A 288,358-nucleotide genomic window follows, 5' to 3' on the forward strand; every position below is an offset into this window, starting at 1 on the left:
TGAGTCAGGCTTAGTTGGATGCAGCCCTGTGAGCATGATCCATTCCTGAATGGGTTCAGTTCTGTGGGCCCTTGAATCATTTACACAACCGCACGTCAGTCAGTGTGGTGTAGTGGTTAAGAGTGGTAGTCTTGTAATCTGGTGAACCGGGTTCGCTTCCCCGCTCCTCCACATGCAGCTGCTGGGTGACCTTGGGCCAGTCACATTTCTCTGAAGTCTCTCAGCCTCACTCACCTCACAGAGTGTTTGTTGTGGGGGAGAAAGGGAAAAGAGAATGTTAGCCACTTTGAGACTCCTTCGGGTAGGGATAAAGTGGGATATCAAATCCAAACTCTTCTTCTAACTATTTGTAATGGGGTGCCCCTATTTGAGGGGAGCTGGCTGCAGTTAGTATCAGTCCTGTGTAGAGAGTAGGATCATGGTGAAAACAGCAGAAAAGCGAAAGAATATCTCAGTTGACATCTTTTAATGAAGCAGAAATTTAGAGGGCAATTTCAAAACAATGTAGAAAGTAACCTGGGTAATGTAGTTCTGTATCATCCATTGATAAGAAGAGCCTGCTGGATTAGACCAATAGCCATGGGGTGGTACTTGAATAAAATATGGGGGGCACAGCTAAGCCCTGCCCTGCATAATTAATCACATTGTGGGGTTCACCCACACCATCTGAATGGCAACATCCATCAGTTTTGTGGGGGGCCAGCCCCCTCCAATATTTTATTGGGGAGGCGGAAGAGACCTCGGCCCCTAAGAGTTGACTCCTATACAATAGCCCATCTAGTCCAGCATGCTATTCTCACAGGGGTCATCTTGTTTTTTAAGCTGTATTTCAATCAATTGTTTTTATATTTGGCATTGGCCGCCCTGAGGCCGGTCTTGGCTGGGGATGGCGGGGTATAAATAATAATAATAATAATAATAATAATAATAATAATAATAATAATAATTCAGAAGCATAACTGCTTTCAACCATGGAGGCAGAGCAGCACAGGGAAATGAAGAAAACAGGTTGAGTGGTGGCAGTAAATATATATTTAAATAAGTGATTGTATTTTTCTTTTAAACTGTTTTTAAGTAAGAAAAATCCGGTGGTTGTTTATGGAAACAAATATTTCACCTTTAAAAATGAAGTAGAGGGACTAAGTGATAAGATCTGGAACACAGTTTGCTTCTGCACGGCATTTCTGTTTGTAAAGGATTAAACTAACAAGAAGTGCGCTGTTCATAATGTCTCTCCACTCTAGGCTTAATTACACCCAATATTGAATTTTTGTTTTCTTTTTCAAAGTACATTTTCCCTGTTCCCTGCAAAGAATCGCTTGAGGACTAAGATAAGCAATCATTTAACATAATTATTCAAGCCACTAATTGTACTTAGAAGTCTGCAGAACAAACTTTGTAGAGTTGGCCAAGGCCCCTTCTAGGCTCGATCCCACAAAAAATTAGTTGTGCTTAAGTTAAGACCTAACAAGACGAATTTCCCTGTCAACTCCATTGTTGCTTAATTGTCTCCCTTTAATAAAAGGCTGGAACCTTTGCTTCCTAGCTAATCAGGAACCAGAATACTGTATGTGAATCAGCAGCTGGCTAGCTTACACCCACCATACCACAACAGGATATGAAAACACGGGTTTCAACAGAGACAGAAACCCGTATCCACCCAAGAGGGATATGTCTGCAGGACCATTTGTCTTCTAACATTATGGCACCATGCTACAACATCTCAGAGCAATGAGTCCCACAGATCAGTTTGTGCACTGTTTGGGAACAAAATGTGTATGGATTAAGTATAATGAGTGCTTTCTAACTGGGAGCTAGAGACAGTGTAATTACTTCTTTATATGAAGATATGTATAAAGAAGGAGTCTAAAATGTTCCTTTCAGTTCTTTTCTAACAAAACATTGTTTTAATCAGAAGTGTAATTAAAGCATTCTGAACAGTCCCTAGCAAATAATCTCACTTCCACATCAATATGAGAGCCAGTGTGGTGTAGTGGTTAAGAGCGGTAGTCTTGTAATCTGGGGAACCGGGTTCGAGTCTCCGCTCCTCCACATGCAGCTGCTGGGTGACCTTGGGCTAGTCACACTTCTTTGAAGTCTCTCAGCCCCACTCACCTCACAGAGTGTTTGTTGTGGGGGAGGAAGGGAAAGGAGAATGTTAGCCGCTTTGAGACTCCTGAAGGGGAGTGAAAGGCGGGATATCAAATCCAAACTCTTCCAAATATATCATTTGTGCCACAGTTTATACATCTGTATTTCCTCAATGTTTCTAAAAAAAAAAAAAAAAGCCCACTGGTATTTTTTTTTAAATTACAACAGGGTTTTTTGTTTTTTATTAAAGTGTGGAAAAATTACATATTTGCAAGTTTAATAGCTCCTCTAGAAACAGTTAGAGCCTATCAAACAACACACCCAGCCCCGCCAATACAGTTAATGAAAATTGTAAAACCACATGGTGCATATATGTAGCCCAAATAATATAGGAATTGTAAAGGATAAATTTGAACTCCTCAGGAAAAAAATTGCAGACAATGGTTGAAAGGATACACCAGGAGTTTTGATGCAAGAGAGGACATGGCAACTGGGAAAGCACAGGTAAGTTTCTTTTTCTTTTCTTTTTTAATACTGTTTTTATTTACTTTCATGGTAGGGAAGATAAATTCTGAGAAAATCATTGTTACAACAGTAAACGACAAATAACTTGTCCTGATAAAATTACAGACTTTTATCACGCCATATGTTAAAGTTTCATTTGATTGCTCTTACAGTGGTTCTCAACCTGTGGGTCCCCAGATGTTGTTGGACTACAACTCCCATCATCCCTGAGCTCTGGCCTTGCTAGATAGGGGTGATGGGAGTTGTAGTTCAACAACATCTGGGGACCCACAGGTTGAGAAAGACTGCAAGAGATCACACCACATTTTCCCATAAGTGCTGAGCGGATTCCTACCAGTCTGAACAATGCGTGTATTCAATCAACATTTGCCATATGTTATAAAAGGAATATGGATTGTGTTTGCCCTTTGCCACTCTCACCTGGCATTTCATTTCTCAGCCAATGCTATCGACCATACTCTGCTATACCAGGAATCAATGTCCAGCCCATCACCGGTTTTCCAACATCTGGCCAGGTAAGTTTCTGAAAGGTAGATTCCCACAACCAGATCCCTATGACTTGCACTCGTTTATTTTTGTAAGCCCTTGTTATCTCAAGGTGTTAGCATGCATATGCTCCAACTGTCCTGATCTACCAGGAATGCGCTCTGCTTCATGATTCCATTTGCTATGAATCCGTTTTTGCTTTTGGGTTGTTAACATGGGTTGCTAGAGTCTTCATGTTTTGCATTTCAGGCCTTTTCCCCATGGTCTCTAGCAGGTTGGCGTTGAGGTGGGAGGTAGGATACCCACTTATGCATCTGCAAAAGAGAAGGTGGCAAAGGAAGCCAGAGATTTGCCTAGGATTTGCACCCACTGATTTATGACTGCACATGCAAATTCAGAAAAGATTATTATAATTTAGTTAGAAATGTGATACATCTCAACACAGTCTGAAAGGCCTGCTTAGCCTGCTCTTCAGGTTCCAACTGCAAGACTACTGCTCTCTTTCCTCCTTATGGCTCTTTATCTTTCAGCTGGAATTGGGTAGGGCAGCCCTTCAAACATAGTTCATTAAGATGCCGTTGCACTACAATGCCCATCATCCCCAGACAGTTTAGCCAGTGGGTCATGCATGATGGGAGTTGTAGTCCAACATCTGGGGAACCAACATCGAGGGACACTGAAATGGAGGGTTCCTTCAAATAGAGGACTAAGACACATGGCCACTCTAGTCCCACCAGTAGGAGGAGGTCCACAGGTTGCACTATACCTGAGTCCTGGAGCTGGCACTGTTTCAAGCTGTCTGTGATTGCCAGTTAGGTGGTGGCAAGTTACTATCGCTCAGAAAAGGGACACAGAAGTGAGTACTTAACTTCACATAGTTCAATGGCAAAGCATCTGTCTCCAGCTTCTTTCAAGCTTCCGCTTGAACCCCGGCCAGCCAGAGCCTTACATTGAGTCAGACCATTGTCTCATATAGCTCAGTATTGTCTTCTCTGACTGGCAGTGGCTCTCCAGGGTTTCAAGCAGAAGCTTTTTGCCTTTCTGTAAAGGGATGTGGGTGGCACTTTGGTCTAAACCACTGAGCCTCTTGGGCTTGCCAATCAGAAGGTCGGCGGTTCAAATCCATGCGACAGGGTGAGCTCCTGTTGCTCTGTCCCAGCTCCTGCCAACCTAGCAGTTTGAAAGCATGCCATTTCAAGTAGATAAATAGGTACCACTGCAGCAGGAAGGTAAACAGCATTTCTGTGCTCTCTGGTTTCCATCACAGTGTTCCATTGTGCCAGAAGCGATTTAGTCCTGCTGGCCACATCACCCGGAAAGCTGTCTGTGGACAAACGCCGGCTCCTTCGGCCTGAAAGAAAGATGAGCGCCGCAACCCCAGTCACCTTTGACTGGACTTCACTGTCCAGGGGTCCTTTACCTTTTACCTTTTCCTTCTCGCTACTCTCTTGCTCCCTTCAGGATTCCTCTCCACCAGCACCACCCAGTCACTGAAAAGCCTTTTATGTGAGATGGGAACAAGAGCTCCATTTGCACAAACTCTTCAAACATCAGGGGTTAATGGAAAGGGCTTCCAAACTGAAGGAGGAAACAGATATGTTGGAAGCAGCAAAGGTCCTTCATGGAAATGGGTGAGTGTGTTCCAAAAGGACCATTACAGGCTGACATTCCTTCATGATGCAGCTTGAGTGAGAAGAGGTCATCTACTGGGGAAGGACTGTGGTGAAATCGTTTTAGATTCTCCCTTCGGATGCCAAAAAGGCCCTAACGCTGTGTACACCCTGCCAAAGGCCTCCTTCTGCCCATTCCCTTCTCTGCCACTATCCTAAAGAGGTTAATCTCTTATTCTTACAGAACGAGCTAAAACAAGAGAAGTGGAATTTATCCATATTAAACATTGGCTTGGCCCATTTCCCCTCAGGTTTGCACGCACGTATATCCACACCATCCACACCAGATCTCAGTGTGTCTAAAATGGCTGGAAATTGTGCTTGCGTCCCTGCTTAGTACAAGGGATAGGAGTCCTGGATCACAGAACATCACCCAGGATGCTGACTGCCACCTAAGGTGTCAGCTTGACACTTGTTTTTAAATGTGGCCATTGATGGATGGATGATCTGGATACGAAGCAAATATCCTCCTTTTCTCTCTCTAAGGCAGGCGTAAGTTCAAATCCCACTTTCATGTCAAGTTTACGGATACAGCTCTTTACATATGCAAGGAGGCTGCTTCCCCCCCTACCCCCTACCCTTAAATCTAATGTTATGCTTCTGAATACAGAATTTACCTAAGTAAATAATTATTTTTAAACCTAAGATTTAGGCAGCATTAGGATTTGATGTTATGCTAATGTTTGACAATTACTAAATGTGGGTATCAGGCAGTATTTTTTTTAAAGTTTAATTTAAAGCAATTTGACATGGAAAGGTTATTACTTTAGTTGCCAATAAAAGCTGTACTTTTAACATAAGTGTACACTAGACCCTAGGGTATGTGACTATTATCTTTTCTGCAATTATGTGGTGTTCTACATAAATGCTAAAAAAAAAAATTAGAAATATCAAAAGTATGAACTTAGATACAATATAAAAAAAAAGTTGAATAGATAAAACCAGAAAGCAAGTTGACATGAACATAGACAGGTTGAGGTTTCCCCCTAGAGGTAATATTTGGAAAATCCTGTAGCATTTCGGTTAATACATGAATTCAGTTTTTAAAATTGGCAAAAACATACCGTAAACTCTGGTCAGAGTATTGCTTTGTCTTGTAAATTCGTAAAAACAAACAGACCGTGAAATATGGATGAATCTGTCATGTAGGCACCCTGATATCTGTAATCAAGTCATTTCCTTTCAGCAACCCAGAGTAAGGCAATCCTTTACATTTTACCACATCCCCTCTCAGTTTTACTGGACAACCAACTTGGCAAAGAGCTCTGATGAACTCAAAAACTTGCTCACTTTTTGCTGGCATCTTTGTAGCCATAGATTGATTCTTCTTGTATCAACGCGATGTGTAAATTTTGCTGGCATCCCACAAAAGCAGGGCTTTCCCCCCCAGCTGGAACTCAGTTACGAAACCTCTCTGGTAGGCACCATAGCCATTATAAGAGAACAAGGGTTTGTGGTGAGTTCCAGCACCATCCAGCCTTAGGTGAGATGGGTGGTGACTGAGACAGAAACTTCTTGGTTGTGACACCCAGCGTCTGAAATCCCTTCTGGGACCGCTCACCTGGCACCTATATAGATGTCTTTAGAGTGCCAGGCAAAGGGCTCTTTATTTCCCACGACACCTTTAATATTGAATTGCACTGTTTTGTTTCTGTTGTTTTGCCTGCTGCTATTGCCTGTTGTATTATTTTAGCTTGCTCTGGGGACTAGGAAGGGTAAAGGTCGTTGTGGAAGAGGAGGCAGGCCCTCCCAGGATCCTGAGCTGTCACCTCACTCTTGCTCGCATCCAGTTGAACAAGAGCGCTCACTTTTGCAAGTGAATTCATGTGACATCCCTAAAACACTGATCTCAAATGACTTGGACAGGGGTCGGGGAAAACTTACATCAGATATCTGTGGAGTAAGTGGACAAATCCTGCAAAGGACTGGTAGCTGGTTAAAGAACAGTAAGCAGAGAGTAGAACTAAATAGCGAGATGCTGGCTCAACCCTTGGTGCTAGATGACAGCATTTACTGTGAAGGGACAAAGGGAAATTCCCCCTGCCAAAGCAATGCCCCTTTAAGTAGTTGTGGTTGTGGTGGATAGCTCCATGCACATCAATGCATATGTGAAGAAAGGAATTCTACTCCCTCCCCAATGCTTGACTACAATGAACCACCTTTAACATTTTAATGCCTGGTTTAGGGATTATTATTTTTTTGGAACAACTTGGTGTCATCAGCAATAACTCCATATTATTAACACCAGTCCAAAAGGAATCAATCCCAGTGCAGAGCTTTGGAGAACCCCACTTCATACATCCCTCCATTACAAGAACTGATTATTTTGCAGGCTACTCTGACATATTGGTGAGGGTATGCCCCTCTCCTGTACCCATGAGGTTGATCCTTTACACCAAGGTTTATGATCTATAAGCCACGATTTGGGGATTTGGAAGCCCCTTGTAGACTGCAGTACGATCGTTTCTACTTAGTTCAGAAAATGCTGCAGTGTTACAGACCTGTTGGCATATTTATAGCTCAAGGAGCTAGTCCAAAAGATTACTAACCAATACCACTTTACCCGCCATTACTATGAAGAAGTATATACTCAAACAATATTGTTGGTGGAAGAAGGGAGAAGCACCATTGATTTGAACAGAAGGACTAAATTATATGGTCTTATGACTACAATGTGATTCATATCATAATTTTGCCCCAGATGTTTCCAGTTTGAAAGTCGGAGAAGTCATTATTGGACATAAAAGGTTGGTTCGCAGTCTGCTTACTCCATAGTCTTTCCACTAGGTCTGGAAAAAAATAAGGCTTTTTTTTCTTCTTATTATTATTATGCCAATTGCAAATGGTGGTTTATGTTTCAAATTAGCTGAAGTTTGTTATTTTTCCCTCTTAGGTAGGGTCTAAAACAAGCTGTTCACAAGAGGTCCAGCCACAGTATACAAGTCCCCCTAGAATTAGTTGGAAGAACTCCTGATGAGTTCACTCCTGTTTGTACATTAACCTTGGGATGAAAGGCCAGCCACAGTCATGTGAGAATCAAACTAAGTTTTCCAAAGCATGACACAATTTGATGGAAGTGTACGGGGCTCACAGAAAAATGTTTCGTGAGCCCAGAAAAACAACGAAAAAGCTTTAAGTTTTTAATGGTTCCACTTGAAGAATTACTAAGAGGTTGTTGACTCCAGAGGCCACACTGTAATGTTTGGAAGAAGAAACGGGTCAGGGAAGGAAGAACAGCCAACTCAGCTTGTGATGGGCAGTAGAAAGTCATGAAGGTGGGTGGAAAATTAGGCTAAGAATACAGCTCATTTTGCATAGGACCACGTCCATAGATTTGTCAGATATAGAAGAAGAAGAAGAAGAGTTTGGATTTGATATCCCGCCTTTCACTCCCTTTAAGGAGTCTCAAAGCGGCTAACATTCTCCTTTCCCTTCCTCCCCCACAACAAACACTCTGTGAGGTGAGTGGGGCTGAGAGACTTCAGAGAAGTGTGACTGGCCCAAGGTCACCCAGCAGCTGCATGTGGAGGAGCGGAGACACGAACCCGGTTCCCCAGATTAGGAGTCTACCGCTCTTAACCACTACACCACACTGGCATATACAACACTTTATGCCAAGAAAATATAAACTCTACATTTATAGCAGTAAAGAGCAATGGAAGGGCCACTGTGCCCTGCAGATGGACAGCTTTCCCCACCATTTCTAGAGCTATTGCCAGTCTACAGGTGCCTCACAAGTAAGGATGCTTGAGGAATTCAACCTTGTAATGCAACTGATCTCATCCTCACTTCCTAGACTGAAATCTGGACTAGAAATTAGTTTATCCCCCAGCTATCAGCCTTCCTAAATATTTTGCTGCAGTTCTCAGCACACCTTCAAAAATCAGAGCTACACTTTAAAATGTGTGTTTTGAGAGACACGATGTTTAAAAATGTGTATTTAAAATGCAAACTTTGTGCAGTGTTTTTTCTAAATATCAAAAATGAATTAGATAACGTGATTTTAATTTTGCAGTGCAGAATGCAATACCAACACCTTTTAGAGCAATTGCTGGAATCATTTCCATTTAAAGCTGGGGGTGGGCGGGGGCTACAACACAAACCAACAAACATTGACTGTCAATCCTCAATTTACTTTCTCAAGACAAAATCCTGCTGCAAGAATAACATAGCATTTCAAGCATTTCTCTTCACACACACCCATGCAATCCCCCCCTATATTTGACATTACAGCTGCAGTAGAAGTATCAACAAATTTTCTTGATTAATTGAAGCAGTAATTTAGCAAAGATTCAAACACAACATTCAAGCTGGCAACAGGATGTCTTCTCTGTTGGCTAAAATATAGGATCCTACTTAATTTTTATTTTTTTAAGTACAAAATTATTTGCATAGTGGCAATCTGTTTACTCCACTGAACTGAATGTGTCGATAGAGGGAAAATCAGTGTGTGTGTGTGTGTGTGTACTAGTATAGCATTCAGTCTAGGGCAGATTTTTTTTTTTAAATAAGCAAACCTCCACATGCTGACTTTTGTTAAGACAAGAGCTGCTGTAGATTGGGTCTAAAATAGCAGTTTGGAAATTAAAAGCTCTATTTTTTGGAGGAAGGAATTAATGGACAATGTCAAGAGAGAAGCTGAACACTCGTAACTCGTGCAGAACTGCAATGTGATCAGGGGAGTCTTTCCTGTGTGCCTGTCATTCCTCCGCATGCATTGAAAGAGCGTTTCCATTCCTTTTCTACCATAAGCTTTGCCCTCCTTCAATGACTAAGTTGTGGCCAGTCATATAATCTGAAGCTTCAGATGCCAAGTATACGACGGCAGCTTGCAAGTCTGTCACTCGAGCCAGCCTTCCGGCTGGGATGTCCGTGAGCCAGCACTGCACAAGGGGTTTCAGCTCCTCAGAATGGATGAGTGGTGTGTCGACAATCCCCCTGTATAAACATATAAGACACAAACCGGCTTGTTATGGTTTCTTTCTTTCTTTCTTTCTTTCTTTCTTTGCTTTGCAGCACAAAATTGCAACAATACAAAAATAGCCCTGGGGGTACTTTTCAAACGAAGGATGAGAAAGATTCCAAACCTCCCTGGCTAAAAGCCACCAGAAACTTCAAACATGATTCCCGTTAAATGTCTTTCTAATATAGTTTTTATGTATCATCAGTGTGTCCTTCATTTATTTCCACATTAGCGATACATTATTTAGCATAACGTCCCAATTGAAAGATTTGCCTCACAAACAATCACATCATCTAAATTGAAAGTGACTTGCGAGCGTTTACCTACAAATAGATTTTTTGGAACTGGACATAGCAATTATTCTATTCATTAGGAGACACTGCGAAAGGGGGTCTACAATATGTTCAGCAAATGCAGGCAGTTCACATGCTATCATTTCAAGAGGAAGGCATAACCATTATTTCTTTCTTTTCTAATTTTAGAATAAAAGTTCACATTCACTAGGACTTTTCCCGAGAAGAAAATGTCAGTTAGTAAAAAGCTTAAAGGAACTGGCTTCTAATATCTGCCAGCTTTGACACCTTCTCTGCAATATGACAGAGAATTTATCAGGAAATGTTTGCATATATATATATATATATATATATATATATATATATATATATATATATATATATATCTCCCCCCAAAATATATGAATGAGAGCTAAAGAATCCACAGCACTCCATAAACATTTGGTGGGTGTTTAGGGCTTTAACAATAACTGATTTGTCACCCTCCTCCTTAGCAACATATTTGTATTTTGAGAAATGTTATAATTCTCTCTCTCCCCCCCCCCCCAGTCCCTGTATAAATATATTTACATAACTGGGCCTAACAAGAAATTACATTTAACTTCTCAGAAATGACAATAACTAAAACCTGAGCTGCCAATTCCACTTCATTAGTGTGGTAGAAATGCATTCCAAATGTTAATAAAAATTCCAACATGCTGATAAATTAGTGCTTCTAAGGAACATGTGACACCTTGGTTAACATATTCAACCTCAATTATATTTCTCTTCAGCACCCTGTTATCTGGAACCTTTGCTGGCAATCAGAGGTGCTGTTTTTCAGCGGCCAATTTTCTAGATAATGTAGCTTATCAACACTGTGGGTAAACTTGCCAATGAAATCAGACTGCACTGAACCACACACGCGCTAATTGCATCTCTTTTTTATGCATATTTACAGACTGTCACTTCAAAGAAATCAGTGGCCCATTGAGGCAGCCAGTTAGCTGGAAGAATTGCCTCTTGCAAATGAAAATTAGCAAACAAGCTAGTGATAAATATGAAATGAACAAAGTCTCGAAATGCCGTTTTGTTCTCAAACTTCATCCTCATCCCAATTTATGCTTCCAAAGAAACAGGGTTTAGAAACACTGAATTCTGGGAACGAGAAACCTCCGCCTTGTACTTTTGTTTTAAAAGAAACTCTTGCGATATTGTTTAATGGATGTGGTTCAGACTTTGCTCTCTTTCTCATATACATGTTTTAATTTTTTTGCTTAACCGGGGCACTCTTCCACAACTCTACTTTCTTTTCAGTCTGAAACTGACAATAAACAGGATAGCTATTCAGAAATAATACCACACAAGGGCAACATGATTGACCTCTGGCACTATCCTGCATTCCAAAGTAATATTATAATCACAATATTATTTTCCCTAAGTAGTTCCCTATCCCAGTCTTCTCAACCCCTTGACTCTAACACATGTTTTCTACGAAAACAATTTGATTTTTCAGTTGCAAAAGAATATCAACAGGCTTATCATTTACTGTTACTCAACAACATTTTTTCCCATATATATTAGACACATAAAATATGAAACAATACTAGGCTTGGATCACACTGATAATAATGAGAATAACAACAATAATAATTATCAGAATGTGCTAGGTGCTCTAGGGGTAGTGACGGATGATCCAAAGAAGGCCAGCCATTTTATTTTATTTTACTTTTAGTAGACATTTGGAGAAGGGGGGTGGGGAGGAACACCAATCCCATTTTTCAAGCATTTCCTGTGAATCTCTGATTACAATTCAGTACCAGTTTTATTTGCAAATGTTAGCAGGGTGTGGCCTTAGGCTTCATGCTGCATCATTTTATTTTCTATTCATTAGAAACTAGATAAACAGTCTGGCTTTGATCATTTAAACCAGATCCAAGATGCATCTCTTTCTATATGGAGATATATTCAGCAGTGAATTGTGTAACAAATAGATAGATCACTCAGTTTGTTTACCTTTTCACCAAACAAAAGGTTTTTTTAAAAAATAAAATAAATGAATGGGTTTATTCAAATGAGGAATATTTGGTGGGGTGTATATGTGTGCAGTGATGCAGTTTGGTAATTTTAGACTCTGGAATCAAGGGGAAGAGCTCCTATTAATTCTGCTGAGTATGGCCCAGAACGTCTGCCTGAAAGTCCAATGGCACCCTTGCTGGGGGGAGAGGCACAGTCATCTCTGACAAGTCTGTCTACCCAGCAGTGTGTATAGCGGGGAGAAGAGGAGAGCAAGCTTAGCTTCTCCCCACAACAAACAATACTGAGCGGGAGGTCTCTGCAGTAAGATCTTTGCAATTCTCCACTAGGGAACAAAATAGGATGAAGTAGGACTGCTTGAATGAAACTTTCCACCTCTCTCCATTTAACAGGCTAAAGGTCAAACCTGTCCATCCATTATAGTCCTCTAAATTTCTCCTTTTCCTATCTTAAATTCAGTTCCCCACATTTCCACAAGGTTTTGTTTTTTAAAAAAATCCTCATGAACGTTCATCAGCATTTTAGTGTGAATTATTCCCAATAAACACATTTTTTTGTATGCAGTTTTGAAAAACGTACACATTTTTGCAAGCAGTTCTTCTTCTTATACTGCCTTTGAATGCGTTGTTTTCACTGCTATATGCATTTTTAGAATAGAACAGAACAGAATCGAATATCTATATTTATTGTTTGGTTGTCGAACTGCCTCACAAAATTCAGACAAGCGTGCTTTTTGAAGGATAGCTGTGTTTGGTTCACACATTGGTTCAAAATATGTGAATTAACTAATTTCTCAGTAAAATGAACACAAAATTCAATTTCGTCCTTAATAGCAGGACAACAACCAGCTTTCTGAAAGGAAGGCTTCAGAAACCCTCCTGAGCATACAGAAGTCCTGTGAATAGCGCTGCAGCCATTGCCTCCAGGCAAATAAAACCCAGCAAAACTGAAATTTCTGAAGTTAATTATGATATTCATAAATTATAGAGCACGGTACCACATAGTAGAACTTAGGCCTTTCGTTTAATTATGCTGGCGGTGGGAGGAAATTGAACGTTTTATAATTTAGGACTGTTCTGGTTTGGAAAAATAAGCAAACGAGAAAAATAATAATAACAACAATAACAACAACAACATAGTGGCTTGTAAGAAAGCTTTTGGGTTCTTATACAAATATTAGATATGCCCCAGTATACTGCACATCTTCTGGGAGAGGCTCAGTGCCAAGATGGGCAATTTAATGCTGGAGATGGAAAAACCCTTTTAGGCAAATGTGCCTTGGCTCTTAACCATTCTGAGCGGTGACAAGTGCCAAGGCGTTAATTCTCTGCCTCATCTGGAATGCAATGCTGTTGCATAACAATGGCTTATCACACTATCTAGGTTCCCTTCACGGGAGATGCAGAACTGACATTTCGCTGCTGAAGGCAGCAGTGTGGGTTGATTTAAGACTCAAGTAGCCCCCAAACGATCCCACACTTTATGCCAGTGGATATGTTGGTCTTTGAGTGCCTTGTTTATCAGCTGCTCCCTTAGAATGGTCGCAAGAGTTCTTCTCCCAAAGTGTGTGCATTTGTGTGTTTTGGAGAAAGGGGTTTCCATCTGTGTATAAGTTGATTTCTTTCAGATGAGTTATTAATTTGAATGATTTAAGTACACTTCAATTACTCAGGAAGTGTTTAATCAGTAAAACCCACTTAATTGGGACATCTCCCAAGAAACTACATAAAAGCCCAGAGATATTTAAGAGCAACTGCTGTTGCTTAATGGGGATGGTAATGCTGGTTAATTGGGATGCCTTTAAGTGATAGGGTTTTGCTTGGTTCTTCCCTCTGGTGTCCTTTTATGCCAGTTCCATATACAGCAGAACCTTGGTTCCCAAACTTAATCCATTCAGGGAGTCTGTTCAATTCCCAAAACAGTTCAGGAACCATGGCGCGGCTTCTGATTGGCTGCAGCAGCTTTTTTTGCAGCCAATCAGAAGGCAGGCGTTCGGCTTCCAAAGAACATTCAAAAACCGGAACAATTACTTCTGGTTTTCGTTCGTTTGGGAGCTGAGGTTCCACTGTACACACAAAAACCTATTGCTCACCCCCCTGTCAGTGTGAAGATGCTTCATCCTACCCTGAAAACTTCAGCATTCCAGATCTCTTGCAGATTTTGTTGATCCAGATTGGAGAGCAGTGTTTGGATTGCTAGAATAAGCATTCGCAATCCAGCTGTTCTCAACTGGCCTTGTCATTCACATGTTAACACAAGAACCGAAGGTGCGCTTCCAAAGGAAGCTTCAGCTGTATTTATGTATGTGCCTAGCCACAGCAGCAAGGGATCTTTATCCACAGAAGTGGAAGGAGGAAAGAATACCCTCAAAGGAAGAATGGCTGGTAAAAATCATGGAATATGCAGAAATGGCAAAACTGACGGCTCTGATAAGAAACACATTTAGAATCTTTCAAGGAGGACTATATACTTTTTCTGTATTTAAAAAATAATTTTCCATATGTGAAGTCCACAGCAGGGTTTGAAGTTTAAGAGGAAAAAAAACAGAATATACTAAGATACCTGTTAAAGAGGATGAAACTCGATAGGATGGATTTTTAAGACGCAATCGTATATAATTATGATTATAAACATGAGCAAGTATTTTGGAATAAGCATTATAACTGATGAGTGATCAAATGTAAGTTTGAATTGCAAAGAAAAAGAAAGTGTAAAAAAAAGAGAGAGAGCTGTAGAGAACATTATGGCGTGATTGAATTCCATTTGGACGTGATCATGGGCTAACTGCGGTGAGAAAAAAGCAGCAGATGTTACCAACGATGGAGACCACAGTCAGTGGTTCACAAGAGCACAGAAGCTGGTTAGATCACAGAACAATAGTGAGTAAATGCGGTTGGTTTCCTGGAAGTGTGATTGAGTGGGAAGCCTCCATAACATGAATTCCGTCTACAAAGTTATTCATGCCCACAAACCAATCTCCTTCCAACTCCCAAACCCAGATTCCTCTCAGACCAGGAATGGGAGACCTGTATCCCTCCAGATGTTGTTGGACTACCACGGCCTTCATACCTGACCACTTGCCATGCTGATGGGAGTTGGAGTCCAAACCAACATCTGGAGAGCCCCTGGCTCAAATTTTCTGGGTTTTGAAGCTAACTGCCTAGCCCAAACAAAAACCGGACAATATCCTCTTTACACCACATTCACCCACCCTTCTGGGGATCCTAGGAAACCCAAATTCAAAGTGTTGGTGCTGACCTTTAAAGTCCTAAATGGCTTTGGCCCTGTATAACTGAAGGAATGTTTCCACCCTAATTTTTAAGCCCGAACACCGAGGTCCAGCTCCAAGGGCGTTCTGGTGGTACTCTCATTGCAAGAAGTGATGTTACAGGGAACCAGGCAAACAGCCTTCTCAGTAGTGGCGCCCTCCCTGTGGAACACCTTCCCATGCAATGTCAAACTGATCAGCAACTACACAACTGACCCATCTGAAGTAGCCCTGTATCAGGAAGTTTTTGCTGTGCTTTTGATTATGTTGGAAGCTGCCTAGAGTGGCTGGAGCAACCCAGTCAGCTGGGTGGGGTATAAGTAATTAATCCTCCTCCTCATCACCCTGGACATTTAGTTTGGGAGGCCCTATTGTTATAAAAGTGACCCCATGCTTTCCTCTTTATCAGCCTGTCCAGTCTTCCCCCATCCCTGCACTATATCTACCGCTAATTGTGTGCCGTATATTAGGACATTTCTGTTGTTTTATGCATAACTGGAAACAAAACATAAATGCACAAGCAGATATGCATTAGTTAAGATATATGCATTAGCATTTTCATACTGCAATAATTCTGGCAATTAGATATTACTAAAGGAAGCCTTAGGCACCGACACAGCAATAAATATGGATTCTCTTGTAAAATTTAGTTCAGGAATGCATTTCCTTGTGGAGCTGGAGCCTGTATACTTGCTAAAACCCCGTAGAGCTTTAAAAAAATGTAACACATAGGGAACAGTGCATGCAGGGCTCATGTATTCACTTATCTAATACAAAACTGTGAAACATGTGTCAAAGCTTCTGCCGGTATAGCTATTACAGCCAAGGTAAAAGAGCTAATCACTTCAAAGTGCTTGTTGTTGTTGTTTAGTCATTTAGTCGTGCCCGACTCTTTGTGACCCCATGGACCAGAGCATGCTAGGCACTCCTGTTTTCCACTGCCTCCCGCAGTTTGGTCAAACTCATGTTAGTAGTTACAGATAGGTAGCCGTGTTGGTCTGCCATAGTCAAAACAAAAAAAATTCCTTCCAGTAGCACCTTAAAGACCAACTAAGTTAGTTCTTGGTATGAGCTTTCGTGTGCATGCACACTTCTTCATGTTAGTAGCTTCAAGAACACTGTCCAACCATCTTGTCCTCTGTCGTCCCCTTCTCCTTGTGCCCTCAATATTTCCCAACATTAGGGTCTTTTCCAGGGAGTCTTCTCTTCTCATGAGGTGGCCAAAGTATTGGAGCCTCAGCTTCACGATCTGTCCTTCCAGTGAGCACTCAGGGCTGATTTCCTTCAGAATGGAGAGGTTTGATCTTCTTGCAGTCCATGGGACTCTCAAGAGTCTCCTCCAGCACCATAATTCAAAAGCATCAATTCTTCGGCGAACGGCCTTCTTTATGGTCCAGCTCTCACTTCCATACATCACTACTAGCTAAACTATAGTTTTATCTATACAGACCTTTGTCAGAAAGGTGATGTCTCTGCTTTTTAAGATGCTGCCTAGGTTTGCCATAGCTTTTCTCCCAAGAAGCAGGGATCTTTTAATTTCATGACTGCTGTAACCATGTGCAGTGATCATGGAGCCCAAGAAAGTAAAATCTCTCACTGCCTTTATTTCTTCCCCTTCTGTTTGTCAGGAGGTGATGGGCCCAGTGGCCATGAACTTCATTTTTTTTGATGTTGAGCTTCAGACCATATTTTGTGCTCTCCTCTTTCACCCTCATTAAGAGGTTCTTTAATTCCTCCTCACTTTCTGCCATCAAAGTTGTGTCATCTGCATATCTGAGGGTGCTTATTGCCTGGTAAATAATGGAGGCCCATCAACAGGAACACAACAATCTTTTTTTTTAAAAAAAAAATACAGGTAGGCATGTTGGCTCATATGCAAAATTCCAAAACTCATCTTAGGGTGACACCTTTATTAGACCAGATGGTAACAACTGTGCAAGCTTTTGAGTTTGACAGATCTCTTAATCAGGCTAGATGGCAAACAGAGCACTTGGGCTGGTGATGGTGGGGAAACAGCAGGAGATTGCAGACGTTCCATGAGGTTCTTTTGACCTTTGTGCTTATCAGGTTACACCTAGGCCCTGCTGGCATAAGGGGTTCACCTGGTGGGGCAGAGCTGCAATACTAGCTTTCCCACAGAGGAGTCGCTGTGGCTTACTGGGAGGGAATGGTGGTGCTTGGGGTGTATGGGTGCACTGGTGCAAGTGTAGTTCAGCTCCTCCAGTGTGCTTCTGATGAGTGTCAGAGACTCCACTGATGAGAAATCAGGTACATGGGGTATCCCTGTCACCTAGGTCCACCTCCATCCTGAGACAGAACATGCAGGTTCCTAGATAGGTGGAAAACATGACTCAAGAAAAACTGGACAGTCTTCATATCAGCAAAAGTGGATATTAATTTTAAGTGGTGTGCTAAGCCAAAACGAAATTGTCAAAAGCCAAACTGGATGGCTTCACCGAGCCTTTGTAGAGAAGGTTCCCTCCGAAGTCCTATCTGTAAAACCCTACTTTCTCTAATTTAGGATTCTGCTGTTGAACACCTCACTTCAGTTGTTGGGTTTTTTCCAAGTCACATAAAGGTGGCCTTGTTGATCAGGCAAAGGAGAAGATGGTGTCCCTCCCACTCCAAAAATATATAGAAGCCCACCAGAGTCACAGTTGAATTTTACTTTACACTGATGACAAGACAATGTCCTCCAACATGCTGGAGGCTACAGGGGGAGCTTAGGGGGAGCCCAGGGCACGTAGTGCGGCACACACAGCTTAGGTACCCAATGTGGAAGAGAAATGTGTGTGTGCGCATGCACACACACATGCACGAGTCTTGTATTTTTCCTTTTCAAAAATTCCCACCTTTAAGCCTTCAAAAAATAGGTAAAATGCAATTGATAATGAATATATTTCATAAAAAACAAAAATTATACCGAGGTGACTTGTAATTGCTACCGCCGAATGGAATTTCAATGATGGTAGTATAATGACGTCCCTTTTAAAGTGCCTGTATATTTGTCTGAGGTAAAAAGAAGGGTGAGGGGGGGGGACTGGAAGGGGGAAAATATTGTCTGTTAAGTGTCAAACGCCTTTTCTTTTACCACAGAAGACTTGGACAGTAGCAAGGAAATATTTCACCTGGGAAAGAAATGTTAAAAACCACACTTCACAAAATTAGAAAACCTGTTATCAAATGGCATAATCTTTTCAAAAATCCCAGAACATATACAGCAATAGAGAAGACTTTTTGCTACGCACTTGGCATTGGTGTTATGCTTGAGAGTATTCCCCCGCCCTTATTTAAGGAACTGAAGTTTTGCTAGCTAACAACTTTGCTTTCTTACATTTTCTTGAGAACTTCATCACATTCATCCTTATTTCCTTGTTTCCTCACACATACCCCAAACCCTACATGTTACTTACGGAGAAATGCAGTTCACTCTCACTCCTCTATCAATCCACTCCGTCCCCAACGTCTGAGTTAACTTTACAACCCCGGCTTTCGAAGCATTGTAAGCTAATTGCTTCTGTGGATGAGGAACTGGGTGGTTGGGAAGGGAGAGAGATAGAAATTTAATTATTACTTCCCGACAGAAAAAGAGTAAATAAAAACTGAAACAGTTATTTGTAGAGGTTTGGAAATCAGGCAGGCATATCTTTCCATTGTATTATCCTGACTTTTGGAACAACATATGGAAAATGTAAAAACTGCAAACAGACCCCTCGTAAGTACCTACATTTTGTACATATAGCAAACCTATATGCTATTTAAAAGAGACTGCCACTGCGTTCAGTAAGACTTATTATTCCCATGTAAGTGTGTGTATCATATGCCAGCCTAAAACTTATTATACCTGCAGATGCTTATTAAAATTAAAACTCAACCTATAAAAAGGCAAACAAGCACAAAGTTATAGAGCATGGGTAGGCAAACTAAAGCCCGGAGTCCAGATCCGGCCACATCGCCTTCTTAAATGCATCTTAAAATGCATCTCTGGGTTATTTGTGGGGGCATAGGAATTTGTTCATTTTTTTCTCTCCAAAATATAGTCCGGCCCACCACATGGTCTGAGGGACAGTGGACCAGCCCCCTGCTGAAAAGCTTTGCTGACCCCTGTTATAGAAGATCAAACATTTATGCAGATATTGGTACACTTCTGTCCCGGAAATGCCAATCTCTCAAAGCAACTTGACTGGTTGGATGCTTTGGATGGGGGGGGGGGAGGGGGCGAATGCACACATGTCACATGTCAGTCAGAAACTAAAATGATCGGCTTTGTTAATTATAACGTTCATGCTTACAAGCGACTTTGGTATATTCTCCTCCTCCTTGCCCCTTTCCTTAAGCTGATATACCTGCAAAAAGACAGCTTATTTTTAGCAACCAAACCATTCTCGTGACATTTTAAAACAGAGTTTAGCCCCCACCAGGCAGTATCTATGAAAAGTGCCTATGAATTGATTTTAGAATGAATTGATTTTAGAATGCATTTCAATTAGTTGAGTGAGATTTTATGTAAACTGTGTTACTTTAATTGTTGTTAGCCACTCTGAGCCCGGCTTCGGCTGGGGAGGGCGGGATATAAATAATTTATTATTATTATTATTAAGAATTTTTTTTAAAAAAAAAACCTGAGAGGGAAATAGGACCATATTATTGGTCAATTCATAATTAACATGAATTTGTTGACAAGGATGTATTTTAGACCCATTTTTTTGTAATGCACATACAGAACTTTTCAAAGTGCAGACCATCATCCCACCCAGAAATACCCTTTTTAGTCATCTATTCTTCATCTGGGCTATTTATATTCCCTTCCCCTCAATTTTATTCTGGCGTTCATTCATTTGCTTCAGTATTTCCATGCTGACTTTTAGGGCCAAGCCCTTGCAAGGCAACTTAAATAAAACTGTCATAAAAATCATTAAGAACAGTGGCTTAAAACAGCAGTGTTTTGAATAATACACAGGTGAGCAACATATCATTGCAACTGAGCTAAAACAATTAAATCAGTTTCAGAATGTTGACAAGTATAAGACATATTTTTGTTTAATTGTTATTTCGATAATTATTGGGGTGGGTGCAATTCTGCCACAGATCACAAGTCTGTGGAGTTTAACCATGATCTCCAATAGTGCTCAACCAGATCCCTGCATCACTACATTCCCTAGAAGCTCCATATCAGGCCACGAAACACTCTGCAAATTTTCTTTTTTCAGTTTTTCTTTTTTTAATTACAGTAATAATAATATGCTTAAATGGTTGGAAGTGTGGTAAGATTTAGGATTTTTTATTCCTAGAAAGATTAAGAAAATACAAATAAAAGGAAAACAAAAAAAGCCCCACAAATCAATAGTTAAATTATTACTGCATGTCAGAGTGGTTTTCATTTAATTGGGAGCAGTCCTATAACAAAGTCAGGAGAATTTGACCAAATAAACGAACTTAGTAAAACAACATTTTAAAAGGCTGTAGCAGATTTATCCTTCCAATTCATGTATTTTGCTTGCCTGCCTGCTTTCTCGCCGGTTTCTTAAAATCAACACGGTGGAAAAGAACGTTTTTGTTGAATTGTACAAAAGCATGTAAAAACATACCACATCTTGAAATCACTTAAATAGACATAAGACTGTAATCCTAGCCAGCCGTTGCCTCCCTTTTTCCACTGCATAATAAAACTTGATTAATAACGATTTTTTAAAAAGAATCCCTTTGCTTTACAACAGAGAAATCATTTTTACAGACCCAACATATTTATTCAATAAGCTTTCATTACAAATATTTTCCCTCTTTTTGCTGTTGTTTGGTCTGGCATACCGGCAAGCAGCACTCCATGTGGGCTGGAGAAGAGGAGAGGAATCTAATTTCTTGATTAATTACTCTACTCAAGATCCAAGTTACATACAACTTTGGTAGTTAACCCCATCGCCCTTGCAAAAGTAGCACCTGCTAAAGTTTCCAAATATGCCTGTTTATGATAAATTACTGCATGTTTGCTTAAAGGGGCCAAACACTTTTGCATCTTTCCCATCTGAGAGTCTTTGTTTCCAGAAAAGCAGAAACTTATTTATTTATTCAGCCAGTTCTCTGACCTCTAATTCTGAACAGACCTATCAGTGCTTATCATACATTTTATAGGAGAAACTTTGAGACTTCTTCCTACTTCATCCCACCCTTGACAGCATAAACGTTTGTTATAGAGATGGACACATTTGTCAATTTCCATTTCTCATGTTTTCAGTCTTAAGTTCGTTCTCTTTTCCACATTTCTGCATCACTTTGCTTATTTATTTATTTTTAAATTCTCATTCAATAGCATTCTATGAATATACACATTTCTGTAGGTAATTTTGCCTGACATTTGTACAAGCAATCTCCCCTAATATAATGCATTCTATAAGTTCTTTTCAGCAACATACACATTTTTTTGCACACATTACTTGTCTGGAAAACCGCGTCACAAAATTCAGAGACGTGCAAATTTCGAAGCACGGTTTTGTTTCCGTTCGTGTAGCGTTTTAGAAATTGCAAATTTGGGAGGTTTGCTCTTACACCGCATCAATTATTATCAGTGATACAGTCGGGGCGGGGGGAGCTATGGAAGGAAATCTCTCCTTGTTGAGTGAGATGATGTGTGTGCTTCGAGCTGTGCAGCTTGCAGAACGAAACTGCAAATTGGGAAGAAGGACCGTGCAGAAGGTCCCAAATCCTATCTCCAGTTGAAAGGATCAGATAGCAGGTAAGGCGAAATACCGTATTTTTTGCTCTATAAGACTCACTTTTTCCCTCCTAAAAAGTAAGGGGGAATGTGTGTGCGTCTTATGTAGCGAATGCAGGCTGCGCAGCTATCCCAGAAGCCAGAACAGCAAGAGGGATCACTGCAGCGATCCCTCTTGTTGTTCTGGCTTCTGAGATTCAGAATATTTTTTTTCTTGTTTTCCTCCTACAAGAAGGTTTTGTGGTCTGGTGCGTCTTATAGAGTGAAAAATACGGTAATTCTGCCTGGGGTCATGGAGAACCACAACTTGTCAGAGTGGTCAGTACTGCCATAGACAGCCAGCTAATCTGATTTGATCTAAGGCAGCCTACTTCGTGGGAAACAGCCATGCTTAAGCCATTCTCACTATTTCTGATGCTTGTACTGGGAGTGCCGTTTATATAGCCCAAATGGCATCATGAACATAAAAGAAGGAGGTACCAGCAGACTTGGAGGAATCTTGAGGTTTAGGGGGAGGAAAAGTCCTCATGGTGGGAACACCCTAAAACATCCGAATGAGGATTGAATTTAGGGGTGGGACTTTCCAAAAAATCTCAATGTTATGATTGTCTGCATGGATTATTTTCTTAATTCTCATCTCACAGCTTGATCTCAATTACAAGGAATTATTCCTCCCTGGGTCCTTTAAAAATACAAACATATTATATGCATTATTATGTGTATCATTATAAATATAATATTACACACATATTTCATACATACACCACCCCGGTTTTCCTAAAGTAACCAGCACATAAGTAAATATATACAACAATGCCTATAAAAATACTTAAGGATTAATTCCTTAACGCTGCAGAAATATAATACCACATGTGGTTTGACTATTTCATACTTTTTATACTCTCTGCAGGTACCCGTATTAAACTGTCTTAGATGCCTCCTAGAAAACTTTTTTATTTGAAGAAGCCTACCCAAATACATAATATAGACTTGTATTTTAACGGATGCTATTTTACCTATGTGTTACTGCCAATGGTTTTATGCATTTAGAGGGTTGTTTTCGTTTTAATTGCCTTACAAATCTTTCCAAATAAACAAATAAATAGGAGATGTAGTTTGCAAATAATTCCCCATATAATGTGCCAGAGTGGCAACCCAGTCAGATGGGTAGAGTAAAAACAAAAACATAATAAGAAGAATATTTAAATAGACTTCAAAAACAAAGAAACCGACAGTTTGCAGGTGGCTCAGACATAACCAGGCACTCTGTGCAAGAGGCAGACCAATGTGGGCAAAGCTCACCAAATCCCATATGTACGGGCATAAAGCCAGGGGCGCCGACTTATAAAAAATATTGGGGGGGGCGGGGGCCCATACCGACTTATAAAAAATATTGGGGGGGGGGCCAAGACCTCCAAACCGCTGCTGCTGGGGGAACGAAAGGGGCGAGCCCCGGGCTGCCCCGACCTAAAGTGAACCTGTGAGGGCCCGCCCTTTGCGGCAGCCGATTGGCTGCCGCCGTGGGCGGTGAATATTAATGAGCTAGGGGGAATCCCCGCTTCTCGCGGGGCTGACGCCAGCCCCGCGAGATTGTTGATGGGTCGAGAGCCCGCAACCCCACCCCCTCTCTAGATCGGGAGTGGCTTTGTTTTAACTCATTACTGAATGTATTTTAAAAGGTAACTATCGTCAAACAAGGAAAATAAAAAATACCAACATAATTTTGTGATTTTACAAAGCATATTATAACTAATAATTTTCTTAAATTATTGGGGGGGCAGAGCCCCCCCAAACGAATTTTTGAGGGGGCTCGGGCCCCCTCAGGCCCCATGGAGTCGGCGACTATGCATAAAGCAAGCCAGTGTAAGTTAAGCCAGTGTAAAGATACACCAGCTATACCAAACAGAGTGGCTGCTGCTCTGCCTGAGCCTGGCAGAGGGAAAACAAGCCTTTTTAAAGCAGTGTTTGATGCTGGTCATGTGACCAAGGAGAAAGTATCCCCATGGTCCACAAACAGCCCCTTTTAGAGACTTAACACCAGGCCCAACTAAGCCAGATTTGGCTCACCTGGGATGAGCCAGTTATGCTGTCATATCGTTGGCTGAGCTGGGGTTGGGGACCGTGCCGATTTCAGGTGCGATCTTGCTGGTTTGGGGCGAGATCTCTCCCCAAATCACATGACACCTCGTGCACTCTGCAAGCTCCCGTGCAATGATGACGAGATCTTGCCCGAAATCAGCACCGATGTGGGTGTCGCTTCTCCGCCTCATCCTAAGGCCTACCGACAGCGTTGCCTCCTCAAGGGTTTCTGCTGCTTGAGGCATTGGCCTCACTATTCCTAATGGGTGGGCCGGCCCTGGACTTCAAACTGGCTGAGCCAGGGAACAGAAAACAAAGGAAATGAAAGGGAGAGGATGGAATCCTGACCTCTGCACTCCACATAGCAACACTTGTGACACACTACATGCATTTCTGAGTAGTCTTTTGTCGGGATTGATATCTGAGAACCCACTCTTGCAGAGAGATGACATTAAGAAGATAAGAAAAGCCTTGTTGGATCAGGCCAAAGGCCCATCTAGTTCAGCATTTAGATCCCTATAGGATGCCCCCAAGCACTGGCGGAGGAAGAAGAATGTGGGGGCAGCGCACCGCCCCTGGCAGCGCGATCCCGGTGGGGTGACATTGCAGCTGATCCCCACCTGCGCTGGGCGCCACGCCCTCGCAGGCAGTGTGCCACACCCCCAGGATGCGCATCACACCCCTGCGGACGGTGCATCATGCCCCCAGGATGAGCACTGTGCCCCTGGGGTGCACACCAGCCCCGCCCCACTTGCTGTCTGCCCCCCGGTGCCGGAGCATGAAGCTCCGCCACTGCCCCCAAGCAGGACCCAAAGGCCTGAATTTATTGCAAACTTGAATTTTTAAAGTGCTGTTTGTTTTCCAGCCGAACAGTGAGCTCGTTTCCAGTGCTGCAAATTTAGGCAGAAACGTACTTTTAAATTAAACATTTCAGAGCAGAGTCGAAAAGAGATCAATGAATCACAGTGCTGAAAATGCCCTTCTCGCGCTTTTAATATTATTAACAGGATCTCTAATCCAGTCCTATTATGGCAACAATGATATCAGGAAATTGTTTCTGGAAATGATTTTTCAGCAGCAGTGGATTACTCTGAACATGTCGGTTCAGCTCAGAGGAGTGCCGCTTTGCTGCTTTCGTGAAAAATAATGGTGTTTGAAAACATCTCTATATTACCCTAATCTGTTTTGCCTTCCCAGAATTCCTGATAGCTGTCTTGAAATAGCTGAAGGGGTGCTAATATAGAAGATGGAGTGTGCATGCTCTCGCTTGCTCCAAAGGACCAATGGGTGGAGGAGGCAGCGATGGCCAGCACTAAAAGAGGATTGGACAAATTCATGAAGGAGGAGACTATCAGTGACTATAAACTATGATGGCAAGGCTCTACCTCCAGAGCTCGTGGCAGCATGTATTCTTGTGCTTGGGCCCTGCTTTTGGGTTTCCCACAGGCATCTGGGTAGGCACTGGGAGAACGGGATGCTGAATTAGAAGGGCTGCTGGCCTGATCCTGCAGGCTCTTCCTATGTTTACGGGTTCTCCGAAAAGTAAGAGTGGGAACACAGTGCCTTGGGAGATGGTGGGCTCTCCTTCACTGGGAGCACTTAAGCAGAAGCTGGATGACCATCTAGAGCCTCTTCCTGAGACGCTTACAAGGAGGAGCTGCTCCTTAAGGATTTACTCCTGCTTTCTCTGACATATTTGTGGGGAATGGCCTTTGCCAGGACCATGGATTTATTTGGACTTTAGTCTTTTTTTAAAAAAATACATAAAAATGGTTTGTATTTTGTTTTCTTAAACTTTTGAAGAGTACATTTTCCCTCCTTGAATTTTATTCTCGTGGGTGAATCTTTGTGAGCTGCCTCGGGAACCATTTTGGCTGAAAGGTGGCATGGAAACCAGCTCTAACTATCACAATCCCATTAATTCAAATAGGACTTCTACAAAAGCCATATTCAAATCTGGTGCACTGTAGACATCAGCCTTCGCTTTCCATCATGTGTTCTGGGTCAGGTATTGGAGAGATCGCCGTTTATTGTACATTACCACTGAACAATAAACAATACAGGGAATGCATTTATTTATTTTTTACTTTAATCCCTACAGGACTTGTTATTGTCCTAAACTGAGACCAGTATTTTCCTCCCCTTATTAAAAAAAAATAACCTTATTTTTTGTTTGCAAAAATGCATTCCACTTGGGCAAGAGCGACATCTCTGGTATTAAAAACCGTAAGTGAAACAGCTGGTAAAAGCACTTGGAAAAAAATTAACAGCAACATTATAAATGCATTTCCCCCCCTGAAGAAACAGTTAAAGTTACTAAGTAATAAACTGAACAGAATGTCATAGAATGTCAAACTGGGCACAGTAAAAATAAATGTTATTCCCAAGGAAAATAAAAAGACTGCATATTTATGTAACATTCAGCAGATGGACATGATATTAATATCGAGCTTTTCAGTTGCACTTCTATAGCTACTGGATTTCTCTCCCTCTCTCTTTCTTTCTTTCTTTCTTTTTTTTTTTGCCTAACTTGGCAGCCCACAGGCACCATTTGATTTTTGGATTTGGACAATCCTGCAACAGATGTCCAGACCAATAAAACAAATTCCTAAAGGGCTACGCTTAATTTGTGTAATTGATCAATTTTTGTTACATGGGCCTCAGTTCACCAGCATGTAACTGCCTTCCAGATTAGCTCTGCAGTTGGGATTTCGTTCCATATGTTGCAATAGTTTATTGGCTCCTTGACGACGTGGCTGATACAACAGCACAAGTGGGGAGACACCTGTTGGCAAGAAGCATCAAATAGAACAATTGGTATTAGAGCACAGGCAAGAGAGCCCAGCTGGCACACAAGGGTACACTCTCAGGCATAGGCCCAAGGCTGGGATCGGAAAGGTCATTGCCAATAACAAACAAAGACCATCTTCCAAGGCCAAATGGGCCTGGATAGACAAGGCGACAGGGCAGAGGGAGGGTACAGACAAGGGTGTGAATCAGCAGAGGCTCTAAGAGCTAAAGCTGAGGTAGCTCTGATGCACAGCCTGCACACGTCACACCCGGAATAAGGCAGGGGGCTGTCTTATGATGAGTCAGACCACTGGGTCCATCTAGCTCAATATTGTCCACATTGATTGGCAGAGACTCTCCTGGGTTTCAGGCAGGGGATAGTCCCAGCCTTGCCTGGGGATGTCGGGGATCAAACCTGGTACCTACTGAATGCAAAATGTCCTGTCACTGAACCATGGCTCTTCTCCTTCTGGAACCAGGAGCTGGCCTAAGGATATATCAAATGGTCTGAGCAATTCAAAGGACGATGCTGGAGAATAATAGGAGCTCAATTTCCATATACAGGGTGGCTCTCCACCTGCAGTATTTCGGGGCTGTTCTCCCCACTATATAGAATGGAGTAGTAGAACTATGGATTCCAGCATGTCAGCTTAAAGATGGGTGTTAAAATATTTATTATTATTATTATTATTATTATTATTATTATTATTACTACTACTACTACTACAGTTGTACCTTGGTCGACAAAGCTTTGCTAGTCGAACGTTTTGGCTCCCGAACACCGCAAACCTGGAAGTGAGTGTTCCGGTTTGCAAACGTTCTTTGGAACCCAAATGTCTGACGCAGGTTCTGAATGTTTTTGACATGTTTTTGACATTCAGAAGCCACGCCTTGGTTTCTGAATGTTTTTGAAGTTGAATGGACTTCCAGAACAGATTCTGTTTGACTTCCGAGGTATGACCGTATTATGTATTTAATTTATATACTGCCTTCAAGTTCTCGAGGCGATTCACAAGATAAAAATACAGGATAGAAGCACAAAAGAGGTAGTTGAAACAAAACAAAACAATAACCCCATCCTTGTATGACTTCACTTCTTATACTGCATAAAAAACTCTCCAAGTGCCATGAAAACAGCACATTAGGCAGAACTCTACACTGTTATGCTCATTCCATACTCTTGCAGGAAGCTTCTCACATGAGAGAACCTTTTTTAAATTAAAAACAACAACTATACCTATCCTACCTGCAGCCTCAAGTGCTACAGTTCAGAATCCTACCATTTACCACACCATTCTGCATAATGTGTAGATTGGCTATGAGCTTCCTGGGTGCATTGTGAGGTGGAAACATCCACCAACCAAGGCAAGGGACTTGAGTTCCAGTCCTGTATATAAATGGTGAAAGGATTAACACGCCTTTCACTCTGAGGGTGAATGTAGATTACACCCAGCACCTTTCTTACATAATAAAATGTGTCAGCTTCAGAGGGCTTTAACCCCACCTCCTTATAGGAGTAATAAGTGCTCTAAAATGGAGAGGACAGATAAATGTTGAAAAATGATATCAATAAAATTTTTGTAGTACATTTTCCCTAATACAAAATGTCAGTGATTTACTTCTGCGCAATACAGGTTTAATTGATTCAAATAGCATCGGCAGTAATTAAAATATGGATTCTGAAGCACAACTGTTAGCTCTCATCACTCACCTATTAAACTTGCCATAGATGCTGTGTTAATTATTTTCCCATATCCTTGATTCAGCATAATGCGGCCTGCAGCCTGTGATAGAAATTAAAGGAAAGACCAGTGACCCCTTTTGTGATTCCGCTAATAATGACATGATAATAAATTAGTACTCACTTTTCAGAAGAGTTTATGTGCTAACTAATTTTCCCCTTCTCTAAAGTGCTTGATGTAAAAACTTGATATGGGGGAAATGGTTAATGCGGGAAAGTTTACGTAGCCATTTTAGTGCACTCCCAAAGTGCGGCTCCCAAAAGCCGTCAGCAAATTTGGGGTCTCTGCTTTAAGTCCTTAGAGCCGATGCTGAAAATACAGGGCCTCTTTTAAAGGACTCACCCTGTATTAGCTTGAGTTTTTGTATCATTAGTAAATGCAAGATGAATGAAGCACCCCCCGGAAAAAAAAATCTGTACCCATTGCACTGGTTGCAAGCCCAATTCAACTTGCTGGTTTTGACTTTAAAAACCCTAAATGTTTGTAGGCCACATGATTTGAAGGGCCGCCCCCCCTCTTTTCGGGAGGAGGGGACAGATTGTAGAACTACCTTCTCATTGAGTTGTGCATGGTCTCATTCCCAAGTGTTAAATGGATGTATAAAATACACCTCTTTAAGTCTGCCTTTTATAATTAAATCCTTTCAAAAGAGCTGGCCCTGAAGGGAGAGTTTTTGAGTTCTGATATTGATGTTTGGCTGTTCTTTTAAATTGTGCTAAAATGATTGTCTACACTGCTGCCACTGATGCTTAGTTTTATATTTTGCTATATTGAATTTGATATTCTCATGGATTTAGGAAAGAGAAATCAAGAAAAGCCATAATTTAATTTAATTAACATATTAGAAGTGTTTATCACCCACTCTTCACTGAATGTTTTCAATCTCTGAATGAGAGTTCCACAGCAGTTCCTTACATGTCTAATCCTTGCTTTCTATGTTTGTAGCTTGGACTGTAGATCTTAAAACCTCCAGAAGCTGAGCCATAGCAGTGGGATGTTCTGTTACTGGTCTGTGCTTCTGTACGCTTCTGTTCTAGCAGATAGAATATGGTGACGCCTAGGTGGCTAGTCTGATCCAATGAGATGATTGTGATATTACTGAATGCTAACAAGAGGTGATTACAGACTGAAGTTTATTGTGGAATCGGCGCCAATCTTACATTGACCACATGACATCACCATCACAATGCCAGCCTGATTTTTTTTTTATTTGTTTAACATTTAATCTAGAGTTCCTCTTTGAAAAACTGGTAAGTAACAATAGAGCAGTTTTTGGGTGGTGACATTTTAGTGAGTGGTCTCTATAGTCACATCTGTATTTTTGCTTGTGCCTCATCTGAGCCCAGCCAGCCATTTTGTTTTTAGTGACCCAAATGATGTAAGCATGCCTCCCTCCAACAATTGCCACATACCAAAGGCATTTTATTTACCGTATTTTTCGCTCTATAAGATGCACCAGACCATAGGACGCACCTAGTTTTTGAAGGAGGAAAACAAGAAAAAAAATATTCTGAATCCCAGAAGCCAGAACAGCAAGAGGGATGTGGCTTCTGGGATAGACGTGCAGACTGCATTCGCTCCATAAGATGCACACACATTTCCCCTTACTTTTTAGGAGGGAAAAAGTGCGTCTTATAGAGTGAAAAATACGGTATATTATAATTATATTATATTATATTATATTATTATTTATATTACTTCAGACTTTCAACCACTCAGACAGGAGTAGCTATTCTATCAAAATCTCAACACATTGCGAGAGACTATGTTGCATATTGTGGTCAATATCCAATTAAATACTGTATTTTTTGCACCATAACACTCACTTTTTTCCTCCTAGAAAGTAAGGGGAAATGTCTGTGCGTGTTATGGAGTGAATGCCTGCGGGTGGCGGGGGGGATCTGCTGCAGTCGTTAGCAGAGGATCCATGGTTCCCCTTCCTTCCCTCCTCCGTGGTTACAAAGCATGGATCCACATGGATCCTCAGGATTTTTGCATTGGGCTACTCCAAACTCACTGTCAGATCACATGTTTGTGGCCACAGCATGAACCACAAAAATCATATATCCACTATTTCGTTTAGAATATTTTTTTTCTTGTTTTCCTCCTCTAAAAACTATGTGCGTGTTATGGTCTGGTGTGTGTTATAGAGCGAAAAATACGGTAATTTTGTCAGCTCACGGATTTCTTGCTGTACAACAGAACCTACTTTCCCTCCCTCTCCCTCAATCACCCTGTAAATCTGTTCTGGGTGTTACTGCAACCCTCCAGAGCGAATGTGGAGAGGGTGAAGGGCACATGAGGAGAGCTGTCCCTTACAGGGCTCAACCTTGCAACCTTGATGTTATCAGCACCATGCTCTAACCAACTTAAGCTATCCTTGTGTTGTGGTACATACATCAGGACCTTTTAAAAAAAATTAAGTCAGAGGTCTTGTGCAAGACCTATTTTATCAGAATTTCAATCCAGCTAAACATCAGACTTGTGCAAGATCTCTCTTTCCTCTTTTCCCTAGCCTTTGACACTTCAGGAGCCTATTTTTATGACCTGCCCTATTCCTGTGACTGTAATTTGCTATAAACTGGTTTTAATGTTATTTTAAAAATTGTTTTAAACTACCCTGAGACCTTAGGGCATGTAATAAATCAAATAAATAAATTACTAAAAAAAATAGTGTATTGTTTTTTAATTAAACCCCTAAAAAATGGCACAACCATCCGTTGTGCCCATTGAGAAGCCTGATAATTAATGGGTGGTAATGTTTCTCTTGGGCTCTTTTGCACACTTCCTGCGCAGACAGATACAGAAATTGCCTGCACATCTGCAGATCAGGAAAGTACTGTATAGTGGAAAGATAAGCAGTGGCTATTGAGGGGAAGTTTCAGAACACAAATCACAGAAACATTCCACCAAGGATCACCAATGGAAACAGCATTATAGCCATGCAAAACAGACGGTCATGTGTGTGTGTGAGAGAGAGGGCCCTCACATGTCAATTTTGCGCAAAGAAAAATTGAGATCCGAGCAACTCATTTGCAAGATATACCGTAACTTCCATTAGGAAACGCCTTAGTAAATATGGTGTCGGCAAATTATTTTTGCTAGAACCCTGTAAAGTAGCCAGGATCTTGCTAGCAAATCTCTGGCAATATTGCTTTGAACACTAAAAAATGGGAAACATGTTTTATATGAAGCATTGCAGGGTCCGATACTCACCTGGCAACACAAAAACAAGCCTCGCAAATTCACATTGAAAGTTTTGTCCCATTCTTCCAGGGAGGTAGCTTCACTTGGTGAATTCATGTTGATCCCTGCATTGTTACATGCAATATGGACTGTGCCCCACTTATCTACAATCGTAGCAAGCATCCTCTGCACATCTTCCGGTCTGCTTACGTCTGCTGCTATAGCAATGCTTTTTATCCCTAAATGAAGAAGCAAAACAAACAGAAAACATCTGACTTGCTTGCGGTTTTGTTGATGTTGTCATCAGTTTGCTCTTTCAACCCTCTTAATTACTGTGTGTCATTGCAATTAATACAGTAGTGGTAATAATTTGCAGATGCATAATTTTCGAAGAAGCAAAACCATTTTCGACGGTGTACAGTGGTACCTCGGGTTAAGAACTTAATTTGTTCTGGAGGTCTGTTCTTAACCTGAAACTGTTCTTAACCTGAAGTACCACTTTAGCTAATGGGGCATCCCGCTGCCGCAGCCACCACCGCGCAATTTCTGTTCTCATCCTGAAGCAAAGTTCTTAACCCGAAGTACTATTTCTGGGTTAGCAGAGTCTGTAACCTGAAGCGTTTGTAACCTGAGGTACCACTGTATGTGGTTTTTTTTAAAGTAACATTTCAAAAGGGCTATGCACAATCAACCCCTTGCAAGGCTTTTGGATTTTGGCCGAAGCTTTGAACACCCTGCCATCTACTGGCAAAGGATTTCTACTGCAACTCTTCTACTGAAACGTTTGAGATGCTGCTGTCGGTTGTTGAAATCTTTATTTGCGTCTCCTTCTCACCCCTCTTCAATTTTAGAATGCAATTCACTGTATTTGGTGGGTGGGGTGGGGTTTTCTCTTGGCTGCAAATATATCTGAGAATGCCAGTACCCACAGCTGCCTCAGGAACCAGAGCCATGGACACTGCAATTCCAGAAGGAGATTCACAGCTTTCAGGTTCTGTGTTCGAGTGAAGAAGTTTGGGGAATGCCATTCAGATTGTCCATTTGCACTTATTTCAATTTATTAGAAACAGGTTTGGAGCCCTGAACTTCCCTTATGTCTTGAAAACTACAATGTAGGAAGTGGCCTTTACTTTTTCTTAGGGTACTTTTGCAACGTAGTTGGACAGGGGTCAGATTAATTGGCCCACCCTTCAGCCAGGAATTACATTTGACAGTTGCTGCTCTCGCTCACGCCATGCTGCTTTTTGCAGGCTCAGTCTGGAAAATGCCTTTCGCATGACTGGGGATGGTGGGATCTGACAATTTCAGCCTCCCTCTATTTCTGCATTGCAAAATTCAGAGATGTGTGAATGTCGAAGAATGGCTGTGTTTCGGTTTGTGCATTTTGTAAGTTCATATTTACATGTGAACTGGATCTCCCCTGTCCCTCCCACACCCCTTTTCTCACAGTAAACAAAGAAGACAGCTACTTTGCCAAGGTATTTGCTTTATTTCACTTCCCAACTTCCAGGTACGTGTAAATGCACCTAACCACTATGAATATGGTTGGGTACAGTTGCCGCCAAACACAGACCCCACCATGATTTATTGAGGTAATGTATTGGGGCATTAACTGCTTGCTGAATCCACAGTCAAATCCTGGCCGAGCTACTTACTCATCTATCGGTCGTGCTCAAACCCTTCTCTTTATCATCTACGATTGACCCCTGTGAAAAATGGGCCCCACAGGGTAGTTGCAGGAACAAAATTAGGTAAGGATTTTAAAAGTGCATCTCAAAAGTGCCCTATAGTTGATCATAATTTTGCTGGTTGCATATTGTGCCCATTCTAGGGTCAGCCTGCTAAGTCGGGCTCTGAGATCATTAAACTGGCTCATTCTTATCAAACTGTAATAAGCAGATAGCTACTCCAGGATTTTAAAAGAAGAGATTGGGAAGCCCGGGTTTCCTGGCTTCCTGATTGACACAGACCTGAGCAGCTGATCCAATGGCCAACCACAACACATTTCAACACTGAGCTAGTTAAACTAAAGCAGGGCTTAGAAGGGTGAAATGCTCACATTTTGCTAATAATAATAATAATAATAATAATAATAATAATAATAATAATAATTCTTCACATATTCCTACATGAAACAAATCTCTACAGAGAGTTAGAAAAAAAGAAAAAGTGAGGATGAATGAGAAAGAGAAAGAGAAAGAAAACTCAGGTACAGAGCAATAGTCTTGAAAGTGTAACTGATTAAATAAATAAAATGTAAACATAACTATAATGTAACAAAAATCACACCCTCAAAGCTAAAACTGAATATTGTATTGAAACATCTTGTATAGAAACATTTTCCTATACATTTGTCATTATGTTGACCTCTAGATTAAGGTGGAAAAATCTGTCAGTTTTGGTTTCACTCAGTTTCTTATTTTACTCTCCACATTTCCACATCTGTTTGTGAATATATATACTTTTACCCTCAAGGAAATCCATAACTGCTTTAGAGTATGTTTCTCCTAATATATGCATTTTTGTATGCAGCTTTGCCTAATATACATTTCTTTGAAAAGCAAATTCCCTACTGCTATAATGCATGTTTGTTGTTTTTACTAGATGTGCAGTTTTATGCACTTTACCCTAATATAAGCATTATTTGGCTGCAGAATTGCTCTGCAGAATTTGGAGAAGTGCACTTTTTGAAGGATCTTCATAATATTATATTACATGTTTCCCAAAGCCAATCTACCCCACAAGGCAAAGACAGAAGGTATGGACCACACTGGAATGGGAAAACAAGCCTTTTGCCTTGTTATAGGGAAGAATAACCATCCTCTCTATGTCTTCTCTGAAGTAAGCCCTGCTGAATTAAATGGGGCTGACTCCCAAGTAACTCTGCATCAGATTGCTGTCCTAAATCCTTATTCACTTGTATTGATTTCATCTGAAGACATTTAAGTATTTGAAACCAAACTTAAACCAAGTTCAACTGCTGGTCCATCTGGCCCAATCCTTTCCAGCTCCATTTGGCAGCAACTCTCTATGTCAAGCTTCCTCAACCTCAGCCCTCCAGATGTTTTGGACTACAATTCCCATCATCCCTGACCACTGATCCTGTTACTAGGGGTCATGGGAGTTGTAGGCCAAAACATCTGGAGGGTCGCAGGTTGGAGATGCCTGACTGAACTGGAGGAGTCAAGGACTAACCCTAGGATAGCTATCAAGTAATGCTCTTTCCCTAGCTATGGGAGCAAAGGAGCTCAGGTTCGTCAAGGTCTTCTTGCAGAGTTTTCCTTGCAAAGGAGCTCAAGTCTTGCACTAATGTCTGCCTTCACCCAACCCTGCAGCTTCTCAGGTGCTCATTTTCATGAGCAAGCAAATTATTGGGGAGATGGCTTTAATGACATTACTTTTAAAGCCTGAATGAAGATGGTGTTAACTGGGCTAGGGAGAGAGGCAAGGTCGGATTGAATTTCAAAGCCAGACGCTCTCTCTTACTATCAGGTGTCCTCTCGATATGAGAGAGTTGGCAGGTCTGGATCCCATGGAAGCAACCTGATTTATTAATGCCCCCCTAGTGGAGCTGAGCCAGCATTTTTGATCCGGCAACCATTTTAGCATGTGCGATGCGCCCATAACAATTTGCACATGAAGGTAATAAAGAGCCCTGGACAGCGTTTGATCAGAACTGGCCCTAATTTGTTGTGGCTATGCAGCGGATGTGTTCTCTGGTAGCATAAAGAGCAGGGAGAGCAATAGCTGCTGTTTGGCTCCACTTTGTTAGGGAAAAATCTTAAATGCCACAGCTGACACATGATTTATTGTATGGAACACCTTCTTTTGCTGGCTGATTGATGTGTATTATATAGAACCGGTTAACAAAAGATTGCTCTCCTCTCTTCCCGTCAGTCATGCCTCATTGTATGTTATTTTTCCTTCAAGTACCCCAATGAAGAATTCTATATAGGGTAATTTGCTTTCCTGGTTGAATCATCTCTGCTAGGCAACAAGGATCCGGCTAAGCTAAGTTAGTCCTTGTTTACCAACAAAGAGTTGAGGCAGGAGCTTTAGAGAACTTGCTTTATTGTTCAAAACAATCCCCTTGTACGGAATATCTCTTAAGCCGCAGGTCACACACACCCGCCCAAATGTACTGATTCACCCGCCACCCCCAGTCTCTCACCTGCAAGGTGAGTGCCATTGCTTTATGTAGCCTTGGAGAAACCTGACTGTTTTTACTGACTGCAGCAGTAAAAACCTCTAACTGAGGGCAAGTGAGAGCAAAAAGAAAATACAGTGGTACCTCGGGTTAAGTACTTAATTTGTCCCAGAGGTCCGTTCTTAACCTGAAACTGTTCTTAACCTGAAGCACCACTTTAGCTAATGGGGCCTCCTCCTGCTGCCGCGCCGCCGGAGCACAATTTCTGTTCTCATCCTGAAGCAAAGTTCTTAACCGGAAGCACTATTTCTAGGTTAGCGGAGTCTGTAACCTGAAGCGTATGTAACCTGAATCATATGTAACCCAAGGTACCACTGTAGCCCAATGAGGACTGAGCAATCTCAGTGGCCACAATATATTGACTAGCTTTTGGAGAGAGCAGAAGGAAGTTGGGGAATTGGAATGGAGTCGACTGGAGTGTCTGGCACGCTGACCGGCAACCCTCTGCACTGCAACATTTTGTTGCAGTGTCCCACTTGTGAACATCCCACCTCTGACCTTTCCATTGCTGTTCTAAGAAGAAACCTACGCACCGTCTTTGTACAAGAGCCATGCTTGGGAACTGAATTATGTAAACTTGCCAAATGACACCGGGAGAGCTTGCGGCGGCAGACGGCAAGAGCAGAATCGTTGCATCCCAGACTAAGGATGTTTCTGGCAATTGCTGCTCTGTGCTAGCAAATGTTCTAGCCAAAGACAATGAGAGGTTTGTCAAGACAAGCAATGCCTGTTGGGCTGCCTTTGCCCTGGTGGGTTGCACAAGGTCCATACAATTGCATTTACAGGAACCAGCGCTGACGGCAAATGTTGATGTCCAGGTACACGCTAAAAAGTCAGAGTTGTGTAAAAGACGCTGCATTGGATTCGGGTCAGTGACCTTTGGCACTCGCTGTTTCATATGCTATTCTCCCTCGCAGGGCTGTTTTGAGGACAAAAGAGTGGGGAGCAATGTATGCTAGCCAGAGCTCCTTGGAGAAAGAATAGAGTAGAAAAGTAAAGTAATATATAAGTAAAGTGCATAATTGTTCTGAATGGTGTCCAGAACATTGGGGGCATAGAAGATTATACTGTCAGAGGAATGGTCTATCTAGCTCAGTATAATTAACACTGACTGGCAGCAGTTGCCCAGGGCTTCAGGCACAGATCTCTGTCTGGAGATGCCTAGTGTGGAGCTGGGTAAATTTAGACCCTGGATTTAATCATCTTCTGCTCCTGCTATTTGGGTGGTCCTTCAGTTGTGAACATAGCTGTCAACCTTCCCATTTTTTTTGTGGGAAATTCCCTTATTCCAGCACCATTTCCCGCTGCTTCCTTCTGCTATCCCGGATTGCTAGATATCCCATAGACTGTCCCCGGGACCGGTGAGGCTGCTGATCCCTTATTTTCAAGGCTGCTGATCCCTTATTTTCAAGGCTGCTGATGCCTTATTTTCAAGGCTGCTGATGCCTTATTTTCAAATCTGAAAGTTGACAGCTATGGTTGTGAAACACACGGCATTTCCCTTCCTCCTACCATGCTTTACAACTACTTCTAGATGTCCAGATACATTAGAACAGGGTTTCCCAAACTTGAGTCTCCAGCTGTTTTTGGACTACAAATCCCATCATCCCTAGCTGGCAGGACCAGTGGCCAGGGATGATGGGAATTGTAGTCCCAAAACAGCTGGAGACCCAAGTTTGGGAAACCCTGTGTTAGGACAACTACAGCAACAAAAGACAAGCCTGTTTGTTTGTTTTTAAAAAGTTGCTCTGAACATGTGTTGTTTCACATTTTAAGCTCGCTTCAATCATAGCACCGTAAAGAGTTTTGTTTCTACTGTCCTGGTGCTAAGAACGTACTTACTTGGAATAGGCACTATTCCAAGGAAAGGATGATCCATATTTTTAACAGGAAAAATATATCAAAGTGAGCATATATACCCAATTACATAGCTGGGCCCCTGCTTTTTATTAAATTTGTGCACTGCCCTTCACCCGCAGATTCCAGGAGGGTTTGCAAGATAAAATTACAATATAAACCAACCAATAATTCCCCCTCCCACAAGACATTTAAAAGGCCATTGGATGTCAATCAGCCAAAGGTCTGGTTGAAGAGGAACATTATCACCTGGTGCCTAAAGGTGTATAATGAAGGCACCAGCCAAACCTCTCTGTTTGCTGGGTGCCATTGGCTAGGGACCATAAGATAGGGGCTGTGCCCCCAACCCAGCCCTAGCTGCACCACTGGAGACGCCAAGGATTGAGCCTGGAACTTCAGCACAAAAAGCAGATGTTCTCCTGTTGCTATCTGTGTTTCATACCTTTGAGCCGCAGCTCACATGCTACTGCCTCTGCTTTGGCAAGCACCAGGTCCGCCACAGCTACTTTCGCCCCTGCTTCCCCCAGCGCATGGCAAAAGGCTCGGCCGATCCCCTGGCCTCCTCCGGTGACATAGGCGACTTTGCCGTCCAGCTGCAGGCGGTCGAGGATGCGGCGGCCACGGTGGCCCCAAAACACGTCGTCTTTCACAACACCCTTTTGTAAGCAAAACAGAGGAGTTCGCTGAGGCACGAAGGAAGGAAGCGTGACATGTAAAGATGAGCCGACACACTCTCACTTTCAAGAGCTTGAAATCAGGAAGCTCGGCAAGCCTTTCACCGTTAATGAGTGTATACATAGTGCCCCCATATGGATAAGATGTGGATTTCTAGCATGGGCATTTTTCCATGCTTAGAAAGAGTTGCATTTGCTGCTGCAAGCTTTAGAAAGGATTCCGCCAGTCCAACCCCCAGGAAGCGTAATCAGAATTAGCTCAACAATTGCAATGGATAATCAACATTTAAATGAGGGGCAGGACTGTGCCCTTCTCCCAAACTTTATGTACTCGCTCATGCTTTCTTTCCCTTTTCCTTTTTCCTTTACATAGTTGTTATTGTACTTCACCAGATCTTAACCAATTACAGTAATTGCAAGACTGGATTCCAAATATCATTGAATTTATCCATGGCAAGTCTGCGTTTATGTGCAAGTTGTTCATATGTTGCAAATTTGTATAAGTCTTCAATCCAATTGTAGAAGGGAACCACATTTTTACTTTTCCAATTCATCAGTATCAGTCTTTTGCCATGGTAAGGGCACAGAGAGTCCACTCATATTGTCCTTTTGTAAGGTTCCATGTGCTGGGCATATAATTAAAAATGATATTTTGCTCTGTAAATGTAAGGTTGTTCTGTACAGTTCTGTTGATAGTTTCTGTCAGTGCTTTTTTCCCCTGGGGGGACACAGGGAAACATTTTGTGAATCTTAGTATTTTGTCCATTTACTGTATTTATTTGAACTATAAAATGGTGGTTTTCTTGAGTCAAAATGAGAGTACCCCTAAACATTTTTTTAGGAAAAAAAGCACTGGTTTCTGTTACCTTCTGCCCAGAATCTTTCAATATATGCACTCACTCAAACTTGTGAATAGAGCACACACAAAACTTGTATGCATCTATAGTAGGGGTTGACAACATTTTTGACACAGTGGGCACATTTGGAGTTTTGAGAAAGCGCCTTGAGTGCCAGTCTCAGAATCATAGAATTGTAGAATTAGAAGGGACCTTGAGGGACATCTAGCTGAACCCCTTGCAATGCAGGAATCTCAACATACGGTTGGTTCCTCCCCCCCCCAACCAATCTGAAAACATTCCAGACCTGGCTTGGCTTTGCAAATATGCTGGCAGTTTTATAAGGGAGCACAGGCAGGAGCTCACTGTTGCAACTACAGAGGTGTGCCAACACAGCTGCAACTTCACTACTGCCCTTCCCCAGTCCTATGATGCCGCTGTTAGGAAGCAGACTCCTTAGTGCTACCCCATTCACATGTATGACTACTTCTCAGGATAATATGGTGCTATCATGATTAGTGGCCATTGGGTGCTCAGGACTGTGTGGCTCAGAATTGCTGGTTAGGAAGTTTGACTTTATTTCCTTAGGGTAGATTCATGTTTTGTGTTACTTGTTTATTTAAAAAAAAATACGTATATGCCACTATATCACAACACTATCAAAATTCTTTTAGGTTTATAGACATATATAATAAAAAATACAAATTAAAAATCAGAGGCCATCAACTGGGGGAGCAAAGTTCTGACTGGGAGCAGTGGCGTAGCGTGGGTTATCAGCACCCGGGGCAAGGCAAGTAATTTGCACCCCCTAACCCATGGATTTGCGCCCCCTAACCCGTGGATTTCCCTAACCCCCAGATGTTGCGGCCGGTGCGGCCGGCCCCCCTGCACCCCCCACGCTACGCCACTGACTGGGAGGGATGCAAGTGTGTGAGGCCAACCTTACTGGCAAGTCAATGGCGTGAGGGGAGAAACTTGCCAGATTTATTTTGTTTCTTTCTTTCAAGTTTGAAATGCACACAAATTCCTTTGAGAGAGAGGCAAATACATACTCCTAGGTTAGTCTCCTCATTGGCACATATCCGACTCCTTTGGAGAAGAATCAAGCCACCTTCCACAGGGAGGACCACCTTGACAAATGAAAACACACTTCATGAAACATTTCAGATAAAACCTCATCCATTCACTTTGACCCAAGTCATGGCAACTATTGCAGAGAGGAGTGTCAAAAACATTCACAATGCCCCTTCCTCTCCCAGTAACAGGGGTCCTTCCCTCCCGCCGTGGTCTCAGGAAACACTTGTTACTTCATCAAACCACCTTTAGATACAGCAAGGTCAGTTTTGAAAGGGATCAGTGGAAGGTTTTCTTCTATCTTGGTGGCGGAAACTAGTGTGTTTGCTGCTGTCTGAACTGGGTCTGTGGTCTTGGAATGCAAGACTTCACAGTTGCCTGGCTTCTGTCAGCTTGAAGAGGGAACATAGAGGTGAATGGGGAGAAGAAGCCATTGTGGGCCTGGAGACCTAGGAGTAAGCAGGGCTCTCCTAAAGCTGTGCATATTTGAGTTTACCTGAAGTGCCTGGAGTCTAAGGCAGGCAGCCCTGCTGGGCAACAACACACCTGTGTCTGCTCTTGACTTGAGACAGAGAGCACTCCCTATCTTCCTTCCTTCCCTATTTCACACCTGTGAACAGTGTGGAAAGATGCCCAGTGACAGCATGAGGGACATTCCCTCAGTGATGAGCGAGGGATTCGCTCGATTCTTTGCCAGACTTACCCTTTCTCTCAAAGTCTTCTTTTGCCCAGAAGCACCAGCATTAGACCCTGTCTGTGTCAGAATCAAGGAAAAACCCTGGGACCCACCAGAAACCCAATACAATTTCACAGGCCTATAACTATCTGATATGTAGGAAAGCCAGATTGACAGCTCCATCTCATTAGTGCCACACTAAGAAACTTACAGTGAAAAGCTACAGTGATAACTTTTATCTGATTCCATCTAGTCTCCCCCTGCCCAATGAGGCAGGCATCTCAGCTATCTTGAAACTTGTGGATCCAGCAGAGAGAGAAAATAAGCAGCTCTTAATGTATTTATTATTTAGTTTTACAGTGAATCCCACCCGAGGTTTCCTACCACTCTTTTTTTACACACACACAGAGAGAGAGAGAGAGAGAGAGAGAGAGAGAGAGAGAGAGAGAGAGAGTCTTATATGGTGGCACCTTGGGTTATGAACTCAATTAATTCCGGAGGTCTGTTCTTAACCTGAAACTGTTCTTAACCTGAGGTACCACTTTAGCTAATGGGGCCTCCCGCCACCGCCGTGCAATTTCTGTTCTCATCCTGAGGTAAAGTTCTTAACCCGAGGTACTACTTCTGGGTTAGTGGAGTCTGTAACCCGAAGTGTCTGTAACCCGAGGTGTTTGTAATCCGAGATTCCACTGTAATAGCAAAAGAGAGCAGCAGGCATACTTTGAATAGACACTAAAAGTGCCAAACATACCGTACTTTTAAAACTAGAGCACATATACCAAATCCAAAGGCCCGGGCAAATAAATTTGTTTTTACCTGGCAACAGGCAGAGCATTTCAGAGTGAGGGGTGGGGGGAGAGAGGCAAACAAAGAAGGCTCAGTCCTCAGTCACCACCCACCTCACCTTAATGTGATTATAATATATTCCTATTAGTGAGGGAAGCTTATATAAAGATAATCAGTATGTTTATGTCAAATGGAAGGGAGCAAGCAGAAGCGCCTAAACAAACATAGCACTTCCACCCCGAAACATGCAGAAAGCTATTATAATATTGATGTCACCCTTAATTGTATCGCACTAACCTGCTCCGTGTGAGGATCTGAATTAATTACTTGATTCAGTTTTTTGACACCTAATACATTTTCATCTGCCGTATTCTCCAGGTAGGCCTCTCCTTTCATGAGGGCGTTCTCTATGCAGAGCGTCCCATCCATCCTCAGCAAATGGTTCTCCATGACAAAGCGATAGTACTCTGCAGGGTTCCTTTGATCGGCATCAATAAAGACTATATCAAAATCTTTCCCCACGGCTGCTAACTCCTGGAATCAAAAATATTATAACCATGTCAAAGGAAACATCATAGCTATGTGTTATTTGGCCCTGAGGCCAAAACAAGTCAGGTGTCCTTGCTTTTAAACAAGCAAATGTCTTGCCTGCTTGCTTTTAAAAAAATACATAATAAAATCCAGCTGCCGGATAGTTCTGGTCAGGTCTAGACATGTTCTTACAACTCTCACTTTGTGGATCAACATGACCCGAGCCAGCATTTCTAAGCTTCGCAAACTTAACACACAGTGGGCTTCACCCTGCATTGCTAGTTGACAATGGCTGGCAGTGGCTTGTGCAAAGACAAGAACGGCGCTCAAGCTGGTATTGCAGAGACACCTAAGGAAAAGAGACCTGCCGTGCTTTGAGTATTCAAATTGGAATCTGGACATCGCCCAACAGCCCAATCAGACACTTTCAAACATGGCTATCTGGTTTCCTTTAAAACGAACAGACAAAGGATGGATTCTAAGGGAAGGCACTTCAAAGCCACTGGCACACAATCCAAATAACTTTTCCGTACTAGTCGCCGGCCATGACAAATCTGAATTAAAAAACAAATACACATAAAGGGATGCCGTGCCGCAAATAATGGTCTCTATTCAGATCTCTGCATCTCCCTTACAGTTCAGTAATGCTATATTGTCCAGGGTCTTCTTTCTGATCTTTTTGGCTGACAGAGAAAAAAAGGGTGACTTTATGAGTCAATGAAGCGTTTACATCACTAAGAAGCCATAGGACCTTCTCTGCTGTGAGGAGAGACATCTTTCCTGTACAGATTCCAAGGTGAGAAATCACCTCCTGGGTCCAATGAATCTCGGGCAGTATAGTAAATACTATATGCGGTTGCCCACATATAGAGAGTCTGTCTTCATACGGCGCTGGTACACCTTGGTGATTTCCAGTGATGCACCTTGTTCTTGACCTAAATGAGGTTGTAATTCTTCTATACTGCGGAATATATAGGATACGGCACAGGTAGCCAAGAAAGCACACTACAGATGTTGTTGAGCTATAGGTCCAATCAGCTATGGCCAATACTCAGGGATGGTGCGAGTTGCACCTCATTGGCCACCCCAGGGGCACCTAATATACCTGGGGGAAAGCACATGGCCCTTTTAAAAACACCGTTGGAATATTTCACTGTATGTGGACATCTACTCTTGTTGCTTCTGGATGCTATTCTATTGAGTACAGTTTATATTCACTGGCAAAGCTAAATCTCGGGGGAAGCTAGAGAGGGAATGCAATTTCTAGTAATAACAGCTCACAACAGTGAATACTATCCACTTATCCCCACAATTTCCAGCTATTTTGGACTCCTTTCTGAATTAACCTTTCATATCAAAAGGAGCAATTCTGCACACTAGAGACTCCGACACAATTTCATGCATAATTTATTCACTCAGCTCAACATTAAACGTGGAGTCCTTGACTTTGTCAAGGTGGATTCTGTTGGCAGACTTCACAAGCAGCCAAACAGGGGGAAATGAGATCTGCGCTTCAACCTCTTCACCTAGCCTGTCGAAGAAACGAGAGGAGGGGATGACAAAGGCAGCAAAGTCCCTCGCGCACGTCCACAGCGGTGCTGCAATTACTAGCAGCTTTTGCAAATGCGTCCTTATTACTTCCCGGTATTATCTGGTTAAGGCTTTCAAACGGAGCGATCTGAAACTGCGCCTCCATCAAAATAATAATAAGCCTGGAGGGCGTGAGGGAAAAGTTCCAAACCCGCTAGATAAATAAATAACATGTTACAACGGTGCCTTACATGATGGGGACCCTGTAGCATGTCACCAGGATGATAATGTATGGTTTCTGCCCTAATCAACGTGAGGGGTATCAAACACTCAAAACGTTGAGTGTTTGTTGCTGTTGCTGTTGTCATGTTTATTCTCATTATCCTTTTATTATGAGCCAATTGTCTCCCTTTATGGGCGAGGAATTAAGACACAAGGCAAAGGAAATGCAAGACCCCTGTGGCCGCCACAGGATATCAAGAGTCTGGCTATATCAGCAGCTCCTTTAACATGGCCTAAGTGTCTTAAAGAGAAAGGAGAGCATTCACGGAAGGCCGCCGCATATGTTCTGCTCAGCATCCAAGCAAGCAGAGAAAGCCTGTGCAGCAGGACGCTACGGGATAATTTTGCTTGGCAGCTGTTCAGACCAGCATCTGCAAAGGGATTGGGGAACGTGCGAGAGTAGGTCCGCCCTGTGTTCACAACCATCTGCTAATTCCCTGCCTTGTGTACCCAAATCCCTACTGGGGCACCTAGGCAGCCTGTGGGCTGCCCTATCCTTCAGTCTATGATCTGCGGCATGAATTAGAGCTTGCCTCCTTTGACCTTCTGCAAAGCATCCGCACAGGAAATCTTTGGCTTTAGCTTATTGGCGCATCCATGCGAGACAATGAAAAGCTCCACGTAGCCAAGTCTCATATAAGCTCAACAGGGGCTGGCCCGAAACATTTTGATGCCTAAGGCAGCAAAGGAGAAGACAGTGCCCTCTCCTATTCCAGGTACAGAAACCGAGCAGACTGGCAGCTGAATCTTGCTTTGGCACTGGCAGTGGGACAGCATCTTCCTAGCTCCCCAGGCGGACGACCCATCTCTTCCTTCTGCACCATGCCATCTTTTATACACAGCCAGTGTGGTGTAGGGGTTAGTCTCTCGGACTAGGACCTAGCAGACTAGGGTTCAAATCCCCACTCAGACTTCAAGCACACTGGGTGTCCTTGGGCCAGTCACTGCCTCTCAACCTGTCAACCGGTGGTTCGAGCCCACGCAGCGATGCCTGTGGGCAGGATTCCTGCATTGCAGGAGGTTGGTCTAGATGTCCCTTGGGGTCCCTTCCAACTCATCAATTCCATGATTCTATGAATCCTTGGAGGAGAATGTGGGGGTAGAAGTGAAATAAATAAATACTCGTGGGTTTCTTTGTCTATTTGAACACTACTTTCTTATTCCCCATTTAGTAAAGCCGTCTTGCATAGGGTTGCCATGCGTCCTCTTTTTCCAGGATACGTCCTCTTTTTCAGGGGTAAAAAATTGAGACAAATTGCATTTATTTGCTTTGAATGGCCACCATGGCGTCCTCTCTCTTTTGGCTCTTGTTTCTAGAATCTAGAAACAAACATGACCTTATCTCAGGCACCATAGCACTGTCTGGGCAGAGGGCCATGTTGAACTCCTAAGAAAAAAGCTAAACTCCATGGTATGGGAACACCCTTATTAGCAAGCCAAATGTCACAAAAGGGTGAGCAAGAAGTCTTTTGCAGGCTTGATGTTGAGCAAAGCATGGGAGAGGCAGGGGGAACTGCCTTGGTGCTAAAGCCATGAAATGTGTGTTGGAAGACTGTGGCTAATTTCAGTCAGAGTCTCCCATTACTATTATATGGGTGGCTACTCCACACTGCAGGGGCCTGATCTGGTCCCCCCAAGATCTCACCAATTTTGGCCAAAAGCATAGGCCCCAACTCCTAGGGGCTGAGGTCCCTTTCTCCCCCCCCATAAAATATTTGAGGGGGCCGCTGCCCCAAGTTGATGGGCATTGCCATTCAAATGGTGTGTGAGGGCTACATCTTGTGATCGATTATGCAAGGCAGGGCTTACCTGGGCCTGCCCAATATTTTATTCAAATTGACACCCTTGAACAAAAGGGGGGGGAGTATAATAGACATAATACTGGGATGAGTGGAGCCCCGAGCCCCGACAGAGATGCAAATGGATCCTTCCCATCAGATAAATTATTTAATAAGTAGAGATAAGGCAGCAACCCTGATCTGCACAGATCAGCTGAGGGGGGGGGGGGACTGTGCACCTCTCTCTCTCTCTCTCTCTCTCTCTCTCCAGTTCTTGGCTGCCAAATACTGGGCTTAGTGCTGTGCTGACCCATATCTGCAAATGCTACTATTCCCACTTAATAAGCATCGAAAGCATGCCAAGTTATGTACCATCCTCTTATGCCATGCCTTTGTGCTTTCATAGGATCCCTTCCACTTCAACCAAAGCTTTATCTTGACAAATCTTAGTGCCAAGGTGTTGAGAGCCTTAGCAGAAGTGGTGAGATCTCCATATCAGCCTATGCGTCCAACACTATATGCTTCTTCTATTTGATCAATTAATATCTTGCCCTTCCTCCTAAAGAAGCCCAGGGTAGCAAAAAAATAATAATTCTAAACATCTAAAAATAATTCATTGTATTAACTTTTTAAAAAGCTATAAGCACCAAAAGACAAGCAGCAAGACAACTGTGTGTTAATGATCCTAGAAAGAGATCTTGAACAAGTTGGCCAGAGCAGTCGCCTAAAAGGGACAGGCCCATACAAGAGCTTCCAGATGCTTCTTATTTTTGGGGCTGAGCAACAGAAGGAGAGAGAAGGCTCCTGCTCTTGGTTCCAGTCCTAGTGTGGCCATGGCAGGCAGTTCTCTTGAAGGAGTCTTCTATTTGAAGTGTTGCCTAGCCCAAGTCCAGTTTAAAGGTAAATAACTCTAAGAGGCCTTTTGCAGTTGCCCCAAAATAGCTAGCACACCTCAGCAGGCTGAAGAGGCCACCTGCGTCACCTGTTCACAGACCTTCCCACTATGGCGAGGAAATCACAGGAGCTATTTCTAAATTTGCACATCTATGCAAATAAATTAGCATAGACAAAAAAATTATGCAAACTGTACCATTTTTTATTATTTTTTATTTTTTGTGAAGGGTAAGTGTCTGCCCTATCCAGAGTTGCCTCAGTTTTGCTTTAACGTCCCAGGCCTCATTTGCCTCTATGTGATGAATTATTTTTCAGTCTTTTGGCTTTGTCATCTTAAACAACCCTCCCCTCCACACACACACACACACACACACACACAAACTGGCAAGGAACAAATCTGGCAAGCAGGCAGAACACATAAGGCACCTCCATATGGCACTTATTTGAGAAGATGGCTCTACACACACTTTCTCTCTCTCTCTTCTCTTTCTGAGAGCAACTCCATCCCTCATTCAGTATTGTAATCTTCTTGGCCCATCTAACCAGAGTGCTTACTGCAGCTCGTCTTCAGTCTGAAGAAGCCCTTTTCTTCCTTGAACGGGCGCACCTTCAGACACCAGGAAACCTCTCTGCACTAGAGAGGATGTGCTTGCTCCAATGCATACAGATTAGTAAACCCTGTGTTTGCGGGAGTTTCAGTGCTTTAATGATCATGAATGAAAGCTAACCACAGATATGGGATAAACCAGAAAGGGGCAATAGGGGGACAGGGAATGTTGTCTCTAATGCTACATCAATCCAATCCAATGCACAGCATTGCACACCTGGAATCCAATCCAATGCACACCTGGAAGGATGTGGCTGCAGCCTCTCCCCGCTGCTCAACCACATGAAAGGTGGTTCAGATCACAGCAAGGTCCACTACCACAAGACCTTCAAAAGCTCAGATGTAATCGATGTCCAAGGTGGAACCAATCACAACAAGAGCTCAAAAGTGGGCAAGAATATTTTCAGTTGATCTGTGTGTGTGTGTGTGTGTGTGTGAGAGAGAGAGAGAGAGAGAGAGAGAGAGAGAGAGAGAGAGAGAGAGAGAGATATTCCTGAATGCAATATGTTTGGTGGACAATGACCACCATGGGTAAGACATGTGGTTAAACAGACAATATATGAATTCCTCTTTTGGCATTTCCTGCTCTCTCTCTCTCTCTCTCTCTCTCTCTCTCTCTCTCTCTCTCTCTCTCTCTCTCTCTCTCCACCCTCCATCTTTGGAAGCCTCTGTTCCCTCATTCTGGATGTTCAGGGCTGAGAGAAAAGCAGCAGTGCTAAATGTGCTACAAAGAGTTTTGACTCTTTCCAACTTAACCCCACTTTGGAGGTATTGAAAACGTGCTCCTTCTGGCCGCGTTTGACAATCTAGATCACTTAGCCTTTCGCAAGGGCTGTTTACAGCACGCCGTCGGAAAATCAACCGCGGCGCTCTCCTTTAAAGGTTCCATTTTCATGTCTTCGCTCCCATCCAGGGCCCTTCTTTAATCTTCACACTGCATGTACTCTGCTTGCCTCTAGATATTTTTATTCACAGTCAGTTACACTGAATGAGCACTAGAGAGCAACAGCAATTCAATTAATTTCACACTCTTTGCAGGGAGCCAAAAAGGATTTTTAAAACCTTGCACCATTGCAGGTGATCTGTAACGTTCTCTCCCCCCCACCACCACCACTCAGTGTATCTGCCAAAATCATTGTATCGAGGTGTACATATTTATTTCCTGTCAAGCACACAGCGACAAAAGAGTCCGAGAAGCTTGCAACCGTTTAACTGAGAACCAAAGGGAAGACAGCAGAAATAATGCTAAAGAAAGCTGCAGTGAGGAAGAGCAGGAAGAGCATATGAGGATCTCAGCTGGCCCTAACTAAAGCCCAGCTGGGTAGTGAGATGTTGGGCCTTTTTCAAGCTGTATCGTTGACTGGGAGGCCTGATCTCTAGCAAGCCCACCAGAACAACTTTATATCCTCCTCTTTGTCCTCTGTGTCCAGGGCAGCTGTTTACCAGCTCCATCTGGTACGTAGGCTGAGACCCTATCTGCCTGCGGACTGTCTCGCCAGAGTGGTGCATGCTCTGGTTATCTCCCGCTTGGACTACTGCAATGCGCTCTACGTGGGGCTGCCTTTGAAGGTGACCCGGAAACTACAACTAATCCAGAATGCGGCAGCTAGACTGGTGACTGGGAGCGGCTGCCGAGACCATATAACACCGGTCTTGAAAGACCTACATTGGCTCCCAGTATGTTTCCGAGCACAATTCACAGTGTTGGTGCTGACCTTTAAAGCCCTAAACGGCCTCGGTCCAATATATCTGAAGGAGCGTCTCCACCCCTATCGTTCTACCCGGACACTAAGTTACAGGGAACCAGGCAGAGGGCCTTCTCAGTAGTGGCACTCACCCTGTGGAACGCCCTCCCACCAGATGTCAAAGAGAAGAACAACTACCAGACTTTTAGAAGACATCTGAAGGCAGCCCTGTTTAAGGAAGCTTTTAATGTTTGATGTATTACAGTATTTTAATAATTTTTTTGGAAGCCGCCCAGAGTGGCTGGGAAAGCCCAGCCAGATGGGCGGGGTATAAATAAATTATTATTATTATTATTATTATTATTATTATTATTATTATTATTATTATTATTATCATCATCATCCTGAACATGCTTCCCCAACTCCAATATTTCTATATACAGTAGTAGTCAAGAGTTCAAGAGTTTAAGGCAAGCAGCATGGGGAAATCTGAGGATTGGGGGGGAGCAAATAGCGCCCTTTTCCTTTCGACTCTCAAACCTCCCTGTGTAGCACAGATAGGTGACCTTTACAACCACAAAATGTGCATCTTTCTGATCCTAATTCCACTCCAGGTTAGTATGAAGGTCAAGGTCTAGAAGGCCGATTTCCTCTTTCCTTCCCTTCATTTTATGTAAATTACCTGGAGGCTCATGAGCAAGATGATTAATACATACATTTTCCCTGTCCCCCACCCAGATAAGACCCTCAGTATTTTGCAGCAGTATTCTGCACCAGGCAACTTGTTAAATGCAAGGGTGGGGTAATCTTATGAGCCTAGTCTAATTTGTATGACCTTCGTTCATGGAGTCAATCTTTGGTGGGTCTAATGAAGCAGCAAGGGAATTTAGAATACAGGTGTATGTGAAGCTTTGCAATAATTTACAGTGTTTGTCACTTAGATTCAACAAACAGTTCTTAAAGCAAAACCGTACCTCCAAGGAGTCCATTATTGGTCCTATTTGTGCCCTCATTTTGTTGCCATGAGCTGAGAAATCAAATGCCTCCTGGCTGGATTCTCCAAAATGGGGCTGTGGGGCACATATGGTTATGCTGCTATCTTCTGGCACCAGTTTAGCCATAGCCAAAATGGATGGGACTTTTAGCCTTCCTATTATCAAAACCGTTTTGGCTCCCGTCATACGCACCAGCATCCTGTGAAGTTGCCCTGGGCAGAAAGGAAAACAGGATGCAAATACATTACATTTCTACCATTTTGACTTCACATACACAAGTACCACTGGCAATGTCCAACACATGAAACTTTTATATTTATACAAACTGACTAGAAGCTGCCTTGGGGGGGGGGGGAGAGCTGTGATTCTTAGACTGGCAGTTTCCATGAAAACAAAACACTCTTCTAGCCCTTGCGGTGGAGGTCTTGAGGAATATTGTGGGATGTGTGCTTAGTATCTGAAAAAGGCTTAAAAATGGTTCAGGTCTGTGTAGGGCTTTCACAGATATTGCTTTGTGGTGAGCAACTTGTGTGGTAAATTTCTAAAATCGGATTGTTTTGTTCCGTTACATTTTGTCGTTGTGCTTCCGTGGCTTATGGAGACCCCAACATAAGTTAAAAATTACGGTTCCCAGGGAGTTTTTTGTGGGGAAGAAGCCATGTCTGTTAAACATGGTATTCCTGTCGATCCACAGTGCAGCTGGGGCCAGAGTTTCACTCAAGAGGTACTCAAATGGCAAGCGAAGGCGCAGAATGATGATACAAGAACATTTCAGAATTGGGACTATAACAACAAAGTGACAGCATCAACATGGAGCTTCAGGAAGTAACAGGCAATCATTTAAAATGTTAAAAGCCTTTTTGATAAATGCCAGCTAGCATTGTTCTAAAGCAGGGCCTGAACTGCTGAATATTTGAATATTAGCCCCTGTGAAAAAGGCTTCAAGATGTTTCACATATCATGTTCCTGGGACATGTTAAGTCAGTGGGGGGTTTGAGAATCACGAGATTACCTTGCATTTGCTCTTAAAGTCATTATCCCCAGACAGCAACATCATTTAAGAGATTTATCATCACTGCTGCCCTTTGAACAATGTATTCCTGCTATACGTTTCCAGGGCACTTTGTTTCGATGATGTATTACTCAAAAGATGGCAACATCTGGGATGCACGAACCTGGCGATTTAGTGTTATAACTTCACAGAGGAGCAAAGGCACTGAGTGTTGAAATAATCTGAAATGGACCAGTATTCATCCCTGACAAATCATCCTCTATAAAAACACCCAGATTTTTGCAGGAATAAAAATTTGACTCCTCCTTCATTAATTTAATATCCTTACTGCCAGCAAAATAAGTAAAGATGGCTTGAAGGGGAAAGGCTGTTCACTCATATCAAATGCTTGGACTGTGCATTCTTCAGGAACAGAATAGGTTGCTACTGGTGTGATGGCAACAATGGGTTGGATCCAATGTTAATCCTACTCAGAGTAGACACATTAAAATTAATGGACACGAGTAACTTCGGCCCATTAAAACTTTGTTGTATACAACCCTACATCTCCACATCTTTATCTCCCATTTGCATGATTTTGAATTTATAACTGGAAGCTTGTTAAAGCTTGTCTTCAGCCTGCGGGTGTGCATACCTATTACATTTTATCTCTTTTGTGGGGTACAAAAAAATTAGAGTACCTATGGACCATAATAGGATTGCAAGCCCTCCTCTGAGACTGCATACTTATAATTTTCAGCGTGTTGATGCAAATCATGGAAATATCTATGGAAAAGTACCTCTTTTCTAAAATTGAAGTATGACTGCTACTATGCAGAATGTGCAACCATTACTCCCCGGCACCGGGCGTGGCTGGCATGCGTCCCAGGGGGTGTGGTGCACCGCCCGCGGGGGCGTGACACGTGTCGGGCAGGTGTGTGGCAAGCGGTGCGCATCCCTGGGCATGAGCAATGAGCGGGATAGCACACAGGATGGCCTGCTCCCCACCCCCACCTTCATCTGCCAGTGTGTAGGATTGCCTCCTTTTGTGGCAAGGATAGGAAGGGAGGAGAAAGAGAACTGTGGACTCAATTGTACAAAACTGTGGTTTCTGCTATGTATGCATAGCTGTCAACGTTTTCCTTTTTTTTAAGGGAAATTCCCTTATTTTGAATAGGATTCCTTGCAAGAAAAGGGAAAAGTTGACAGCTATGGTGTATGGTTCATACAACTGACCGCCTTCAAAACTGTTTAGATGTTGCCATAAGCAGTACCCAGAATGCTCAGTTGGCAAGAGTGCTTTTCACCAGCTTAAGTTAGTTCGCCATTTTTACCCTTTTTGGGGATAGAAACAAGTTAGTACAAGTAAGTCATGCTTTGGTGACATCCTCTAGGCAATGGTAACACACTTTAGGCAGGGTGTGGCTTTTTGGGGACTGCAACTGTTCCAGAATGCAGCCGCCAGGTGGCTAACTGCAAACCAAATGCTTCTTTTACATATGCGGCTTCTAGTTGGTTTCTGGACCCAATTCAAAGTACAGTAGTTCCTCGGGTTACGAACTTTGCCCCAGGATGAGAACGGAAATCGTGCACCAGTGGTGCGCCAGCAGGGGAAGGCCCAATTAGTGAAAGCACGCTTCAGGTTAAGAACGGTTTCGGGTTGAGGATGGTTACAGTTCGGGTTAAGGGTTACAGTTCGTAACCCGAGGTACCACTGGACTGGTTTTCACAAAAAGTTTCAGACTAAAACTCCCATCACCCCCAGCCAGCATGGGTGGATGGGAATTATAGTCCCATACATCTGGAGGGCACCAGGTTGGAGAAGGTTGTCATAAATGGTCTAGGTCTGGGACACACTAAGGACCATTTTCTTCCAAGTGGACCTTCCCACACATTGAGATCTTCCTTAAATTTCCTGCTCCATTTATCCAATTTTTTTATGAAGAGGATAGGGCTTTCTCTATTGTGCTTTATTGATTCTGTTGTGTGTGCTTGATGTTGGTGCTGTGTTTATTTGTTTTAGTTTTTATTGTGTATTATAATGTGAAATGTTTTTTTCAATATCCGCCAGCTAACTTATAGAATCCATAAAATGGAAAAGCAGGATATCAATATTTTAACAAATGAATGAATGAATCAGGCAGACAGGCAGGCAACAACATTCACAACATTCACTAGATGTCTGCAACATTCCACAAGAAATGCCGTACTTTTTGCTCTATAAGACTCACTTTTTCCCTCCTAAAAAGTAAGGGGAAATGTGTGTGCGTCTTATGGAGCGAATGCAGGCTGTGCAGCTATCCCAGAAGCCAGAACAGCAAAAGGGATTGCTGCTTTCACTGCGCAGTGATCCCTCTTGCTGTTCTGGCTTCTGAGATTCAGAATATTTTTTTTCTTGTTTTCCTCCTCCAAAAACTAGGTGCATCTTGTGATCTAGTGCGTATTATAAAGCGAAAAATAAGGGAGTTGTTGCAGCCTATACACTACATGATATTGTAATAAATATAAACTACACTGGCATAAAGCTAGTCTACTCTTGGGTATAAATAAATAGTGCATGTGATCACATCTCTATGCTTGCAGGTATGCATCTCATGATTTCTTAGTTCTACCCAGAATTTGGAAATCCATATATGCTTTGTGAGTAAACATATAGGATTAGATGAAGCCTTTGTTGAGGTTTGCCAAATTTTACCTGCATGCAAAGCCTAAACTCCATTATCAATGTGCAAAACATAGTTATTTCATAATGCAAAGGACTCACCTTCTTCATAGCTTGAGAGCTGCTCTTCATTAGTTTTGACCTTCATTTCACTGAATTGGACATTCAAAAGGCAATCCTTGGATGACGTTGTCCTAATAAATGGAAAAGGAAGAAAAGGACCAACTCACTGGAAACAGAATTTTTTTTTTGTACCCCTTTCTAAGAAATCCTTAGGCTATGACCCTAGTCTTTAAAAAAATCAATTTGCTACCTCAATATGGGTTGATAAACACAAGCTTAGCTTGCTTTAGATAAATTTGTGAAGGACAGATCTCTTCATGGATACTTCTGGTTCTGAGGTACCAGGAGCAACTAATAGAACAGATGTGGGGAAACTTTGGGTCTCCAGATGTTGCTGAACATCCATCATCCCTGACCATTGGCTATGCTTGCAAGGGCTGGTGGGAGTTGTAGTTCAGCAACATCTGGAGGGCCAAAGACTTCCCACTCCTGTAATAGAAGATGGCCATGATCTTCAAGTCCTACTTATAATCTTCTCAGAGCCACCTAGTTTGCTGTTGTTGAGCAATAATACGTTGTTGCATGGAACTCTGGCCTGATCCAGCAAGGCACTGCTTATATGACTATGGCCACCCATGTATAAGAATAGTCATTGTCCAGGCACAACAGATATCAGAATGATGAACCCCCAAAGAAACTGTAAGCTCTAGATCAGTGGTTTGTACATTCTGGTGAGATCACCTTGCTGAAGGAGAGCATTGCGGAACCATCTTGTGTAGTTGGTCGTTTTTGGCCACCTAATTGGCAATGCTTGACAATTTTACATGCTGACCACCGGTCTGAGATTCACGGCATGTAATGCCTTGAAAGAAAACATTATGAAAATGATATACAGGTGGTACATGACCCCAGTCAAGCTCGCAAAGATATACCATTTGTCTGATAATAAATGTTGGAAGTGTAAAGAAGCCAAAGGAACATTCTTTCACCTCTGGTGGACTTGCCCTAGAGTGAAGGCTTTCTGGGAAATGATATATAATGAGCTGAAAAAGGTATTTAAGTATACCTTCCCTAAGAAACCAGAGGCCTTTCTTTTAGGCATTGTCGGCCAGAGGGTGCAAAAGAAGGACCGAACCTTTTTTATGTATGCTACAACAGCAGCAAGGATACTCATCGCTAAATGCTGGAAAATCAAGATTTGCCCACACTGGAAGAATGGCAGATGCAACTGATGGACTATATGGAACTGGCGGAAATGACTGGCAGAATCCGAGACCTGGGAGAAGAACTGGTGGAGGAGGACTGGAAGAAATTTAAGGACTATCTACAAAAACATTGTAAATTGTATGAATGTTAAGAAAGATGTAAGATTAGCAATAACATGGTTCCAACAAATTAGTTATAAGGAATATGAATCTAAATGCAATTGAAAGAAAAGACAAATTTTGGATAAATACTATGTTAAAACTAAGTCTCCAAAAGAGTGATCTAAATTTTCTAAAATTTGAGATTTAATATTGGAAAATTACATTACATGAATTGAAACTAGTTAATAAATTGCTGGCAAAATTTAAGAGTTTGGAATGCAGGAACAAGAGTTGTGAGGAAGTCCAATGATGAGAATGAAATGTGGATGTTGGAAAATACTATGTTACTATGTATGTCTTTTATTGTTCAAACAAAATTTTAATAAATATTATTATAAAAAAAGACAATTTTACATGCATTTATTCCACACTGAGCTAGCGTGGTGTCATGGTTAGAGTGCCGGCCTGCATCTCTGACTAATCTACCTCACAGGGTTGTTGTGGGGAATAAATGAGGAGGGGAAGAACTATGTACACCACCTTGACCTCCTCGGAGAAAAAGGCTGTGCATAAACACAATCAATCAATCAATCAATGTAGATAATTAGTATCACTCTATGCAGCTGTTTTTTAAGGGGGTCGCAACATCAGCTGCAATGTTCGAATAGCCAAGCATTCGTCCTCCTTTCAAAGAAATGAGATCTGTCTCAGTGGAAGAAAGCAGAACCCCACAAGGCTTAGGTATGAATACCTCCAGGCCAGCATTTGAAATAGACATCATCAGTTCCTGCTCTGCTCCCCACACAGTCTTCCATAATATAAGAAAAAATTCATAACCCATAACAGATATGCTCAGCTACTCCAAGACTGGAAGAGTAAGACATTTCGGGTAACCTCTTTGCTGCCCCTCGCCAGTGCTTGAACAACTTTAATAAGATAATGTATAGCTATTATCACCAGCAAGCGTTAGTCAGACAACTACCGACTATTATTTCAGCAACAGAACCAACACTCAGTTTTCCTATAACCTACAGACTGGAACAGTTTACACATTGGTAGCTCCTAAGAAATGAACAAACTTTTTTCTCTCCCCCCCCCCCCATAGCAGAATATATGCTGATAAATGGGAACTATTTAGCAACCCAGGTATTATTGTTATAGCCGAGAAAGGAATAATGACAGTCCCAGTCAGGCTGCTGAATTAATGATACCTAAAATTAGCTTAATTAATTAGTTTAGTTACTAAAGCAATTTAGTTAGCAGATTAATTAATGCTCACAGAGTAAGTTATTTGAAGACCCAAGCTCTGGTGCATCTAAAAGCACAATCTTAGAAGTGTCTAAGTGTTTAATGGAGTTTTATTCCCAAGATAAGGCTGAAATCCTAACCCCATGTATCTGGGAGTAAACCCAATTCAATAGTATACTTGGTTGTGATTGCAACCTGTATAATATTGTAGCCTAAAATAATTGAATAACTGGAGTGGGCCCACATCTATTTCATATTTGTTTAGCCTACTTTTTCCACAGACTGAAATAAGAGCCAAGCTTCATCCATTAAACTTTCTGATCTCCTACTTTCCTGATCTCCATTGCTTGGCTTGAAAGGCACGTGAGCAACAATTTTACTTGCAGGTCTCATTATTTGCATTGTTATATGACAGGAATTGGTTTAAGTTTGTCATTGTGAGCTCCCCTAAATAATTCTTGCTTAAGCTGAGGAATATAACTCCCCTCTCAATGCTGCAATTTGGCATGGGAGGGAAGCTGTAATATCCCAAAATTGTTTCTTTCGTTCCTTCACACACAAACAGACACACCAGCCTTTTACTAGGGGTAGGTCAGAAGTGTCGCCCTCACCAAACTCTGATTCTTCTATGGTTGCAAAACAATCCCAACAGAGACTATCAAGAAAACATTTTCTAAGAATTAGATTCCATGAAGAGAAATCACCTAACCATCATGGACCATTAAGAAATATTAATTTTTTTCTCCAGATTTCCATCAAAACATTTGTGATAATCCCACTCATGGCAGTAAGAGAGCCAACACATAACAATAAGTTGAACTATACATTCACAATGTAGAGAAGGTAAAGGTAAAGGTAAAGGCACCCCTGCCCGTACGGGCCAGTCTTGACAGACTCTGGGGTTGTGTGCCCATCTCACTTAAGAGGCCAGGGGCCAGCGCTGTCCGGAGACACTTCCGGGTCACGTGGCCAGCGTGACATCGCTGCTCTGGCGAGCCAGAGCCGCACACGGAAACGCCGTTTACCTTCCCGCTGGTAAGTGGTCCCTATTTATCTACTTGCACCCGGAGGTGCTTTCGAACTGCTAGGTTGGCAGGCGCTGGGACCGAGCAGCGGGAGCGCACCCCGCCGCAGGGATTCGAACCGCCGACCTTTCGATCGGCAAGTCCTAGGCGCTGAGGCTTTAACCCACAGCGCCACCTGCGTGAGAAGGTAGCAGAAGATAATTAGACGCGCCTTCTGTCACAGCCAGATGATAAATGTGTTACCTGTTAGAACTTGCCTCTCTTGACAGGTAAACGTCCAATCCTTTTGCTGCATCAAGAGCTTTCTGCAGGTAACATCCTAGCTCTTCAGGAATTCCAGGGTGACCATGTGCTATCTCTCTCGCTTTCTTGAGGTTCTCAACTATAGACCCAATAGATAATTCTAAAACAAAAGACCGAAGGTAAGGTTTCAAAATGAAAATCTGTGAGACATCTCCATTGCTCAGGCACCTACAGGTAGAATCATAGAATCATAGAATCATAGAGTTGGAAGAGACCACAAGGGCCATCGAGTCCAACCCCCTGCCAAGCAGGAAACACCATCAGAGCACTCCTGACGATGGTGATGGTGATGAAGACGAAATGGTGTGATTTTTGAAGGAAAAAATAGATTTGTAGAAAGCAGTTGGCAAAATAATATGGGTTCACCTATTGTGGATTGACATTTTCTAAGTTTCAGTTAAAAAAAGGAAAGAAGAACAGGGGCAAAAGTGTTTCCTTTAAAGTCAGTGATTTACATAATTTGCTTACAAAAGCACAGCTAATTCCTAACTGTGCCTTGCTGCCCGTGAATTATGGCCTTGGCATCTGTAGTTTTATAACCCAACTCCACCCTTAAGGGTTATAACACCAAATTCAGGTCTCTAACATGGTGTAGGAATGATGACTGTTGAGCATCATGCTTGACTGCATAATAAGATCAGAAGTGAACATGGCATTTATATATTCAATATGGCATTCATAATGGATATTACACATCCTGACACTAGACAACAGCGATGCATTTCTTTATGCAAGCCCATAAACATGAGCCACTGAGGCATCCCCAGACAACGTGTTCAAATGGGACCTTATCTAGACGAGAATTTATGCAAACATTTGTTAATATATCTATTAACAAGCCCTGAAAGGTCCATTATCAGGTGCATTCAGTTGTTTTGAGAGGGGAGATCATGTCTAGCTTGTTTCAGAAGACAGCTCCTTTGCAATAACTAGGAGCATCTTGGAAGTAGGAAGCTATTATTCAAACAAGAGTGACACAATCATGCAATAAATGTTAGCAATTCAGATTTCTGACAGTACATGGAATATAAAGCATGAATGTATAATATTCATACCCCCAGAGCAATGAAGACTAGAGGACATTCTAAGAGAAAACAATGTTTTATTACAAATCTTTTAGGCGGCAATGTTTTATCAGCAATCTTGGTCACAAAGTCATATTTCCCCAACATGAAATATTTCTTGTAAAAAAAACCCAAGGTGCATTTATTTTTAGTATTAAAGGTAAAGGACCCCTGACAGTTAAGTCCAGTCATGAACGACTCTGGGGTTGCAGTGCTCATCTCACTTTACTGGCCAAGGGAGCCGACATTTGTCCGCAGACATTTTTCCGGGTCATGTCGCCAGCATGATTAAGCCGCTTCCGGCGAAACCAGAGCAGTGCACGGAAATGCCATTTACCTTTCCAACAGAGTGGTACCTATTTACTCTTGTTGGCTGCTCTGAGCCCGGCTTCGGCTGGGGAGGGCAGGATATAAATAAAATATTATTATTATCATTGTTATTGTTATTGTTATTATCTACTTGCACTGATGGGACGCGGGTGGCGCTATAGTGTAAACCACAGAGCCTAGGGCTTGCCAATCGGAAGGTCAGTGGTTCGAATCCCCGCGACAGGGTGAGCTCCCGTTCTTCGGTACCAGCTTCTGCCCACCTAGCCGTTCAAAAGCACGAAGTGCAAGTAGATAAATAGGTACCGCTCCGGCAGAAAGGTAAACGGCATTTCCGTGCACTGCTCTGGTTCGCCAGAAGCAGCTTAGTTATGCTGGCCACATGACCCGGAAGCTGTACACCAGCTCCCTGGCCAGTAAAGCGAGATGAGCATCGCAACCCCAGAGTCGTCCGCGACTGGATCTATTGGTCAGGGGTACCTTTACCTTTACCTTTACTTGCACTGGTATGATTTTGAACTATTAGGTTGGCAGGAGCTGAGATAGAACAACAGGAGCTCACCCCATCGCAGGGATTCGAACCGCCAACCTTCTGATCGGCAAGCCCAAGAGGCTCAGTGGTTTACACCACAGTGCCACCAGCATCCCTATTAACAAGGTACTAAGGACCCAAAGAGGCAAACCTGGGTCAGGTCAGCCTCATGCCCCCCTGGCCGCCCCCTAAAGGTCTCAGTAATACAGACTTGGGCTGCTGCTTCATCCACAACCAAATTGTGGATGACTGATGTTTTATTATGGGATGACCTAGTGTTCAGGATCAGCACACACATATCCCACATAAAATGGTCTATTGATGTTCTAATTTCTAATTTCTTTTTTTAATTTTCCCTTCCTTTAAACTTGTTTTCATGTATTTGTAAATTGCTGTGATACCTTTTTTATGATACAGTGGAATTTGGATATTTTTACAAGCAATAAATAAAACACAATTAGGAAGGCTAACATAAGAGCCTAAATCTTGTTGGGTGGGAGAAGGACCAGAAAAGGGCAATAGCTTCCAAATGTCTAAAGCCCCTCTCCTTACATAACTAGTCTTACCTCCAATATCATACATCCCTCTAGAAGCCGCAATGAACCAAAAATTACTTTTCCCCCTTTTGATCACCCAGGTACTTGTCAGGCCCTGCCCTTACCTAAAACAACCAAGAACCAGATCAGAGTCTGTGACTGCAAATAACGGTTAAAAGACGGACTAATAACAACTGTTGAAAATTATGCCCCAGGGGAAAGGCACCATTACCAATACACTCATCTCCTCCCAGTCCCCAACTCCATCTTTTCCCACCGCTCCTGGACAGAGAAACAAAACAAAACAACAAGGCTTCAAATAAAATAAACAGTTCAACCAACTTAACATGTCACAACAAAATGTCTTCTCCCGCCCCTTTCGTGATGCAGACCCAACTTTGAGGTTGAAAGACGCCTCTCAAAAAGAAAAAGAAAAAGTGAAACACAAGGAAGTTGCTCAGAAGTAAAGGGTTACCTGCAAAGTGTGGCATTGTGGTACCCTTCACCCAGGCTTCTGGAGATGTTGCGGCTGATTGTACGAGATCGGTTTTGCAGAGCTGGGGAGGGGTGCATATCTTTTTGTCCACGTGACGGGCAGGGCCAATTATGCCAGCACGTTGGAGCCTGTGGGCCCTCTTACAGAACGACTTGGCTGAGGTGCAAGATCAGCAAGACTTTCTGCCGCCCTGGGGCATTTTCAAAATTTGCTCTTTGGCTAAGGAGTATAAGGACTTCTGACAGTATCACACGGCAGCAGCGGCAGCACATGTGCTTGTTTGCTTTATATAAGCTGGTCTAAGTCGGTCTTGGAGAGGGGGCTCTCATCGAACAAGACGTGTGCCTGGAATCTGAGGGAGGGACCAGCGGGTGCACTGGATGCAAAATGAGACCATTATACTGGGTGTCATGAGGCAGGACATGCAGATTGATTACAGTTGGAATCTGATGGGTCGCTTGTAAGATTCCCGGGGACTGCAAGAGACTGGCCAGAGATAGTAGTACAGTGGTACCTCTGGTTACATATGCTTCATGTTACATACACTTCATGTTACATACTCCGCTAACCCAGAAATATTACCTTGGGTTAATAACTTTGCTTCAGGATGAGAACAGAAATCAGGCTCTGGAGGCCCGGCAGCTGCTGGAGGCCCCATTAGCTAAAGTGGTGCTTCAGGTTAAGAACAGTTTCAGGTTAAGAACAGACCTCCAGAACAAATTAAGTACTTAACCCGAGGTACCACTGTAGTCACAACAAAGCTTTGATCTGACCTAGCACAATGTCATTGCTTTTGCTTTTGTCTTGATGTTTGCTCTTAAGAATGCATGACCTTTATAAAGATGGTAACTGCTTCACATGTGATTTAAAAGGAAACAAGAAAGCATGGGTTTTATAAGGTGTACAGGGTTCGCTCGACAAGTTGCTAGCTTATTTTATGGAGTGCCAAAGGAGTTGGAACATATTGAAAGGGCACTAACTACAGCACCTTCTAGTTTATTTTCATTATTATTAGGATGAGGCTTTCTCACCCATCCTTCAAAATAAGGTCCCAGGAAAGGCTACCACAACATAAAAATACAATATTACACCTCCCCTTTTTGCCTGTAAGGTCTTTTAGGCGACACTTTCTTTTCTGACCCCATAATGAATGTCCTCATTGGGAGAAAATATTAAGTTTTCCTTTCCTAATAATTTCACCAGTTACAGGGTTATTTAGTATTTAGCAGGTTTAAATGTTGAATCTGCTTCAGTACTGACCCCTGTCATCAAGCCCTTCGGGAGGGCTTCATCCAGGGTCTCTAGAACCCTGCAATGGGCCAATGTTTTGCCATTGATGCTTCCAATCGAAAACATGTAAGTGATATGCCTGAGATTACAGTTAAAAGGTTAGCAGCAGCTAGACTGGTCACTGGGACCATATAACGCCAGCCCTGAAAGACCTACATTGGCCCCCGGTATGTTTCAGAGCACAATTCAATGTCTTGGTGCTGACTTTTAAATCCCTAAACAGTTTTGGCCCTGTATACCTGAAGGAGTGTCTCCAACCCTGTCATTCAGCCTTGACCCTGAGGTCCTCCTCCGAGGGTCGTCTGGCGGTTCCCTTACTGTGAGAAGTGAACTTACAGGGAACCATGCACAGGACCCTCTCTGCAGTGGCACCCTCCCTCTGGAACACCCTCCTATCAGATGTCAAGGAAATGAACAACTATCTGACTTTCAGAAAACATCTGAAGGCAGCCCTGTATTGGGAGGTTTTTAATGTTTGATATTTTACTGTGTTTTTATATATGTTGGAAACCACCCAGGGTGGCTGGGGCAACCCAGTCAAATGGGTGGGGTACAAATAATATGTATTATTATTATTATTATTATTATTATTATTATTATTATTATTATTATTACGACGTCATTTGGGGTGTGCCTTGAAAAGCCCACAGAGCTGAAAGAAAAAGTGACAAAGAGTGCCACTCTTTGGACTTCCTCCTTTCACTCAGTGCTATTTTTCTAGAAAAAGAGCTGCTGGAACTCACCATGAACACTCCCTTTTTCTCTTATAATGGCAATGGCGCACACCTGAGAGGTGCTGGAGGTGAGTTGCAGCAAGTTCTGGCTGGAAAAAAAAGGCCTGCTTCCGCTCTGTGTATTGTTCAGAGGAAGGGGCAAAGATAATCACCCTCACCATTTCATGATAAAGGGGACTGTGAGTGGGGTTCAAGGGAAGTCGTCAAGGGCAGCATTCCACCCAAGGTACCACATTGGCAACCCCAGGGCTTTGGGAAGGTGGCGCATCTTGGTCCATGTTCTGTGCCTGTGGAAATAACATTGCATACTTGTATAGGGGAGAAAAATCATGCAGGAGCCCTGAAGAAGAAGAGTTTGTATTTGATATCCCGCTTTATCACTACCCGAAGGAGTCTCAAAGCGACTAACAATCTCTTTTCCCTTCCTCCCCCCACAACAAACACTCTATGAGGTGAGTGGGGCTGAGAGACTTCAGAGAAGTGTGACTGGCCCAAGGTCACCCAGCAGCTGCATGTGGAGGAGCGGGGAAGCGAACCCGGTTCACCAGATTACGAGTCCACCACTCTTAACCACTACACCACACTGGCTGATCATTCATAACTCTAGATTAGAATGGAAAACTGAATATTTTAAAAACACACTTTGTTTTTGGAGATGCTTTGGACAAGAAGACAACGTGGCATCAGCAGCTGTGTGACAGTATAACATAGTGGATAGTGCTGCAATTTGGATGGGAAGACCTGCCCTCAAATCACTGCTTAGACATGACCTTGCATGACCTTGAGGCAATTAGTTTTAGCCATGTCTATTTCATTGGGCTGTTACATCAATGAAATGAGGTGGGGGAGGCAGAGGTGTATTACTATGGGCTGCATTAAGGACAAGTGAGCTACAAATGTGAGAGAGATGAGGAGAAAACAGAGATTGAGAATTGTTGTGAAGATGATCTCATGCATTTATTTTATGTACTGCATTTACAAACAGCTTAATATTTTTTTAAAAAAAATCTCTAGAAGTGCACAGTATAAAACAAATGATATGTTTAAAAAACACAGCATAAAACCAACAAAACAGGAGCATAGAAGCCCATAAAAACAAATATAAAACACACAATTCAGCAGTGCCTTAGTATCCAGTTCTACTGTACAATATTATGTGGCTCTATCTCAAATACCATCAAGGCTTACATAAAGTTGTGTTATAATCAAAAGGGTCAGGAAGTTGAGATAAATTCCTGGAATCCTTCTTTTTATGGCATAGAAATGATTCAACATTAATCACTGCCGTTCCGTTGCAGGGCCTCCTGTTAGAAGTTAAGTGCACTCTAATTGTAATTTTTGATCATTATAAAACTATTGAGTTATACAACCCTAGGCTCTGCATTTTCACTGTACGTGTGTGTATGCACACGTGAGCACGCAGGTCCGGGTGATGTGACCACCCCTCTTTCATGTCTACAGATTAAGTAATGATAGTTTTGTAATTCCCCCCCCCCCCGCAGCCCAACCTTTTCACTCCACCAGGTGAGGAACACCTCCCATTCCAAACAATGGTCCCTGTGGAGCTTTTATAAGCAAACAGCAAGTCCCCCTCTTACCAGACACCTCTTGAACTAGACATTGCAACCATGCCACAGTCCAAAGAGATCTTCTTGGCTGATACAAAATCTGGAACACAGGGTTCCAAGCAAACAGACTTCCAGCTAGTGCGGGTCAAAAATACTTGGTGCCGAATCAAGAAAGATGAAACCATTCATGATGCTGAGAATAAGATCGTGGTCTCCCAGGCTAAAATGTAAGTAGATGAGGTTACTACTAAGAATAATTTTATTATTTATACCCTGCCCATCTGGCTGGGTTTCCCCAGATATTCTGGGCAGCTTCCAGCAAAATATAAAAACATAATAAAACGTCAAATGTTTTATTTGTACAATACTCTGTGATGTGAAGCACTGTTCCTCTTATTTGGGTTAAGTAATCATGCATGGTCTCTGCAATGGGAAAGCATGGCGGTATTAGATGTCGATGCCTAGATTATTTGTTCTCATATATTGTCCTGACGAGTGTCATTGCTAAGCTTTCAATTTCAATATCAATATTGACATGCAGCCCAATCCTAGGCATGTTTACTCAGAAGGAAGTCTCCCTGGGTTCAATGGGGCTTATTTTAATGTAAGTATTTTACTGGGTTTTCTTCTTGTATATATATATATATATATATATATAGTATTTGCAAATTTAACAAGGAAAAGGATAAAAGATAAAATATAATTAAAGAAGAGAGAGAAATGGAAAGAAACAAAATAATAATATACAAACAATGCTGATAATATGGGTAGACCATCACCAGCTCACACCGCGGATACATTGGCCGTCAGCGCACAAATATTAAAATTAAACATACATTATAAGCCCTCCACGTGTCCGAGTAGGTATCCATGCAATATTGATGCCTATATGTAATATGCTTTAATGTAGCCAGGGTGGTAAGGTCCTCAAACAACTGTGTAATAAGCGGTTGTTATTTATCCTTCAAGGCTTAGAGTGCACAGGTCTCTTAGCCATCTGAGTATGGCTGAAGTTGGAGACAACCCTTTGAATTCAACAGGGTTGAAGCAACCTATGGTCAGATCTGCAGCCTAGTCAGAATAAGAAACCAGTTTCAGTTGAGCATAAGTACCGAGGCACAAAAAAAGGAGACTGCAGTGGCATGACTTAATGATGTTGCCTCTCTCATTGTTGTGCTAAAGCTTTCTCTAATGCTTGGAAAGTCTTTTGAGCTAAAATGGAATTTGATTGGGGTTGGGAATTGAACAGAGAAGGGATTTTCGATGGCAGACATTTCCAAATTCACAGACACGGGTAATGAACTCCAGAGATGGGGGAAAACAAATACAGTGATACTAAAAACCATCAGCTTGATCAAAAAGCATAATGCATTTGTCATAAACTTCAAGTGAAGTTTGCATCCCGCAGCAACATTAAAGGGGGGAAAGTCACAGATGGGTGAATGTCTGACAAGTTTCCCCCTAAGGACAAACGTTACTTTCTGTACAGGAAAGTCATCTCTCCAGTTAATTAACCTTTGAGTGTAGGACAATCTCCTTCTTCTTGCAATAGAACACATTTGTGACCATTAAATATTAACCATGTTGTATTACTTCACATATTGCAGATTTCCACAATATTTGCAGATGTGTAAAGATTATAATCATCTTTGTAGAATCAAGCTGAATGTAGACCATCAACGGTTACAGATTTTTAGGCTGCATTTTACAAAGGTAGAAACACACTTCGGTTCCTGTTCATTCTGAGTCACTGTGGAGCTGGCAGGTTCTAGCAGTGCAATGACTCTGACAACCTTGCCAGCAACAGTGTGAGTGAACTACAGAGATTCTTTGACTGTAGCACAGAATTTATGACAGAAATAATGTGTTTGATTCCCCTCCTCCCCCACCAACTTGCAATTTTATCCTTACAACAGCCTTGCGAGGTAAGGTAGTCTGAGAGGTGGTGACTGGCTCACAGCCACTCAGTGAATTTCACTGCTGGGTTCTTAAGCGTGTCTCTCCACTTCCAAGTCTGTCACACTAACCACTACACTGCACCTAATCAGGCCCACCAGGCCTCCCCAGTTGGTCTTGTGACAGGGTTTAGCCCAAACCATGCTCACCTGTCCATCATCTGACAAAACACAGCATCAGAAGCAAAGCAGAAAAAAACCTGAGATGCTAAATTCAAAAGAAAACAAATCATTCCTTTCCAGCTGCTGCTTGACTTCAGCCTTTTTAAAAGTTGGCACCTTCTTTTGTTGCCCTGCATAGCGACAGAAAAAGACATCAAGTTCAGAAAGTGCTACATTCGAACTGAAAAGTAAAAAAAAATTAGATCACGCCGAGGCCCCATCAGCGGCACACATTTAAGGCAGACCACTTTAAACAAACATGGCTTCCGCCAAAGAATGGGGGGGGGGGGACTCTTGCTTGCTAAGGGTGCTGAGAATTATTAGGTAGCCCTCATTCCCCTCACAGATTTAGGATTTCCCAGAGTTCCCTGGGAAGAGGAATTGATTGTTAAACCACTTTGAGAATTGTAGCTCTGTGAGGGGAATGGGGGGGTGGTGGTCTTCTTACAACTTGTGGCTGTGGTAAATCAGGTATTTCTTTTCATGGTAGCTAGAGGTTACCATTTTGTTCTCCTGAGCGTACCCCTGTGAATGATGTTACTTCCTCAGTATGTGATTTTGTACACCCAACAGAAAGAAAAAGAGAGAACCCAAGGCTTTAGAAAAGCCACAGAAAGAATTAGCAGAGGAGAGAGCAAAATACAGAAGACTGAAGAGAAATCTAAGAGAGCTTATTGGGGGAAATGGCAACCCCTCATTTGTTCACATTTGTTCACCCCCCTCCCCAAAAGAAGTGCCTCTGTCCTTTAGAAGGACACCACATCTACATGTTTCATAATGCTAGGTGCATTCCAAAGGAGAGAAAATAGCAGCCAGAGGAGGGGCCTCTCTACCAGAAAGAGCTCTAAGATGGCAATGAGAGGGCAGCGAGAATAGCTTTTCAAAAAGATTAAAAGGAAATGATGGTGCTGTCACTGAAGATAAGAGTGGGTCTGATTTTCAGCAGGGTCTCCAACAAATGCCCTTCACGTGCAAATGTGAGAGTGAAAACTGTGGAGGGCATTTCGGCTCAGCCATAGACAAAACTAATGTATATTCCATACTACTCACCCCCACCCTCATAATTCCCAACAGATCTGAAACTGTCTCAGATGGAGAGGTATCCTGGACAGTGGAAGCACCTATCTACCTTTGCTATAAGGTGGTGGAAACACGCGGTCTCCTGGATCCCTCCAACAAGACATTGCTGTACGGGCACATCAGAGATCCAAAGGAACTGGAGAGAGCCCTTCACAACAAAGAGGCCCAGAGGCGTTTCATTGTAATCGATAAGACGGTCGATGACTTGTATGGCACCGCAGTCAGAGAATATTTTGAAGCAAACTTGGTTCAGTGTAAAATCCTTTCCCTGACCACCACAGAAGAGACCAAATCCATGGATTTGGTGCTTGATATCTTGCAGGAAGTGCAAATCTTTGGCATCGACAGGCGCGCTGAGCCTATTATAGCAATTGGAGGAGGGGCTTGCCTGGATATTGTGGGGCTGGCAGCATCGCTTTACAGGAGGCGCACCCCTTACATTCGGGTCCCCACCACCCTCCTGTCCTACGTGGACGCCAGCGTTGGAGCAAAGAACGGCGTCAATTTCCTTCAGTGCAAAAACAAGCTCGGGAGCTATGTACCTCCTGTTGCCACTTTCCTTGACAGAGCCTTCCTCAAAACAGTCCCCCGCCAGCACATCTCCAATGGACTTGGGGAAATTTTAAAGGTATGATGGTTTTGCTGCAGAGACTCCTTCCTCACTTTCACCAACTGCTTCCACGCTCTCTCTGCTCCTTGCAAGCTCATTTCCACGGATGCTCCCTGTTTATTCATTTCTCTCACAGTGATTTTTGCTATGTGGCTCTTCAAGAGGAAACTGGAAGGACAGGCCTCTTTCATTTATTGTTTCTGCATCTCTCTGCGACTCCTAAAGCGGTACTTACAAAACCTTTTACCCCTTCATGTGCACATCCCTCTACACATGGAAATGAGTAGTTCTGTGGAGCTGCCTTATGCTGATGGTTGTCTCTTTAGCCCAAAAGAGGGTAACAGGAGGGGTGCTCACCTGACCTCCCATCATGCACATTGCTGCTGCTTTCCAGGAGGTATACGAGGAAGGGAGAGGCAGCAGTGAGGTTAGTGTGGTGCAAACACACCAGCAGAAACACCAGGTTGGTTCCCCCAATGTGTTTGCACTGCAACAACTTCCCCACTGTCTTTTCGCTCCCCCTTTACCTCCCGATAAGCAGCACTGATGCAGGTGACAGGAAGACAGGTGAGTGTCTCCACCCCATCAACTACTTGGCAATAGCAATCCAAGGCTTTAGGTTTGGGTCTTTCCCAGGGCTTTCTTACCTAGGCTTCTTTGCCTGGGCATGCCAGGGATTAAATTTAGAACCTTAAGCATGCTCGCTGTGCACTGTACCACTTAGCTATGGTACAAGTCTTCCTGATCTTGTTCTCCCCAATTCTTGCATATCCAGAGTCACTCTCAATGCCGCTACCTTGCTATTATATCCTATTCCCTGTATTGGAAACATCTTATCCCTTCTTGCATTCACTGCTTATCTTTTACATATTCAGAGTCTCCCCACAAAACCCACTCCATTCACTTTCCTGGATCACTGCATGTCAACTGTTACACAGAGAGCACCATCTCCCCTCCTTCCTCTATGTGTACCTTTGTTGTTTCTTAATCAAACTCTGTCCAATGTCTTAGCATTTGTCCCATATATCCAATTCACAATAGCTTTCACTACATGCACTCCTTATGAAACACCTCTCTTCTCTTGTGGCTCATGTACCACATCTATTATGTAGTCTTTTGGGGTGAAACATCTACAGGACAAAGCTGTTGCTTCCTTTTCTCCTGTGACTGACTCTCACTCCCAAAATATCAACTTCATGTGCATGCTAAAGCTGCTCAAATTGCCTATGATCATCTCTGAGATTTACTCAGTCTCATGTTTTATGTCTACATTGTGAGGTCCATGCTTTCAAAGCAAGCCTCTTCCTGGCATTATTGTACAACCCTCATTGAGTCCACTGCAACTCTTCTTCCTTTCTTTCTGTTCAAGATGGCACTAATGAAACACAAGGGCCTGTTTGACTTGCTGAAAAGTCATGGGAAATTCTTACTGGATACCAAGTTCCAGTCACACAGCGGCTTAGTTGACCATGGTGACGCTGCACTGAAGACGACCAGAATTGCCATAGAAACCATGCTGGAAGAGCTTGCCCCAAATCTGTGGGAAGATGATCTGAACAGGCTGGTTGATTTTGGCCACCTTATAAGTCCAGAACTGGAAATGGTGAGGAGCAGATAGCATATTTATTGTGGAACAACATTTCTATCCCGTTTTTCCACCCAATGGGCTTACAAGAATAATATCTTAATTGCATGCTTCCGCATTTTCAGCTTGTGACATATCACTATTTGTACCCAGACATGTGTGATGATATTGGGTGGAATTCAGTGTCACAAACTATTATGATTGTTCTGTAAGTGCAAGGATTTCTGCTTGCCAGGTGAAAAGATCCCCCTTGCCTCCCCGGTGCACTATTTTGGGGGTTCTCCTGAGACCCCCCGATCTAGTTGTGGGGGTGCAAGGGGAGGTGAGGGGGCAAAGCAGAAGTCCTAGCTCTGGCTCCTGCTAGTGCAACTATTTAGCTGAACCCATCTCGCTCTATAGGCCAAGGGAGCTGGCGTTTGTCTGCAGACAGCTTCTGGGTCATGTGGCCAGCATGACTAAGCTGCTTCTGGCAAACCAGAGCAGCGCATGGAAATGCCGTTTACCTTCCCACCAGAGTGGTACCTATTTATCTACTTGCACTTGACATGCTTTCGAACTGCTAGGTGAGCAGGAGCTGGGACCAAACAATGGGAGCTCACCCCATTGCAGGGATTCGAACCGCCGAACTTTTGATCGGCAAGCCCTAGGCTCTGTGGTCTATATGCTACACAATATAATAAATGCTTGTGCATCCTTCATTTCAGAGAGTTTTACCAACGCTGATGCATGGAGAAGCTGTGAATATTGATATGGCTTTCATGACTTACCTGTCCCACGTGAAGGGATTTTTGAGTGACAGTGAGAAGGCTCACATCATTCAGTGCATGGTCGCTTTGGAGCTCCCGGTGTGGCACAAGAAATGCACATGGCATCTTATCAAAAAGGCCTTGACAGAAAGATTGAAGCACAGTGCTGGGCACATGAGAATGCCTCTTCCAACTGGACTAGGAACAGCAGGTGTGTCATTGCTGGGGTCATCCGCTTTGAGGGCAAGCTGAGAAAGGCTCAGGATGTGGAGCTACAGAGTGAAAAGCAATATGTAAAACAGATAGATAGATAGATGATAGATAGATAGATAGTAGATAGATAGATAGATAGATAGATAGATAGATAGATAGATGATAGATAGATAGATAGATAGATAGATAGATAGATAGATAGATAGATGATAGATAGATGGATAGATAGATGATAGAGCACAACGGGGTGAGCTCCTGTTGCTCTGTCCCAGCTCCTGCCTACCTAGCAGTTCAAAAGCATGCCAGTGCAAGTAGATAAATAGGTACCGCTACGGCGGGAAGGTAAACTATGTTACTGTGTGCTCTGCTTTCCGTCACGATGTTCCATTGTGCCAGAAGTGGTTTAGTCATGCTGGCCACATGACCCAGAAAGCTGTGGACAAACGTCGGCTCCCTCGGCCTGAAAGCAAGATGAGCTCCACAACCCCATAATTGCCTTTGACTGGACTTAAAACCATCCAGGGGTCCTTTACCTTTTTTAGAAAGATAGAGTAGATGTCTCACTGTTATCTTCCATCCAGGATGTGCCCAGGTCAACGTGGAGAATGTGTGTCCCAGTACCATCCACACATGCCCAATGAGGAAGGAAAGCCCCCCCCCCCGAAGAAGCCCTCTCAAACCTGGAGCCAGCCCTGCTCACAAGGAACTTTTCAATGCTCTGCACTATGTGTTCATTCATACATTTAGCAGATATATGAATAGGTTCTTGCCAGACCTTTTCTCCTGGAACTCTGGTTGCAGTCTTGAAACCACTCACTCCAGAGTTCTAATCTTGGTTCTTATTTTACACTGGCAGTGTTTGTGGGAAGAGGGAAATGGTGGGGTGGGGAGAAACCTCTGCACCTGAAATCTCAACCATTGCAACCCCACAAAAGGGATATACATTAGCATGCCTGTCACACAATTTGCAGTTCCATGCTTATAGTTTTAATTGGGTTTCCCTTTTAATAGCAACCTTTTAATAAACTATGACAAAGCATTTCCTTCAGATATTATACAACCACCAGAATTATTATACAACCTCCAAGATGTAATTAAACAGGCAACTTCAAGTAATTGCATTAGGGTTGACTAATTCCCTTTGTAAAGCTTAGCGGGTATCAAAAGCATTTAAGCAGCATGTGTAAATTCCCATTACAAAACCAGACTTAGGCTCCAACCCTGCTCACACTTACTTGGGATTAAGGTAACCAAGTCTGGAAAGAGAAGATTCTGATAGTGGGCAATCTGAAAGAGCCAGGAAGGACAGCTGACAGAAAATGCTTTCTTCATCTAAGACAGGGACAGGGATCCTGTGACTCTCTAGGTCCCAACTCCCATTAGCCTCAGCCAGAATGGCCAATGATCAGGGATGATGAAGTTGTAGACAAGGAGGACCACAGGTTCCCCATGCCTGTTCAAAGATGTACAAACACTGCAGGTGTCCCTTGCCATCAAGTGATAGCACCCACCCCTGAAGCCTCCTTAGCTCTACCTAACAGAACCATGTCACAAGTACAAAGCAAGAACTAAGAGCGACTACAAAGACATAAACAGGACAAGTCTATCTGCAGACTGCCCATCAAGTCACATGCATAGCTCTCTGACTTTTTGAAAGGAAGAACGTTTACTCAGGGCAAAAATGCACACACTCACACTGCAAATACAGAACTTAAACACAACAAAACAACTGCTCAATTTACCAGAAACAAAAAGAAACTAGTTAACTGTGCAAATCTTAGTTTGGCACTATTTTTGATTACTGATTTCTTTCCAGATATATTCAACGACATCAGTGAGGAAACCCTGGAGAGGGCTTACATTCTCTGGACCAGTGAATGCAAAAACATCTCTGCAGAAGCATGAATACAATGGAAGCAGATGAAAACAATAAATCACCACCTGAGCAACAGGCAAATTGGGAATTCAGATAAACAGCCAATGTGCACTTTTGAAGGACCAACTGTTTGGCAAAATCCCAATACCTGTCTACATGAAGTATGGCAAACAACATGAATCCAGGATGAAATACCACCAGCCACTCCTTCTTCCTCCTCCTCCAAGATGGCTCTTAGGACTAATCCTTATACTATCTCTGTAGTATGGTTGGTTGTAGTCCCCATCTGATCAGGTTAAATGGGGAGACTTCCTGAGAGAAGCAATGCCAATACAGTGGTACCTTGGGTTACAAACGCTTCGGGTTACAAACTCTGCTAACCTGGAAGTAGTACCTTGGGTTGAGAACTTTGCCCCAGGATGAGAACGGAAATCGTGCGGCGGCAGCGGGAGGCCCCATTAGCAAAAGCGCGCCTCAGGCTAAGAACGGTTTCGGGTTAAGAATGGACCTCTGGAACCAGTTAAGTTCGTAACCCGAGGTACCACTGTAGCATGGAAAGAACCATGTCATCTACCTGCCTCAGGTAGTCTTCCTGGTTCACATATGACAGAATTGGCAAAAAAAAATCTCTACTCACTGGATACTGCTTGGGCCACTCCCAGACTTTCATGACAAACCGTTAACTGAAGAACTAATTAGTTAAAGAATGTTTTTAGATTAGCAATGTAGACTCCATCTTTTCTTTTCGTTTCCAGTTTCTAGTTACGTTTATAGTTTTTTGCTGTCTTTCTTCCAATTTTTGTTCTACACCTCGCAGTCTGTCTCAGAGTTATTATGTGAATTGCTATTCAGTTCAATCCAATTCACCATGCAAGTCTTCACAAGCAAAAGTTTGACATCTAACAGGCAGCTTGTCAACTTGGGAGTCCAGATTTGCCCTGAGGAATGCGATTAATCTGATTTTGTAGCAAGGAAGCATTTCCATTTCGAGGCATTTTTTGTGTGTTTTCCTGTAACTGGTGATTTGTGTAGAAGATGCATACAGACCCCTTCTGCATTCGGTAGCTTATGCGCTTCAAAGTAAAGAGAGCAAGCAGCCTGAGCTATGTTTGTGGCACTTTTTCTGATGAGCTTCTTTTAACATGCTGAAATACGAGAGTCAGGTGGCTGATTGTATGCATTTCCCCCCCTCCACGAATGCTGCTTCTCAGTGGCGTAGCGTGGGGGGTGCAGGGTGGGCCGGCTGTACCGGGCGCAACATCTGGGGGTTAGGGTTAGGGGGTGCAAATCCACAGGTTAGGGGGTGCAAATTACTTGCCTTGCCCCGGGTGCTGACAACCCACGCTACGCCACTGCTGCTTCTTATGTGCATTGTACTGTATTGTATTTTGTAGCTTTCATTAAATCTCCAAAGGTCGTCTGAGGTTTAAGGAGTTCATTTAACAAACTCGTCTGAGAGTATTAAGGAAGCAGACTTGTCTTATTACTCCTGTTGACTCTTCAGCCTGAAATGCTACTGAGATTTGAGGTTCTACCTTTCCCTGGAGGAAAGGAGAGGAGATGGGGAGGTTCAACCAACTCTGCCATAAGTCTGAAGTAGTTCAGCAGGGTTGGAGGGGGGCTGCTCCTTTCTTGGCTTGAAACCTAAGCCAGCAGATAGGGGCAGCTTCACGCTTCTCCTGCTAGAATGCTGAAGTGATCCGATGAGGAGAGAGGGGGTGCAGGAAGGGTGGTGTGAAGTCTTCCTAATGTCACATAGAGGGGGAACAGAGCTGGGGATAAGGCAGAGTGGATAATTCATGAATAAGAGATAAGGAGGAGAAGGGGACGACAGAGGATGAGATGGCTGGACAGTGTTATCGAAGCTTCTAAAATGAGTTTGACCAAACTGCGGGAGGCAGTGGAAGACAGGAGTGCCTGGCGTGCTCTGGTCCATGGGGTCATGAAGAGTCAGACACGACTAAATGACTAAACAACAACAAAAGAGATAAGGACTGAGGGGATGATTGATACACAGTGGTACCTCGGGTTAAGTACTTAGTTTGTTCTGGAGGTCCGCTCTTAACCTGAAACTGTTCTTAACCTGAAGCACCACTTTAGCTAATGGGGCCTCCCGCTGCTGCCGCGCCGCCAGAGCACGATTTCTGTTCTCATCCTGAAGCAAAGTTCTTAACCCGAAGTACTATTTCTGGGTTAGCGGAGTCTGTAACCTGAAGCGTCTGTAACCCGAGGTACCACTGTAATGAACTGAAGACCATTTGGCAGGGAAGTAGGATACGGTAAAATCAGCAGCAGAGGATAAAATTATTAGGACTACTTTCAAACAGTTCACAAAATCTGGTATAAATCAGATTACCTTAAGGGAGTGCTTCATTCCATATATCCATAGCAGTCAACTGGGCTCCTCAGATGGGTCACTGCTAGAGTTCCCACGTGTGCTCTTGGTATGGACTAGAAATTGGGCCTTTACTGTTGCCTAACCTCTCCCACACTCTTCAAGGGGTGGTGGTGGTCCCCAATCCCTAGAGCAGCTTTTAAGGGAGCTGTTAAGGAGAGGGGGGGTTGTCAAAAACCACCACCCCTCACCCTTCTTCTAGACAGATATAAATCAGGCAGTCTTGTCCTCAGTGTTCAGCCGCTGTCTGTCTTGAGCTGAGGCTGCCGGTGATGCAAATTACATGCTACATCCAGACAAAAGTACTTACAAATTGGAGTATTAAATCATGATTCGCATTAGAGCAACATGAATTTCATTGGGTCTTCATTGGATTAGAACTGATCATATGGAACTAATCTAATGTGGTGTGTGGATGTCACATTAGTTCTGCATTTGTCAGAGAAATTATGCAAAGCTGCAACGTGCAACAGAAATAACAAATCTGGCATGCTGGGCCAAGCCCGCGAAGACAGATCTACCTTCAACTAAAGCCTCAGGCATGTCAGTTACCTGCCACCCACGGTCTTTCCTACTCCTTTCTCTCCAATAAAAGCTTGGCTGTACCTTGAGCTGTGCATATTGTAAAAATTTGAATCCTTTTTCCAAAGAGAAAGTGTGTGGAATGCCAAACTACAACCTGAGAGGCCAGGGTTCAAATCCCCACTTGGCCAAGAAGCTTACCGGGGGACCTTGGGGCAGTTGCTGCCTCTCAGCCTAACCTACCTCACAGGGTTATTATGGGGATTAAATGAGAAGCGGGGAGAATCATGGACCTCCCCTCCAACTCCTTGGAGAAAATGTGGGACATGACTGCAACCAAACAATCAATAAAGACATAAGTAGTACGCAGGTGGCGCTGTGGGTTAAACCACAGAGCCTAGGATTGCCGATCAGAAGGTCAGCAATTTGAATCCCCGCGACGGGGTGAGCTCCCATTGCTCGGTCCCTGCTGCTGCCAACCTAGCAGTTCGAAAACACATCGAAGTGCAAGTAGATAAATAGGTACCGCTCTGGCGGGAAGATAAAAGGCGTTTCCGTGTGCTGCTCTGGTTCGTCAGAAGCGGCTTAGTCATGCTGGCCACATGACCCAGAAGCTGTACGCCGGCTCCCTCGGCCAATAAAGCGAGATGAGTGCCGCAACCCCAGAGTCGTCTGTGACTGGACCTAACGGTCAGGGGTCCCTTTACCTAATACAAATTACTACTTCTTCAGGTCTATTCCTGGCTCTGGCTCTCATTGGCTCTGGCTCCACCCACTATTAGTCTCCCTGCCTTGCTCCCTACCAGTCCCATGGCTCACCAACGACCACCGGCCTGAGGATTCCAGGAATTAAGACCCCCAGTTCTGGTTGCCCCAGATTGCTATTGTTTGATTGTAGCAGCCATTTCTCAAGAACCATGGGCAGTAGAATTTGCTTTTTTTCAGTTCGTGGCTTTGGGCATTCCACTGGGAGGAAAAGGCAGGAAAATGAAATGAGAAACCAGCTGGTGCAACCTGGCCTTCTCTGATACACTCATATAGGATGACGTGGACGGATTTGACACTCTGAATGAACTCAGTTGTTAGACGCTTGCTATATTGCTTTCCCCCCCCCCCCCGGCTGTTACATATACAGCCGCCATTTATGTCAGAAGTCACCAACCTACTGCTCATATGCACTCGACATTCTGCTCATTGTTCTACTCAAATTACTCAATTCAGATTTGTGTGCCTATTTCACAGTTTATTTTTAATGTCCTCCAAGCAAGATGATGGCATTTTAAATTGTGTATCAGTTTGAATAGAATTGTATCAGTAGTCAGTGTTAGATTACACAGCCAACACTAGTTTCCACTAGTTGTTTAGTGGAACAAAATTATGAATAATTATGTTTCTCTATCTTATAAGGCGCTCTGGAAAATGGCAGTTGGTTTGTGCTATGGGGCTTTTTCAAACCCATAAAAATGAGCAGTTTCTGAACCAAGATTTGGGTCTCCTGGATGTATTTCATATGGTTAAAAAGGTTGTACACATTTCTCGCTTTGCCCAACATTTTGCACCATCCATCTGTAATACTGGCCTGAGCCCACCAGATGGCACAAATGAACCTACGTGAAACAAATAAAATGTGCATTAGCAGCAAGAAGAATTTCTTATTTTTAGGCAGACTTGATTTCAGTTTTGGAATCACATCTATGGAACTGCAATCCCAGTGCCTTTCCATGGTATACACAATTATTTGAGGTAATTCTAGTGCACTCAAGTATTAGAAATCACTTTGGGATTCAAGTGTTGGCATGAAGTTACATGAGGAACCCTCAACGAACTGGGTAACCTGGATCCTTGAACAATTTACTTATTTTGTTGTTTCTTGACCATGTCTCTGTGTCTAGGAGTTCTTTAGCCCAGGAGATGCAGGGACAGGGTAAAGATAAAGGGTAAAGGGACCCATTACCGTTAGGTCCAGTCGTGGACAACTCTGGGGTTGCGGCACTCATCTTGCTTTACTGGCCGAGGGAGCCGGTGTTTGTCCGCAGACAGCTTCCAGGTCATGTGGCCAGCATGACTAAGCCGTTTCTGGCGAGCTAGAGGAGTGCACGGAAATGCCATTTACCTTCCCGCCGGAGCAGTACCTATTTATCTACTTGCACTTTGATGTGCTTTCGTACTGCTAGGTTGGCAGGAGCTGGGACCGAGCAAAGGGAGCTCACCTCGTCGCAGGGATTCGAACTGCCGACCTTCAGATCAGCAAGTCCTAGGCTCTGTGGTTTAGACCACAGCGCCATCCGCGTCCCACAGGGACAGGGTGGCCTGATGCAAAAAGGGGACAAGTTGCACCTGCTGAAACCTGCACCTCTCTTCTACACAATTGTTATAAGAACAGCAGCCCTGCCCTCTTGCATCTGGACATGCTAGACCTCAGAAGTGGGAAAATGTGTGCAGCCTGAGGGCCACATTCTCTTCTGGGCAGCGCTGTGAGGGCCACATCCAAGTGGCAGCCAGGGCCACAAGCAAAGGCTGACAAAAGCAATGGGTGCAAATTATTACCTTTTTACAGTAGGCTAATACACACACAGAAGACAGGAGTGCCTGGCGTGCTCTGGTCCATGGGGTCACGAAGAGTCGGACACGACTAAACAACAACAACAACAACACACACACAGCTATCCTCCATCCCCAAAATGCATGAGGTATTACCAGAGTTCAAGGACCCATTCTGGGCAGGCAAAACCATTTGGTGTTGCAAAGCAGAGCCAATGAGCAAAGGGTGGTCTGTAGAGGGGGGGGGCCTGGAAATGATTTGGAAGCTGCTAAACACGGGGGTCATGAAGAGTCGGACACAACTAAATGACTAAACAACAACAAACACGGAGCAAAACCCTGCAGTTCAAGAGAATAAAATGTGGAAAGGCCTCGTCTCTAATCTCAATGCAAAACAAGCAGCACTTCAGGGAAGGGGAGAAGACTATAAACTGTCGCAATGTATTGAAGGTTAAACTGGGCATGTTTTAAAGTCTTGGTGCTTTCTCCACTCTGCACCAAATCAATCCAGCTTTCTACAACATGCAGTGCAGTGCAAGGCTTTATTTCTCTACTCAGAAGTAAGCCCATCTGAATTCAGTCTGGGTACTTGAAACAATGGGATAATTCATACCACACCCCCCCAACCCCAACATTTTGGGAGGGCAATTTGGAGCAGCCCTCAACCTGCTGACCCTGTCCCTCGTGTATACCAGTGTGGTGTAGCGGTTAAGAGCAGTGGAGTCATAATCTGGTGAACCGGGTTCGCTTCCCCGCTCCTCCACATGGGTGTCCTTGGGCTAGTCACACTTCTCTGAAGTCTCTCAGCCTCACTCACCTCACAGAGTGTTTGTTGTGGGGGAGGAAGGGAAAAGAGAATGTTAGCCACTTTGAGACTCCTGGCGGTAGTGATAAAGCGGAATATCAAATCCAAACTCCTCTTCTTCTTCCCTCCCTGCCCACCAACCCCTTCCTCACTCACCCCTCCCTCCTTTTTCTAGTTGTCCTCCGCAGCACCCATGGCACAGGCTGGGAGAAGAGGTGCAGGCCGGGCCAACCTTCCAGCAGGCCAGCCGCCTCCCGTCTTTTGGTCCCTTGCTCTGGCACAACCAGTGTGAGGGACCAAAATCAGGACATTCAGGACTGGGAACAGAAGCTGGGGCGGCTTCTGCCGATCTGTGATGACCCGACTAAATCAGGATACTCGAAGGGTCTGGATAATTTGGGAGTGGGAGGGGTGCAAGCAGCTGCTTAGGCAGAAGGCTAGCACCCTCACACACCCCAAACTCAAGTGTGAACTTTAAAAGCGTTACCAGCATATACTGCATTCAAATATTATAAATAAAAAGGATTGCGAGAGAAAGGTTCTGTACGGTGTGCTGTCAGTTAAATGGATCCAAGGAAAGACTAAATGGATGCCGAAGTGACAGTGTCAAGAAGTCACAGGGAAGTTTTACCATCTTTGGTGGACCTGCCCAAAGATTAAGGCCTACTGGGAAATGATCTATAATGAAATTAAGAAAATCCTTAAGTGGACATTCGTAAAGAAACCGGAGGCTTTTCTCTTGGGCATGGTCGGCCAATTGGTACCAAAGAAAGATAGGACATTCTTTATGTACGCAACTACAGCAGCAAGAATCCTGTTGGCAAAGTATTGGAAGATGCAAGAACTACCTACTCTGGAAGAATGGCAGACGAAGGTGACTGAATATATGGGACTGGCAGAGATGACCGGCAGAATCCGTGACCAGAGGAAAGAGACAGTGGAGGAGGATTGGAGAAAATTTAAAATATATCTTAAAAATTATTGTAAAATCGTGGACTGATAAGATGTTAAGGGGAAAGAAACAAAGAATTACAGCTGTAAATGTTAATCTTAAGTAAATCTAAAAGAGACTTGATTAAAAAATTGACTGAAGGGTTGCTAAAAAAGAAAATGGTAAAATAAGGATGCGGTGAAAGGGAGGTATGGGGAAGTCAAATTCTGTTGTATGTTTTTGATATATGTGTTTTGTATTGTATTGTCTTTTGTATGTTAAGAAAACTAATAAAAATTATTATAAAAAAAAAAGAAGTCACAGGGAAGATGGTGCAGGAACAAAGCCTGTCCCTTTTTCTTCAGTCCAATGCTTCCTTTGTCACACAAACTCACACAAAGCTGGAAACACAGTCCATTGGTTCACACAATGCTAAGTATTTCATTTGCACCGTGCACAAATTATGTAGCCGTTGTGCGAAAAACCAAACATTTTAATCCATCTATTAGGAACAGTTCAAATTATTTAATTGGCTTACATTAATATTGATCCATAATTTACAGTGCGATGGACCATACACAACTTATTGCTGTGGCCGACAGCAGGTGAAAAGATCACTAACAGCATGGTACTAAGCATCCAGAACAAGAGGCAGTCATTTATGTCACTTTTTCAAGATACAGAGGCCTTTGATACCATCAATTTCCATTTTTCACCAGTGCATTTTATGTCCAAAAAAATAAAAATAAAAATGGTAAGTGCATTATTTTGTGCTTTGCTTTGTTTATTTTTCTCCATATATGCTTCCTAAAGGCTTTATAGGCATCAGAGTTAATATTGCTTTATCTATCTATCTATCTATCTATCTATCTATCTATCTCTAAAAGTAGTAAGGAACATGTTCATGGCACTAATATATCTTGCATGGTTTTGGCAACAGTTAAAATTGCTTGGTACTCTGTGTTACCTAGCTAGCCGTGTCATGATTCGCTCCCCGGTTTTGGCATCTGGGCTTGTGTAATCATTGTGGTTTGAAGAAATATCAGAACAGCCACATGCTCCATGATTTCCTACCACTTAGCAAGTGTCTCCAGCATCTCTTCCCCTGTAGAAGCACCACACTTTAAGGCCTAACAGTTCTGCAGCTCTTGGTTTAAAATTAAACAAATAAAACGGCTTCATTCAAGACCTTAATTCCAGGCTTGCAATTCTGGAAGTCCTACTCACTCCAAGAGATTTCAATGTGGGTGATATGAAAACTCCACCTTAAAAAACAGAGGGGCTCCAAACTTAATTTGAGGAGAGAAAAAAACAAAGTAACCAAGGAGAATGTTGATGTGCAATGTTGAGAAAGCCCAAGGGATTTTGGAAATGCATGATCCAGCTGAAAAGAGCCATAAATCTGATCAAAGAGAAACCTAAACTAGGAAGTTTGCATTTCCCAATGTGCCATGGCAAAGCACGCTTGTAATTCAGTCACAGAGTAGGGTTCAATTTTATCAGGACCCAAGTGGTACACTAAACCTTTATTTCTTGAACCAAAAACACTGCAGAGTTGAACCCTGGCAAAAAAGCTTTTCTTAACTGAACAGTTACGCTATGTCTCATTTGTTATTACTACTATAATCAGGGCTTTGTATTTGCAATCACAAAAGATGGTACCTAAACATGATACAAAGCATCCTAAAAAATCTTAGGCTGCTGTTGTTATCGTTGTTAAAAGCAAGTTTCTAGTCCTTGCTGTGCAAAGACAGGCTTGACAGTGTGGAAAAATAAATAATGCCTGAAGCCTGAGAAAGGATGTCCAGTGTTCTGAGCAGGGATGGGGGTAGGTCTGAGCTTCAACATGCCCACCTTGTCCCAATGACAAATGAAACATAATAGATTGTGCAAAACAAGCAAATATGTAAGCTTGCCTTATGTGCATATTTTACATGGTTTGCATTGAAGTAAAAAAAGAAGCCAATATCTAGAAAAGCTAATATGTACAGGGTACACACAGCTGTAGTTCTCTGCTTTTTACTTCTAAAGATACAGGCCACTTGCATTGTTAAGGATCAAGACTTCACTGAAGCAGACTGGGATAAAATTTGAACCCAGTTCTCCCGTATCAGGGGGGGAAATAAGCTTCCTTTCCACAATGAAATTCTAACTAGCTCCCAGCTGCTAGTATGCCTCAGGAACCTGCAGTCCTCCAGATGTTCTTAGATTCCAGCTCCATTAGCATGACTAGAGGTCCAGTAAGATGGGAGCTGGAACATCTGGAAGACCACAAGTACTCCATCACTTGTAAATGGCAACAAACCTTTCATGAGCTGTAACTTGCACCACATTGCTAATGATGGGCCAAACACCCGCTTGCCTCCACAGTCACTTACGGACTCATTGTTAAAACGGTGTTTATGGAAGACAATCTTACTCGGCTACGAGTGATCGCCAAAGAAAGGAAGAAGAAACAGGTCAGGATTCTTAACTCGCTGTGGAAGCTAACACTGCAATCCCAATCACGCTTACCTGGGAGTAAGCACCATTCAGTTGCACTTACTTCTAAGCAGGCATGGTTAGGACTGCGCTGTCAGCACTAAGGCAGTTTGAATTTTGACTCCTACATTAACAGTCACCTGTGACCATTATCACTGGCCAGATAATAGTCAAATTGGAGGGGGGGACCCCTACCACATGCAGTTATTGAGTTGGAAGATATTTTGAGGTTAGGAGAAAATACCTTCCTGTTCCTTCAAACCAGAGTTCCCACCTCTGATTATTTCTCTCTCTCTTTTTTGTCTACAATGGCCTTTCCCAATCTGGTGCACCCAAGGTGTTTTAGTCTACAACTCCATGCTGGTTGATGCAAGCTGTAGTCCAAAACATCTGGAGGGAGCCAAATTAGGGAAGGCAGGTCTATGTGGATTCTTGGCATTGCAAAGATGAGGCCCAGGTCTTGCTCCCCTAAGTTACAAAGGAGCATGATGTGGCCTTAGTGGTTTCACAGATGTTTAACCAAACTACACAGCAGCTGTTTGCTTTTGAGACTCGTCTACCTTAACAAATCCTGATTGTCGCCATGCTTTCACCCTAACGTTTTGAAGAACTATCAGCTGCCTATAGCTTGGGTTTCCAAAGCACAGATTCAAAGCTGGAGCATAAAAGAAGTCCCAAGACATCTGGAAATAGTGTCACAGGCTTGGGTGAAAGATTTGGGTGCTCTTGCTTCACGTCACAAGCGCTGTGCCCCACCCATCAGCCACCACCAGCAATCCCCTCCTCCCAAACCGTCTTGGGTCGCACACTTCAGTCAGTGCTAGTTCACGGAGACTACGGCTAAATTTAAGGCACTTCACTCTGAATGAGATATGCTTCCCTGCCATTTGCAAGTCAGCTGGGTGGCTGCTAGGGCGGGAAGCCAATCACTTGCTCAACTGGTAAGACCACACAACCACTGTATAAAATATTTAGGCGTGACAATCATACAAGTATCACTACTGTTATTGCATAGGACTACGCTGGAGAAGATAATGCACGGAACATGCTCTCACGACAACACTGTTGCATGGTTAAACTTGACAACATTGGGATCAAGTAACAGTTAATACCTGCAGATATAGTAAAATCCTCTTTCAACCTGAAAAATCTAACAGCGCACTAAAGGATATAGCAACCATGTTTCTCAAGCATATTTCTATTTGTCCTGTATCACTAAAAATAAATACGTTAAGTTTGGGGTTGTTTTTTTTTCCTTTTTCCTTTTTTTTTTTTAACGCAGAGCATCGTCTTGTTAACTAGACCTAAATCGGTACTATGATTTAAAGCTCTGTCGGTGTCAAAACATTTCTTCCAAGTGAGACTGTAATATATAAAATAGTCACAAAACCACTCTTGAAAAGACAGGAACCTGCACAAAAGCTTACTTTGAAGTGTGTACAAAGAATGCAGAACCACCCCCTTTGTAGGGTTTTAAAATGTTAAAAATAAAATAATTGCGATAACTAGAGGCATTTTCTTACAAATAAAATACAAATGTACTCAGAATGAAAAAAAAGTGAAAAATTCATGCAAATCAGGTAACTGTACAATGCAATTAAAAAAAACCAAAATCCAATTGGTTATATCCAATTGGCAGAAGGTACTAAGATTTTTTTTTGTTAAGAGCTTGAAATATTCACCAGTCTTGCATTGTTAAAATACCAGTATAGATTTCCTACCATGATTAAAAGTGATTTCTTAAAAAAACAAACACCCTGAACCATGATTTAGAAGGTTGTCCACTCACCGGAGACCAGAACAAAAATAACCACATGCCAATGTAATTGAATATCTCTCTTTGTCTCTCCCTACTTCATTCTAGCTTGTACTTTGTTCGAGATCACCGTGAGTTAGTTTCTGTACAGGTGACCCGCTGACATACATATTATATTTAATGCCTTGGGAAAGATTAAATTGGATTAAGAAGTACTGTATCTTTAAAAGGAGGCACTATTAAGTCAACACAAAAAAAAAGTTTTACAAAGCTAGTCCTTTTTTGGTTTCTTTACATTCTTCTACGTTTCATTTCCACGTCAATGGGTATCATTTACAGTTATGCAGGAAGTTTCACCTTTTGTGGATCATGGACTTGGCGATCAGTCTAACTCTATTGCTTTCAAGTAGACATGAGCTCACTTTGGAGCTCTTGGCGAATCTGGTTCACAGATGCAGTACAATACTTTGGAAGCATTGGTAGTTTTAAAATAAAATATACAAGTCTCTGCAAACATTAAAAAAGTCACATACACTGGGCTATTTGAAGATTTATATTAAAAGATAGTTATTAAGAAAACAGAGCAAATTACTTAATCTACTGATCAAGAAACAAAGAAGTCCACGAAGAGCCTTTCTTATTTGCATTCACTAGCAAGCGTGGTCAGATTCCTCCATGCTCACGCTGCTCCTTCGGCTACTTGTTTTCGACGCCCCAGGAGACAATGAGGAAAGGAGCGGGTCGGTCACCCCGACAGGAGAAAGGGTATCGTCCATCAAGATGTCTTCCAGTTTGGAGCCCATTTTCGTAGGGACAGCATAAGTGCCGGCAGCTGACTCAGTCACATTGGCCAGGCTGTCGTTGAAAGTGATGGTGCCATCGGTAAGGTCAAGAGTGGTTGTGCAAGACAGGTCGGGGTGGCGCTGCAGGACCTCTTGGCTGCAGTTGTCGACGGCGGGCTCCTGCTTGATGAGCCGGTTCACCATCTCGGGCGAGCAAAGGCCTGTGGACGGCACGATAGAGAGTCCGTGTGCTCGAGCCTGCATCTCAAGTTCCTGTGGTGGAGAACCATGCAGAACAATAAACGTGTTTGAAGAACAATTATTAATTAAGAAATGGCAACTCTGGAAATGGACACTTCCCTGCAAAACAGACCATTAAATCCATGTGTCAGGCTTCAGGGAATCACTTCTATTCTACGTCAGATAAGCGCTGGCTTATCTGTGCTTTCTGCCTCTGAGCTTTTTGTTCTACTACTCTCAAAGCACGCCGGGTCCTGAGAAGGGTGTGTGTGTCAGGAATGCTGTCTAAAGTCACTGAGTCTGTCAGCTGTCTCTCCCCTGGTGTTTCTTCTTCCTGCTGCTCTCCCAATATTTCCCAGTGTCTCCCCTCTGAACCTTCTGCAAACCACTGTTGTAATTCTATACTGTCCTCCTCTTCTCAGGAAGGTTCAGGAAGGTGGGGGTTCCCCACCATGCCTCCTCGGTCCAGTCCCCAACATCAAGTTATGTTTAATGTATCTGCTTGTTTTAAAATACCTGTTCTGTGTGTGTGAGTGGTGGGGAGGGCAACCAGGCTGGGAACCAGACTACCACACAAACACAAAACTGTCCCTAGATATTTGCACTGGTATTTGCAATTTTTGTTGTATAAGTTTCACTCTGCTGAAAAAGGAACAGAAGCTTGGCTTGATTTACTTTGTAAAGGTTTGCCATGTTGCCAGTGGCTATTCGCCATTGTTGCTTACTGCTGCATTCTCTGAGCTCCGCCCTACAAAGTCATGGCACAAGTGGAATGACCACACAATGACCACACAATGACCTCCCTCTCCTCCTCCTGTGTGCCTGCCCCTCAAATCTACACTGGATGCGACCACAACCCTCTAGATCACAGCTTGAGGTAGGGAGGCTTGGAGAGAGAGGAAGTTGCTTTCACAGTGACTTGGTTGGATTCAACTTTCTGCATTACAGTTTGACATGATGGCCTCAAAGTGGAGCTAATATGCACACTATTACTTTTTTTAATGTTCCTGATGCTTTTGTGATACAAACGGGGGAGAAGTTCTGTTGAGTTCACATTTAAAGGCACATCTACCTAAGTCACACTTTGCAAAATGACGCACAAACCAAAACACAGTCATCCTTCGAAATCTGCCCTTCTCTGAATTTTGCAGTGCCACGTAATGTGTACAAATTGCATATAACTAGGGTAACATGTGCCTGGATACGCATATATAGTGAAAACAACATACAAACATCCAGTTTATTAGAGAAGCTGTTTTGCCAAAATGTGTATATATTAGGCAGAGCTGTGTACAAAAATGTGTCTATTAGGAGAAAGAGGCACAAAAAGGCTGGTGAATTTTCATGAGGGTGTGTGTGGGTGTGTGGGTGTGTGCTTTAAATGACCAACTGATGTGGGGAAAATGGAGAAAAACCAGAACTGACAGGTCCACCCATTCATATCCTACAGTACACTTGTTATGCTCTCCTGCATTGTAGCCCATTCTGATCTCTAGGTAGAAGGATGAGCCTAAGCATGTTTAATATATAAACAAAATGTAAATAAATAATCCGAGACCTCCTTTACCATTCAGGTATAGGGAAGTACACATTGCTTCCCACACTTGCGCTTCTGGAGCACTGCCTGGTGTCGCAGAGAATGAGGCCATGACTTCTATCTCCTTGGTTACAGAACACAGTGCACGTGAGAGGAAGTGGGAATGAGGGAAACGCCCCTTCACTGAGGTTGCTCTCTTCCCCTGAGCCACAGTTCTATCTAAACCCTTTTAGATCTCTTTATTTTGTGAAATCATTCAGCAGGGCAACTTTTTCCTGCAAGGATTCTGCTTTATGTGTTGGTGGTTTATTAAGATGTTCCGTATCTGTAATGTAGTGCCCTCCAGATGCTGTCGAACTCCAACCCAGCTCACTGGAGGTGCCGGCTCGCTGGAGCCCTGGGTGCCTGAGCACCCACAAAATTCCCCATGAAGGGGCTAGGCACCCACAAAGCCCATGGCCCCAGGCACCCACGGCCAGACTGGCGCTCTTGCCAACTCCCATCATTCCTGAGAGGAATTCTGACCACAGGCCATTCCTCATTCCTGAGAGGAATCCTGACCACAGCCCATGCTGGCTGGGGTAGTCCAATAAGGCGTGAGGAAATTTTAGGGCTGGTCCTGAATACTGTATCCATATTCTGCCTTATGGAAACTATTTCCATGTTGCCTTGCTGACTGCACCTGGATGGTCATACCTTGTCTTAACCATGCAAGATGTGCATAAGCCTTTGTGGCTCAACCCTTGGCTTGTTCTGAAAGTGGTGACCATCGTTTCCAGTTTGGACGAAACAGGAAACTATGGTTAATTGAAATGTCTTCATTTCATTCTGCTGTGTCACAATGGGAGAGGAGAAAGAGATGGATGCACAAGCAAAAGGCTCATCCTACATTGCCTGAAATATGATCATTTGAATGTAGTTCTTATGATTGCTGTTTCAGGGCAGACTAATATTAAGGGAGCAATCTGGAAAACACACACACACACACATCTGAAGTGCCATTATATTTATGCATTAATCAGCAAACCTGTATTCTGAGCAAAAGGTGCCTGTTGGCATGTTCCAGTTTCTTTTGTCTGTTCTCTAGTTCTTTTGTACGTTGCTGTTCTCTTTGCAACTTGCGGATGTAGTCCACAGAGGCCTTTAAAATAGTTCCCTTATTCCAACGCATGTCCCTGCAAGATGGAATGTGAATAATCAAATCTGGAAAGAAGCAACATTGAGGGGATGGCAAGGGGAGACATTTGTAATACAGAAAATGCATTTACATTAATATGCTCCATTTTAGTGTAATCCATCTTTTTTTAAAAAAAATAAAGTGTGGATTTAATAGGTTTGCCCTCAAACAACATAATAACAAAGCCTACTTTTTTGGTTTTTGCTGGGAAGCGGGGCTAATCAATGGTTTCTCATAGGAAAGTCGCCTTCTGTTCTTTTAGGCAGACCTACATTGCTTCTGAAGGGACACGGTTGGCGCTGTGGGTTAAACCACAGAGCCTAGGACTTGCCGATCAGAAGGTCAGCGGTTTGAATCCCTGCGACGGGGTGAGCTCCCGCTGCTCAGTCCCTGCTCCTGCCAACCTAGCAGTTCGAAAGCAGCCAAAGTGCAAGTAGATAAATAGGTACCGCTCCAGCGGGAAGGTAAACAGCGTTTCCATTGCTCTAGTTCGCCAGAAGCGGCTTAGTCATGCTGGCCACATGACCCGGAAGCTGTACACCAGCTCCCTCGGCCAATAAAGTAAGATGGCAATGCAGTTGGATTAAATGCAGCTGGATTAAATGCCCTATGTCACAACACTATTCCAGAGCTTAGGGAACATCCACTAATTTCTCAAAAGAATTTCACCCCTTGCATTTGATAACCCGTTCTAGGAGATTGACAGTACTTACGGGTCGTTCGACTTGGGTATCAAAGTGCCAAGTTCTTTTATACGATCGTTAATATTGAATCGTCGTCTTCGTTCAACTTTTAAGGAATCAACACAAATTAGTAATCAACAACAGCACAAAAGGTAACATAATTGTCAAAAGCATCTTGCAAAATACAACTGCAAATATAAGAATTTTACTTAAGTAGAGATGGGATATAGAGATGCATTGATTAAGGAGCAAGAAGGAAGGAAGAAACCTCATTCTGCTCTTTTTTTAATTGCCACAAAAGTCTGAGGCCACATCTGTTTTCCAAGCATATCATCCAACTCCCCCATTGGAAGTTAGTGGAAAGTTCTGCTGATTAATCTGAGCGACCCAGGAAGGGTATTGGAGGAAATCTTTTAGAACTTAGTAGCACATGGTTATTATCCTTTACTGGGTTTTAATCTATGACTAAAGATGAACAAGACTAATCTTGTTTTGCTTTGGCCACATATGCAATGTTTTCCTAAACCACAGACCCTCTTTTCTGGTAAGATTACACATCCCCAAGCATTGTCTAAATTCAAACTTGGTCCTATCAAATTCTGTTTTCCCAGTCAGGAGGTTGGTGTCCATTCCATGAATGGAAGGGTTGTTTCCATTCCTAGAAATGACTGAGATCCAGCAGAGGCTCCCACATGAGGACAGGAGGATGCAGTTCGTTGATAATCCCTTCCCTCTATAGTGCCCCATAGCCCCTCCTATAATGTTACTGAGAATTCCCAGAGAGGCACAGGATGCAGGCAGAGGGCAGATAACATATTTTATTCCATCTTCCTGCAGAAGCCTCCTATGAGTGGAAATCGGAGGAATTATTGATCCAAGCTCAGGTCTGTTATGCCATGTTTCTGCAAGAATCCTCACTTTTGATATGGTTTTTGAGCTGAGAACTGTGTTGGGACATTTGGGAAGCACAAGCACCAGTGGTTTGCCGAGGTCTGATTTGCACACTGGTCTGTGAGGTCAGTTTGCATCCAAATTGATCAAGGATCTCTAGGTAGCATCTAAGGCAGCCTTTCTCAACCTGTGGGTCCCCAGATGTTGTTGAACTACAACTCCCATCATCCCTAGCTAGCAAGGCCAGAGCTCAGGGATGATGGGAGTTGTAGTCCAGCAACATCTGGGGACCCACAGGTTGAGAACCGCTGATTCTAAGACTTCTGTGACTTGCATTTGAAGATCCTTCAGAATTACATCGACTTCAGCAAGCCACTTGGCTGACCAAAAATTGTGCAAAGTACAAGGCACAGGAATTTCAACTGCACAAGCATTACGGAAATGGGTGAGTTTTGCTTCTAGATGGGGGGCCAAATCTGCTAAGAGTTTTGGTTATTTTAAATTTACTCGATTTTCCCTGGAAAGGGAAAATCCAAATGAAAGGGTAGGGAAGAATAGAGGCAGGTATGTCATGCTGCAAAAAACACAACAACAACAACAACACAAAAAACCCTTGCATGGCTGATGATCACTGTTCTTACAGTATACACTCATCTGGAAGTACCCAGGAATTAAGAGGGCAAATTTAACTTATGTGTGGTAAAAGTAATTCCAGAACATTATGTGCAAATATTAAACCCCCACTTTCACAAATTAAATAATGAGAAACAAGAAACTTACTCAAATTGTGATTGTCTTTCTTTTGTCTCTCTTTGGCCAGCGCTCTCGCCTCTGACTCTGTTGGAAATACACATGCTATGCATGTTAACGAAGTAATTAGAATTAGAGATATGTAAGAAAGGCAGCGCTAAGCCAAGAAAACATTCACACATTTCACATGCACTTTTTGCAAGCAGCATCAGCACAAGACCCTTGCAATGCTTCTTGTTTAATATCACAGCATATTATCACGCAGTACTATTTAGTATGTCCCATCCTAAATATTGGTGCAGGCTGGAAGATTAACAAGTTTGGAACATAAACTTTCAGTGCTAGGCACATGGCTACTAGTCGTTGGTGAATAAGTTTTCCAAGTGGGCAAGGTACTGAAGTAACATTTTCCCTTTAGACAGCTGTGAAACCAGGGATATTAAAACTCTTGTCCTTTTCCATGGAAGCCATTGCTTTCTGCAGTGAAGTAAAGCCAACATCTCTTGCGCCTAAATATGAAAACCAAACTAGAAAGGGCTACGTATGCAGGAGTTAACAAGTTTATGAAGGTCAGGCACACAAAACGTATAGTACATCTTTTGTGTAGGCCACTTTTAGTTTACGTTCCAAGTTAGGGCAATACAGGGCCCTTTATTATAAAAACGAAATAATGAACAAAAGCAGCATCTTCCTTGCTGATGCTGCATACAACACAATGGTGCATTATCTTTGCCTGCTGCAAGTCTTGTTATTTTTCCTTCGTTAAATAAAACAGGCAAATGGTAGACATTATGGAAGCGCTGCTCTGCACTCATGACTAGTCCCATCCATTCATAGATGCAACTGCAGCTCGGCACAATGTGACTAGTACAATGAACTTTCTGAGAGAACTTGACATTTCACGTTTCAACACAGGATCATTTATTTTCAGAGTACACTATGTGAACTGCTTCGGGATACGGTCTAACCTTGAGCAACTTAAAAGATTATTTAAAAAGGCAAGCGTCTAACCGCCCATTTGCCATGGGTCTGACCAGCACCGTCTTCACAGATTCAATGATCTACAATCTTCGAGTCTTTCCACCACTATGTAGCATGAATGGCAGAAGTGTGAATGGCAACCATTAAGGCCAACAACAAAATTAAGTTTTATTATCAAAGTTTCTCCTTATTCCCTTAAATCCTGCCCGCCCCCCAATGTATGCTTGCTCCAAAAGATTAATGAGCAGATTTCCTTCTCCTTCAACCGTGCTCGGCACATCTCCACTGCAATTACACTTTTATCGCAGATTGGTAGACGGCACCCCTAAGTGTCCACTGTCAGTTACACAGCATCCTGTGGCGAGTGATTTGGACCTAAGAGATGCCTCCTGAGATGCTTTGTACTTCGATACCCTAAAATAAAATGACATGCGTGCAACACTGGTCTTTTCTCCTTTGAAATATACATCAAGCAGCAGCCCAATTCTTTTCAATCGCAACCAATGTTCTTCCTAAAAGCTGGAATCCGCATCTTACAGACATCTGCATCCTTGCGGTGCTTCATACATTAAAAATTTGCCCGATGTGTATACTCAAAGCACCGACTGACTTGAAGCACTTTTAACACCTGGGAAAAGGATGCTGAGTTGTCCGGTCCAGCAGGGTTTTGATTTGGACGGGACAGAGCATTTGCTTTCCACACAGGCAGCTCAATAAATGGGATCTCCAGGTGAGGCTAGAAAACACAGAAACTTTGGAAAGCTGCTGCCAGTCAGAGTAGGCCATACTGAGGAAGGTAAACCACTGGCCTGATTCATCATCAAATGTTCCTAGTATAAATGTATTACCGGCAATTTATAGGTTCAGCAGAATTCTTAAGTTCCTAGAAGCACCTTTATCGGAAAATGCACATTTTGAAACATACTGTTCTAAATTACCTGTGAGTTCCCTTTTTATATTAGGAAGGTTGGCAGGACAAGAATTGCTGATGTTGAGTCCGGGGGGAGGCATTCCTTGATTGCCATAGAGGTCCACAAGATTGCCAGAGACAGGTAACTGGGGGAGACAACGGAGGGTATGGATTATTTCCCAAGTCCCATATGAGACCCTTGGATGCAGAAAGCTGAAGCAAAATGACGGCTAACACTTTTTGCACTGTTGGCCACTTGCTAATGCAATTCTCCATAGGACACATAACAGGGCCGGCCCTCCCATGAGGCATGGCGAGGCAACCGGCTCAGGTGGCAGGGTCCATAGGGGCAGCAGATCCCCATGCAGATCTTCATTCCCCGCCTTGTTTCTGATGTAGAACTTCAGTCGCCTATTCTTCCCTAGTGGGTGCCACTTTGTGATTTGCCTAAGGCAACAAAACATTTTGGGCCAGCCCTGATCCATACTACGTATGGATAAGGAGATACCGGGTGCATGCTCAGAAACAGCAGCTGGTTCAGAACACAGTTTAAGAGTGGGCTGCTCAGAGTGCAAACTTCACTGGCTTTCCTTGGGTTTCTGGGCACAATTCAATGTGCTGTGTTTATTCTATAAAGGTCTAAATGGTTCTAAGTGGTTTGAGGCACAGGGGTTGCATTCATGGGGCTTTTTCAGATAAAGAGGTGCAATGAAAAGAAACACACCCACATGACCCACGGCTACCTCTCAAGAATAAGGCAAACTCGAGGAGAAGAAGAAGAAGAAGAGTTTGGATTTGATATCCCGCTTTATCACTACCCTAAGGAGTCTCAAAGCGGCTAACATTCTCCTTTCCCTTCCTCCCCCACAACAAACACTCTGTGAGGTGAGTGGGGCTGAGAGACTTCAGAGAAGTGTGACTAGCCCAAGGTCACCCAGCAGCTGCATGTGGAGGAGTGGGGAATCGAACCCAGTTCACCAGATTACGAGTCCACCACTCTAACCACTACACCACACTGGCTCTCAGCATGCACCCACCAAAATTGTAAAGGAATTCTAAAGTGCCAAAAGAAAGGGACAGGGGGAATAGAAGCAAATTTTGGAGGAGAATAAATTTTCCGGGAAATTGGAAGGCAGGTTCCAGCAAACCACTAGTTAAACTCATCCACAGTTTAGATCTCCGGCATAACACTAAACCATGGTTAATCAAAAACAGAAGTGAAAGTTTCCGATCTCCCCTCACCCAAGAGTGCCAACTTGAATAAAATATTGGAGGAGGAGGCAGGCAAGCCCCACCCTGAATAATCGATCACATGATGTGGTACACGCACACCACTTCAATGGCAATGCCCATCAACATTGGGGGGGTGGCCCCCTCAAATATTTTATTGGGGAAGACAAAGCCCACTCGGTCCCTATGAGCTGGCTCCTATGCAGCCCCCCCCATACACACACTTTGTCTGGTTCCAATCATGAAAAAACATGGTTTATTGTGATGTCTCTGTGCAGCCACTTGTGACCTTAAATGAGATTTATGACAGAGATGAAGGGCCAGTGCAGAAGTATATAATGCTCGCATTTCATGCTCCTAGTGTAAATGGCACTTTAATGATCTCTGTAGATGCTTGAGTAGCAATTGAGCACAGCTTGCAATGTAACAAACAGGGGCTAAACCTTTGCTGCAAAACAACAGAATCTTTGTTCTTTCTCTCTGAGTGTAGAACTATTTATAGGCTGCAGGCAAGCTACTTCCTCTGCAGGGATTTTGCATACCTTCTGTTTAGGAGCCCAGACATCTTACCGCTGCAAATGTTAAGATTGAGAATGGAAACAACTCTCAGGGAAAGGCACTGCACTTCCGAAGCAAGGTTAACGTATCCTGGATATTACAACTTGTTTCAGGCAAAACACTGCATTAATTGTGGCTGTGTGTTTCTAGAGGATGAAACTTATTGAGACTTGGCGTTACTCTTGAATCCAGTCCCGTCTACTTATTTCACACAGAGCCAGTATTCCTAGTTAATAGGTCATCAAGGCCTGTCCTAGACATTGTTGTTTCAACTACCATTTTGTGGGTAGGAAAGCAGAAGGAACACATAAAACTGCTTAACTACAACTACTTCTCTCATTTGCATGTTGATAGCGGTGAAACAGTTGGGAAATGCCTAATCCAATGCTTTTCTTCACCCAAATCCAGAGGCAGTACCTTGTCAAAATCCTTTCCCAAAATAACAATATTTCCAAAATAGCACCTTTCCAAAATAACAGGAAAAAGGGGAAGCTACAGATTTCAAGGATGTGTCTAGAAAATGGTTCTAGACACCATCCCTACGATCAGAGAACTTCAAGAGAGTAACTAGAATTCTATCAAATAAATAAATATTGTTATGAGAATGGGGAGGAGCAGGCTCACCACAATCTCTAGGGTCAGTAAAGAGCTGAAATTTGAGCAAACTCATAAATTCATGAAGCAAGCAAAGCAAATTAAAACTAAGCCAAGTGCTGTTGCATTCCGTTTACAATCAGAAAGCCCAGACATCTTCACTTAGCTAGCTAGGGATAAGCCAATTCATTGACATGACAAAAGGGGTTGGTGGCCTTTTAAGCGAAATCCACTGGTCTGGGCAGACAGAGGTTGCCAAGGTGTTGGGGGGGGTGTTTGAGGGGACAGGAAAAGAGTGTTTTTAGCAAGGTGTGCTGGAAAGAAGTAGGAGTGGGAGGACGAAGAGAGAACCATCTTAGCAGACTGGGTGAAGGGAGGCTGGGAAAGATGCCTTGGGCTGCAGTCTGCACAGCTTTGGGGAACAAGCTTCCCTTGAGATGGCCATCCAAACTCAGGTGTAAACATGCGAATAAATTCTATTTCTTAAAGCTACAACAGTCTCCACTGTGTCTTGCGTCTCAAAGAAACAGAGACCCTGGGTCAACGCCTGGAACCCCCTGGAATCTTGCTACCAATCAGCAGAGGGATAGGGACTCCCAACGTTTGCAACAATATGGTTGCTTGCAATAAACAGGCATTGTTCTTTATTTTAGATTAGATTGAATTACTGATTACTATTTCAGCTGGGGAAGGCAGCTAGTTAAAACATGCCACATTTAAACAAATAAACTTAACTTTCATCCTTACAGGCACACTGAAATAGAGGTGCTGAATAATACAGCAGCAAAACAAACAAACAAACACCCCACCAAAACACAGAATATAAACACAAGTACCGTATTTGCTATTTGTAGGGCGGGATCCATTAAACCAAAGATTTCTTCATTATAACTTGACTCCAAACTGATAATGTCGTCAATTACATCATCCATCTATAATGGAAAGGTGAGACGTGTAAGAAATAGGAACTATGTTCAAGAGGAGGCATACATGAAGAGACAATCACTAACCAGCAAGATGCCCAGACCTTTAGCTACTCCCAATTTAGTGGCTAGAGCATTAATTGCATAACTGGTGGCAGTGTAGGGGTGGGTGGGGAGGAAGAGCTACAAGGAAGGGAGAACTGTATCCTCAAATTCAGAGTCAAAACCACATGTACAGTTTTCTCCTTGTCCTTTTAATATACCGAAAGGTATATTCGTGAAATACTACAGGCATTCCTGGATGTGACACTAAATGCTGAAGTCAAAGAGGGATATTTCAGTCATTAACAGACAAACACTGACTGTTTGTTTGGCAGAAAACTTTAGCCAATTTGCAGCCAGTTCTGTGACACGGATGGTCCGTGCTTTATGCTTGATTGCAGCAGCCACATTTCACACTTTTAGGTGTACATTAAAAAAAAGAGAGTCTGGAATGGACACTGTTATTTCTGATTGCAAGGAGGCTTTGTATCTCCCCAGGATGATTAAACGGCTTCCAGCGCAATGGAACACCATGACAAGTGCTAGGGCGCACGGAAACACTGTTTACCTTCCCGCCACAGCAGTATCTATTTATCTACTTGCACTGGCATGCTTTCGAACTTCTGGTTGGCAGAAGCTGGGACAGAGCAATGGGAGCTCACCACCGCAGAGCAGATTCGAACCGCCAACCTTCTGATCGGCAAGCCCAAGGGGCTCAGTGGTTTAGGCCACAGCGCCACCTGCATGCCTTTGTCAACTAGTACCTGCATGCAAGATGCTCGAGAATGTGTGTTGAGAGTCTGGCAATCATTCTCCACCCTGTTGCTTTGCTCTTCAAATTTATAAAAGCCCTGTAAACATGAAAAATGAGAAATATAAGGAGAAGAGGCTAGACATGTGCGGAGGTTTACAGTTAAGGGGGTCGATCTTCCTTAGAATGGCTGGTGTCGTGAACATACCAAATACCAGAATAATAACTAGAGAACTTTGAACCACAGTTTAAAATAACTAGGTATGCCAGGCCCATCCAGGCTCACCGTGAATGCCAATTCTGCAATTGACTTGACATATAGAATCTATTCCCATTCTCTGTACCAATTATGTGCTGAATGCATTACAGCTATGTGGAAATGGACTAATATATGCAGCCCTAAATGTGACATGAAGGCTGGCAACATCAACCCCAGCCCATATGGGAATTCCTTGCAGACAACCATAGTGCCTGGAGACAGACAGTCAGGTTGTGTATCCACAGCAGTGACCAGAGGAGGAATGACCGCTGGGAGGACTGCAATGAGAAGAAACTCCATGGTGCATGTGTCGTAGCACAACCGGATGCCTTTATATGTCCCAGCTGCAACAAAACATGTCTCTCTTGTATCAGTCTCTACAGCCACAGCAGGCGCTGTGACCTTCCAACAGTTAGACTTCACCCACAAAGGTGCACTCCCCCATTGTCTCCAGAGACAGAAGGATGCCAACAATGTGACCCAATGGAAGTTTTGTCGTTTAAGACCATTCATCTAAATTCCAAGCACCCACCAATTCCTTGCATTGTTAACAAGGAATCCTAAGAGCAAATATCCTCCCCCCCCCCAAATGTAATGAAACCCCACAACATCTACCTTTTTTTGTGTGCGGTTCAGTTCCACAAAATAACTCAGGTATAGGCTAATATGCACAAGTGCATATTAGGATAATAGGAAGTACTTATTCATGTAGCTTATTGTTAAGCCATGGAACTTGCTCCCATAGGAGCCAAGTTGGCCTTACAGTGCTGTTCTTGACTTTTCAAGCCTTATTTAGCTTCATACCAAGTTATTCAAAGGACTGCCACAGACTGAAGATCAACTAGGGAGACAGAAAGGCTGACAGGACGGAGGAATCTGGCCTTTTCCATAGTGGCCCCACCATTGCAAAACTCACTGCCCTAAGAAAGAGGATTGGCCCCTTCCATGCTATCATTTAAAAGGTAAAGGTAAATGACCCCTGACAGCTAAGTCCAATCACAGACAACTCATCTTGCTTTACTGGTCGAGGGAGCCGGCATTTGTCCGCAGACAGCTTCCAGGTCATGTGGCCAGCATGACTAAGCTGCTTCTGGCGAACCAGAGCAGCGCACGGAAACACCGTTTACCTTCCCGCTGGAGCGGTACCTATTTATCTACTTGCACTTTGACGTGCTTTTGAACTGCTAGGTGGGCAGGAGCTGGGACCGAGCAATGGGAGCTCACCCCATCACGGGGATTTGAACCGCCGACCTTTTGATCAGCAAGCCCAAGGCTCAGTGGTTTAGACCAGAGCGCCACCCGCGTCCCTATGCTATCATTTAGGTGGGCTCTAAAAAAATTTTTTTTCCACATAGGGGCTTCTGTTTTGGTGCGGCAGTGGGTGGGTGAAGGAACTGGATTACAGAAAGTGAAATGTGTTTTGCTGCTTCTGTTATTAATGGTGTGTCATTTGAGACGTTATAAGGTTTTTAAAATGTTTGTATATTAAAATATTTGGATCAGTGGCATATAGATCCATTAAATGAAAACGATAATACAGGGAAGCAATGTTAAATATGCAAGCAGTCATTAGTACAGAAGGTTGGCAACAATAGGGTATTTAAAACAGATTTTAATAGTTAAAACCAATGGGTGTGTAAATAGTGGAATTGTTGGCCATACCAAGCAGCAAGTTAAGGGATATATGGCAGTCCACATAGACACTGGAGCATTAGTGGGTAATTATCATGAAATTACAATGCTGGGTCACCTAATGAAACTAACAACCAGACAATTTGTTAAAGGCAGAAAAGTGTGTATCATTTATTTATTTATTTAAAACATTTATATGTTTTTCATCAGGATAGATTCCAGAGTGGTTTGCAAGCATCAAAACGATAATAACCATATTGCAAAATACTTTGGCATATCATAATTAACTTACAGAATTTGCCATTATAAGATGCAGAAATTACCATTGGCTTAGTTTGCTCCAATAGGGGATTAGAGAAATTCAAAGAAGATAGGTTTATTAGAGGGTAGGGATGAATGGTTTGTCAGTTTTAGCTACACTGTTCCTCATTTTTCCTAACTTCGTTCATCCCATTTCTTCACGTTGGTGCTTTTTTAAAACAGCTCACAACAATAACTTGTATGCAATTTCATGTGCACTTCTCTTAATATACACCTTTAAAAAAAAACCCACACACATTTATTTATCATATATAAATAAATATCATTTATTTACCTAATGCTAGTCCTACTCAGAGCAGACCCACTGGAATTAATGAGCATGACTATTTTATCTCCGTAGGGTCTACTCTGGGTAAAAATTAGTTGTAATATTTATTATTACAAAAGCAGATTCCTTGCATGCTTTGCATTCCTATATCTTACATTCCAAAAATCACAAACTAAAATAATTTGTACACATTGCGGTATAGATGTTGGCATATTTGGAAGCAGCTCCCCATGATTTAATGAATTTTGTATGCATTTTTGTGTACCCTTGCCCCTAGCATAAAAGTTTTTGAAAATAGTTTTTAAAAACTGAATGTTGTGCAGTATTACAGAAGCAAATTTCAAAGGATAGTGATGTTTCAGTTTATGTATTTGTTCGGGAAGTTCGCTTAAAAATGCAAACCAAATGAATTGGCCCCTCCTTCCCTATCAGCAAACAGCTAAATGGAATCTCTGTGTTTGGAGGAAGCATGCCACTGATGGCTAGTTCATGGGAGATGAACAACAGAAAATCTGGTTAGTCACTGTATGAAATAGGATGTCATTCTCTACAGACCCACAGTTACATATAACAAGTCTCTTCTTATGTTCCAAGTATGTGCCCTGGCAGGCAATTCAAAAATGTCACTGTGTGGTGGAATCCTGCCATCTGAATCCACCCTGAGTCACAATAACATTTATCCCAGAAAGTTTTGAAAGAAACAAGAAGGACATTGTATGCTAAAAGGTCAGTTGCATCCTTCCACACAGTGTATGCTAACACAACACAAAGAAAATCTAAATAATTTCGCTAAGGGTTGGCGCAGGGTTTTTTTGTTGTTGTTAAGCAATGCATATTTTTACACCAGACGCATTCACATTAATACCGTGACTTGTTCTACCTTCTTAAAAAATGAGTTACATAATTAGCTGTTAACAAGAGTAAATTAAAAAGCAGCATTCACACATCGTAAGGAATACACAGAGGGCTCCTGCTTAACTCCTCCCCTTGCGTGAGCGGGAGCAACAAACAATGATCACTTGCTTAGTGTTTGTTCCAGGTGTACAAACCATGGTTGGTTTGAGTGAAACAAGTCATGGTTCCTGGTTTCAATGTAACGGTAAGTGGAAGGAGTGAAGCGGGAGCATTTTGGTAGAATATTCCATTCCAGGCATGATTGTTGTGCCATGATTGTTGTATGTCACATGCCTGTTTACACTCCCGCACAGCACAGCTTGCTGGGAACTTCCGTTTGTGTATAGCTTTTGCTTATGCTGTTTGCTTGGACACGAAGGGGAGAAGACATGTTTTTCCCTTCGTCCTGATGCTGAATAAACTGCCTGTAAATATGCTTTACACAGCCTCAATCTGCCACTTCTGTTGCGTGTTATTCACTCTGCTGATTAGAGCGTGCTCAAGCTTCCGAAGGCTTCTGAAGCTGTGAGTCGCTGTTTGATGCTGAGCCACAGACTGGAGATCACCCGGCTGCCGGCCGGTGGGCTGGAGCCAGCTGCGGGCCAGCGAATTGCCCCTGTACCCTTGGACGCATCCCAACACATTTGTAATAAATCAGGATGCATGGTGTGTGAACCACTGCAATGAAATGTAAATATCTGCATGTTTAGATGGAGGAGGGACGATAACACAAATAGAAAAGGTAAGATCTTCCTTACCTCCTTTTCACAGTTGGAGTTGAGCGTAAGCATGGCCATTGGGCTGTTTGGTGCGCTGCTTCCAGTGCCAGGCGGTATAATATGATCCCCTGGCTGATTTGGGCACGGTAAGCTTAGCGCCTGGTTGGTGTGCTTGTTTCCTAACGTAGTAGAGAGGTACTGCTTGACTTGCTGCCGTTGAGCTTGTTGGATGTGGTACTTGGTAGGGTTTTCCAGGTGAGTCTGCACCTGCAAAGGCATAATAAGAAGGTGGTGGCACCTAGTTAGTGTTCATCATTTCAACATCAGTTTCTGCACCTTCATCTACCACTGAAAATTCTTAGGTTGCACCTGGAAATACAGCTCATTTGCAAACGAAGGCAAACACATAGCTTATAATAAAAATCAAAGGCAGGTTTTGCAAAAGATGACAGGCGGAATCCTACGAAGTAAGAATTTCAAAATGTCAGCAACGTATTGAACTTAGGTAATGGGAAAATAAAGATGAAGTCAATTAGAAAGTTCAACTTTCCTCCCTCAAATTGCTGGAAAGTAGACAAAATCTGTATGAAGCAGCAACACACTTAAGACATTAATAGAAAATTGTGTTGACAAGGAATACGAGAAATATTTGACTTATCCACAATTATTTATCTTGGTCCTTATAGTAGAAAAATGAACTTAACAAACATTAAAGCTCATATAGTAACCGCACCATGTATACGCAGAGACTTAGGCTCAATCACTTTTAAATGGGCTTTATTTGATTCAACTGTTTATGTTGGCTTTCAGCTGAATAATGAAGCGAAACACAAAGAAAATGCTCATTCCATTAAATCAAGTATATAGGCACAAATAGGAAAAGGCGTATTACGGTATGTCTCCCTTACTATTCTTACGGTAAAAGTTGTATCGAATAAAGTCACACTCCGAGTAGACACACTGAAATCAACAAACCTAGGTGAGTCGTGCCCATTAATTTCAAGAGGTCTGAATCTTATTTAGTTGGCTAAGATTACAAACATTATAATGCAGGAGGGTCTGCATGTACCCATAGCCCCAAAGAAGTAACTGGGTTTAGGCAGAGATTTTTTTAAAAAGAAATAAATAAGGTAACTCACCTGGTAATGATTATACTCAAGCATTTCCAGCATGACATTTATATACTCCTAGAAAACTAGACAACCAGTTTGGCAGCTTTCCTTTAATTTTCTCCTACTCCAGTTCAAAGGCTCATCCACGGACGCACTGTAAACAAGTTATCCCCAAAATGGCACAAGCAACTAGGGTATAACAGCTCAGGCTTATAATAACCTAAACTAATTAGTTATGCATGTAGAGAAACTGTTCACACAGGGGGCTTTTTTGGAGGCTGTGCAACTTTAGCCTGACATTTTTGGGATTCATGATTTTTTTCCATGGCTTTTGACGTCATGCTTTTTCATAAACATGAAAGGGCCTTTTAAAGTGATGGGTTATCAAAGTCAGATTGATAGTTTGCTTAAGGCCAATTTGCCATTCAGCTTTTGTTCCAGTCATACTAGCAGACAATGGGATTTTTCTTTGGCAGTACCATTACTTGTTGTGTGTCTGCCGCTAAAGACGACACTGCAGGAAAACCACTAGGCGAGTTTGTCCACTATGCACGCTACGGCTAGGGAATGCTGCAACCTCCTGTCGGACGGTGCTAGCCGTCTCTGAGTTTCCACAATGGTTTGTTGGGCTCACTGCATTCTTACTCTGGACAGAATGCGGCTACGGTAGGATCGCAACTGGCGCACATTAAACTTGCGTGATCCGTTCAGGACACCACTGGAAACCCACCTTATTCTGTGCTAGCAGAATTCCACTCTTTAAAAAGATACTTGCCATACATGGGAGCATACCCAAAAGGTGCTGATAGTACTCTACTAAAAATGTGTTTTGGCTTTGTTTGCCTTATTTCTCCACTCTTTTTACATGAGTACTTAATTCAATAGGAGTCAAATTATCTGGAAAATCAAAGATCACAAGAAGAGTTTGAACTGTACCTCTTTAACATTTTCTTCTAAGAGCGAGGGAAACTTTTAAAGCATTTTCTTTAGCATGCATTGAGCACTTCAGCCACAGAAGAGAATCTAACTCCCTGTGCATACAGACATCTTCAGGGTGCAATGTAAGCCAGCCTCATTCAACTGTAAATGTGAAAATTCACAAAAACCAGATCAATGTGTATTTAAAATGTGCCCTACTGAGCTTGTATTGGGAGTGATTTACGGTGACTTTATTTCAAAAGTTAAAACCACCACAGAACAGACTAAAACAAAGTAAAAGGAAAGAACGGATTGTTTAAATTGTTTCCTGATGCTAGGAGTATAGCACTATTTAGAATTAACCCTGTATTTTTGAATCAGCAAGTGATCTTCTGCCTCTACTTTCTATATAAGGTAATGGATGACCCCTCATTCTAAAAAGTTAAGACAATTTAGATACATGTACCTATAAACCAAAGTGAGGAAAAACCTCACTTAATAAAGCCCAACCAAGTCTCTTTCTTCATATGTAATGGTCAGAAAAACATACCAGATTTCAAGTAAGACACGTATTCAAAGGGAGGATGTTTATAATAATGACCTTTTGTTCCTATTAATATTGCCCTAGGAACTGGGCTTTGCGATTATAAAAAAAAATCAAAAAATCAAATACTTTTTTAGCCTTTGCTCTCATTTCAATGGAACTTTTGTTTCAAAATGTCATGGGATATAAAAGAAAAGGTTAAAAATTTAGGTTTCTAACAATTAATGATGCCAAAACACAAGCCCCACCAACCCACATCAACTAAAAACATTTCATGAACTATGCAGTGCCTTTAGGGTTAGGCCAATTTCACTAGAAAACCAGTCCAGTCAGCGAGACGGAACTCAGTCCGGAAACAGGACTGCGAAACAAGGCTCCAACCCACATTAAAGTGGCTTTTAGTTTCCAGAAATGGAGAAAGGAAGCCTCTAAATGATCTTGTAGTTTTGACTCCATGCTTGGTGACCAGTCTAACAATTCATGGTCCAGGCCAGTTTGCATTTCTTAGTACAGAAAGTATTGATCCGATGTGTAGAGATCTTTGCTATTCTAATTAATTCAAGGGGGTCCTGGAAGCTTCTCTGTGTGAAAGAAGCAAGCACAAGGTTCATGGTGTTTGGGTTATTCCTTCAGAGAAGCTGAGTACAGCTGGCTTAAACTGGTTTTGTTATCACTTCTGTCAAGGTCATGCTGACTATAATAATAGGCCAGAAGGAACCTGGGTCTTCCCTTTCTCTTTCTATCTCTCTTCCTTCTGGTGTGGTGTTCCATACACAGTATACTTAATGGTAAGGTTTAGTCTTATTATAAGTTATTGTAAATTTAAGTCGGCTGCAACTGGATTTCTTATGGACAGTGCCAATCCTGAATGTATTGGATTTGTGACCATTATGCTCATTTGCCTTCAGTAGCAGTAAGCTCTGCTGGGTGAAATACAATTGTCTCTGGTCTATTTTGGAGGGAATCCTGCAATGTGTGTAAGTTTTTACTCTGCTAAGTGTACATTGGAATCTGCTCTGGATCAATACTGAATAGAATTTCATGACAATAGGTAGGCAGTATCCAGTACTGCTGTTTTGCTAGACTTTGGCCTGAGCAAAGGAACTTTCCCATTCTCTCCCCTGCAACCCTGCCACACACCCTTGAAATCACTTCCAGGGGGTTGATGGACCCTCCAGAGCAGATTTTGTGGGTGCAGATGGGGAGAGGAAAGGATAGGAAAGGCGTGTCCTGTTGCATAAGTAGGCATGTGCAGCAATGGATACAATTCAGAGTCTCCAAATCTGAAGGGCACCTGGCTCTAACTTTTAGGAGCGCCATCTAAGGTCTTCTAATAAGGCTCAGAAAAAGAACTCTGAGGGTTCACAGAAGTTCACTTCAAAGGAAAAAGCTTTCAGGTTGAAAAATATTCAACCTGTGAATATTTTTGTGGTGTGGTGCAGTGGTTAAGAGCGGTAGTCTTGTAATCTGGGGAACAGGGTTCGCGTCTCCGCTCCTCCACATGCAGCTGCTGGGTGACCTTGGGCCAGTCACACTTCTCTGAAGTCTCTCAGCCCCACTCACCTCACAGAGTGCTTGTTGTGGGGGAGGAAGGGAAAGGAGATTGTTAGCCGCTTTGAGACTCCTTAAAGGGAGTGAAAGGCGGGATATCAAATCCAAACTCTTCTTCTTCTTCTTCTTCTTCTCTGGCTCAGATCAAAAACCTGATGGCGAGGTAGAGGAAGGGATGCGAAATGCTTTACATAGACTCTCTCAGCCTGCATCATGGGGACATGACAGCTCTTCTCCCAGGCGATTTCCTGGTTTGGCCTGTATTTTGACACTGTTAAATTCAGTGTCTGGCAGCCCATCTTAACACTCCAAGCATTGATTAAACTCCAAAACCCACTAGACCCAGGAATGTAGGGGAGTCAAGGCACAAACTCATAACAATACCCCACAACAAACTCATTACTATAACAATACCCTAAACCAATCAGCTACTCTCCATGTTTTATGATAGGACCTGGAAGGTGCAACAACAACAAATGACAACTAGTCATCACAGTCTGCAGCATCACACAATGAGAAAAAACTAATGCTGCTTTGAGATGCTGTTTAGGATCAGGTAGCCATTCACAGACAAAAAAATCCATGTGCATTTGAATAATAAAAGCCACCATTATAGTTCTTAATGCAGCATTTTTATTTTTTTTATTTTCCCAGTACTGTCCACAGCACAAAAGACCACTTGTTTTATCAGTATGACCATGTTTTCACGCTACATGCTTTTGCAGTGAATATTAAGTGCCACGGGAACAATTTGGCAAAGAATGGGAGATTTTGTTAATTCAAAACAGTTTTGTGCCACTTAAATGACTTTAGCTATTAGACATCATAGTTAATAATAAAAATAAAGCAAGCCAGAATCTACCCTTCGTTGCCTGCAGCCTGTAATAGCTTTTATGTCAGCATCAATACCGAGAAGGTTGGATAAGCAGTAGCACAAAAAAACAATTTAAAGGCTTTCATTTTATCACACGATTAACATAATCATTAAGAGATTACCTTTTTTATTTTTTTAAAAAATGCTACCGGTATTTTACGGCGAACCTGTGCAATGGTTTCCTACTGAATTGCTTGGTTTTATTTCTCTGCTTAAATGAGCTGTGATGTTATTTATGTGCATACTGAGCCCACTGAATTATAATAAAATACTTTTGGATACATCACTGAACTTGATGATCAAGCACTAAGTGCAGGATTATCGCAGTCACCTTCATGGAAACACAGCCGATCTGTTTCATCTGCTGAATGAAATAACAGCCTCAGAAGTACTTGCATCATGGAAATATAGTAAATAAACAGGAAAACACATTGCAAAAGGGTTAAAGGGAGTGAAGAAGCACTCAACTTCAATGGCTTGAGTCAGCTGGCCTACAGAAAATGGAGTTCTGACCCATATTGCTTATCTAAAGAAATTACTGGCTGTACACAGTTACAGATTAGTTTTTGAATTATCTATGTTTGTGGCAGCTAGCATACTGTTTGCTATATTCTGAAATCTCCCAAATTCCATCAAGCAAGGAATGGCTGATTCCCTTTTTTGGCCCAAGCAGAGACTAAAAAGCCAAGTTAATAGCAATAGTTCAACTGAGGGTCAGGCAAAGCAGTACTGAGCCACTTAAAATATTCACCTCTCTTTACTAGATACTGGAGTAAATGTTTTTGAATAATGATTGAGCAGAATCTATTTTCAACTGTAAAGCCTTGTTTTGTACACTGCATAGTTGCTTAATAAAGCGAAGAAATGTGATGAATAGGTTGCTTTGCAGGCCTTTATTTTCAACAGCAGCAAATCTCATGAGATAATGGCTTGAATTCCTGAATGAGCTGCTACAGAACAGAGGTTTCCACTTAGATGGAAGCAGAGATCAATTATTAAGTCGCCATTTTGAATTTAACATTGTCCCATCTGTGATATATGAGCAACCCCTTGATGTCTATGAAGGGGCTTCAAGGTAGGTATTTCACAGTTCTTCTTCCTTACTTCTTGTTCCTGCCTCTTTTTCTGCCCTATGGGTCCAGTGGTATTATTTTTAGAAAACAACAGCTAGGTCATCTTCATAAAATGAACCCAGCCAATGGGTGATAATACAAGCAGTTTGACACCACTATGATATTACCTAGCTGGAATTAATGGTATTTAGAGCATCTTGAAGCCAAATCAAATTGAGAGCAATATTTCCTGTACTTACTCTGAATAGGCAACAATTTTTGCCCCATTTTACTGTCAAAACAATTGCCAACACAGGGAGGGATGTGATTCATGGAGGTGAAGAAATATGTTCCCTTTAGGTTTCACCTCAGTCCAACAAACAAAAACCCTCCAAACCTACTCAGCATGGTAAACTGCATGTACTGCTGACATACTATGAAAAAATTCCCTTAATGGCTATTCAAATTCGCGTATGAGGCCTGAGGGATTTGTGTATCATGACAATTAAAACAACAGTAAAATGACCTCTTGTACACCAGGAAATAAAGTCGATCCATAATTTCAGAGTAGAATAATAGAATAGAGTTGGAAGGGACCCCAAGGGTCATCTAGTCCAACCCCCTGCAACGCAGGAATCTCAGCTAAAGGACCCATGATGGACGGCCATCCAACCTCTGCTTAAAAACCTCCAAGGAAAGAGAGTCCACCACCTCTCGTGGGAGTCTGTTCCACTGCCGAACAGCTCTTACTGTCAGAATGTTTTTCTGAATGTTAAGTCAAAATCTCCTTGTAACTTGAAGCCACTGCCTCGAGTCCTATCCTCAAGAGCAGGAGAAAACAACCATGCTCCCTCCTCAAAGTGACAGCCCTTAAGATATTTGAAGTTGGCAATCAGTCTCCCTTTTTTCCAGACTAAACACACCCAGTTCCTTCAAACGTTCCTTGTAAGACCCCTAGATTCATTTCACATGTACTGCTAGTAAGTCAGGTGTCCCCCATCCTATATTTGTGCATCTCGTTCTTCCTGCCTAAGTGCAGAACCTTACATTTGTCCCTATTGAAATTCATTTCCTTAGATTGCACCCAGTTCTCCAATCTGTTAAGGTCATTTTGAATTCTGATTCTGTCTTCTGCAGCATTAGCTACCCCTCCCAGTTTGGTGTCGTCTGCAAATTTGATGAGCATCCCCTCCGTTCCTTCATCCAAGTCATTTATAAAGATGTTGAACAACAAAGAACCCTGTGGCACCCCACTCGTCACTTTTTTCCAGGATGATGAGGTACCATTTATGGTTACTCTTTGGGTTCGGTCAGTCAACCAGCTACAAATCCACCTAACAGTTACCGTATTTTTTGCTCCATAAGACTCACTTTTTCCCTCCTAAAAAGTAAGGGGAAATGTGTGCGTCTTATGGAGCGAATGCAGGCTGTGCAGCTATCACAGAAGCCAGAACAGCAAGAGGGATTGCTGCTTTCACTGCGCAGCGATCCCTCTTGCTGTTCTGGCTTCTGAGATTCAGAATTTTTTTTTTCTTGTTTTCCTCCTCCAAAAACTGGGTGCGTCTTATGGTCTGGTGCGTCTTATAGAGCGAAAAATACGGTACCTTGTTCCACCCACACTTTGCCAGCTTCCTTGTGAGAATATCATGGGGGACTTTGTCAAAAGCCTTACTGAAATCAAGATACACTATGCCCACAGCATTTCCCTGATCCACCAAGTTTGCAATTCCATCAAAAAAAGACAACAAGTCACTAAAATAAACAGAGTCATTTTTCCTTGTTGTGTGAATGTTTCCGATGTATGCTCTGACAATACAGCCCACAAGTCATATCTGAGAACAAAATATGTCGGAGTGATGTTCCAAACCATTACAAAAAGAAAGGTTTAGTAAAGTGAACTGAGAAATTACTGAAGGCAGTTTTGCAAAAGGTGTTATGTGAGAAGATCATATTATGCAGGATATGTTTTGATATTAATTCAGTAGGAAGGAAACCAGAGCTTGTTTTTCAAAGGATGGCTGATGAATTAGTAGGCTCCAACTAGATTTCTCTCTGTGTGTGGTTTGACTTTCTAGCACAGGCAAACGAAACAGCGACTTCTCACTTTGCTGTTAACAGCCAGGAACCTCTTAAGTAGGAGGAAATCCTCATTACACGCTTGCTTGTGTGATTCTGAATATAAAGCAACTTGGATGCCTTGCTGACATTAAACCCTTAAATAAGACATTTGGTCACATTTCTGAGGGTGAGAGCAAAGAGGTTTCCATTGGTTTCAGTTTTAAGCCAAGCATATCATACTAACACAAGAGAATTTCAAAGATGGGGAATTATTGGCGCACGCTTAAATGAGCAGCATTTCATTTAAAATAGCATCTAGTTTCAAGCAGGAATAATTAATTCTAATTGGAACAAAGACAATAAGAGAAACTAGAATAATTACAGGGATTGTTTAGTCAGGAGAGGAATAAAAGGTAAAAAGGTAAAAGACCCCTGGACAGTTACAGGTGACTATGGGGTTGCAGACACGAAATTAAAAGACGCCTGCTTCTTGGGAGAAGGGCAATGACAGGCCTAGACAGCATCTTGAGAAGTAGAGACATCACCTTGCCAACAAAGTTTCGTATAGTTAAAGCTATGGTTTTCCCAGTAGTGATGTATGGAAGTGAGAGCTGGACCATAAAGAAGGCTGATCGCCAAAGAATTGATGCTTTTGAATTATGGTGCTGGAAGAGACTCTTGAGAGTCCCGTGGACTGCAAGAAGATCAAACCTCTCCATACTGAAGGAAATCAACCCTGAGTGCTCACTGGAAGGACAGATTGTGAAGCTGAGGCTCCAGTACTTTGGCCACCTCATGAGAAGAGAAGACTCCCTGGAGAAGACCCTGATGTTGGGAAAGATGGAGGGCACAAGGAGAAGGGGGCGACAGAGGACGAGATGGTTGGATAGTGTTTTTGAGGTTACCAGCATGAGTTTGACCAAACTGCAGGAGGCAGTGGAGGACAGAGGTGCCTGGCGTTCTCTGGTCCATGGGGTCACGAAGAGTCGGACACGACTAAACGACTAAACAACAACAACAAATGGGGTTGCAGCGCTCATCTCGCTTTCAGGCTGAGGGACCTGGCGTTCGTCCACAGACAGCCTTTCGGATCATGTAGCCAGCATGATGAAACCATTTGTGGTGCAATGGAACACTGTGACGGAAACCGGAACGCACAGAAATGCCATTTACCTTCCCGCCGCAGCAGTATATGAAGTAGAATGCTGCAGTCAAAGAGAATTCATTCCCAGGCATTAGTCTCTTACAGGAAAGACACAGAGACTTGTAGCCCCTTATTACACATGAACTTTCATGGACCACAGTCCACTTCATCAGGTGCATGAGCTGTTATCCTGAATGAGATAGCACTTCAAGATAAATCAAGGATAGGTAAAGGTAAAGGTACCCCTGCCCGTACGGGCCAGTCTTGACAGACTCTGGGGTTGTGCACCCATCTCACTCAAGAGGCCAGGGGCCAGCGCTGTCCTGAGACACTTCCGGGTCACGTGGCCAGCGTGACATCGCTGCTCTGGCGAGCCAGAGCCGCACACGGAAACGCCGTTTACCTTCCCGCTGGTAAGCGGTCCCTATTTATCTACTTGCACCCGGAGGTGCTTTCGAACTGCTAGGTTGGCAGGCGCTGGGACCGAGCAGCAGGAGCGCACCCCGCCGCAGGGATTCGAACCGCCGACCTTTCGATCGGCAAGTCCTAGGCGATGAGGCTTTAACCCACAGCGCCACCTGCGTCCCTAAATCAAGGATACTAAATACTTAATGCGTCAGATGAAGCGAGCTGCAGTCCACAAACACTTGTGCCATAATAAGTGTTTAGTCTTTAAGACTCTTTGTTGTTTCAGGGAAATTAGTTAAATTCCGGCTGATATGAAATCCAGTTTATTAACTTTTGCTGCCCAATGCATCAAATTTATTTATTTATTTGGTTATTGCCCTTCAGCAGTAGGTCCCAAGTCTTGTAATAACAATCTAAAATGGAATATTAAAAGCAGTTAAAAAACAAATCCACAGGAATACAGTGATTCCATAAGACACCTATCTCTGGTGTCAAAGGTTGGGGCAGACAGGTTTGTTTTCATTATACAACAAAAACTGTATAATGAAGGTGCCAGACACACCTCTGTGGCGAGGGAATTCCATATCTAGGTGCTACCACACAGAATGCCCTCTTCTCAGGTAACTATCACCTGAACCTCTGAGGGCAGCGGAACTACCAAGAGGACCACCTCTGCTGATCTTAACATTCAAGAGTGCCTATAGCAAAGGTGGTGGTCTTTCAGATATTGGGGGTCTAAGTCATTTAGGGATTTAAACACCAATGTGAGCACTTTGAATCAGGCCTGGAAATAAACTGGCAGCTGGTTTTAAAGCATAAAAAGCAATAATAATAAAAAAGTTACATACAAAAAGTTCTTTGTATGTAAGAACATGAAAAGAGATGTAATGTAGCATAATTAATCAATAAGCAGAGGCCATGTATAAACTGCAGATCTGTGGAATACATCTTCAGCAGCTGCTTAGGAAACAAAATGAATGGCTGACCATCTTGACAGTGAGACAGGAAAGACCTGCTCTCTGCCTTGCAGGCCTTTTTTCCACCAGGTCCCTGTCTGACTCCAGCTCCAAAAGCTGAGGCTGCTGTAGAGGCCAGAGACCATCTTGGCTGTCTCTTAGGGCAGACTCAGATCATCAAGTCTGAGCTTCCACAGCTGCTGTCCGCCATGAACCACCATGGGCACGATTGGCAGCAACAGTAGCAATAAACTATGCTTATGATATTTCTTGCTAACTATGCTGTTTTAGATGTGGGGGTTTTTATTTTTGACTTCCTTCAGTGACATTTTCTTCTGAAATGTTTAAGGTGAACAATTGTTTTGTTAACTTTGCTGCATTAAGTGTGCATTCTGTAGTTTACCTTTGTAATGTTTTATTTTGAATTTTTTAAGGTAACATTTTAGTTTCCTGTTAATAATGTTGCTTTGAATGTATACTTTATATTTGACTTTCCTCAGTAATGTTTTATTCTGAATTGTTTTATTCGGTATTTTAATGTAGGTTGTAAACTGTTTGGGTTTCCCCCTCTTAAAAATAAAAAAGCAATACACTTGTACCTCAGGTTACATACGCTTCAGATTACATACGCTTCAGGTTACAGACTCCGCTAACCCAGAAATAGTGCTTCAGGTTAAGAACTTTGCTTCAGGATGAGAACAGAAATCATGCTCTGGTGGCATGGCGACAGCAGGAGACCCCATTAGCTAAAGTGGTGCTTCAGGTTAAGAACAGTTTCAGGTTAAGAACGGACCTCCGGAACGAATTAAGTACTTAACCCAAGGTACCACTGTATAAAAATGAAATGAATAATAATAATATCTGTATGGGGTGTTAGGGGAGGGGGAGTACCTCTGGTGGGCAACACGTCGTGCTCCTTCTGGGGGAGTTTCAGGGGCAGAGGAAAGGGGTGCGGTGGGTGCGGGTCGCCCCAGGTGTCACCGAGGGGGGGATGACAAAATGCCGAGTGGCACTCACTGTGGGGCCTGCAGTGCGCCTGAGCCACGCGTCTCTCCTGGGAGAGATGCAGTGGCTTGCGTGTGTGCAGGCTCCACACTGCCCAAACTCAGCTGTAGGGCAGCTGAGTGGGAGGAGGCAGGCAGACTCCAGACGCCCCGCCCCTATTGGAGGATCGCCTCGCCCCTGGGCATGCCGCCCCAGGCGCCCAAGCAGCTTCCTCCGCCGCTGGGAGTTTGTCCACCTTTGGTCCCCACCCTGCACTCTGTTCTCACCTGTGGCTCCTAGAAGCTGTCAGCATGTGACAGCAGCCACACTTCAGGAAACAGTTTCAGCTGGCTGGCTAACCAGGTGAGGGTTGATGGGTCACAAACCCTCAGTGAGTTAGGGATTTCCCCTGCATGTGAAGACAGGCTCTGGCGGATTGCGTGGAAGAGAGCAAAAGTGGGGTCAGCAGTCAAGAAGGCAGTTTCTGCACGTGCTGAAGTGGGAAGGGAGGGGCAGATGGGGCTCTTCAACCTGAAAAGGCAGCCCATCCAGGAGAAGGAAAACTGTGATCCTAAACTTTCAGTGCCTTGCAGAAGAAAAGACTAAGGTGTAAACTCTACACAAATCCAGAGTGGAGTCCCTAAGGTGATTGGATGGCATCTTGTACGCCACCTTCTAGCAACACCTGCAGTCAAGCTGCTGCAAAACCTATTGCTCTGCTTTCCTTTGGACCACATCAGCAAGGCCAAGAGGGAGGTCTTGTCTTCTGGGTGGGCCAGGACCTCCATACACGCTGCCAAGGTTTGCGCCCCAGAGAGGTCACTTGGGTGCTGCTAACGCAGCAAAAACAACACAAGAGGCAGCTGCATCTCTGCAGCCACAGCAGGCGCTGTGATTCTCTAGCGGTTTGACTTCACCACCAGAGACCCACTCCATTGTTTCCCAAGACAGACAGATGCCACCATTTCAGAAAGTCAAAAATAACAAAATAGAAAACTCATCCCTCTTCTAAAAAGCTGATATGCAAACCCATTCTTCCCATTAAACCTTCATCACCCCATTTGAAACACTCCACAATTACTTAAAAAAAAATAGTAAGGGCACAGCATTCTAAATGAAGCTTCTCTATTCATAGTACAAAGTTCTGAATTTATATATGTTTTTAGGACATTTGGATTTTAGCAAAAATGGGATTGGTTTCAAAGATGTCAAAGGATCACAGTCTTTAGGGCTGTAGAATCCTCAGAATAGCTAGAAAACAGCAGCAGCAGCAACTTGTCACAGCAGAAGCTTACAAACGTAAAGTACATTGCCCCACGGCAGTCAGGGGCAAGGGACCTCCATCGCTTTTATATCTCGGTTTGTTTAAAGCACACAGAAGAACCCTTCAATATGCTCCTTTTCAAGACATGACGTAGATTCTGAAGAAGTCAATAACAAAAAAGTTGCCATCTGAAGCTATTTGTTCCCCACCCCACAGCTAATGGCAGCTTTAGGGTCTTCCAAGGTCTTCTAGCCTAAGTGAACTTTTTTTTAATAGTACAAAGGATCGGTCTTCAGCTTTACATCACTGAGCAGCCACGTGCTCCCCCCCCCCCCCCGCCACCCTCAATGACAAGTTTTTCATATATTACTTACTGGATACAACACTTTCTAGACTAACTCTGACAATTCAACAAAGAAACTAGGGATGGGGGGAAACGAACACAGAGATACTTATAGTTACTTAATAATAATTTTCACCATGGCTTCGTCAAGTTAAAATTCCCAATCCTGTGCAGGTTACTCAAATAGTAAGCCCCACTGGGCTTGAGGAGATTACTGTCAAATAAGTATACAGCAAAGGTTTTTTTGGGGGGGGGGGTTGTTTGCTTTTTTGGTTTTTTAACCATCTACCATGTCCTCCCCCCCCCCCCCGCGGGATAACTGCAATAAACTGTTAGAGGTCTTGTGCAGGCTATCTCCTTTTCTCTTCCCATCTCCTTCCTTGCCACCCACCGTCTATGGCACCTCAACATTGTATTTAATATCTTGGAAGGAACCAATCTGCTTTTGAGGTTGCTGTTTTTAATTATCCTGTTAGATTTGGTGTAACTGTACAAAACTTTCTAGCCATGGAAATGCATCTAGAAATGAGATACCGTAGTTTTCCGTGTATAAGACTAGTTTTTTTTCCTTTAAAAATTGTGCTAAAAAGTGGGGGTCGTCTTATACATGGATAGCGCATGGGGTGGACGTTTGATTGGTTGCTGCCATGGCTGTCAGCGGCTGTTGGGCATGTTATTGGTGGCTGCGTCAAGGACTAGTGCTGATTGGCTGTTGTTGTGGCAATAGGGCAGGCAATTGGCAGCTTCTGCCGGCGAGGGGACAGACAAGAGGCGCATTTTGCAATGCGTGCGGGTGAGCAATTTTCAGCAACCCCTCCCCAAAAAAGCTCAACAGCTCTGTGCCATCTCCCCCCATTTTCTTAAATTTCAGTCCCCCCAAATAGGGGTGTGTTATACATGGGGGCGTCTTATACATGGAAAAATACGGTAAGGAGCATAAATGACTAATCAGCTGACCACTGAGTGTATGCAGGAGTTAAAAGATTTGAAAAGCACATTGTGAAACTCCTGGTACATCTGTCCTAAAGATATGAAAAGGGATGCAATGGCAAGATGACTTGTACCAGTGCATCCCGAAAGCAGCAAGCGGATGATTCCTGCAAAGAAAATGCACCACAAGCCTATCATCAAGAGGCGAAAAGGCCATTTAGTGTGGCATACAAAAGAGCCATCCATGGTCCTGAGGAGTTCTCCTCATCCCAGCAACTTTCTACAAATCCAACCGTCATGTTTCATTTTATTTTGGTTGGTTGGTTGGTTGGTTGCATTTACACCCCACCTTTTCTCCAAGGAGCTCAAGAGAATGCATTTCTCCTCCCCATCTTATCCTCATCACTATTATCAGGTCAGGCTGACACTGACTGATTCGTCTCCCAGGTCCTAGTCCAGCACTCTAACCAGTATACCATGCATATACATTGACAGATTTTTTCCCCAGTGCCTTATTTTTCCATGGGAAAAACCCACAACCACCTGCATTTCATAATAACGAATGGACGGCAAGTGCTAATAATGTGGCCAGCTTGGGAGCTTCAAAGCTTTTAGTTTTGTTTACTAAATACATGCAGAATAAACATGCTAACTTAAAATCCCTCTCCAGGGCATCGGAACAACTTCCATCACAGCCTGAATTTTTTCCTACATGAAATTCCCCTCATTTGCGAATTTTCCGAAAACCCCACATTGCTGTCTATGTAACAATTTTTTTGCAATATAGCACATCGGGGCTGCATACTTTCTTTGAAACCTGTCTGTTTTATACATACACAAAAACTCAGTGGTGTACAATAAACTGTTAAAGCCTGTAAACAAACAAAAAAACTCAAAAACTTTAAAATCCTCAGCTGTATTACACAGCAACAAAAGCATCAATGGCCACCTGTCACTTCCATTTCATGTTTTAAGCATGCAGTTTGCTTTTTGTCCTATCGTAACAGATATCAAAATGCAGAACCAAAACAGTAAAAAAAAAAAAGTAAGTGTAAAAGCGATTCCTAAAATGCTTTTATGTATTTTATTGGCAGTGAGTGGGAAATACTACGTTTCAAGACACTTAATAAATCAAATTAACAGTGTTAAGAAACAGCATCTCTAGGAAGCACTATCGCCATCTGCCGACTACTTCCGGAAATACTATTGTCTGGTATTCAAGAAAGGCTTTGCATGACCTAACAAGTGCTAGACTGACTACAGATCAGGAGTTAATGTTTAGTAGCCTTTGAGAGCAAAGGTGCCTATATAACAGGGTTTCACAACTCAAATTGCTGTGATGCACACTTTTCAGTGTTTTGTTTTGTTTTGTCTTCTGTGTTTTGTTTTGTTTCAAGGTCATCTAGGGACGAGGGCAGGAGGGCGATTCAGTTCAGTTCACATTTTAATGTGAGCCAACCTAATTTGAACTTGCCAAAACAATATTTGAAACCAAAACACAGCTATCCTTTTGAGATTTGTACTTTCCCAAATTTTGCAATGAAGTTTGCAAAAAATATATATGCCAAAAAGGGCACATATTAGGCCCTAATACATGCATGTTTTGGTACCTCTTTTGTTGTTGTTAGAGAACTAATGATTACTCTATATAAAAATGCATTTATGAACAAAAATAGCATACAAAAATTTATTACATTAGGAAAAACTGGTTGCAAAAACGATACAGGAAAATGTCTATATTTGGAGAAGTTTTCACCAAAACGGTGTTTTCATGAGGACTTTTTTTTTTAATGCAAACTGATGCAGAGATTTGGTGAACTGACCTTAAAAGACTGGAACAAATGAGAAACTTATAGAAACTTAAATGGGAAGACTTGTCAATTGCTGTCAATTGGATGCCAAGAGGAGGAGCATCTGCGTCAGGGGACAAAGCCATGAGTCGGAACCAAAGAGCAAGTCAGCTCTGGAGGAAAAACCAGAATGCAGGATAAAGGAACAAACCAGAAAGCCAGGCCTGGAAAAGGATAGAGGAAGGCACCACAGCACAGGAAGAGAGTGCTGCTTGGGCAAAAGGCTAAACTGCGACAAGATGCCGTTTCATGTACCTTCCTGGTCAAGGAGATTCAGTGGCCAGCATGGGTGGGAAAAGTACTTCATTGCCTAGGTAGACGCTGCAAACGTCTAGTTTTAATGAGCCTGAACAACTTAGTGTTGTCAGCAAACTTAGCCACCTCACTGCTCATCCCCAATTCTAGATTATTTATGAACAGGTTTTATTTATTTATTGAATTTCTGTCCCCAAGGAGGCCAGGACAGCAAACTACAATTAAAAACCACAGGTCCCAATACCGATTAAGCGAGGACTCCACTTTCTATGTCTCTCCAACTGGAGAATTGTCCAATTCCCCTCAGCCATACCACACATGGTCAGAAATCTGAGGTGATGAGAGTTGAATCCCAGGAAGGCCAAAGGTTTCCAATTCTGGTGTAGAAGAAGAGAAGAGAAATAAAGACCACAAACACAGAGAGGGGGTAATTATCCAAAAGAAGCCACTCTTATAGGGAGAATATCACAGCGCTAAAATCTGGTTTATAAATGCACTGTAGTATTGTTTTTGTTTAAGAGCTCAGCTATGCCTATGAAACACCTCAATCACAGTCGAGCGGTCATTATTTTAAAGCAGCCAATTTTATGAAATGAAGCTGAAATGGGAGAGGTTGGGCTAATTGCAAACATTCCTTGATGTATTATCTAGTGGTGTGTGGTAAAATCAGTGTGTGTCTTGATCCCTTTCCCCCACCCCACCCCACCCAAATCTAACCCCTTATTTATTTCTCAGGAGGTTAAAGGACATGGGGGCTAATTAAGGCACCAAATGAATGAAAGAGAGAATCATTCAAGGTAAAGACCTGGGTTTTACACATTTTCTGCATCTCTGCCTGGTACAACTTAATCTTTTCTTTTCTTTCTTTTTTTACACAACCATTACGAAGGGGTTGGGGGTAGAGAGCGAGAACGCTAATCTTGTCACGGTCAAGCAGGCTGAAATCGCCATGTAGTACTGGGCAAAATGCTACATATTTGTAATTTAGCCAATAAGAAATTCCTTAAGCCTCTCCTGAATGGCAGGAATGTCTCTGGCTTGTCACTTTCAATCCAGTCATTCTACAGGTTAAGCTCCGAATAAAATAATGCTCCCCAAACTGGCTATCTGAAAAATTATAATAATTAAAAAGAAGATGTAGCAGCAGAGGATATCTGAGCTGCATTTAGTTTTAAGAGGCAGTGTGGGTAGTGGTTAGAGGGCTTCACTGGAGCTGAGGGAAATCCAGAACGAATCCCTACAAAACACAGTGGGTGATATTTGGATTGTCCCTCTAGCCTACCTCACAGGGGTGTTGTGAGGATAAAAGGGATAACCATGTATACCATATTCTGAGCAACTTGAGGGACAAATGAAATGTGGAAAAAAAATAGATTTAAAAGATCATGAACTATACCATCTTTGTAGAATATGGACTCACAATTACAGTATTGAGATACATGATAAATTTCAATTACAGTTCCCAAACACAGTAGTGTTTCCAGAACATTCTAGTAGCTTCTAACATCAATTTCAAGGATCATGACAGCGGGGCAATAACAACCCAACTATTGCTCTATTTCCATTAGCAGCTCTTTTTTTTGAGAAACAGGAAGAAAGCCGGGTGTTCAGAAATATCATTTCATGTTTAATGAGATATCTATGCTGCCCTCTTGGGATCCCTTGGAAATATGATTCTCTGAAATCAATAGTCCAACTGTTTAGGACGCTGCAAAGGGTTTCAAATGCTATTTGCTGATGACACATTGTCACCAGCCTTCTGCCTGCCAGTTGGGCCCCACATGAGTTGTCCATATTTTTGTCATGGCAACAGACCCACCCATTTTCGCTTCCACCCCTGGCTGTTCCTGTCACATGGCACTCCTTGCGCAATCCCCCAGTTCTTCTGCTTTTGTTATTGAGGGAAGAAGCCTGTTTTGCTATTAAGAGGAGAGGCATGCAGGCCTCTTCCGAAATAAATAACTCCCCATTGGCCAGATTTTGTTAACAACCTGCTTCAGTGTTATTTCAGCACAGCAATGAGCTGTTCTCATTTTATCTGTAAACAGCCTTGGCTTCCTGTCAGGGGAAAAGGTGGGGTATAAATAAATATCATCATCATCAAAAGTCTTAGATATGCCTGGCTCCGTATTGCTCTCTAGCTGCTCCCACAGAGAAATGTCAACACAAAGTCCTACTGATTGTGCCTCCAATTCGGTACAATGGTACCTTGGTACTCGAACAGCTTGGCTCCCTAACAAATCAGCTCCCAAACACCGCAAGCCTGGAAGTGAGTGTGTGAACTTTTCAGAAGCCGGTCTTGGCTTCCAATCGAGTGCAGGAAGCTCCTGCAGCCAATCGGAAAACACGCCTTGGTTGTCGAACCATTTCAGAAGTCAAACGGACTCCCGGAACGGATTACGTTCAGGAACCAAGGTTCCACTGTACTCTACAGTTTTACTGAGGCTGCTTAAGTTGATGATTACTGGTGTCTTTCTTAAGAACCTGGCAATTCTTTTTGGACCAACTCATAAGAAGGAGTGGTTGCCTCAAGGGAACATTCTACACATTTCTGAATTAAGTATTGGGCATCTCTCAACTAAGATCCATTTTAACATACCGGCCCTATTTGAAATGATCACAGTTGGAAACATTGACACTGGAACTGAATAATTTTACCATTTGCACAATACAATGGGTGTTGATTAGCAAACCATTCTTAGCACAGAGCTTGGCATAGGATGCGGGCTTCTACTTCACCGTGTTATAAAGTACGTTAAGAGCAGTATCAGGTAAATGATAAGCCTGTAGACCAGGCATGGCCAAACTTGGCCCTCCAGCTGTTTTTGCACTACAGAGTCACACTTCTGTGAAGTCTGTGAAGACTTCTGTGAAGTCTCTCAGCCCCACTCACCTCACAGAGTGTTTGTTGTGGGGGAGGAAGGGAAAGGAGAATGTTAGCCGCTTTGAGACTCCTGAAGGGGAGTGAAAGGCGGGATATCAAATCCAAACTCTTCTTCTTCTTCTTCTACAGCTCCCATCATCCCTAGCTAACAGGACCAGTGGTCAGGGATGATGAGAATTGTAGTCCTAAAACAGCTGGAGGGCAAGGTTTGGCTGTGCCTGCTGTAGACAGTAGGCAATGATCAGGGCTTGGATGAATGGGGCCGACTAAGCTAGGGTATCCATCGCATAGCCTCTTTCACTGCACTGGTTTGAGAGCTGGGAACAGGGTTTGAAACTTCTGACTTCTGACCCAATGGAAATAGTCCCTGGAAAAGGTAAAAAAAAAATGCACCTTCTTCATATCATGTCTGGGTCCCCCAGACCATACTGGGGGTTTCAACAGGAATGAGAAGCCAGTGGAAAATCAAATGTGTATGTGTGTGCACCTTGTTCTTGGCACAGAGTTGCTAGTTGTACAACAGCGTTCTCTATAAATACTCTAGCTGGCATAGCATAGCCTCATTAACATACCTTTCCATAATCCCTGCATATCTTTTTTTTTTAAGGGGGGGGGAACACTACGTTCCACATGCTTGCATTCTTGGCGTGATGTAACCACCTCTGTAACTGGGATAAAGTCAGGTTTTCCTACCAAACAGTCCCAAAGTTGATAGAGACATTAATTTGCTTCCTGATGAGATTTAAGGCAGCTCACAAATCTCTTCGCTAATCTTCTGTCTTTCAAAACAGAACAGTGCTTTTTTATTTAAAAAGAAAAAACACCACCAGGGATCACAACTGAAGACATTCTGGCACAGGAGCCACAGCCTGGGGCCTGAGGGGGAGAAAGCTTCGCTCCTTACACACATTTTTGAAAACGTTCTCAGTTAAAAAAGAGAGAGCGCTTTCAACTTTGTCAAAATCCAAACCCAAGTTCAGCCATAGCAGTCAGCCAAGGGTGTGCTGGACACTCCTTCAACATCTACATTTCATTATTCATAATCATTTATTTTAGCTATCCAGGGGTTTTTTAAGTTACAAAGCAAGAGCACATGACAAACTGGAACGTGTCCAGAGGAGGGCAACCAAAATGGTCAAAGGCCTGGAAATGATGCCTTATGAGGAACGGCTAAGGGAGCTGGGCATGTTTAGCCTGGAGAAGAGGAGGTTAAGGGGTGATATGATAGCCATGTTCAAATATATAAAAGGATGTCACATAGAGGAGGGAGAAAGGTTGTTTTTTGCTGCTCCAGAGAAGCGGACACGGAGCAATGGATCCAAACTACAAGAAAGAAGATTCCACCTAAACATTAGGAAGAACTTCCTGACAGTAAGAGCTGTTTGACAGTGGAATTTGCTGCCAAGGAGTGTGGTGGAGTCTCCTTCTTTGGAGGTCTTTAAGCAGAGGCTTGACAACCATATGTCAGGAGTGCTCTGATGGCGTTTCCTGCTTGGCAGGGGGTTGGACTCGATGGCCCTTGTGGTCTCTTCCAACTCTATGATTCTATGATTCTATGTGTGTGCGTGCGTACACACACACACAATCTCTTACCACTAATCTGTGCTCAATAATTCTGCCTGGTATCAAATTGGTCCCAACAAGCTTGGTATTTGACTACACTGACTGGCAGAAGCTTGCCAGGGTTTCAGACAGGGGACATCCAAAGTCCTACCTGGAGATGCTGGGAACTGAAGCTGGGACCTTCTGCTTGCAGAGCATGTCTCCCAGGGTGAGACTATGGTAAACCTAGTCCGGCATTAATTGTATGAATCGCAGAAGACAGGAAAACTAGGCTGTACACACTCTGCGCACATTTGCTCTACAGAAACATGGCAGTATACATTGCAAGGAAGACTAAGATGCCATAATGTGCTGCCAGCAAAGGAGGACAGGAGAATGGCCATGATATGCTATACATGAAACCCCCTGCTGCTGCTCCACTTGTGGAATGGCTCTTGATCCAGCAGAAGTGCCTGCTAATGTAAGAGGAAAGGAGACAATTTCTCCAGCACCCCATGGCACCTTCCACACTGGTTCCACAGCAAACCTCCAAAAAGGATCTGGGGAACGAGTCACAGTGCCAATCAGCAAATGTTGCTGCTGTTGTTAAACTTACTAGTCACCTAGGCGGCCCCCAAGCAACTGACATTGAAGGACACATGCATAAATACAATAGAAAAGAAAAATCAAATGAAAACAGTTCATACGGCGTGTTAGAAAGCAAAAATAAGTAATAGCCCCCATTCCATAACAGCGATAACTACATTGGCAGCATGGTGACAAACAAACCAAATCCTCCACCCAAAACCACACCAATATAGGAATATAGGAAGCTGTCTTAAACTGAGTCAGATGGTAACGAGTCCATCTAGCTCATGCCTGTCTACACCAGTGATGGCCAAACTACTGGATGGGAATACACTGTAACTGGAAAAGGTTTTCCATGTTTTTAACTTCCTCCACTGATAACAATTTTAGTTTAGCATAGGAAATTTAGTTTCCTAAATTAATTTGGGAAATTCATTTTTAAAACTGCATGCAGCACTAACTTAATATATTAACATTGCATACACACAGACAAGACATGCAGCAATCTAACACATTATGTTACTCTTGGGCCTTCACAAACTGTTCACCCATTGGGTTTCAAAACCAGATTCCTATTGCACTGTTGGAACACATACTTTTTGTTGGAGGAACTAGGCATTAACATTTGATCTCACTTGACTTTCAGAGTGTGTTAATTAATTCAGCTATATAGTGGCTAAGATTATGATCCAGGATGGAGTGGCATACAAAGGATGAACAAGTTAAATCAGTGATGATAGATTGGGCAAGAGATCTATGACATTACATAATGTTTGAGGATTGGGAAAGATTGTGGAAGAAAGGGGTTAAGTTCACTGCATGTACAATGTTAAAGGAAAATATAATGAAAATGATGTATAGATGGTATTTGACCCCTGTTAAACGAGCAAAGACGGGACGCGGGTGGCGCTGTGGGTAAAAGCCTCAGCGCCTAGGGCTTGCCGATTGAAAGGTCGGCGGTTTGAATCCCCGCGGTGGGGTGCGCTCCCGTTGCTCGGTCCCAGCGCCTGCCAACCTAGCAGTTCGAAAGCACCCCCAGGTGCAAGTAGATAAATAGGGACCGCTTACTAGCGGGAAGGTAAACGTCGTTTCCGTGTGCAGCTCTGGCTCGCCAGAGCAGCGATGTCACGCTGGCCACGTGACCCGGAAGTGTCTCCGGACAGCGCTGGCCCCTGGCCTCTTAAGTGAGATGGGCGCACAACCCCAGAGTCTGTCAAGACTGGCCCGTACGGGCAGGGGTACCTTTACCTTTACCTTAAACTAGCAAAGATGTATCATAATTGTGATAATCTATGTTGGAAATGTAAAGAAAAAGAAGGTACTTTTTAGCACATGTGGTGGACCTGCCCCAAGGTGAAAGACTTCTGGGAAAAGATTTATAATGAATTGAAAAAAATGTTGAAATATACATTTATAAAGAAACCAGAGGCCTTTCTTCTTGGAATAACAAGTTTGGAATTGCCCAAGAAAGATGTTAAATTATTTTTGTATGCCACAACTGCTGCCCGAGTTTTATTAGCTAAGAAGTGGAAAATGCAAGAAGTACCAACTGTGAAAGAATGGCAGATGAAGATGATGGATTTTTCGGAGCTAGCCGACCTGACCAGAAGAGTCCACAAACAGAAGGAGGAGTAGTACCAGGAAGAATGGATGGAATTTAATGATTATTTAGTTAAATACATTAAGTTAAATTAATTGGAAAAAGCTTGCAATTACCAGATAGGCTTAATTCATCACAAGTTATGTGATGAATTAATATGTTTAATGCTGAATTGGTAAGACAGAATGATGTTAAGTGATTAAGTTAAATTTATAAGAACTTTGATTTGGAAAACCGTTAAAATGATATGCATTGAAATTCAACTAGGGGGATACGAGGAAGTCACTTAACAATGTTAATAAGATTAGCTTTAATAAAGTTATGTTTTATGTTTGTTTGTTTGTTTGTGTGTGTGTGTGTTTATAATTTTGTGAAAATCAATAAAAAAATTGAAGGGGAAAAAAGGTTATGATACCGGAAGAGGGCCAGCCCACCTATGAGACAAGATGAGGCAACTGCCTCAGGCAGCAGGATTCACCAGAGTAGCAGATCCTGATGTCCATCTTTCTTTCCTCCTGTCCATCTTTCTTTCCTCCTTTCTTTGTTCCTGATGTAGATCTTCCCTCACCCTTTCTTCCCCGGTGGGGAGGAGGGTGTCATTTTGGGGCCCGCCTCAGGTGCCAAAATATCTTGGCTACGAAGTCCCCAGTTCAAACAATGAAGCCCCACCCTCTCAGACTCAGCTCCCACCTTGCAACAATCCTGCCTCTTGCGAAGATTTTCATTATAATTATTAGAATTAGAGCCAATATGAAATTCCATTAAAAGAATTATTCAGTTCAAACTATGGTGGACCTTGGGGAGTGAAATATGACCCCTAAACCTCATATTGTCTATTGCAGCCACCATCTGTTTCAAGATTTGTGAGCTGCAATTTTGCTCCCCGACATCTTAGTGGCTGGAGGTTACTGTGTTTCTGTTCTCAGGATTCTCAGAGAGCAGGAATAATTGTCCTCAGGAATGCTCATACCAGTAATCCATGAAAAGGAAACATGGTGGCCAACAACCAACCATAGCAATGTTGTGGTGCAACATTGTTACTGATATTCACTGCAAATTTCACCACTTTTTGTATCCTTCCCAAATAGCCGAAAGTGCCCTAAGTTCTGGAGCCTGTAAACTAGGGAGATAAAAATAGGAAAACATTTTGGCTCAGATCTAATTCTAAATTGCACATGTCCATAAATTAGCACTCCTTCTAGTTGCATAGGATACAGTCCAACACACATGATTACATGGAAGAAAGTTCTATTGAGTTCAATAGGACTTATTTCTTGGTAGACATGCATAGGACCTCCCTGTAGTGTTTCAATATTAAATTCATGCTGGGTGGACATATTGCTTATTGGATAGACAAATCACTTGGTGGTCTCGTCAGTTACAATTTACTCTTACTCAGCAAGAATTTACAACATTTCTTTCAGTCCCTACTTTGGCATAAGATCTGTCATAGTCAAGATCAGACTGATGGAGAAAGAGATGACAAACCATTTCGGATCAGAACTGACAGGCAGGCCCCTGCTGAATTCAAGAGAGTTCAAGGATTAACCGCAGGATTTTACGGTATAGAATTAAAACCTACATTAATCTAAAGCGTCTAATTATAGCTTCTGCACAAAGACTTTATGGTAACTATTTTCCAACTCTAAACAAATGAACTGCAAAGCTTTAAATCTCATGCACTGAGGTTGTTCACTTATGCACAAAAATATTCACACCCTCTAAAAGTTTTAATTTCAGACTCATGCTCTAGGGGGGTTATTGTTTGGCTGTTTTTGTTTTACTTATTTTCTTGTTTTTATCCTGTATTTTACTCTGTGAACTGCCCCGAGATCTTTTGATGAAGGGCAGCGTATAAATCTCATAAATAAATAAATGGTCATTAGTTGCCGTCACTTCAGTACAAGAAACGGATGCAGCCCATACAGTCCACACATGGAATGGAAATCAATGGTCAAGCTCATAACCTACATGCAACAAGTCCCCAATCCAATATCTGGCTTCTCCAGTTAAAAGGATTTTGGATAGCAAGACTTGAACTTTTTTTTTTTGGTCTCTGGAGACCCTGTGGAGTGCAACACTGACCTAAGTAGACCTATGGTCTGACACTGTATAAAACAGCTTCATTTGTTATGTAAATATATTAAGGAGGTAGCCATTTTGGGAATGGACACCCTCTGGGGCAGCATTTTTTCAGAGCAGTGACAACATTCCCTCAAAATTCCAAGTTTGCCTGTTGGTGATCCCTGGTTTACAAAAAGGGGCACATTTTGCAGATCCCCCTATTAGTGAGCAGAACTGGCAAAGGTCTGCCTCAGACTGAGGCTGCCTCATATATCCACATGCCTGTTTATTTTCATTGGAGTCACTTACTTTCATCCGAGTTCACAAAAGATGACAAAACCGTCTCAGAGTGCTTTACCCAACAAGGAACAAGACAAAAGATCAGGTTGTGTATTAGATGCAGTACAAGTGTTCTTTCTAGACCATGGTCTTGCCTTGCATTCCATCAAAATCTTATCCCACACATCTCACGTTCCAAGAATACGATCCTGTGCAGCCACCTTCTCAGACCTAATTCTACAAAGACATGTAGGGTCTACTCCTGCAAATTCACCTGTGACCTTGCTTAGCCACCTAACATAACCAATGCCACCACAACAGCCATTGCTAATATTTGTTAATGTCCTTTAAGCTGGGGATGGAGAACATGTGAATTCCAGATGGTGCTGAACTACAATTCCCATCATGCCTGGCCACTAATATTACTTGCTGGGGCTGATGGGAGTTGTATTTCAGTAACAACTGGAGAGCCACAGGTTCCCCCACCCCTGCTTTAACTGAAGTAGTCTCTCTGCATTTGCAAACTAAGCTTTACTTTTAAAGTCCCCAATTAACTATATTGTTGGAGAGCCATAGGCATTGCTATATTGCAGCACACATGTGGACACACAGCAGTGAAAATTACCCAACCATCAATTTAAGTGGGGGAAATACGGTTTATATATGTCGCAGGTGCAAAAGCAGGGGAGTAAAACTAACATCCAATTGCAGCATCTCTTCTGAATTTTGGAGTTACATAAATTATTTTCAAATTCTGAGTGTCGCTTAAAATTAATTGCGCTACTCTGCGGTAGCTGGTCTAACCCAACTGCGGTGAAGTGAAGAAGTCTGCATTTCTGTCTGTTCCAGATACAGATTCTCCCCAGTAATTAGGACACTGGATGAGGAAGGAACACAAAAGCTACAAAAAGAAATGAAGTCATTTGAGCAAAAAAGGATTACTAGTGGCAAACAGCAAAAGACCGTATTCCAGATTAAGGCTTTCTGAAACAATCCTTTGTGCGGGATCTTTCCTAAGTTTCTGAACAAAGCTATTCGCCGGTATTTTTTCTTAACGCTTATTGCACAGAAACCAGGAAATCTGAAAATGCAAGAATTCGGGTAAGTCCTTCTTTTTTAAATGTCTGAAATTTGGGGGGCCGTTTTTAAAACCGTGTGTTTCACATCCATTTTTTCAACTGAAGAAAAACTCACCCTTTTTGTTCTTAAATGCTTTTCTTTTTCTAAAACATAGCTTTCATTTCCCGGCCCAGGTTAGACTTACCTGGGGAAAAGCACAGCAGCTGCAAAAAGGGGACGGGCGATGAAATTGATCGCACTGTTATAGGTGAAACACTTTTAGAAACACTCGTGATAATTGTATAGAGAGAGACAACCTTCTTAATGGAGCTCCAGAGCCCCACGTTGGAAACTTCACATACCTTGAGGACTTCCATTGGCACTTGAGTAGCTGGAGGGAGACTGGCTGGGAGGCTGACGTTGATGGCTGGTGTCTGACTCAGCGCCACTCTCTGCTGCATGAACTGGGCTGCTTGCTGTTTCTGTTGCTGCTCTCGGCGCTCCTGCTCCTGCATCTGCTCACGCATGAGCTGCTGTCGTAGCAAAATCCGTGATGTCATACTGGAGGAGCTTAGCGGGGGCTTCGAAGCTCCAGGGTGCTCAGAGCTGCTGGGGGAAAAGACCAGAAGACACAGATAGTTCCATTACTCATCAATTGCATTGGCTGGACTCGGTAGACTTGCACTGGGGGTGGGGGGGGGAGCACATGCGCGAGGGGAAGGGAATCTTTGTCAAAGCATACATAGCACGGGCTGAGATTTTTAACTAGTTGCTCGGTCAGTGGGTCTTAGCAGCCTGGTTATGTAAAATTCATACCTTTCCCTTTCAAGTTCAACTCTGAATGAATCGTTCAAAACTTAATGCACAGCTCTGATATGCATAGTTAAATACTGCTGCGTGGTAAGCACTCAAATGATTTTATAACCACTATAGTTTAGGTGCGTGTATCATAGAATCATTAGAATTGTAGAGTTGGAAGGGACCTTGAGACCCCTCCAGCCCAATCCTTTGCGATGCAGGAATCTCAGCTAAAGCATCCATGACATATATATAAATAAGTTATATTTTTCTCTCCTTTCAAGCAAGGTTCCTTTTTGTCAAAAAAGTCTGGTGGTGGAGCTAACCATTTCAAAACAATCAAATAAACTGTGCAATCCCTATACATGTCGACTACTAAAAAAAAAAGGTTTGATTTCAAAGGAAATTGGGTATAGGACTGCACCCTAAATTACCGTTCTGGGTCCCTTGTTTTGATTGATTTCATGTAGTAAGGCAGAAATGCATCCTCACAGCTGATAAAATGACAAACATGGAAACTGCTTTTTATTATTAATATTCTGCAAGGGAGTTATTGTCTGAGAAAGCACATGGACTCTGCATGTATTTCTGGGTCATGGCCAATCACCACGAGCATATTTTTGACCTTTAGATACTTCTTAAACAACAACACAATCCTAGGTAAAGGTAAAGGTACCCCTGCCCGTACGGGCCAGTCTTCCCAGACTCTGGGGTTGTGCGCCCATCTCACTCAAGAGGCCAGGGGCCAGCGCTGTCCGAAGACACTTCCCGGTCACGTGGCCAGCGTGACATCACTGCTCTGGCGAGCCAGAGTTAACACAATCCTAGGACTATTGTAAATATTTCAGCCTAAATCTCTTAAAAGACCTCCAGGAAACAAGCACACAAGTGTATTCTGGTCTAAATTTAATCTGCTGGCATACTGCATCAAAGCATATAAAAATGGAAGTAACCCAGTACCACACATTGATTCCACAGCATGTAATCAAAGAAGCTGATTGCCACTTATGAGAAGGGGAGAAGTTGTGGGGTGACTTTTCACTCACTGAACCTGAAAGTGAGTTTAAGTCTACAGTCAAACCTTGGTTCCCAAATGCCTCCGTTTTGGAACGTTTCAGCTCCTGAACACCACAAACCCGAAAGTAAGTGTTATGGTTTCCAAATGTATTTTGGAAGCCAAAAGTCTGACACGGCTTCCGTTTGAGTGCAGGAAGCTCCTACAGCCAATCAGAAGCGATGCCTCGGTTGTTGAACATTTTGGAAGCTGAATGGGCTTCCGGAACGGATTACGTTCAACAACCAAGGTTTGAATTTGTGTGTGTGTGTGTGTGTGTGTGTGTGTGTGTGTGTGTGTATGAGAAACCTTTATTGCGGTCTGGAGTTCATACCGATAAGAGATAAAGTATCAATAGACTGCCCACCCCTAATATATATATGCAATTAAAATAGAAATTTAAATAAGGGTGTTTTCAGAAGTGAACATTAGGTGAGCATTTCCACCTCTGCAAAAAATGAAGTTCAGCCTATGGTTCCCTTTTAATCAGTACAGTGGTACCTCGGGTTAAAGACGCTTCAGGTTACAGACTCTGCTAACCCAGAAACAGTACCTTGGGTTAAGAACTTTGCTTCAGGATGAGAACAGAAATCGTGCACCGACGGCGCTGCGGCAGCAGGAGGCCCCATTAGCTAAAGTGGTACCTCAGGTTAAGAACAGTTTCAGGTTTAGAACGAACCTCCGGAAAAAATTAAGTACTTAACCCAAGGTACCACTGTAATCACTTCCAGGGAACCATACAAATTTCTCAGCAAAGGTAGGTAATATTAAGGACCTCCATGGATTCTATCGCTATAGATTTTGCTATTGAAAACAAATTAGGATTCATTTCCCTAGGAGGAAAAAGTTGTGTATGTTTTGAGAAAAACCCCAAATAGGGACAGAAATTGTTAAGAGTGCCCCACTAGGCATAAAAGATGGACAAACAGAGCAAAGTCTCATCCTCCCCAATTAACATCCAGAGCTGTACATTATTAACATATCTAAATAAGCGTGTTTTCATTCTTCATGTCAATAATCTGTAGTTTGAAATGTGAGTATTTTAAGACCAAAAAAAGGTTTAAACCCACATTTCAGACCGAACTATTTTTTTCCCTCCAACATCCCGCCGCCCAAAAGGATGGGGGTAGGGGTGGAGAATGATGACCATCTTGCTGTTTCAGGCCTGTCAGGTTGAAACATTCCCAGGGAGACTGATCCTTTTGATAAAACAAGAGAAAAAACCTTTGCGGTGAAACTAATGCAGCTGCGGAATAATCGCACTAATTAGCTGCTCAAGAGAAGTCACTGACTGTGATACTCACAGAGAAAAGGGAATACTTTCAATTAAGGGCGAAGTGTTCTCATATCCTACAATGAATCACAGGGAATCCCTAACTTTTTAGTGGGAAAGTTCATACTTTGCGTAAACAGCTACTGATTTTCATCAAAAGGAAAGAATTGGAACAGAGAATGCTATACAAATCCCCCAACAAGTACCATCTTCTTGTATCCAGCCCAGGGCGGAATGGGGAGAAAAATATGTTGCTTAATTTTACGTTAATGTTTACAGAGTGACAGATCTAGCATCATCACCTAGCTCAGCCTTTCCCAACCTTGGGTGTTGGACTACAACTCCCATCACCCCTGCCCACTGGTCCTGCTAGCTAGGGAAGATGGGAGTTGTAGTACAACAGCTGCGGGTCCAACGTTGAGAAAAACTGGCCTAGCTGTTCACCATTATTGCAGTTGCAGATCTCCCTCAAACAATTTCAAACCCACCATACTCCCTTTTAAAAATCTGTATTTTATATAACAACTTCAGAAGCAGAAGACTGTAAGAATGTGACAGGTTGAGGCAGTTTTGCAAAGTTGATAGACACAACAAATAAATAAATAAATAAATAAATAAATAAATACTGTAACAGTAATCTAACATTTTGAATGTTGCACTTTGAAAGATTCATAAATTGATCTCTTGCCCAAGGACAACCTCCAAAACATTTAAACATAGAGTATGAAAGGAAAATTCAAGATTCTAGGCATCAAAAGTCCCAAACCTGTAACATTAGAACCAGTTTCATATTTAGGGAATGCTCCAGAGCAAATTTAGAGAGGGGGAAAAGGGGCCTGCGATGGTAAAAATTGGCCCTGCTCCCCATTCTGCTGTCAGGTTCCTTCCATTAGTGGGCAAGCAGCATGATATCACCTTATGAAAGCTAAATGAATTTAGCTTTCATAAGGTAAATATATAATATATACAGTAAGGTAAATATAATAATATGGAAACTAGCTTCAACACTTCCCAAACCTATGACAGATGTTTAGGTGGTTGGGGCCAACTGAATACCCAAGGTAAATACTACCAGATTTCACATTCTACTGTCAGTGGAACAGACTCCCTTGGAAGTCTCCCCCCACCCTCTTTTTCACAGAACTGGATGAAATTTACAGGCATAATAGCCCTGACAGCCTGCCACACAAAAAAGCCCAAAATTATTTTGCTAGACATATTTTAATGAATAAATACATAAAAGAACCATCTATAACTTCGGTAGAATGGTATTGAAATTGAAGGTGAAGATGGATCCTGACAAATTTCCATCTTCCGAGAAGATGGATCCTGACAAATTTCAGAACTGGGGACCTGTGAACCAACCCTGCTTCACCTTGGACAAGAGCAGAATCCCTCTAAGGCACCCCACTTCAGTTCAGGACTTGGGATTTGTCAGAATACTCTACACACGCTGAGTTATGCACTGTAGTTATTGAGGCTGGTGATTAGCGACAAGCATCAATGCGCAAGAGGCCTCAGGTTTTTAACTCTACATATAAGATTTTATTATTGCTACCCTGCCTGTTAAGTGTGTGTTCTGTAATATGGTGGGCCCACAACTTATGCTCACTTTACATACATGATCACAACCTTAATGTGTGGGGCAGGTGTGTTTCTGCGTAGATAAATAAATGGAGAGTGGGGAAAACCCACCATTGCCTGCTCTCCAATTATTTATTTTCCTCACATCACTCAGTTGGTTAGAGTGTGGTGCTGATAATGCCAATGTCATGGCACCCTCCCTGTGGAAAACCCTCCCTTCAGATGCCAAGGAGATAAAGAACCACCCAACTTTTAGAAGACATCTACCGGGAAGTTTTTAATGCTTGATGTTTTACTATGTTTTAATATATGCTTTAGGGATGTGGGTGGCGCTGTGGGTTAAACCACAGAGCCTAGAGCTTGCCGATCAGAAGGTCTACGGTTCGAATCCCCGCGACAGGGTGAGCTCCCGTTGCTCGGTCCCTGTTCTTGCCAACCTAGCAGTTCGAAAGCACACAGTGCAAGTAGATAAATAGGTACCGCTCCGGCGGGAAGGTGAGCGGTGTTTCCGTGCGCTGCTCTGGTTTGCTCTGGCCACACGACCCGGAAGCTGTACGCCGGCTCCCTCGGCCACTAAAGCGAGATGAGCGTCGGAACCCCAAAGTAATTTGCGACTGGAACTAACAGTCAGGGGCCCCTTTACCTTTACCTTTAATATATGCTGTAAGCTGCCCAGAGTGGCCGGGGAAACCCAGACAGGTGGGTGGGGTATAAATAATAAAATGATTATTCATATTATAAGGTTGCAGGTTCAATCTCCGTATGGGACAGCTGCATATTCCTTCATTGCAGAGGGCTAGACTAGATCCCTCCCAAGTCTACAATTTTAGGGTTCTACCTGCACACCCATTGGGTTTTCCTTGCTTACAGGGCTCTGGGAAGGAGGTGCAAGGGCTCTGGGTGTGTCCCACAACCTTTCCAGAGCCCAATACACAGTCCTTCACCTTCTGGGGAGGGTGGGGGGTTCCCACTATTTTGCTTTTGTGCACAGAGCCCCAGAACCAAACCCTCATATAAGTGGCAGGCCAACTGTACTTCAAATCAAAGCGCCGCCTGAAGCCTCCGGGACTAAAAAAATTAAAAAGCTCTAGATAGTCAGACAGACATATGCTAAACCAGGGCATCAGGTTGCAACACTTTCTTAGGACCTTGTATTTTGTCTGGAGGTTGCACTTTTTTCAAGATCTTCCGTGCATGCAAAAGGCTGTATTATGCAACTGTTTTAACACACATAAGTGCATGTGCCTGAGCACACATGCCTCTCATCATCAAAATCACAGACCTGGAGAGTAAACTGGCAACGGTGGAGAGACTAAGTTGATTATAAAATGTTCTGCTCATCTTTGGTAGTAAGGAAAGAGCCAGAAACAGATTTAGCACAGGCAGAATTTGAGATAAGCATAATGTTGCTTTTATTCATGCACATAATGTGGAGTATTCTGTTACCAGGCGGGCATAAAGAGCATTCATTAGGTGTGAAACTCCAAAGTGGAGAGACATTCCGTTCCCATTCCATTTTCCAGCTACTGCCAACAGTCCCCCCGGCACTGCTCCACCCACCTCAAAAATTAATTTTGGGCTAAAACATTCCCGGTTCAAGCCAGGCCTCCTTTGGCAAGCAAAACAGATTCGCATAAACTGGGACTGTATTCATATGTCCTAATAAAAGCTGCACACTCGCATTGTATAATCTCCTGGCCAGAAAAAAAAAATAGAGCCTTTAAGTTTGAAATTAATAGATCAATTATATATATATATAAATGCCATCTGCATTACACATCGAACCTTTTGCCAATATTTGGATAAAGAAAGCCACAGCAGTAACAGGTTTGCTAGGGAACTGGCAGAGCTTGGCCTTTGCTTGGGACTCTCATGTCAATCAAACCCTCTGACATTAAGCATTCTAGTAACACCACAGTATTATGTGGCACCTGCTACTGGCTAAACTGGGTGGGGTGGGGACAAAAGACAAGAAGCAATGATGAACCTCAGGAAATACTGCATTGCACTACTAAAAGATCTAGGTGCATCTTTTAAAAGTACAGTATATAAGGTATATAAGTATAAACAGTATTTATTGGGGTGGCAGGTTGTTCTAAAAGTATCTATTCTGCAGTTGCATATTCCACTCACTTTCCTTCCATCTGGGGGTTATACTGCGGCCTTCAAGTTAGTCAAAAAGAAAGAAAGAGAAAAAAAGTCTGAGTAAATTAAAATGCATACAGTTGTGAACTCTTGAAGTTCTTAAACCTTCCAGCCACGGTTACACGAAAGCAAGTCTGTCATAGGACGCATTAATGTAAACATCCTGCTCCCCAAAAAGTACAGGTCTAAATTGCATTCCCAGCTCTGAACAAAAGCCGAAAGCTTTCACTAAGGAAGATTTATCTCTGTGTTGCTTGAAGGGGTGTGTGTTTTAACCTATTTGGCTTGATGCGCTATAGAGATGTCTATTGTTACATCTAGTGTACGAAAGAACTAGATTAGTTTGGAATGTGAAGGGATGAAAGGATTAAAATGCGCCCTTCTGTTCCTCGCTACCCTCACCCCCCACCCCCAAATATCCAGCCAATCTAAAGCTAATCTTCAGGCTACTGCTTCGAGTTCCCAAAGCTTTTGCCATTTATGCTTCCAACAAGCAACAGGAAAATGTGAACCACTGATTAGTAGTCAAACAAGTGGCACTGGGGAAGAGTTCTGTTCTGAAAGCTGCATCCTGGAAGCCCTGTTCATCTTCACGTGCAAAAGATCGAGGAGAGAGCCTTGAATGGGACGAATAACGTGATGGCTCTCCTGCTGTACCTCATACTGAAAGAACGTATCTCAGCTACCTAGTAGACATCAATATGGTGCCTTCAACTGAATTCTGTTGGGGGTTTTCTCAGGTAAGCAACTTATCAAACACCACTTAAGGTAAATTCCGCCTGAGGGTTTAGTCACTGCTGTTTTAATAAAGGTAAGAGGAGGACAAAATGGTGAACTGATGGTGCAGGGCAAGTTGAAATAGTAATAACAGAGCTTTCAAGAGTTGAGCAATGCACCCCTCTCGCTAAAATTAATGAAGCAGCATTATTCAGCCAAGATGAGACACCAGTCAAATGTTTTAAGTGTCTGGGAACAGCATAACACGGCCTAAATAATCTTTTGATTAAAGGCAGCTGTCTAAGAAGTCCAGTGGTAAGTGAAGTAAAAAAAACTTTTAATGCATCTGCTAGCTGATTCATATTTGTTGGGATGGAAAGGGGCTGCAGTTACATACAGTCCACACAGAGAGAGAGGGTGCAATCCAGGTAAAATTAGGAGTTCATACTATGTCCCAGTGAAAAACTATGGCATAGTTGAATGAGGTTTAATCCAACCAATTTGAATTTGTTTAGGGTTGATTAAAGCTTCTGCATCGTATAAACAATTTATTTTGTGAGTGAAGGAATCCATATAAAGACACAGGGATCAAACTACCCAATGATAAGATGGGAGCTTTATAATTCTCTTCTCCACTTTCCTTCTTAAACAAGAGGAGCTTAAGCATTCTGCAAGCCTGAGCAGAGGAAGGTAGATTTGGGAGAGACTGCTTAAATCTCCCCTCCTTGAATGTGTTCAGAATTGCTCTTTCCAAACTGTTTTCTAATGTGTTTTCTAACGAGTAATTTGGAAGGAAGGAAGGAAGGAAGGAAGGAAGGAAGGAAGGAAGGAAGGAAGGAAGGAAGGAAGGAAGGAAGGAAGAATCTAGGGCAAATCTCCACTGACGTTGCTTTCCAAAAACATTATCAGATGCCCACCTCCATGGATACGTCCCTCAAAGGGTGAACCATGTTGCACAGTTCACAACTGTGTCACTTCCCAATAACTGCACTGAGATTAGAAGAGCCACAATTCAGGGGTAGACCATATGCTTTGAATGCCCCTGACACAACCCCTGGTAACTTCACAGGGCCATGGGGCGGGCAGGCGCAAGAGAAGGTCCCAGATCTAATCACACAGTGTAGAACTTTGGTTGCCTTCAACTCTGCCACCCCTCCTCTTCTTCACGATGGTTGCAGCGACGTCCCCTCCTTTCCCCGTTTGGTTTGCTTCTCTCTCTCTCTTTGCTACGCTTTTAGCAACAGTTGCAGCCTCCTCTCTCTTTCCGCCCCCCCCATCCCACTTTTTGGCAGTAACAGCAGCTGTGGCAGTGTGGTCCTGTTCCTCAACTTCCCTGCACCTTGGCTCACTCTAGAAAGGGAGGTGTTGGAGAGCATCTCTGGGAGGCAGCCCCCCCCCCCGCACCAGTGCATCAATCCTACTTTCCATGCAAGGGACAGTCCTGTATCTCTAAGGTATATTACGGAGTATCGCCCAGAGAGCCAGTGCCACTATTAGGGTTGCCATAAGCCATCAAGAACTGCATCTGGGCAGGAACCCCTTTAATGCCAGGAAATTTTGTCTGTGGAGATTTTTGTGATTTGGGGGGGCTCTAAAACTCATTTTGGGGGGACGACCACTTTACTTAAAAAGCTCAACAACTTTTCTGTCTGTACAGTGGTACCTCGGGTTACAGTCGCTTCAGGTTAGACGCTTCAGGTTACAGACTCAGCTAACCCAGAAATAGTACCTCGGGTTAAGAACTTTGCTTCAGGTTGAGAACAGAAATCGCGGGGTGGCGGCAGCGGGAGGCCCCATTAGCTAAAGTGGTACCTCAGGTTAAGAACAGTTTCAGGTTAAGAACGGACCTCCAGAACGAATTAAGTTCTTAACCTGAGGTACCACTGTATTTTCACTTTCTGAAATATGGCCACCTTAATCACTATAGGCAATACAGCACCGAGCTATATGGCCCAATGGTCTGACTCTGTATGAAGTGGCTTCCAATATGTTCAGCCTGGAATCATTCGTAATAAATGGATCGCTAACTTGTTTCTACATGAAATCATAACCCTTTATTAACCTTGCATTGTTTCATTGTTCGTAGAGGCAGAAACGAACTTTTAAATGGTTGTAAGGAGCAAGTCCTCTCACTGGTAAGTAAATACTTCAGAATCATTATCTACTATTCGTTCCTGCCCCCTTTAACCAGAAATGTAACAAACCCTGATTTGTAAATTGTGCACTAACTGTAAATAGTATTATTGGTGTCTACTGTTGGAATACCCATAGAATACCCTGTAAAACATAATAATGGAAGCAGTTTAGAAGAGTCAATACATTTGTAGTCGACAATACACAACAACACACGCCAGTGTTTTTCTTCTTATATCTATTGTAACATTTTGTGCTTCATCCCTAAACTTAACAATTGATTGCAGGCTGTACTGAAACTGGATTCAACTGTCCTGTTAGCTGGCATGATCTAAACTAGAGCCATTTAGAAAACAACAACTTTGCATTCAACTTTGTCATTTGCTGCCACGGATAGAACAATAAACCTGGCAAAAATTGTTTTTATACACGGAATGATAAATACATGCATTGTTGATAATAGCTGCTGTGCGGCAAGTATCCCACAGAATATAGGATCAAAACACCTGATAGAATAACCCAGATGCTCTGGAAAGCCTCAACAGTTAGGATAAAAAATCACAAGCCTCAACTTCCATGCCGGGATAAAGTTTTTGCAGAATTGCAATAGGTGCCCCAGAATGAGACAGCAGCAAGGAAATCCAACTGTTATTTCCACTCAGCTAGACTTTAAAGCAAAAATGACCCAGACCTGAGTATATAGCATGCAGGACTGGCATGTATAACAAGACTTTCATTTTAGAGATTAAGGGCCAGGAATCAGGATGCATTGCGGCTTCTCTTAGTTAAAAAAAAAAAAAAGATTTGTGATGTGCAAGTGATGGACAGGGTATATCTTTTGAAAAGGATAGATCAAAACAATGTGCCCTTCATGTACAGGTCTGAATCCTTCATCATTTCATTCGAATGGTTGGTACTAGGGGTGAAGGAGGACTTTGTTTTGTTCAGGATTTAAATGTGAACCTCACCTACCCAAACACTATGTGAAATGAAACACAGCTATCCCTTCTATATTCACAGTCTTCCAGCTTTTGTTGCGCAGCTCTCCAATTCGAAAATGTGTACAAAAATATGAAAATAGGATTTCAGAAGGAGAGGTCAAAGTTAGAAACAGAACTGTTAGAACCCAATACTAAAAATTTGTCTAGGATGTATAACTTGCTGTTGAAATGGAATACACAGGATGAAACGGTGAAATCAGCTATGATTAAATGGGCACAGGATATCCGGTCATGACATTATGTTTGCTGACTGGGAACAGTTATGGACCACTGGTGTTAAGTTCATGGCATGTAATGCCTTAAAAGAAAACATAATGAAAATGATTTACAGGTGGTACATGACCCCAGTCAAGCTTGCAAAAATTTACCACTTGCCCAACAACAAATGTTGGAAATGTAATGAGGCTGAAGGTACCTTTTATCACCTTTGGTGGACCTGCCCAAGGATTAAAGCCTTTTGGGAAATGATCTATAATGAAATTAAGAAAGTCCTTAAATGGACTTTTCCTAAGAAACCTGAGGCTTTTCTCCTGGGCATGGTTGGCCAAATGGTGCCAAAAAAGGATAGGACTTTCTTTATGTATGCAACTACAGCAGCAAGAATCCTTCTGGCAAAGTATTGGAAGATGCAAGAACTACCTACTCTGGAAGAATGGCAGACAAAGGTGACAGACTTTATGGGATTGGCAGAGATGACTGGCAGAATCCGCGACCAGGGGAAGGAGACGGTGGAAGAGGATTGGAAGAAATTCAAAATATATCTTAAAAATTGTTGTAAAATTGAGGAATGTTAAGATGTCAAGGGGTAAGAAGTAGAGAATTACAGCTGTAACTAACAAATTTAAGGAAATTTAATGAAAAGGAATTAGATAAATTGACTAAAGGGTTGCTAAAGAATTTTGGAATAAGGATGCAGCGAAAGGGAGGTAAGGGGAAGTCGATATATGTTTAATGTTGTGTATGTTTTTGTTTTGTGATGTGTTTGTTTTTTATTATGTGTTTGAAAAATTAATAAATTTTTTTATAAAAAACAAAACAAAAATATGTACCCATATGTGAAAACTCTGCATAAAAATGCACATAATAGTGAAAATGACACAAATGTTCAAAGAAATTGCTTGCAAAAAATGTGCATATTAAGAAAAGGTATATGCAAAAGTGTGTGTGTGTGTGTGTGTGTGTGTGTATTCAGAGAAATCTGTACTAAACTGCTGGTGAATTTTCACTTTTTAAAAAATAAATAAATCACCCACTGATACAGAAATTAACAAATCACAAACTGATACAGAAAGAGATGAACTTAAGACTGATCCATCCCTAGTTAGTAGTCATACTTTTTATTATGTTTAGCATGTTTAGCCTGTTACAATCCATCTGTTTCCCCAAAACATGAAAATGAGCTCATGCTAGGCTGCTTATGACAAACAAGAGGTCATCTCAAGCAGCAGGAAATTTTTGCTGAATTTTGTTTCATGTCATGAAGTGTGATAGAAGAGCATTCATGTGGGCTTGTACATTTTATATGCTAGTTTTAATAGATGCCAATTGGAGAGAATAGTTTCACACTGAAAGAACTTTGAACAGAATTCAACAAGCTTAGTATGAATCAACAGTGTGATGCCGCAGCAAAAATTAAAAACTAAAAACCAATGTTATTCTAGGATTATTTCACTGTTTTCTGTCTTGGTCAGACCACACCTGGACTACTGTGTTCAGTTCTGAACACCACAGTTTAAGAAGGATATTGAAAAGCTAGAACGTGTACAGAGGAGGGCAACCAAGATGATCAAGGGTCTAGAAACCAACCAAGCCTTATGAAGAACGGTTGAGGGAGTTGGGTATTATTAGCATGGAGAAGAACAGACTGAAGTGATATGTTAGCCATCTTCAAATATCTAAAGGGTTGTCACATGGAAGACAGTGCAAGCTTGTCTCCTCCTCCACCAGAGGGTAGGACTGTAGCCAATGGATTCAAATTACATGAATTATTATTACATAATAATAATAGTATTAGTAGTAGTAGTAATTTCCCCAGCCACTCTGGGCGGCTTCCAACAGAATATTAAAATACAATAATCTATTAAACATTAAAAGCTTCCCTAAACAGGGCTGCCTTCAGATGTCTTCTAAAAGTCTGGTAGTTGTTCTTCTCTTTGACATCTGGTAAGAGGGTGTTCCACAGGGCGGGTGCCACTACCAAGAAGGCCCTCTGCCTTGTTCCCTGTAACTCGCAGTGAGGGAACCGCCAGAAGGCCCTCAGTGCTGGACCTCAGTGTCCGGGCAGAACGATGGGGGTGGAGACACTCCTTCAGGTATACTGGACTGAGGCCATTTAGGGCTTTAAAGGTCAACACCAACACTTTGAATTGTGCTTGGAAACGTACTGGGAAACTAAACATTAGGAAGACCTTTCTGACAGTAAGAGCTGTTCAACAGTGGAATAGAATACCTCAGAAGGTGGCAAACTCTCATTCACTAAAGAGTTGAATGGTCACCTGCCATTTAGCTGTGATCTTGCTTTGCAGGGGCTGGACTAGTGGACCATTTCAATTCTACAATTCTATGATTCTAAGTTGTTGCATGCACAGAATGAGATCTGCTTGCGCAACAATGCTCTTTTCCTCACCTCTCCACCCCCTAAATCTGCTCTTGAGGGTTCTGCTCTAACACATCACCTTGGTGTGTCATCCAGTCCTAGAATATTGACCTGAGACAAACTCTCTCCAGTTTCAAGACAAGCCAACTTTGAACCATTATCAGAATCAGAAGAATCTTTATTTGCATCAGCCACTAGCCATAGCAATAAAATAAAAATGTACTGAAGATGGGGGTAAAAACTTAACTATACAAAATACATTCCAGAGGTTTACATCAATCAAATAATAAAACTTATGCTAATCCCCCCCCTTTTTGCAGTTTTTGCTGCCACCTGATTATCTCGATCTGCTAGAAGAAAGGACATAGGAGCAATGGTTGAGCGACCTGTACCTATACAGCTGCAAATATGTATGTGCAATCATACAAATGTGACACTAGATGGCGATAGTGCGCTATGCCAAATTCAATGTATTTTTTCAAAACCTTTTATAAAAAAAGCATTTTCACAGCTTTTTTTTTATATGTGTGTAGAGTGGTAATAACCTCACTCGAATATTTATAAGGAGCGCAAGCTAGAAGCACACGAGCTACTGATTCAATACTGCCACCTACACATGGCACAAATGTATGTTTCCAGCAGAATTTTTGGAAATCGACCCTCAAGTACAGCTGAAGGCAGCACATTTAATCTTGCATTAAGTGAAAGAGCATCTGAACTTTGGAATTGTTAAATTTTGCAAACAGGGTGCCAATGTATCAGTTGAACCGTTGGTCACGAATCCAGTTTGTGTAACCAACCAGTGTGTTTATGTGTGCATGCACAGACACACTCACAATGCCCTGTGAATGCTCCCATGATGATCAAGTTTAAAGCTTTTTTTAAAAAAAATCTACCATCTGCTAAACAATTGCAAGCATTTAGTATTTTTCCATTTCCCCTCCTTCCTGCCTTTAAAACACACCTTCACAAGCTGCTAAGCAATAAAGCTTTTGCTACTCTAATGAGAGCCTTCCTCATGACCCAAGAATGTTCACTAAATAATTATTAAACTCTGGAGGTGTGGGTTTGGTTTGTTTTTCGCCCGAGTCGCAATTCAATAAAATGCTGCAGGTTGATTTGCTTCAATGCTTCATTCTCTTTTCGGGACTGGTGGGCAGTGGCGTAGCGTGGGGGGTGCAGGGGGGGCCGCAACATCTGGGAGTTAGGGTTAGGGGGCGCAAATCCACGGGTTAGGGGGCGCAAATTACTTGCCTTGCCCCGGGTGCTGACAACCCATGCTACGCCACTGCTGGTGGGATATGTTTCACCAAGAGCTACACAACAAGCAACCACTGAAAATTTCCTACGAGCCAGACCTGTAGGAGATTACTTTCCTACTGACTGGTAAGCAATCCACCACCAACTTTGCTGTTTCCCCCACTGTTTTTACAGCCCCATACATTGAGCTACCACTCAGAAGTTTATTTCTTGAACCAAAAAACGTGGTTCAAGAGCAGCACTGGACAGAGAACCCCGAAGATCAGACCCTAAGAGTCTGGCACTCCTCTGCTTCCAAACCTCATAATGAAATGTGCCACTGCTTTACTTTTTGTCTGTTACACCAGTGATAATAGATATGTTAAGTGCAACAAAGCAATGCCAACTGCAATTGTGTATTTTTAAGAAAAAAGATTTCGCAGCTAAAAATACCCCAAATTAAAAATAAAACCATATTATTCTGTAGTCTTCCTCATCCAGAAAATATACCGTATATTCACACAACTCCTAAAGGAGATGCATTTGACATCAGAAAGTCCACAATGTGTTTCAAATTCAGTGTTTTGCTGGGATGTAAATTCATATTACTTTAACAACAAGAAACCCACGAGAAAGATATATCACTTATCTGTTCTCCGCATTTTAAGTTATTATCATTATCTTGCTCAGGCAGACACAGCTGCTGTGCCTTTTAGATAGCAAGAAGCTGAAGCAGCACAGTAGGTTTAATCTCTCATAATGCTCTTTTTTATGTGTATGTGTGTGTGTGTGTGTGTGTGTATATATATATATTGTATATATACACATACATAAACACACACACTTATCACCATGTTAAAACAGAGAGCTCTTTGCACCCCTCAAATGAAGTGTCACTTACAGATAGCGGCTTTGAAAGGAGCAAGGAATGAACATCGGGATTCTAAGAGCTTCCATCTTCCCCCCCTTCCTGTTTAAGGTGCTCTGCAAAGCCCTTGGAGAAGAGTCCAAGTCAAAGCAAGTCCTGGCACTGGATGTGTCACTAGGGGTGGCTCTTGATAAAGGCCATGGCAACTCCAATCCAAACACAGCTCAGTGCTGAAATGGTGCCCTGGTGTCTCTGCATTAGCAGACCTGTTTAATCCAGCACCTACCTGAATAATGTGAGACAGAGAGAGAGAGAGAGAGAGAGAGAGAGCGCACTTCGTTTTACCAGTGGAGGGAGATGTTGGCTTGGGGAGAGAAAGTGAAGGAACTTGTAGAAGTGAGAAGGCATCCGGCTGAAGACAGGATGCTATTTCAGCTGCTTGTTTTGTTCTCCTGAGCTACTGCACAATATATAGCACCATATGGTCTGGATGACTGATATCTTTGGGTCTCTTTACGGTGAGACACACACACATACACACACACACACACAGTGGTACCTTGGGTTAAGAACTTAATTCGAGGTCTGTTCTTAACCTGAAACTGTTCCCAACCTGAGGTACCATTTTAGCTAATGGGGCCTGCCACTGCACGATTTCTGTTCTCATCCTGAAGCAAAGTTCTTAACCCGAGGTACTATTTCTGGGTTAGCAGAGTCTGTAAGCTGAAGCATCTGTAACCTGAAGCGTCTGTAACCCGAGGTACCACGTGTGTGTATGTGTGTGTGTGTGTGCGTGCGTGTGTGTATCACCATATTCTTTATGGTGTGTATGAGAGAGAGATCTATCTCTATCATCCATCATCTCTCACCTCTCTCTCTCTCTCTCTCTCTCTCTCTCTCACACACACACACACACTATAAAGAAAGAGACCCAAAGATGTCATCCAGACCATACAGTGACACACCAGGTGTGAAGCACCTAGGCATACACTACTCAGGACTTCTTAAAAATCAATTGACTTTAGCAACGTGGGTGAGAGATAGCATCTGAAAAACACGTGTCAGCATTTTACTGCATTCACCTGTGCTTCAGTGCAGCAAGACCAAATAGATACCAGCACAGTTTTCACACGACACTGGGGTTTTGTTCTCACGATTCCTGCAAGCAGTGCTTTAAGAACCCAGTTTACTTTATGGTAACCCAATTATTGCGACATGGCTGCGGATCTCACTACATTTTGTGGAAATGCTATATTAAGCTATACCCTTGATTGTTGGTTAATGAATCTTGAGTATTCTTGCAAACATTAATAATTATTTGAATCCCTAATCCATACTCTGGAGCAGCCTTTCTCAACCTGTGGGTCCCCAGATGTTGTTGAACTACAACTCCCACCACCCCTAGCTAGCAAGGCCAGAGCTCAGGGATGATGGGAGTTGTAGTCCAACAACATCTGGGTACCCACAGGTGGAGGGTCTTGGCAAAGTGGGAGAAGTCGATTCTTTCATTTCTCTTGTCTAGGCCAAGGAAGTAGCCAACCTTCCTCAGTAGGTGGGGCTGCCAAATTTCAAAGAACCATATATAAAATAAATGACTTCCTTATAATCAAACAGAAATCTGTACAGTATAATCCTGTTGCCAAGCCCAAATTATCTTTGTGTATTCTAGTGTCTGTAACACTAAATTTGCTGGTGTGGGGAGGAAGTGTTGTCATGGCTGGAGGAGGACAGAGAAGAATCTGGTTGTAAAACAGCCTTCTTACAAGGGATTTGACTAACAGGGTGAAAGTAACACAGGGTAGCATCAACAGAAGTTAACTTAGACCCAAATAAACTACAACATAAATAAGCTTAAAATGCTGTATTTCCCTGGCAGATCACAGCCTGCCGCTTTTTAAAAGGAAAGTGTTCCTCTTTTAACAAATATTAAAATGCAATGTTAAAATAAAATGGGAAGAAGCTGAATGAATGTATGCAAACCTGAATAAAGCCTGAATGACTAAAACAAACTTCTGAATCTGCCTGGCCAGGCAACATCCTCTCAAGTACTGTCTCCTTTAATTGGTTATTGCAAATAGAAAATTCACCCAGCACAAACAGTATAGACTCAGTATTGCTCTCTCGATGACTTATATAAAAAATGTGATACTATAATATTTACAATATCTAGGTTTAAACCACAAGGACAGGTATATTCAAAGTATGACATACTCTTGAACACTCCTTGCTAAAACAACTGAATGCATCAGAATTAAATGAGCTTTAGTAAAGACCACCCTGTCTTTTAATTTATGCAAGTCCTTAAAATAACAAGGTTATCTTTTCTTTAATGCAAAGGAAATTCTCAAACAATGGTGCTGTTTCATAAACCAATGTGGTCGCTCGTTCCATCTGAAGGGATACATCATACAATCTCTGCTTCAAAGGCCTTGTTTAAAGCAAGCTTCCTCCCCATAGTTTTTAACGTACAGTTCAGAAAAGCCTAATGTCAATGCTAGGGAGGAAGGAAGCCTTTTTCCAAAAGTGATTGTCCATTTCTTCAAAGGCTACCTGAACAGAACAACAAGATACACTAAAAAAGCTTTTTTAGCCAGAAGTTTAACATCATTTTATATGTCACTGTTTATATTCTATATTGCCAATTTAGCTCTGCGCAAATCAGAAATGACCAATAATGGAAATATCACCAGGAAAGAATGTATAGATTTGTCTTGGAGTACAAGGGCCTTAAAGCCTCAGAGGCCGACTCAAAATTAGAACTTTTCACATTCTGCTGCAGAGATTATATTGACTCACTGAGAGTGGTACTGTTCTCTTCAAAGCAATTAGCATCCATTAGGTTTTACAGCCATTCTCTTTCATTCATACTTTGATGTTTTCAGCAAACGGTTACATCATGCATTTATTACTACAGCTGTTAGAATACATATTTGGATTGCTGTTATATTTAGTTTTTAAGAAATGTGTCGTTTGTTTTATCTTCCACTGCATTTCCAACCGAGTATCTATATATCTGTATCAATACACGCACACACAAACCCAACCTCAGCACACTGCACACAGCCGACAAAAATATGAAAGTCCACACCACAATAAATCAGTTACAGCAAGCCTGCTCATGTTTACTCAAACATATGCAACTATGTATGGACACTGCAAACAGGGAAGTGGGTACAAATTGAAACTGCTTCTCTGAAACTGTGGTGAGTCGCAGTTAGGCAAAACAAGTCAGGTACTGCCATCATGATTCTCATTTACCCCCTGCTGGAACTAATGACAGCTTTTCCAGAAGGCAATTTCAATCAGGAAAGGGTTAGAAAATGCCTTTCTCCCCAGTGCCACAGATTTGGTCCAGAATCAAAGTTCCCTGAAGCTTTAAGTTAAAACAAGGTTGAGAAGTCTAACCATGGGTGCACTCAGTGTTTTTTTCTGGAGGTACCCAGGGGTATAAAGGTAAAGGGACCCCTGACCATTAGGTCCAGTCGTGACCGACTCTGGGGTTGTGGCACTCATCTCGCTTTATTGGCCGAGGGAGCCAGCGTATAGCTTCCAGGTCATGTGGCCAGCATGACTAAGCTGCTTCTGGCGAAATAGAGCAGCACGCGGAAACACTGTTTACCTTCCCTCCGGAGCAGTACCTATTTATCTACTTGCACTTTGACATGCTTTTGAACTGCCAGGTTGGCAGGAGCAGGGACTGAGCAATGGGAGCTCACCCCGTTGTGGGGATTCGAACCGCCAACCTTCTGATCGGCAAGTCTTAGGCTCTGTGGTTTAACCCAGAGCGCCACCCGCGTCCCCACCCAGGGGTATGCATACCCCTAAACATTTTGTGAATCTAAGTTTGGCCTCATTGAGGGGCAGTATTTCGATATGAGTAGGAAAATGAGAGTACCCCTAAACATCATCATCATCATCATCATTAAAAGCACTGGGTGTTTGCCCTGTTATTGAAACACAGCTGGCCATTTTCATTGGGCATACATAGCAAAGGCTACTGAACTTTCCACTGGGCTATCAGAAACTTTTGCTCTGCATGCTCCAAAAATTCTTTTAAGGCGAAAATAAGGGCTGTGGTTCATAAGAAATGAGCAGATATCTAATCAGACTGGATCACTGAACACCATCAACTAGCAGTCCAGTGCCTGGCCCATTTTTTATTTTTATTATTTTTTAGAGGAATTATGCTATTGCCTCCTTGATTACTGTAAATGAACAGAGAGGGCTGTAACAAAATACTTTGATAGTTGGAAATCTCTTTCTAACCTCAAAGTGCAGTTTGGGGACACCACACCCTTCAGAGCTGGGCGGGGGGAGGAAAGGCGGGGGGGGCAGCCTGGGGCTACTGTGGCAATCTAATCTTTAAAGAAGTGGTGAGAAAATTGTGCCCCCTCCACCGACATTATTGGAGTCCGAACTCCCATCATGCCCAGCACAGTGATGAGGAATGATGGGAGTTGTGATCCCAGAGCTTCTGGAGGGCTACAGATTCCCCTACAATAATAATTAATAATAATAATAATTTTTTATTTATATCCCGCCCTCCCCAGCCGAAGCCGGGCTCAGGGCGGCTAACAACAACAAAACAGTACAAAAGTACAGCACAAACAACACTCTAAAATCATTCATTATAAAATTAATTAAATTCAAGCCACTGGCCACCATTGGGCCAGAGCTCTGCGAAGATTGCCAAGGGAGGGAGTCAGGCTGAACAGCTCTGTCTTGCAGGCCCTGCGGAACAGCTCTGTCTTGCAGGCCCTGCGGAAAGATGTCAAGTCCCGCAGGGCCCTAGTCTCTTGTGACAGAGTGTTCCACCAGGTCGGAGCCACAGCCGAAAAAGCCCTGGCTCTAGGGCTTTAAAGGTTAAAACCAGCACCTTAAACCTGATCCTGTACTCCACTGGGAGCCAGTGCAGCTGGTATAGCACCGGGTGAATATGATCTCACAGCGAAGACCCCGTAAGGAGTCTCGCTGCAGCATTCGGCACCCGCTGGAGTTTCTGGGTCAGTCTCAAGGGCAGCCCCATGTAGAGCGAGTTACAATAATCCAGTCTGGAGGTGACCGTCGCGTGGATCACAGTGGTTAGGTCAGGGCGAGAGAGGTAAGTGGGAGCCTCATTGCTTATGTAACTGGGAGTGCTTACAACACATCATTTGGATATTTGTGATAACATTAGATGGAAGTCTAAAGGCAGCATCCACGTAATCACAAATGATGCCCTCTAGGCTGAGCAGTAGAGTTTCCCACCACCTCTCCTTTTCCCACGATGAAGGAACTAGCGCAGCCTTTCAGCCAACGCTATCCACAATGGTGGTAGTTCAACCAGTTTAGTTAAGTTGCAAAACCAGCGTTACTGCTACTACTGCAGGAGCCACATGATGGATCAGCTCTAAATATGCTTTTTGTCACTTGGTTTCCAAAGGGGGGGGAAGGGGTCTGAAAATGATGGATTTCAATGAGCCTTCTCCTGCTTCCCTCCGGGGCGGAGTGTAACAGTCTACACGGAATTGTTTTTACTTCTTTAGTTGTTTTTAAAAAGAGAGGCCTAGTTGGAACAATTCGCATATGGAAATGATGAAAAGCCTTTTTGTGGCCTAAACACTGGAGAAATTGTTCCCCCTTATATAGCTTTGCCAGAGCCGTGGCGAATTTGCGTTAGCTGCTACGTAAATCGCCAAGAGGGCAGCTGTGACTTGCGACCTTTGGAGGAGGAGGAGGAGAAAGGGAGAGCGTCTTTGCATCTTGCTAGCGGGCGTTCTGTCCCGCTAGCATATCATGTACCTAGTTTGAATTATACAAGAATGATAATAGGAGTATTTTTAGCAGGCAATAAAGTCTTGAAAAACAACAGTCGGGCGGAGGAAGAGGAAATATACCATACACTTGATTTATACTGCAACTAAAAAATTTGGTCTAAAACAAAACAAAAAAATATTATCTTAATATGTGAAGGCTAGAGTCCCCCCCCCCCCCATTGCTTGCATCCCAGCCAGGGCCGGATTAAGGTTTGATGAGGCCTTAAGATACTGAAGGTAATGGGGCCCTTTATATGTCCAGCTGTCCTTTGTCAACAACAAATTGTCGCTGTTTTTTGTGTTGAATATATGGTACATGGTAATTTATGGACCTAATAGGTATCTAAAGCCATTTACACATAAGAGAATACTGTATGTATTTTATCAAAGTAATTTTTGAACTGAAATACAATTAAGAAGAAGTATATTAATTGTTGTTTAGTCGTTTAGTCGTGTCCGACTCTTCGTGACCCCATGGACCAGAGCAAGTATATTAATAGTGAAATAATTATTAAGCTCTAACTTAAAATGATTGGAGGCCCATTATGTACATCATAGGAGCCTACACAACACAAAACACTGTTGCTGCATGTAGGGGGATTTTTATTTGTTTTTTATCTTATATTTTGGAAATGTACATGCAGGTTTTTTTCCCTTTTAAACTTTTTTGGGGGGGGGGCAAGAGAGTGGGGCCCTAAGCTATAGCTTGTTTAGCTTATATGTAAATCCGGCACTGATCCCAGCCTGTGGGAGGGAATTCAATGTACAGTGCTGCTTTTCATGTGGAAGCTCCTGATGACTTAGAGAGCTTCCATGCATGCCAAGAAATGGATGCCTCCAGGAACGCCCAGCCCTGGTGAGATATTTATGCCTGCGTCAGATATTCCTAGGGGCATCTTCTGGTGGTGGTGTGATAAAGAGTATTATGCATTACACTGAAATACAAAAAGGGGGCGGGGAATAGCATCAAAATAACTCAAAAGAGTGACCTTCAAAAAAAAAAAAGTTAAGAAAAAGCTTCAGGTCCTGATGCATTTTGATAAAAGTTATCCTGACAAAGGATTTTTAACTTCTGAGAGAGTGCCAGAGTGGTGTAGTGGTTAAGAGCGGTGGACTCGTAATCTGGTGAACTGGGTTTGATTCCCCGCTCCTCCACATGCAGCTGCTGGGTGACCTTGGGCCAGTCACACTTCTCTGAAGTCTCTCAGCTCCACTCACCTCACAAGAGTGTTTGTTGTGGGGGAGGAAGGGAAAGGAGAATGTTAGCCGCTTTGAGACTCCTTAGGGTAGTGATAAAGCGGGATATCAAATCCAAACTACTACTACTACTACTACTACTACTACTTCTTCTTCTTCTTCTTCTTCTTCTTCTTCTTCTTCTTCTTCTTCTTCTTCTTCTATGGGTACTACTGAAGCATTTATGTTCATGTGACACTTTACCTCCCCTCTACAGAAAAGTCACTGAGCAAAAGTCTTGGTAAGATCATGGACAAGGCTGTAGGCTCAGTGATATCTGTTCTGCATGCAGGAGGTACTGGGTTCGATCTTTGCTATAGCCAGGTAAGGCTGGGAAAGAGTAATGGCTGAAACCCTGGAGAGCCTTCAATAGTCAATATTGTAGACAATACTGAGTTAGATGGACCAATGGTCTGATTTGGTATATTCTAATTCAAATGCTTGTGAAAAGAACTAAACTATCAGAGCTATGTACATGGGGAGGGAGCACATGTCTGAAGCCATCTCCTTGTCCATGAGGAGAGGAAACGGCTAGGCACATTCATGTCTCACTAAGCCATTGTTTAGAGCATGGGTATGCAAACTAAGGCCTGGGGGGGCTGGATCAGGCCCCTTCGCCTTCTAAATCCGGCCAGCGGACGGTCCGGGAATCAGCGTGTTTTTACATGGGTAGAATGTGCCCTTTTATTTAAAATGCATCTCTGGGTTATTTGTGAGGCATAGGAATTCGTTCTCCCCCCCAAAAAAAAAATAGTCTGGCCCCCCACTGAGTGACAGCGGACCGGCCCCCTGCTGAAAAAGTTTGCTGACCCCTGGTTTAGAGTGATGTCTGAATGCGAGCAAAGACCTTAAAGTTAAGACATGGAACACAATGCCGCCAGCAGACAACTCCTTTGATTGAACAATTATTACAGTATAAAATATATATTTTAATAGACTTTTTCTGTCTTTTTAAACTTATCTTTAAGTTTTAATGTTTTTAATTATTTTTGCTGCATTACTGAAGCAAGAATCATAGCACAAAATTCAGAGAAGTTCTGTAGTCTCTCGCACTATCTTCCACACATGAGTTGGGGTGTGTGGCTAAGTTCGGTTCACTTTGATATGTGAACTAAATTAAATCCTTGCATATCCATTATGCCTTTCCATGAAATGATGCTCAATATGGCTAATGGTAAAATGTCAACATTCAAAACATGCCGATGTGAATCAATATTCAAGGAAATCTAACTTAATTAAAGAGAGGTCTCTAATGTCACCCCTTGTGCCTATTCTATTTTATACAAACCTTAGGAGTCCATTTTTCCGCATGAGTATTACTAATGACTGTACGTAAATCGCATTTTGGCTGATTCTGCTTTTCCTTTAGACTCCCTCCATTGGAAAAAATACTACACCTGTGATTTTTTGCCATTTATATATAGAATGGGAAGATGGATAATACACCTGCATTAACAATGCAAGTGACTCTGGCATAAGATGTTTCAGCAATTATTAGAAATATTTATTTCAGAAATACGAGGCTCTGATTTTCCTGATCACATCCTCAAGATTTTTGTTCTGGGTGATTGCTCCTGAGTAATCTACTTGGAAATGGGCATCTTAACCATTTAGTCCTTGTGGAGAATCAACAAAGTCCAAGATCAAACATTGCATATATGTAAGGTAAATATAAGAACCAGAAGGTGAAATGTAGTATTATTGTGATTATAACTGGGTAACAAATGAGAGGTGAAACGGTTATCTCTAATTATAAACTTACCAATTACTTTTTATGGAAGTCTTTACGTGGGCAGCCTGCTGTCACTAAAGTTGCTACCCTTAATAAGGAAAAACTTATAGGTCTTAGTTGTTCACAGGTAAGTCCTTGTCAATTTATGTTTATACAAGATGGGAAAATACTCCAAAGTCAAGTTCTGATAGTGCAGACAATGAACATTCTGTTAGCTCATAAATATAGTGTATCTGTTAGCACATAAATATAGGCCAATACACTGGAAGATACAGTTGTACCTTGGAAGTCGAACGGAATCCATTCCGGAAGTCTGTTCGACTTCCAAAATGTTCAGAAACCAAAGCGCAGCTTCTAATTGGCTGCAGGAAGCTCCTGCAGCCAATCAGAAGCCACGGAAGCCCCGTTGGACATTTGGATGCCAAAGAACATTCGAAAAGCAGAACACTCACTTCTGGGTTTGCGGTTTTTGGGAGCCAAAAAGTCCGAGTACCAAGACGTTCAGGATCCAAGGTAAGAGTGAATAGAGGAGGTGGAAGGCCTTTTCTCAGGGTCCTCTGACTCATTCATCCCATGACTCATTCCTTGTTTAGATGGGCTACATAGACTCATTTTATAATCTTGGTTATATGTAACTGCATCACTGTTTTCAATTTTGCTTTTTAACACTAGATACACTCCTGATATAGTTCTGTTATTGTTTGCATGGTTATGTGGTTAGTTTGTACATACATTCATGATAAATTGCTACAAAATTATAAATAAATAAATAAATTGACACTCCCAACTGCCACGGAATAACAAAGCTAACCGTAAGGTAAATCAGTTTGTTGGACATGTGCTTTATTAATGCACACATACTAACACCCATCATTTTTTAATTATGGCATTTAGCAGTAACTAAAGCTCTCTGGGCAGTATGTGAAAAGGATCTAGGGATCTTAGTAGACCACAGGCTTAACCTGACTACACAGTGTGATGCAGCAGCAAAAAAAAAAGCTAATGCTATTCTAGGTTGCATCAACAGCAACATAGCATCCAGATTGCACCGCTCTATTCTGCATTTTGAGTACTGTGTCCAGTTCTGGGCACCACAAGTTAAGGATATCAACAAGCTGGAATGTGTACAGAGGAGGGCGCCCAAGATGATAAAAGATCTGGAAACCAAGCCTTATGAGGAACAATTGAGGGAGCTGGGTATGTTTAGCCTGGAAAATAGGAGACTGAGAGGAGATATGATAGCCATCTTCAAGTATGTCAAGGAATGTCACAAGGAAGATGGACTCAAACCAATGGATACAAGCAGTGCTTTTCTTCTGGGGGGACGCAGGGGTACACATACCCCTAAACATTTTGTGAATCTTAGTTTGGCCTCATTGAGGGGCAGTATTTCAATATGAGTAGGAAAATGAGAGCACCCCTAAACATATTTTTAGGAAAAAAGCACTGGATACAAGTTACAAGAAAGGAGATTCTGACTAAACACCAGGAAGAACTGTCTGATGGTAAGAGCTTTCTGACAGTGAAATGGACTCGCTCAGAAGGTGGCGGAGTCTCTTTTCATGGAGGTTTCTAAGCAGGCCATCTGTACTGGATGCTTAGTTGAGATCCCTGCATTGCAGGGGGTTGGACTAAATGACCCTCAGGATCCCTTCCAACTCTACAATTCTGTGATTCTATGAATCAATTAAAAACTCATTCAAAACCACAATTCCCAAAAATCATACATCAACTACAGCAGAATAATCCTATAAAACAACAAACCATATCAAAACAGAGATTAACACACAAAGTCAGCAACAATTGTATGTTTTAAAACACAACCTAACATCCCGTATTGATTCAGTATTTGATGAGTGTTTGGGTGGTTCTGTTAGTCTTCAGGGTGTCGTGCTTGGACAAGTATTAACTGAAACTCAAACATCTGGAAGCATTAGATGTTACACCACTTGCAAAATAAATAGTTATTAATTTCTATTTAAATCAAGCTTGCTGAAGTTTAAGATTTCCTCGGAAGATAGCTTGTGCCAAAAGAAGTTGGTAGGGAGTACAAACTAATAATCTTATGGAACAAGAGATGCTCTCTTGCAATTGTTTTTATTCATTACTTTACACCACCCATGCAATTTGCAACTCCCTTAGGGCAAATAACATTCCACTTTCTCGCTAGCTCTGTTCCTTTACCGCAAGTTACCTGCAGCAGACTATCCCCTGTTATTATAGTCACTGCAATTTCTCATTTACTAATCCTTTAAAGACCTGATGTGATTTAAAAGGAGATGCACAGTTGTTAAAGGGCTATCTTGCACTATTTTTTACTAATTGTTTTATCTACCAATCTTTTGGGGAGCAAGACTAGGGAATACAGTGGTGCCCCGCAAAACGAACGCCTCGCAAGACGGAAAACCCGCTAGACGAAAGGGTTTTCCGTTTTGGAGCCGCTTCGCAAAACGAATTTCCCTATGGGGTTGCTTCGCAAGACAAAAAAATCTTGCGAGTCCCCGCGGTTCCCCCCCGCTTTTTCCCCCTTTTCCTAAGCCGCTAAGCCGCTTAACAGCTGATCTGCTGATAAGCCGCTTAACAGCTGATCGCTAGAAGCCGCTAGACCGCTGTAACGCTAATCCGCTAAGCTGTCAGTGGGCTTGCTTCGCAAGACAAAAAAACCGCTAGACGAAGAGAATCACGGAACGGATTCTTTTCGTCTTGCAAGGCACCACTGTACAACAGAGGGAATTGGCAGGGGGAAGGAGAATGCCATGGTTCTGCATTGCAATTTATGAAACATAGCATCTATGGCAGGGGCGCCATCGCACCCTCAGGATTGTGGGTGCCCACCACTGCAACGCGGACATGCGATGTCACACACACACAGAGGCTTGCACAGTAATGTATAGGCACGTGCACATGACGTCACACATCCACGTTGTGGCAGCAGTGACTCCTCTTCCCCCTATCCACAGCCAGCGAGGCCCCCTTTTCCGTGGAGAGGAGCCCTGCCTCTGAGCCACACCTCACAGAAACTGGCTGAACTGCTTCTCTCTCAGATGCAGCACCACTGTCGTCTGCTGGCTTTTTTCATTGACTTTGTGGATGCCCGCCCCCACAATTATATTTTTGTGAGTGCCCAAGCACCCACGGCCCCCTGGAGTTGGCTCCTATGATCTACAGTAACAGATACGGTGAAGGGAGTCCAGTGGAAGCTGGGAAGGAAAGATGAGACAGCAGAAGAGATTGACAGAGGACAAGGGGCCAATATCCCTCTCATACGAGTTCCAGGCACCAGTGCTGATTTTAAAGGAACAGTAATACCACAGTAAAGGTGGCGCTGTGGGTTAAACCACAGAGCCTAGGACTTGCCAATCAGAAGGTCGGCGGTTCAAATCCCCGTGATGGGGTGAGCTCCCGTTGCTCAGTCCCTGCTCCTGCCAACCTAGCAGTTCAAAAGCACGTCAAAGCTCAAGTAGATAAATAGATACCGCTCCGGCGGGAAGGTAAACGGCGTTTCCGTGCGCTGCTTTAGTTCGCCAGAAGCGACTTAATCATGCTGGCCACATGATCTGGAAGCCGTACGCCGGCTCCCTCGGCCAATAAAGCGAGATGAGTGCCGAAACCCCAGAGTCAGTCACGACTGGACCTAATGGTCAGGGGTCCCTTTACCTTATTAATACCACAGTGTTGTGAAGCAATTGCTGTTAGTGCCACAGGTACTGTATCACACGTGCAAAATTTTATGGGTTTGTTTTTATGCTCCATAATACAGTGCTTCTTGCAGCGCAACACTGGGCTAATGTTACTTAATACCGCACTGTGTTTAACACTAACATATTCATAAATGGTTTGAGTTAGAGGTGAGCAGCGAGGTAGATGAGATAAACAAGTTTGCCAATGGCACCAAATTGTGGTTAAAACAAAATGGATTGTGAGGTGGTATAAGCAAGTGTAAACTAATACACTTTGGGGCAAGAAACCCCTACCCCACCTTAATTTCATAGATACACTTCCCAACTGATGGTGCCTGGGATTGTAGTGGATAAGTCAACGAAGATGCGTGTCAGCTGTGAAAATGGCAAATCCCATCTTAAGACTCATTAGGAATGGGGTCAAAATTAAAACTGCCAATATCATAATGCCGCTACACAAATCTGTGGTGCAAAGCATTGTTAGAGGTAGTAAGCCTCTGAATACCATTTGCTGCAGACCTCCCAGGCCATATCCCATAGTGGTTTAACAATCAATACTTCTTCCCAGAGAACTCTGGGTATTGTGGCTGGGTAAAGGGAACAAGCATTCCCTAACTCCTCTCAGCACACTTAACAGACTATAGCAGGCTTCCTCAACCTCGGCACTCCAGATGTTTTGAGACTTCAATTTCCATCATCTCTGATCACTGGTCCTGCTAGCTAGGGATCATGGGAGTTGTAGGCCAAAAACATCTGGAGGGCCAAGGTTGAGGAAGCCTGGACTATAGCTTCCAGAAATGTTCAGGGGAAGCAGACTCTTCAAGTGGCATCATAGTGCTTTAAATGTATAGTGCGAATGTGGCCTCAGCATCAGCGGGTAAAAAAAGGAAAGAAAATAAAGCCCTGAATACACACATAATATTTAGCGAGTGGATTAACATGTCATTAGCACATCCCATGGCTGTGAATTAACATTCAGATGTTTAGGAATCTTTCTTTGAGATTCCACATCCTGTTCAAACACGTACTGTTGCCAAAGTTAACTTTGACCGAGTCAGCTTTATGAAAATTAAAACATGTTCCTTAGAGGAAAACAAGCAAATTAAAAAATTATACAGCACGGACTCCTGTTTTTAGTAATGGTGGAGGTTAGTTTGTTCAGCCTGTGCCATGTCTGTGAATTTTAAGCTGTTTTGCAGAAATATGGGGAAATGAAAACATTTCTGCTACTATCCCACTGAAATCTACCTTTCTGTGATTTAAGCCCCTTAGAGGTAGTCCTGTCCTTGGGCGCAACAGAGATTTTATTTTATTATTGCTCCCTTATATGTAGCAGACCTCCTCTTACCATTTTCCATTCTGCAGGTGAAACACAGCCAGTTATATCATTCTATTTACTTATGTAATAATGTTTCTTTGCCTCTTGCATTAGAAAAAAATCTCAAAGTAATCCACATGGGACGTTGCCAGTGCATGGATCAATGTGGAAAAACTCTCCCTACCCAGGAAAGGGCATGGTTGGTGCACCAGCCACAGGTGGTAACTGGCATTCTCGCAAACAAGGCCATTTATGCCTCAGGTGGCATCTTATTTATCCCTTCAGTTTGGGTTAACGGCAAGATATTCTTTTTAACTACTAAAGCGAATAATAAACCAAACCCACACATCAGTATTTTTTCATACATACAAGGGCAAATGTAAACATACAAACTTTTGTTTCTAAACAGCATGTTTCATATGTTTACAGAAATACCTTTTCCTGTGTGGTGATGAAACTTTCTACCTTCAATAAAGCACAAACTACCTATTTGTCAGGGATGAAAATTATTATTATTATTTTACAAAGCACTGTGGGCCCTGAGCTAATATTTCAGGGTAGGGGCAATGCAAAATACAGGTGGTGCCACATTTTCTCTCTCTCTCTCTCTCTCTCTCTCTCTCTCTCTCTCTCTCTCTCTCTCTCTCTCTCTCTCACACACACACACACACACACACACACACCACAGGAACCCAACATCTACAGCACTGGAGGTTCCCCCCCCCCCATACCTAATTTCCAAAGGAAGGTGATCTCAGCCAATGGAAATCTCAGCATATGGGGAGAGAGGGATGAATCCTTCCCCATTCAGCTGCATCTCCACAAAGACTGCCTCCCCAAGAGGTGATTTTTGGAAGGAAGTTGCAGTACAGGAGGCAGGGAGAGTTAACCCTCCACCCCCTCATGTGTTGTGATTCCGTCCCCCCCCCCCCGCCCGCAAGTTCTCCCTTCTCTAGCAATTGGGCTTGAAAAAAGGTCCATCATCTAGTCTTCCGGATGATAGCTTCATAGAATCTGGTGGATATTACTTAATTCATAGACCTGTAAGTAGCACAGATTTGCCATCACAAACATTGCCATTAACCAGCTGCCAGATCTATTGGGGGGGGGGAAATCCTCCCATGCATAAAAAAGCACAAACACAAAATACAGCATGCTGGGATATAAAGCAAAGGCCTGCTTTAAGGATTGCTGCTCTAATTTCCAAACTCGGTATACAACTCTTTCCTAACTTACCCTGAGAAGCCATGCTTTGGATCCAGCAAGCAAGCCTTCACTCTGACCCTGTGGTTCTGTTTCCAATGGCCCAATTCCAGCATCTGCACTGCAAAGTCTCACTAAGCACTAGCTTCCACTAACTGTCTGCTCTCGCTCCTACTGCCCACCCCTTAACCTCTGTTACTATAAGAGAGAACTTCTGCAAAATGAAAATAGATGACTAATGCATGCTGCTTTACAACCACAACAAAAAAAAACTCAGAAAACTCAGTGCTAGTAATTGTCCTTCATTCTTACAATTAGCAGACCCTCCCAAGTGTCCCTGTTTTCCAGGGACGTCCCTGATTTAAAGAAGCCATTCCAGTTTCTGGTTTGATCCCAGAATGACCCACTTTTCCTTAAGATGTCCCTTTTTTGTTGGAGAAACACTGGAGGGTATGGAGTTATTCAACCCCTGAGCCGTCTGAAGCAATCCTGTACAGTGGTACCTCGGGTTAAGTACTTAATTCGTTCCGGAGGTTCGTTCTTAACCTGAAACTGTTCTTAACTTGAAGCACCACTTTAGCTAATGGGGCCTCCTGCTGCTGCTGCGCTGCCGCTGCACGATTTCTGTTCCCATCCTGAAGCAAAGTTCTTAACCCGAAGCACTATTTCTGGGTTAGCAGAGTATGTAACCTGAAGCATATGTAACCCGAGGTACCACTGTATAGGGGAGGTTTTAAAAAAAAAGTTTAATGTTTTATTATGTTTTTTATATATGTTGGAAACCGTCTAGAGTTGCTGGGGCAACCCAGTAAGATGTGTGGGGTATAAATAGTAAAATTATCACTATGGAATGGGACGTCCCTATTTTTATGGGAGAAATGCTGGAGGGTATGCATTAGACCTCAAAATATTTTTTTCAAAAGCACAAGGCCTTATCTATTTGATCCTTGGACAAAGAAAGACTCGGAAACCCATATTAACAAAACAGTAAACCACATCATATTTTTTTAAAGGCCATTTCAGCTTTGGTGCATCTTTCTGTAATGCAAAATATCAGGTGTGCAAGTATGATTTCTTTAAAAAAACCTAATTCAATATACTGTTTTTACCATTTTAAAAGCAGAGGTAATGCAGTGCAAATGTCTTCCTGTAAAAGGACCTAACTACTTTCCTCCAATCCTACTTAATACAATTTCCCTGCCCCCCTGCCCCCCCCCCAATAAGCTCTCTATAAGACAGCAGTGCTTGCATCTACCATACTGCTTGGCTTGCATCCTAGAAGTGTTTGAAAATAAGCAGATCATCACTGGCCATTTATCTGCTCCAGCTGCAACAAAACATGTCTCTCCCATATCGCCACAGCAGGTGCTGCAACCTTCCAACAGTTTGACTTCACCTCCGATGGCGCACTCCTCCACTGTCTCCCGAGTCAGACGGATGCCAACACATCTAACCATACATAACTCATAAAAGTATCACTAATATCTGTACAGAAACACAGGCTTAAAATTTCCTGTTTGGTTCACAGCTTTAACTTTTGTGGATTTTATTTTTGTGTGCTTGTTTCAGGTTGCAAACGCACCCACGTTTTTAGCAGAATTTTGAAATAATTTCTGCTGCTTGCCATGCATCCACACTCAGTGACCACAAATTGCTCTTTAAAGTCCCCCAATGCTGGAAAAGCAAAAATAAGTCAGAATTTGGGGATTTGTCACAATAAAGGAAACATGCCACCTATATGCACAAACTGTTCCCACCCCTGATTTTGACCACAACCTAATTGAAGAAGAGGGATGTATTTTTAACAAAAGTGGCTCTGCTTCCCAATCTGTTATAGGAAGACTGGAGGGGGAAATGCAGAAAAGGAACGGCTCTCTAAACATCTGTGTGTGTTCAAAGTGATGGATGAAATGAGAATGTAAGGATGAGAGACACTGGAAAACCATGAGCAAAGCTCTCTTCACACAAAAGCAGAGTGTGATTCATGCAGCACAACAGACTTTTCAGTAAATGCACTCTGATTGTCCAGTTACGATAATTTGCAGCAATGTGGCTTATAAGTCTAAAGTTTAAATGCTTGCCCAGGGTGCTACCTCAGCTCTGTTCTAGAGAGAGCTCGCCTCTTCGAGAGGAAACCTGTAACAAGGCCATACTGAAGTCCTGGTTTGCCATACAAAAAAAAAACCAAAAAGAAAACAACGGCATGGCTGCTTCAGATGAAGAAGTAGAACGGGTTTTTGAAAGATGAATATTTCCAATTTAAAAAAACCTTTTTTCTTTTATTTTCCACCAACCTGACTATTGATTCCCCTAGGTGCATGAGTAGCTTGCTGCTGTTGTACTTGAACTCCCATATGCCAAATGGGGAGGGAGCAGGCAGAATTGTAGTCCTATCAAATCTGGAGGACACTGCTTTGGCTACCTTTGCCATAGGTGATTTTAAAGGTGATTTCGACTGCGTCAGACCAGCACGGTTACCTACCTGAATTTAAAGGTCATGATCATTGTTACCATGCTTACGAGACACTGGGGTGGGGTGGGGTTATCTCCTAAACAGGAGGGGATCTCTGGAGGGTAGGAATTGAACCAATGGCTTCAAGTAACAAGAGAGGAGGTTCAGGCTAAACATCAAGTAAACCTTTCTGACAGTAAGAGCTGTTTGACAGTGGAATGGATTCCCTCGGAAAGTGGTGAACTTTCCTTCATTGGAAGTTCTTCAGCAGAGGTTGGGTGGCCATCTGTCATGGATGCTTTAGCTGAGATTCCTGCCTTGCAGGCGGTTGGAATGGATGCCCTTTCAACCATGCAATTCCATGATTCTACAAAAAAGCATTTCCCTCCACCCCAAGCACTCTCAAAAAGTTGGCTGATCACCAAGGGCAATAGTATATACCAGGCATGTCCAACAGGTAGATTGCAATCTACTGGTAAAGGTAAAGGTAAAGGGACCCCTGACCATTAAGTCCAGTCACGGACGACTCTGGGGTTGCAGCGCTCATCTCACTTTATTGGCCAAGGGAGCCGGCGTACAGCTTCTGGGTTATGTGGCCAGCATGACTAAGCCGCTTCTGGCGAACCAGAGCAGCACACGGAAATGCCATTTACCTTCCCGCCGGAGTGGTACCTATTTATCTACTTGCACTTTGAGGTGCTTTTGAACTGCTAGGTGGGCAGGAGCAGGGACTGAACAACAAGAGCTCCTGGTAAATCTCAAGTCTTTCAGCGATCTCCTCCCTCCCGCACCCCTAAAAAAGAAGCTCAACAACTTTGGTCCATCCAACGACAATGGGTAGATCACTGCCCGTTTTTTTTACAGTGTGAGTAGATCAGAGTCTATTGCGAGTTGGATGTCCCTGGTATATACTAATTTTAAGATCCTTAATTCTTGTGAAACAAAAGCCTTGGCTTCATTTAGTTTCAGGTGTTCATGATTAATTTCCCATTAAACTACACATTAGATGCAAAGATGTACAATGGCAGCTCAACAGCACTTTTTACCATCAGGGAAACGGCTTTAGAATGGGATAGTTGGAAGAAGAGAAGTAGATGGAGAAATACCATCTACTTCCTTACACAGAGGCTTTTCCAACAGTAAAGTGGCCCTTAAGCAACTATTAGGTGTATTTACATATAACATGTAGCACAATCCAATCCTTTTTGCATACGGAATTTAATTATAAAAAGGAAAGCATGCATTGTAACTAGGTAATAGCTTCTAAAGTAGGCACAGATGAACCAGCCTGTCTCGAATCTATGTATGACTTTCACATGTCTTCACCATTGAGTCCATCCCAACCCTTTTTCTACATATCTATGTGTGTGTGTGTGTATGTATTTAATCTGCACAAAGATATCATTATGAATTTAAAGATGCATGCCAATCTCAACACATGCGTTTCTAAATGCACTTTGAGCCATGTCAGAGCATTCACACCACAAAGCTCTGGTCTGCATTAGTCTGGAAGGTACAGATCGGTTTATATTAGGATTCACATTCTTCATGCATATTCTAAGCTTATGCAGAAATGAATGTTCTACCTCCTTGTTATATAAAAAATGATTAATCTAGGCTCAAACCGGGACTTAAATGTGTCCCAAAGTTCATTTGATGATCAGATCCTGAGTTTATTTTGAGAAACTGGTAATACTGAGAGATCCTCTGACCAAATACATTGTGCAAACCCAACACCCACATTAAGATTAAGGGCCAGGGCTTCCAGAACATGGCTCCAATAAATGCAACTACCATGTTTTAATTTTTTAGGGAAAGAAAAAAGAAAACAAAAACTCTAAGTGTATCATTCATACGGGTTTCATACTTCCAAGCCAGGGAAAGAACTTACTAGCCTCCAATATAGGTAAACATCCCCAAATGCCAGAAACATCACCACACAACTCAGTCCTTAAAAGTGGCAAAGCTGACTCTTTAACCAAAGCCTTCTTTAAATAAAACATAAAAAAATGAATAGCTAATGTACTTGGAAAGTGATGTATCATTATGTGAACAGGTTTAGAACCCTGTCCTACGACAGAGAAATTTTTGCACCTTCCACATAAATAGGAAAAGCTAGAAGAGTATGGTGCTTTCAGACTTAAAACAACAAAACACCAGGGATGATGACATGATTTCAATAGGTTAACATGGCAGCGTATCCTGAAGGGTAGGGCAAGCAGCAGCTTTAAGTTACTGCGCTTTAAGTGAAAATTCAAAACTACAGTATAGCATTTTGTTCTAAATATGGTAATGAAAAGCGGGGCTTCCCCCAAATCAATCCTTTTACATCCTAGCTTGGTGAGGATGCTCCAACTTTCGTTAGCAATCTTTTGCCTCGCTTATAGTTTCCAGGGTCCCCCCCCAAAAAAAAAACCCCAGAGAATGATGATTAAATATATTTATGTCCCCATGGCACAGCTTTAAGATTACTATGAAGGCTACACAGACCTAATATGAAACATCGGTGGCCATGAGCACAAAACTGATTCTGCAGTCTCAGCCCACATATGACAGGTTTACAGCATACAAAAATTAAGTTTCCAGCTGCAAACAACAAGAGCAATAGCAGGAGCTAGAAAGATAAGATGCTGCAGTATACTGAGTCAAACCATTGATCCATCTAGCTCAGTGCTGCCTACACTGGCTGGCAGGAGCTCTTCAAGGTTTCGGTATTGTTTTTCTAGCTCTCCCTGGGGGTGCCAGGAATTGAAACGGGGGTGCTTCTACATGCCTAGCAAACTGGAACGTGTCCAGAGGAGGGCAACCAAAATGGTCAAAGGCCTGGAAACGATGCCTTATGAGGAACGGCTAAGGGAGCTGGGCATGTTTAGCCTGGAGAAGAGGAGGTTAAGGGGTGATATGATAGCCATGTTCAAATATATAAAAGGATGTCACATAGAGGAGGGAGAAAGGTTGTTTTTTGCTGCTCCAGAGAAGCGGACACGGAGCAATGGATCCAAACTACAAGAAAGAAGATTCCACCTAAACATTAGGAAGAACTTCCTGACAGTAAGAGCTGTTCGACAGTGGAATTTGCTGCCAAGGAGTGTGGTGGAGTCTCCTTCTTTGGAGGTCTTTAAGCAGAGGCTTGACAACCATATGTCAGGAGTGCTCTGATGGTGTTTCCTGCTTGGCAGGGGGTTGGACTCGATGGCCTTGTGGTCTCTTCCAACTCTATGATTCTATGATTCTATGCTCTGTCTCTGAACTGTTGCCTTTCACATACAGTATCTCAAAAGACTCCATGCCTCAGGGTGCCATCTTCTTTCCAGTCAGAAGCAATTATTTCATTTCAATTTGCCTTGCTGCCACGTAAGTGGGTGTAATATTGCAGCTTCAGAAACCCAAATTCTGTGAATTCACCATGACCCAAATGCATTAAGTTCTGAAAATATCTTATCAGACTCGTTTTATGTTCATTTAAAAAAAAGACAATACAATTAAGTCCAATAATCTGTCAAACGGACACTTGGATCAATTGCAATTATTGTAATTGAAGCAAATACACAATAATTAAAATCAATTCACAAGCAGTCTGCACAGTGGGGCAAGGGGATGACACACAAAAACAAATGGGAACATCAGAACCAAAATAAAAATACAGTGCAGCCGCTTGGAGTTGGGGATGGGAGATCTTAAAAAAGTGGCCATTGTAGATCTGAATAACAATTCGTGTAACAGCTGGTGGTGTTGAAGGGGCAATTTTTTAAAAAAGGAAAGAAGGAAGGAGGCATAAAATGATACAGCAGTACCTTGGGTTACATACACTTCAGGTTACAGACACTTCAGGTTACAGTCTCCGCTAACCCAGAAATAGTACCTCGGGTTAATAACTTTGCTTCAGGATGAGAACAGAAATTGTGCTCCAGTGGCACAGCAGGAGGCCCCATTAGCTAAAGTGGTGCTTCAGGTTAAGAACAGTTTCAGGTTAAGAACGGACCTCCGGAACGAATTAAGTATGTAACCAGAGGCACCACTGGATTGGGGAAATATGAAATGTATTTAATAAGAAAATATTGGGCATTACTATTTTATTGTTTTTTGTATTTTAAGTACCATTTTAAAGGCTCTTTTTCTTTTTTGTTAGCTGGAGAGAAGAATGCATATCTGATCAAATTGTCTGGTGCAGACTGTTTTGGGAGGTGGGCGCTCTTTTCAATGATGTCTCCCCCCCCCCCATATCTGCTGTGCCGCAGACAGCAGCTTCTACATGCCCATCTCCATAGGTGCCAACCCCCTGGGGCCCTGGGTACCCAAGCACCCACAAAATTCCCCATGAAGGGGCTGGGCACCCACAAATTGCAGTGCCAAGTTGGCACTCCTGCCCATCTCCCTTTCTGTAGCAGAGCAAGAGTGCATTGTAGATGGGGACTTGCATTCCTCTAGTCGCCTCCCAGCTAGGAGAACCAATTGGAAAAGGAGCATTACTAGGAGCAAGAAGTCTCTTCTCTTTCGTAATTCCTGAGGTGGTGTGGTGGTGGTGGTAGGAAATCAGTCTTACTGTATATTCTCTCTTAAGCAACTCAACTGCTTCTGACCAACAGAGTTTTCAGGCCTTTAAAAATCCCCTTCACGTCCTTTAGCATGACTTAACCATGAAGAATCTCAGCTCTCCCTTAAAACCAAGACCTGGCTTCTTAAAATTAATTGCCATGGTTGCTCATTTGAAGCATGTGGGAATTTCCTCAACCCAGAAATAGCTGCAGGCCCCCCAATATACACCTAGTGCTTCTCCACTCACAAAGGGGGCCCCCATTCACCTCTTCATACGTAGTACAGAGCACAACACTGAAATTAATTGCAGCTTTGGTGCTGTAAGAAAAAAAGTGATGATTAAATGAATGGGATAACGGGCATGCACAGAAGCTCCACGTTTTGAGACTGCAGTGTCCTAGATCAGGCACAGGCAAACTCGGCCCTCCAGATGTTTTGGGACTACAACTCCCATCATCCCTAGCTAACAGGGATGATGGGAGTTGTAGTCCCAAAACATCTGGAGGGCCAAGTTTGCCTATGCCCGGTTTAGATCAGCCTGTTTCAGAACTTCTGTGCTCGTTGGACAAGCTGATCCACTTCCAAACCTCTGGTGTTCTTCTATCCATCAATTTCACAGAACTGCCTCTTCCCGCCAACACATACCTTCCAAATTATGAGAATCCTTAAATCCTACATACTTCACAAAGCATGCTAAAGCAAATAAGTTATGCTACATGAATAAAAGCACATAAAATGTCCCAAACAGTTACCATTTTGTTTTGTGCATGGCATGTTTGGTTCACAGGATTTTGGATTTTATTTTTTAAAAAAACAGACTTGGCTGTTCCAACGCAGAACATGATATTTTGAATCAACTGTTGATGCTAGCCAAAGGAAGCATCCGCTAGCTAAGAATGAATAAAATAGTATTGTATGTGGAAAATGACCAGAACACAAGCAATTTTATAGGCTCTAAGGAAAAAAACAAAACAATGTGCTCAACATTCTTAAGTGCACGCATTTCCAGCAAAATATAAATGTTTGATGTTGTGTCATTTTAAAAGGAGAGTTTAAAAGCAATTGCACTATAAGTATGCCTAACACTGATTCATTATCTGCCCATTTTGTTACTCATACTATCTGTACAGGACCACTGTTGAAAGCGTTTGCTTCTAAAAACAGAACAAGTCAACAGCAAGGATGCGGTCAGATTACATGCAACTCAAAATAAAGGGAGGAAAGGGAATATTTTGCTCATGGCTCACATCAGAAATCTGTCATGGGCTGGAGAGACAATATGTACAAACTTGCATTTTTGGTGTAGTTTACCATTTTATTTTATTTTTGGTAACCCAAACTTAAGGTTTTGTTTATAAATATTTCCCGCCATAAATACAGCAGATATCTGACAATAATTGGTGAACATGCTGCCATTATATGTGGTGGCCTATGGAGGCACACTTGATTGTCTCTCAAGAGAGATTGATGCCAACAACCACTAGGTGATAGAAAGAAGAAACCTCCCATTTTTGTAATCCCATCAGGCATCAAAAATAGGAGGCTTACTAAGCCCCTCACAAACTGCAATATTGCATATAAATATGTGTATATTGGGAGCAATTGACACTAAAAGGCTGAGGAATTTTTATGGGGATTTTTTTTTTAAAGGTAAACTGATATGGAAATGTGGAGAACTGAATTTAAGACTGGAAAAATGAGAGATTGAGAGAAACTGAAATGGACAGATTTGCCCATCTCTGTGCATAGAGGAAATAAGGCATAGGGATGTAAAAGGCAGAAGTGATTCAGCAATAAAGTGGGGGAACTCCATTCATGAGAAACCATGAAGTAGAAGAGAAAGCCAATACTAAGAAGTGGACTTGAAAGGGCAATAACAGTGCAATGCGGCTGGCCATGAAGGTCATGAAGTCCAAAACATAAATGTGTTTCAAATTAGGTGAACAATACTTGAGTCTACAGGCTTTAAATGGTCATTCACTTTCTCAACTCCTTCCTACAACAGAGAGTTATTCACTAAAATTATGAGGCCTACAGAACATTTCCGCCCCATTACCACTGTTTGTACCGAGACATATTTAGGCAACCACTTAAGCAGAGGGAGACAGAGAGCTGGAAAACGCATTACAGTGGTACCTTGGTTCTCAAACTTAACCTGATCCAGAAGTCCGTTCCAAAACCAAAGCGTTCCAAAACCAAAGTGCGCTTTCCCACAGAAAGTAATGCAAAATGGATTAATCCGTTCCAGACTTTTAAAAACAACCCCTAAAACAGCAATTTAACATGAATTTTACTATCTAACGAGACCACTGATCCATAAAATGAAAGCAATGAACAATGTACTGAAATCACACAATCAATCAATCAGTAGCTAAACTGGGTTCCACACAGTCACAAAAACCAAACAAAAAAGCCGCGAAAACAAAACCACAAAATAAATAGCAAAAACAGACAGACCTCAGCGTAACACTCAAAACGGAAGTGTGGCACTCAAAATGGGGCACGTTTGGCTTCTGAAGAAAGTTCACAAACCGCAACACTTACTTCTGGGTTTGCAGTGTATGGGTTCCAAGTTGTTTGAGGCATTTGAGAACCAAGGTACGAATTACTCAGCGGTACGAATTACTCAGCATAGCACAAAGCTTGCACCCAATCAGATGAGATCCAAAGGCATTACGCATCAGGAACCAAGCTCAAAATCTGTTTTTCCAGATTATTTGCAACATGATAAAGGCACAGAAAACACACACGCCCCGTTCAATCCACAAACTTTGCTGCTACATACTACGCATGCATTTGAGGATACTTTTGTTGGCATATGGCCAATAAGAACCCCTTTCTGGAGTCAACCTGGCCTCCTACCTAATGCTAGTGCTGCTACCTCATTACTCCCATCAGTGGCCCCTTCAGGCAACAGCACCACATGGCACAGTTGTTTGATTCTGTCACCACTCACTCAACCCAGCCCCCTCCTCCCCACAGACATGTTTACCTGGCTATAAGAACATAAAAGCAATACACGAGTGTGCTGGATCAAGGTCAATGGTCCATAGAATCCAGCATTCTTGTTCTTACAGTGGCCAAACAGGTGGCTATGGCAAGCATGCAATAGTGCTTTGCCCTTCCCAGCAACTGGCATTCAGAACCACAATGGAGGTAGAATGTAGGTTTAGAAGCCACAGAATACCTCCCTGAATTTGTCTATTCCTCTTTGAAAGCCAAGTTGGTGGCCATTGTTGTCTCTTGTGGGAATACGCATTGTGTGAATAAGGACTTTTCTCCCGCCTGTCCTGAATCTCCCAACATCCCAGCTTCATTGAATGTCCCCAAGTTCTACTGATATGAGACGGGGGACAGGGGGGACTTTTTCCTATTCACACCATGCATAATTTTATACAGTGGTACCTTGGGTTACAGACGCTTCAGGTTACAGATGCTTCAGGTTACAGACTCTGCTGATGCAAAAATAGTACCTCAGGTTAAGAACTTTGCTTCAGGATGAGAACGAAAATTGCACGGTGGTAGTGGGAGGCCCCATTAGCTAAAGTGGTACCTCAGGTTAAGAACAGTTTCAGGTTAAGAACCGACCTCCAGAACGAATTAAGTTCTTAACCCGAGGTACTACTGTATATACCTTTCTCGCATTGCTTCATACTTGCCTTTTCTCCAAGCTGAAAAGTCCCAAACATGGTAACCTTTCCTCAAAGGGGAGTTGGCTCCATCCCTTTGGCCAATTTGATTGCCCTTTTCCAACTTCACAATATCCTTTTCAAAGGTGTGGCAACCAGAACTGTACACGGTATTCTAAGTGCTCTCTGTAGCCAGCGGCATTTATTATGCATGCTGAGATCATAGGTGGCTCCATTCCCTGAAGGGCTACCGACATGTTAATTTTCCTAAGACGCAGTGCCTGATACACTGCATACTGGGGAATCTACCATGGCAGATGTCTGCCTCAAACAGAGCCAAGCTCATAATAACAAGCACTGCCCCCCATAGAACCACATCAGTGGGGAGAAGGCATCTGGTGGTAGAGGCAACAATAGAAGCACAATACCATACTGCAACTCTGATAGGGGCAGGGATCCCAATGGCAGTGGGGCAGCACCTCCAGGGTGGGCCCGTCCAAGCTGCTGGGGCCTCAGAGATATCCCAGTCATTCCAGTGCAAAGCACCAGTCCTGCATGGTCTTACTCTTTCCTTAGGATTTATAAGTCAATGCATTGGAGGACAGGGCAGGTGAACAAATTGGATTTCTTAGGCAGCAGCAGATCATGCTAACGATTCATTTCATATTTTTATTTAATTTATTTTATCACAATGCATTGTTCATTTTAACGTGATCTTACTATTTTTTTTCATTTGCTCTTTGTTTTTAAAACTTCTGTGGGAGTCCTTTTGAGGAATGAAGACTAAGACACCTCATAAACATGAACTACAAAGGAGGAAAGGAAGTCTCAGGTCAGTAGCTTCCACGATAATCTTACTGTTGAGAAATTCCTTCTAGCGACAGACCTCCTTGTCAGGGGAAGAAGAAAAAAATTGAATGCACCAAGGTGGAATGGTGGAAGGTACTTAACCCACTTCAGTTTCTCTTTCAGAATGAAACATGAGCTTGCACATCAACGTATTTGCAAAACTCGTGGAAATACCCCACTTCCCCTCTGGAGCACAAACTGTTTCTTCATTTGACCCAGACTTTAAATAGCCACAACTTCTGTGGCTTTCACAAAATAACACTTCAGAAAAAGGCTTCTGTCTGAAGCCTTACAGGTGTGTAAATATACATGCATAGAACTCCCTCGGCGGACGATACAAAAACCCATTGACCGGGATTTGTGTAATCCTCGGTGGGAGCCCTACACACATGCAAGTGTAGGGCCGACTCCACAGTAACACCAATCATGCACTGACTGAGGATATGGCTGAAACATGCACCAAAATCTAGGTGAGAGGCTTGTGCAATCCCCTTTACGTGTTTATACTACCCTCTTCATTATGACTTATGTCCTAGGCTCAAGGCCTAGGACAATAGTTGCCATGGCGCCCTTGTGTGATTTGCCAGTTGGTCAGAGGTACCACAGGGAGTTCCTCCTTCTCTCAACAACTGAAGCTCAACAACTGTGGTGGTTTTCTAAGCTCAACAACTTTGGGGGTGTCAGGAATTTTACTTTTTGAAATATGGCAAGCCTAGCAGTATCAGAGGAGTCCAGAGGAGAATGCTTGTTATGCTTTAGGATTACAGCTACCAGAGCTTAGGCCTTGTATGTAAGAATACACAGTGGTACCTTGGTTTACAACCATAATCCGTTCTGGAGGTCCGGTTGTAAACCAAAACCCAAGGCACGCTTCCGCCAATGGGGCCTCCCCCCAAAATTGGTTGTAATCCAAAAGAAATGGGTTGTAATCCAAAAAAGGGACACACACTTCCGGGTTTGACGTGGTTGTAATCCAAAACAATTGTAATCCAAAGCGGTTGCAAACCAAGGTACCACTGTATTTCCATAGGTTCCAGGTGGAGTTCTGGCAATCACCAGTATAAATAAACAATTCTACAATTTACTGAGGGGGTGAAAACCCTTGAAGATGGGAACGCATGCCGTTCAGCACCTGCCATTTACAAATGAAGAGAAATGCATTGGGATGGGGGGTTATGGGGCAGCAATGGAGGAAGCTGTGTAAACTGGAGAATTTCACCAGCATCTCAAGTAAATGCCTAGAGTCAGGGCCACCATACGACATTTTGGCCCCTGAGGCGAACCACAAAATGGTGCCCCCATCCCCTTTCAGTGACAGAGGTGTGATTGAAGATCTACATCTGGAACAAGAGGGGAATAAAAATCTACATTGGGATCTGCTGTCCCTGTGGATCCTGCCACCTTGAGGTGGTCGTCTTGCCTTGCCTCATGGGTGGGCCGGTCCTGCCTGGAGTTCAAAAGATACCTGGAACATCTTCAAGGCAGATAAACATACAAAAGCAAAAAAAAAGGCATCCGACAGAGGCTTTAAAAATACATATAGGGCACTTTGATGTAGGCATCGGCGGTTTCAGAAAATGCAATTTCTAAAGAGTTCCGTGAAAAATCTAGCACACAAGTGCAATTCATAACAGCACACAAGTCCCTGCCCGCTTGGTTCCATGGTCTTTTCCATTCACAAAGAGGCACCACAGTATTTTGAAGCGCAAATAATCAAATTCTGATTCGACATTTCAAAACATTAGGAAAATAGGCCTAGCAAATGGTTTAGGAAACTGCCTCCCAAAATTAGTTTCACCCTTTTTGGAACGGGTGGGGAAATGAAAGGGAGGGACAGCCCTGCAGTCACAAGAAAATAAAGAGTTCCATTCATGCTACAAACCACATAAAACCGACAGCACTTGTTATCAAAGACGCCAGAATTTCAAAGCCATTTGTTTCTTATTTAGGAGACTGCAACTTATAGGTGCTTTAAGGTCTGCACTCCCTATTGTTGTTGGGGTTTTGTTTTTTGTTGTTGTTTTTTGCACAAATCAAGCCGCAAGGTAAACTTCTTAGACTCTGCATACCCAAGCCTTTCTCCTATAAATTACATGAGCCAGTATATCTGAAGGAGCATCTCCACCCCCATCGTTCTGCCCGGACACTGAGGTCTAGCACCAAGGGTCTTCTGGCGGTTCCCTCACTGCAAGAAGCCAAGTTACAGGGAACCAGGCAGAGGGCCTTCTCGGTAGTGGCACCCGCCCTGTGGAACGCCCTCCCACCAGATGTCAAAGAGAAGAACAACTACCAGACTTTTAGAAGACATCTGAAGGCAGCCCTCTTTAGGGAAGCTTTTAATGTTTAACAGACCACTGTATTTTAATACTTTGTTTGAAGTCACCCAGAGTGGCTGGGGAAACACAGCCAAATGGGCGGGGTATAAATAAATTTTATTATTATTATTATTATTATTATTATTATTATTATTATTATTATTATTATATTAGCCGCTTAGGTGGATTTTCAATTATTAAGTTTGATTCAGGGTAGTGTGAGAAAAGTTCCACTCATGCAGTGGGGCTTTTCTAACACCCTGTGTTGTAACCACTTGCAGCTCCTGAAAATCTGCCCTTGATGGGTAGAGGGACCCTCCAGAGCTCTATGGAATTAATTAATTACATTTATATACCACCTTTATCTTCCAAGGAGCTCAGGGTGGCATACATGGTTCTCCCCTCCCCATTTTATCCTCACAACAACCCTGTGAGGTAGGTTAGACTAACAGATGGTGTCTGTTATGACTTGTGAGCTTCATGACTAAGTAAGGGGGTTCGAAACCTGGTCTTCCAGGTCATAGTCAACACTCTAACCATTATGCGACACTGCTAGGGGATGCAGCACAAAAGGTGAATTTTCAGAATTTGCACACAAGGCACTTCTGGCTTATTATTCATTTGCTTATTGAATTTCTATACTACCCTTTACCTGAGGATCATACTGAGCGGTTTACAATATAAAAACACAAAAATGCATAACATAGCAGCCAACAGAAGCAATGACCCACCCCTGCCACACACGCAGAGTTTGAAAGGCCATAGATTTATTTCTATTTATTAAATCTCAGACCCTCAACATTTAATATGTATTTTGCAAGATATGTTTATGTACATGTTGAATGCTGCAATCCATTAGAATTTGGGGGAATGCGTACATAGGGCTGTATCCAACAATGGACCCACAGAGTTTCACTTATGCAATAGACTTCCCCTTCCTCTTAACTCTCCCTGCATGCCCCCCTGCAACTACAGGGGGCTACAGGGGAAAGGAAAGGAGGGGGAAGTTCTGTTGCACAAGCCGAAGTATGTTGCACAAGCAGAACGGCAGCATTCGGCGCAACTCATAGACACAAAAGTCCAAAATATGTACAGAAGCAATCCCAGCTTCACAATCAGACATTCACATAAATAAATTCCCAAGATCCAGGAAATCTATGTAATACTGAATAATGGGATAGGGGAGAAGGAAATTATCGAAAGGCTACCGTATCCCGTTTTTCCAGGTTCCAAACATCACATCCTCCATTGAAATGTAGGGAGGCTTTCACAGAACATCCAGCATCATCTTAAATATTAGGAGAAGCAAACCAGAACCCCATTCCCAATTATGTATCAGTTGCTGGGGATTGTGAGCTGAGAGAGTGCTCTCGCACCCAGGCCCTGCTTCCCACAGGCAAGCGGTTTGCCACCAAGAGATCAGGACCCTGGACTAGAGGGGTCTTTGGTCTGATCTAGCAGGGCTCTCCGTATGTTCTCACAGAGGAAATCAAAGCATAGACATACCAGGAACAAAAATTGCAACCAGTCCTCAGGCAGGTTCTTCCTCCTCTTCATCAATACCTTGTTCACAGCAAATATGTTCTCTTCCTAGGCTCTCCCTGTCCCTTTTCCTTCAAGCTGTAACTCTTGAACCTCAGCTGCTGAAGTTCCCTGCCACCCTCTTCTTAATTATCTCTCGTCTCGTTTGAGTCTCCCAAAGACAAGCAGTAGTGTATAAAACAGACATAAGACACACAACAAGCAGCTTTAAAACAACTTTTCAAAAGATAAATTTAACAAAAACAGATAAGAAATTGCCTTATCGCACGACATGATGGCTCCATACATATAATCTCCCTCATCTTTTTTTTCTGAGGAGGACAAATCACTCAAGTTGAGACATCCCACATACAAGCATCTGTAAATGGTAGTAACACTGGGCAAGTGTTTGAACTAGTTGCAAGCTAGCAGTCAGCAACTATATGTGCAGACGGTTCTGACTTCTCTGAGAGGCCACTGGCTATTTTGTCACTTGTTAAGGCTAGACTGATAGCCCTTCTTCCAGCTTCAAAACACCACCAGACCTTTGGTTAGGTGCACCGTCTGTTCCAGCGCAAGCACTGTTGGGCATCTGCTGAGATGCTGGCCAATTGCTGGGAGTTATAATGTAAGAAAACTGCAACCTGTGCTGCTGATAGTAGTACGACTCATGCAACACGTTGGCCACTAATATACAGGCAATAATTACCAAAATGATTATACATTCTTTATCAATCTTCTGAAAAAAATACAAAACCTTATGCAAAGCCACAGAGACTTGCGAACTACCCAACCTAAGATGAACTTATAATGTCTGATTTCAATGAATTTTTCAAGTGCTTAACCCAGTCTTTTGTTTTCTTTATCTTTTTAGGTAAGTTCATGAAGACACCAACAAAAGGTAAGTTCGGTGTTGTTCACAATACCGAGAGATGCTAGTGAAGTTGTAGATGGATGTTAATGAAGTTGTAGACACAGGGTGCCGGCGTTTTGCACCCGTTTCGCCCTGGCAGTCCAAGTAATTGAGAGGCCACTGTTCTCTCCCAACGGGGACCTTTTACTAGGTGTGATGGCCTGGGATTCGGATTCAGAGGCTGAATCTGAGGAATCCTAGCCTGCACAGGAGTCCCTGCCTCCAGAACCAGCTGAGCCGGGGCTGGGGCCTGAGCCTGAAGGGTCCTCACCTGTGCTGGATCCTCAGGTGCAGGCACCAGCTGAGTCTGCTCTGGCCCCTGAGGTGATGGAGGACCCATTGCCTACAGGTGCTCCACGCTCAGCCCCGTCAGGGGAAGAGGAGGTTGCCTCTGAGTCCGGTAACCCTCCAGCCTCTCCTGAACTGCAGAGGCTCAGGGCAGAGAGGCAGAGGGAACTAAGTTCCCACAGGAGGAGTGCTCGCCTCCAGGCCAGGAGAGGCGAGTCACCTGTGGACCGGGGCCGCCCTATGCCTCAGGCAGATAAAAGCCAGCCAGCCCAGTCCCAGGTTGTGGGAGCAACATTGTTGGTAGCCTGTTCCTGCCTGCACCCTGTCCTGCTCTTCTGCCAGAGTTCCTGACCTCAGCCGACTCCCTGCCTTGGACCCCGCTTCAGCTTTGACGGACAGCCTCCATACCGCACCCTCGACCTTGGACTGGACTCGGACCTCGCTGCACGGTTAGCCCTCGGGACCAGCACACTGGGGCTTGCAGGTAGCACACTCCCACGATAGTTTTCCGGACTTCTTCAGTGGTCTAATCTCAAAGCCTTGATACGTATATTGATATTCAATTTCATAGAGAATACTATTTCTTGGCTTAAGATTAAGAGATTGATTTGCTTAGCCTTTGCATAAGGTTTTGTATTTTTCTCAGAAAATTGATAAAGAATGTATAATCATTTTGAGAGTTACAATGTGGCTTTAATTGCTTAAAATGGTGAAGCCATCTGGCTTAGGGCTCCACAGCACTTGTCAAAGACATATTTGGTAGCATGGCTCCTTGCCTCCATTTTGCTGTATAGCAGGGGCGGGGAACCTCTTTGATTTAGACAGTCCCTGCCCCTGTGGATCCACTTTGACAGGTGGGTGGGACAGCCCACCTATCAATCACCTGATGTCAGATGATTGGCAGCTAGAGGAAGGCAACCAACGTGTCAAAGTCACTTGCTCAGCACTTCCCCAGGGCATCACAGCCAACTGGTTGTTGGGTGCTTAGAAAAAGTGCCCATCATGGGTCTGGCAAAGCTACTTTCTTCAGGGATTGGCTGGAAAATCTGCCACACAGCAAATCCAGCAAGCTTGAACTCACCGCCCACCAGCCGATGGGTGCTGACCTCAACTCTGCTTTTCTGCAGGGATTGTTTTGTGATAAGAGTTTCCCTGCCTTTCAGTGTTTCCCTTTTTCTTTAGAGCAGCCACATTTTTGTCACCCTGTATACAATTGATCTCGCATGGCAGCCTGCTTATAACAAGCAGACACCAGTACAATTAAAACATGACTCTGCAGCTGACCTACAATTATCGTGTGTGTCTGGCTGCCTCCTATTTATTGTCTCAATTTGTAAATATCTATCCAATTTGGACATTCCACACTTGGAAGCTATAGGAAATGAGTAGGGCAACAAATATGTAATAGGCTTGAAATAGCTGTGTGGCATGGTTTAAATGCCACATCATTCTGAAGCCATGTTTGGGGCATAGTTTCTGGCATTTTTTTCACTCAAACCATCACTGGTTTATATATATTTATATATATGCAGTATGTGTTTTGTAGCAAAGCCCCTTAATATTGCTGTGTGGAAGGTCAACATTAGTTTATTACTTTCTGAACTGCGACAGCTTTCCTGAAAGTAGCCTTACCCATGCTGTTCAGTGATTTGTGCATAGTGATGAGTGAAAAATTATTTCAACATTGTTTTTAGGATGGCATCCACCTACGACTTTGTCACCTTATGTAGCTTTTTATATACAATACTTTTTATTAATTTTCAATTGCAATCCAATAATAGCCTCATTATAACAATACCAAATTATAATACAATTACTAATACCTATCATTCAAATGCAAAATTATATAATTTAGGTGGCCCCCCACATGCTAGATTTGATGGTTTTCTTTAATTCTGCGTTCCAAAATCTTATTAATTTCGATTACATTCCGGTCAAAATAATAATCCCTTATACAACAACTGCAATATTAATAACTTCTATTTGTGTTGATGCATTAAATGATTTATAGAACTGCAAGTGAGGAACTCAAACTATATCCTTGTTCTTCCTGTGTGTGGCAATTATGCTGTCCGTGGTGTTTCCTCCTGTCCTTGTAAAATGTTATGTCTGTCTTTTCCCACTTGTTGTTGTTGTGCTCCATCATGACTTGGGTGGAGACCTTATGTAGAATTGATGCCACATGGCTGCCTTGTTGTAACTCATGGACTCACTCATTTTCTAAAGCACATTCTGGATGTTTGCCAGTCTGCTACAAGAGCGAGAGAACAGGTGTGGCATCCATCACATGCCTTGCACTCTAGGCAGTTGTGTGGCTTGGGCCCAGAGGGAGAGGACCCCAAAAAACTGGAGCCAGAATTAGGGGGTGGATTTGTCTCAGACTCATGGCCTGCCCCACAGCAGCTAGATCTGGAAACCTGCCCAGCAGTGGCTCATGAGAAATGAAAAGAGCCAACAGTAGCATCCTCCCAGAAGTGACACTACACTCATCAAAACAATGATGGGACAAGAAGAGAAAGCGATGTTGGAGAAGCTCTCAGAAGAAGAAGAGGAGTTTGGATTTGATATCCCGCCTTTCACTCCCTTTAAGGAGTCTCAAAGCGGCTAACAATCTCCTTTTCCCTTCCTCCCCCACAACAAACACTCTGTGAGGTGAGTGGGGCTGAGAGACTTCAAAGAAGTGTGACTGGCCCAAGTTCACCCAGCAGCTGCATGTGGAGGAGCGGAGACGTGAACCTGGTTCCCCAGATTATGAGACTACCGCTCTTAACCACTACACCACACTGGCTCTCAGCGGTGTGCATGAATCTATGGGGCTCTCCCAAACTTGCCACTACCTTCCTCTATTCCATTCCCAATAAGCAACAGCATTGCCATCAAAAAGATGCCCCTGCCACTGCTGGGTCCCAATTTAATTATCACCCTAATTTGGGCATAGAAGAGGTACACATGATCTTCCAAGCAAATTCCAGAAGAAGCAACTTAAACCATCACTCTCTTATATACCGTAGTTTCATTTCCAATGGGGGGGGGGGGATAAGTCCACATTTCTCTTTGTGGAAGGGAAAGGAATTCCCCTCTCCAATGAAAGATCTCACAGTTCTGAGCGGTCTGAAAAGTCGGCTTAATTTCATAGAGTTTTGTAGCACCCAGCCAATCCGTGCAGCCATACTCTTCAGCTACACTAGTCAATAATAAATCGATGATTCATGTTTTCCGTGTGCTGTGGTCTTTATTAGGTAGCATTTCCATTACTGTCTCTTAAAAGGTCTGTCTGGGAGCCTGACACACATTTCCCCTTAATTATACATGCAACTATATTTGTCTCTGCAGCCCAGATACAGACTCTTAATTGAGTAAGAGTATAGCGCACCCTTGATGATGCAGAGTTTCTAACAAGGGGACTTCCCAATATATAGGCCCATCCTCCACTGAGAAACAAAATTCTCCACCCATTTTAAAAGAGAAACAAGGTTCCATGGTGTCTCCTTTAGTTCTTAAATAGTGCAATTATTAATGGAAACCTTTGCTAAAGGAAATTATATGTCCTGGCACAGCACTTTTGCATGTAAAACATCAAATTTAAGTAGTACAACATGTCCCAGGAACATGTACTCCTAAACTATATAATTTTGATACCATGGCTATTGCAAGTCTATTTCTTCAAAACTTTATTAAGCAACACTACCATGGAACTGCTAGATGTACATATGGATAAGAGTAACAACAACTAAAACAAACCGAATGTGTCACTTTACAGAATCCTGTGATCAACCACCAGCTGATCACTAAGTCCTTACTTACTTACTTCATTACTCCTCCTCACAGCAATCCTAGGCGGTAGGTAACATCATTTTTTTTTTTTAATAAAGGGAACAGAGGCACAAACCAAACACGTTCTCCACTGCACCCGAGGGCAGTGGTTTTCAACCAGTGTGCCGTGGCACCCTGGGGTGCCATGAATGATGGTTGGGGTGCTGCGGGCAACCCTGGTCTCTGTCCCTCTTTCCTTCCCTCCCTCCTCTGATGCCCTCTCGTGTCTCTGCCTCCCAAAGGCTTGCATGCTGTTTGTTGCAACAGCCCTGGCTACAAGCTACAAGCTACAAGCTCCCCAGGCAAATGGTGCCTCTGGGGCTGGCCAGTGGGTGCTGGTTGCCAGGAGCTGAGGTGGTCTCAGAGTAAGCAAACAAGTGGGCGAGGGAGCCCAGCCAGTCGGCCCACCAGCCCTTGCTGTTGGGAATGGACGGACCAGTCCTAGGCCTCTATGGGGCAGTGTGAGGAGGCACTTCTCTTTTCAGCTCAGAGACCGGGGCGGCAGCAGCGGCTGCCCAGAGGACTCCCAAGGAGAGGGGAGAGGAGGCTGAAGGAACACTTCACAAAGGAGGGTGTTCGGAAAAGGGTGAGAGGCTGCCAGCTCCACAGGCAAGGGGTGACATAACTAGGCTCCTGAGACCCACAGGGCTGCCACAGAAAGAATGTAGTCAAGGGAGCCGTGGACTCAACAAGGTTGAAAACCTTTGGCTTAGGGGCTCGTGGCAAGGTCATGTGCCACAGCAGCTCTTTGTTCAAGACAACACAACCCATTGCCTGTACAGTGGTACCTTGGGTTACAGACGCTTCAGGTTACAGACGCTTCAGGTTACAGACTCCGCTAACCCAGAAATAGTACCTCAGGTTAAGAACTTTGCTTCAGGATGAGAACAGAAATCGCAGCACGGCGGCAGCAGGAGGCCCCATTAGCTAAAGTGGTACCTCAGGTTAAGAACAGTTTCAGGTTAAGAACAGACCTCCAGAACAAATTAAGTTCTTAACCCGAGGTACCACTGTATCTGTCCACAGCCATTGACTGAACCTAAGAACGTAAGCCGTGATCTGCTAGATCAAGCCATTGGCCTATCTAGTTCAGCATTCCGTTTTCACAGTGACCAGCCAGATACCGATGGGAAACCTGCAAAAGCAGGGCCTGAGCGCAACAGCATTCTCCCCACTTGAATGCCCTAACAACTGCTATTCAAAGGCATGCTGCCTCTGACGGTAGAGGTAGAACATAGGCATCTGGCCTATCAACCGTTAATAACCTTATCCTCCGTGAATTTTTCAAATATTCTTGCTCCAACTCCTTGATCATTTCGGTTGCTCTCTGAACTATTTCAAGCTCTACAATATCCTTTTCGAGGTAAGGCAACCAGAACGGTACGCAGTACTCCAGACATAGGCAAACTCGGCCCTCCAGATGTTTTGGGACTACAATTCCCATCATCCCTGACCACTGGTCCTGTTAGCTAGGGATCATGGGAGTTGTAGTCCCAAAACATCTGGAGGGCCAAGTTTGCCTGTGCCTGCAGTACTCCAAGCCATAGTTTTGTAGAACAGTACTATGATAAATGGGTGGTTTTATTTTCCATCCCCCTTCCCAATGAATTCTAGTGTCAACTTTGCCTTTTCTGCAAGGGTTTAAAATTACCAATTGTTCAGCAACAGAAAATAAATTTTTGTGTCCCATACCCGTACCCCCCGCTATTAAAAATGTTGGTTGACTGTGGCAGAATGAACAGCTCCACACCCTGGCATGCCTGAATTTGCTCCTCGCCCCCTTCATAATTTAAATTCTTCCATACCAGATCCATGAAATCAAAATTATAAGTCAAAGGTCTAAATGTTTCTGGCATGCTAAAAGAAATAAGGGTTGGAATGGGGAAGGTGCCTTCAAGAGGAATGTGTGACTCACACCAAGCAAACTACTCCAAAGGGTTGATCTTCTCCAATTGAGAAATTTGTACCCAGTTTCTAATGCAATACTCACATCTGAAATCATTATCTTGGGCCTGTAGCACATAAACAAGACTATCATCAGAATGCCTACTTATTACTGATATTCAATCTCAGAGAGGAATCAATCTGGGTGGCCCATTGGCTCCCTTGTTATGCAAAAGTCCTTTATACAAATTCTATTCCATCCAGATTATGGGACAATTAAGTATGAGCCTCTGAAGGCTGAAAATGATTTTTTAAAAGTATTAATATTAATGTTTGCCAATGATGCTGTCTACGTTTTGGTTTTTTTTTCTGTCACATTGAAAAAGCAACCAGAAACAGGCAAGACCAAATTAGATTCAAGTCCTCAAATTTGGGAAACAAATTTCAGGTGCATGGAATAAATCAGCCAACCTAAGCCATGTTAGGGGAAAGGGGAAAACGTTATTTCAGTACCTAGTAATTTCTTTTAAAAGTAAACCATGTACATTTCCACAGGCTAAAAAACTGAAGAAACACACACACACACAAGCACATTTCTACTGTTATTATCAACAAATTGTAACACTAAAACAGGCAGAGTACAAGGAAGATTCATCTGCATAGAATAAAAACGAACAAAAGGTTCAGGGTTCATCATTGTCTTTTTTCATAGAGCCCTGTTAAAACAATGCATAGTCTGGGCTTTTCTTCTTCTTTTTGCAATTTATACAATCGTACCTTGGATCTCAAATGCCTTGGCTCCCAAACAAATCGGCTCCCAAACAATTGAAACCCGGAAGTAAGTTTTCAAACCATTTTGGCTCCAGTGTGGCTTCTGCAGCTTCCGATTGGCTGCAGGATGTTCCTGCAGCCAATTGGAAGCCGTGCCTTGGTTTTTGGATGGTTCAGGGAATTGAATGGACTCCTGGAACACATTTTGTTTGACAACCAAGGTGCCACTGTATATCGCTTAAATTCACAATTGTCTCTAAGGAGTGTATGAGAATCTCCATACAACAAAAATAAAAATCTGTTAAAATTATAAAATCAGGTTTTCAGTTAAAATGTATGCCATAATAAATAAGAATATTAAAATATTCCGTAGGCACCAGAAGTTTGACAGGGAGCAGTGAACTCCACCCCAGAAAGACAAAACAAAATACACAAATTCAGTCATCAGAGCGCTCCCCATAAAGGCACGGAACATAAGCCGAAGAGACTCCCAGACATGCAGACAGTGTAGACATAATAAGGAAAAAGGTGGATGCGTCCACACATAAAAGCACAGGCCTACAAATAGCTGTGTTACTATTACCTAGCCCAATGCAAAATGCAGCTTTTAGTGTTGGGAGATTTAGAAGAATGAGAACTCAGGCTCTGAAAACTTATTTTTTAAAAAACTAGTAATTCGGAGTGGTGAGTTCACAAGTTATGGCATGAGATGTGAGAGGGCCTTGGAACCCATCTGAAGAAGCGCCCACAGCTGAAGAATGTGCAGGTTACAGTATTATAAAATGAGCTTTCATTTGCCATTCACGTTATCTAACCACTACAAAAAAGGCGGAACTAAAATTGGCCATACGTGCATCAATGCTTAAAATAAATATGCAAGACATGGGTTGCCCATGTGGCAGAACATGTGCCATGAAGGACTTCTTCCCAGGTGCCCACGGCGACCTCCCATCTCTCTGCAAAAATATATTTGGCTTGCAAGAAGCCTTCTATGGCAACCAGCTACTGGTGAGCTATAGCGAATTACTAGTGACGTAGGGTGTGTGTGTGTGCATCTGTGTTTATATGGTGCCCACAACAGTTTCCTCAGATTGCAAATACACAGGCCCCAAAATTTGGCAACCCCAATTCGAGATTTAATTTGATCCTATGCAGAGATAGCATTCTTCTATCAATGGGCTCACCAAAAGGGTATAATTTGTTTTTGTCTGCTCAGTCATTTAACATGGACACACATGCATACACACGTTTCTCCTTTTCACACACAGCTTAGGCTTTATTGCCGATATGATCATTTGTCGCTGATGAAGTTCCAGATTCAAGCCACTGAGGTAACAGCAAACAAGTACTATAGCGAAGAGTTTCCATAAGATATTGCTTTGTGCCAGAATTGGGGTGGGGTGGGGGAGAGGCAACGCCAGTTAACATGTTTTTTTAGCAAGAAGTACGAGAACAGGAACAAATTGATCATTTCAAAGAACTGCAACAACTTACTTTCCAGATGGGCAGCCTTTTTAGTCTGTTGTAGTGAATGCAACAAAGATTCTGTGGCACCTTAAAGACTTGTGGCACCTAAAATAGCTCAGTCTTAATTTCAGGGTCAAGGGTTCAAGCCCCACACTGCATTGCAGGGTTTGGACCAAATGACCCTTCCAACTCTACAATTCTATGACCTAAGCCTTAGTAGACCAGAGGAAATTTCCCATCTAACGAAGTAGCGTTAAAGACACGAAATGAATGAAATCAAGTCACTGGTTTCAACAGATCTGCTCCAAGTATTATTTAGCTGGAGGTCACCCCTTGTCTTCACGCTGTCATAAGACACGGCTGCTTTTGCTGCAACAACTTAAGGCAGTGAACGGGAAGAAAAGGCTGCTGTTCCCTAATCTTGCCAGTAAGTGTAGCTGTTTGACAGGGGAGAAGATACCAATGAAGGACGTTCTTTAAAAAAAATGTTTAAAAGAAACAGCATAAGTTTCAGAGTTCTCTGTTGTACCAGCCACCATGCACACAGGGCCAGTTTTTGTCTGCTCATATTTACTGCAGATTCAACAGAACATACGTAAGAGAAACTGTGTGGCAAAGCAGAAAGGGCATTATTACTAAGGGCAGAGAAGCTATACATTCGGTAAATATAATAAATAATAATAATAACAACAAATGTTATTGTTTACACCCTGCCCATCCAGATGGGTTTCCCCAGCCACTCTGGGCGACTTCCAGCAAAATACACAAAATAATAAAATGTCAGGCATTAAGAACCTCCCTAAACAGGGCTTCTAGAAGTCAGATAGTTGTTTATTTCTTTGACATCTGATGGGAGGGTGTTCCACAGGGATACGCAGCCACTACTGAGAAGGCCCTCTGCCTGGTTCCCTGTAACTTCACTTCTCACAGTGAGGGAACTGTCAGAAGACCCTTGGAAATGGACCTCAGTGTCTGGGCTGAATGATGGAGGTGGAGACACTCCTTCAGGGAGCGTCTTAATGGTCCCCTGCTGTGAAGTCCAAAACACCATGCAGAAAAATACACATTTTGTGCACACACACACACACGCTTTGCTACCAGTTGTGTGAGATGCAATCCACAACATCAGTAAGCAAATCAGACAGTGAAAACATATTGTGCAACATGTTCTGAGCAAAAATGTGTGGTTTTTCCGTCTTCTGAATGTTCAATGCTCCTCAAAGGACCAATGCAAAAAAAAAAAACAGTTCCAATCTGAATCAGAATGTAGTGTAAGCATTGTGGGAGTGGGGCTTCCTTTCTCTAGCCCCAAATGTGCAGATATTCTCACATCCACCATAAAGATCGATATTTTTTTACAGCAATATATATTTTACTAAAGGCCACATCTGTATATCTATCATGGAGATGAGCAAGACACCCTTAACTTCATGACTTAGTCATGCAATTCTAGACAGGGCTGGGACAGGTCGTTCAGAGGGCTCTGTGGAGAGTATGTAAAAAGGAAGTTAGCCTCAGCTGTATCAAAGTCAGGAATTTCACTGCCGCCTTTCTCTCGAAGCTTGGGAAATTGTGGACAAAGGTTCGTTCAGAGACTGCACAGTTCCTTGAAGTAAAATAAAATAAAATAAGAATTACTCTTTGCAGGCTTCTGCATAGCCCCATCCAAGCTGTCATGTTTAGTGGTCTGGATGAGAAGTTTAACAAAAGATTCAACCTTAGTGTGTGCTATGTTTTGGCATGAAAATTGAAACTCTGCCCCAATAAATACTAGGACATTAGCATTCTGGTCAAAGGAGTAGTGCACTTTGGTCACTGTACAAAAGTTTCCAGCCAAAGCAACCAACCCGAGAGACATTAGGTTGGGTATTTGGATATGGCTTCCCACAATCCCAGCACAGGTACAATACCAATAATCCTCTGCACTTAAGCAAATACCCACCAGCACTTAAAGGAAAGCAATCTCAATGGATTGTCCCTCCCCTCCCTTCGGGGGGGGGGCTGTCTTCCTTGGCACCAAACACTTTGCTGGAAGTTTCACAGGGTCAATTGAATATTCGTTTTTGTGCGTGTGCGTGCCTCAGCCATGAGGGGAGAGAAAACCTGGATCTGTGGGATACTGATCCTAACACAACAGGCAGCTGTGGGGCAGAGAGAGGATCAGATTTCCAAAATCGGCCTATATGACCCACCTTTAGCAAACAGTGAGTCACTCATAAATACTGCAAGCCCTATTCTTTTTTTTTTTCTTTTTAAAGCTTTGGCTCTGAAAGCAAAGATGAAAAATCAGGACAGGAAATAGAGAACAGGGTACGGGGTGGGGAGAACCTGGAAGAACAGAGGGATCGCTACTTGCCAGCCGTATTGCCATTATCAGAGATTCTTAAGCACAGTTCCAGCAACCCTGGTGCAAAGGCATACCTAAAATGTAAGTTGTATATTTTCACAATACGGTGCATACACTGCATGACTGTGTTCAGTAAGGGGGACAACTAAAGTTTCCAAAAGTTTGACAAGCTATTAAAAACAGGGTACAGGGCCATGACAGGAATCGCTAGTACTAGGACCTAGGAAATGGCAAAAGTAAGATTAGATGATGCATATTTTAAATTAATTGATATACTGCTTATATGACAAAATGGCAGTTCACAACTCTATAGAACCAATACATAATGAAAATATACAATAACAAATCCACCGGGGCATTAAAACATACCTAATTAAAATCTATAATAAATATCAAACAGTAACACACATAGCACAATAACAAAACCGCAAGTTCCATTCAGGGAGACACTTGCTTAAACAGGTGTGTCTTTGGGACCCAGTGAAATGCCAGCACTGATGAAGCCTCTAATATTTTAGCAGAGTGGCAATTCCACAACACAGGTGCCACCAGTAGAAAAGCCCACCTCCATGTTAGTACAAGCTGGTAATCATTAGGCTGTGGCAAAACTAAACAGCGGCAGCAAAGGAGAGTAGAGAAATGGACCGCTCCACCCAGCTCTACCAAGAAGCCAGTTCTGGCAGGATTTTCGTCTCCCTCAGTTGTCATCCAGCAGCAGTAGCTGCCACTCCATCCTCATTTAGCAGATGAAGAGGAAAGGTAGTGTGATGTAGTGGTTAAGATTGTGGGAGCCCAGGGTTCAAATCCCCACTGGGTGACTTTGGGCCAGTCGCTGCCTCTCAGCCTAACCTACCGCACAAGGTTGTTTGTGAGGCTATAAATGAGGAAGGGGGAGAATCATGTAAAAAGGGAAGGTAAAGGACCCCTGGACGGTTAAGTCCAGTCAAAGGTGACTATGGGGTTGTGGCGCTCATCTCGCTTTCAGGCTGAGGGAGCCGGCGTTTGTCCACAGACAGCTTTCCGGGTCATGTGGCCAGCATGACTAAACTGCTTCTGACACAACGGAACACTGTGACGGAAACCAGAGAGCACGGAAACACTGTTTCCCTTCCTGCTGCAGTGGTACCTATTTATCTACTTGCACTGGCATGATTTTGAACTGCTAGGTAGGCAGGAGCTGGGACAGAGCAACAGGAGCTCACCCCGTTGTGCAGATTTGAATCGCCGACCTTCTGATCGTGGTTTAGATGGCAGCGCCACCCGCATCCCTACGTATGCCACCTTGAGCTGGAAAGAGGGGATATAAATCCAGCAAATAAATGAATAAGTGAAGCAGGGCCGTTCAAGTGGCTCAGCTGAAAGATGGGCAATTTTCGACTCCTCCCTTCAAGTTCTTTCTGCTCCAGCTGGTCATTATAAGAACTTTGTAACTCAGAATTAGTGCCTGAGCTTGCTTCCCCTCCCAATCCTCCTTCCCAATCCCTTTTCCTTTTGTGTTGTATCTTTTAGATTACAAAACTGAGCCCAGGGATTGTCTTATTACCTATCTTTGTAAGCTGCTCTGAGAGCCTGAGGATAGAAAAAAAGGCTTTAAATAAATCCAAGTTAAGAAGGGCATGCAGTCAGGACTATACTGTTGAACAGAGGTGCCCCCACTGTCTTATTATCACGTCTTAATAATTAACTTTTCCGCATGGCTGATGTGTTCCAGAAGCATAGCCCGATCTAGAAAAACGAAGCACAACACAGCACAACAACCCACCAGCTTTAGGCACAAATCTTGCAACATGCATGAATTTGTGGCTGCACACCATTAACAGAGGCTGGGCATCTCTTCCGCCAGCAAAACAGATGCTGGTGAAATATTGGTTTCTATTGCTCGCAACCGAAGAGATTTATATCATCTGACATTCAGAGACCACTGTGGAAACCGTTGTAACCACAGCATTTACTGCCGTCCTTCCAGAGTTCTGCCAGAAAGATAGCAGCGCAAGACTACCCTTTATTTGCAAAAAAAAAGGTGGCAATATTTTTGTTCCCTGCTTCGTCAGTCCTCATGGCAACAGTCAGAAATACCCTTCAATAACCCAGGCACATGTCAACAGCTTTGTTACATCTCCAGATTGAAATGTTTGGCATAACTGTGTTTCACAAGCCTCCAGGATGACTGCAAAATCTGGCAACGTCGAGTATATTTCCCTCGATTTCAAAACCAGCTTTGGAGGCACTGAAGATATTTTCCCCTCTGAAACTTTTAAGGATGTCTAAATTTAGAGAGGGACTTGGACCGCAGCTTTAATTCTCTCCTTTTCTGACACTGCAGCACATGGAAATGAAGGCAGCAGAGCTATCATGACATAGCAAACCTGCCAAAAAAAGACCCCCCAGAATTGTGAGAAAGGTTCATGGGTGGATTATCAGAGGGTGGCAAGTTTTGCTATTGTTTATTCCTGAGACATTCCTTGGAGGCTATGGCTTTATCCCAATCCCAAGACTTCGCTTGCTGCAGTGGGGTCTGAAAAAGTATATTGGCAAAGACCAGAAGGTGCTCCAATTGAAAAACAAAATGTATGTCCAAAATGGCCACTGGTATAAGGAAACCTTCCCCAACCTGGTGGCCTCCAGATGTTTTTAACTGCAACTCCCATCAGCCCCATCCACCATGGCCAATGGCCAGGGATGATGGAATTTGTAGTACATTTGGAGGGCAACATGTTGTGATACTCTGGCATAACAAACATTATTTGACAAATCATTCATGTACCAGAGCACATCTTTGTTCTTTTTTCACAGCACAACTACAATTAGCATACAAATGTTTCAAGCACCATAGGTGCAAATGAAATGTACACTTGTGGCTACAGCACCTACCTAACTCTAAGCTGCATTTGTTCTCAAAAGCTTATTCAAATCTACACAATTTAGATTCTGATTCCCCTTTGATTTCATTCTATCTGTGGCAGCAGGCAAGCGAGAGATCTAAATTGGGTAGGCACTCAATTTAAAAAGCATCTGTCCTTGCAGTTGCTGGTAAGTGATGGAAGGTGTGGGAAGGAGCAAGGCTGGGCAAGATTTGCAGAAGTCAGAAGTGAGGCATTAATACACTCCATTCTTTCTGGCATGGATACTCCTAGTGGTTCCTTTGCCACAGCCGTCTTTCTTTCCATGGTTTCCCTGCCATTCCAATTCTCAGTGGAAAATCTTTGATTGTTCTGAATCACAGATGCAGATGTGTTAAAAGATTTGCCCGCAAACGACTCCAACAGCAGTATTCTACTTCCTTTGGTTCCAAACTTCTGCTTTTGTTGGCGCAGGAACACCCACAACCCAGAGGTTTTTGTTTTTTTTAAGGTCACTATTACAGATTATAAAACAAGGTGGGGTTGCGAAACATGCTTGGATGACCATTCAGTTCAACTGTATAATTGGGGAAGGACCCATCTGATGGAGAAAGCCATCACATAGCAAAATGCAAGGTGGTGGGGGGAGAGAGAACTGAGCAAGGAACACTATTTTCAAAAGATAAAGCAGAAGACAGAAAAGGAATACTTTTGGTAAGTGGATCCCAGATGGCTCAAACGCAGTACTATAAAAAGCAGCAGCATGTCCGGAGACCAGCTCTGTGCAGACTGGGCTCAACATAATATTTCAAATTCATAGAAGCCAGGAGGCACCGATCCTCTCTGAGACAGATGCACATAAAATCTAGCATGAGCCTTTTCCCTAAGCAAGCAGTCCGATCCCGGAAAAATCAGGGCAAGAAAGGGAAGAGAAGAATTGCAGCAGCAAGCAAAACAGCAACAACTCAGTGACCTGTCGCAGAAGGTGAAGGCAGGTCATGTAACGCCTTATTTGGCATTCTAACAGTACCATGAATGAAGCAGACAGACGTGGCACATGGATGAAAGGTCCATGCATTATCAAGTGTCTGCTACCGATGCACTGAGCTTCTGCTTCCAGTGTGGCATAGTGGATTTAGACTGGATAGAGACGGGGTCAAATTCTCACACAGCCATGGGATTCCATGGGGTGACCTTGAGAAAGACATTTTGTCTTGCATCTCCCTGACATGGTTACGGTTGTAGAGATGGGGTAATAATTTAGTACGGGAGCACACAATTTGCACAAGGTCTCAGATTCAGTCACTGCCATGGCCAGGCAAAAGGATTAAGTAGCAGTTGCCCAAGACCCTGGACAGCCATGGTCATTCTACGTAGACACTAATGGGCTAGATGGACAAATGATCATATCTGGTACAAGGCAGCTTCTGATACCCTTTCTCCATTGTCTACGGCATGCACCCAACCTTCACTTTTCAAGTCTTTGAATTATAAAAGGGAACTGGCCAGCTGCAGACCCCTTTTCAGATTGATAGTTATATATAAATGAATAAAACAAAGTACCAGATCAAATGTAGCTTCCCACTTTGTGCCCTGACTGTCATGAAACTCAGACTCATGTTCTTCCCCTTCCTCTCATTCATATACCAGGAGGGAATTGGGAGCATCCACTCCTCTTTTAAACTAACCACAGTTCCCTGAGATATATTGAAATTCTGCAAATTGTTGTTTATTTAGGTATAGTGCTAGAACGAGCCAGGAGCAAACCATGGTTTCAGATTATGGGTTGTTCTAAACTTGGAGTTGAATCAAAAATTAACTGTTTAAGCTGCAGTTCCCCTGTTCCATCCAAAAATGGGAAACGGTGGTTCAAACACACCAGGGTCTTTGAAGCAAAGTGTGCTGTAGGGTGTAGGGTCAAGAAAGTGCCACGGCAGAGGTTAGCAAACTCAGTGCTTGCAGCCAACTTAATAAACTATTAAGCCAGGGACATTACGCCTGAACTGGAATGCTAGAACCTCTCCATTGAAATAGCCTCTCTTAGCCAAAGAAAATGCAAGATAGCATCACGGGCAGTAGCTAAAAATACTACTTGGACAAGTAGTAATAATTCTCGTCTTGCATGTAAAAGACCATATTAAGTGACAATGTTGGCAGGAGCTACCTAGACAAGTGCCAAATTGAAATAAATAGCCATAACAACTGTGAATGTAATGACTAATGCCAGTCCCAGAGGGGACAGTATGCACATCTTTTCCCCAAAACAAGATTCTGTTTGCTCATTTACCAAAGAATTCCCCCCAAAGCATGTATTGAGTTCCCATCACCTGAAGTAAGACATTCTGAGTTGCTGATGGAACTGCCCAACAGCAAAACCCACCAAGGCTGGATTGCAGGAAAGCTGTATATCACTTTTCATACCCATGAAAAGACTTTTGCATCGTTTCTTTAATTCATGGCGGCAGAACAGAATGTGAAACAGGTTGGCAAGGACCTGCCAACACATTAAAGTTATTTGAATGATTCATTAGCCTAGCTCTGAGGCGTTCCCTGTTCAAGGTCTAAATAAAAAAGCTATTTAAGAGCCAATTGAGGAAAAAATTGAGGAGAACGGGTCAAAATTTGTGTAGCATCTTCCGTTAGACATGGAGCACATGTCAACGCAGTTCCCACAACTGCAGAGAAAACTGCCCTCTCCTGCAGCACTGCTTCTGGTACACAGAAGAAAGACCACAAGACTCACGTTAGCATGTTTCACCCTGGCAAAACTATGGTACAGCTGTGCTTTAGTGCTATTTACTTCTCATTAATTAGAGTTGTTTTTCTGGGCAGCTGGAAAGGAGGGGAGGAAAGACATCAGATATCCAGCAGAGGTTGGGATATGAGAAAAATCAGAACACATTATGAGGCTATCTAAAGGAAGAATTGGTGGCCAGGGCAGCAGAAGCCATAGAACAAGGAAGAAAAAATAAGCAGGCAGCCACAGACATCGTGTTGACTACTATTCTTTTAGGCTGTTAAAGGAGGCTGCTTGTCTTTGTGACAAGCCCATGGAGGGTGGGAGTTAGGTTATAAGGTGCACATTCCTCAACCCCAGTTACACCTTCCCTGTGTGCCATTTCAGCAGCTTCTAACTCACCACTGAAAGGTTTCCTGTCTTCTGGTAGATGAAAGGACCCTGGTAATGTCACTTCCCATGAATTCATAGGATAGCAGCCTCCCCAGTGAGCCTTCCCATCCCATGGGGGTTCCTTGTGCTGGCTGAAGTGAAACGAGCTGCAATTCCCTGCAAAGGGTAGAGTGTCTCTGTCATGGGTACCAAGACTCTCATGAAGCCACCCCTAGGCTCAGGTGTTGTTGTTGTTTGGTACCCGCCTGTCTTGGGAGACAATGGAGGAGCTGGACTAGCATATTGGCAAGGGAGCTATGACAATGGGTCGCCTCTCCAAAAGAATGTGATGTGTGAGAATGAGAATGTGATGCAAGTGATATGAATTGGGGTGAGCAGAAGGTAGATCAGCATCAACCAATAGGTCTCCAGATGGCTTGCAACAGATCAGCAAGGCTTTCTGATCCCTATTCTACAGTAGCAAGAAATCCCTTTATAAAGGAGGTTGCTGAGCTAGAGAAAGGTTGAAGGAAAAGCAGTGGAGCAGGACTGTGAGCTCAGTTCTGATACCGAAAACAAATTCCTGGATTGAGCATGTGCCCACAGGTGCCCTGCTCCTTAATTCTGAAAGTATGTTGTGCCCACCCCAAGCCACTATCTTGCTTGGGGTCTTGCACCTTGCTCTAGTTGGTGGACCTGGGTAGATCCTGGAAGCCTGAAGGCTGCCCAATCCTGATACACATATGCAAATGCTACCTTCTCCTTTCTTGTATACATACATCTAATGATGAGCCTCAGAGACTTTATAATTTTGATATACAATACCCGCAAGCTTACCTGTTTTCTTTCGTTGTTGATTCGCACCAAGCCTACACTAAATGCTGGCAATGTGAATCAAGAACTATCACAGGAAGTGTATAGCATCCAAGTCAGTTTGATTTTAAAAAGAAAAAGGATGGAAGCAGTCTTGCTTTGATGTCAGTTCTAATAGCTCTGCCATTGCAGTTTTGAAATATATCAAAGCTAGATCTGTACAACATACTAAAGCACAGGTAACCTCCAGCTGCAGGGACCTCCAGATGTTGTTGGACAATGGTCTGGAATGATGGGAGTTGTAGGCCACCATTCACAACATGTGTTTACAGCACTGTGATGCCACTTTAAGCTTCCCCCAAATAAACATGGAGGCTGTAGTGTGTTAAGGGTTCCGACAGTTGTTAGGAGACCTCTATTCCCCTCCTAGAGCCAAAACTGTTAGGGTGTGAAGCCTAAGACGCTGGCAAGTTAGCAATGTCATGTGACTTTAAGTAGTCAAGCTCGTTAAGTTGTTAAGTTGCTCAGTATATAAAGAGTGTTTGTTTTCTCTGCCTGCGGGGCGTGAAGCAAAAATGTCTGAAAGCTCTGGAGGTGTTTCTGTTATCTTTCTGCAATAAACCTGTCTTTGGAAAGACAGGCTTCCCTGTGTCGTTATTTCTTTGCTGCTGAGACTCTGAAGCTTGTACTGCAACAAGAATCTCTTTCTGGACTTAATTAATGCTCTGCAAAGAGAACTGTTGCTGGTTGCGCAGCGGAAGCGTTTACTGGACCAGTACACAGGTAGCCTCCAGCTGCAGGGACCTCCAGATGTTGTTGGACAATGGTCTGGAAGGATGGGAGTTGTAGGCCAGCATTCACAACATGTGTTTACAGCACTGTGATGCCACTTTAAGCTTCCCCCAAATAAACATGGAGGCTGTAGTGTGTTAAGGGTTCCGACAGTTGTTAGGAGATCTCTATTCCCCTCCTAGAGCCAAAACGGTATACGTGAAACAGAAATGACCATTAAGCACATGTGTACGAACAACATTAAAGAATAAAAATAGAACATTAAGTAAAATATCAGCAAACAACAGAACTGAGCACTGTGGTGAATCTTACAAACAGTACATGGGAGGGTGAAACAGAGTGGGTGCTGCTGCTACTGAGAAGCCCCACTTTCAAGAAGGTGCAAGATGGCATCCTGACAACTGTGGTATAGTCAGCAAGGCCTTACTGGGAGACCTGAGAGATCAACCAGAGAAGGAATGGGGAAAGCTGGTCCCAAGTTGTTTAGGGCTTTATTATGTGCCAGCAATAAACTCTTCAGCCACAAATTATCTTCAACCAACACAATTCTGGAGTGTGCAACATCATGATCTCTGTCCCACTGTGTTGAAACAATTTTTAGATTCAGATTTAATTGTTCTGGAGGAAAATGCAGACAGTGACATAACATGCTAAGTATTTTGGCACCACCTGCTGAGAAGCATGAATAAGCAGACTTAACCACCCCTAGTGGGGAGACAGCATATTGATATCATGATGCCTTCAAACAAAATTTGAAATACTGGAATCAAGTTGACATAAATTTTTAGGGAGGGCTTTCAGCATGGGTGTAGCCAGGAATTTCGTTAGGGGAGCAGGACTTTTATTAGGGGGGGCAGAACTGATGGGAGTGGTCAGTTAGTGAAGTATTTCTATTGTTTTAATTGATCTGGGGGCAGCTGCCTCGCCTGTCACCCCTTTGGCTATACCCATCGGCTTTCCATAGATAAAGATCCACAGTTGAAAAAGTCCTCTTCCCTTGCCATCACCCTCCAAGCCTCCCTCAGAGGTGGGACTTGGAGAAGGGCATCAGAAGAAGCGTAGGTTTGCCTTGTGAGGGGCATTCCAGAAGATAACGGGGCCCTGCACCACAAAGAATTTTGGTGTTTATTATTAATTAATTAATAATGGCGCTGTGGGTTAAACCACAGAGCCTAGGACTTGCCTATCAGAAGGTTGGCGGTTCGAATCCCCGCGACGGGGTGAGCTCCCGCTGCTCGGTCCCTGCTCCTGCCAACCTAGCAGTTCGAAAGCACGTCCAAGTGCAAGTAGATAAATAGGTACCGCTCCGGCGGGAAGGTAAACGACATTTCCGTGCGCTGCTCTGGTTCGCCAGAAGTGGCTTAGTCATGCTGGCCACATGACCGGCTCCCTCGGCCAATAAAGCGAGATGAGCGCCGCAACCCCAGAGTCGGTCACGACTGGACCTAATGGTCAGGGGTCCCTTTACCTTTACCTTTAATTAATTAATTAAATTTATATACTGCCATTCATTCCAGAGATCTCAAAGTGGTCCACAGGATAAAAAATACAGAGTAAAAGCACAAAATAAATAGCCAAAACAAAAACGCTCCCCCAAACACCACAGAGTATTAATCAGCCAAAGGTCTGGTTAAAGAGGAACATTTTTGCCTGGTGCCTAAAGATATATAATGGAGGTGCCATGCCAAATGAAACTCCCTGGGGAGAACATTCCACAAAACGGGGAGCCGCTGTGGAACAGGCCAGTTCTCGTATTGCCACCCTCCGGACCTCTCATAGAGGAGGCGCACTCTTGTTTAATCATAGGCAGATAGATCCAGACTCAAGTCAATTAATCGATATACAGCATCTTGAATTAGGTCCCAGCCCTAAATTGATGCAAACAATGTGAGTCAGTGACAAAAAAAGATTAGGAACCCTTATCCGTGCGATAAATTAAGACTCGCGCTGTGTCTACTCAGAAATAGTCACCCTGAATTCAAGAGGACTTACTCCCAAGTAAGTTTGTATAAGGTTGCTTCCTTGGCGATGTTTTCCTGGTTACATCACAGTGCCTTTGACCCAGGGCTGTAGCAGCAGATTGTGAGCAAAATCTACTGGCTCTTAACTAGAGCGGACACTGCAACATTTCTTATATCCCAGGCAATAAGATCAAGCTTCAGTGCAGCACCTCTGCCTTCCCTCCTCACCAGAAAAGTGTCGCTCAGTTTACGGGCAGCTGCTTAATTTAATCCCCTTCACAGAGTGTTGTGCCATCTTGTAGAGATGGTTTTCCCCTTTCCCTCCTTCCACACTAAACAGCAATCTGGGCTAGCAGTCTGAATATTAAAGCAAGATATTTGGTACTAAACCGAACAGACAATCTGAACACATTTAGTCAATATTTCATTTGTCTTCTTTCACATCATTGTAATATTTTTATGGGTATCTTGTATTATCAATATAGATATTAATATTTGCAATGTGACACAAGTAAAAATAAAAGTAGTAAATAATAAAATTAATAATAATAATAATGGGCTATGAAGTAACTATGGCTGAAAAATTATGACTGCCCAACGTAACCCAGTGAGTTTCACATATATTGGTGTCAAACATTTTGGGCCTAGGGGCACATTTGCAAACTGGATAGTTGTCATGGGCACCAAACACATATTGCAACAAAGGGCACATCACCTTTTCTACTGGCTACAATCAAAAACTTCTTTTAAGCCCAATTTCAGTGGGGAGGGAACCCAGAAGTCACCAGGAAAGACCTCTATGGGTGCAAGAGCACCTACAGACACTGTCCCAACAACCCCCAGGCGAGTCCAACCACATTTACAAATATGATTCTGAAGATGGTGTGCCAATACCTCTTCAGCATCCATCTCCTTTATTTAGCTTGCTTCCAAATACCATGAAATGGTGCAAAAATGAGATACGAGTCCATGTTATCAAATGAAAGTCTGTTCCGGCTGTCATTAATAGTCACTTGAAAAAAACCCCGCTTCATTTCTGACCACTCTGCACCACAGGCCATTTGCCAGACATACCCTCTCTGTGACTCTGTCTCATCTCCAAAGGCTTTCATGTTTTAATTCTCACGATATTAGATTTGACACACCAATCTGGTCCCTAATATAAAAAGGCAGGCTAATTACTACAGCAGGTTTATAAAAGTGAGAGCAAAACTCTTAATTTAAAAAGCCTAAAGCAATGCAAAGATTGAGAAGCTAATTGCATGAAGTCAAGTGCTGCAGAGAGTTAGCGTTCCTACAATAATGAGGTCCTGCCTCAAGGTGAAGCTTCCATTGTGTGGCCAACCTTGAATGGAAAAAAGGGTGGAAAGATTTCCCCCTCTCTGTGAGACTGTCAAAAAAACCCCCAGAATATTTAACAATCAAAATGGAAAATTAGGGCTAATGACACAGCTTTTTCTAAATAAATCATTGTTGAAAATATTTCTTAACGTGCATAAGATATCCATTAAAACCACCACTACCACCACAATATCAGATACTATCAACAGAAAAAAGCAAAATCTGGAAGCCTCAAAAACTTCAGAAAAAGTGGGCTGCAAAAAAGACAATGTATTCTCTCTTCTAAACACTTTGAAGAATAAGTCATTGTTCAGTGCTTTGCATGCAACCCAGCCAGATGGGATGGGTATAAATATTATCATAATTATTAAGGTGGCAGTCTATTTGAATGTGGCCATATATCTTAGACCTTCCATGATTGTTAGCTCTTAGCTTGTTGCCTATGTTGTTCTGTATGCAGCAAATCAAATATTTATCACAGTCAACCAACCAGTACAAACTGTAAAAATGAATAATCACAACTTCAGAAGAACAGAGGTGGAGAGGCCAGGGACTGAATTCAGGATTGAACAGGGCCAGTTGAGAATTGAACCAGAGAGTATATAAAACATACGCACTACCACTGAGCTACAGCCAGTGTTAAAAACTGAGATACGAAAGTTAGCAGCTAAATGGCAGCTAAACCTAGGTTACGGGCACAATAATGGAATGTCTAGGCACGCTTTCTAATAAGAAGAATACAAAGCTGAAAATGAATGAGCTATGTTCCCTTTTCACATAGTCTAGTCCTTCCCCTGCCCACCCACCAAATAGTCTTCAGAAGGTCTGTTCTCCAGTCTTCAGAGAGTAGCTGGAAGTAGTGAGGCAGAAAAAGGACCTCCTTTCCTTCAACTCTGCAGTTTTAATCGGAAATCTTAGGTGCAGTACTGCGCCCAGAGCTCAGAAACATCCCGCACTAATGAAATTCCCTGTTGCAAAATGCACCTAGAACAATGGGAGTTTTGAACACTGGCTATAGCATTAACCCATGACTAATGCATTGATATGAAGGACTGGGTCAAGAGAAGACATATAAACATGGGGGCAGCAACAAGTCAATGGCCATTGCATGATCATGCCTTGAAGGGGGCCCCTGCAGTTCCATTTTCATTTTTTAAAATTATTTCTATGCTGCCTAAAACTGAATAATAATTACGAAACAAGCCATCAGGGTCCTTATAGTGAGAGGATATGGAGTTTAAGAGCTCGCACACAAAGTTGCCTAAAGCCTTATGAGCTCCTCCCTTCCTTGGATTTATAGCATGAGATGGAAGTATGAAAACATTCTTTATGAAAACTTGGCTCCCTATTTACAAAAGGAGTCTTCAGTATACCTCTCATAAGGAAAAAAAAGACTTAATATGCAATACAAAAAGCCAACGGCTACACTTACGTTATTGTCAAGTCATTTCAGCAGTGCTACAGAAATGCTGCTGTGGCTTATGCGCTATAGCTATATATATATATATATATATATATATATATATATATATATATATACACACACACACACACACACACACACACACACACTTGCTATTGAGAACCATTAAAACAGACAAGTTAGTGCTCGCTCAAAGAGCTTGAGCACTTTCATTAACACCTCTGCATTATGATGCACACTTCAGCCAGAAAGCTAATGTCATGAATATTTTGGGGCCATCATTAAAATAGATTAAGAATTGATATTTAAGCATGTGGTCATAGATTTGGAAATAAGATGATAATTTGCTTGACAAAAATTATTAAAGATGCAAATGGGAGCGGGAGGCGGGAGGAAGCTCAAGAATATTATGAAACTTTGTTAAAACAAAGCAATAATGTTCATTATTATTGTATTTTCTTATTAAAAAACCTTAATAAATATTTATAAAAAAAAAGAAAGCTAATGTCATGAATAATAATAATTGTAAAGGCACTGGAGCAGCGATCGCAGAAGCATGTACTTGTTCTTCTGAGCGTACCCTGCTAACACTGAGAGCCTGTCATGGAGATGCACCTGCTGGGCAAGGAATAGAACAGAATAGGATTCCACATGCATTCCATTGCACTGGCTGAACATAATGTTACCCTGGCGCTACAGATTTCTCTTGGTGTTGGGTACCGTTGATGGAACAGTAACACAATACCAATAGCGCACAGAAAGGAGCAAAAATAAGGAGAGTTGAAGAAGTGCCGGGAAGAGCAGCAACATTTAGGTTTGGGCTCAGAAGTCAGTTCCACCACATATAATGCAGTAACGCCATGCTTAAGTAAAAACACTGCCATTTTTATTCCATCAGTGGAGACAACTACAGATGACTTCTCCATTCCCAATGAACATCAGAACATGCACCTCCAGTTCAGGAGCCAACGGCAACACCACTAGCATATAAACCCCAAGAAGGAAGCACAGTTTACTTGATAAGATGTGCAACATGGGACTGCATCACCTTTCCCTCATGTGTACGGAAACATGGGCATCACTTTGCCCTTGTGTTTACAGAATAGATAGGGGCTGGTGATTGGGAACTTCCAAGAAAGGGAGTATGTTGCACAGGCAAGAAAAGGAGGACAGTTGAATAACAACACTTATCTTCCTCGGGAACTGCCAACAGAGGTCCTGCTTATGGCCTTTCCACAAGCATCTGGTTGGTTATGGTGGGAAGATGAAGCTGGACTAGATAAGTCTTTGGCTCTTCTTTATATGGTTATATTGTCATACAGCTATTTTGCCTTTGGGCTCCAGACATTAACACCTAGCAGGAGCCTCAGCTCCACTGTTGCAACCTCAAGGACAAGTCACTCCACAAAAATGTAAACAAAAGAGAACCTCAAGAGTGAGGCCGTGCCTTTTAAAAACACCACACCAATCCTGAACATCTCTCATCCACCCACTGCAAAGCATCCTGAAGTATACAGAGCTCAAAACATCCATAGCCAAAAGCGGCCTCCCATTCCACACCCCATTTTGGAAGAACTAGAAAAGCCAAGAACACGTGCAACAGTTCATAGAGTGACAAGGGGCCACAAAGGTTGAACATCTTGCTGATGCAGGAAATATGCAGCCCTGATCAACGTCCATCCAGCCTCTGCTTAAAAACATATTTTGAAAGTGTCCATCACCTTTCAAGGCAGCCTGTTCCCTTGTCGTTAGCTCTTCCTAATATTTAACTACAGCGTTTCTTCTTGAAATTTGAACCCCTTGGTCCAGATCCTAGTCCTTGAAATATTAGAAGACGGTATCTTAAACCTCTCTTCCCCAAGCATAATATATAGATAAAAGCATTCTTTGTGAGGACTTGGTAGCATGGTCTCCCACACAAGGGGCACAAGGTTTATATATACACTGAACAGAAAACAAGGTCCTCCACCTGACCATCGATTCCATCACTCCAGGAGAAAGCTATGGGAACACAGCCACAGTTGTTGGCGAATCCAAAGCACCTCACTTCAGTGAACTGTTAGCAAAACATTTTTTTTAAGATTTTTTATAGAAAAAATCTTTAAGAAAAAAGAAAAAAACACAAATACCAAATTACACACATGAATAACTATAGACACATAATTTTCTTAACAAACAATATAACATATATTGGTCTTAACACTAAAGACCCAACCTCCCGTCTATTCCATATTTCAGTTTCATGATACATTGCCAATACACACTTTTATCATAATTAAACTTATTCTTAATATATCTAATTTTGTATATCTACCTTGCAACTATTACTGAAGTTCATCGAATGCTGCAACAGAATTTAAACTACTATATTTATTTTTCAGATATTCTTTGAAAACATCCCATTTTGAAACAAATTCCTTTTTTGATTTATTCTTTATTTTTTCTGATAGACCATCTAATTCGGCATATTCTATTAGCTTTTGGATCCAATCTTGTATAGAGGGGATTTCATTACTCTTCCATTTTGCCACGATCAGAACTCTTGAACTGCTAGCAAAACATTTATGGTGTGCTCTTTTTTTCTGCATAAGGTGCAGAGTACGTAAAGTAGACAGAGTTCCAAAGCTACCAGCAACAGGTTGGATAGGCAAGTATTGTCTTAATGACTGCATTATCTTCCCTGTATTTCATAAACTGTGCCCAAGAAGAAGGCTAAGTGATGTGCTTGCAGAGAAAGGAAACACACTGCCACTCCTAACTGGACCTGGGATAAACTTCCTTGCCCATTTTACAAATAGCGGGCACCAGACACTGGATATGAAGTAAGAACTGTTTAGCTTTTCCCAACACCATACGAAATCAGGAGAACAGCCACCTTGAGTTAAACCAGGTGATTCAATAACCATCTGCCTCCTACCTTCTATTGCCAAAGAAACCCAGCCACACCAAGTTTCAAAACCGGAAACTGAAAAGGTTTGATTCTCAAAAGTTACTCACAGAATTCCAATGAAGCCTTATTTCCTCTGGTCCACGGGGTGTGGAACTACATTTCTAAGGAGTGTATACAGATACCTAGGACAGGGTTATCTCCTCAAGATCCAGTTCCCTGGGCTAGGTCATGGCAGGTGCAGGCTACAACTTGCTTTGATTGCAAAAAGGAGCCATCCCTGGCATCTCCACTTAAGCAGGATCTCAGGTTTCAACCCCTGCCCTGTGACTTGGTCAGCATCTACCAGGCTGGGCTAAAAGGACCACTGATCTGACAGTAGAAAAATCAATCATATAGGAAGCCAAGTTCTCTGCAATTTTGGGGTGTGTGTGTCATTTTTTTTTTAAAAAAAGGAAATAGTGCAAGTCTAATTTGGAAATCAAAGTTTAAGAATGGGGTGACAGGTAGCAAGGCTATCATCCAATATAACACCTGGATGAGTAGGTATGGGTGCTCTGTCACAATATTTCAGTATCACACAACAGATAGACCTGTTCAGGTCTCCTTGATCTCCAGTTTCTCCACTGTCACCCTAGACAATCTGTTTTTGTTTGGCAACTCCTGTGATTAAAACTTGCCCCCAATTTCACAGTAGCTTAAAGGCTCCCCATTCCTCTTCTACAGACAGATTATTATTTTCTGGGACCCCCAACTAAATACTTTTCTGTATTTAATTTCTGTATGCAAAAAGCAAGTAATATGATTATTCCCCAAATGTAGAGCCTGTAAAGCCTGCAAGTTGCTTCTACCGCTCCAGAAAACAGACCAACCTTTGGGCTTATACTCCCTTTCACAGATTTGGAAATTAAATATGATGATAGAACAAAACATGGCCTGTTAGCCAAAAAGCAGGGTGGGGTGAAGCAGGAAATGTCCAAATGGTTCCTCTCATTCCATAGGAAACAGTATGTGAACATGTTGCAGAGGATGGAATTTTTTAAAAAAATGAAAAATCAAAGTGCAAGTGCTCAGCCCACCATATTTTTGTTCTCACAGGGACAGCAAAAAAGCCATTTGGCAATAGCCTTCAGAACGCCATACCAGGCGCTGAACCACTCAAAACAGACACCAAACAAAAGTTGCATATAGCAACTATGAAACCCAAACACTTTTTAAGACCATTAGGTATTGCATTATTCAGAGCAGTTTGCAGCTGCTGGCATATCATAGAATCACAGAATTGTAGAGTTGGAAGGAACCATTAGGGTCATCTAGGCCCTGCAATGCAGGAATCTTTTGCCCAGACCCACAACCCTGAGATTAAGAGTCTCATGCTCTACCAACTAAGCTAACCCAACTTTCCCTTTCCCAATCGATCAAGCTCAGAGGTAGATTTTACAACCATCCACCAACACAAGAATCCTACCTCACAGAAAGAGTCCACTGATGGGGAAAAAACACCCCAAACTAGTTTTCCTTTCGACAGTCTAGTTTACATTTATTGTAAAGGTACAGCGTTGTGATTGGTTCTGAACTGGATTTAAAGTGATTGACCGAAATCTATCTTCAGAAGGCCTCCACAGAACCACACCAAATAACCATATACACCACTTCGAGCAGGCTTCCTCAACCTCGGCCCTCCAGATGTTTTGAGACTACAATTCCCATCATCCCTGACCACTGGTCCTGCTAGCTAGGGACCATGGGAGTTGTAGGCCAAAAACATCTGGAGGGTTGAGGTTGAGGAAGACTGACTTAGAGATTTTTACATATTATACAGTTGATATATGCATTTAAATAATTTAATAAATCAAAATTTAATGGCTCTATGAGACGCAGTACATTCATACATCTCCTAATAGTGCAACACTTAAGATATGCCCCAAATAGTATGAGATTTTATTTCGTTTGAAGCCAGAAGTTGCTCTGAAAACCTTTCATTAACTTTCCTCCTTTGTGCTTTCTTTACTACACCAAAGCTAGGAAACCTGTGACCCTCCAGATGCTACTGGACTACAACTCCCATAATTCCTAACCACTGCTCATGCCAGCTGACGCTGATGAGAATGGGAGTCCAGCAACATTACTATTATTATTACTATTACTATTAATTAAATTGGTATACTGCTCTTCATCCAAAGATGACGGGGCGATTCACAACATAAAAATACATAATACGTAATAAAACAAAAACAAACAAATAATACCCTTCCCACAAACACATCTAAAAGGCCATGCAACTAGCCAAAGGTCTGGTTAAAGAGAAACATTTTCGCCTGGTACCTAAAGATATGCAATGAAGGCGCCAGACGAGCTGCTTTCTGAAGAGCATTCCACAAACAGGGAGCCACTGCAGAAAAGGGCCTTTCTCATGTTGCCATCCTCAGGACCTCTTGTAAAGGAGGCCCAAGAAGAAGGGCCTCAGGTGATGATCTCAGGGGCCAGGTAGGTTCATATGAGGAGAAGTCTGGAGAGTCACAGGGTCTCCATCCATGCTAGGTTTACACCATATTAAAGTCAGCAGGCATTATACATATTTGAGATAAACATAACCCACTGAAATATACCGCCATAATAAAATGCAGGGGCTGTTAGAAACAAAAGGCATGCTATAGCCATATATTTCTACCCAGACTGGCTATAATACGTGGTATTAGACTGGTACAGCGAAGCTCAGTAGCATTATAATACCCTAGAAACAATTAGGGACACCTCAGGCCTTCCCCTTTTCCTCTCCGTTGAAATTCTTGTTGAACAAAGCATACATCCTGTAATCAGATAAAAGTACTGTATCTTGGTTCACAAGTAACATATGGAGGAGGATTTATATAAATCAGATTTCCGTTTGGTGCCAAGACAATTCAAGAGACTCTTTCCATTAAATGCGTCTGGACAGGACTACAATAAATACAGTACAGTGACAAGCTGAGAGGTTACATACCTTCAAAACAACGAAGACAGCTATAAAACAGAAAGCTCGTGCGATACATTCACAGACACCGGCGCTCAACTTCACAACTCTATTGACTGGTGGAACATTTGAAGTTGTCAGTCTTGCCTTCCCCACGCAATCCTTCCATGCTCTCCCGATCTACCTTACTAACAGGTGCCTGAGATGGGAGCTTCCCATCTCAGGCTCTGGGCTGCAGGGCATGTTACTAATTCTCCCCAATCAGAGCCGGAAGAGGATGAGGTGTCAGCAAGTGATGAGGCAATGTTCTGCTAGCATTTGATTCACTGCTACGCTCATTAGAGACAGAAAAATTCAAGGAAGATAAAACTAAGTTCTATTTATCTTCTTTGAATTTTTCTAAGCTCATTTTAAAGCAATCAGGATGCAAGTCATGACAGCTACATACTTACTTTCTCTCTCTCTCTCTCTCTCTCTCTCTCTCTCTCTATCTATCTATCTATCTCTATCTCTCTGTTCAAGGGACAATTTCCCTCTGAATACAAGATGCTGGGAAACATGAAAGGGCCATTGCCATTGTGCTCAGGTCTAGCTGGTGGGCTTCTCAGAAGCATCTAGTTCACCACCGTGGAGAGCAATCACTTATTTTTGTAACTATGGTTCAGCAACTGAACCATAGTTAGAAAAATAAGTGATGCCTGCAGGAAGACCACAAGGCCTCCCTGCTGTTGATCCCCAGCAACTGGCTTTCAGAGGTAAACTGTGGCATTTTTCATGCTAAGGGGAAGGATAAGGTGAACCATTTGAAGCTCTGTCCATCATGCAGCCATTAAAGGCACAGGGCCTCTGCCACAAAGAGAAAATTTTGAACCCAACTGCAAAACTCAGTAGTCTGCTATCTCTAGTACATGCAGGATCCTAGCATGTTATTTGGCACCTCCACATTTTCTTCTTGAACAAGTGTGGCTGGGAGAAACAGAAACCTCTTGCCAGCACTCTATATGGAGAGCTAGGTCCTAGCTACAAGAGCAATGAAACTTTTGATGTTGACTCTGATCCAGAAATGCATTAAACTGTAGAGAGGACTCTGAGCATATTGCAAACTCCACTAACTCCACCTGCAACAGGTGAAGCAACTTAAGCAACACATTGTGAAGTTTACATTTCAGAGGTTATCATAACTTCCACAACAACCGAGGAAGCCAAGGGGAAGTCATTACCAAGTTTAAGTGCAATCCTACAAGGTGACTCATGCTTGTCAAAGCCATGTGCTCACGATGACACTTCACACATTAATTACACAGCTATTTTTAACCTCCCAAACTGTGTGGGCCCCATAGCATCCTCCCTACATCCCTTTTCCACCACTTTTGGAAGGCCAGTGGAAACAACCTAACTCTGTCTGTAGGAGTGGTTCTTGCTATTGAAGGGAATCAAGTCATTTCTCATTTGATTATTTACTCACCAAAGGCAGAGACACACTTTTCACCAGCTATGCTTTCTTGCTTGCTCCACAAGGAGAGATGAGTCAGTCTACTAGAGGGACTTTTATATATATATAGGAGGAATGTCTTATCCACACCCATTATCAGGCAATTTACATTTCTATTTTTAGCTTTTGGACCTAATCCTGCTTGTACTTTAGCCCATTTAGAGATGAATGAACTTACAATGTGGATCAGCTCTGTGCAGCAAGATCTTAAGTTTCTTAGAGTTTATAGATTTTATTTTCATTTATTCATTTCATTTCTATGCCACTTTATATTGTAAATAAAAACTCTCAGTTTACAACACATCAAAACATTGAATAAAACCACCCAGAATGAAACATTGCTGAAGAAAGTAATAGATAAAGTTTACAATCAAAGCAACATAGCTAACAAGAAACTAATATTATCTTAAAGATTTCAAAATAAAGCATTACAAAGGAGGTCTAATAATAAGAGATAGGAGAGAGGGCCTTTTCAGACCTTGCACCCCATTTCCAGGAGTCTACCTATCACTCGTTCATTTTCGGCACCAGAGACTTTTTAAAGTGATACCCGAAATTTGGTCTTATTCCATGGTGGAAGGTATTCTGCTTTTTGCATAATTTAATCTTTTTATTCTGCTGCTTACCAGTTTGGGTTTTATTGTGCTAATCGTTAGTATTAATTGAATGTATTGTTAACAAGGCTGAAGCTTGGCTGATTGGGTGGCATATACATTTTTTGAGCAATAAATAAACTCAAAGAGTAAGAGAAATTAAAAATACATTTGCTAGTTTCAATAATTATTAACAACAGGCAATGACCCCGGAGCTCTGTGTTCCAGGCACAGCTGGACGATCCGATTCAGACACAGACACAAAAGAACAATATGATCACTTCCCCATACAAGTTGCACAGGCCTCACTGCATATAGCTTTAAAACAAAACGAATGTTAATTTAAAACAGAGGCAAAGCAATCAACAATGCGCTTAAACTGGAGAACAGTGGGGGGAAATACACAAGGGATCCATGTTTAGATCAGAGAAATTAAATCTCCCCTCTTTGGCTGAGAGTTGCAATTTCTTGAGGGGGTGGGAGGGTTGAGGGGAGAGATCCTTTATATTTAGTGGGGTTAACATGTTATCCAAACACTAAACGATTGTTAGTGCTAACTATGGTTTCCTGAGACAACCCTAGCCCTCTTCGGGGATTTAACATAGACATGTGAAGACTGAAGAATCAAGGAATTGCTGTAAAGGGATGTGGATGTGTGTGCTCCACCTGCAATGTATCTATGCGTTTACCAGCTGCACTCCCAACCTTTTTGCAAACTTAGTAGGAAAGCCTGAAGAGGGTTTGATGACACCTTTGCCTGAATGTGCTCACAAGCCTCCTCCTCACAGGGTTGTCGTGGGGGTTACATGAGGAGGGGCGGAAACCATGTAGGCCAACCTTGAGCTCCTTGGAGGAAAAGGCAGAATAGAAATGCAAATAACAAAATAAACCATGTAGAAGTATAGCTCCCAATGAAGATCCAAATGCACAACTGGGTGGGCAAATGTACTTCAAGGCTGCCTTCAGCCCTCTGAGCCAAATATACAAAGGTGGGGTGCAGGATAAAGTAAGCATGCATGGAAATACAGTGGTACCTCAGGTTACGAACTTAATTCATTCTGGAGGTCCGTTCTTAGCCTGAAACCATTCTTAACCTGAAGTACCACTTTAGCTAATGGGGCCTCCTGCTGCCGCCGCGCAATTTTTGCTCTCATCCTGAAGTAAAGTTCTTAACCCGAGCTACTACTTCCAGGTTAGTGGAGTCTGTAACCCAAAGTGTTTGTAACCCGAGATGTTTGTGACCCGAGGTACCAATGTATTGGGGGTGGAACCGACATACATGCGCCCAACCCTCTGTATGCTTTTGCCCTTACAGTTCCATGCCAAACGCCTGAGAAGCTAAGGTAGCCTCAACAAACCATCATTTGTAGGCATGTCCCTACACACTTTCACCCTCGTACGTCCAGGGCGAATGCCTGAAGAGAGCTCCTCCTCCTTTATAAAACTATGGCTTCTTTTCCATCTTATTTCTTTATTTAACAAATAAATTGTCAAAACCTCTTAAGTGGCTGAAGTTGGCTTCTCGTAACAAACCAAAGCTATGATTAAGCGGGGTTTACCCACCCGTGTTTGGACATCAAGACCAGCTGCACCTAATCAAAGATGGAAGGGGAAAGCTGCTAAACTCCTCCTCGCGGCTGCACAGGAGGAAGGGAGGGAGATAAAGAACTAGGCTCATTTTTGTAACAGTGAGGAATGTTCAGCATTGAATCTGAGCAAGCCACAATAAATCTAGCAACCTGATCCATTCTGTACAGAGCTCTCCTTCTAAATGACACGACCTATCCCCTCCATCCAGCTCTTTTTCTGAGAAGGGGTGTGCACACCCTTTGGGTTTTGAAATCTGGATATGCTTACATCTGCCTTTTGTTCAGCTGCTTTATGCTCTACGCTCTATATTTATCGTCTGAGGGTTTCTTTATCTAGTTCTTATGATGATTCAGTGTGGCCGTAAACAAAGCCTAATAGCCTGAGGAAGCCAGATTTATAGCTGTCTTTCCTCACTGAGGTGGCAGAAAAGAGCTGTGAATCAGGGTTTTCTCGAGTCTCATTAAAGCTTCCTATAAGTTTTGTGCGCCAGTATCAAACTTCCGCAAAGACCCCCCCCCCCGTATAATCCACTTCCAGTTTCAATCACTGTTAACAGTAAGGCAGCAACAATCGGACAACTTGACAAGATTTGAAGACCTTCTGTCTTTACCATGTCTTGAACCAAACAGGTATTCTGCTTTCCCTCCCTCCCCCTCACACACTCTGAACAGGGTTTTATTTTAATTGTCTTTTTTCAGTTTATTACAGAACAACTTTAAGTTATTTAAGCACACTCCCCATTTCCATACCATCTTTCTATTGAATTCCCAGGTCACTTTACCAAAAGAACAGAGCTAACAAAATATTCACATTTAATATTGTTATTGCTATTAGATTTATACCTCACCCATCTTGCTGGGTTTCTCCAACCATTCTGGGTGGTTCCCAGCACATATAAAGGCATAATAAAACGCCAAACATAAAAAAAAACTTCCCAGTAAAAGAAGAGAAGAGGGGCTCCTGCAGACATCATCTTATCAAGAGTTCCCTTCTATGCGATGGGGCAATTGGACCTTCATTGTGGCAGCACCAAACCTTGGAACGCCCATCCCATTACATATCAGAAAGGGGCTGCCTCTGTGGTCCTTTTTGGCAATTATTATTAAAGACCATCCTTTTTCAACAGGCATTTCAGGTGCTTGTTTCAGTTTTTTTAAAAAATTATCCCAGCCTATACCTTTTTTAAACTTGGCATTGTTTTGCATGTGTTTTTGCTGGCTATTGTTTTTTTTTATTGTTATATATTGCTTCAAAAACTCTCATGGGAAGCAATTCACATCAGAAATAAATAATGAGCTAAAAGCCACGAAGACCTGTACCCAACAAAGTTGTCCTGTTAGTATAAGAATTTACCCATCCCCCCACATCTCTCTGTGCCCCCAATCTGTTCTGGGGGTTCCCCTAAAATTCTGGAGAAGGTTTGGGGGAGAGGAAGTCCTGTTGTGCAGACAGACGTGCTGGCATGAACAGGACAACTTCATCGGATATAGCCCAGACACACAAAAGTAGGGTTAAAATTCTTGAATTTTATCCTATACATGCACATATATATATACAGTGGTACCTCTGGTTATGAACTTAATTCGTTCTGGAGGTCCGTTCTTAACCTGAGGTACCACTTTAGCTAATGGGACCTCTCACGCGATTTCTGTTCTCATCCTGAGGTAAAATTCTTAACCCAAGGTACCCAAAGTGTTTGTAAGCTGAGGTGTTTGTAACCTGAGGTACCACTGTGTGTGTGTGTGTGTGTGTGTGTGTATGCGCATAAACTATCACAAGGCTGTACCCAAAGAGAGCATGTGTACTGAATACAATTCCCTTATGATCAACATTTAAATGAAGCAATCACCACAACAAGCACTTATGTTGACTCATGCCGGAAGTGGTAATTGACATGTGGAATTAGTCAAGCTCTCCATGCTTGATGGGCAGGTTGAGAGAGAGAGAAGAGCAACTGGAAATGCAGGGAGATGTGAAGAAAACCTAGCAAAGTTTCTGAATTAAAAATAACCACAACAACTATAAACTATGTCAGAGACCCAAAGGAAAGAAATGGTTTTAAAGTGAGTGGATGCTTAAGAAACTGAAAAGGGGATATTAGACAGAAGCAGATACTCTTAAGGGTAGCAGGCACTGTTATGAAGCAATAACTGAACTATGTTGATTAGGGACAATTGAACATTAAACAGTTGCGTTCCTTGGGGCATTCAGCAACATGAATGAAACTATTACTAACTCCCACACCTTTTTCCCTAACAAGAATCTGCTGCCCAGACTAAAGAGGTAGGTGGCACTGGTACATCCCTGTGAATCACCACTGGTAGAAAACCACTACTGTCTTCTGCACACTGTAATACATCTACAGTATTTAGAATAATATAGAGAAGGAAGCCACACTTGAGATATGTGCCAGTTCCTTACCCACCTTGCGTGGCTCTGCTCTTTATAGGAGGATTTCACCATTGTATCCTTCTAATGGATGATTTTGCAAATGATATTTACCCTCAAATATTCCTTGCTGGTTCCTGAACATTTCCTGCCGTCGCTGCTAGATTCTGCAACGCTGCTGCGATAGGCAGAATGGAGCATGGCCCTCGCCCAGGTGCCACCCACCCTGTCGCAAGCATGCTCACTCAGCCCACGAACCCACCGCTTGGCAGGCCAAGAGGAAGAAGAATGTGCATGGGCAGGATGGCGCATGGGTGTGTGGCTGCTAATCCTCTCCTCCCCAAACGCATGCTCCCCATGAGTGGGCGAATGGCTCCACCCACTGCATTTTATATCAGTCCTGGAGGTTTTGTTAAACATGATTAGAAGGGACCAGTTGGTTAAAGGAGTTCAGGTCGGAGTTAGACACTACAAGCTAAGGGCATTTGCAGATGACCTAGTATTGACCTTGCAACAGCCAGACACTAGTACTAAAAGAGTATTAGAACTAATTGAGATATTTGGTCAAGTAGCAGGATTTAAACTGAATAAACAGAAAACGAAAGTGCTGGAGAAAAATCTAACAATGGATGAAAGAGAGAGGTTTCAGAGTGAAACAGGTTTGGTGATAACGAAAAAAGTGAAGTACCTGGGGGTAAACTTAACATCCAAGAATGTGAACTTATTTAAGGACAATTATGAAAAATGTTGGACAGAAGTAAAGAAAGATCTAGAAATATGGTCAAGGTTGAGGCTATCCTTGTTAGGCCGAATTGCTGTTATTAAGATGAATGTATTGCCTAGAATGTTATTTTTATTTCAGACGCTGCAGATTTTGGACAAGATGGACTGTTTCAAGAAGTGGCAGAAAGACATATCTAAATTTATCTGGCAGGGCAAAAAGCCCAGAATAAAATTTAAGATTTTAACTGATGCAAAAGATAGAGGGGGCTTTGCCCTGCCGGACTTAAGACTCTACTATGAATCGGCAGCTTTTTGCTGGTTGAAACACTGGCTACTTCTTGAGAACACAGACATTTTGGACTCAGAAGGGTATGATAATAGCTTCGGTTGGCATGCATACTTATGGTATGACAAGGCAAAAGTGTATAAGGGCTTTAAAAACCATATTGTTAGGAAAGCACTATACAACGTTTGGATGCGGTATAAAGATTTACTGGAAAGTAAAACTCCCAGGTGGTTGTCACCAATGGAAGCTAAGGAGGTGAAAAAACTTAATATGGAGTCTAAATGGCCAAAATATTGTGAAATTTTAGAACAAGATGGCGAAAAGGTTAAACTACAGAGTTATGAGAAATTAAAGTCCAAAGTACGAGATTGGTTGCATTACCATCAGATAAATGAGACATTTAAACAGGACAGGAAAATAGGATTTCAGAAGGAGAGGTCAAAGTTAGAAACAGAATTGTTAGAACCCAATACTAAGAATCTATCAAGAATGTATAACTTGCTGTTGAAATGGAATACACAGGATGAAACGGTGAAATCAGCTATGATTAAATGGGCACAAGATATCGGTCATAACATTATGTTTGCGGACTGGGAACAGTTATGGACCACTGGTGTTAAATTTACGGCATGTAATGCCTTAAGAGAAAACATAATGAAAATGATCTACAGGTGGTACATGACCCCAGTCAAGCTTGCAAAAATTTATCATTTGTCCAATAACAAATGTTGGAAATGTAATGAGACTGAAGGTACCTTTTACCATCTTTGGTGGACCTGCCCGAAGATTAAAGCCTTTTGGGAAATGATCTATAATGAAATTAAGAAAGTCCTTAAGTGGACTTTTCCTAAGAAACCTGAGGCTTTTCTCCTGGGCATGGTTGGCCAATTAGTGTTAAAGAAGGATAGGATGTTTTTTATGTATGCCACCACAGCAGCAAGAATCCTTTTGGCAAAGTATTGGAAGACGCAAGAACTACCTACTCTGGAAGAATGGCAGACAAAGGTGATCGACTTCATGGGACTGGCAGAGATGACCAGCAGAATCCGTGACCAGGGGAAAGAGACAGTGGAAGAGGATTGGAAGAAATTTAAAATTTATCTTAAAAATTGTTGTAAAGTTGAGGAGTGCTAAGGTGTCAAGGAATAAGAAATAGAGAATTACAGCTGTAACTAATAAATTAAAGAAAATTAAATGAAAGGGAATTAAATAGTTAATTGACTGGAGGAGTTGCTAAAGAAATGCAAAACAAGGATGCAGTGAAAGGGAGGTATGGGGAAGTCAGGGGAAAGAAGGTGTACGAAAATAAGATAATGAAATTATACATGTTTAAATGTTTGTATGTTTTTGTTTTGTGCTTTGTTTTTATTATGTGTTTGGAAAATGAATAAAAATTATTTTTTAAAAAAAAGAATGGCTCCACCCACTGCTGTCTCCAACCTTTCCCACTGCCATGCAACCTAAATCGCCACATGACTCTTGGGCTTAAGAAGGCCACCCCTCCCCTTCCTGCAATACAGTGGTACCTCGGGTTACATACGCTTCAGGTTACATATGCTTCGGGTTACACACTCCGCTAACCCAGAAATAGTGCTTCAGGTTAAGAACTTTGCTTCAGGATGAGAACAGAAATCGTGCTCCGGTGGTGCAGCGGCAGCAGGAGGCCCCATTAGCTAAAGTGGTGCTTCAGGTTAAGAACAGTTTCAGGTTAAGAACAGACCTCCGGAACGAATTAAGTACTTAACCCGAGGTACCACTGTATACACATCCACACACAAAAGCCATGATTCTGTAAAAGCCCCTGGAGAGAGGCACACACGAAATACTTCTGCTTAGAGCTGGGAGCCAGCTCACAGGCACATGAGTGATCTACTCTGTAACATCAGGGTGGAAGGAGGGCTATCGAGAAAGACGCAATATTTCTAATCACCGATCTTGTGATTCTTCAAGTCAGGGAGGAGGAAGCACAAGCTTCTCTGAGTTCCCCCTCCTTCAGTGCATGGGCTAGCTGGTTGCAGCAACTTCTGCCTCAGTTCTTTGGATCACGTCATCTTGTCCTGCAGCCCTCGCTCTGAGCAATGAGAAGTTCCAGGGACAGAGCTTCCTTTGGAAGGAGAAGAAGAGTGTGTTGGGACCCGGTCACCCTGCCTGCTGCTAAAAGTGTGTGAAAGGTTGGAGAATGTGAAACCACCACAACAGAAATCCAGGTCCCCGCACTGTGGTCCTCACCATACATGCTTTTCCCACTGTGCACTCATGATTATTTGTGCTCACGACGGGCAGCTATGCTTCCAATATTGCTTTGTGCCTGCAAAAGGTTTGAGGGCAGACACGCTGCTTCATTTCCAATCAGTGCAAGTCCTTCCTGCTGAAATCCTGTAACCTTTTTATACCACTCATGTTCTTGTTTACAACTCTTGTTGTACTATAGTGCAAGAGTGGCTCCTCCAGACATCAATAATGTAGTAACATCAGCAAAGCATGACAGAACCACTGTTGTCCAGCAGGGGGAAGACCTTCTCGTTCCAACAGGTTTTTGGGAACTGACTGCTTTTAATGAAAGGACTGTGATGCTTTTATTGTAATCATTGGTATGTTTTTAATAGATATTTTATATTTATATGTAGTTTTATTTCTATTAACATTTAATTGTTGTTTAATGATTGTAGGGAGGTTTTTTCCTATTAATATTTTATCTGCTGGCTGCCTTGAGTCCATTGTGGAAAAGGTGGGGAATAATAATAATAGTAATAATAATAATAATAATAATAATAATAATAATAATAATAATAAAGAATGTGTGGACTGTCCATTATAAATAAACAGTACTACTAATGCACTATTACTGTGTCAATAAACATGTTGCAGAATGTATCTGCCAAAAAAAGCTCCAGACTAGACAGGCCCTGTGATATGATGCTCCTGAATTTCTGCATTCTAGTCTCACCACCCAACATTACTTGCTACTCATTCATCAGGGTATATTTGAGAAGCTGTGTATTCCTCTTTCCCACTTGCAGAGCATTAAAAGTTCTCAGGAGGAGAACATTTTCAATCCCTGAATTCAGAATGAAAGCACTGCATAGGAAATGTGATGGCAAACATTATTCTTTGTAACTGCAGCATGTATAATAATAATAATAATAATTTATTATTTATACCCCGCCCATCTTGCTGGGCTTCCCCAACCACTCTGGGCAGCTTCCAAAAAATATTAAAATACTTTAATACATCAAACATTAAAAGCTTCCCTAAACAGGGCTGCCTTCAGATGTCTTCTAAAAGTTTGGTAGTTGTTGTTCTCTTTGACATCTGGTGGGAGGGCATTCCACAGGGCAGGTGCCACTACCGAGAAGGCCCTCTGCCTGGTTCCCTGTAACTTGGCTTCTCGCGGTGAGGGAACCGCATTGAGGGTATCTAAAGAAATTCATTTTCCTAGACACCATGAAGATCTGGAGTGCTCACTTTAGGCATCATTTTACTGCCACTGAAGATATAGGCCACTTGTTGTTGTTGTTGTTGCTGCTGTTTAGTCATTTAGGCTTCAGCATGTGATCCAATCTTTCCTACTGCAAACAATCTGCCCCAATTCTCTGATGTTGTTGTTTAGACTCTTCGTGACCCCATGGACCAGAGCACGCCAGGCACTCCTGTCCTCCACTGCCTCCCGCAGTTTGGTCAAACTCATGTTAGTAGCTTCGACAACACTGTCCAACCATCTCGTCCTCTGTCGTCCCCTTCTCCTTGTGCCCTCCATCTTTCCCAACATCAGGGTCTTTTCCAGGGAGTCTTCTCTTCTCATGAGGTGGCCAAAGTATTGGAGCCACTACTTCTGTTTAATGTAACTAATACAGAAAGTTTCATCACCCTTCTGCCCAACTACTGCATTCATAAAGAGTTCATTATAACAACATTAAATGGTAACAAGGGATTTTTTTGTGGGGGGACCTCAGCTTTTGCTTCTGTTCCTTTACGAAGACACATTTTGTTACACTGTAGCTCTGTTCCTCAATATAAAGCACATGTGACCTGTTCTAAATAAAGGATATTTTCCACTTCTTGCACAACTGGAACAGATATAAACAGTAGCCTGGACAAACTGAAGTGCAAAACTACTCAAGAGGAAGAGACTCCAGCAAGGCCGATTTAAAAAATAATAATCATAGTGTGTGTGTGTGTGTGTGTGTGTGTGTGTATTGGGGGGGGGATCACATTAGATCAAATTATTGATTATACTAATGTCATTTAACAAATGCAATTCTATGAAATCTAATCACACATTACAATTAATCACTAGGATAGTAAAGCAATTTAAACTAGCCTGGCTAAGTTTCAGAGCCCGTAATTGTTGAAAGATCACACTTAGACATCTTTGGGACTTTTCTCTTGCCAAATTTAATCAGAACTTCACAGAACACCTTCTACTTCCGTTGTTACTTTTTAAGGACAGAACTTTTCATTAGTGATCTTAAACTATTATTGCATACCACCCCAATCTCCACAACAGTGCGAGATTGCAGGGACTTCCAGGGGCATCTACCCAGGGTCCTTGTTTCCTTTTAGAAAAGAGGTACAGCAGAGACAGTGGTGTCTTTATGATATATTTACACATATATACAACCTGTGCCTATGACAGAGGGGTTCCCAGCATTACACTCCAAGAGGGTCTTGCCTCCTCCCTAGGCACAGCCTTGGATTCAAACAAACATCAACCATCATGCCCTGCCAGCTGCTTGGTGTTTCTGTCACATCACTCCTTCTCCATTTCTCTAACCTTCAGCTTTATCTGTAGAGTGAAGGGGCCTCACCCCTTTGATGCTTTGTGTTCTTCTTAATGCTACATTTCCGGGTTATCACGTCACACAGGAGGCCAGCCTGGCTTAACACATGCTGATTCCAGGGGGTTACCATTGTCTAGCACACAGCTTAATACCCACAGGTCTGGCCTAATACACATGGGTCTAATACACACGAGTTTTGCTATTTCCCAGTTTTAACACTCAAAGTATCAATTAAATTGTGACATTTGTTTGATCCGGTGATCACAGTGGTCTATCACCCACAAATTCCTAGCACTATGAATATTAGATTTTGCAGAAGATAATGAATGAAGAAGTAGACTCCAGAATGGATAGAACAAGACACTTTATCAAGGTCTTTCTGGAAGGGGTAGAACTGCTTTAGATTAAGAATACTTCAAGACTCAAACATCCAGATATGAAAGATGGTACTTCACCTTCTCACAAATCACGTTCTCAAACAGATTATTTTTAATTTCTGAAAAACTGATAGGCAATGTTTTAGAATTCAATATTGAACCAATTTATGTGCTGATCAGAGCTTCATATCAGTGTTACATGAATCTGCTTCTGGGCACACAAAAACATATTCACAATGGAAATAAGAATTATATTGTACCACAAGACTTACATTTTACAAAGGACTGAAGAAAAATAAAAAAAACATTTAGTTAGAAAGAATAAAAATGGTAGATGCTCAACAATAGTTTTCTGGAACTCTGGTGAAGCCCTTACAATTTGTGTCAAAGAGAGGGAGGGAGGGAGAGTTTAGTATTGTTAAATGAGTTAAATATATTAAGATGTAATCCTCTTCTGTGTTACACTGGATGAGGGACTTTAGATTTTTGCAGAAGCCCTACAATGCTTTGCACTATCAATAGATGAGTACGCCCATGCTGAAGACAGCAATAATAAATCCTGCTGAAAGCAATAGGAAGCTGTAATTCTGGCTACTGGGGAACAGGGGAGTAAAGAGTATGACAAAAACCAACTAATTAAATTGACCTATAAAGCCTTATATAGCTCAGGACCAGCAGAGCCATTGCTTTTCATCCTCTGAGGCCCTGGTCTTTCTTCGTGTGGCTTCACCAAGGGAGATGTATATGCTGGAGACACAAGAATGGTCCTTTTCAGCTGTGGCTTCCTGTTTGTTGAATGCTCTCCCCATGGAAGCATGACTGGCTAAAATGGCCCACCACTAAGCCCCTTTAGCCATTAGCTATGCTTCAGTTTATGTCATGGAGTGTTTACAAGCACTTCAATCCCCAGAATAAAGCCATCAATAAACAATAGTTCATAGATGAACAGCGCAGCTTCTGAAAGGTGAAAGGAAAGATAGGTTTTGATGGCAGGCGTGCATCATAGGCTGTCAGGGAACTGCCATCAGGGCCGGAGGGAGAGAGCGGGCTCCGGAGGGGTCCCAGAGAGCATCCCGGGATGGGGAGAGGCAGCCCATCTTCTGGGGAAGAGAATCAGCGTAGCACCAGTGGAGAAGGGGGGCAGATAGGGAAATCGGCGAGGCGGTCCCATGACTCCTTGCCAGGGACCAGCGGGGAGAGTAAGTGTCCTCCGCTGCCTACACCCTCCTTGCTTCCGCGCAGGGAGAGTAGGAGGAGACAAGGCGTCAAAGAGCTTCTTTGCTGGAAGAAGTTCAAGAAACGCCCACTGACGGATTCTGCCAGCAATTGAGACAGCCACGGGTGAGTGGCTGTCCGGACAGAAAAGGTTCACTCAGGCATCCCAGCCAGGTGTTGCACTGGTTTACGCACGAGCAACCCCTAGAACCATTACATAGGCAAAACTCTAGCAAGAAAAAACCTTGAATAACAAAAAAATTCCTCATTGTTAAATGTTACTGATACTGAATATGTAGGTTTCAACCCCTGAACATGGCTGTACGAGTGGGCAGTTGAAAATCAACTGATGCTCTCATACTCAAAGCACAAGTGTCAGTGGCTGCATCCCTGAAACTATTAGCTATTCGATTATGCCGACCTGTGCAAGGGCAGAACCCCTGACCATTGGCCATGTTGGCTGGGGCTGATGTGAGTTGGAGACCAGCAAGCTCTAGATGGCCGCAGGTTCTCCATTCTTGTTTTACAGTGAGAACAGCTCCGATAAAGAGCAACGCACCCTTAGTTCTGAAAACCGGGGACTTTAAAGTCTCCTGCGATGCATCACTAGAATCCTAAGAAAATTAAGAGAGGCATGCTGGAGAAAAGTTTCAACAAGCCCAGGTCCCTGTCTCTTGCAGTGGCAAACCAGATTCTTATGGGAAGCAACAATGTGCTGTTTTGATGTTGTTTGAAGCAGTGATTTTGTCCTGATGTGTTTTATTATTTTGAAGTAAACTGCTTTGAACACCAAGAAAAGCTTCACAAAAATTTGTTGATTAATAAAATGAATACACCAAGTGTTGTCACAATAATTTACAATGCAGTTGAGATTTTGGGGGGTAGGGGTGGGTGAAAAGTACAGCTCTGATGAGTTTCCCACAGTGAGCCTACTTAACAACTGCCAAATTAAGTCAGTCAGCATTTATATTGATTCAAGTCTGCAATATTTTCCATTTATACAGCATCATCAGTGTGTGTGGCTCTTTTCAGAATGTTAAGAGAGCAGATTGCTGTCTCAAAGAGTTTCGTGTAACCCAGGTACCCAATTTTTAATTGAAAACGTACTCCCAGAAACAGCAATACTTCAAAAGAGTTAGTAATTACAAAAACAACATAGCGACTTGGCTTGCTTTCAGATCAGATTTAGAGACTGCTGACAAAAAAGATCCATATTTATCACTATTATTAATTTCTACAGCACTTTTTTTAAATAAACAAAGTGCTTTGCTGTTCTCATCTTATTCATTACTTGGATATGTCATACGGAGATCACTTTTCTCTTGTTGGCTTTTGGGCAGTGAAAGGCACTGTAGTCTCTCTAAATGTTGGACTACAACTCCCATCATCCCTGACCAATGGCCATGCTGGCTGGTGGTGATGGGCAGTACAGTCCCAAGGACATCTGCATGGCCACAGATTCTGTATCTCTGCTTTAGGAAGTTACAGGCTTTAAAGGGAAGTTTCACAAATTAACAAGCTTAAGTTCTTATCACAGTTCCCCAACATTAGCATGCAATTGTAGGCCCCCAGTCTATGGCCTAGATGAAATTCATCATCAGCCCTCCTTTCCTCATTGTCCCCCACACACACACCTCAACCCCCAGACCACACAGTCAAAGAAAAAACCTCCAGCATGAGAATTGCTCTCCTTCAAAAGAAGACCAAGGATACTGCAGGAGTATTACAAAGTATTTTAGTTTTTCTTTGCGTTTGAAGAAAAAGCATTCCCGATCTTTTTTTTTTTTTTACACAGTATGTAACACTATAGCACACCTTGGTTACAAAGGACCTAATATTTTGCACATAGTTTAGTGATATGTGGGGAATTATCCAAGATCATACAACAGGAAGCCATGGAAAACAAGCGCAGCACGAACACGACAGATCTATCTACAGCTTTTAATTCAGGAAGCAATTGGAAGTGGCATGCTTGCCAAGAAGAAAACGCTGCAAAGTAGAATCTTGAAACATTCAGCAAACCCTTTCATAGTGCTCTTAGAACATGAAACACATGCATGTTCCTAGACAAGGTAGTAAATTTCATTTATTTCAATACTTTGTTTTAACAATGTACCGGTATTTAGGAGGGCAATGTAGTTCTGAAAATGGTTTTACAAGAAACCAGGGAATGGGAGGAGGGAAGTCAAAATCAGTATGTATGTATGTATTGTTTTACGTAGAATTATTGTTAAACTGAAAAATAAAATATTTATTTATTTATTTATTTATTGGATTTATTTATTGAATTCATATACCGCCCTATACCCACAGGTCTCAGGGTGGTGCACATAATAATAATAATAATAATAATAATAATAATAATAATAAATGTATTTAAATTTCAGCAAATAGATCACAATTACAAAAACAGGTTCCACCTTTCTTCAAGGAATGTTGCCCCCCAGCAGTAGACCACATTCTGCACACACACACAAAAAGTCCTCAATTCAATCCATAGCATTTCCAGGTAAGTCTGGAAAATATTCTTGTCCAGAATCACAAAAAGCTGTGCCAGTAAGGGTAGGCCAGGGATAGCTACCAAGAGGGCATTCTGGTGTTGACTCACATCACCCCCAACCATTGGCCATAGGCGCTGCACATGCTAGGGTTGCTGGGAATTGTAGTCCATGCCTGGCTTAGTGCCATGGAGTAGTTGGCTTCTCCTGGCCTGCGTATTCAAGATCCGCACAGAAGGCCTATCCAAGTTAACTCCAAGTTGGTTAGGCTGCAAGTCCACAAAGGCGTTCCTGTCCCAGATCCCTCTAGGCACAATAGCTGCAGGAGACTGGTCTGGAGGAAACTGCTTTCACTCTCCAAGTAATGCCCTGGGGTTTAACGCTACCCTTCGAACCCACACTGACATTGCTAGGTGTAAAACACACAGGGAGGGGAGATCACAAAAGAGCCAAACTCGAAAGCCATAGATAGGCCTGATCCGTGCATATAGCACCAAACAGATTGAAATTCCCAGTGCAAATCGGGCTCAAAAGGGTGGGGAAAGGAGAGGTGGTGGCACATTGGAAAGAGAGGTTGCATACAGGGGTGCCCAAGCTTTTTTCAAAGAAGACCAGATTTCATGAAGTGAACATGCATGAGAGCAGACCAAAGTTGTTGTGAGTTTTTTTTAGGATTGAAGTTGCTGAGCTTTTTTAAGGATTTTACTCCAAGACATATACTGCCACAGGGACTGGACTAAATTGACTGGCGGGCCGGATTAGGGTTGCCTGACATAGAATTATAGAATTGTAGAGTTGGAAGGGACCACGAGGGTCATCTAGTCCAACACCCCCCCCCCAAATGCAGGAATATTTTGCCCAACATGGGGCTCAAACTGCCAACTGGGCATGCCTTCCTTGAAAGCTTTGCCTGGCTAGAATGTGCCTTTTAAGTACGATAATACCTATTGCTTGCCTGGATACAACGTGTGTGTATAGAAACCTGTGGCTTTCGTGTAACAGTACAGCAATAGAAGTCACACCACTTCTGTACCCGCCACTGGGATGTACCCCGTACCCATGATTGCACAGGAGGGAATGCAGCCCTTGAGCTGGAAAAGTTTGCCCCCTCCCCAGTAACATAGCTTGGCCTGGCCTTCCTCTAATACTCCCAGGCACAGTACAGAATGTGGCCATGCCATACAATGTTGCTCCTCTCCGCCATGCCAAACAAAACAGTTCCACAAACATCCCTCCATTCACATCAGAGTAACAGGAATAGGAGCACCAACTGCAGAAAAATCTAAATATGCACCAGATATAAGCTCTATTATATTTATTGCGGACCTGCACAAAAAGAGAAGCTGACCAACCAGCCCCTTTTTATTTCCGCTTTGCAGCAATTCTAAGAGAGTTTTAAAACGCTTGACTTTATATTTACTTGCGCTTGACTCTACCTATAAAGCAAGTGCATGCACTTCTAGTTTTCAATCTGCCGTGAGTTAGCAACATGTACACGGAGCACAAATGTAATAGTGTAATGCATACTTTGGAAGAGAGTAAAGAGTGCTATTTAGTTTCATGGCTCTAGCTCATTATCCTCATACAATACAATCTGGCCCATCCGTCTGAAACATTCCAGAACCTTGCCTTACCTCCCCTAAAAAAACAAACAAAAAACCACAGTGTTTATTTACATGGCCACTCCTGGATGGAAAGCTCACAATTCAACAATATAGAAAATTATTGCAATTCAAAAATCTGCCCAAATCAGCCAGTCCGGGACATTCACTACAAGGGAAAGGGATGGGGGTGGGAGTGGGGGAAGATGAGCCGTTCCTTCTCCGCTCTGCTTTGCTTCATACCCATTTAACTATTAGTGGAAGTCTGTAACTCCTAGTCAAGGCCAGATAATGCCTCTGGTGAGAATGTCTAACAATACCCTTTACATAATACCAGCCACAGGGCTTGGCCCCTCCTCCCTCGCCCAAACAGTAACACACACTAAACAAAACTGCTATTATGGCAGGAACCACTGGCTAAATGGCTGCCTTTATATAGCTTCAATCTGTAAAAAGATGTTTCATTTCAATGTATTTAGAGAGAGAGAGAGAAAAAACTTTTACAAACAGCCTGATTCAGCAGCACAGAAGTAAACAGCAGGCACATAGTTGCTGGGTATATATTTCTTCTGTAACATTCCCCTCTTTTCTCCTCCTCCTCTTCTCTCCCCCCCCCAAAAAAGAGACACCAACAAATAGCCCCAACGCGGGGGGGGGCGAGCAGACGTGCTCACGAGCTGCTGACACCCTCGGTCTGTTTTGCCACGCACGCTTCTCGCACCTAAGTGAAATGTGCGCCGACGCCTCCGCCTTGGCACCCTGCGGAGCCGTGCCAGCCCACACACATTACTTACACACACACACACCCCTTTGCAAAGAAAAGAAAACCCAAAGGGGAGGTGGGGGAGCCTATGCAAGCTGCTCTGAGGTGTCGGAGCAAAAGAAGCGGAGCCAGAGGGAGAGAGGGATACTCTCCACAGGCGCTGCCAGGGAGGAAGGGGGCGGAGGGCAAACAACGACCTGTCATTTCCCCCACCCGCCAAGCGAGCTAAGCAATGCGTGTGCGTTGTTGTTGTTGTTGTTGTCCTGCGGTGAAGTTTCTCCTTCTTTCTCCCCGGAGGCAGAAGAGGAGAAGGGGGTCGTAGGGAGGGGGACTCCCGGACACCGGGCAACGGCTCGGGTTTGCAAACAACAACAACAACACACCCCGACTTCGGTCAAGGGGCTTGAATGACAGCTGGGACAGGAGGTCCTGCGCAGAAGGCGAGGCGCCTCGACCCGGAGAAGAGAGAGGAGAATATTTGACGGGGTGGGGAGAGTGGTATGGGGAGACACGGCGTTGTAAAGGGAGGGGGGCGTCGGAAAGATGGGGAAAAGGCAGAGGGGGGGTGCAAGTAAGAGGAAAGTTGGAAGGAAGGGGGAATTTGCAGAGAGAAAGAGAAAGAGAAAGGAGGGGCTTAGGGCAGTAAAAAAAAAAGGCGCCCGGTTGCTGTAGCACTCTCCCACCCGCAATTCCTCCGATGGGCTGCGGATCTGCACCCGCGTCCTCGAGTTCAGACAAGCAGGGCCAGGTCGCCCTTCCAGATTTAGTGGCGCAGGGAGGGGGTGCGGAGAAGAGGCTGGACGGTCCTGTTCTGGCAAGAAGGGCAAAGGAAGATAACTATATACAGTACTGTATAGGGTTGGAGGGAAAGGGTGGGGGTGGCGACGGACGGAGGATCGCGCCCCGGACCGCAGAGCCCCCCCGCTCACCTGTTCTTCAGCGGCTGGCTCTTCAGCTCATAGTAGGTCTTGGGCTCCTCGTGGAACTCCTCGCCGACCTCGAAGTCCGGCACGATCCCCGACTCCGCCTGCATGTCTCCGGCAAGGCGAGGGAGCGAGGGAGGGACGGAGAGGCGAGGGAGGCGAGCCGCGCCCGCCCCAAGCAGCGCAGCCCTGCGCCCTGTCTGTGCGCCCCGCGGCTCGCAGAAGCGGCAGCAGCTCTCCAGCCCCGACACTCCCGGCTTGGATGGACTCGGCTGAGCTCTGCTCTGCTCTGCCCAAAGCACAGCTCCGCGCACACCTTCCTCCCGGCGCCGCCTGGGATTTGTAGTTCTTCGCGGGGGCGCTGCCTACCAAGCCCGATGGCCGCCGCACTACGACTCCCATAAGGCCGAGCGGCCGTGACGCAAAGCCCGGGGGGCGGGGCGCGGAGAGGCACCGGCGCGCGCCCTGTCAATGTCAGCAGAAAGCCGCTCGCCAAGGGTACAGCGGCAGCGGCAGCGCCCCGCTTCGGACGCGGGAGGCGCCGGGGCTCAGGCCCGCCGGGGAATCGGGCCTTGTTCCCACGAACAAGGCTGGCGGCGGCCGTCGTTCGCAGGGCCCGAGGTGCTTGCACTCTGCACGTGCTCAGACGTGCCCTCGCCTTCGCTACATGCTACGGGCTGCAGGTCCATGTTCACACACCGGCAAGGCCAAGGCGCTCTGAACATGCCCTGAGACCTCCGGGTATATAAATTCAGTAAATAATTAGAATTATGCTTTTGAATTATGGTGCTGGAGGAGACTCTTGAGAGTCCCATGGACTGCAAGATCAAACCTCTCCATTCTTAAGGAAATCAGCTCTGAGTGCTCACTGGAAGGACAGATCCTGAAGCTGAGGCTCCAATACTTTGGCCACCTCATGAGAAGAGAAGACTCCCTGGAAAAGACCCTGATGTTGGGTAAGATTGAGGGCACAAGGAGAAGGGGGCGCCAGAGGACGATATGGTTGGATAGTGTCTTCGAAGCTACTAACATGAGTTTGACCAAACTGCGGGAGGCAGTGGAAGACAGGAGTGCCTGGCGTGCTCTGGTCCATGGGGTCATGAAGAGTTGGACACCACTAAACGACAACAAAAACAAAATAATAAGAAGAAGAATGCTCAGAGGCACCTTCGCTTTTGTGAGGTGTGCCAGGAGTCATGCTCAAAAAGCCTGTCTGGAAACACTTCAGCAGCATTCCCACATGCCGATGTGAACACTTGCTCTGCGCTTTCATCGCCACTGTCTGCCCCCATAGTCCGCACTGAAAGCTCAGCAAAGGGCGCGTGGTAAAGCCCTGGTTCGTTCACATTTAGACCTGCTGTTGGGTGGGAGTGGGAAAGCTCTCCATTCTGAAACGTTTTGGGTATTATTTTGTCGCAAGTGCATCCATGAACACATTGAATAATGCTTGCTTCATGAGCTCAACAGGGCTTCTGTCCTCTGGCCAGATGCATTTCCCAGCAAATTGGCCAGCCTAGGAATCTAAAGGCTATTCAGTGCCCAAGCGTGGAGTCCAATGCAAACTTGCAACCACCTCCCCAACCATGCTACAAAAAGGCCTATTTTGAAATACTGGACAATTGATTGCTGTCATTTAGTTCCATGTCTAGCATGTTAGCCTGAATTTTTCAACCTCGTGGTAATGGGCTTGCAGTCCAGGCCAAGCCTGCCTGTAAATTCTAGTCCTGCAAAGTGTCCTCTTCCCCCTCTGCCCCACCTTTTGGGATTATCTAGTTCCAGCAGAGTGAACTCAGGCTAAAGGCTGCAGGTGATTTTTTCCTGAAAAGATTTGGCATAGCTTGATGCTTAAATCCTGCTTGCTGAAAATAGATGAGTGTGTCGACATATTTAAAAGATCGCAAGCTCACTCCTTCTTTTTACTTTGGATTAATCCAGAGTAATCATCATGAACTATTTAACAATCAAACAAGGATCAGAATGCTCCTATTCCTGCATAAACAAAACCACCCTTTTAATCCTTCTTTGGGATAAATACGAATGACCACATATCACAGTAACTTACTACAATTTGCACTTCACCTCTTGCTCAACAAACCACTTGTTCAGATCCTTCTCGCAAGGGAAAAATTAGCACACTTCCACTTCTACAGATTTCTGACCATGTGTGGAAATAGGGTAAAATTATCCATATCACTACACAGTGTTTATATACACATCATTATATGATAAGTTTTCTTTCGAAAAGTACAGCAGGATTCTATATTGATCCTTCTAAGCACCCTGGAATATGATCCAAAAAATGCACCTGCTCTGAATGTTAAACGATCTGTGGTGCATGTTCTAGAAACTGGCAGTTACTCCCTCTAATTTCTGATACCCAGAGGTGATTGCCATTCCTTATGCAGCCAAAATGGCACCATCCACCCAAAACAAGGAGGACTGGGGAAGCCTCAAGGTTTGCAGAAGTACAACAGAACATTAGCAGGGGGGGGGGGGAGCCCTAAGAGAGAAAACCATTCAGTCAAATATTGGTTCCTCTTCCAAATCCTTGCTCCCAAAACAGCTTTTGAAAACCCTTTTCCATCTCATACAAGCAGTCCCAACTACCCAGCTCAGTGTACATGTGTCCTTGCAGGGACAAAGGTTCTAGTTTAACATATTTTAACATTACATTGGAGGTTGGGAGGCAGAGGTTGGTCATGGATGCTTTAGCTGAGATTCCTGCATTTGCAGGGGTTGAGCTGGATGACCTTCAGGGTCCCTTCCGACTCTACAATTCTATTATTCCATAGCCTGCATGTCCAGTTACAAAAGGACCCCAGGTATCAGGGCTGGGAAGGACATCTACCAAGGACCCTGGAGAGCTGCTGCCAGTCAGAACGGATGATACCAGGCAAGCTGATCCTACAGAGAGTAGCACAGAGTAGCTAAATGGGGTCACAGGCATGCAAGATACATATGAAATGAGTAAGGGGACAGAATAAGTAGATGACAAGAAGTGGTTTCCATGTGCTTTTGAGACTTGGAACCTCTCTTTTATGAAGCAGACTCCGGGAGAGGTGTGTGTGTTACAGAGTCAGGCAGGTCATGATTCAATGGGGGAGGAACAACAACTTCTTTTTAATTCTCAATTGCATTCTTTTCAAATTCATACATTAACCATTACACCCACACATTGACTTCCCTTCCCCCTTCCATGGTTCATTACTCCATATTTTTTAAATTTCCCTTTCTCATCGTATCTCTGGTTAATTTACACTGCTGACTTTACTCTAACCCTGCTAATGTTTTGACCTGTTTACAATGATGCTTCAGATATTCTACAAACATTTTCAAGGAGCAGCTTATTTTGGGAAGAGTTAGTGTCCATCCCTCGCTTTCTTTTAACGCCCCTGGTTTTCATCAAGGGACAACTTCTTTAGTGATGTGGCCGTGTCTCTCCGAAGTGACTAATCTTATTTTGAATTCAAAGTAGATGATGTAATATATCCTGCACTGGGATAATTTATATTTGGATATGTCATGTGCAAATGTTTGATTTTACACAGAGTTTCCTTATCGGGCAAGTGTGGTCTGGTGAGTAGGGTGGGAGCAGAGTTCTGACTCTAAAAATGCTGCACGGTTTGGGGCCAGTCACATCAGTGCTGCCTCAATTCCTCCTTCCCCCTCCTTGTCCCCTGTAAAATGGGAAAAGCTAACAACTTGCTCTGCACCACTATTGTGTTCTTCAATATAGTAAAGAGTGTAATAGGCATATAAAAGCCAGATGCCAGTATTCCCACTCACTTCTGTTGTGCACAGAAACAAAATCTAGGGTGCAGCTATGCATGCAGATAGCAGCAAACTTTCAGTTGCAATGGCTGGGGATACAGGAAATCTCCTAGGAAATACAGAACATAACAGGTTAAACCATGTTTGTGGAGGTGTCCCCAACTATTTACATCTATGTAAATAGTTGCCATCGAAAGAGAAAGAGTATATTTGATGGTATTGCAACAAAACGTAGGGTGTATGGGGTGTTAGGGTAGGGGTAGTACCTCTGGTGGGGGGGACACATCATGCTCCTTCTGGGGTAGCTTGTCCACATTTGCCACCCCCCTTGCATTCAGCTGTCACCTGTGCCGCCACGAAGCTGTCAGCATGCAACAGCAGCCCTGCCCCAGGAAGCCGCTTTGACTGACTGGTAGCCAGTGGGACTCAAACACTCAGTGAGTTGAGGATTTCCACAGTATTTAGATGAGACCAATAGTGGGTCCCATGGTCAATTAAGTGGTTTCTGCATTTGCTGTAGAGGGAGGTGAGGGGCAGATGGGGCTCATCAACCTGGGAAGGTAGCCCATCTAGAAGGAAAACGCTGATCCTCAGTCTACGCTGCCTTCTGGGATATCTTTGGGAGGAGAAAGGGCTAAGGAGTAAACCCTACAAAAATCTGGAGTGGAGTCCCTAAAATGGTTGGATGGCATCTTGTACACATAGCTGTCAACTTTTCCCTTTTCTTACAAGGAATGAGGGAATTTCCCTTAAAAAATGGGAAACGTTGACAGCTATGCTTGTACACCTCTTTCTGGCAACTCCTGGCAACATTCCAGATCTCCAGTCTCTGGTCACACCTAGGGCAAGAAGTTCCATTGTCTTGTTAACGACCTATAATGGCTCTCTTAGTGGCCCTAGTTTGGCCAGGCTATCCAGGAATTCCTTTGCAGCTTATATTCTCCCTTCATATCACGAATAACCTAAAATCCTAGCATTTATTAATTTTAGTGTTTAGGGGGACATTCCCCCCCCTCAATTCTGTAACACCGTGTTACTCCATAAAATGTCAAAATAAATAATAACTGCCACCCTTGATCATTACTGGTTTGTGGCACCTCTGCATAGCTGAGAAATCAATAGTTACAGGACTGAGGGGGTTGGGACGGATAATGACTTTGGGTCCCAATCAAGCCTGTGATTTTGTATCAATAAGTTTGTAGTCTGTAGTTGGAGAATGGTGAAGTAGTAGTTGAAGAAGAAGAGTTTGGATTTGATATCCCGCCTTTCACTCCCTTTAAGGAGTCTCAAAGCGGCTAACATTCTCCTTTCCCTTCCTCCCCCACAACAAACACTCTGTGAGGTGAGTGGGGCTGAGAGACTTCAGAGAAGTATGACTGGACCAAGGTCACCCAGCAGCTGCATGTGGAGGAGCGGAGACGCGAACCCGGTTCTCCAGATTACGAGACTACCACTCTTAACCACTACACCACACTAGACAAATAAGCCTCTTTTTTAATGGGTCTGTTAGGCATTCATTTACATGGCTAAAGGCTTGGTCAAGTACAGATGTGTTGCCATAGGAACAACTGCATAGTGATGTATTTTCACAAGCACACACTTGGCTGGAGGCCACCTCACCCTTTAGGCCAGGAGCTAGCCTTTGTCTAGCAAGCTCTAGAGGTGAGAAGACATAGAGGCTTGACTTGCTCGCTGTGCTGAATCCAAAGCTTTGGCTAGAAACCTAATGAGGAAGCAAGGTCTGTTGGAGTGTGTATGCCGTGAGTCCTTCCAATTTATGCTTAGGTTTGTATACATGTGTAAATAAATAAAACCATGTGTTCTAAAGATACCACCGTCTCCAGTGACTTTCATCCCAACGAAATCAAACCCTCAGAGATTGGATAGTGTACAGCAATACATTTTGAATAACTTGAATCTATACACACTCAATTGTCCACGAATGTTGGCTCAGTAAACGATACCACTTTACTGTTTTGTATAGGGGAAAAGGATATGTCTACATATTTTAGGTATGCTTCATGACATCCGCTGCAATGTTATGATGCAATGGCACAACCATCCTGCTCTCTCCCTTCTATGTAATAGCATTATGATGACGGCGATGATTTAATAGTTAACAGCTTGAAGTCCAGAGTGCTAACAGGCACATAATGAGCTGATGGTGACATAGCATTTCAATGAGCTTGAAGGCAAGTTCTGCTTCCAGAGCTTCGCCTTTGACAATGTGTTTTGTACAACTTGGTAATGAAATGATGACTCCTCCGAAAGGGAACAGCAGACAGCTACTAAGTTTGGCTGTGCAAGATGTTAAGGAGTTTCCCCAAACCAATGAGCCACAACACAGGTGGAACAGATTGCATAACAACGAAAAAGGCCGTCATCTTTGATTATATAACATGAATGTTCTCTTTCCAATTTAAAAATTTGCGATCGTTCATTAGTTAACATTTGGCATGGAGGGGGTGGGGAGAGAGAGAATAATTCAGATGCAATACTCTACAGCCAAGAAGAAAGAAAGAGCAAGCAAGAAAGAAATATAAGAAACATGGAGGAACACATTTGATTTGGTCTTGGACGAGATAGCCAACATTTTTATTGAGGGGGAGTGTCCCCCATGTACTTCCCACATCTTCATATGTTCAGAAGAGGAGAGTACAAAAAGAACAGGGAGAGTGACTCAGCACTTCTTCTCTCCGTGCTTCTGCGCTTAACCGTGGGAAGTGGGGACGGGTTATTTACATGTAAAAAAGCCCCACTTCCCACGTGATAAGCCGAGGTGGGAGAAGAAGAAGCACGAGGCAGTCATGCTGCCCTTGGCTTCCCATTTCTGTGTTGCAGACAAACTGTCGCTTAGGAACGTCTCACATGGGATGGGGTCAAATGGTGGGGAACCCTCATGAAATCTTCATAGCGTTGTGAGTTTTGGGGTGGGGGAAAGTTGAGCCCCTTCTAACCCCTGGACCCAGCATGTGTTGAAATATAAGCCAGGCTAGCTTCCTGAAGCCCTGGATATAGCAAGTGCTAAAATATAAGCCAGGCTATCTTCCTGTGTTGAGGTGATTGCCTGGGTGATGGTCCATTAAGAGAACAAAGGATTAAGGGGTTCAATAGGGGAGGCCTCCCTCAACAGACAAAGCCAGAGTTTGAAGTAGAATTTGAGGGGCTTTGAAGCAAAGCAACAAGCAGAGGGAGAGAGAGAGAGAGAGGGAGAGAGAGAGAGAGAGAGAGAGAGAGAGAGAGAGAGAGAGAGAGAGAGAGAGCGCCATGCTGGATCTCTGCTGGAGTCCAAAACTGTGGCTATGGGAGAAACAAGGTGCTTTGGGGGGCTCAGGTTGTATAAATGTGTAAATAAAACCATATATCCTAAAGACACCGCAGTCTCCACTGTGCCTCATTCCAAAAGGAAACATGAACCCTTGGTAAGCATCTGGAACCCCTGGAAGATTGGGGTGGCATTCAACTATATATTAAAATCCATATGTATTCAACTACAAGGAGAAGCCTTTTCCTCTGGTGAGTGATCATCAGAGCTCAGCAGTAAGAAAAGTTTGCACTGTGGAGTACAGTGGTACCTCGGGTTAAGTACTTAATTTGTTCCGGATGTCCATACTTAACCTGAAAGTGTTCTTAACCTGAGGCACCACTTTAACTAATGGGGCCTCCCGCTGTTGCCGCGCCGCCAGAGCACGATTTTTGTTCTCATCCTGAAGCAAAATTCTTAACCTGAAGCACTATTTCTGGGTTAGCGAAGTCGGTAACCTGAAGCGTATGTAACCTGAAGCGTATGTAACCAGAGGTACCACTGTATTCGTGGTCCGTGTTCCAGCCAGCCGCAAAACTCCATTCCGCTCCCTTTCAGTCAACATTCCATGCCTGCTGATCATGCTTAATCTTTATTGAGCTACTTTGGAGTCATCCCTCCCCACCTCACACTTAAGTTCTCCACCTTCCCACAACTGTTGTACTTCTGCAAACCTTTGGGGTTTCCCCGGGCTTGCTGATACCTTCCTCTTGTGTGTGGGTGGCACTATTTTGGTTGCATAAGGATCTACACGTGGAGAATGAGTTCACTCTTAGTAGCTAGGATGCTCTCTGGAGATTCCAGCTTCAGTTCATGACCACACGGATCCAAAATGTCTCAGGGGGAGGCAACAGGTCAGAGAAATACTAGTTGGTCCAATGGTATGATTCGGTGTTTAAAAATATTCAATGTGCATTAGAGGTGTGCAGCAATCACAACAATTCACATTATATCTGTAAGCAGATCTGTAGCCGTATCTGTATTTGGAAGCAGCCTGATATGTTTCAGAACCACTCCGTGTCTTCCCTGCTCTCACAGGCAAAGTTCTGAGCAGCCATCCAAATGTTAATAATAATAATAATTCATTATTTAGACCCCACACGTGTGGCTGGGTTTCCCCAGCCACTCTGGGCAGCTCCCAACAGAATAGTAAACAGAATAAAACATCAAACATTATAAACTTCCCTAAACAGGGCTGCTTTCAGATGTCTTCTAAAAGTCAGATAGCTGTTTATTTCATTGACATCTGGTGGTAGGGCGTTCCACAGTGCGAGCGCCACTACTGAGAAGGTCCTCTGCCTGGTTCCCTGTAACCTCACTTCTCGCAGGGAGGGAACCGCCAGAAGACCCTCGGAGCTGGAGGTCAGTGTTCGGACTGAACAATGGGGGTTGAGACACTCTTTCAGGTATACTGGGCCAAGGCTGTTTAGGGCTTTAAAAGTCAGTGGCAACACTTTGAATTGTGCTCGGAACCGTACTGGGAGCCAATGTAGGTCTTTCAGGACCAGTGTTACAGGTATATGGTTTCAGCAGCCACTCCCAGTCCCCCAGTGTAGCTGCTGCATTCTGGATTAGTTGTAGTTTCCCGGTCACCTTCAAAGATAGCCACACGTAGAGCGCATTGCAGTAGTCCAAGCTCCTTTCCCCAAACCACTGTGACTGGGGTGCGCTGGGGAAACAGTTTGCCATGATTAAAAGCTAGACCTGTCTGCGAAAATGAAATATCTCAGCCTCTCCACCTTCTCCCTTCTTTCTACACCCTGTCCCATCTCAAGCTTTGAGCATTTCTCATTCAGTTTGGATTTTATTTCTCAGGGAGGAGGGGGGGCAAGGGTGTGGGGAGGAAGAATAGCCCTATGTGTTTAACTTTATGGAAAAACCTGATCTGTCCTTCCTTCCTTCCTTCCTTCCTTCCTTCCTTCCTTCCTTCCTTCCTTCCTTCCTTCTATATTCCACCTTCTCCCCTGCCCCACGTAGGTGCTCAAGGTGGCACAGATAGTTCTCCCCCTCCTGATTTAATCCCCACAACAACCCTGTGAGGTAGGTTAGGCCAAGGGGCAGTGATTGGCCCAAGGTCACCTCATGGCTGAGTGGGGATTCATACTCTGGTCTTCCAAGTCCTGGTTCGACAATCCAAACCAGCTCTCCTTGTTAATAGTGCAATCGGTAATATGAAGACTATCCTGAATCATCCCATTCACCTCGGGTACACACAAAGTTGATGCATTCCTCTATTAGTGATTTTACGCATGTACGTACGCATGCACACACGCACACACACACACACACACACACACACACACACAATCACACACTTAACTGGTAATTCGGTCCAATAAGGAAATTAAGAATACAGCTTGTTCTTAATACATCCATACTGACCACCCCCAACCATTTGGTACACTCCGATTCTCTGTACACTGAATTGCTCGTAACTTTTGGAAGTATAAAAATCACATCAATTCCTCTTTCCTTTATTAAGGTAAGAGGTTATACATGTTTTCCTCCACAGGAGCATGTATTTCTTGCTGGGTTAGATCAAAGGTCCATCTAATCTAGCATCTCATTTCAGTGGCGTAGCGTGGCGGGTGCAGGGGGGGGGCCCGGCTGCACCGGCCACAACATCTGGGGGTTAGGGTTAGGGGGCGCAAATCCACGGGTTAGGGGGCACAAATTACTTGCCTTGCCCCGGGTTCTGACAACCCACGCTACGCCACTGTCTCGTTTTCACATAGAGACTAACCAGAAGTTTCTGGGAACTTTGAAAGCAGGACGTGCGATCAATAACACCTTTCCTCATCTATGAAATAATTGTTTATTTCAGTCTTAAACAACTTCCAAACGACATTTACTTCTCTTCACTATTTCCATTTTAATTGTTTCTGAGAAGTTTCCCTTTTTTTGCAATCAGTTGTTTGGACTTTTGGGCAACTTTCCACTTACATAAATGGAAAGTGGATCTTAAATTCTGAGACCTGTTCCATTCTATGTGAGTTCACATATACAGTAGCAAATGATTCTGAGATTCGCCTGAGTAAATATTTCAGTGTTCGTGGCTTCATTTCTTTATCTCCTGCTTCTCTGAATGTCACATATTGACTGCTGCCTGTCAGATACCTTCTGCAACTGCCAGGTACCGTTAATGTCGACAATTTCTGCATGTCAGCTGTTGAAAAACTACCACAAGGATAACTGGTACATGTCAGGCAAATACAGAGTGCTACAGCAAGCCAGCTGTTAGAAACAGTCAATCCTTGATTGCCACATGTCGTCTATCATCAAATGTTGAGTAATACATGTCAGACATTGAAAAACTGGCTGTGATGGCATGCTAGCAGTCAGATACTGTCAAATATCGAATGCTGATGCATAATCTTTGGGTGTCAAAAACCATTCCTGAGTAGAAAGCAGATGGTTGATATGGGAGAATCTCAAAAAGGTTTGCCATGAATATGATGGCAAAAGCCAGGTTCTGATTAATTCCCAACCTCCCTCCCCCCCCCACACCCACCAAAAAAAACAAACCCTCAGTAATGTGAATTTCAGCACCATTTAATGTTCCATTGGAATGCACCTCCTTTGTAAAGATTGGAACAAAGTAGCTATTAGCTCCTACTCCTTTCCCATGAGATTTATTAGAATAGTCATACAGGCATACTTTGTGTAGGTTAACGATTTTGTGCCAGAAATAGGTTCGGTGCATCAATAGGAACCTATTGTTAAACTGTGTGCGGCGATACATTTTTGCTTTTCAGGGCAAACTGGAGGCAATTTCCTTCCGGCAAAGGCCTAATCTCCACAGAGATGATAAACCTGTGCCTAGGTTGTGCCACTTCAGAGTACAGGTGGCTCACATGACTATACACTCCTCCATATGCAAGCACATTTTACCACCTCAGAGAGAACGATGGTCGCTTCCAGACTGTCCGTATTTTGTGGGAGGGATTCAACTGCATATGAGAAATTTAGGTTTGTGAAACTAACTGGATTAACTACCTTTACTGGTTATGAAAGTAGCAGGGAAATACACTAGAAAGTGTGAGATAAACTATAGATTTATGGGAAGACGTACGAATACTGCGCAAGCAAATCAGGGTGAATGCTCTGTTGGTTTCTGCTTTCTTCTCTGTGCAGCGAAGTGCTTGTCACGAGACAGGTTGTTTACATTCCACAGAGTCTGTACTGTTGGAGGTTTTCTCACGGGAACGGGAGACTGGATATGATGTACACTGGTTTCCTGTTTTTCACTGTTCTTTGCAGTTTCAGTTTGTGATTCTCTCCGTGCTTTAGAGGAGAGATGACGCTTTCTCTGCTCCGGCAGAGGGAAAATGTTTTTCTGTAACTTACCAGCTTTGAACTGTAAATAAAGTAGTATAGAGCATGTTGGCTCATACTTCTCATCATTCCGCTGTGCACTGGACACTGCTTATCTCCAACATTTGGTTCCGGGCCCAGAAAAACGCAGTGTTTTGAGAATGGACTTCAGAAGTCGGGCTCCTGGCAAAGGAACAAAGGAGCAAGAAACGAAGTGCCGGCAAAGCATCGGAACAGCGGCAGAGAGACGGAACGCACGGTATCTGCTCTGCGCGTCAAGATGATTGATGAAGGTATGTGCTACTGCTCCGGGCAGCCTGCCAGCTTCTAATTAATGGCTTTATGGCTGGACTTTGAACTTTTAATAGCCGGTTTTTGCCATGGCACAGGCAAATGGCTAAAAGCAACACTTTCCTATGCTGGGGGAAATCGAAAGTAATTTTTACAAATGCTGCAGTTTCAAAGCAGCTGCAGACATGACGCAGCTAGAATTAAAGGGCAACATAGAGAAAGCACTTGGGGACTTTCGCTTTTGAACTTGCTCCTGGAATGCAGTTTGAAGCAGCTGCAGATAAACAAAGCAGTTGAGCAAAAGAGCAGCACAGGCAAGCAGAGGCTGTTTTGATTTTGCTTTTGGATTGAAGCAGCTGTACACAGACGCAGCATGTATAAAGCAGCTTGATTTAAAGCAGTCATGATGGCTAGCTGCAGAAGGCTGGATGAAGCAAGTGGGGAATTTGATACCACTGATCAGCCAAATGCTCAACTCACAGTAGCTTGTGATACTGCCATGATTCAGAATGAAGCAGATCGGCGGGGTGCTGGCTGCATGGGAATGGGGGAGTCTTCACAGACGTCATCCCATAGTGCAGTGGAACCACCAGATGGCGCCAAAGCTTTGAAGGCAGTGAAATGCTACTCGTGTGGACGTCTAGGCCATATGAAAAGGGAATGCAAATATCCCAGGGCCAAGACAGAGCAGCGCAGCGGAAGCTCATCGCGTGGAAAAGGCCAGAGCAAAGGCAAAGGTCCGGTGTCCAGGACAACGCAGCACAAGGCAATGGTCTCACGCTACGCTCCAAAGGTTGCAGAGGTTGCGGAGGTTGCAGAGGTCCAGAAGACGTCTAGATCTTTCTTCATTGTTGATTCAGCTGCAACGCATCACATGTGCAACGATAAGCGACTGTTCGTGTCTTTTACACCGCAGGAAGGTGCGATTCACCAGGCGGATGACCACACAATCCCCAGTAAAGGCTACGGAACTGTTGTTCTTCACAGTTTGGACTTATCGATACAGGATGTTCTTTATGTGCCGGATGCGAAACATAATCTGCTCAGCGTTGGACAGCTGATTGAGAAGAAGATTGACGTTTCCTTTAAAAACAATAGGTGCATCATCACCAAGAAAAATGATTATCAATTGTATGCTGAATTTGTTGATCGTTTGTTTCTTTTGTATTATGATGATGTTGTGCAGGATGACACTTGTTGCATTGCAGGTTCTAACAAAAGTTTGCATGCAGAATGTATTCACGATTTTCATCGAAAATTTGGTCATTTGCATTTTGAGGCAGTATCTAAAATGCCTGCCTTGGTTGAAGGGATGACTATTAAACCCTGCAGGTACCACATGAAGTGCAAGGCATGCGCAGCAAACAAAGTGAAAATGGCTGCGAAAGGTAAGGTGTCTAGTAGGCAAGCTACAGAACCATACCAAATTATTCATGCTGATTTGGTTGGACCACTAGCGCCCTCTTTGGGTGGGAATAGGTACTTCATGGTTCTTATTGATGCATTTTCCAGGTATATTTTTGTGTACAATCTCAAGCAGAAATCAGAGGCTTTTCCTAGGTTCAAGGAATTCTGTGCTTGGTTGGGAAATGTGCATGGTAAGAAGATAAAGATTCTTTTCACTGACCGGGGGGGAGAATTCACTTCTCAGCAGTTTGAAGCTTTTCTGGCTGAGAAAGGAATTCAACACGATTTGTCTAGTCCTCGCTCGCCATGGCAGAATGGACTTGCGGAACGAGCAAATCAAACATTGCTTCAAGGGTTAAAAACCTTGCTGCATGATGCAAATCTTCCAGAGAGTTATTGAGCCGAAGCTCTCTCATGTTTCACTTACAGTTATAATCGCAGGTTATCTTCAGCGATTGGTTGTACCCCCTATGAGAAGATGTTTGGCAAGAAGCCATACATCAAACACATGAAAATTTTTGGTTCTGACATGTGGATTCGCTCACCACAAAACTCCAAGTTAGACAAGCGTGGATTGCATGGTATCTTTCTAGGTTATCAGAAAGGGTCTTACAGAATAATGATGACTGACTCTAAGGAAATTAAGCTCACAAGAAGTGTTGAGTACAATGCCAAGTGGGGGGAGAATGTGGGAATTTTCCAATGTTATCCTGATGACAGTGATGAGACTGAGGATAGTCAAAAGCAACCGCAACAACCCACACCCACTGATGAAGGTTCTGATTCTGAGTCTGAAACTGAATCAGATGATTCAGAGGATTTCAAGAGTGCGAAAGCCTCTATGCGACCCTCTGAAAGCTCTGATCAAGAATTGGAGGAACCATTGTTCACAATAGGTCACTTTTCTCCTAAGAAGGAAGAGGAGAGTGTTGAAGACTTAAGGCTAATTCGTAGGTCACAGAGAGCCACAAAAGGCAGACCTCCAAAGAGATTTGCTGATGAGTTTGCCAAAATAGCAGTAACAGCTGTTAAAAGCTCCAAGAAGGTATTTGAACCTTCAAGTTTCCAAGAAATCCAGGATTTGGATTCAAAGGAAGCTGAGCCATGGTTAAATGCCATGAAGGCTGAGCTTGATTCCTTGGAAAGGAACAAAACATGGGACCTTGTTCCAGTAGTTCCAGGAATGAAACTGCTTGGAAGCAAATGGGTCTTCAAAGCAAAGACTGATCAAAATGGTAAGATAGTCAGACACAAAGCCAGATTGGTAGCCAGAGGATTTGCACAGGTACCAGGTGAAGACTATCACGAGACCTACTCACCCACAGTGAGGTATGAGAGCATTAGGCTTATGCTCAAGCTAGCTGCAGAAGAAAATCTACACATTAGTCACCATGATGTGAATACAGCTTTTCTGTACGGATCTCTAGGTGAATCACTTTATATGCTTCCACCTGATGGCGTACAGGTAAAACAGGGATTTGTTTGTGCTCTGAAAAAGTCCCTTTATGGTCTCAAACAAAGTGCACGGTGTTGGCACACAAAACTCACTGAAGTATTGTTTTCTCTAGGTTTTAAGCAAGGGAAATCTGATCCATGTGTATTTGTCAAAGAGGAGGGGCAAAAGAAACTGTATTGTTTGTTTTATGTTGATGATCTTTTATTCTTTTGGAAAGATGTCACAATGTACAATAACGCCCTAGCTCAACTGAAAGAGCACTTTGACATGAAAGATCTTGGTGAGGTAAACAACTACCTATCTCTGGAAATAGAGAGAGATCAAGATGGTAACATTCTAGTACACCAGTCACGGAAAATTGCTGATGTGTTAAGCAAACTAAACCTGATGGATGCTAACCCTGTGGACACACCGATGATAACAGGTTATCAGGTAGATGACACTGAAGAAGCATTTTCTGACACTACACTGTACAGAAGTGTGCTAGGCAAGCTAAACTTCATTGCCAGATGTTCAAGACCAGACATTGCTGTTAGCTGTAATTTGCTAAGCAGACAAGTCAACAATCCTACTGTTAAGGATTGGAAAGCTCTGAAACGCATAGCGCGGTATTTGAAAGGCACTATGCATTACAGACTGAGATTTAACAATCAGAAGTCTGGTGGTCTTGAGATATTTGCAGATGCAAGTTTTGGAAGTGACTCTACAGACAGGAAAAGTACGTCTGGAGTTTGCTATAAGTACAATCAGGGTCTATTTGATTGGTCATGCAAGAAGCAAACAACAGTTAGCTTAAGTACTTGTGAAGCTGAACTGAATGCACTGTCTTATTCACTTAAAGATTGTGAATGGTTGTTACAATTGTGCAAAGACATGAAAATTCCTGTCAAATGTCCAATCCAGGTTTACCAGGACAACAAAGCATGTTTGGCTTTGCTGAATTCTGAAGGTTGTAAGCAAAGCACGAAGCACTTGCAATTGAAGTTGCAACATGCTAGGGAACGTATTCAGAAGGGACTCGTAACGGTGTCCTATATGCCAGGTAATGAAATTCCTGCTGATGTATTGTCCAGGATTGTATCAAGGGATCAACACTGTACTTATGTGCAGAAGTTGGGTTTGTACTGATATTGTACGAACACGCTGCCCAGAGATGTTCACAGAAAGGGGGAGGATGTTGGTTTCTGCTTTCTTCTCTGTGCAGCGAAGTGCTTGTCACGAGACAGGTTGTTTACATTCCACAGAGTCTGTACTGTTGGAGGTTTTCTCACGGGAACGGGAGACTGGATATGACGTACACTGGTTTCCTGTTTTTCACTGTTCTTTGCAGTTTCAGTTTGTGATTCTCTCCGTGCTTTAGAGGAGAGATGACGCTTTCTCTGCTCCGGCAGAGGGAAAATGTTTTTCTGTAACTTACCAGCTTTGAACTGTAAATAAAGTAGTATAGAGCATGTTGGCTCATACTTCTCATCATTCCGCTGTGCACTGGACACTGCTTATCTCCAACATGCTCAGTGTCCTATAACTTCACTGCAAACAAATCTGTACAGATGCTCAGTAATGACTGTGCATTGTACAACTCCTGCATAGGCTTTGTGTGCAAGCAAATCAAGATGGACACTCAATAAACAGGTCATCTGGCGAAAGACTAAACTAAACTACCAAGTCACCATGGAAGACTTAAGAGCAAGGCTCACACAGGTAACAAATTCTCCAGTAAGCCATATCACACTGTTAATGTCGCAGGCAGATTGCTTTATTTTTCACTGTTTTCTAAGCAGCCTATTAAAGTGATTTCAACATTTCCGTGCCAGAGGCAAATGGTGCGTGGGGGTGTTTTTCAGTAGCCTTGTATATGGTAAATACATTTATAGAGGCACTGTCATACTTCTGATGTCTTCCAGATTTAGGGTTTCTTGTAGCCATCAGCCATCATATGTTGCATAATAGGACATTCAGGGCAAAGGAAGCTTTGGAAGCCACATCCACGCCATATGTTTAAATCATACCTATCCCACTTTAACAGTCAGGGCTTCCTCTCCAAAGAAACCTGGGAACTGTAGCTTATTAAGTGTGCCTGCCCCTAAATAGACCTGCTAGATCTTTTAGACCACCTGTGTGTGTGTGGGGGGGGAGTTATTCATGGTATTGTACCCTCTAGGTATCACAAGGGGTGGTGTTCAAGGAAGCATTACTGCAGTGGATTATACATTGGGCATTGGGCTGCCTCTGAAGACGGTCCAGAAACTTCAACTGGTGCAGAATTTGGCAGCCAAGCTGCTCAATGGATCAAGACAGTTTGAGCATATAACACCAATCCTGGCCCAACTTCACTGACTGCCAACTAGCTTCTAGGCTCAATTCAAAGGGCTGATTTTGACCTATAAAGCCTTAAATGGCTCAAGACCACAATACCTCATTGCCTCTCCACAGTGCTATTTTTCTAGAAAAATACTGTAGGTGCTAGAACTCACCATGAAGGCCTTCCTATCCTTTTATAATGGCAATGGCACCCACCTGAGAGGTGCCGGAACTGAGTTTCGACAAGTTCTGGCTGAAAAAAAGCTGCATGTGAACCAGCCAGGACCCTGTGATAATCATCATTTTTCATGTGCCCTCTCCATGAGAGGTCCGGAGGGTGGCCACACGAGAACAGGCCTTTTCTGCAGTGTTTCCCCATTTGTGGAATGCTTTCCCCAGGGAAGCTCGCCTGGTGCCTTTGTTACATAACTTTAGGCCCCAGACAAATACATTCCCCTTCTCCCTGGCCTTCGGCTATTTAAACAATCTATGGCCTTTTAAACTGGGGGGAGGGGGGGTTAGTTTTTTGTTTGTTGTGCTTTTATGTGTTTGTAATTGGCCTTAACTGATATTTAGGAGAGAGGTATAACATGGGCAGGGAGTGGTTCTCAGTTTGTGAGCAATTATTATGTTGGAATCTCCTTCCTAGCCTGGAAAATAGATGGCCACCTGTGATGGGACAATGAGCTACTTGTGCGTAAAACGGTTGGTCCCTCAGAGTTTGCTCAGCGTAGCAAAGCTCTGCCTTGAGCGGAGCCCTTTGGCATGGCTCCGTCAGTCGCTGGTAGAATCCGACAGTGGGCGTCTGCGGAAACGCTTCCAGCATAAAAGCTGCTTAACGGAAACACGTCTCCTGGATTCCCTGCGTGACAGTTTCCGGCGAGGGGTGGGGGTTCCTAAAGGGGGCCTTGATACCTCTTCACTGTTCTCACTGGAAGTGTCCCAGAGCCTCTCCTCCGATTCCCTTCCCCTTGGAGCTCCTGCTCCCCCCCCTACTGGTTCCCTCTTCTGCTGCAGAGTCTCTCCTATTCTCCTGGAGCCCTTCCGCCACTTGTTCTTCTGATGGCAGTTTCCTGACACCACCAAACCTGGGTTCCCCCCAGGCTCCCAGGACCATCTTCAGAAGGAAATTATTCTACCTCTTAACCATCTCTACTTCCAAGCACTCCTACAGTCTGCCAACATGATTTTGCATCTGCTGGTAAACTGACAATATGTGTGGGTCACACAGAACTTTGCCAGTCAAGCATTCACAAGAACAAACATGGGGTGACCAGAGGCAAAGGAGGCAAGAGGACTGTTGTTGTTTTTTAACGAAGCTGCACCATTTTTGTTCAAACAACACATGGGAGTGTATTTATATCTCAGCTGTCACAATAGGACAGCTAACAACAAATTGTAAAACAGAACTAGAGGGACAGATCACCTGTGTGGCACATATCAGCTCCCCAGCATCTCCCTTCTGGTAGAACAAATACTTACACTCTTTCATTTAAAGATAGATGTATTGCCATAGCTGTCAACTGTCCCTTATTTGGCGGGAAACTCCCTTATCCCAGAGCTGTGTCCTGCTGCTGTCCCTTATTGATGATGTCCCTTAAATTTCCTGGGTTTCAAAGGAAGCAGCTCCTCTCCCTCCCTCCCTGCTGGCCAGGGAGGAGGGAGGCTCCAACTGTCTTGCTTGGCTGCCCGGCCCACCCTCCTCCGGCCTCCTCTCACCAGCCTCGGCCCCCGGGAGCCCCTCCCCACCGGGACTGGCGGGAGCCTCGGACCCTTCTGCCACCATCCTCCTCACGGCCGCTGAACTGAGCATCTCTGCCTGGGGCCTCCCCTCTGCCCACCGCCACCACAGCTGCTCCCGCTAGGCCGTATTGCGGCTGCGCTGCCGAAGGACCCGGATGAGATGGGCAGCCTGGCACGGCCTATGAATTGCTGAGGAGCCTTGAGAGGAGAGCGAGGGCAACCATAGAGAAAGCAGTTCAGAGAGAGGAGGAGGAGGCAGAGGCGGAGGCGCGGGCAGATGTTCCAAGGGCTAACCATAGAGGGGGAAAGCGGAGGAAGGACCACAATCGCTTTCCCCATAGATTTGTAGTGGTAGACTAGCATAGATGGTCTGATCTGCGGGTTTACTTTGGGTGCTATTCCCCCCCCCCTTTCCTCCTGCCCCGCCTGATGGAACTGAGAGCTGCAGATGGAGCACAAGAGAAAAGATACAGAACTGCAGCAGCATCTTCATAGCTTGGACTTCGTTTTGAGCAAAAAGTGGTTGCTGCTTGTAGTTATTTAATCACAGTGTTTCATCAGCTGGTGTCTTGAGCAGCAACCTCTGGAAACGAAGGGCTAAAACCCGGCGCTGCTCTCCAAAATTATCTGGTCCCTTTTAACTTTATATTTCAGCTGGTTAACTAAAATCCCTTATTTGTGAGCCTGCTGGTCCCTTATTTTCAAATCTGTAAGTTGACAGCTATGTGTATTGCAATGCTCTCTATGCTGTGGAAGCATAATGCATCTAACCACTTTACAGCACTTTCCCTTTTTCTATCAGCAAACCGTTACTCCTTTATGCTGTCTCCTTCTTTGTCCTGAGGGAATGGGATCTTGTTCTGAACCTTGCACAGCCAAATAGGCAACCTCACACCAGCCTTCTGCCAATATAGTGTGAGCCACCCAGTGCTATTCTCAGAGCTGTACTGATTCTTGCTGACGTGATTGCTGATAGCTCACAGATACCTCATGGTGGAAAGCGGAAGGATGCCGGCTCGCAAACGAATAGGAAACAGCCAAGTACTGTACAAACTTCCCCAAGTACAATCGAAAGGAAAACGACCGCAGAGGGATAGTCTCAGCTTCTAGGGACATCAAGTGTTTATGTTAGATTCAAGCACTGCAGAGAACAACTGTTGCCAGCGAGAATTTAACATAATCTTAGGAAATGTTTAATACATTTCCCCACCCTGTGACTGATCCCAAAAAACACCTGTAAGTTCTGTGCAAATGATTAAGCATAGCAGGTCATCTTGACCTGTAGCATGCTAGCAATACCACCATCACCAACGCATGAGGTATAACTAACATGCCATATATTGCCACACAATCCATCCTAACCACAAGGGTATGGGAATGTTCAGGAGCACTTGACATTCAAGATGTCCACTGGAGTCCCTAGTTTTCTTTTCTGGGCTAGGAATGAGCAGGTCCATCAGCCCTGCCTCTCGTTACGTGTTCCAACATTGCAGCTACTCTAGTAAAGGCATGGATTCTCCTGCTGAGACCTACTCCAATGTAATTCTGCAAACATTTTTATTATACTAATCCAAAAGCAGTAAATAGGCACTGATCTCTCACAAAGGGGGGGCACACAACCATAAATACCCCACTCCTCCATTTATATATCTGCCTTTTACTTTAAATATCTGAAGCATGTTTATTTATATCTCCAGACAGGAAAAGCTCCTCAGTAAACCTCAGTGATGCTACAGGTCCTGGTGCTTGCAACTGAAAACACCGATACGATACGATACGATACGATATGATACGATATCTTTATTGTCATTGTCCCTTGCGCAACAATGAAATTGAAAAACTACATAAAACTACATAAAAACTACACAAAACATTCAAAAACCCTTAAAAACTTTAAAACCCCATTTTAAAATACACTATACTACAGAGACCCCTTATGCTGCGTTTAGAACCAGAATTGCATTAACGTAGAAACTGTTTTTCAGGCGGCTAGTCCTGGCCTTTATTACCCTATACCTTCTTCCAGAAGGCAGAAGCTGAAAGAGATCATTTCTGGGGTGCGTACTATCATGTGCTATCTCTGCCGCTTTCTTATGGCACCTGGCAGCATAGATTTGATCTAAGGTGGGAAGAGTGCACCCGATAATTCTCTCCAACCTGTAACCCTAATTATACCCTCAAGCCTTCCCAATTTGTACCAGGGGACTCTTTTTCCAGAGCCACATGCACCTGCCATACATAATCTTCTTTAGTGATCACTCGTAGTCTACTAAGATTGTCTTCCATAAACATGGTTTTAACAATGAGTCCGTAAGTGACTGTGGAGGCCAATTATGGATCTGCATGTCCTTCCACAGTGGGGACGTTGGTTTCCGGGCAGGAGTTGACCACAGTGTGGATTTTCCAAGCGTACCTTCCTCCTAGCACATTTCTCCCTTGCGTCCTGAGTTCGAGTGTCTTCAAAGCCCATGACACCTTTGGTAAAGGCTGTTCTCCAACTGGAGCACTCACAGGCCAGTGTTTCCCAATTGTTGGTGTTTACACTACATTTTTTTAAAAAAATTCCTTGATACAGTTTTTAAACCTCTTTTGTTGACCACCAGCATTACGCTTTCCATTTTTAAGTTTGGAACAGGGTAGTTGCTTTGGAAGACAATAATCAGGCATCTGCGCAACATGACCAGTCCAACGAAGTTGATGTTGAAGAATCATTACTTCAACACTGGTGATCTTTGCATCTTCCAGTACACTGGTATTAGTTCGCCTGTCTTACCAAGTGATGTGTAAAACTTTTCGGAGACACCGTTAATGGAATCTTTCAAGGAGTTGGAGATGGCATTTATAAGTGGCCCATGTTTGACAAGCGTACAGTAAGGTTGGTGTTCACAGCTGAAATCGAGGTTCAACTACATGCCATGTCAAATCTTCTGTCTCTGAGGGAGTCAAAACTGAAAAGTTTTCTACTTGGATGGGTCACACAGCTCTCGGTAATGGTACATGTGCTCTGCATGTGCAACATCCCACATCCTTGGCCTCCCCAGCTATAGGCCCTGCCCAAAGCAGAGAGATCCTGCCAATAAAACAGAAAATACTGGGTCAGATAGACCAATGGTCTGATTCAGCAGAAGGCAGTTTTATCGAAATTTGGATTGCCACATGTCCAAGCACCGTCACTTGAAACACTCCATATGAATGCACCAGTCGCTGCAAAGGCAAAAGTATCCTCACGATTGCATTCAAATGCATTATAGAAATTGCCTGTGTTGTTGCCATAATGTCACACAGTGCAGCTGGCGCAAAAGCAAGATGCTGGTTCTCTCTTTCTATCCTCATTAGCTAGGGCCTGAAATGTTCATTTCATTACTCATTTCCACAGCAGCACAAGGTGTGCATTACACCTTCGTACTGGCAACAGCTTTTCATTGCCTGCCTGGGAGGGACACACCTGGCTAATCAGGATTTTTTTATTAAAAAAAACACCTAAAATGCTGCTATTGCTGAGTCACTTGAAATACTTTATTTCTTACAGCAGGTGCTCCTTGCTTTATACTTTTTTTTTTAATTAGGTAGCTTTCCAGTCGGTAAGCAAAATGCAATTACGACTGAATCCGAGTGGGATATTTAAACAAAAACAAAAACTACCAAAATCAGCCCCAATTGCCATGAAAAGCAAGTATTGCAGATTGGATCCTTCTCCGCATATACTGAATGTGGGGTGAGGTAGAGGGGGAAGGCTGGATTGAGGTGGTTGCAGGGGGTCCTGCTGCAATTTTCAAAATAGAATCTGCCTTTCCCCCAAAGGAATGTAGGAAATAAGGAACCACAAAAGTTTATTCAACATTATATAATGTCATAACCTTCCATCATCTACCAAAAAACCCACACACCTCTGAACAGTTTCACAAGTCTCAGCAAACAATTTTGTTTTATTTTAATGCCAGCCTTGATAAATGAAAATACTCTGTGCACATAGCTCATCATTGTTTGGGCTCGCTTCCAGCTTAGAATTAAATCCTTCTTTCAGTGTCATAGTGAAGTCCTGGAAATATTGTACAATAGTGTCTGCACATGTTTAGAGTTCAATCTTTTCCAGATTTAGATTTGCCTGTGAATCCCCATTGCTAGGAATTGCAGGTGGGCGTTTGGTTGGCTACCATGAGAACAGAGTGCTGGACTAAATGGGCCTTTGGCCTGATCCAGCAATTCTTCTTAAAAATTGTAATAACCTGGCTTCCTATAGCCCTCACCTTCAGGGCAGCTAACAGACCTATGCCCGGGTGAGAATTGCTAGTCTTAGGAGCTGGTCCCCCATACAGGGGCTGTTGATTCAGTTTCTTCATTTGTGTGATTGCAGTTGGTCAATTAAAGACTAAGAGGCTCTACACTTCATACAACTGGCTCCTCCACACAATTTATTCCAAGCTGCAAGCCTGCTAGCCGTACACATTTCTGCAAATGGACTTTTAAAGGGGTGGGCCAGGGCATAGAATTGCATGCATGAATCGTTGTCAGTCACTTGCGGATCTTCAAGCTCTAAAACAGGAAGAAAAATTATCCTTTTTTTACTGTGAAAAGCTATGGGTAATCTGCATCTGTTTTGCTTGCCAAAGGTTCTGGGTTCAATCCCTGGCATCTCCAGGAAGGGCTGGTAACGGAATACGTTCCAGAAGTCTGTTCAACTTCAAAAGGAAACCAAGGTGCAGCTTCTGATTCACTGCAGGAAGTTCCTGCAGCCAATAGGAAGCCATGGAAGCCACGTTGGACGTTTGGGTTCCAAAGAACGTTTCCAAACCGGAATACTCACTTCTGGGTTTGCAGGATTCGGGAGCTAAAACGTTCGACTCGCAAGGTGTTCGGGATCCAAGGTACGACTGTATTGGCAAAACTAAGCTATATGGACCAATGAGCTGACTTGGTTAGTGTGGCGTTTGCCCTCCTAGGTGGTTCATAAGGAAAGGGTTAAATGAGTGTGAAGTGATTGGCCAGTGGGAACCCAAGGGGAGGAGTTAGAGTTAGAGTTGGAGTTGTTGGGAAGTTAGTTGGGAGTTGGAGACGGAAGAGGGAGGTTAAGTCTGTAGGTTGCTCGAGTTGTGTTGTGAGAGAGTGAGAGAAACTGATAGGAGGAGTCAGATAGACAGTTGGGATAATTAGTTAGCAGTTATTAGGAAAAGTATAGGCCGGTATAGAAACTAAGATTAAGAAACTGACAAGAAAAATTATCTGAAACCATAAACTTGTTAAGGCTTATAAAATAAACTTGCTTATTTGATTTAATGTTAACAACTGTCTGGACTCTGTGTGTACCCGAGAGAAACGGGTTGGTGGCAGCGGGGAAGCAATCACAGCGGTGGCACAGGGATCAATAGACCGTCAAACGTCCGGGGACCCTGTGTGATCGCCACAGTTAGAAACTGCCAGCAAAAATTATAATTATTTGTGTGTGGCTAGCATTATTTGTCACAAATGATCTTTTTCCTATAACTTTTTAAATCCCACAAGGTTACGTGAAGATTAGCTAATCCTCTGGCAAATCAGTTCTTTTAAAACAGTTGTGTAAACAGACCCTCAGCCTGCCAAGCACAGAAACATTATTCCCATGGGATTTTACAGGAAGAATGAAATGAAGCAAAATGAATTGCCAAGAGCCATAAAAACAATCGGTATCAGAGGTAGGATGAAACTCCAGGTAATCTGGCTCCTAGGTAATTTATTTTTTTAAAACCCTGAACAATGCCTCTTTTCATCTACCAAACAGAAGATTGTTCCTTTGATGCCATCGCAGAAGAAATCGCTGCATTCTATTGCCAGGGACTCCACACGTACAAATCGTTTGTTACTGCTGATTTAGCTCCTGCGTCATGCTGGTCGCAAAAGACACTGATTGGTTGAGATCAAGGCAAATATTCTGTTGATTTACATATTTTCATGAGCATGTTTTTCCAAGGAAGGTGCGTCTGGCTTCCATTCTAGCTAAGCCTAGGTAACTGTCAATCACAGATTCACCATTCATCACCAGGGACAACTTCTGCTACTGTGAATGGGCAGTTGGGTACAACTATTTATCTCAAAGGAGGTTCTGCAGCATTTCTTGGCAGATCTGCACACAGTGATCTGGAACAAATGACACTTTGGCTGTTCCATAATGAATGTAGTCAGGGGGAAAATATATATATATACATATACAATCACACATTTCCCTTCCAGACCCTCCTGCCAAATCATTTCCCTTTCCAACAATTAATTTTCCTCAAAAATTATTCCTCACCTCATTTCCTCTCTTTGCAAAATCCTTTTCTGCTAACATTCCTTTCACTGAGAGATTTCCTTCAAAAGTCATTTCTCTCCAAAACATTAACCCCCTCCCCCAGTTCTCCCCTAAACAGACTTTGCTTCCATTAATATACCCAATATTTATTTGTAGAAAAAGATAAATATGCATCCAGGGCACTTTACGAAAAGCGAGGGGGGAAATACAGAAATTTTCTTTTAACGCGTTAAAAAGAAGAATACATTTACAGTGCAATCCTATATTGGTAGCAAACACTTTAACTTCAGTGGGTCTTACTCCCAGGTAAGTTTGTGTAGGAGTGCAGGGTTCAATACACTTACAAAGCCTTCAGATTAATGCTTCCAAGTATTTATTCCTCTACTTGAATTCAAGGAAGCATTGGGACCAGAAAAAGTGCTCCAGTACTTTTATTCCCCCCCCCCCCGGTAAATTTTTATTATTTTCCTTTAAACAACATTTCCAACATTACAATAGCAAACACAAAGCAACCTTTTTGCTCTGCCGAGCTTACGACTTCCTTCCTTCCCTTCAACAGGTATCCCATATCACATCCAATCACGCAATTTAAATCTTTGCTATATATCCACACTGTAGGATTTATTTCAATCCTGCTAGTGTCTTTAAAGTTTTACAATTATCATTCAAATATGCAATAAATTTACTCTTTGGAATTTCTGATCGTCCTGGTCTCGGATCCTGCAAGTCAGTTTGGCCAACTCTGCAAAGTCCATCATCTTCGCCTGCCACTCCGCAATAGAAGGTATTTCTTGTAACTTCCATTTTTGGGCCAGCAAAGTCCTCGCTGCAACTGTAGCATGCATAAATAGTCTTTGCTCCACCGTTGCAATCTCATTTCCCATCAAACCTAGCAAAAATGCTTCTGGTTTTTTTTTGGGGGGGGGGGGAAAGTATATCTAAACATCTTCTTTAGGTAAAGGTAAAGGGACCCCTGACCATTAGGACCAGTTGTAACCGACTCTGGGGTTGAGGTGCTCATCTCGCTTTATTGGCCGAGGGAGCCAGCGTACAGCTTCTGGGTCATGTGGCCAGCATGAGTAAGCCGCTTCTGGAGAACCAGAGCAGCGCACGGAAACGCCGTTTACCTTCCCGCCGGAGTGGTACCTATTTATCTACTTGAACTTTGACAGGAGCAGGGACTGAGCAACAGGAGCTCACCCCGTCATGGGGATTCGAACCGCCGACCTTCTGATCGGCAAGTCCTAGGCTCTGTGGTTTAGACCACAGCGCCACCTGCATCCCTAAACATCTTCTTTAGTTCATTCTAGATCAACTCCCTAAATGTTTTTATTTTATCACAAGTCCACTACATATGATAAAAATCACCAACTGAATCTTTACATTTCCAGCATGCTTTATCTCTCATCCTATAGGTTTTAGCTAACTTTACAGGTATCAAATACCATCTACACATCATCTTCATTACATTTTCTTTCAAAGCCATACATGCTGTAAATCTCACATTTTCATTCCGAGTGCTCATCTGACATCAGGCCTGAGAAAAGTGAGCATAGAAAGCCCTGAACAGCCTGGCAGGCCAACCCCTCAAGCCTGGTTGACCTGCTTAGGCCTGTAGGCCAGAGGTTCACTGCCAACCAGTGGTGGCAAACCTTGGCACTCCAGATGTTTTGGACCTGCAACTCCCATCATCCCTGACCACTGGTCCTGTTAGCTAGGGATGATGGGAGTTGTAGTTCCAAAACATCTGGAGTGCCAAGGTTCGCCACCACTGGATACCATAAAGACAATAAGAAAGAGGAGAAGAGAGGTGATCTGGAAGGAGTAGTGGCAAGAGATTGGGGCCAAGGCTAAACTGGGAAGAGATCTCCTTTAAAATCAGCAACTACCAGTTCAGAGCAGTAGAACTGGTCACCAGAAGGCATGTTGCAATACTTAGGCCAGGCCTGGGCAACCAATGGCTCTCCAGATTGGACACCAGCTCCCATCAGTCCCAACCAGCATGGTCAAAAGTCAGGGATAATGGGAGTTATAGTCCACCAATATCTCGGGGACTACAGGTTTCCCACACCTGGTTTAGGCCCTCAGAGACACATCCCACTGGTGGGGACTTGGGCCAATGAAGAAGCCCTCAAATCAGAAATAGGACACCTCCCCCTATAGACAGTTGGAGAAACTGCCTTTTTGTCTTAAGTACAGTGGTACCTTGGAAGTCGAACGGAATCTGGAAACCAAGGCGCAGCTTATGATTGGCTGCAGGAGCCAATCGGAAGCAACGGAAGTTACGTCGGACATTCAGATTCCAAAGAACGTTCGAAAAATGGAACAATCAATTCCACTTTTGGATTGTTTGGGAGCCAAAACGTTTGAGTTTAAAGGCTTCCAGCTTCCAGGGTTCCACTGTATTTCCTAGCTTAGTAAAGGCATCAGTGCTGGTGCAAAATTAGGAATTCGTTTTGCATTCTCAACAGTAAAGCTAATTGCCCAATGCAACACAGCAGCACCAAGTCGCCAGCAGCCATTTGAATGAGATGTATTCCTATCACCCTCTAGAGTTCTATTTTCAAACAGTCTATTCATAGCTTTCATTTAAAAAAAGGAAAAAAGCACACCCCTGTGTCATTCTAACATCAACAACACTTGAATCTAAATTAGTACCTGAAAATTTCATTGCATAGGTGAGGTGGAAATCTTCCCAAAACGCACTCTTCATTTGGCTTGGGTGTGAAGTAAATAAAACAAATGGGTTTTTATTTGTCCTCTTAACAACTATTTATACACAGTACAATTCCTTGCACTTCCACAACAACACAGCACATAAGGGCAATGCATTTAGTTTAACTTGAGGAGAACGCCACATGCGCAAGAAGAAAATTATTGCAAACCAGCCATTAACAAATCTGATCCTGCTCCAGAATATTAATAATAAGAATAATAAGAGTAAGAGCTAGTGGGATTCGTGGCTGATTGAGAATAATAAGAATTATTATCATTACCTTTCCTCCAATTACATGGTGGTATAAAAGGGAAAAGAAAATAATTCTGACCTTTAAAGGCGCACACCATATTACCTTTCATCAAGTGGTTAAAAAAATTATTTTTTGAATTATTTTGTTTTATATGAAATATTATTTGGGTATTTGTATGAGGAGGAGGAATGTTAATTATGTTTGTTGTGGTTCAATGTTTTTTTTAATATTTTAATGAGAATGAAGGAAAATCATTCTTTTTTTTTAAAGGCACCATATATGTTTCACGCCTCCCCATTTTATCCTCACAAGAATACTGTGAGGTAAATTAGGCTGAGAGACAGGGACAGGCATCCTGAGCTTCATGGCTGAGTGGGAATTTAAAACCTGGGATACATTCCAGTTACTACACCACCTTGACTCTCTGGTCAGAATATATGTTTTTCTGAATATTATTTTTCATCTTCTATTCAAGTGCTTTGGTTGTGGCACACTTAGACCATCTCCCTCACACATACGGTCTTGAGTTTACTTTCTTTCTGAAATATGAGGCAGGATGCTGAGGTCCCCATCGCTCCCTCAGAAAGACTGAGAATGGTTTTGGATGTGGAAGAAGTGTCATGAGGACAGGAAGCATAAACACTTTGTGCTTCCTTTTTTCAGCAACTCTTTTTTTATTATTACCCTAAATACAGGAGGCTTGTCCACGTGTTACATGGAGCACATGGGCAAGCTGCCTCTACTCGTACCACGTATACAAGTGCTTGTGTGGAAGCATGTACAACAGTTGATTTGTGCATTTCGGGTATACAGACGGCACACTTGATTAATGTTAAAACGTATGAGTGTACAGTTCAACTATTTGTGTACGCAGATTGTACACTCGCTGGATATAACATGTGAATATTCCTACCATGAACTCTAATATGGCATGTACATTGAATCCATATACACATGGGTGTATTTTTATTTTTAATTCTTATTGAGGATTTGCAGTGTTCTCTTAGAATATTAGCAAAGCATTAAGTGTGTGTGTGTGTGTGTGTGTGTGTGTGTGTGTGTGAGAGAGAGAGAGAGAGAGAGAGAGAGAGAGAGAGAGAGAGAGAGAGAGAGAGATTGATTCTATATAACCTGTAACTGAGAAGCAGGAAAATAACTCCAAATGTGGGAGGATTAGCACTATTGCAATGAGATTTCCCCTCTGTACTTCCCCTACATGTGTCCCAAACCACCCCCAGAACAGATTTAGGCGGCACAGGGGGAGGAAGAGGAGAAACATTTCATCACACAGGAGAAATCCTTGCTCTGACAGAACATTTTCTCTAGTGCTACTTTGAACCCACCCATCAAGTTACATTTTAATTGTCCAGTGCATCATGCTGTCTCACAGGTAAATAAATATGGGGGTTATTTTAACTGCTTCTTTTATTCTAAAAATGTATGTATTTTTGACACAATTTTGGTCACCTTTTGAAACATTTTTGAGCACTGACAATGAACGCTAATCGCCAGGGACATGACATGAGCAAAATGTGTCTTGTGTGAAGAAACAAACAAACTCTGCAAATAAGTGAAATGTCAGCTTCCTCTTTTGCTGGCTTCTGACTTCCCCATATCCCTGTGTACTGTATTTGATTCATAGAGATACGGGTGCCAAAAAAACCTATGCAGAACTGCAGAGCATATGGCGTGTTTTAATCACATGCTGTTTAGAAACACCCCCAGGCAAAATAGCAAAAACTGAGGTGCGCTTGTTTGTTATACTAAATCTGCAGTTTCTCATTCATGTTGTATTTTAGAACCCTGTGAGGAGTCTTAATGCATCTCTGTGCTCCCTCTTCCTCTCTTCAGACTTTTCAAAATTTATATAGCATTCTCTAGCAGAGTTGCTGGCGTCAGTATCAGCAAGGATGCTAGACCCGAACTTGATTATCTTTCCAACAAGTACAGAATGGACAGGAGACTCCTGACTCCACCCAGTTACAATTAAAGCCAGTGCCACCTAGTGACAAAACTATATAATGGCGCTATCCACATTCCTTTAAGGTTGCCATGCAGCATGGCATGCAAAAAGGTTGCCAGGAAAGATTTTCCTTTCATACAGAGTGACGGGAAGCAGTTTGCCTGCACTTGCTAGACAGAGCCAGTGGGAAACTGGGCAATGTGGCACAGCAGGAAAGGTAAATTTAAGCACATGAATATATATTTTTCTACCATATGTATGAATTTTGCTTAGGGTGCTGCATCCTAAAAATGGAGGGGAGGGGGGACATTGGCAGCACATTTCTCCCTGCCAAAGGAAGCCCAATTTGAAGAGCAATGTAAGTCCTATTCAGGCTTTTTAATCCCCTTCGTGGTTTAAATCACATGGGAATGTTAGACTCCCTTGGGAGGTGGCAAGCTCTTATTCACTGAAGGTGTTTAAGCAGGGGCTGGACCACTCATCTTTCAAGGATGCTGTAGTTCCATCCTGCATCCAGCCAGGGTTTGACTAAATGTCCTCCAAGGTCCCTTCCAGCTCTTCATCACACACTGCATAGTTTGTCTTGGACTCCATCCCCACAAGGTTCAGTGGTGGTCCCTAACAAAGATGGCTTTGGGGAAGCTTGATCTACCATTCCTACTTAGACATGACAGGCAAATAGAAACTCCATGTTTAATAATAATAATAATAATAATAATAATAATAATAATAATAATAATTTATTATTTATACCCCGCCCATCTGGCTGAGTTTCCCCAGCCACTCTGGGCGGCTCCCAATCGTGTTAAAAACAGTACAGCGTTACATATTAAAAACTTCCCTGAACAGGGCTGCCTTAAGATGTCTTCTGAATGTCAGGTAATTGTTTATCTCTTTGACATCTGATGGGAGGGCATTCCACAGGGCAGGTGCCACTACTGAGAAGGCCCTCTACCTGGTTCCCTGTAGCCTCACTTCTCGCAATGAGGGAACTGCCAGAAGGCCCTCGGCGCTGGATCTCAGTGAATGATGGGGATGGAGACGCTCCTTCAGGTATACAGGACCAAGGTCGTTTAGGGCTTTAAAGGTCAGCACCAACCCTTTGAATCGTGCTTGGAAATGTACTGGGAGCCAATGCAGATCTCTCAGAACCGGTGTTATGTGGTCCCGGCGGCCACTCCCAGTCACCAGTCTAGCTGCCGCATTCTGGATTAATTGCAGTTTCCGGGTCACCTTCAAAGGTAGCCCCACGTAGAGCACGTTGCATTAGTCCAAGCGGGAGATAACTAGAGCATGCACCACTCTGGCGAGACAGTCCGCGGGCAGGTAGGATCTTAGCCTGCATACCAGGTGGAGCTGGTAGACAGCTGCCCTGGACACAGAGTTAACCTGTGCCTCCATGGGCAGCTGTGAGTCCAAAATGACTCCCAGGCTGCACATCTGGTCCTTCAGGGGCACAGTTACCCCATTCAGGACCAGGGAATCCCCCATGTCCACCCGCTCCCTGTTCCCCAAAAACAGTAATTCTGTCTTGTCAGGATCAAGGGCAATATATTCTGAGTATCAGATGCTCGGTACAAAGATGAGATATTAGGTTTAGGATTATTTATTAAATTTCTCTGCCAAGCTTCATCTGAAGACCTCAGGGCAGTTCGCGGCATAAAAACACAAGGTAAAAACACAAAATGAAATAGGAACATAGTGAAAACAAGAATAACATAATGAACGTAACATAATGAGGACAGGAACAAACCAAACCCCCATCCCCACTATAATGTCTACTCAAGCTCTTCATTGTGAGCTTCTCAGAGACATCTCTCTCACACTGCTGTTGGAGACAGAATGGAAGTGTTGGTTTAAACCAGAAAGGAAAGCCAATTCATGCCTTCTGTGTCATCAGGGCAGGGCTTGGGGGCAGAAATCCAGCGCCCCATTTGAGCAGGGGGCGGCCCTCAGATGCAGCAGGGCTGAGGAAGTCTTACACCTTGCCATCTAAAGAGGAGGCCCTAAGGCCCAGAGTCCAAACCTGGGCTAGAGAACCCTCCTGATGTTGTTGGATTCCGGTTCCCATCAAACTCAGGTGGACTGGTATAGTGGGAATTCTAGTCCAGCAACATCTGGAGGGCCACAGAGTACCCCAAGTCCAGACCCAAGTTACCTGCGTGCATTATGACTGCGTAGAGAATTGGGGCAGACTGTTTGCAGCAGGAAAGATCAGAGCACATGCCAAAGTCTTCTTCTGAAATCCACGAAGCTTGCACAGGAGTACATCCCACTGTGTGCAGTGAGAATCTCTCACACGAAAGTGTGCATAAGAGATTGCAGCCTCGAACTCGCTTAGCGTTGCTTGACATTCAGCCAAGTGAAAGAAGATGGTTGCTATTTGGCAATTCTATCAGCAGGTGGCAGTGCAGGTCTAGGATTGACTCTGGTTCTTAAGAGCCGAAACTTAAAAGAAAAAGAATAGGTTGCGTTTCAGGACCATTTCATTTATATCAGTTATTTTGAGAGGAAGTAGAATTATCTCTAGCAGTGTCGGGGTTTGCGTCGAAACATCAGTTAGATGTTTTCCAGCAGCCTGTTTTCTACAGTTTATAATTCAAGCTCTGTTTAAGGACACTTTTGCCCACTTTGCTCTACACTGACCAAGAAAAATATTGAGGGCTACTACACTTTTATCTACTTACAGCTGCTCAAGCTCTGCCCATGAGTAGTTAGACACTGTTTCCTACCAGGTGGGACAGCTCATACTTTCCTTGCTCGTTGTCAGTGCCGGATCACGTATAAGCTAAACAAGCTATAGCTTAGGGCCCCACTCTCTTGGGGGCCCCAAAAAAAATTAAAGGAAAAAAACACCTGGAGGTACATACCCAAAATATAAGATAAAAAACAAATAAAATAAAACCTACATACAGCAACAGTGTTTTGTGTTGTGTAGGCTCCTATGATGTAAGTAATGGGCCTCACCTGCTAGTCTGCTCCCTAAAATATCACTGGTTTGCTCATTTCTATATATAGGGTGCCTGCATTCTGCATGGACTGTTATGTGCAAATGGCTTTAGATACCTATTAGGTCCATAAATTACCATATAGCATATATTCAACACAAAAAACAGTGACAATTTGTTGTTGACAAAGGACAGCTGGACATATAAAGGGCCCCATTACCTTCAGTAGCTTAGGGCCTCATCAAACATAAATCCGGCCCTGCTCATTGTCCACAATGGAAATGCCAAGCAGATGTGGTAGACGGAGGACATGTTTTCTCAGGTTCAGTCCCAGGCATCTCCAGGAAGGGGCTCATGCAGAGGCCCCAGACAGCTGCTGCCAATCAGTGTAGACAATATTGAACTAGGGGGACTAGTGGTCTGATTTATTCTAATACAGTCATACCTCGGGTTGAAGTCGCTTCAGGTTAAGCCTTTTTGGGTTGCGCTCCGCGGCGGCCTGGAAGTAATGGAGTGCTTTACTTCCGGGTTCCGCCGCTCGTGTATGCGCAGACGCTCAAAATGACATCACGCGCATGCGCGGAAGTGGCAAATCGCAACCTGGGCATGCGCAGATGCATGGACGCGGGTTGTGTTCGCATCCAGAGGTACCACTGTAGGCAGCTTCCTATATATTCACCAGTATGTCCAGTAAACATCTACATGTTTCTTTTTTAATTGTTAAAGGTATTCTTGGTTTAAACATCCCCATGTTTAAGCAACAGTTGATATTTTACTCAGTGTTCCTTTTAACAGACTCTGAATGCCTACGAAATCCTTCGGAAGGAGGAAATTTCAAAAAGGTTGATGATTTATATATTTTTCTAAAGATCCAGCATTTTTAAATATATATATATACAATCATGGATACTTAACACCAGTGCTGTTTTTCTTTTAAAAATGTTTAGGCGTATTCTCATTTTGACTCACTATTTTATAGTTCAAATTGGGAAAAATAAATACAGTAAATGGGCAAAAGTACAAAGATTCACAAAATGTTTAGGGGTATGCATACCCTTGCATCCCCCCAGGAAAAAAAGCACTGTTACCACACTTTATGACCAAGTGGAACACGGCAGTCTGCCTCTGATATGTAACTTGTTGTGAGGAGGGAGACTAGGGCATCATGAAGCCCTAGATTAGGCAATTTCAAACTCTGAGATTTAAGTTCAATGGAAGCATTAAGCAGGGGTGGTGCAGCCTATTTCACCGCCTGAGGCAAAGCAGGAATGTGCCTCCCCACCCACCCCTGCCCTTACCAGAGTTGTGCAGCGGCACTTGCAACAGCAGTGTCCAGCGAGAACTTGTGAGTTCTCACCAAAATCTCATGAGATCTTGTAGGGTCCCTGAGATTTTGGCAAGATCTCCCTTGAAACCAGCACTGCTGCCAGCGCCACTCCTCTGCCATTCTGTCTCATGGAGTTAAGCAGGTGCACCAAACTTCTCCTCCAGTCAGTGAACCCATTCTTTGTCTATCAGGGGAATGGTAGTCATTCAGACAAATCACATTTCATCCCATTACAGTGGTACCTCAGGTTACAAATGCTTTGGGTTACAAACAATTTGGGTTACAGACTCTGCTAACCCAGAAGTAGTACCTCAGGTTGTGAACTTTGCTTCAGGATGAGAACAGAAATCACGCAGCGGCAGTAAGAGGCCCCATTAGCTAAAGTGGTACCTCAGGTTAAGAATGGTTTCGGGTTAAGAACGGACCTCCAGAACGAATTAAGTTCGTAACCGGAGGTACCACTGCACTAAACATTCGCTGGCTACTCTGTGTGATTAACAGAAAGCTTTTTGGATATATTCTATTGGTAGCATCAGTGCTTTTTTAAAAAAATGGGGGTACTGCAGTACTGGCGCCTCTATTTGTTGTCGTTAAAAAGTGTGGTACTTATTTTAACAACTTCATGGTTAGTATCTATTTTTCTAGAAAAAAAGCACTGGCTAGCATCATTTTGACAGAGGATAGTACACAGAGGAGCCACAGGGGAGGAAAGGAATAAACATGAGCCTGGTGGCATTATTTGAAAAAGGAGTTGCTAGTATCTCTATTCCTGGAGATGCCATGAACTGAACCATCATTTTATACAGAGTACTTGCTAAGCCAATGTTGACCTGCGGCTTAATTTAGCAACAAGATTATTCAAGGGGAAATAATGTACTAAGATTTTTTTTTAAAAAAAATCCACCTTTGTATGACAAGGAATCCTTGCCAATAATAAACTTGGCCAAAGAGCATGAAAAGCTAAATGGCCACTTGGAAACTTACCGGTAATTGAATTTCCCACAAAAAGCACTGGTGACAGTTGTGAATATAACCATATAAGGCAACATTCAAGAAGTTGCTAACGAGTCACCCTAGTATCCTGTCTCAATCCTAAATAAATAATTACAGGGGCCGTAAAATAATATCTATACTAGGATGGAGCATGGGAGTTTCCAAATTATGCAGAAGTCTTTCTCGGGCTGGATACTTAAAAGACGAAATAAGTGTAAGGAGATATTTCAGGGAGAGGGCATGACAACCTCCACCTGCAGCTTGTTTTGGTAATGATAGTAATGAGTACACACACAGAGTGCCTGCTTCTAAGTACAGGAGAATCAGGCCTTCATTGAAGTTTATAGTGGGTGGATATTCTTTCCTCTGGGGCAGCTAATGCCAGTGATGACACGGGTGGCGCTGTGGGTTAAACCACAGAGCCTAGGACTTGCCGATCAGAAGGTTGGCGGTTCGAATCCCCGTGATGGGGTGAGCTCCCGTTGCTCGGTCCTTGCTCGTGCCAACCTAGCAGTTCGAAAGCACATACAAGTGCAAGTAGATAAATAGGTACCGCTCCGGCGGGAAGGTAAACGGTGTTTCCGTGCACTGCTCTGGTTTGCCAGAAGCAGCTTAGTCATGCTGGCCACATGACCCGGAAGCTGTACACTGGCTCCCTCGGCCAATAAAGCGAGATGAGCACCGCAACCCCAGAGTCGGTCACGACTGGACCTAATGGTCAGGGGTCCCGTTACCTTTACCTTTACAACAGAATAGTGATTGGCAATTTGGAGTTTGACCAAACCACAGTTTAGTGTGGGCCTCTTAAGGAAACTCTAGGCATAGAGACCTTAGACTAAGTTGTTGACTCTGACAACCACACACGTGCACAACACCATTAAAGCTGCAAAATGTTTCTTCAGGCACAGGATATGCAGCCTTTCTCTATTTTCTAGGAGTGTTTTAACTCCCCTGCTTTATTTTCCTCTTTTAGATTAGGGCACCTTCTTTTTACAGAATTAGAAGTGTTGAATGCATTAGTCATAAGTGCTGACCCACATATCTCTTATATGGTTAACTTGCATCTATTAATGTGCATCTAGCTCTCTGTGCTCTTTTCCTTGTAATAAACTGATATTTCATGGAGATCTGTGTGAGAGTGATCCTCAGGTAAAAAGGTATTATTCGGCACACATTTGTGGAGCTGTTTCTCCACACAACAGGACTCGCCTCTCTAGGACTCGCCTCTCTAGGACTCGCGTACATGTGTGCCCACACATGTTCTGTGGCACCTGATTCATTGTTTGCATGATGGATATCACCCATCATGCAAAGAATGTATAGACTTGCAGCAATTTAAAGGCTATCTACCGTACTGGCCTGAATAGAAGCCTCACTTCCCCACCAAATTACGACCATGAAAAGTTAAAATGTGGCTTATATTCACGACCTTACGGTATGCAGCCAGAAGCATGGGGTAAACAGCGCCAGGAGCGCGGCAAAGCGGGCTGCCCTGTGTGTAGTCCCCCCCCAAGGAATGGAGCCAGTGGCATAGCGTGGGTTGTCAGCACCCGGGGCAAGGCAAGTAATTTGCACCCCCTAACCCGTGGATTTTAGTAGGGAGAGCTACGAGTGCGAGCGTGCCCCCCCCAGATGTTGCGCCCGATGCGGCCGGCCCCCCTGCACCCCCCACGCTACGCCACTGAATGGAGCGGCTTATATTCAGGTATTCTCTCTCTCTCTCTCTCTCTCTCTCTCTCTCTCTCTCTCTCTCTCTCTCCTCCCCTCCCAATTTTAAAGGTACGGCTTATATTCAGGTGCTGCTTATATTTGGGCCAATAGGGTAATTTATAATGGCCTAATGCCCTAAGCTTTCATGAACCAGGGTCTGCTGTATTCAATGCCTAAAGCGCTACCCTAAGTTTTCTCTGTTCCTACGTGACTTTGATAACAATCCAAATTGCTGAAATGAAAACACTCATAGAACTTATTTTATGTACCAGAGATACTTTTTATTGGATGTGCTCTGGTGCACCGCATTTTAATGGCACTTATCCTCTACTGCTTTAGAATACTAATGATATTTCATACGATCCGAGGAGCGAAGGAACAGAGTCACATTAGTCCTCTCTAATAAAGCTCTCTCACGGAGAGCAGGTGATAATCTCATTGGTTTCCAAACGCAACTGGCGAATAGTTAGTTAGACCACTCAACGATTGCGGCGTATTTTTTATTTTATGGTAGTGTCACTAGATATATAGATATATGATTTTGTTTCTAAGTCAACTTTTCACCAGTTTTTACATGAAGCATGAGGATAAATCAATAGTTATTTCATTCTACCTCTAGGCCTTAGGGCACATTGCAATTTTAATATGCCATTTTACATTGTACTCCAAAGGTATGTCTGTACACAACAGAAGCACCTTTCAACTAGCTGGGGTGGATGGAACTGCGTGTTGGATATTTCATACTCTCCAAGTGTCTCTATTTTCCAGGGGCAACCCCAGAATTACAAATGCCACCTGGCATTCTGATTTGATCCCAAAATGCCCCTATTTCCCCCACCAGTGCCACCACCGAGCTGAGGGAGGAAGATGAGCCAGCACTTGTCAGCTGCTGTGGCAGCGGTGGCTGCAAGGAAGCGTTCTGTTGCCTGTTCATGGGCTCTCCATGGCTGCCACTGCCAAGGGCGTAGGTAGCCACTTGGGTGCCTGAGGCGACACGTGCGCCCTGCAGCCGGGGGCGGAGCGAGGTCTCCCTGTGAGTGTGACCTGAGCCAGAGAAATATTGCCTCTTGCCACAAGGGATGGGGGAGAAATTTGATTCAGTACACATCTAAAGGCAAGCCAATGGAATTTCCACTTTCCAAAACAATATAAGAACTGAAATACAGGCATCCTTCAAAATATGTACTTCTACAAATTTTCTAGTGCGGTTCTCCAGCCAAGTAATTGTTGGTCTTTGTTTGTAATTGTTGCTAGGTATAATAATAAAAGGAGAATTCCCTGGATGCCTATATCCAGGTCTGGGGCAAGTATTCTTTGGTGAGAGAGCGCCACAGCAGAGATTTAAAATCACAAAATATGCAGCAAAGTTAAGTATGGAAATATAGACTGTTAGACTTTTGAAATATCCCCTTCTAAGTTGCTTCCAAAGTTCCCCACTTCCCTTAGCATAGAAAGAGACCACGTTTGGTAAATTAAAAATGGTTTACTTACAAACTCTTCAAAGGTCAAATTCATGTGCTTTTCCATACAGCAGTAAGAAAACACAGGCAGTGAGACTGAGGTTCCAAAGTGGTGAGAATTTCTGAATTATCCACATAGAAACACAAAGATGTTTTGGTTCAGTTACATGGTCTAAGCTTAGAGCATCCAACTTAGACCTCCTTGCTAGCAGATTTCACATGATGGATTGGGAAGAACAACCCTCCCTCCGAAGGTGAAGGGAAGAGAGTAGTGGCACATCTTGTATTCTATCAACACAGTGGTGCTTCTGCAGCCTTTCTCAACCTTGGGTCCCAAGATGTTTGTTGGACTACTGCTCCCATCATTCCTAGCCAGGATGACCAGTGGTATGTGATGATGGGAGTTGTAGTTCAGCTGCAGATCCCCAGCTGAGAAAGGCTGTTCTAGAGTGTCCCTCAGTTAGCAGATCCCTCTATCAAGCTGTCACATATAAGCAGAAATTGGCAATTGATAGAATCTGACCCAAAGTTGGGGTCCATAACTCAAATCAGATGTACGTGGCCAAGGTGGCGCAAAGATAATCTGTTCTATTCAGAGTAAAAAATGGACCCAAGTTACCATGGGCCTACTCTTTGTGGGACTAGCATTAGATACAACCCTCTCCCCTTAAAATAAAAGTCCCACTTTCCTACATACCGTATTTTTCGCCCTATAGGACGCACTTTTTCCCCTCCAAAAATGAAGGGGAAATGTGTGTGTGTCCTATGGGGCGAATGCAGGCTTTCGCTGAAGCCTGGAGAGTGAGAGGGGTCGGTGTGCACCGACCCCTCTCGCTCTCCAGGCTTCAGGAAACTATCCGCAAGCCATGGGAGCCCTGTGGGAGTTCCCACTGGGCTTCCAAGGCCTGCGGACAGCAGCCTGAAGCCTGAAGCCTGGGACGCACTGAGCAGCGCGCCCCGAGCTTCGGGCAGATATCCACAAGCTCCCCAGGCTTGCAGATAGCAGCCTGTTCTTGGGGCTAGGGTCGGGGGAAGCTCGGGGGGGGGGAAATAATTTTTTTTCTTTATTCCCCCCCCCCCAAAAAATAGGTGTATCCTATGGGCCGGTGCGCCCTATAGGGCGAAAAATGTGGTACTATTGTTCTCTTCCAGGCCGAAATAGAGAAATAATTTCTCTGGAAATAATTCAAATGGATGACATGAGTAAGAGGTACAAAGGTCTTCCAAGAACATCTCTTCAACGTAGAAAAGTGTTTCTAAATTAATACTTAAATGTAAAACACTCAACACCGCCGTAAATTTAATATCCACAAAGTGTTGGCTGAACGCTATGAACGAAACCAGGGCAGAATGTTTAATGGAGTGCTTGCCAGTATACTATGCATTATTTAAAGTTTAATTTGCTACTGCTGGTACCTTTCACACTGATGGTGTCCATAGCGGCTTTTCAGAGCAAGTTCTCTCAAGGAACCTTCTGACTATTCTGGGCCTCAAGCTACAGTAGTCATTTAAAGATCACTTATTTTTTATTTACTCAAAATTCTATTTATTTTATGTTTATTTCATATTCCTGTATAAAATTCAAATTTAGGTATTTTTAAAATGCATTTATTTATTGGATGGTCATCTGTTATGGGTGCTTCAACTAAGATTCCTGCCTTGCAGGGGGTTGGACTAGATGACCCTCGGGTCCCTTCCAACGCTGCAATTCTGTGATTCTGTTAACAACGGCCTGTAAATGGGAAATTCCTTCTGTGTGCATATTTGCTTCTCTTTTGTAGTTTATATCTTCCTTTCATTTCAAATGGAGCCCACATTAACATTTTCCAGACTGGTTCATTGAGGTACTTCCTGTGAAGTAAAGAAGGAAAAAAACCCAGTACTATGCATTGTGAGTCACAAGATAGCTGCAAAGAGGCAAATATGGAAAGTGAGGGTGAGTTCCCAGTGACCAAAAGGAAGGAAAAAGCAGCCAGGCCAGGAACCCCAAGGGAAGGTGGAAAGGGAACTGCTGTGGAAAACTTTCTGAGACAGAGAAGAGATGGGGGAGATACATCAAATTCTCGACAAGGGACTCAGCTATACAGCTCAAATAAAACGTTTTAAGTGTGTTTTAAGTGACACTCAATGGCGATGCTTTATGGCAAATTCAATGTATTTTTTTTAAAATATGTGTCTAGATTCCACCTAAGAGAAGCATGAAGTAGATGAAAAGGAACGGAGAGGTGGAAGATGACTTGGCCAACTGGCCAAGAACAAGCTGGACCACCACATCTTTTCTTTGGTGTGGGGGGTGCCAAAGAGGGACAGAAATGCTATTAAAATTCTCCCCCATGTTCTTGAGAAACCTCTTCAGTGAATGCCAGGCAAAAAGACTGCTTCCCTGGTACATCGTTGCTGCTGCTGCGTTGTTTATAATACAGTCGTTGTGTTAATCAACAGGATGGCACCTATGTGGAGGCAGACTTACCACCATTGCCCTCCCAGGTGCTTCGCTTTCATTGTCACCAGAGATAAAGAAGAGTTTGGATTTGATATCCCGCTTTATCACTACCCTAAGGAGTCTCAAAGCAGCTAACAATCTTCTTTCCCTTCCTCCCCCACAACAAACACTCTGTGAGGTGAGTGGGGCTGAGAGACTTCAAAGAAGTGTGACTAGCCCAAGGTCACCCAGCAGCTGCATGTGGAGGAGCAGGGAAGCGAACCCGGTTCACCAGATTACGAGTCTATCGTTCTTAACCACTACACCACACTGGCTCTTGAGTTCGCTGTGGACCATCTCACCTGGTGATGAGCCCCCGCCAGCCCTGAATGGTAGCTAAGCCAGGAATGCTGCGGGCCCTCAGAGTGCAGCACGACTCATACTTGTGGTGTGGGCTGGCTTTATCTTTCTGCGTTTCAGTTTTGATTGTAGCCCCCTGTATCTTTGTAGTCATTTTTTTCATTGGCTTGGATCCTAACTGGAATGAAACAGAAGGGCTTCTGGGAACCAGAGGACGTTCACACTGAAGGGTGGCATTTTTCACTAGTCCCCCCTTCCCCTGCAGGCCCTTGCGCTGCTTTTCGTAGTGCACTTAAACCCTCTAGAACTGTTATTTGAGAGGACATGGAGAGATCAGTGGGGAAAACCAGCTACCTTTCTGCTGATGGCAGAGCCCCATTAGCAGAACTAAAGGTGGTGCTGTGGTCTAAACCACTGAGCCTCTTGGGCTTGCAAATCATAAGTTTGGCGGTTCGAATCTGCACAAAGGGGTGAGCTCCCGTAGCGCTGTCCCAGCTCCTGCCAACCTAGCAGTTCAAAAGCATGCCAGAGCGAGTATATAAATAGGTACCGCTGTGGTGGGAAGGTAAACGGCGTTTCCGTGTTCTCTGGTTTCTGTCACGGTGTCCCATTGCTCCAGAAGCGGTTTAGTAGTGCTGGCCACATGACCCAGAAAGCTGTCTGTGGACAAATGCTGGCTCCCTTTGTCACCTTTGACTGGACTTAACCACTCAGGAGTCCTTTACCTTTACCTTATTAGCAGAACTCCATTTACAGGATGTGCCTGTCAGCAAATCCTTGGTTTCAAGGCATAAGCTACTGTAATACTGGATTTATCCTCCCAAATTATTGAATTGTTGGTTTTATCTTCCTCGAATTTATGTTTTATCACAATCTCCTCTTCCCTCTCCCCAAAAAACATGTTATGTATTTTGAGAACAAGTTAATGTTTATTGTATGGTGCTTTGGGAAGTGTTTAATGCGGAAAAGCAACATATAAATAAATTCAGCTCAGCACTGTGTATCACAATTCTTATTTGTGTAATTTTTAATATGGATTTTATTCGTATCTTAGGTTAAAGGACCAAGGGAACTCTAATAATTACACGAGTCAACCCTGACAGTAAAATACCACCAACAATTTGTCTTAATAGCACAGTGCATGTCTCAAACTGGTAGCTGTTGGTATACATGTCAAAAGCCTCATCGTGGAAAGCAGGGACATTTATTTTAAAATTAGCCTGGAGATGCTTTTCATATTACATTTTAAAAAAACAGCAGCAATGGGCCAATGCTGTGACAAGCTTACTCATTTTTTATTTCTGCCATCCCATTACTCATCTATAGTGCTCCCTTTGTACGTCAAACGTGCATATAAAATATACCCGCCTGTATGAAAAATGTAATTTAAATATAAAATTTGCCCTAAAGTTAGCAGGCTAGAATAAATTAGAACAGTTGAATGATCTGTCACTGACATGGGCAAGTTATGCACAGACTTGGTGGGTTGCAAATCTTGCGTCCCCGGCTTTCTCTTTTATAATTTTTTGACATTTGATTTGACAAGGCAGGGAAGTGTAAAATGATGTTGTAAACCAAAACTACCTTTCACTAGTCTATCAACTACAACACTGATTGCAGGCTATCGTGTTGTGAGCAACAGACAAATTACCATGGTAGACCTTTCTGATTAACATGTTTGGGCTCCTCGCTGTTCCAGGGATATGTGAGCTGACAACTTCAATTCAATTAAAAGCATGGCAAAATGGACCGATTTCATTAAGTGGCACAGAACAGCCACCATATCCCATTCCCCGTGAGACATTTTGATGGGATCACTTCTGTAACAAGTAGGAGTCACACATCAAATTCTGGCCTTTGCTTTATAAATGCATAATGCACCACACCAGGGACGAAAATAATGATCTTGGGAGTCAAAGGTAAAAAACCTTTGCAGCCTGAAATATAAAGGCATCGCACAGAGATCTGTGCTGCTGGAACATAATCCCTTATACTTTACCATTCAGGCAGATTAAAGATTCATAGCCTGTGTATTCCTTACATAAAGCATCAAATCTAATATCAAATCTGGCTAATCTTTTTAAAAATAAGGTTTCTAGTCTTCATTGTTGCAGGAAACATTTGAAAATAGTGGAGGCTGTGAAACCGAACATATCTACACTGTAAGCTGAGTTGTCATATAAGTGGGAGGAGATCAAAGAATTCTGCACCTGCTCAAACAGGACTTAATTTATGCATCTGATTAATTAGATTCTAGTACAGGCATAGCTAACACAGTTCCCTCTGCCCCAGATGCTGTTGGTCTCCAACTCCAATTAGCCTTGTCCAACATGATCAATAGCCAGGGATGTGTTTGCCCCCCAAAATGGAAACAATTGTAACATTTGGTTGTAAAACTGCTGTGAAAATTGGAGGAGAGTATGTATTGGTGATGATTCAAATGCTGGCCAATCATCCACAGCTGGCTTTTGTTTCTAACATACACAACCAACTGCCTTTCCCATAACTTTACCCCAGAGAGAAAGATCCATTTGTAATAACTACTGTGAAAGTGTTCCCAAAACTGGTTGAACTCCAACATTATGTTTTTCCATGATCAATGTGTGTTGCTTTATGAGGTTTTCAGCACAATCCTACACATCTCTTCTTAGAAATCAATCCTATTAAGTTTGATGGGTGTCAATATATATGACAACAGCCTTCACATTACCTTGTGAATGATAGCCACACAGTCCCAATCTTATCAATGGATTGGAAAGAATGGTCATTCTTAGATAATGCTCAACATTCTAAATGGCTGGTCTGGTCTCATGGATATCTCTGATTCCCCCCCCAAAAAAGTGTGTGTGCGCGCGTGCGCGTATTGTGGGGAGTGAGAGCTCCTTTTATATCTCAGTTTTTAAAAAATGAAATATAATAGGAGTACCGTATCAAATATTCCCACTGCTAGTTTTTAAAACAAAGAAAGAAGCTGTCTTGACACAGATCTCTTGAGGCTGTGATTTTTACAGGTGCTGAACGCCTCTATGCCATCAACATCAATTGGCAATGACACGAATTAAATCATATCTGAACATATAATTGTGTAGCGCTAAAGATGAGATTGTCCACAATGTCAAGTTCAATCATTCAAAGGCACCTTTAATGTAGTTAACCATGGGGTGGGGTGGGGGGAAGTATGGGTAAGAAGCTTAGCAGGGAACCACACCTAATAAAGCACGGCTTTTACGAGGAATTAGCACCCGGAAAATGCCAACAATTGAAATAATCCAATTTTGAAATATCCCCCCCCCCCCGATTTAAAAAAGAATGGCTTTAAAGTGAAATGATAGAACCTGCTGCTTTTCTAACTCAATGGCTTGTGACAGAGCTTTAAATAAAACCTCAGCCGCAAATGACGGAGCTTAATCATTCCAGTGAACATGGGGAAAATCTACTTTTCTTATTAGTCCTCGTTATGAGGAATGCCTAGCCGTAGCAATTTCAGCACTCCTCCAAGACTTGCCTACTAAATCTTTCACATTCGCAACGGCCCCATCCACTGAAAAGCCAAATGCCGAGGTTTTACAGATCTTCCCTTGAAGCCAATTTCAGGCTTTTAAAACCTTTGCCAAACACCACCTCAGCTTTTTTACAGTCCTGTTTTCATGCCAATAAACGGACACCATGGATTGCTCATAGAAATGGTAAATGCATCACTCTATCAGATGGCATGCACAACGCACATATCTTTAACCAAAGTTGTCTCCTGACTTATTGTTTGAGGGGGCTTGCATCCATCACATCCCTGAGCAGAAGGGCAAACAGGCAATTTTCACAAGATCCCATTTTGTACTTCAGCCTCTTGCACTACCTCCCATGCTGTTCTGGAGGGTACCCAAACTGTTCAGGGATGAGTTGTTGGCAATTCAGTTGGAAGCAGGTGTTGGATTTTGCCAGCTTCAGCCGGAAAGTCTGCCAGAAACGGCCAAACTGTTTTGATCAGACCCAGCAGCAAGACACGACAGAGGCGTGTAAGGTTTTGCATGGTGTGGAGAAATCAGTTCCTTTTTTCTAGATTGCGCATAACCGCATCTTGTACCAATGTTGGGAGTAAAACAACAATGCTTGCAAGAAGCTACTTGGACCGATGTGGGGTGACAGAAAGAAAGTCAACCTTTTCCTCCTTACCGATTGCTTCTCTTTTAGTAACTATTTGCTAGATAATTTCCTTTCAGGATTTACTTCTTTCCTGCTTCTTCTCAAAGTTCAGGGTGTGTATGAGTCAGCATGTACTAATGTTAACTTCTTGACTCCATCTTGGCTGCGTTCAAAGCCTGTGCTTAGAATGGCCTTGTTTGAGAGACTGAAGGTACATTCTTTCACCTTTGGTGGACGTGCCCAAGGATTAAGGCCTTCTGGGAAATGATTTATAATGAATTGAAAAAGATACTTAAGTACACTTTCTTGAAAAAACCAGAGGCCTTTCTCCTAGGCATGGTTGGCCAATTGGTACTAAAGAAGGATAGAACTTTCTTTATGTATGCAACAACAGCAGCAAGAATTCTCATCGCAAAATACTGGAAGACACAAGATTTACCCACTCTGGAGGAATGGCAGATGAAGATGATCGATTACATGGGATTGGCAGAAAGGACCGGCAGAATCTGAGACCAGGGAAAAGAGGCGGCGGAAGAAGATTGGAGGAAATTTAAAGATTATCTACAGAAATATTGTAAAATTAATGAATGTTAGAATGATGTTGGATGGAAATTAAATGGTTACCAGCTGTAATGTAAAGGTGGAATAATAATTTAAAATAAGCTATACTAAGTCGTAACAAGGATTTGCTGAATTAAGAATTTGAACTGGAATACAAAAGGGGGAGGTGAGAGGAGGTCCAGGACATAAGGTAATGGAAATAAGAAATGAGAATTATATTTGTTTTGTTTTGTTTTAATTGTGTATTTGTTTGTTGTTTTTTCTTTTTGTATTAAATTGGAAAACTGTAATAAATATTTATTAAAAAAAATAGAATGGCCTTGTTTGCCTTCAGAAACAAACTTTTCCTTATCCTTGCAACCAGATTATTTCTTTCTGAACACTGCCGCAATATTTTTAACAAACTCCAACAAATGCTAGATCTCTGGGCCATCCAGTCTTCATGGGATGTTGGAAGATTCAGAACAGAAAGAAGTACTATAATGTACAGCACACAATTAAACTACAGAATTTAGGCTGCTTGCACACTCCTGTTAACTCTGCGTCAAGGAGCCCCTACAGCTGTTTGGGGCAGGCATGCGCACATGACATTAGCCACTATCTATATTTATTCTGTAATTTATTATGAAATACAGTATTTTGATGCATTTCTTCCCAAGCAGCCTTCAACCCAAACAGGAACAACCTAGCTGCATTTTAAGCCAGTATATGTGTACGCGGGTGGTACTGTAGTCTAAACCAGCGAGCCTCTTGGGATTGCCAATCAGTTTGGCGGTTCGAATCCCTGTGACAGCTTGATCTCCTGTTGCTCTGCCCCAGCTCCTGCTAACCTAGTAGTTCGAAAGCACACCAGTGCAAGTAGATGAGGCTGAAAGCCTATCTAGTCCAGCATCCAGTTTCCTATACAGTGGTACCTTGGGTTACAGACGCTTCAGGTTACAGACTCCGCTAACCTGGAAGTAGTACCTCGGGTTAAGAACTTTACCTCAGGATGAGAACAGAAATCGTGCAGCGGCAGCGGGAGGCCCCATTAGCTAAAGTGGTACCTCAGGTTAAGAACAGTTTCAGATTAAGAACGGACCTCCAGAACGAATTAAGTTCTTAACCCGAGGTACCACTGTAGTTGTTAACTATAGGAAGCAGAATATATAGGCAAAATCCATCTCCCACCGTTGTTCTCCAGCAACAGGTGTTGCGAGACATGTTTCTATGACCCTTGGGCAGCAATGAGCCAGCAGCACTATCATAAATCTGGGTGGTGTTCAACTAAGCTGCACTCATTGAAATTAATGAACCTAGCTTAGTCATGTTCATTCATTTCAAACGGTCTACTCTCATTTTTTTTAATAAAAAAAGCTTGCCACTCATTCTTTGCAGAATGTATCGCTTCCTCCAAGAAAGAACAGGACGACACACCAATGAAATGCTCTGAAGTTTGTGTTAATTTCAAAAATTTCCATAAAGAACAGATAGCTGGATGTGTTTTATGGGTTGTGGGGTTGCGTCGAATCAATTTATACTCAGAGCAGACCCGCTGAAATTCATAACCCTAAGTTAGTCATGCCGATTAATTTCAATGGGTCTACTCGGAGTATGACTAATGCCGGCAACAACCAGATAGAAAGATAGATCAAAATTTGATGCTAATATCCGTTAGCTTTGCAGTCGCTTCTGGAATGAAGAGTATTTTCTTCGGTTCAGCGCACAGCTATCACAAGGCACCAGTGTAGGAATAAATTATTATTTATGCAGGAAGGCAACATAAAAGAGCTTTCCTCCACAAACAATGGCCATAAAATAAAATAAATAGAAACGACACTTTTAATCCCAAAATGTATTTCAGTAATTGAAAAATTACAATAAAATACTAAAATATTAAATATTAAAGCACAATAGAGGAATAAAACTTTGTAAAGAGGCATTAAGAATTCACTGCATATTTAACTTACATGTATGCAAGTCTGTTCAGACATAAATGTTCAATAGGGCCCACTCCTAGGTAAGCAGGCGCAAGATTTCTGACAGAGTTCAGGTCTAGCCAGGGCTGGCTCAAGACATTTTGTTGCCTGAGGCAAAGGGCAAGATGGCACCCTTCCCCAAGGCACTTATAGAAGCCAACTGAACTAGCAGTTGAATCTTACTCCAATCCTGGCAATAGGATCGTGTCTTCCACTGCACTTGAGGGGAGCAGGCTAGCATAGGAGGTACAGGGCAGGCCACACGTCACTTACTGCCTCATCAAAGCGCCATCCCTAGGTTTAGCCTTTGGGCCCTCCACTTCAGCTGCAAAAAAAGGACAGAAATTTGCATATGACACAATTTTATGCAAATTTTATGCATACCTGTGGGTCTGAGGCTGGAGACCATGACATTCACACACACATACAAACACAGAGTGAGTGGCAATATAATACGGCAAACTAAGTAGGTGCAATACAGTAACTGCAGTTTCACTGAATTGTGTCCAGTACAAGCATTCTTCCATCCTAACCATGGCCAGAGCAAATAGAGGATAACAGATTGACAATGTGGGGGGGGGGGAGAGAGTAGTAAATGAGCAAACTGGTGTGCAGAAATAGGAAGCTCAAGGGCATTCACTGATTAAAAAGGCACCGTTTATGTCCTTGATGGATGATTCAGTGCCCTATACAGGCATAACACCAAGTGATATGGAAAAGGCCAGGCTGTTGAAAACTCATCTCTAAACATCTGAAACATGTGGAATTTAGCTTCACACTATTGTCCTCTTCTAAAAGGCTCAAAGTAGGTTATTAAGACCGGGTCTTAGCTATACTGCTAAGAATTGTCAAGCCTAGTAGCAAAATACTTATTTATATGCTACTGGGATGGGGAATGTGTGACCCTCCAGATGTTGTTGGACTACAAATCCCATCATCTTTGATCAAGGGCCATACAGGTTCCAGGTGTCCAACAACATATGAAGAGTCACCGGGTCCTTCTTCACTGATTTAAAGTCATCAGGGCCCCCTCCAAAGCCTGGAATTTGCCTTCCTCATATTTCATAGAATTTGACTTCCTCATATTTCAATATAGGTTAAGTTTATGGATCCATTCTAGGACAGTTTTGAATTCAGTTATGAATTTTGAGAAATGGGGAGGGGAGTGATAAAGTTATTAATGAACCCCCTTTCAAATCCATCTTCTTTTCTCAATGAGAGAGCCCCACAAGCTTTATTGTTAATTATTCGTGCCATGTGATTGAAGCACCTGACCAAAGAGGTCACCTGCGCATTGTGACTCTGAAATGAAAAAGATGTGTGGGCAGGATTGTTTAAACTAATTAATTTGCAAATGAATGTGAATGAGGCTGGGAAATGAGGCATGTTGGGGGAAGCGATTGGGGAAAGGGGGGGGGGGAGATAATGCCAAGCCACGCAATATGTATTTACAACAGCAGACAAACCCACAGAGAAAGAAAAATATCGCTTTTGCCAAAATGTGCAAACATACTAAATATTCAAGAGGCTAAAGCAAAGGTTTCTCTGTTTGCCTAATCTCATTAGCTATTTGCCAATGAAAGACAATAAACTTTTTTTTCCGCTACACGATGGCAAGACGTGTAAAAGAGCCATTTGCCTTGTTTCTCACCAAGACGGCTAATATTAAATGGAAGCACTTGTTACAGCTTCAGCCTCGGGAGAGAACCTGCACACACTTCTTTCTCAAGCACCTCAACATCCCTGCTACAAAAGACACATTCCTAGAAATTGAGCAAGGATTTATTTCATAAATATTTCACAAATAAGTGCCGTCCTTTTACGGTGGGCATCGCCAATGAAAGAAAACACCAATTAGCATTACAATTTGCTTATGTTGGTGTATGTTTAGAGATAAGGGCTATAACTGAAATAAAAAGACAGTACATCTCATACTGGGGAAGAGTATAATGAGGCCCCCTGGATGTGTCTGCTCAGGCTGATGTCCAAGTACTAATGTTTATGGGTGACTCCAAGGCCCCTGTCCATCCCACTTTGGGCTTTTAAAATTAGACTGGAACCAGACATCCCCAGCCAACTGAGCCCATGGTCACAGAGTTGTAGTTCAACAACATCCAGCAGCATCTGGTGACCCAAGGTTGAAGAAGGCTTAAATAAAGGATGCCTTCAAAAAGAGGCCTGTACTCTGTAAAAGAGGACCGTAAATCCCATACATATGTTCTCTTTTTGTGCATCAAAATTGTGAAGATTTTCAGCTGTGATCCATGCCTTCCTACAACAATATCTTCTGATCTAGCTGATTCATTAACGTTGGGTTAATGTTTTTGAAGGGCTACAGAATATAAATCAAGGCCTTTGAACCTCACTTGCTGTGGTCCTTCTAAGCCTAGAAAGCCAAAGTCTCTGTAGGTCAGAACCTCAGAAAGCCAGAGTCTCTTCAAAAATAACTGGCAGCTGATAAACATTTTAATAAATAAATGAAGATAGAGCAAAGGGCATTTTGTGTGGCTGGCACAGGCTCAGTTTTTAAGTACTGCCAAGACTAGTGTTTCTGGTGGACTGTGGAGATCTCTACATACACTTGTCATTGGGAAGTGCCAATTATTTTGGTGGGGTTTTGTTTGGACTTGGATTGGGAAGAGCTGGGAAGGTGAGTGGAAAGCTGGATAGTTACTGCTAGATTCAACATCAGGGGAGCTGATTGCAAGCCTGGCATACTATGGATTTGAATAAGTTGATGACCCATTGGAATTCATGGAAACTATGTTTCTTTATTTGAGACAATTCTACACTGTTTAATTATTTGCAGCTCTAAGCGGGGTACATAAAAACAGTCCACTGAAAATGGAACAGTAAAACAATTAACAATCACCATAAAACTGAAGCTGACTTTGGCTATCTGTCTGTCTCCAAATTTCAAGAGCCTGCTCATTTTTATTTAAAACGGGGGGGGGGGGACCGAACAAAAATACAAGGTAAAAGCAGTTTATGAAGGTGACCTGTATTTTAGTTTGGGTTGTGTGTATGTACAATGAAGGCTGCTGAATGACATTGGACCTAACACACTACCTCACAGCACTGTTGTGAGTATTAAAGAGTACATCATGAACCTTGCTATGAGTTCTCTGGAGGAAGGATGGGATGAAAATGTGTTAATTAACCATGCAACATGTTAGGGTTGGGGCTGTAAGAAACCCTGAAGAACAGCTGCAAGTCAGTGCAGACAATACTGAGCTAGATGGAATCAATGGTCGGACTCCTCTGTACCCATAATCCAATTTTAATTAGCCCATGATAAATTGTCTTGCTGCTGCATATCCAGCTGAAGTCAAGGAATTATGGTTTTGCATTTATAAAGACCTGCTCAGTTGATCAGGCTGTGTATTCAACACCAGGCACCTCTGTGTAGGATGGGGCTGAATCCACATCTCTGACCTTTCCTGTCTGGAACAACATAAAAGGCTGTATATTTGCTTTGATTAATAAAGGCTTGAGGGTATAATTCCACACTATCTGACATCAAATCTAAACACTCTATTTTACAGGGATATAATTTATGAAAGTTTTTCTACCAAACACTAAACCACAACAGCCTTAAACAGCACTTAAAAACCTAGCTGCCAAACCTCTCAAGTGCATTAAAGGGAGAGGTCAACAGTGTGTATGAGAATGCCTTTCTTACTTCGTATTTTCCTTTGAAATCATCTTCAAGTGCACATGGTTATTATTCATACCAAGAGCAAAAATGACTGGACAATCTGTGGAGAGAGAGTGATACCGTTCACTTAACCTAGAACCACTTAACCAGGGCTAAGCCCACACATACCCCTCAACCACCCAGATTTATGCGAGACATCCTGGAATTACAGAAGCCATCTTGGCTTCTGATTGGATTCTGAAATGTCCCCCTTTTTTTGGTCTGGCGCTCTGGTGCAAGTCAGCTGGCTCCCGCGAGAGTTCAGGACCAAAAAACCCCCAAGTGTCCTAATTTTGATAAGTGGGATGTTGGAGGGTCTGCCCTCAAGCCTGCCAAGTGGGAAAAGGAATGATGCCAAACTAGCCAACAAGAACACTTACTTTTTAACTCTATGCAGCATTTATTTCTCATATCAGAATAGATCCTCTACATCTCTGTTAAATGAAATGAATTGCTTTGGGGAATCCATATCAGAAATAAGACTGAGCCAGTTCTAGTATTAAGCTAAGAATATTTATTTATTTTATTACATTTGTGCCCCCCACATCCCTCCAAGTCGCTCAAGGGGGCATAAGTGGTTCTCTTCCTTCCCATATTATCTTCATGAGAACCCTGTGAGGTGACTTAGGCTGAGAGGCAGTGTCTGGGCCAAGATCTCCCAGTGAGTGTTATTCTAAATACTGAAATGCAAAGTATTGTGCATGCAAAAGTGTGTTCCCTTGGAACTTTTCTGCAGTGATGTTGCTGATGTTTTAAAAAATTGCTACATGTTCAATGAGTTTCAGTGTGCTCCGAGTCCTCTTGTTCTCTGGGTTTTTCACCATCGCCCTTCCCCACAAACGTCCTCCCATGATGTTTCTGTGTAATGAAGTATTGACCTAGAGCACAGTTTTGTTTCTTCTTGTACAGCCTTTCGGGTTTGATATGCAGGAGATGTGATAACAAAATTAGAACGACGTCAGTCTCTCCAAAAGTGCAGTTAATTGTCAATCCAGAGTTCAGCTTAATCGTTTGAAAAAAGAACATTTGTCAAACACCACCAGAGTTTACCCCTCAGCTTTGGAGTCCTCTCTCACTGTCTTCCTGGGGCAAAGCTGTCTGGCTTCACAGATGTTCATTATTTGCATCCACTGTTAATTAGTTTCCTAGTTATTCATGCTAGAATGGTGACAGAGACAGGCTGGGGTTATCTCCCCAGAGGCATAACCAAGGGGCTTCCAAGATGCTTTGTTCTTTACCATTCCTCCATCTGCAATGCCCCGTTCTCAACCAGAACATCCATTTTAGTCATGCTGCCAGAGGCCAGCTCCCTTGGGGGACTTCTAAAATTATGAACACAAGAGTTTTCTTTCTCTCCCCCTGCCACCCCCCCCAAGCTCCCTAAAGATACGGGCAAAATACTTTCAAGAGAAGCACCATGTCGTGAAAGCATTTGACAAAACATACCTGCGCAATCCATTTCTCTATTGTCCAAAGCCAATCTTCCTTAGGGAGGGCCAATAGATAGTTCTTCCACTCGTGGCTGCTCTTTCTTCATCTTCCTGTAGGATGACTCTTGGAGACACTTGCAAAACAAGTTGTCTGGGCAGGAGGGAGTGAATCGTAGGGTAAGAATGAATCTTTTCACTCTCTAGGGCAGAGATGAGGAACCTGTGACCTTCCAAATACTGTTGGACTACAATTCCTATCTTCCCTGCCATGCTGGCTGCGAGCTGAAGTTGAAAACATCTGGAGGACTACTGGCTTCCCCATCCCTTTTGTAAAAACACAAGCAGAGCCCATGACAGATGCTCTAGGACTGGTCATGGATTCCCTCAAAGAATCCTGAGAACTATACAGAGAATGGTTAGGAGATCCCAGTTCCTCTCACAGGGCTACAATTCCCAGACTGGTTTAACAAACAACCCCTCTTCCCAGGGAACTCTAAAAACTGTAGTTCCATGAGGGAATAGGTGTCTGCTAACAACTCTCAGCATCCTGCAGTTCCCAGGATTCCTGGTGGAAGAGAGCCATGGCTGTTAAAGTGGTGTGAGGATACTTCAAATGTGTGTTTGTTTGTTTACATTTATACCCTGCCTTTTCCCCCAAGGAGCTCAAGGTAGCATGCTCTCCTAATTTAATTCCCCTTCTTAATTTAATCTCCCCTTCCTAATTTAATTCCCACAACAATATTGTGAGGTCTGCTTGCGAGACAGTGATTGGCCCAAGGTCACCCAGTGAGCTTCATGGTTGAATGAGGAGGAGAACCGAAGTCTCCCAGGTTGTAGTCTGACACTCAAACGGCTACACTACACTAGCTCACAATAGTGTGCACAGAGAGAGAGAGAGGAAGATGAGGGTGATATCACCTAAAGTCTGCAAGAAGAAGCTTCTGTACTGTACGTCTGCACCACCAGTGCTCTGAAAGATATGGGAAATGGGCCTATCAACCCTTGACCAACTTTCTACCACCCACCAACCCCAACCCCCCTTTTGGTTACCTCTCTATACAAGTTTATTAAAAGTCATGTGGAGTTTGAAAGCTTGCATGTCTTTTAAGTCCTTAGCATTTGGTTCCATATCTGCTCAATATCTTCTACAAGTGGAGGCATTTCAATAGCAGAATCCCACTTTTACACAAGAACATACCACAAGGCAGCTTCCTCTAGTCTCCCCTCATTGTTATGGAACATTTAGCTAATGCAATCGAAGGAAATTCATTTCACATTACAAGTGACTACTCACAGCACACATTGCATCTGGCTTTCCATGCATATGGTACCATGCGCAAGAGCAAAATACTCAGCATGTTTTGGGCCATGAAAGCATTCGTCCCCTCACTGCCTCCAGATGTTTGCCGGTTCATAACTCACAAACTGGTTCAGAATTGCCATTAGTGTGGTGCTGGAGCGGAAAGAAGCATGAAGCTGACTACCACCCCAAATTAGAAAGCAAGCCACAATGGGTCTCTTTCAGTCTGATACAGGAATCAGAGATAAGTCTCAAGGTGGACTTTCTCAATACCATGCAGAAATTATAGAGGACTGTGCATGGGCTGTCTGTGGAATTCCCCCTCAGTCAGTAGTGGTTGGTGTTCATTAGGGCTGGTAGGGGTAAGGCCAACAGGAGGTGGAAGCCAGAGCCACTGATATGTAGAGCCAACTGCGATTCTACTTTTGTCCCCATCTTCTTCCCTGCAGAGGTCTCTAAGGCAACAATGAGATAAGGAGGAGGAAGTTGACAACCAGTGCCTCCACTGGCATCCTGCATACTTTTTACTCATGTTCTCCAGCTTATGCTTGGAAGGAAACAAGAGAATTGCCCACAAAGTTTGGACGGAGGAAGCAGCTGTTGCACACCCACCCCACCTTGTTCCTCCACCAGACTTTCTTCTAATATCTTACTTTCTATAAGAGGAGGTAGATGAGCATCATCTCAGACTCTTAGGGAACTTCCAGATGGGTGTTTAATTTGGGATCAGTGCTCCTCATGCATGCAAGAGGATGCATTTCATTTTGTTTGCAGTGATCTCACATCACTGGTATGAAAATGCCAGCCCCTAGTTTCCCCCCACTTAATCCAGATTTTCCCTTTCTTGGGAAAATCCAATAAAGGCAGTGGGGGGAACACATGTTGCCAATGACCCATTTCCAATATCTCAGTGACCCATTTGCAAATTAAGCTCCTGTTTGAAAGTACCCTTAGATTTGGTAAAGAGAAGAGTTGATTATACTTACTCTCTGTGGCTATGGAAGAATCTGTTTGTACCACACAGCCATTGGTCCTTGGATTTTATCACAGCTGTACAGGATTAAAACAGCAAGTCACAACTTAAGTAAGGAGAGGAACAAGGGAATGCAGTGCCTTATCATGCAAATCTATGCGTGTTTACTCAGAGGTAAGCGCCACTGTGTTCAGTGGGGCTTACTCGGGTGTGCATAAGATTGGAGCCTTAGCAAGGCTAATCAATCTGCGTTCCTGTAAACACTTACCTGGGACTAAGTCCCATTGAATTCAACAGATGTTAATTCTGTGGAGACATGAACAGAATTGCACTGTTTACATATACTACGTAAATGGTTTGGACGCAATCTAGAGGACACAAAAAATGGTATAGGATGAGGCATCCTAAATTAACCTCACCAATTGACATCTGCAAATATTGATAGCAATAAGGATGGAGGGACAAAGCAAACCTGCAAAGTTATATTGGAATCAGTAGAGGCTGGTGTCCAGAGGGAATGGTTGTACAGAAGGCAGGAGGCCAGCAGTAGGTGGCGCCAGAATCAATAACAGGTAAAGCCAATTGATTCTGGCTCTGTTCCCATGCTCCTACTTGCTGAAAAGGTCCATATAGTTAAAGTCATGATTTTCCCAGTAGTGAAGTGAGAGCTGGACAGAAGGCTGATCGCCGAAGAATCAATGCTTTTGAATTATGGTGCTGGAGGAGACTCTTGAGAGTCCCATGGACTGCAAGAAGATCAAACCTATTCATTCTTAAGGAAATCAGCCCTGAGCCCTGAGTGCTCACTGGAAGGACAGATCCTGAAGCTGAGGCTCCAATACTTTGGCCACCTCATGAGAAGAGAAGACTCCCTGGAAAAGACCCTGATGTTGGGAAAGATTGAGGGCAGAAGGAGAAGGGGACAACAGAGGACAAGATGGTTGGACAGTGTTCTCGAAGCTACCAGCATGAGTTTGACCAAACTGCGGGAGGCAGTGGAAGACAGAAGTGCCTGACGTGCTCTGGTCTATGGGGTCACGAGGAGTCGGACACGACTAAACGACTAAACAACAACAACAACAAAGGCAACATTGAGACTAAGGAGAAGGAAGGTGACAGCCAAGGACGCTGCTTAGGCTGGCTGTTAGCAAGAAGGTAGACACATGAGTGGGACAGACTGAGCTTGGTGGGGCAGTACTCCACTCATCCTGGTGGACTTGCCTCCATGAGTCGGAATGTGAATAAAGAGCCCTGAACTTATAGAAGCCAAGAGAAAATATATGAAAAGGAGTTGAAAACAAGGCAGAAGCTATTTTTTCCGAGTTACTAGGAAAAGGGAGGGTGTGTGTTAATATACGGTAATAAAAAGCAGGACAACTGTGTGTGACAGAAGGTGGATAAAGATGGGAAGAATGGCATGTGGAAGAAGACGGGGAGAAAAGTTCTTTTTTTAAAATGAATAGGATCTGAGAGTGCTGCAAAGTGTGGACAGAAACAATCACGCCCTCTAATAGCAAATTCGGGTGGTTGAATGCCAACAAGCCACTGAAAAAGCCAGAAATAGAAGCATCAGCATGCCTAGGTAAAAATGTAATCTTCTAGCTGATTGTAGAAAACTAATGTATTGGGAGTGCTAAAATGTGGAATCAATCTTAGGTGCAGAGGACAGAGCATGGCATGTGGAGCTAGACTGAAACTGATCCAGTCAGGGGTGGATCAGAAAGAAATCTGGTGGGTAAAGGGCAAAACAAGGGCAGCCATTGACCTGATGGGTCATTTTGACAAAATTTGGTATGCCATAGGGAGAGTCTGGCAGAATCTGGAACATCACTGAGAAGACTAGCAGAGTCTGGTTGCTTAGACCTGTTAAATACTGTCTGGTTCTCTGCCAACTCTCTTATATCATTAGCATGCTAAATACTTCCACAGTGTACTGTTTGTCTCCTAGATTGATTTAAAGAAAAGCTAAATTAAAGCTCTTGTGGTGAACTGACTTGAGTCCACCACGGTTTTTGTAACACAACTGGTTGTCTTAAATTGCCTTGTTTATTGATGGTGAATGCAGAGGGTATACATAACCACCAGCTTTGGACAAGCAGTGCTGCTGTGATGACAAGTTGCAGAGAGTTGTGTTTCCTTCAATGCAATTAGAAGCCAAACTCTCACCCAATAATTGCTGTGTGGAGTGGTCTCTCTAGATAAATGGCTATAGAACTCCACCAATCTGGACAAGTGAGGGACAGGAGAAACTCCACAAAACCCAGAGTGCAACTACTTGGAGAAGAAAAAAGAATTCAGTGTTTAGGAAACACTGGATAGAGTCTGCATGAACACCATCCATTTAAAGTGCATTTCCACCCACTAAGAATTACTCTGTATGCTTCGTTCAGGCAGCACTTTATTTCACTCCCCAATATTTCCTTACCTGTTAATTTCCACATTTTATGTGCTCTGTCACATAAAAGTCACATCTGGAAGTCTAGTGGAATCTAGGAGAAGGTTAGCCCTAATTTCCACTAATTTTATTGTTTCCAGGAAAAAAAATTCACTTGCATCCCATTTAACTCAGAAAATTGTGAGTTTTGTTTATGCACTACACAACAAAAAAATATGGAACGCTTCACGAATTTGCGTGTCATCCTTGCGCAGGGGCCATGCTAATCTTCTCTGTATCGTTCCAATTTTAGTATATGTGCTGCCGAAGCGAGCACATATACACATATTTTCAGGCTTCCGGAGGCGGCGCAAAACGGCAATGGCGGTCCTCTTTACTCAGTGAAGAGGGGCTCCGCGAAAAAGGGTCGTCCGCTACGGCGAAGCGGAGACCCATTCAGATAAACCGCAGGCAGAGCGAGCCTGTGGCCGTGGGACTCGGCGGGTGCCAGAAGCCCCCCCAGAAGCGAGGAAGGGACCTCGTAAGAGGCTCCGGATCGTGAACGGGGGAGCGGCGCTGTGAGTTCATCGCTCTTTTCGCGGAAGTGAAGCCGCGCTGCTGTTGCTGATGAGCGCCGACCTTTCTTCTTGAAAAACATCGAAATTGGCTGCAATCTACCCGTGAGTAAGGGGTACCAAAGAACTGATTAAGGATTAATTTAAATTTGTCTATTTCGGCTGAAAACGGGAGGCGAGTAACAGGAAGTCCGCCTTCCGGTCCTGCTAATCAGAGCAAAGCAAAAGAACCCGATGCGGGCTGAAGCGCTAAAAAGAGACTTTGAAAGAAGTAAGAAGGGGCATTAATAGACTGTGTGTTTCTAGAAATTGAAAAGAGTGAAGAAGTAAATTTTTTGGTTCATGGTGTTAGAGAACCCTCCTCCTACTGTGAAGAGATGTGGAATTGAAGGGGATAACCGAGTTATTGGACTGCCAGTGTTGTAAAGGAGTACTGTCAGGCTGCTGAAACTTTTCTCTTAACATAAACTGTTGCATTGATGGATACACTATCGCTTTAATACTGTCATTGAAACCTCTCCGTTACCTTGTGGCACTAATTTGAAACAGAACTTTCTGAAAGCCTCCTTTCTGAACTTGGGGACTTCAGTTGAAATAGGAGCTTTGATGGTGGAAAAGAAACTTTCTTTCCTATGAAAACCCCCCCTAGTGGATTTGCGGAGGCATTGAGGTCTGGGAACTGTATCCTATTGGGATTTTTTGTGGTTTAATTGTTTATACTCTGGGCTTGCCTTTCTCATGGATTGAAAGACTATTTGACCTTGAACAGCAGCTGGGGAATGAGTGGCCCAGCGAAAACAAGAGCAGCTAAAGCTAAGGAAGCTTTAGCTGAGGAAGCTAAAGAAAAGAAAAAAGATAAGAGAGCTGGGCAGCTTGTCCAAACAACCTTGATTCATCATCGTAGATCCTCGGTGCCAATTGTGCTGACGGCGCAGGAGGAAGAAGTTGAAACGCCTGCTACAGAAGAAATGGCAGCTGGAGGAACTGATCCAGTCTTGAAACAAATTTTGGAACAACTGGCACTTCTGAATAAGAAGGTGGACGATCAGTCATCTAAAATTGATAGAGCTACATCTACTATCAGCAAGTTAACAGATCAGGTTTCGCAGCACACTCAGGCTATTGAGAAACTGCAAGGAGCTACGGCGGAGAACTACAAACTAGCTGCGGAAGCCAATCAAAAAGCTGAGCAAGCGTGCAAGAAGGTGGAAGAGATCAAAGGGGAAGTAAGACCTTTGAAAAGACAGGTAGGAGAACAGCAAGCCTACCTGTCAATGGTGGAACTGAAAAGTAAGGAATGTAATCTTAGGCTGAGGGCTGTCCCAGAGTTGGAACAGGGCAACCTAGAGAAATTCTTGACGGAGTTGTTTTCTAAATTTTGGGGGGTTGAAGAAGATAAAGATTTCAGGATTGTGACGGCCTTCAGACTGGGAAGATCGGTTAAGAAAGATAAGTCCAGAGACTGTTTGGTTTGTTTGAGAACAAGAGAGGAAAGAGACAAGATATTAGGCCAACATTTCAAAAAATCCCTGGAAGTTGAAGGCAAAAGGGCAGAAATTTATAGAGACATTCCTAAATATTTGTTGGACCTTAGAGCCACATACACAGACTTGGCCAAATTGTTAAGATACAACGCAATCCCTTATAGGTGGGAATTTCCCCAAGGTCTGTCATTCACCTATAGAGGAAAGAAGGTAAGAATTAAAACACCAGAAGACCACCAGAAGTTCCTACACGACAACGAGGAGGACCTCCAAAAGAGAGCTGCAGATTCCTGGCCTCCACCACCGGGACTACCACCAGGATCCATACCATCTGGAGGCGGCCCGGCACCACAGCTTCCGGAAAAGGACGACAAATTAGATACCCAACTGTGATACCCAAGAAGTAGGCCGGGATGTCTCTACAGCTTCTTAGCTGGAATATAAATGGCGGGAATTCTCCAGAAAAACGCAGAAAAGTATTTCATATTTTGAAAAAAGAACAATTGGACATTATTTGCCTGCAAGAAACGCATGTGACAAGACTCCACAGAAAAGTGTTAATCAATAAAAGGTTAGGCCAAGAATTTATTTCATCGGATAAAGTTAAGAAAAGAGGAGTGGTGATTTATGCAAAGGAGAACTTGTCCCCAAAATTTGTATTTAAAGATGAACAGGGCAGAATTTTGGCAATTGAAATCCAGACACAAGGAGAAAAGTTTTTAATTCTAGGAATCTACGCCCCAAATGATGGAAAATCGGAATTTTTTAAGAAACTGCATGAGATTATGCTGGACTATTTGGACTATAACAACATTATCATGTTGGGAGATATGAACGGTGTCGCCTCAGTGAATATGGATAAGTCACAAAGTGCTAATATAACGAAAGATGGCAGACTACCAAAAACCTTTTTTGAAATGACTGACAATTTGGATTTGATTGACATATGGAGGATCAAGAACCCTCTAGGGAAAGAAGGAACTTTTTTTTCTGAGGCCCATATGACATGGACGCGAATCGACCAAATATGGATAACTAGAGGGCTGGCACCTAAGACCAGAAAAGTGGAAATCTGCCCAAAAACCTGCTCCGACCACAACGCCTTGAGAATGGAATTGAGACTAAATACAACCGGATCGTTCAGATGGAGAATGAATGACGCTTTGTTAAGAGATCAGGAGATTGTTAAGAAGGCCCAAAAAGTTTTAAAGGACTATTTTGAAATAAACTTAAAGACAAATGTGGAAAAAAGAATAATCTGGGACGCAAGCAAAGCAGTTATAAGAGGGTTTCTAATACAACAGAACACGATTAAAAAAAGACTCTGGAATGAAAAGAAGGAGAAGATCTTGGAGAAAATAAGAGAAGGAGAGAGAAAACTGAGATCCAGGCCTAAATCAAAGGAAGTATTGAGAGAAGTGAAGTTTTTCCAGGCACAATATTCGAAACTGATAAATCAAGAGGTGGAATGGAAAATTAAACAAATGAAACAAAGATCCTTTGAATCTGCTAACAAATGTGGAAAATTGTTGGCTTGGCAGTTGAAAAAGAGACAAAAACTTAACACAGTTACAAATCTAGAGATTGAAGGGAGAATGGTTCAGAAACCCGACGAAATTAGAAAGTCCTTCCAGAGATATTTCAAAGAACTTTATTCTCAAAGGCCACAAAAAAGCTCAGAGGTGGACCAATTTGTTATAACTAATGGATTACAAAAAATACCCCAGGAAATGAGAGCAATCCTGAACTGTAATATTACAACTCAAGAAATTGAATGCGCCATTCAGAACCTTCAACTGGGCAAATCTCCGGGACCTGATGGGCTTACTTCCAAATATTATAAGGTACTGAAGGATTCATTGATACAACCATTGCTGGAAGTTTGCAACCAGATTATGGAGGGGAGGAAGGCACCGGAAACGTGGAAAGAAGCTTTCATCACGTTGATCCCAAAACTAGAATCTGAAAAAACTCAACTTAAAAACTACCGTCCTATCTCACTCCTAAATGTGGATTACAAAATTTTTGCAGACGTTTTGGCAAGTAGGTTTAAGAAAGTCTTAAATGAAGTGATTCATAAGGACCAAGCAGGCTTTCTCCCTGGTAGGCATTTATTTGACAACACAAGAAACATCATTGACATTTTGGAGTTTTTACAGATTAATTCAAACACAAGAGCGGTGTTGATTTTTATTGATGCGGAGAAGGCCTTTGACAACATTTCTTGGCTGTTTATGAAGAAAAATTTGGAAAGGATGGGAGTAGGGCGGGGGTTTGAAAATGGAATAGAAGCAATTTATTCAGAACAAAAAGCTAAATTGATAGTAAACAACGTGGTGACAGAGGAGTTCAAAATTGAAAAAGGGACACGACAGGGGTGCCCTCTATCTCCTCTGTTGTTTATTTCAGTCCTGGAGGTGCTATTGAACATGATTAGAAATGACCGGTTGACACAGGGAATTGTGGTCGGAGAGAAACAATATAAACTGAAAGCTTTTGCAGATGACTTGGTATTAACATTACAGGAGCCAGCCTCTAGTACTAAAAGAGCGTTAGAATTAATTTCTGACTTTGGTCGGGTGGCGGGATTCAAGCTGAATAAACAAAAAACTAAAGTTTTAGCAAAAAACTTGACAACTACTGAAATAGAGGAGTTCAGAAAAGAAACAGAACTAAATGTGGTCAAAAAAGTAAAGTACCTAGGGGTCCATTTGACCTCCAAAAATTTGAATTTATTTAAGGACAACTATGAGAAATGTTGGTCAGAGATCAAAAGAGATCTGGAAATATGGTCAAGATTAAAACTTTCCTTGCTGGGCAGAATAGCTGCTATAAAGATGAATGTATTGCCGAAAATGCTATTTTTGTTTCAGGCCCTCCAGATCGTGGATAAGGTGGAATGTTTTGGAAAATGGCAGAGGGATTTATCTAAATTTGTCTGGCAGGGCAAAAAGCCCCGAATAAAGTTTAAAATACTAACAGATGCGAAAGAAAGAGGGGGGTTTGCCCTGCCGGACTTGAGGTTATATTATGAAGCTGCAGCCCTCTGCTGGTTGAAGGATTGGATTTTATTGGAGAACACCGATGTCCTTGACCTGGAGGGATTTGATAATGCTTTTGGGTGGCATGCATATTTGTGGTATGACAAGGTTAAAGTTCATAAATTGTTCAAAAACCATATTGTCAGAAGGGCAATTTTCATGGTCTGGTTAAAATATAAAGACTTATTGGAGAGTAAAACTCCGAGGTGGCTCTCACCGATGGAGGCCAAAGCACGTAAAAGACTTAATATGGAGGCCCACTGGCCTAAATATTGGGAAATAATTGAAAAAATTGGAGATAAATGGAGGTTACAGAGTATGGAAAAGTTAAAAAACAAGGTGCGAGATTGGTTGCATTATGCTCAAATCCAGGAAGTTTTTAAAGCAGACAAAAAAGTGGGTTTTCAGGAGGAAAAATCGAAACTAGAAACAGAGTTGCTTGAGCCAAAATCTAAGCTAATTTCGAGAATGTATAACTTGCTGCTTAAATGGAACACACAGGATGAGATTGTCAAATCCTCTATGATAAAGTGGGCACAGGACTTGGGGCATAACATTATGTTTGAAGACTGGGAAAGGTTATGGAACACCGGAATGAAATTCACGGCATGTACTGCCTTGAAGGAAAACATTATGAAAATGATATACCGGTGGTACATGACCCCAGACAAGCTTGCAAAGATATATCACCTGTCCGATAATAAATGTTGGAAATGTAAGGAAGAGGAAGGGACATTTTTACACCTCTGGTGGACCTGCCCGAAAGTGAAGGCCTTCTGGGAAATGATACATAATGAACTAAAAAAGGTGCTGAGATTCACCTTACCTAAGAAACCGGAGGCCTTCCTTCTGGGCATGGTAGACCAGAGGATGGTCAAGAAAGATAGAACCTTCTTTATGTACGCTACTACAGCAGCGAGGATTTTGTTGGCAAAGCACTGGAAGACACAAAATCTACCCACATTGGAAGAATGGCAGACGCAGCTGATGGACTATATGGAGTTGGCTGAAATGACTGGCAGAATTCGAGACTCGGGAGAAGAAGAAACGGAGGAAGTTTGGGAAAATTTTAAGGACTATTTGAAAAAGCATTATAAGTTGTATGAATGTTAAAAAATGCTCCTTTCTAGGAAGGTATAGCTTCAGTTTCGGCAAATTTCTGAATTGATAAATAAGACAGTATAAGACAGAAGTGAGATAATGAAATATTTTTATTGTGTGGAAATTAAAAATTAATGCAATTGTACTGAAATGTTTACATCAGGTAACACGATAAAATGGAAGATATATTGTTATGTATAAAATAAGTTAACAAATTGCTGAGGTTTTGGTTACACAGGGAATGCAGTGCTCGGGAGATGGGGGGAGTCCATTGGATCTATGGAAGTATGTATTTGAAAGTGGAAATTTGTTTATTAAAAACCTAATAAAATATTTATTAAAAAAAAAAAGAAAATTGTGAGTTTTGCATTGTAATTTCAGGTAACAAAATTTGGGCCAGTATCCTGGCATACTCACTGTTTAAAATTTGGAGTGAAGTGGCAATATATGGAACCAAAAAAAATCACATTTCCATAACACAACAAGGGGCTGAAGTGTAAAACAAGTGTTAGAAACCAGAACAGAAGCACCAGCATTATAACCAGTAAATGGCAAGATGTCTTTGTGAAAAGGCCCCCACAAGGTAGGCATTCCAGAGTCCATTGAGCTTTCAGAACCACTTGTTTTGGATAGGTAGATATAGATATAGATATATAGATATATAGATATAGATATAGATGATATAGATATAGATATATAGATATAGATAAACGTATTGGTCTGATATTGGTTTTAAGGTATTTGTAGGTTTCTTTATATAATGCACCTGTTATGTATTGGGGCTTTGGGCTGCATTTCCTTTTGTTTGTAAATTGAATGGTTTTTAGTATTGTTCTTTTGTACTTCATTATTATTTTATGCAAGCTGCTTTGTGAGGGATATGTCTAAAAGACAGCCCCTGGTCAAATTGCTTCTATAAAGGGGGCGGATCTTTGTGTTTCAAATTCCCAACAATAGAATCTAAAAGGAAACTTAAGAACATACATAGTTACACTTAATTCTATACACTTAAAGGTAAAGGTAAAGGGACTGACTCTGGGGTTGCGGCACTCATCTCACTTTATTGGCTGAAGGAGCCAGCGTACAGCTTCCGGGTCATGTGGCCAGCATGACTAAGCCGCTTCTGGCAAACCACAGCAGTGCACGGAAACACCGTTTACCTTCCCGCCGGAGCAGTACCTATTTACCGTATCTACTTGCACTTTGACGTGCTTTCGAACTGCTAAGTTGGCAGGAGCGGGGACCGAGCAACAGGAGCTCACCCCATCACGGGGATTCGAACTGCCAACCTTCTGATCGGCAAGTCCTAGGCTCTGTGGTTTAACCCACAGCACCACCCGCGTCCCTACTATACACTTACTTGGGTGTTAAGTCCCATGAATATCAGTGGACTTGAGGGCAGTGCAGAGGGTCACACTCTGATATGGAATTGCTCTTGCCCTGACTTTTATCTGGTTTAATAGATCAGGGCATCAGTCTTGCTTGTGTTATGATATAAAAAATCAGGCCCTCTGCAACATTTACTGTGTTTATGACATAGGGTGCCACTTCAGACTTCCTGACTCCAGAGATAGCAAGGAGGATCCGTTGATAAATGATTTGGCTACCAGGGAAACCTGTTTATCTGTTCCCCCAGGGTTGTATTTGCCTCCAGACAAACACGGATGCCTGTTTAGGCTTAATTTATGACAACTTGGAATTGGTAAGATTAAACTTGTTTGTCCCAAATGTAGGAATTTGCGCTATTCACCTCACATAGGCATGGTGATAATCCTGGGGAACAAATACTGACTTGCATATTTCAAAGGCATCTGTTGATGCCCCTTTCTGCACATTCTCTCATTTTGCATCCACGTCTGGAAGATGTGCAACTAATCCAGAATGCAGCAGCCAATCGTTCTCATTACACTGTTTATGCTGTCATTGTTTTCTTGCACAGCTTTGTGTTATATCATATTTTTTTCATATAATCCGACAAAATATTTATTGCCGTACATTTTTTTTTTTACTCACAAGTATCATTCAAGTTCTGCTAGTATGGTATTATTTGTACAGTATAGTCTTAAATATTCCTTAAATAATCTCCATTCTCCATTCACTTTCTGATTTAAAGCTCCTCTAACTCTTCCCGCCAGTTTGCTAGTTGCAAGTACTCTGTCATACGTGTCTGCCACTCTGAAACCATTGGTGTTGTTTCACTTTTCCAGTTTCTTGCCACAAGTATTCTAGCTGCCGTAACTGCATACCTGAACAATGGTCTTATATATATATTTTTAATTTCTGTTGGTAATATACCTAATAGATAAATCTCTGGTCTTTTTTTTTAAAGGTAAGTTTGAATAATTTCTTGAATTCGTTGTAGATATTATTCCAAAATTCACCGATAACTACACAGGTCCACCACATGTGATAGTATGACCCTATATCTTTCTTACATCTGCAGATTTCTTACATTTGCATCAAACAATCCTGCAGAGTGAGTGGATAAGACCAATAGTGGGTCCAATGGTCAAGAAGCCGGTTTCTGCACTTGCTGTAGAGGGAGATGAAGGGCAGATGAAGCTCATCAACCTGGGAAGGTAGCCCATCTAGGAGAAGGAAAACTCTGATCCTAAACCTCTGCTGCCTTGTGGATATCTTCAGGAGAATTAAAGACTATGGAGTAAAACCTACACAAATCTGGCATGGAGTCCCTAAGATGGTTGGGTGGAGTCTTGTACACCTTCTTCCAACAACTCCTGCAGTCAGGCTGGTGCCAAATGTCTTGCTCTCCTTTCCTTTGGACCACATCAGTGAGGCCAAGAGGGGGGTCTTGTCATCTGGGCAGCCCAGGACCTCCATACAGAGCCAGTGTGGTGTAGTGGTTAAGAGCGGTGGACCCGTAATCTGGGGAACCGGGTTCTCTTCCCCGCTCCTCCACATGCAGCTGCTGGGTGACCTTGGGCTAGTCATGCTTCTCTGAAGTCTCTCAGCCCCACTCACCTCACAGAGTGTTTGTTGTGGGGGAGGAAGGGAAAGGAGATTGTTAGCCACTTTGAGACTCCTTCGGGTAGTGATAAAGTGGGGTATCAAATCCAAACTCTTCTTCCATACACACTGTCCAGGCTTGCACCCTGGGAACGTCACTTTGGAGCTACGAACACATTGGTTTTTCTTCACCCTTGGACGCATTCTCCATTGTCTCCTGAGACAGACAGATGCCAACAAATAGGCACACACAACAAATAGGCACACACCTTTACATTGCTCTCAAAGAAACAGCTTGAATGTTTTGCGGAACATCAGATCAAGGAATTGGTAAGGTCTCTATTGCCTGTTAGATTAGAAGGGGGGAAGCTTAACTCTCACAGGCTTAAAAATCCCAGTCCTAACCTTGGATCCTGCACTCCTTCCCTTCATTCAAATACAGGATTACGCTAATTAAAAGCTGAGAAAGGTATAACTTTGCTCCTATCCCGATATACATAGGAAAGGAAGATGGCTGCTGATTGCTTGAAGCAGGGTTTTGAGCCCTGTGTTCAGAGTTCATAAATTAAGTTATGCTCGCCTGCTTTGTTTCCTTTTAGCCTAGGGTCTCTTATTTCTTTAGACTAGGAATCTGAATATATTAAGATACTGGCTTCAATGTACTTACAATTTTATGTTTATGCTGCATTGTATTAGCCAATTTATGATTAATTTATTTGTTACTTTATAACAAAGAAACTTCCCTTGGATGTCCCAAATAAACCTTTGATGTGGTATAAATTAATGGTTTAAACCCATTTTCTGAACAAGCG

At 43.0% G+C, this 288,358-nt stretch overlaps 3 protein-coding genes and 2 long non-coding RNA genes across 12 annotated transcripts; 2 read left to right on the plus strand and 3 right to left on the minus strand.

Annotated features, from left to right (window-relative positions):
* Positions 1-8,756: 8,756 nt before the first annotated feature.
* LOC309364732 (uncharacterized protein) lies at positions 8,757-60,877 on the minus strand. The gene is made up of 11 exons (XM_081902545.1): positions 60,764-60,877; positions 57,770-57,929; positions 53,986-54,077; positions 50,210-50,442; positions 42,226-42,462; positions 40,445-40,522; positions 38,325-38,538; positions 31,849-32,057; positions 28,602-28,674; positions 18,726-18,843; positions 8,757-9,710 (listed from the first exon to the last, which is right to left on the minus strand). Exons 1-11 carry the CDS (start codon positions 60,777-60,779, stop codon positions 9,515-9,517), a joined length of 1,626 nt encoding a protein of 541 aa, XP_081758671.1. The 5' UTR covers positions 60,780-60,877; the 3' UTR covers positions 8,757-9,514.
* A 3,421-nt stretch (positions 60,878-64,298) lies between these two features.
* Positions 64,299-73,805, plus strand: LOC309364896 (2-epi-5-epi-valiolone synthase-like). Its single transcript, XM_081902887.1, has 5 exons — positions 64,299-64,603; positions 67,568-68,201; positions 69,553-69,786; positions 70,473-70,725; positions 72,544-73,805. The coding sequence occupies exons 1-5, from the start codon at positions 64,437-64,439 to the stop codon at positions 72,630-72,632; spliced, it is 1,377 nt and encodes a 458-aa protein (XP_081759013.1). The 5' UTR covers positions 64,299-64,436; the 3' UTR covers positions 72,633-73,805.
* On the minus strand, positions 73,388-75,073 carry LOC309365488. Its single transcript, XR_014166195.1, has 2 exons — positions 73,947-75,073; positions 73,388-73,792 (listed from the first exon to the last, which is right to left on the minus strand). It is a non-coding gene; the product is annotated as an uncharacterized lncRNA (long non-coding RNA).
* A 5,229-nt stretch (positions 75,074-80,302) lies between these two features.
* MITF (melanocyte inducing transcription factor) lies at positions 80,303-221,222 on the minus strand. Of its 8 annotated transcripts, none has more exons than XM_081902621.1 (10): positions 220,948-221,222; positions 126,798-127,041; positions 100,216-100,443; positions 96,097-96,183; positions 95,204-95,299; positions 92,014-92,131; positions 90,125-90,199; positions 88,484-88,559; positions 87,621-87,768; positions 80,303-85,089 (listed from the first exon to the last, which is right to left on the minus strand). In XM_081902621.1, exons 1-10 carry the CDS (start codon positions 221,049-221,051, stop codon positions 84,685-84,687), a joined length of 1,581 nt encoding a protein of 526 aa, XP_081758747.1. In that variant the 5' UTR covers positions 221,052-221,222; the 3' UTR covers positions 80,303-84,684. The 8 variants fall into 8 exon arrangements, with proteins under 8 accessions (XP_081758747.1, XP_081758748.1, XP_081758746.1 ...); XM_081902622.1 differs by having other exon boundaries at positions 90,125-90,181; positions 126,798-127,044; XM_081902620.1 differs by having other exon boundaries at positions 126,798-127,044.
* On the plus strand, positions 133,284-140,145 carry LOC309365446. Its single transcript, XR_014166155.1, has 3 exons — positions 133,284-134,029; positions 136,093-136,141; positions 140,057-140,145. It is a non-coding gene; the product is annotated as an uncharacterized lncRNA (long non-coding RNA).
* Positions 221,223-288,358: the final 67,136 nt, after the last annotated feature.

The sequence above is a fragment of the Podarcis melisellensis genome (assembly GCF_964234715.1).
Source record: "Podarcis melisellensis genome assembly, chromosome: 2".
NCBI lineage: Eukaryota > Metazoa > Chordata > Lepidosauria > Squamata > Lacertidae > Podarcis > Podarcis melisellensis.

Coding starts and splice junctions, on each gene's coding strand:
- LOC309364732 (XM_081902545.1), bottom strand. Junction 42,463..50,209: donor CAATAATGGACTCCTTGGAG/GTACGGTTTTGC, acceptor TTTTGATTCCAG/GAGTTAGCAGCCGTGGGGAA. Junction 40,523..42,225: donor CAGATCCTCACACGGAGCAG/GTTAGTGCGATA, acceptor TCATTTGTCAAG/GTGGTCCTCCCTGTGGAAGG.
- LOC309364896 (XM_081902887.1), top strand. CDS start 64,437: ATGCCACAGTCCAAAGAGATCTTCTTGGCTGATACAAAATCTGGAACA. Junction 64,604..67,567: donor GTGGTCTCCCAGGCTAAAAT/GTAAGTAGATGA, acceptor AATTCCCAACAG/ATCTGAAACTGTCTCAGATG. Junction 69,787..70,472: donor TAAGTCCAGAACTGGAAATG/GTGAGGAGCAGA, acceptor CCTTCATTTCAG/AGAGTTTTACCAACGCTGAT.
- MITF (XM_081902620.1), bottom strand. CDS start 221,051: ATGCAGGCGGAGTCGGGGATCGTGCCGGACTTCGAGGTCGGCGAGGAG. Junction 127,045..220,947: donor AGCCAGCCGCTGAAGAACAG/GTGAGCGGGGGG, acceptor CTTTTCCCCCAG/CAGCTCTGAGCACCCTGGAG. Junction 95,300..96,096: donor CTCGAGCATCTTGCATGCAG/GTACTAGTTGAC, acceptor TTTCCATTATAG/ATGGATGATGTAATTGACGA.